The sequence below is a fragment of the Ochotona curzoniae genome, unplaced genomic scaffold (genome assembly GCF_017591425.1).
Source record: "Ochotona curzoniae isolate NIBS_2020 unplaced genomic scaffold, NIBS_Ocur_1.0 scaffold_4683, whole genome shotgun sequence".
Classification (NCBI taxonomy): domain Eukaryota; kingdom Metazoa; phylum Chordata; class Mammalia; order Lagomorpha; family Ochotonidae; genus Ochotona; species Ochotona curzoniae.
Genome location: NW_024467121.1, coordinates 29,400,802 through 29,689,159, shown reverse-complemented (window position 1 = coordinate 29,689,159; position 288,358 = coordinate 29,400,802). Strand labels below are relative to the sequence as shown.

General features: G+C 43.5%; 4 protein-coding genes, 1 long non-coding RNA gene, 1 other non-coding gene and 1 pseudogene across 15 annotated transcripts; 1 reads left to right on the top strand and 6 right to left on the bottom strand.

Moving 5' to 3' along the window:
* Window positions 1–14,314: 14,314 nt before the first annotated feature.
* LOC121148086 lies at window positions 14,315–15,814 on the bottom strand. Its single transcript, XR_005882504.1, has 2 exons — window positions 15,583–15,814; window positions 14,315–14,778 (listed from the first exon to the last, which is right to left on the bottom strand). It is a non-coding gene; the product is annotated as an uncharacterized LOC121148086 (long non-coding RNA).
* A 94,546-nt stretch (window positions 15,815–110,360) lies between these two features.
* TOMM20 (translocase of outer mitochondrial membrane 20) lies at window positions 110,361–117,841 on the bottom strand. The gene is made up of 5 exons (XM_040967925.1): window positions 117,623–117,841; window positions 113,731–113,777; window positions 112,378–112,459; window positions 110,783–110,925; window positions 110,361–110,504 (listed from the first exon to the last, which is right to left on the bottom strand). Exons 1-5 carry the CDS (start codon window positions 117,741–117,743, stop codon window positions 110,460–110,462), a joined length of 438 nt encoding a protein of 145 aa, XP_040823859.1. The 5' UTR covers window positions 117,744–117,841; the 3' UTR covers window positions 110,361–110,459.
* On the bottom strand, window positions 117,191–117,324 carry LOC121148281. The gene has a single exon (XR_005882546.1). It is a non-coding gene; the product is annotated as a small nucleolar RNA SNORA14 (small nucleolar RNA).
* A 5,065-nt stretch (window positions 117,842–122,906) lies between the features above and the next one.
* On the bottom strand, window positions 122,907–141,045 carry RBM34 (RNA binding motif protein 34). 4 transcript variants are annotated; one of them, XM_040967988.1, is made up of 11 exons: window positions 140,645–141,045; window positions 140,378–140,552; window positions 140,053–140,195; window positions 135,873–136,092; window positions 135,047–135,106; window positions 134,284–134,327; window positions 126,285–126,368; window positions 126,075–126,138; window positions 125,301–125,340; window positions 124,973–125,088; window positions 122,907–123,918 (listed from the first exon to the last, which is right to left on the bottom strand). In XM_040967988.1, exons 1-11 carry the CDS (start codon window positions 140,695–140,697, stop codon window positions 123,604–123,606), a joined length of 1,314 nt encoding a protein of 437 aa, XP_040823922.1. In that variant the 5' UTR covers window positions 140,698–141,045; the 3' UTR covers window positions 122,907–123,603. The 4 variants fall into 4 exon arrangements, with proteins under 4 accessions (XP_040823922.1, XP_040823920.1, XP_040823919.1 ...); XM_040967986.1 differs by having other exon boundaries at window positions 124,973–125,091; window positions 140,645–141,040; XM_040967985.1 differs by lacking the exon at window positions 140,645–141,045 and having other exon boundaries at window positions 124,973–125,091; window positions 140,378–140,633.
* Window positions 141,046–145,074: 4,029 nt separating this feature from the next.
* Window positions 145,075–251,810, bottom strand: ARID4B (AT-rich interaction domain 4B). Of its 6 annotated transcripts, XM_040967888.1 has the most exons (25): window positions 251,391–251,808; window positions 250,556–250,610; window positions 214,248–214,358; window positions 211,653–211,718; window positions 209,570–209,660; window positions 205,914–205,993; window positions 201,081–201,172; window positions 200,168–200,306; window positions 194,906–194,985; window positions 192,400–192,476; window positions 190,908–191,062; window positions 187,462–187,534; window positions 185,325–185,419; window positions 183,930–184,027; window positions 182,792–183,032; window positions 182,302–182,471; window positions 178,031–178,291; window positions 169,443–169,562; window positions 165,321–165,405; window positions 164,164–164,362; window positions 159,183–160,397; window positions 156,302–156,415; window positions 153,547–153,762; window positions 151,811–151,957; window positions 145,075–146,828 (listed from the first exon to the last, which is right to left on the bottom strand). In XM_040967888.1, the coding sequence occupies exons 2-25, from the start codon at window positions 250,559–250,561 to the stop codon at window positions 146,701–146,703; spliced, it is 4,059 nt and encodes a 1,352-aa protein (XP_040823822.1). In that variant the 5' UTR covers window positions 250,562–250,610; window positions 251,391–251,808; the 3' UTR covers window positions 145,075–146,700. The 6 variants fall into 6 exon arrangements, 4 of the variants coding, with proteins under 4 accessions (XP_040823822.1, XP_040823823.1, XP_040823824.1 ...); XM_040967889.1 differs by lacking the exon at window positions 169,443–169,562 and having other exon boundaries at window positions 251,391–251,807; XM_040967890.1 differs by lacking the exon at window positions 169,443–169,562 and having other exon boundaries at window positions 178,139–178,291; window positions 251,391–251,807.
* Window positions 251,811–252,173: 363 nt separating this feature from the next.
* Window positions 252,174–269,151, top strand: GGPS1 (geranylgeranyl diphosphate synthase 1). Of its 2 annotated transcripts, XM_040967933.1 has the most exons (4): window positions 252,174–252,376; window positions 257,494–257,571; window positions 267,259–267,329; window positions 267,542–269,151. In XM_040967933.1, exons 2-4 carry the CDS (start codon window positions 257,502–257,504, stop codon window positions 268,325–268,327), a joined length of 927 nt encoding a protein of 308 aa, XP_040823867.1. In that variant the 5' UTR covers window positions 252,174–252,376; window positions 257,494–257,501; the 3' UTR covers window positions 268,328–269,151. The 2 variants fall into 2 exon arrangements, with proteins under 2 accessions (XP_040823867.1, XP_040823868.1); XM_040967934.1 differs by lacking the exon at window positions 257,494–257,571 and having other exon boundaries at window positions 252,190–252,376; window positions 267,542–268,576.
* LOC121148243 lies at window positions 261,872–261,988 on the bottom strand (annotated as a pseudogene).
* Window positions 269,152–288,358: the final 19,207 nt, after the last annotated feature.

The window sequence follows — 288,358 nt, the reverse complement described above, 5'->3', positions numbered from 1 at the left end:
ACAAGTCAGAAGCACTCCAAGTACTGTGTCAGTACTGAACACGTGCAGGTTTTATTCCGTGTCACTGTTTCCTAAGCAATGCAGCATAACAGCAATTAACTTGGCATGTACCCTGTATTATCAGGTGTTAGAGAGAAGTTGGAGAGGATTGTACAAGTTATCTGCACATGCTATTCTGTTCTTTTTAGGGACTCAAGGATCCTCCAGTTTGGGTGCCTGAGGGAAGTCCCACAACCAATCCCCTGGGGATATGAAGGGACCACTGTAGACTTACATGCACGAAGTACACACACCTTAGCTATGCCCAATCCAGAATAAAGTGATTCTGGCTGTCTGCATCACTGAAGGACCCCTGGCAGTTGGGTCATTTCTACCCTGGGCAAGATGGCATTTCCAAGTATGTATAGTGAAGAATGCAAGCATAGTGGTCCTCAGAGGAACTGGGCCAGTGGAAGGAAGTAGGTTCTGTCTTCTCGCCCTATTTTTCTCCTGGAGAGAAGAGGAACGGCTGCCTAAGGGCTGATTCAGCCAACAGCTGTCACGTCATAAGCGCATCACCAGCAAGGCACACAGGAAAACAGGCGCCTTTCTCCAGTGTAGTCTGATGCAGATGTTTCCAGGGCCTACAATGGCCACCTCTCCTCAAACCAGTAGAACCATCTACGTTGTAGTCAGCTAGCTCCTTCACACAGGGATGGCACCTGTTTACACTTATGTCAGAACTCCAGCAGACCTTTTGGGACTCTGTAGAAGAGAAGACCCCAGGTGGCTAAGAGAGGATTTGGTTTCCAGAGAGACACAGCTTTAGCCTGGACTAGAAACACCCTGATGCTAAAGATGTGGAGGACATAGAGTGTCTTAAAAATTATATCATTTTATGGGAGTGGGTTGTGAACCTAGCAGTGAAAGATGCCTGTGTCACATGTTAGAGTGCCTGAGCTTCGCTCCCAGCTCTGGCTCCGGACTCCAGCTCCTATCCATGCAGACCCTGAGAGGCAGCCAAAATGGCTCAAGTAATTGGACTCCAGCCATCCTTATGGGGGACCTGGATTGAGTTTCTGGCTTCTGTATGTGGCTCTGGCCCAGCCCCAGCCACTGCAGACATTTGGAGAGTGAAGCACCAGATGGAAAAGCCCTCTCTCTTCAGTGTGTGTGTGTGTGTGTGTGTGTGTGTGTGTGAAATAAGAAAATCCATCAGACCCTTTGCAAAAAAAAAAAAGTGCTTTGATGAATCACTACTAAAATCCAATTAGTCAGACATGGTCACACTGGGGAATCAGCCCTGGTCCCTGTATTCTTCAGCTTGAGATTTTCAGAGAGAGAAGGAGTGGGGATGGTTGTGGGGTGGGAGGGTACAAGTAAGCTATTCAATCAAAGAGCTACTCCTTAAAAGTATGGGCAAAATTCCCTTTGCTATTACCAGCTTAGCTTTAAAAAAAAAATGACAAAGTCACACAAGAGAGGAAATGAAAAGGGAAATTTTTAGACTTCTCATCTGGCCAGAAAGCCCCGGGTCTGTTTCAGAACCCTGGCAGGGTAACTGTCGGGCCTGTGGTCGCCGCCCTGCAATCCCGGGAGGCCTTTCGTCAGCGGCCATTCTATCAATAAGGAAGTACAATCACCAAACCACAAGCCAGCTTCTTTTCTAAGCCCACATGTTGCTTTAGAGGGTTTTCAAACAAGAGACTTTCCTGTTTTTGAAACCTGTGAATCCACAGGTCTTACGGGTTACTCAAATTATCTTATCACTTGCAGCAACCACTGGCATGAATTTCAAAACTGCTTACCCCAGCTTTCCCTCCCCTGGCTCCACAGAAGTCCTCTTAGTCACCAGAATCCATATTTACAGTGTTGTGGTGCCAACTGCTAACAGAAGAGGGGAAAAATGCGAGTTATACATTAAGCTTTATGGCTGAAGTGCCTGCGCCAGATGCAATCCAAACACCCTTTTTTCATTCAATGACCCGACAGCAAGATGACCACACCGAAGGAAGTTCAACAGAGATGGTTTTGTAGCCCTGACAGGATTCTCTCAGAAAGCAGGCTGTGTGTCAAGCAGATACATGCGCATGCACACTTGCAATGTAGTGTGAGAAGTCATCGCAACTCACAGGAAGCTACTATATTTATTATAGGATGTGCAACAAATCTGTTGGAAACAGTTAAGTACAACCAAAAGACATCCCAAACCACCTAAGAGGTTGCTTTCCAGGCTGCTGGAAAATCAATGTAGAGAGGCGTAGGTGGAGGACTCCAAGGGGGCGTGGGCGGAAGCAGGAACGTATCCGCTCTAAATCCTTCGCAGGATGCGAATCAGACTTGTTATACTCTTGGGCAAAGACCGAGACTCGGATTAGAGAGTGCATGAGAGAACGGACGCGATAAATCCACAGACAACCTGCTCTTTACTGCTCAGCTCAGCAGCTTCCAGAAGGTGTGCCAAATCTAACAACTGCACCTGATAGCCATCTCCTGGTTTAACTTCTCCCCTGGCCAGTGGCCACTTGGCATTGCTCAAGCAGTGCCTGCAGACTTCATCATGTGTGTCCTTGCTGGAAACGCCAGTACCATGGGGGCAGACCCAAAGGTAAAACAGGGATGCTGGAAGATAGTTCACATTCTGTTTTCAGTGGCCACCCAATCCGAGAGAAGATCAACAACGGGTGAACTTTATTCTGCAGCTGTGACCTCTAAGCGCAAAATCCACGTGGCTATAACGAATCCAGCAGACACTTAACTAACCTCACTCTTTGGGGACTTTTCTGGTTAGAATCAATACTTAGCTCGTAGGGCCTGGTACAATGGCTCAGAGGCTAAATCCTTGCCTTGCGTGCGCCAGGATCCCATATGAGGACCAGTTTGTGTCCTGGCTGCACCGCTTCTCTTCCGGCTCCCTGTATGTGGCCCAAGAGAGCAGTTGAGGATAGCCCAAATCCTTAGGACTCAGCATTCACATAGGAGATCCAGAAGATGCTCCTGGCTCCTGGCTCTTGGCTCCTGGCTTTGGATCGGCTTAGCTCTGGCCGTTGTAGCTATTTCCAGCGGATGGAAAATATTTCCTTCTTTCTCTCCATAAATCTGATCTGCCTTTCCAATAAAAACAAATAAATCCTTTTAAAAATACTTAGCTCAAAAAAATAATTATTTAGCTAGGAAGGAAGAAGAAAATCATGAGAGAGGGGAAAGAAAGAGAGAGAAAAAAGAAAGAATGAAATAAGAGAAAAGAAAAAGAAAAAATAAAAGAAAAGCACATTGTTATTTTGTTTATCTTACTTTTTTCTGCATTTCAATAACTGCAGGCACAGAAAAGTTGAGCTAGACCCTCTGAAACCACTAGGCTAAGGTTTGTGCTTTCTGAGGGAGGGTTCTTTCAAAATAGACAAAATTCACTTTATTATTAAGCATGGAGTATGAATGAGGTCGCTCATTTACAACCAAAGCATCAAATGTAAATCTCTCCAGGATTAGAGCAGCCTACTGCAGTGCAGTACACTGTGGCCATGGGGGAAATACAATTTAAAAAAAAAAAAGAATTTCAGCCACCCCCCCACAGTAGCAGTAGATATTTTAATCATAATCTTTATTAGCAAATAATCTACCACATTAGCATGTGAAGTCCTCTATTCTTCACCCATGCTTTAATAAAAGCAACCTTTTCCTTCTTTGGAAAAGCCATGGCTGCAACACTGATGTGAAGTAAATATGGCATAATTTTCTGTTTGCTCTAGAGTGTGATAATTAGACCTAGATTCTTCTTGCCTGACCTTAACTGGTATAACTGGATACTCACCTGCCTATTCACCTCTGACTATATGGACGCACACTAGGCCACAGCACTCCCCTTTCTGCAGAGGGAAGCATTGCAATGAAGAAAGCACTGATGCTTCCCCTGGGTGCCACCACTGACCCTGCACCCCACATCTGTACCACCAGGCCTGCTCCCAGGACTGTGGGCTGCACGTGCCTTCCAGCTCCTGTGCCAACAAAGGCACTAGGTAAAGTGCATTTTGAATGTAGGACACGATAGTAGAGCCACCCATCACATACACCAGTTCTCCCTTTGGGATCATTCCCAACTCTGTCTACTCAGATCAGCAAAGCACAGAGGAGACTAAAATCTAGAGTCACATGAAAGCGGTCACTTTGTCCTTGGAGCCGTTCAAAGCTCCTCATTTCTTTATTTGGAACAAAATACTGAGAAAGGAATTCTGAATTCTTTCAGGTTAGTTTTTGGTGTTCATGAAAGTTAGCAAAAAGAATAGTTGATAGATGAGTAGCTATTTGGCACAGAAGTCAAGATGCCACTTGGAATGGCTGCATGCATCTCCTGTTGGACACCTTGGAACAGGATCTGGTTTTTCCAATTGCAGCTTCCTGCTAAGGGACACCCTGGGAGACAGGGATGACGACACTATTACAGTCACAGCCACTCATGTGAGAAACCAGGGTTGAGTTCACTCCTGTGAGTATATAGGGAGTGAACCAGCAGATGAAAGATCAATTCCTATTTTCTCTTTTTGTCTCTCTCTCACACTCTTTTCTCTGTGTGTGTGTGTGTGTGTGTCATTGTACCTTTCAAATAAATTTAAAAGTAGATAAAATGTGTATAATCTTCATTTTCCATGCAAAAAAAATCTAAGACTTAACTTTTTTTCATTTGTTTCTTTGCCAGGCAGAGAGCTAGTCAGAGATGTTCCAGCCAAAATGTTCCCTGCCAAAGTGTCCACAGCACCTGAGGCCTAGGTCAGACCAAAGCCAGGAACTGGGAACTCATTTCAGGCCTCCCTTGCAGTGGCAGAGACCCATCATCTGCTGTCACCCAAAGCGCACATTAATAGGAAGTGGGAATCAGCAACACATCCAAGTCAAACCCAGGCACTGATATGGGATTCGGACATCCCTAGTAGCATCTCACCTGTGTGTCAATCACACTGCCACCGAAAGTAAAAGCTTTTGTAAAGATGTTGTAAATATGTACCTTCAAGATAGGCTCTCCACTGCAAGTATTAAATGATGGAGCAAATTTTTAAAACTCACTTTAAATTTTTATTCTGAAAATTGTCAAACATCAAAAGAAAAGTATACAACACAATTAATCTCCGTATATCCAGCTCCCCAAAATAATAGCTACCCAGACTTTTCCACACTTACTTTGTTTTAATATTTTTAACCCCAGACTTCATGTCATTTCATCTCTACGCTTTAGCTTGCATCTCTAAAATACATAAACATTTCCTTACTTAGCTACAAGCCCACAAAAGTCCTTTTTAAAAACAGTACAAGCAGAAGTAAGCTTTGTGAAGATTGCAAATAGTGCATGAATACTGAGGCTAAGGATAACATTTCCACTGACCACAATATACAGACCTAAAACGTAGTAAATCTTCATGACACTTGGACAGAAACAAGATGCCGTATCCTGGAAGACTGAGTTCCAAAAGGTCTCAAGTAATGACAAAAACAGGTGAAGAAGAATCGAAGAATGAGCACAATAAAAATAGCATTTGTAAATCAGTATGTTTATGAGACAATTCTAAATCTACATGTAATGAAATCAATGTATTAAATTTTTATAACTAGAAGTTTGACTATGTCACTTGCATCATGAAAAACTGACATATTCAAGCTGGCCAAAAAAAGAAAAATGTTGTAAGCCATCCATTGAGTAACAGGGCATTGCCTCATCCTTTGGGTTGCATATACAGTATCTTTAATCCATTATCTACCAGCCCCTGCTTAGATGACTCTTCCCAGCAAGACCATTTCTTGAAAATCTTCCAGATGCCAGGCGCCATGCCAGGCCCTGAAAATATGCATCCCCTAGGCACTTGCCAGCCCCAGGAAAGATGTTCTCCTAGCCCCTCCTCCCTCCTTCAGGGAAGAACACATAGGCTTCAAGAAAGTGAGTGCTTTCCCTTAGAAGATAAAGATAAAACGTACGTCTAACTCTCCCACAGTTCAAGTAGTCGCTTCAGATCTGCCCTAAACCCCATGGCAATATCAAGGTATCTATGGAGGAGCCCAGCAAGATCTGGGGGAGGGCTCCCCATCTGTGCAATACCAGTATAGCTCACCCTAATTCTGTCCTGGCCAAATGGTTGTTTCTGGCTGTAACCCTGTAGTGATCAATATAGGTAACAACACCGAAAGGTAACTCTGCTTCCCCTAAGAGAAACAGTCAAAACATCCGCAGAGAGGCAGTCGAATGGACTCAAATTTCAGTCATAATATTAAAAAAAATATATTACTTTGAAACTTAAGAATTTGAGATCCACTAATTCACCTACACACCCCCAGATGCCACAACACCTATGGGTGTGTCAGGCTGGAACCAGGAGCTTCATCTGGGGATCTCCCTCATGGGCCATCTTTTGTTGCTTTTCCAGGCCATTGACAGGGAGCTGATCAGAAGCAGAACAGCCAGAACATAAACAAGTGCCCATGTGGGATGCTGGCATCACAGGTGGCACCTTTTCTTTACCCATGACCCCAACCATACTCTTGACACGTGATCATTGCTTATGTTTGTTGAAACTTCTTCCTGGACACAGTTCCTAATTCCATCGGATGGCTGTTCTCTACCATCGCCTTATCAGGGGAAGGGATAAAGAGACACAAGCAGCACTGCCCTGCCCTTGCACACCGTGCTGCATATGCAGGTGTCTGCCAGGTACAAAAGCAAAACAAAGCCTTGTTTTGCATCATCTCTGGGCTGCCAGGTGATCCTCAGAAAGTCATTTAACTTTCCTTTCCTGCAGCTTTTTATCAACGAAATGTAATATCTGGGGCTCATGGCTGAAGTAGCCAAATAATATTATCCAATTAAGGTGAAAATCGCCATATAAATGCTACAGAGGAGAAGACTTAAATAACCACATATGGTTTCATGAAAAGCACTCCAGTGCATCCACTAGCAGTTAAAAAGAAAAAAACCTGGAGTGAAATGATCTGGCTGGAAATGAACTGCAAATTGATAAACATTTAGTTGTTAATGCAGTGTTTATTATTTTTTACTAGGATAAAAATTAACTTCTGCAGCCTTGGCCAGCAAACAGCTTGAACTCCACCATCTGGGTTGTAGAATGGGTTTCTTTCTTCCCCCCACCCCGTTCCCCCGCCCGTGTAGCCTTGGGTTACAGGTTACTGTTGCCAGCTTTGATTTTTATTTATAAACAAGCCCTGGATACTCAGACAACAGAGCTGGGAGAGGCTGCTGGGAAGGATATCAAACAGGCCAGCACACCAAAGCGTGACTCCAGTGAGAAGGTCAGGGAACAGGGTCGCCATCCCACCCTGCCCCCCACACCCTTGGCCCACATTGCCACGTACTCAGAGAATTGCCTGGGCACTGCCAAGCATACTGGGCAGCACACGAAGCCAGGGGAGCACAGGGCACTGTGGGGCACAGGGAGGCAGGAGGCGATTGTGTGCAGCTCTGGTGGCCAGGGGATAGGGGTTGCGTACCAGTGCTGGTGGAGGCACCAGCTGCAAAGGCTGGCTTCTCTCTCTCCCCCTTGGGGAGGAAGGGGTCCTTTTCCATCAACCTTGCAAGCAACTGGATCAATTGATTCTGCTGCAGCGCCCTCCACAAGCTTGGGCTGAATTATTATTCGTGGAAATCCCCTTGATTTGGGGGATTCATGCAGTTTTCAGACTCCTAGCAATTCATGGCTGTTTGAGTCAAAAAAGAATCGTAGGAGAGAGAGGAAAGAAAAAAACAGCAAGGCCAAGGGCTTCCAAACAGGCTGTTTGGTTTGTAGTAAATTAGAGGGAGTGGGTGGTTGAGGTGGGAGTAATGTTATCCTGGAGCGTGTGGTCCCCTTTGACGTCAGCAAATATTTCTTCCTCCCCTTTCTCCTCTCCCCTACTCCCTACCCTCTTCTTCTTCCTCCCCGCTCCCTTCATGTCCAAGAGGCAGATGACATAAAGGAGCCCTGGAAAATTGCTCACAGTTTTGCCACATAGCCCAGAAGGTTCCCACATTTTCAAAAACGAAGGCTCTTGTGGGGACATCAGCAAGACAAAAATACCCATGACTCAGGGAAGACCGGGGGAAAGCAAACAGTGACCGCTGCTGGCGGTGCAAGCCTCCCTTCCCCTTGCCTGATGAGCATTTCTGTCCCAGGAACATTTCTTCCTGTGGCTGCAGCTGGCCAGAAATAGCATGCTGGAGAGCATGTGCCCTGCTCTCCTTCCCCTTACTCCCAACCTGGCTCCCTCTGCCCCGCCTCCTCTCAGGGACTCAGTGTAGGCTGCTGAACCAGGTGGGATTTCTCCTCACTCACTCGCTGCATCCCTACATACCCGTGTTTGTTTTCCTTAGCTCATCAAAGACAGCAGCGTTGCCCCCAAGATAGCACGAAGATCCAGGGCTCCGTGTTTGTGCTCTGACCCTGCAGCACTTGTGTGCTGCCCTTGGCAGCCCCTCTGTGTTTCAACAGCAGCAGCCATGGAGCAGCCACGGGTCCAGCTGCCAGTCACAGCATCACAGTTGGCTGGCAGAAGTGCCTGTCTGTGTATGGCTTTGCATAGCTGTGAACCCTTCTGGAGGCTCCTGAGTTTCTGAAGTCATGGGACTCTTGTAGTTCTTTGCCTGAGCAGATATCTCTCCAGACCTCCCAGGTTCAAGTGCCGCCTGCAGACTTCAGGGACCACGTGGCCTGATTTTTCTCCTGGGGGAATGTGCTGTTTCCTCCTTTATCCCTTCTCTGACCAGAGGACTGTAGAACAGAAAGTACTTTGTAACCCAGACCCTCTGAAGGCTGTCTGCATACACCATGCTCTGAGCATGCTTACCATGGAAAAACATGTGCACGAGAAAACCTGGTGCAGTCACAACTCAAGGATATGTTCAGACATCAGTCCTGGAGCCTGAGAAGGAAAATGTGTGTGGAGGGAGGAGAGTGTCAGAAGCACATAGAGGAGCCACCATAAAAGGGTAGGCCCCCCGGAGGCAGGGTACGTGGGCGTTTGGCACAGTGGCTAAGTCACCGCTTGGGACATCCATATTCCAGCTTGGAGTTTCCTGGCTGAGTTCCTGATAGGCCACATCTGTGTTTGTCTCCCTCTTGCTTTTAAATAAAATGAAAATAAGGACAGCACAGGCCCGGTGCATGACAGATATTTTACATGAGTATTGGGCAGTCGTCAGAACAAGCAAATGAATGGAGTAAGAGGAATACATTGGCTTCAAAGACAAAAATAGCCTAAAGAAACCCCAACTTGATGAGAAATAGTGAAGGAGGGTCTTTTCTGGATGGGTTTGGAAAAAAAACAGAATTGGAAAGAGTCTGACATAATGACAAGTGACACTGACATCATTAGATAATACATGTGGAGCATTTGCTGTGGGCCACCCATGGGCAGTGTCTCACGTGCACCATCTTGGTTAGTCCTCACAGCAACCCTGGCAGCAGGAGACTCGATTGAGGCTGTGTTGACTCCTGGAGGCATCCCAGTGAAAAGATCCTGCACCAGAAGGGGTGCTCAAGGTTCATCTAACCCAGATCAGTTCATGTGGCTCTTTGGAGCTGGCCAAATCTGACTTTCACTGTCACTTCTGCCCCCGTCACTTATTTTGCAGTGAGCAACAGCTGCTTCCTGTGTCTTCGCATACAGAAGGCAGCCTGCCTGCTTCCCCATTGCTCCCACGGCTGGAAAATGCAGGCGCAGTGTTGGAAGAAAGCAGGCCAGGAGGGACGTTGAGGGGTGCAGCAGCCTTGAGCCTCGAGCCCATGTCCTCTGACTGGGCTTTCTGGCCCCACTCTGCTGAGTGGTCTCTGGGTTTAGTCCCCTGGGACATGAAGAGAAACAAGCTGGTAGAGTAATGCCATCGGTGTGGTCCTTGGTGACCTCCTAAGGCCATCTCCCATGCTGAGAAAAGAACAAGGAACTTGGATTTCACCCAACTGAAATGCCCATGCCTCCCAGCCCTGGCCAAGGTGTGTAAACAGGTGCCCCTTTTAACGCCCTCCTCTAATTCCACCTTTCCAGGAGACAGCTGTTTTGACCACATAGAGGAATTCTGTCCCCTTTATGGGCTGCACCATTGCTCTACTGCATTCCTCTCTGTCATTCCAATGGACCTTGTAGCCCTGGGGATACAGAGGTGTACTGAATATGGCACTCCTGTAAGACATAAGTCACCACATCTCAGGGAAGACCCTCCCTGTCGAGGTGGCAGGGGGTGAGTGGCACCATGAGTAGGACTCCCTGGAATGGGGAAGAGCTTTGGCTTGAATGGTTTTTTTTGCCTCTGATCACCAGGATGAAGCTGAGCTGGCTGTTGACCTGTCTGCCTCCCCCATTCCCCAAGTGCCTGAGAGTCCCCCAGCCCCAACCCTCGTTCTTCCCAGGAGATCAGATTCCTATCATCCACTCCTCACCATTTCATTAAACATGTAGCTTATCAGTGACAAGTGTTTGAGGACATAGGATGCTCTTTCTGAGTTGAACATTATACATACATCAAAACATCACATGGCACCCCACAAACACATACAGTTTTTAATCTTTGAACCTAAAAACTATATTTTAAAAATACGGTTTCTCCACAATGCCACTGTAGAACGCAGCAGGTGTGTGACCTATCCATAAAAAGGAACAGAACACTCAGCCTGTGCCAGGTGGTGAAGCTGTTAGACTCATAGCACACAGGCCAGTTTGTGCTCATACAAGGGGAGCAAAGACAAAACAGATGCCCTGTGGCCACCTGCCACAGCAAGTTGCCAGTCTGCACTACCCACATATGACCTCTGGTGTTCCCAAAAGATGGCATTGGTAACAGCCAGCTTGTGCTATCTGCAGCAAGGATGCCTGGTTCTAATCCTGGCTAACTGGAGTCTCAGCCTTGGACCTGCCTCTATAAAATGAGGACAATCACATGTCCTTAGGGGGCTAAGCCAACATGTATAAAACTTGCAGTGCATCGTCAGCCCTTAATAACTCGAGTCCAATTTTATTGCTAGCAGCCACAACGTACACAGTGCCCTGGCACTGAAGACAATAGATAGCGATGTACTAAGCCATTTTTATGAGCCTCGTGTGTTAAGTACATTCCCTCTACTCACACCGGCCCACAGGGTAGGTCGGCCAGCATCCTCATTTTGTAAATAAGGAACATGAGGCTCAGAGCAGTTAAGTAATTCTGATAGGTTGTGGCAAAGAGAAGGCTCATATTAAAATAAAACACACCTGCTCCCCAGACTGTGCCGACCTGCCTCTCCATATAGTCTAGCATATAGAGCTCTGCTCCCTTGCAGGGCACCACAGAGGAAATGCCCAGTGATTGTGCAGAGGCTACTGCTGTTTGGCGGGGGGAGAGTAGGCGTGTCGGGGTTGGAGGTATGGATAGGACATACCTTCAGCCCAAGATAGCACTTTCAGCACCAGTATGCCAAAGGCTCAAATTCAAAACTCAAGCAATTGAAAAGTTCATCTCTGATTTTGCAGACCCTTAGCCCCGGAGCCAATTTAGAAAACAAACAAGGGCCATTCACATTAACCAGGATTCAGAAGAGAAGTTCCTACACAGTAATAAAGACTAATCTGTCTTTATTACATGTAGTACATGTCCAGGTCCTGATACATTTATTTTAAGTAATTAAGAAGAGAGAGCAAAATGTAAATCCAGCTCATGCCCAGGTAGAGATGAATGCTTGTCCCTCCCGTGAGAGGAAGCCAGCAAGCATGAAACTGTTGAGTGGAACAAGGAGAAGTCAGCCCTGCAGATCTGCTGGCCTCCCTAGAGGGGCCACCATGGGAACGTGCCTAGGGGGTTAGTATGTTTCAATGCATGGGCTCCAGATGGTAGAAAGACCATCTTCTCCATATCCCTCCAAATCGCCTTTCTTTTCTTGGTGATGAAGATTCCCATTCTTAGCTTTTGCTTCTTAGCAAAACTAGGCTAGTGCAGAAGCCAGACTTCCCCACCAAGCTGCCTGGAAGTCACTCTCTGCTACGGCACAGCCAGCATTCCTTGCTGAATCAGACTCCATACTAGAACAATTATGAGTCACATGTTAGTAAATGAGCCCTAGAAGGAAGAGAGAGAGAATGAGGTGACATTTATCAGCAGTTGAATCTTAGGAAATGACAAGCATTGCCTAATCGTTGGTCAAATTCATATACATTACCTTTCAGATCATTGCTTGGCAGCTCTTGCGATGGTTTCTAACTGTCAATATTTACAGGAACCAGGCACTTAACAACACAGGCCAAGTGGGCTGGATGTCTCCAAGGATGAGTCATGCCAGATGAAGCCTTTTATCTAAGGTTACTCTTCAGCATCCTCATTGGATGGAGTGGCCTGCAAGTCACCAGGTCAGTAAAAGTCAGGTGTGTGGTTGCATGTTCAGTCCAGTTCTCTGGATGCACCAAGACTTATGAAAGCAAAACATGGAGCAGAGGGAAGGGGGAAGAATGGGTTTGAAAGCACATAGGCCTGTGGATTGTTTTATGTTGACTAGCTAGTAAGTATAGCTCTGAGCCTAGAGCAAGGGGGCAGAGAGGTGGCTCCAAGAGCCCAAGTCAGTCTCCACTGTGCCCCAGGGAGACATGACAGACTTGCCTACCACAGGCACTTACATCCTCCAGACCTAGCTATGAAGCCATACCAGGGTTCTTTGAAAAGTTTGTGGAAAGTAAAATTAAGAGGTTAGTTTTATTTTGGTACAAAAAAGATCTTGAAATCCATTGTAGTTTTTTAATAATATGCTTTTCTGTGGCCTTTTGGAAGGTCCTATCATATGCATGAATTTCAGTATTTGGGGGCATCAAAATAAACATATTTTAATTCCATTTTCTATTTAAAAAAAACCAAGATGCATTTCAAATTTTTTGCAGCAAAATAAACATCTTTTGATTTCATTTTCCACCTATTTTCCATATGATCCAAGCAGACGCACACCAAGGAGGGCAAGACTGGATGGACCTAGAGCCAGGCAGTCGATCCAACCTGGTTATTTTTAAGCCAATTAGATTCACAATCCCAGTCAGCCAGAGTGGAAACACTGAATACCATGCAAACCATGGGAAATGACTCTTTTATTTTTCCGTTTTGAAAGCTGAATATATTTAGAAGTCACTCATCTAATAAGGGAGCTAACCTCAAAGTCAGGTACATCAGAAGTCTTATCAAGTAGGAAAACTCTGAGGAGCACAACTCTGGGAGCAAGAAGAAGGCAGAGTCTAAGGGCAAGCGTAGAGACCCACAAAGGAAAACTTCACGAGAGGAAGTGGGGCAAGAGGAGCAAAGCACGCAGTGGTTTTCTGACACTTGTTGGTTGGTCTTAGACCTTCCCTGGAATGTGTTCACTTGCACACAGAAAAGAAAGCTTGTTTTGTCATCATTAGTAAATGAAAAAAATAACACCAGACTTGAGAAATGCCACCATCAATATAAGGGAAAAGTAACAGTGACTTGAAACCTTCCCTTTCTAGTATATACACAGCAGCTGATTGCAGTCATATTAGAAGTCACATCCTTCCCAGAATCCTTTGTGGGCCCAGCACTATGCAACATATGACTAACTGGTCAACACTGAGCTCCAGGAATCCCAATTCCCTCTCAAGTCAGTGAGCTAAGCTAGGATTACCAAAGGGTCCTAAAAGAGAACAAGGTGGGCCTGGCACAGTAGTCTAGTGGCTTAAGTCCTCACCTTGCATGTGCCAGAATCCCATATGGGCATCATTTTGTGCCCCAGTGGCCCCACTTCCCATCCAGCAGACAAATCTTTCTGTCTCTCCTTCTCTCTGTAAATCTGACTTTCCAATAAAAAAATAAATACAATATTTAAAAGACAGCAAGGTTATCATTGAGTTGTGTGACCAATGTTTTTGGTCCATATTGGAAGATATCATAGAAGGATGAGACATAGCAAGACTTCCCCACTGTGAAGGTTTTCAGATGGGCGGATATTTCACAGAGCCAGCATGTTTGAAGGCTCAGAGCTTTCAAGACAATACCACAATGAAATGAGCTCATTGGACCTGCAGACAGAATGGTCAAAGCACACGGCCATCAGCCAGGGCCATAAACCAAAGGACAATCCTCCCATGGCACTTGCGTGAACACGGAACCCTGGAATCATCTTGAGTCACAAAGGGCAACAAGGGATGTAGTCATGGTCTGGAAAACTCTTTTATTGTAGCTACAGTATACCATAAAGCAGAGGCTGCAAGACAGACACCCTTGCACACACCCCAAGAGCCTCACAGTCACAGTGTGTTTGCACCAGCAGGCACCCTACCCCAGTCATGCCAAGAGGCACATACTGAGCTGCTCGGTTGGCCCATGTGTGTGTGTGCTCTGGCCAGCAGCATGTACATACATGCACTGCGTAACTGATTGGAGGAGGGGCAGCCAGACTGTTAGAGGGTTTCCATTGCATTCCAGAGCATCTGCTGGGAGCCCTCTGTTTCATTTCCTCTTCAGTTTCCTCTTTCTGCTGGGGGTGGAAGTAAGGAGAGGCTGAATGGGGAGTGGTTTTGAAGGAGAAAATGAAGAAGAAAGGATGGACCCATTCCTGTTCCTCTTTTTCCCGTACTTCTCCACTTCTGTCTCTACGTCTTCTAGAATACCTTGCACAGCATTCTGTGCTAGTGATTGCACCAGTTTGCTTGGGCCACCAAAACAAAGCCCTACAGACTGTATTTCTTCACAGTCTAGAGGTCAGAAGTCCAAGTTCAAGGTGTCAGCAAGCTTGGTTCCTCCTGAGGCCTCTCTCCTTGGCTTGCAAATGGCCATCTTGTCATGTCTTCACGAGGTCTTCCTCAGTTCTACCAAAGACACACATTCAGAATGGATTATGGCCTACCCACAAGACCTTCAGAGGGCCTTTAAAGACCTTTCAGCACCTCTTTAAAGACCCTATCCCCAAATAAGTTCATATTCCACAGTACTGGGAGTCAGGGCTTCAACCATGCCAAAGGTGAAGCAAGGAGAAAAGTCAACCCGTGTGTATAGAGCCCTTGCCATTGGCCTGGCCCCAAGCCAGACAGCAAAAATAAAAGATCAGAAAGACATCATCACAGCTCTTTGTGCCTGAATGACAAAATTACACCCCAGCGAGCGAGTGAAAGCAATGGCTGGCTGGATCCATCATCAATGACTTCAGTGAACAAACATCAACACAGCTCCCACAGCCCAGAGGGCTCAACCAGCTCACCCCCAGAGAGTCCATGAGCAGCACTAAGTCCAGAGCTGGCAGCCCACTACCAGTGCAGTTGCACAAAAGCCACTCCACCATGCCTAGAGAAGCCTGCCAGCTCTTGCCCACAGCAGAGCCATGGCATAAGGCCCTTTCAGATGAAATCCAGATTTTCCTTGCTGCCCCCACCCTATTGCCCCCAAAGAACCCTGGCTCACAGCAGGCCCTCCTAGAAGAACTGAAAGCACCCCCTCTGCCCTCTCCTCTGCCCACCAGCACTGTGTCAGGTTTGCTGTGCTGAGGGGCCACATCACCACAGACCACAGCTGCCACGTGCTGGTAACAGGCAAGGCTCTGTCCTGGGATAGTGTCAGCCCATGACAGCCAACTAAGAGTTTCCACATCCTCAACTGTATCCTCTACCAGCACTCACTGGGTCCCAGTTAGAGGAACAGAAAGGCACTGTGCCTCCGCCTTGTCGCCTGTGCCTTCTTCCTCTCACTCCAGAGAATTCGACTGCGTCACTCGATGGTTAGTATCAGTGCTGATGAGTATTTACTTAATCAATCTTCAAAGAGATTTTCAGGTGGGGATTTCGGTGACTAAACCCAGGTCAAAGTTCCTCGGACCATCAATCAGGGCCAACAGGGAGCAGGCCCAGCTGACAGTCACCTGACCGCAGCAGCTGTGTGCAGACATGGAGCTGGTCCCTGTCCAGCATGACACCGGGCACTTCCTGAATCACAATGACTCGCCACGCACTCACTCACACAGAGGCCTCCCTTGCTTGGGTGACTCCTATTTATTGCTTTCTAGCACATTCTCCCTGCAGTCCAAACACAATTAAGACACAGCGGCCTATCTGTGAATCTGTCCTTTATCACCCAACAGGCAACCCAAAAGCTCAGGGCTGGTATTTCCTCTGACCCAGTAGGGATTTTTATGGGGTTTTTATTTGGTTTCACTTTTGCCATACTTCTGAGAAAGGTTCTTTTGTTCTTCCTTCACTCTTTGTTTTAAGTCCTTCAAGGTATTCTGCTCAGAAAACCACACAGCTGCTGCCCTAGTCAGGTAACCCCCAAAACAGGGCACTGAGAAAACCCCTATCTTCCTATAGGTCTTTCAAGGGTTCAAGTCACAAGTTCTCAGGATAGTAGCGGTCCCTCCCTTCAAGACCAACTGTCTCAAGGTCAGACCCGAGGGAGGCAGAAGCCAGGTAGAGAACCCCCCACCTCCACCCCCTGACCTCATCCTAGAACTAAGGAAGAGCGTTCTGTGTTCAAGGATGGTGGACCCAGGGGCTAGTCTGCTCGAACAGCCCTCCTTGGTTAATCTTGGAATCTAAATGTGAACTGCCATCAGCTCAGCTCCTCCCTGCAGTGTTTGAGCCTGCAGTGACCACTTGGCCCTGGTGAAGTCATCTAGACCTCTCTTTGAATCTCTCTCTCTGAATATCTCTCTCTCTGATGAAAAGAAGCAAAAGTGGCCATCATGTCCATCACCTGCAACCTAGGGGAAGTTTCTGAAAGCCATTGAAATCAGCATTTAGAGGAAGTTGAGAGAAGAGAAAGTATCTGGTAGGGTTAATTCCTAGCTGAAGGTGTCCTGGGTCCTACAGAACTGCCTTTTAGAAGCCTTGGCCCCTTTAACTTGCCCTCAATCACCACTGTTGCAAAGGAGGAAGTGGAAGAGAAGGAACCTGGAAGAAGGGCCACTCAGTCCCCAAGTTGACAAAGAGGGCCTGTCTGCAGTTGTGCAGAAGGTTTCCAAATCTTTATCAAGTCAGTGCTCAGGATCACGCACTGTGAGGCTGACATAATTAACCAGATCATTGGAGTGTTCTTAGAACAGGTGTCAGGGGACAGCAGTGACAGCTCTCTCCTGATGGATCCTTAGAAAGCTCAGTGCTCCAGGAGAAAGAGCCCATCATGGCTCTTCCTGTAGGAATGTACCAGTCACATACCAGCTTCCCCCACCCCCATCATATCATTGGCTAAATTCACAAGTGGTCTCCATAAATCCAACTGCCTTTTCCACAACCTAACACCTGCCTAAGAAGAGCCCCTCAGAGTCCAGCTTCTCCTCCAGTTACAAGACCCCCCAGAGCAAGGAAGCTCCAGAGGTGGACACAGACCCCAGACCTGCCTTTCTGTCTACTCCAGTGTGCTCCTGCAGATGACACCACAGGGAAGCCTCACTTCCCCAAGTGCTTACCCAGCTCTGATTAAAGGACCCAGGTTAATCCCCTTACTCATGCAGAAGAATCAAGGGGAGGGGAGGGGGGGAAGGAAGACAGCAGCCCCAAGAGTCAGAGCCTCAGTGTTGACTCCAAGTTCAGAGACTCTAGCTGAAGCCACACAGTGCCCCCTGGCATCACTCTGAGAAATGGATCCAATCATGAGTCAGAGAGGAAGCAAACACTGACTGAATCACCCTTCACTTCCTCCTGCCCGGAGCAGCTCAGCCAAGACCAGCAGCCACTTCCGAGGAAGAAATCAGTGAGCAACACTCCGAGAAGTTGATGTTCCAAGGAGAGCAAACACAACTCTCCCAAGCCCGCCGTGAGCAACCAACCGCCAGGGCAGGCCCTTCCTGGGGCTCCCCGCCCCCCTACATGTTCCAGAATAAAGCTGCACATCTTGTAACAGCCCCTATCCTGTCCTGCACTGACCTTGGATGTGTTATTTTTCACTTCCCTGTTCAGAACACAGCCACACTTTCCAAATGCCATGAATCATCACCACCGAGCAACGGCCATTTAGCAAGGCAGGAAACCACTGAGCGCCAGGCCTGGAAGGGGCAGCTCCTGCTGCTGCAGTCCTCCTCCCACCACCTCCCCCCTCTGCCCCCATCCTCCGCCTCGGGCTGGTCATTGTGGTACTAGGCCACAGCGGAGGCTGCCAGGATAGTTCCTGCTCTGTGTACTCAGCAGCCCCCACTGTGGCCCACATCGGGCTGTTTCAGGCTTATCCAAAGTTCTCTCAGGTTGCATTAGTTGAAGCCAGGCTGTCATCTTCTAATGCCAAGGAGAGAGAGATGGGCAGACCCATTCAAGGCCAAGAGGCATTAGATCAGCTGGAGAGCAGGAGATGCAGCACGAGTTCTGATGGCAAGTAGCCTTGCAATTATAGGACAAATGCTGCCCCTCATCCAAGCCCCTTCAACACTGAAACTATGTACCTTCTAAGATGTCCATTCAATACACTCCCAAAAGTAGTCACCACTGAGGCCTAAATCCAATCAGTCATCAACATATTGTTGGCATCCTCAAAGTTTTCTTATGTTGGGGTTGGCGCAGTTGCTTAACAAGCTAAACTTACACTTTCAAACACCTGTATCTCATATGGGCAGCAGTTCCTGCCTGAGCTGCTCTACTTCCCATCCAGCTCCCTGCTTGTAGCCTAGGAAAGCAGTAGAGGATGGCCCAAAGCCTTGGGTCCCTGAACCCACATGGGAGACCCAGAAGAAACTTCTGGCTCCTGACTTTGGATTAGCTCAGCCCCAGACACTGAGAGCATCTGGGGAGTGAACCAGCTGATGGGAGATCTTTCTCTCCATCTCTCCTTTTCTACAAATCTGCCTTTACAACAAAAATAAATACGAAAAAATGAAGTTTTCCTATATTGAGTTCCTGGCTTCACATATTTCTGAACAAAATGTCTGCTGTCATGCTAGTCCTATGTTCTGACATAAAAATGAGATAGATCCTCATATGATGATATATTTTCCTGTGTAACCATAATGCCATTCAAATGTGGAATGAGCAAGCAAATGCAAATCCACAGAACCATGAAACATCAGTTGGGTTGACCAAGCTTTTCAATTTTTTTAAAGATTTATTTTTCTTGGGTAGTCAGATAAACAGAGATGAGGAGAGACAGAGAGGAAAATCTTCCATCCGCTGACCCACTCCCCAAGTGGCCACAACAGCTGGAGCTGAGTCAATCAGAAGCCAGGAGCCCGGAGCCCGGAGCCTCCTTTGGTCTCCCACAGGGATGCAGTGTCCCAAAGTTTTGGGCTGTCCTTGACTGTTTTCCCACAAGCAGGGCGCTGAATGGGAAGTGGGGCTGCTGGGACCAGACTCAGAGCCCATATGGGATCCCAGTGCATGAAAGAAAAGGACTCCAACGGCTAGGCTACCATGCCTGGCCCCAAAGTTTTCAATTTTGACAGTGTATCTGATGAGTGAGGAAATGGTCAGCCTTCCATACTCTCGGTGGATGGAAAGTGTTCTACCTTTTCCAGAGGCAGTTTGATCATCACATTTATTAATGAGTGCCCTCTTACTCTTTGATTCCAACACTTAGGAATGAAATCACAACTGAACAACCAGAAAAAAATGCACAAAATATAGGTACGAAAATAGTCATCATAGTGTGGTGATCAGTACAAACAAACAAAACAAAGTTGAAATAATCCAGATGTGATTGAGCAAGTGAATGAGGATACATTTGAAAAAATGGAATGCAACCATTAAAAATAAAGGGGGAGAGACAAGTGTTTGGCACAATGGTTAAGAATTCACTTGGGTCACCTACAGCTCCTTATTGGATATCTCCATCCAGATTCCATATCTGCTTCTGCCTCCAGTTTTCTGCAAATGTGCACCTCAGGGAAGCAGTAGGTGATGGCTCAAGTAACTGAGTCTCTGACACACACAGAGCAGGCTAAGATTTCCTCGCTTCTGTTTTCAGCCGGGTCCAGCCCTGGCCATGGCCAGCATTCGGTGAGTGAACTAGCAGTGAATACAAATTCTCTCTCCCTTCTTCCCTATTTCTTCTCCCCTATCTCTTCTCTCTCCATCTCATTGCCTTTGAAATAACAAACAAAAACCTTTAAATAATGTTGGAAATCTTGTCCAAAATTCTAGAGCATTCCCATGGGTCATTTAGAAGGCCGTGTGGTTGCCAAAAAGGGGCCCCTGGAGCCTTGTCCACTTGGTCATGGCGCTCACCTCTACAGAATGGCCTTCACGGGCAATGTTTACTTTCTTCTATGTATTTTCTGTATTTTTTTAAATTGCCTACAACAAACATAAAGCATTTTTGTGATTTAAAAAAAAAGATGTCTATTCTTCATCTAAAACCCAAAGCAACATAAATTCAAAAAGTTTGCTTCCCTGGCAAGTCACATCTGTCTAAGATAAGCTTTATGTGTCTGTCCTAGCTGTGGTGGAAGATGTTACTTGCTATGGCTATTCTGCTAGGAGGCCTTGGGCTCTTCCTGTTTGAGTTCAGATGAGTTGAACTAGGTATGTCCACACTCGCTTCAGCAGCCCTTATGCGGCAACCCTATTGCCCAGGATGACTGATCAGGGTCAAACGTGGAGACCGGGTCATGGCAGAGCTCTTCCTCAACAGATGCCAAATATCCAGTGTAGTAATCAAATCCCACATTTCAGAGATTGGAATTAACTAAATTAACCATCACAGGCCTCTCTGGGTGACCAGGCAGAGCCAGATATTTTGAGAATATGGAAAGTGCAATTCCCACTTTCCTCAGCTCCAGAAATAAAGTCCAGATCCTAGGGGAGGGTAGAAACACCAAGACAGAAAGATTCTTAGGAAGTCTTACACTCTAGACCTTGCATGTGACACCTGGGGGAAGTCAGGCCCAGAGAAGTAAAGTGACTAGCTCAAGATTGCACAGTCACAGGGAGAGCTTGCGTCTTTTGATCTATAACCCAAGGTTGCCATTGTTCCATCACAACTAGGGTCTGTGCAGTGGCAATAAAAGATGCTCTTCCTGCCCATGGCACTATTCTCACCAGGGGGTTCAGAATATACAACCGTGGCTCCAGGTCCTGTAGAAGAGTCTCCTGAGATTTTATATGGGCCTTCATACCCAGGAAGTCATGCGTTTTTCTGAAAGGGAGAACATTATAGCTTTCACCATATTTTCAAAAAGTTCCACTGCACAAGGAAAATTAGTAACAGATAAACTAGAGGGTGTTGGCAAACATCTTCTGTAAAGACCCAGGAAGTAGGGACTGGCATTTTTGGCTCAGTGAGTTAAGCCATCACCTGGGACGGCAGCACCCTGAGTGTTGGTTCAATTCCCTGCTGTTCCACTTCCGACCCAACTCCCTGTGAATGTACCTAGGAAAGCAGCAGCAGATGACCCAAGTGTGTGGGCCCCTGTGGCCATGTGGAAGACCAAGATGAAGCTCCTGACCCAGTCCCAACCATTTTGGCCATTTGGGAAGTGAACCAACAGATGGAAAATTTCTTTCTCTACGTGTCTCTCCCTTTCTCTCTCCATAACTCTTACAAAAAAAAAAAAAAATACATTCGAATAAAACTTTATTTACAAAAAAATGGGCTGTGGACCAGAATAGGCCCCAGCAATAGTTAGCCAACCCCTGTGATCCGTTTCCTGTCCGTTCCATCAGATTCTGCTGCTGCCCTTTCTTCTAGGTGAACTGAATGAGATTGGGATTCCTGGCAGTGGATCCAACCCTTTGCCAGGGACCACCCAGGATTGGAGGAAGCACATAAAAGGAATTTGTTTCACTTTTTCATTAAGCAACAACAAGTTCTTTGAATTCCTAATTAGAAACTCTCTCACACACACAGACTGAGGTTACTGCAACTCATTTCCTGCCACCCTGTTTGCAGTGTATTTTGAGCAAAAGCATTGCTGAATGTGGAGGATGACCTTTGACCTCTGGCGGCTGCCTGCCATATACTTTACCAACTCATTAGCATACAGGCTGTCTAAAACAGGCTGGCACAGTCTTCCTAAAAGAAAATCTCAAAAGAGAAAGCCTCTAAGAAGTCATGGGGTTGAGGGGTTGGGGGTTATTTCTTCCAGTTGTGAGCCAAGCAGGTCCATAACTGAGCACCCCTGTCTAGCCCTGAGTCTAAGAAGGCCTAGTTTCTTGCCCAAAGTACAAGGCTTGGGATCCAGGACATTAGCCCCAGCTCTTGTTTCAATCTAGTTTTGCTGAGATCCCAACCAATCCTCACCACCTATCCTTCTGAAACTCATCCCAGCCCGGATTATGAGAGAGAGGAAGACCGGCCAGGCAGCGTCCCTCTGATCTCACCCCTTCCAAATTCCAACAGCGAAAGGATTGGGTCAAGTGAGTCCCAAAAGTGAGAGCAGGTGAAACAGACACCTTCCACCTGCATGATTAAGTTCTACCTACAAGATGTCCACACACATCAGAAATATTGACAGTGGAGAGTGAGAGTATACACTGGCTCGGTTTAGGCTCTTCAGTATGCTGTGGCATTAGGACACACACCTCTCCAAGGAAGATAATGGGTGGCAGAGCACTCTTTCCAAGAGGACAGGGAAGCACAAAGGGAAGGGGAGAATACAACAGGGGAACCACACTGTGGGGTCCTCCCTAAGCATCGAAGGCACCCCTGCCCCTTCCATCCAGCTGCCTCCTACTCAAGCCTATCTCACATCTCCAAGGCTTTCAGAGGATTACTTTTCTTCTTTTTTCTCTTTAGATCAGGACAAGTTTCCCAGACTTCTCATGGAAAAATCCCTGAACCAGCCACTTCCTGTTTTTGTTTTGTTTTCCTCCCCCACTGGGGGACCCTTTGACCTTTTGTCCTTTGCTGTGATTCTCCCTGTCAGGCACCCAGGCGAATCCCAGCCTCATGTAACCAGCGTGGCCAAAGAGAACAGGGAGACGCCCTGCCCGGCCCTGGTCTCATGCCATGTGTGTGCTGGAACCACAGCTAAGGGTCTCTGAGTGGCTTTCCTCTCCCATACATGGGGTGCTAGGAAGACACAGAGCTCTGGATGTTTGAGATGCCTGCTCCACATGGAGGACAATGTTGGTCAGTGCTGCTGGAAATTCTGGATCTTTTTCCAGTTGGGGCTGGGAGTTCTCTTTGCTTTGTTTTGACCACTCTTCTCGCCAGGAGCATGCCTTGTTCTTTTTTGTTTCTACTCTTTGTCCCCTTCCTCTGAGCCCTGCATTCCTGGCATAGTTGGCCAGAGCAGAAGCTGGCCTGGGGCCACCTCTCTAAGTATCTTCTCAGCCCCACAGTCCTGTTTCCAGCACAGTCTTCTTTGCTTTGTTTATTCTGGACTTCCCACTCCCAGGCCAGTGCCAGATGCAGGGCAGGACCATGGAATCAGACTTCCACAGACCCTGAGTCGCAAACAACGGAACCACAGCCACCAAGCCAGGGGCCATGGTGTGCACACAAGCTGGCTGGAAGTTCCAGCCCACAGCCTCCAAAGGGGGGGAACATGCAAAACAACAGACAAAGGAGGGTGAGCCTTGGGCCGCCATCTTGCAGGGGGAATTTCCCCCACACATCTGGGAGAGTAAAAAAGAAAGAAAGAATCCAGAACTCTGAGCCCTACACCCCCAACCCCCTTTGCTAGCCTCAACAACTTCCTTCGGTGCCCTGGTGCCCTCGCTCACCACCCACTGGAACCTGGTTAGGGGCTCAGGGTTCAGCATTGGCTTTCTTGGTCATTGTCTCCCTGGATGACCTTTACTAACACAACCTCTTTGCTCAGCTTCAACTTTCCCTCTCCGGGGGTGCCAGAGAAGCCACACAGCGTGGGCGACAGCAGAGTGCTTCCTGCCCTAGTGAAAGGCCCTGGCACCAGCTGTGACCTCACGTCCTGCGGTGCGCAGCGAGGTCTCCCTGAAGTCTTACCTTGAGCATAGGTCAACTCCATTCGTGTTAAAGGAAAAGCTGAAGTTGACTCTGTCTTCTGACTCGTTTTCAGGTTCCCATGGGAGAAAGAGACTGACTCATTTTGTTAATAAGTAAATATCTTACTTTTCTACCTTCATTCGTTTAAACGTCAAAGTGGGGGGAAAACCTTCATAGTCAATCAAAAAAAAAAACAACAGTTCCAGCATTTTTAAAAAGTCAAACGGAGATAAAACAGATGATCCAGCAGAGGGGGAAAAAGGCGCTTAGCACTAAAGCCATCATACCTTAAACTATCTCATTTTAATTCCCTCCACAAATCCCTCCTGGAAGTATTTGCCTGTTTTCCAGAACAGCTAGCAGCAAAGACAAGAGCAACAGCCTAGATCCTTCTAGCGTTCTTATTCTCTTGGCTGAATGAATCCACTAGACTAAGAAAGCTGACGATGTCGAGCAAATGCAATTGAGTGAAGCCATCACACCAAGGCTAGCATTCTCATCGTACACCCATGCTGATGGCGGCACTGTTCAATAATGGCCAAAGATGAGTGCAGCCCAAACACCAGCAGATGAGTACATGAATAGACACATGGATGAATAGATTAACATGATAAGCATGACAGATAAATACAATGGAATATTATTAAGCCTTAGGAAGAAGGAAATTTATTTATTTACGTGTTTGAAAAACAGAGTGACAGAGAAAGAGAAGCAGAGAGAAAGAGATCTTCCATCCACTGGTCTTCCTTCCAAGGTCTTCCACTTTGGGTAGCAGGGACTCAAGTACTTAGGCCATCACTGATTGTCTCCAAACACACTGGCAGGATACTGGACAGGAAAGTAGAGGTGGGAGTCAAACCCGAGGCACTCCTACATGGAATGCAGATGTCTGAAGAAGTGACTTAGCCCACTGCGCCACCAAGTCCACCCCAAAAAAGAAAGGAAATCATGAAAACGTCATCATGAGTAAAATCTGCCAATCACATAAGAAAGAATCCTGTCTAATTCCACTTCCAGGGGATTCCCAGAGTCGGTAAATTCATAGAGACCAAAAGCAGAACGCTGGTTTCCTCAGATTTGGAGGGGAATGGACAGACAGTTGTTTAATGGGTGCAGAGCTTCGGTTTTGCAGAATGAAAAGTTCTGCCAATGGATAGCGGTGATGGCTGCCCAGCAATGGAGGTACACTTAATGCTACCAGCCTGCACACCTAGAAGCAGGTAAAGTAGCTAATTGTATACTATAACACATATAAAATTTGGGGCACCAGAAATTTTTAAAATTTCAGAGTTCTGCATAAAGAATTCTGAGTGTCCAGCACTAAAGGACAGGCTACCTGACCTACCAGCTCTTCTCTGCCAAACACTCACCCGTGCCTGTCATTCAGAGCCCCCACGTGGCCACGCATCTGCACACTCATTTTTCTGCTTCAAAACTTGGCTGTAGCCACCACAACCACCAGCTCATTAGTGAAGGGGGACAAAAAAAAACAAGGGGTCATGGAGATTAAGTAACTTGTTTAGGGTCTCCCAGCGTCACTGGGTCTTCCTCCAGCTGACCTAGTGGAGCTGCCTCCAGAGTGATAGCCCAACCCCCTTCCCTGCGAGAAAAAAAAAAAAAATGACAAAACCAGCATTTAGGAGAGACCTTCCAAAAGCAGTTCTAAAAACCAGGGCTATGGAGACCCAAACCACCCAAAAGCAATTCACATTCCTCTGTTCAGCAGGGTACCCAAAGACTTCCTGTGGGCTGGGCTGTCTGCTGAGCTCAGCGTCCCTGGCTGGAGTTCCCTCCACTGGAGGGCTGGGCCTGCGAGAACACAGGATGCGGGCCTTCCACAAGCAACTGCAATGCAAGGCGGTGAGGACTAAGCACCACAGCAGACAGTCCCAGGCCCACGTGGAGTGGTGCAGCTGACTACTGAGGCCAGTGTGGCCCTGTGTGGTGCCTTGGCAGCAGCCCAAGACACAGAGAGCCTGTGGCTTTGCAGAGGTCCATCCTTCTGCCTTCCCACGTCTCCCTGATTCCTTTCCATTTTGCTATGGGCATGCTACCCATCAGCGCTCTTGAAAGACTCCCCATAGTCCCGCATCCACCTTGGTTATCTCTTCATGTCAGTCCACTGCTGCTGTCATAGCATGAAGCCACAGCACAGGCGGCTGGTAAGAGCTCAGGGTGGAGGCAGGGCTGGTGCCCTCACCCCACCCGGATCCATTGGGGAAAACTCGGTCCCAGTCCTGCCACCTAGCTTCTGATGACCTGAGGCACTGCTGGGTTCGCAAATGGCCATCATTTCCCCATTTGTCCTCACATCATCCTCCCTCCAGGCACGTCTGGCTCTGGGTCCAAATGTCTTCTTTTTATCAAAAGTATGATTTCTCTACCCAAACCTGGACACAAAGGCATTCTTCAAAGAGAAGAACTCTCAGACAGCTTGGGGAAAAAAAAAATTCAGAATCCACCGTCAGTGTAAATCTTCCTCTGAAATCACATAAAAATCTATCCAATAATTTGTGATAGGTCTGCCATCAGATAAAGATAAATGGTTTGGTCAGAGATAGATAGATAGAGAAATATACATCTATCCAAATCCTGGTGCATGAATCTCAAATACATACACTATGTGTCTAGAAATATATACACACACGTATATACAAAAACACGTGCGAGTGATGACAAAAAAAACTTAGGATGGATCCCACATGTTCAACAGGTGACAAACTATGACCTGTCAGCCCAAAACAATCCAAGACCTGTTTTTAAGATACTCACTGGGATTCCCATATCCCATATTGGAATGCCTGGATTCAAGTTCTAGTTCACTTCATATAGTAGCTTCCTGCCAGTGTGCATTCAGGGAGGCAGCAAACAATGGCTCGGATACTCGGGTCCCTGCCTCCCATGTAGGAGTCACAGGTGGAGTAGCCGGCTCCTGACTTTATGCTGGCCCTGCCTTCCAAGCTGTGGGTCTTTGGTCGGTGAACCAGCAGATAGAAGATCTTTGTCTCTTTTTGTACAAATCCAGCTTTCAAATAAAAAGAAAATAAGTTACTACAAATTTTTTTTAAATAAAACAGTGACTTCATACCACTCTCATGAAAGGAAAGCGTGTTCACCTAAAATGTTCTTCGCATCAAAGAACATGTACTTTCTCTAGAGAGTTTAAGCGGAAGGAGACAAGAAAAATTCTAGAACTTTTCGTTATATTGTCTAGGCCTGAATTTTTTTTTTTAACATGCACCTTAAAGATCTTCTCAGTCTGGAAAAACTCAGCTTTCCTCTCTTGCCCTACACCCAGTTTCTGGCAAAGAATACAGGAGGAACGGTCATGAGGAGACAGCTTGGCTTCAGGCAGCAGCAAAGGGCTGGCAGAGGCAGTGTGCCCAGAGAAGCAGACCTGGCCAGAACCCTGGAGGAGGTGCCTGGCAGCAACTGCTTCCATCTCCTTCTCCACTATTCTCCTGCTGGGGGGAGCTCCCAGCACAACATGACTGCAGCAGCCCTCCCCCCACCCCCGGCCTGCTGCAGAAAGAGCCCAGAGAGCCCCAGCGTTTGAGTCAGCTCCTCCAGGCTTCCCCCACAGGGGCACCGCAGGACGTGGCAGGGCAGGCAGTGCCAGGCTTCTGAGGAGCCGGAGCATGCTGTCCCAACATGAATGGCTTATTTTTAGCAGAGTCCAGCCTGCGTGTCCTGGCGTCAGGCCAGGGTGAACCTCGGCATTCCCTCTGACTCAGCTCCCCACCCAGGCTGGGTTTCAGGGCCGCCAGGTCTCCACTCTCATGTGAGCCGTGGCCAGGCCTGGAACTTCAGGAACCATCTCTATGGTTAATTCCAATTTCTCCTGGGCCTGGACACTGGCTGCTTCCCAAAAAGATAGAACCCTTCCCTGGGTTCTGGGATGCAGGGCAGCCCCTTCTGTGCCTTCCTGGCTCCCCACTTTCTGAGCCTGTATGAACGTGAGCATAAACTTTCCCTGTAGGACTCCCCTGCCCACAGGCTCAAGCACATGATGAGGTCAAGGAAACCAGAAGCTACCTGTCCCTCCCTCTCTCCCCCTACACAATGGCCCATGGGCCCAATCCCACAGCCCAGATCTGCTCCTGGGATGTTCCTTAGCCTTTTCTTCAAACTAGAGCAACAAAGGCAAAGTGGGGGCAGGGACAGGGATGCTAGAAGGGAACAGATCATCTACTGCCAGCCCACATCCTGCGGTCATTAACAAAGTGGCTGTGACAGGGAACAGTGTGGTCTGCCATGAACATCACATAAAACGGTATAGAGCATGGAGGCAGAACGGGCAGGCTTGCATAGGTTAGAGGCAGGGACAAGCAGATGAGACACGCGAGATTGCTTCCAGCCCAAGGTCCGCATTTCCAGCATTCCTGGAGTAGCAATGACACAGCTGTCCCTCCCCAGTTGTCCCCATGCAATTGGAGTTGCAAGTGTCAGTTGTCTCAAAGCACCGAGAGCCCAGGGTGGTGGAGGGGAAAGGAGAGGAGGCCCAGCACATGGCCCCTGCTATGCTGGCTGGCATCTGCATCTCTTCTTTGCTCTTCCACATTCTACCTCTCCCATCCCCAGAGCCACATCAGCAGCCCTGGCTGCCCTTGAACAAGCCAAGGCCCCACTGGGTGAGGTCAAGAGCTGGCGCATCCTCTTGTTTTGTTAGCAGGTGTCATGCATCAGCCTTTACTCACACCGCATTAAGTCACAGCCTTCCAGGCAAGTCTCCTCCACACCTGTAATCCCCCACCAGAGCAACTGACCGGGTCTGGGAGAAAGCCCTCCAGCAGGCTGTCACTGAGTCACAGCTTCCTCACAGCCACCGTCTGCCCCAAGGGACCTCCTGTAATCCCCAGGCTGCTGTGGGACTTGAGCTGGATGACTGAGGTTGACCAAGGCTTATTAAGGTCAAGGGACTTGGCTCGGTTACTAGGAACAGTGGAGTCCTCTGGAGCCTGCCCTCAGATCTTGGCACCTACCATCTGCCCTTCATATCATTTCTTTTACCTTCAATGGGCACTGCCAAGTACACCTTGTGCAGGTCCAGGGTATGTGAACTTACTGCACAGGAGAACCTTCCAGGGACCCTTCAGGGAAAAGCCTTTGCATGACTTCACCTCGAGGTTTGGTTTGTTACTTGCCCAATGGCACAGGTGGACTAAACCTTTGTTACCCTCCCACCCAGCTCTAACACACTACAAGTCTGCGCTCATTGGGGTTTTCACATTCCCCACAATCTCTAGTCCTACTCACTTTTACAGCTGGCCTCCAGACAAAAAGCCCTGAGATACAACCTGAGCACCTGCACATGGGTCCTCTGTGACCACCACCCATCTCACTGGAGCCTCGCAAACCTCTGATGGAGACAGTCCTGGGTCACGGTCACCCTTTTAAGGTGAGAAATGAGTCTTTAAACATTTAAAAATAATAATAAAGCTGCGAATGTTTGTCAACAGCCACAGTGCTGACCAGTGGCAGAGTTGAGATCCAGATCTGGTCTCCTGACCCTGAGCCGATGCTGTATTCACATCTCTGCCCCACACTCTGTTTCTACACCACTGGGAGCACCTCCAGCCAAAAGTGGAGCCTCCCCCTGCAGCAGCCACTGGGGATGCAAGAGAACCAGTACACAGGATGAGAAGAATGGGTAAGATAGGAAAGCCAGTTCTTTTCTTCCTCCATGTGGGCTATCAGAGGAGTCAGCCAGATTCCATTCATACCCAGCCATCTGACACCCTCTAAATTAAGCTCTAGTTCTTTGTAGTCCCCCCTCCTTCTTAGCCTCAAGCATCTGATGGGTGCAGGGCCTCCTTCTGGGGATACTTAACACTGTCACTTCTGCTCAGATGTGCTGTGGTGAAAAATTCACAAAGCAGTCTGATCTCCCCTTCCCATACTCCCCACATATCCCACCCCAAAAAGTAGCAAAGCCCCACTCCAACTTCTCAAGCCTGTGACACAAAGGAATCAGCATCAAGGAGAAGGGAGCATTTTCCCCCATGGCTCCTATGAGCTGGGGGGCTGCTGAAAACAACAGGGGACGGGATGGGGCAGAGGGAGGGATCTGTGTCTTGTCAGAGCTAGAAATTGCCCAGAGCATCATCTCACTCACACACACACCCCCATCCTTCATGCACAGGTCCATCAGTCTCTGCTGTAGCTCAACCCCAAAAAGACACAGCCTTCTCAAAACATTTACATTTCTGCCAGGCGAAGATTCATACGACCTTGAATTCCAAAGTACACAGGTTTTCACGGGAAGATTAAAAGAAGATCCTGATCATTCCGGGACAAATCAACCAGTCCTACCAAAAGTCACTTAAGTGGGGGTGGGGAGATGGAGGGGAGGGATGGAGTGAGAAGAAGAAAAAAAAAAATTCTTATTTTGCCCACTTGCATTTTATTTTTTCAGGGATCCTACCTGTGTCAGTTTTATAACTTCTCTACCAACTTATGATTGGAACCTAAAGGCTTAATTAAAACTGAGGTCAGCCAGTTCTGCAGAGGGCAAAATAGAGGTCACCAAGGGCTGGAAACAGACCTACAAAGTTTGACAAGGGCCATGAAAGGATCCATGAAAGGATGCTAGGAGGCCAAACCTACCCAAAGGCCTTTGAAGATACAGGGGGAAATGTTCTCTCGCAGATGCTGAAATATTCTAGTCGAGTGCTGAAAATATACCCTACCCCAGAAGGACCCACTATTCTGCCCATCACCCACACCTGCCAAAGAGGCAGTCCTCGAGGTTTCTACCCACTCAATACTTTTCAAAAGCCTCCGTTCATGAAAAACAACTTCACCTAGTCATAACTCAATCCAACTCGTTAAAGTTGGATTTGAAAGTCAGAATGAAGCATGTACATTCTGTATAAAATGCACAGATTACTGAATACAAAGCTTTCATGTTGTTGGCCTTGACCTTGAAAGAGTATTAGAATTTTTTTTCTAACCAGAAGGGAGATCTGAGACATTTTATCTGGGTTTTGATGATAGATGTTACAAGGATATCAGTCTATGATAAAGTGATCTCCCCTGACTGAGCTGAGAGTGAGGGGTAGGGAGGAAAGGGGGGGATGGTGGAGGGAGACTACAAGGCACACAGGGGAGCAGTGGCCAAAAGTGGGAGTGGCATGGAGAGGGCAGACACCCACAACCAGCCTCATCACGTGCAGCCCACATTCCCCCACCCACAGCTGAGTCAGTGTGTAGTGAAAATAGGAGATGACAGAATGCAAGCCCCGAGTCACGAGGCTGAGGCTATTCCATGCACCTGTCCTCCTCAGGACCGGCCAGAAGTTGGTATTGTTCTGTCTGCTAGTGTGAGTTATCAATATCTTAATGGTCTCTGTGAAAGAATGGGCCAAGGGGCCCCAGACTCAGGGTTGAAAGCTGCTAGCCCTACTCCACCAAAGGCACCATCGTCCTGGCTGTTTGAGACTGCCCACAGGGCTCTCAGGTTGAATGTCATTGGGGTAGAGGAAAGGATAGTTGCTTTTCCTTTTTTTTTTTTAAATTTATTTATTTTTATTGGGAAGGCAGATTTACAGAGACAAGGAGAGACAGAGTGAAAGACCATCCATCTGCTGGTTCATTCCCCAAATGACCACAACAGAGCTGAGCCAATATGAAGCTAGGAGCCAGGAGATTTTTCTGGGACTCCCCATGGGTGCTGGGATCCAAGCACCTGAACCCTCTTCCACTGCCTTAAGCAGGGAACTGGATTGGAAGTAGAGCAGTTGGGACACAGACCAGCACCCATATGAGATATCAGTGCTGCAAGGTAGAGGATTAGCCTATTGAGCCACCGCTCCAGCCCCAATAGCTGCTTTTTCTTTAATGGTGAATATGATTAGTACAAGCAACTGAGAGAAGGCAGTAAAGAAGTGAGGATTATGGGTTCTTTTCAATCAGCATAGTAATTTTGACTTGCTTCATTTGCAACATGGCTAGTTCACCCCTGCATAGACCATTTGGAGGTCACCCCCCCCCCGGGGGAGGCCATCCCACTGACGATCCCAGACACAGTGCAGACAGCAGATCAGCATGACACAGGACAGCTCAGAGATTCTGGGCATGAGTGTTCCACCTGCCTTGGTCTTCCCAGCACTGGGACCATAGGGGGCCACCACAGCCCCTGGACATTGGATCTTTGCAGTAGTGACCAGGGTGACTGGAATGAAGTCCTGCCAAGGGGCTGTTGCAGCACAAAGTTGGCAACTTTGGGGACCTGGCACGACGGCTCAATTAGCTAATTATGATTGTTTGTGTTACAGCTGCTCCACTTCCCATCCAGCTCCCTACTTGTGACCTGGAAACCAACACAGGTCTCTACACCCAGGTAGGAGACCTGAAGAAGCTCCTGGCTCTGATTGTTTTAGTTCTGACCATGCAGTCATTTGGGCCACCAGTGGGTAGAAGATCTTAATCTCTGGTCTCTCCTTCTTTCCATAAATCTGATCTTCCCTTCCAATAAAAATAATCATTTTTAAATATTCAAAAACAAGGTTGGCAACATCACCACCATGATGTGTTTGTCCCTCCAAAATTCCTGCTGAAATTGAATTGTCATTGTAACAGATGAAAAGATGGACCATAAAGAAAAAAAGAAAAAAAAAAAGATGGGCCATGCAGGCTCTGGCTTCAAGAGTGATATGTGTGCCTTTAGAAAAGGGCAAGTTTGGCTCCCTTTCCTCTCTTTTCCCTTCAACCTTCCGTGGTGTGGAAACAAAGACGCAGCATTAACATGCCATTTTGGAATCACACTCACAGCACCTCTCAGTACCTTAACATTAGACTCCGTAGCCTCCAGAACCACAAGCAGCTGCAGGTCAGTTCATCAGTTACCTGGCCTGTGATCTGTTGTAGCAGCACAGCTGGGACTAAAATAATCACTTTCTTCGGTTTTTTCCATGGGTCAAAAACAGTTCATGGGTTTGCTAGACAAAGGGATTACCCATGGTGCAGAAAACACGATCAAGTACATACAAGCACAACCCATAGAACACCCCAGATGTCTCAAACATGCAACCTTGGGTGTATGGAATATATTCAAACAACAAATCCTACTACCTGCTTTGCCGCTTCCTTCCTAGAATTCTGTTCTTCCTGGAATTCTTTCCTTCCTTCCTAGAATGAGCCTTCCTAGAATTCCACTCTCGATAACCTTTAGGAATTCTGCCTCCTCCAATAATCCCGTGACCCTGCCTGAACGCAAAGCATTTTCCTGCCAGGTGTGTGCATCGTAGGCTGTGCGTCCGTGATCCAAGTCATGCAGAGAACCAGGTGACCGCTTTCCATTAGACCTCATGACCTCAGCTGGTGTTCATCAGACCCAACTGATTTTTTTTCCCTGTTTGTTTACTTTCGGTTCTGTTTTTGGTGCAAAGCTGTTACCACTTTTGTATTTTATAGTTCATGGTATCCCCTATCAATTTATTCTCCTATATTATAAGTATAAATTGTCCAAAAATTTAAAACCAGAGATATAATATATGGGTATTTTCTGGGAAAAAGAACTGTGATCTGGGAGGTAAACTAGTGAAATGCTTTTAATGTTGAAACATGTGAACAAAGACCTAATCCAAAAGTACTTTTGAAACAACACTGGAAGGAAGAATCAACCGTCATGCAGATCCTTTTGGTGAGGAAGAGGATGGAGGAAGAGGAGTCACCATCTGGGCCCCAGGAAGAAAGAAGGATATAGTTGTGGTGGTATGGAATGAAACCACCTTCCACCCACCTCAACCAAGCGATACTCAATAAAAGGCTATGACCCCCGTTGATATGTTGGGAGTAAGGGGTATGGATAAATCAGAACTTTCAAATGCCATTAACTGGAATGTAAAGTGATGTAGTTATTATAGAAAACAATTCAGTGATTCCTCAAAAAAAAAAAAGCAGACATGATCACATGATCCACCAAGAGCATTTATGTACCCCAAAATGTTGAAAGCAGAGTCTAAAGAGATATTTGCACATGTTCATGACATTATCCATAGTAGCCACGACAAAAAAGAACTCCAGTATTCATCAACAGAGAAGTAGATGAACAACATAGGACCAGCGCATCCAGTGAAACATTCTTTAATATTAAAAAGGAAGGAAATTCTGATACCTGCTACAACATGGATAAACCTGAGGGACATTATGCAAAAGGAAATAAGATAGTAATTAAAAAAAAAAAAAACAGCAAGTACTATGTGAGACCGTTAAAGGAGTCAAATTCATACAGACAGAAAGTAGAATAGTGGTTGCAGGAGGCTGAGGCGGGGGTGGGGGGAGAACAGGGAGTTAGTGTTTAATGAGTGCAGAGTTTCAGTTTTGCAAAATGAAAAGAGTTCTGGAGGTGGATGGTGGTGATGGAAGCATAATAATGTGAATATACTTAACACTACTGAGTTGTACGCTTGGAAATGGTTACAATGACAAATTTAATGCTTTGAGTGTTTTTTTTTTTAAAGATTTATTTTTATTATTTTTTCATTGGAAAGGCAGATATACAGAGAGGAGAGACAGAGAGGAAGATCTTCCGTCCGATGATTCACTCCCCAAGTGAGCGCAACGGGCCGATACTATGCCGATCCGAAGCCAGGAGCCTCTTCCGGGTCTCCCACGCGGGTGCAGGTTCCCAAAGCTTTGGGCCGTCCTCTGCTGCTTTCCCAGGCCACAGGCAGGGAGCTGGAAGGGAAGCGGGGCTGCCGGGATTAGAACCGGCGCCCATATGGGATCCCGGGCGGCAAGGTGAGGACCTTTAACCACTTGCGCCACCGCGCCGGGCCCTGCTTTGAGTGTTTTACCACAATTAATTTTCTTTTCATTTGTAAACAAAACAAAACCAAAAAAAACCCTAAACGAATCAACTATACATGTGTGGGGAACTGTTCGGGAGGCAGCAGGAAGCAGAAATAAATGACAGTGTACCAAGGTTGATATTAAAGGCAGAAGCAAGAGGGACTGGTAACATCTAGGCAACATCCCTAGGACACAGCTCTTAGATGGGCACCACTGATGAGCCATGCTTGGGGGTTTATTCAGGTTCCAAAGTATCTTGAACCTCTTCCAGCAGTGCTGCCCCCAGCAACCCACAGGCTATAACATGCCTCTCAGTAGATATAAAGAACTATCTATATGCCAGCATTGTGGCACGCAGGAAAGGCCACCTCCTATGATACCAGAATCCCATATGGGAACCTATTTGTGTCCCAACTGCTCCACTTCCAAAGCAGCTTCCTTCTAACGGTCTAGGGAAAAAAACAGAAGATGGTCCAAGTGTTTGATGTCCCCTGAAATCCCTGTGGGAGACTCAGATAAAGCTCCTGAATCTTGTCTTCAGTCTGGCCCAGGCAAGGCCATTATGGCTACTCGAGGAGAGAGCCAGCAGATAGAAGATTCTCTCTGTCTCTCTATCTATCTATCTATCTCTCTTGTATGTGTATGTCTTTCCTTCCCACCCTCCCTCTCACTCCACAATTTTCAAATAAATAATTTTTTTTTTACTTTATACTTTAAAAGAAAGAACTATCTAACTTGGAAGACACGTGTGTGGCTTCTGACAAATTCCTTGCTGTCTTAAACTGGGATTCCCTTCTCACATGTGCTCGGTCATTTAGACAGCAAACACTGACCAGCACACACTCTAGGCCAATGTCTGTGCTAGACACAACGGATGGAGAGATGAACACAGAAGAGTTGCAGCTGGAAGTAGGTTCCCTGTTCAGCAGGGGAAGCAGAGGTAGGAGAGCACCTGCAGCAAAGTGGGAGGGGCATAATAACGAGCAGGCACCAGGAGCTGGAGGACATGCGGCCTCAGGGTATCCCACCTCATCTACAGGGCTTGTAGAGCATCCACAGAGGCAGGGACAATCGCTGTCCACCTAAGATCAAAGCTCTCAATCAGAAATTGTTGAAAAGGGACAAGGTGTGTAGAGCTATTCAAGCCAAGAGTGACATTGTGAAGGTCTAGAAGAAATAGCTGCTGTGATAATAGCTGCTGTGATAATAGCTGCTGTGATACGTGCTTGAGGAACACGGAGAACTCTAAACACAACTAAAGCCAAGGATAGAGGGAGAGTGGTGCTGGTTCCTCCTGAAAGGTAGCTCAGTGTCCAGGCACCAAGGGCTCTGTCACATGCTTAAGTGCAATTGGCCACCATGCCGAGAACACAAGGAACTGTCAGGATACTCAAACCAAGCAGACTCTGTGATCCAATGTGCATTTTTGAATGAACACTGAGACTGCATACTAAGTTGGAAGAGAGCATGCAAGACCCACTGTAGAGAGATCTGCACATTATTTTCTGGTGTCTTCTGTAACAAAGTCCCACCAGCCTGGAAGCTTGAAAAATTAAATATTTGCCCTTCCTTAATTCTGGGAGACAGAAGCTCAAAATCAGCATCCCTAGCCTAAACTCAAGGGGTTGGCATAGCCATATCTTTCCAGGGGCACAGGGGATACTCTGCTTTTAGCTCTCTGTCAGCATCTGCTGACTTATTGTTGGGTCATTCCAATCCCTAACATCACCTTCATGAAGTACATCTAATCTCCCTGTGCTTTTTACTCTTAAGAATAGTCCAGAATATCCCACCAGGATAGTCCAGAATAATCTCCTCTTTAAATCCTTAGCTAAAACCCCTGTGTGCTGTTGATGGGAATGTAAGATGGCACAGTCAGTATAGAAAAGAGTATGGTGTGTTCTCAAAAAACATGAAGGGAATTGCCATACAACCCACAACCCCACAAGTATACCCCCAAAAGAATTGAAAGCAGGATCTCACAGCAACAATATTCACAGCAGCTAAACAGAGGCCAACACTGTGGCACAGCAAGTTAACTCACAGCCTACAGCACCATCCCAGGGTTCAAAGCCCTGTTGCTCTGCTTCCAGCCCAGCTTTCTGCTAAGGCATTTAGGAAAGCAACAAAATACAGCACCAAGCACCTGCACTGCTGCCACCCATGTAAGAGGTTCAGCTATAGCTCTTCCCTGTTCATCTCTCAGGCTGTGGTGTCTAGCACAGGTTACATACCACCCATGTAAGAGCTCTGGGCGCCTGGTGTCATTGGCTTCAGCCAGGCCCAACCCTGGCCATTGTGGTCATTTATGGAGTAAACCAGCAGGTAAAAGATCTCTCTCCCTCTCACATCGCATGGATCAACAAATAAAGTAAATAATTTGAAATGTATAAACAACCCATATTGATAAATAAATATATAAAAGAGGTCTTACGCATCAAGTGAAAACTATTCAGCCTTTAAAAAGAATGAAGATCTGGTCCTGGCACTATGGTACAGTGGATAAAATTGCCTTTTTTTTTTTAAGTCAGATATACAGAGAGGAAGAGAGACAAAGAGAAAGATCTTCCATCCAATGATTCACTCCCCAAGCAGCCTCAATGACCAGAGCTGAGCCAATCCGAAGGCTGGAGCTTTTTCCAGGTCTCCCATGTGGGTGCAGGATCCCAAAGCTTTGAGCTGTCCTCAACTACTTTCCCAGGCCACAAGCAGGGAGCTGGATGGGAAGCAGGGCTGCTGGGATTAGAACCAGAGCCCATATGAGGTCTCGGCACATTCAAGGCAAGGACTGTAACCACTATGCTATTGCGCTGAGCCCAAAATTGTCATCTACAGAGCCTGCATTCCATAGTGGTGGCCAAGTCAAGCTCTAGCTGCTCCATTTTCAATCCAGTTCTCTGCAAATACACCTGGGAAAACAGCAGAAGATGACCCAAATGTGATGGCCCCTGCAACCACATGAGAGGCCAGTAAAAAATTTCTGGCTTCCAGCTCCAGCCTGGCCCAGCCCTGGCCATTGTTGCCATCTGGGCAATGCACAAGCAGATGGAAGATTCTCTCTCTGTCTCTTTCTTTCTCTCTCTCTCTCTCTCTCTCTCTCTGTCTCATGTATCTCTATCTTACTCTGTGACTCTTTCAGATAAATAGACCTTTTAAAAAGAAAAAGAAAGTTGTAACATATACTGCAACACAGGGATAAATCCTGAGGACACTGCGTAAAGTGAAATAAATTCATCACAAAAGGGCAAATACAATGTGATCCCATTTAATGGGGCACTTAGAGTCATTCAAGTCAGAGAGGCAGAAAGTAGTGCAGCAGGTGCCAGATTGGGGAGGGCTGGCAATGGGAGGCCATCTTTAGTAGGCACAGTTTTAGTCTCACAAGCTGAGGAGTCCTGGGGAATGGGTGGTGATGATGCCTGCATGACCTATGAATGGGCTGATTGCAGCAGGTAATGGTGTAGTCCCAATGATAAGCTTGATACCGTGTGTTTTACAATTTTCAAAACATGTAATTACTTAACTTTTTTTAAATAATCTTACTTAGTTGATTAGGGTACGAAGGGTCAAGGGCTACAGGAAAGTAGGTAATACCATTGTTTCCACACTAATATCATAATTTTTTCCCTGTATCTAGGGTCATGGGAGAAACAAAGGGAAAAGCCCCATCCAGCCTCCCACCCATCCCAGGTCCCCAATGAGAGACGTGCTCCAAGGGTCCCGTTCAAGCAGTTTTGATAGTTCAACAGTTCTGAATTGCTGCCAATCTCACCATTCCAATCGCGATGAAACCTATTCAGAATCCACTAGCTGACATAGTCTCTTCATGGTTGGGGTTCTGAGATCAGCAGTTCAGTTGGAGGGATCTCCAAAGAAACTTCATCTGAGATGATCCCAAACCTGTTTGCCAGTACAGGATCTGGCACCGTCCATCACCCCAATCAGCTTATATATATCCATACTGGTCATTGCAATTGCTGGCTCAGTTCTGTTTCCAGCCCTGTCTTCCACACGAACCAATGGGTGTTGCAGTCCAGCTCGATCCTACCCACTTCATACTTGGTCCTCACGCAAACCAGTGGAAGCTGCAGCCTAGTTGGGGAGACTTCCCATAAACCCCACCTGGCCTACCCCCTACCCTGGTTCCCATGCATGCCAGTATGTACCGTAGGCTTGTTCTGTCTGTCCCACATCCCATTTAGCTCTGGTACTTGTCAATGAGCATTGAAGCCTAGTTCAACCCAACCAACCTACTATCCAGCCCATACACATACTGGCAGGTGCCTTTCTGTCTAGCCACCCCAGCCTCTGTCCTGGTTTTCATACTCTCCAGTAGGAGTGGTAACCCACAAGGGAGGTGCCCACTATCTCCCTACTAGGCTACTCCCTCTCCCAGGTTATACACTCTCCAGGTGGTTCTGGCATTTGACTTGACAGAATTGGCCTCCAGTGCCAGCTTCTGCCATCTGATGCCGTGGCAAAGCCCAACCAACCCTCACCCACTCTAATTTTTTCTTGCACCAGTCCAAACAGTCAGTCCAACCTGGCCCTTCCCTAACCTAGCTCACCTGAGGCCCACAGGTGTTGTAGCCCTGCCTGGTCTGGTCTGCCCCCATCCCAACTCATGCTTTCCAGTGGGGTGGTTGCCCAGCAGGGGAGAAAAAATGCAATTGCTTAACTTAATCGTATCTGCAAAAATGATCCCATGTAAGGTGATATTCCCAGGTTTCCTGATATCATTGTTGGCCCCCATTCATTCAGGCCACAACAGTCAGCTAGAAGGCTGCTAAAGTCTTGGCAGAGAAGAAATGATGATGACTTGCTCTAGATTGCAGGCAGTGAGCATTCTCGAGCTGCTGCGAAGCCATGGCCAGTGGGACTTGAGACAAGTCCTGGTTTCTGGCCAGGGCAGCTCATGGAGCTTGGGAACACTAAGAGAAAAGCAGACATAGTAGGGTGAGGCAGCTAGGAGAAAGGCATGCAGGTGAATTTTAGACTTATTTGCAGATATTGACACAAAATGGGTCCACAAGACAGAAACCTGTCTAAATCCTGAGATTGGCACACTGGAGTCTTTGCTCCACATGGATAGAAGGGAACCTGTGTCATGTTCTACATCAGTGAGCATTAATGGTCCCTCAAGGAGGAGTGGCTCAAGAGGCCTGGACAAAGTGGGAGCTGGAACTGCCACTCACCCTTTACAGACCGCTTTGCTGCTCTGTAAAAGTAAAAGAAACAATTCAAACAAATCCACCCAGGGGTACCCTGATTGTGTGCCCAGCTCTGCTGCTCTTCATACATCACTGTTGTTCACTGAACACCCAGAAAATATTCAGACCACCACTCTTGGCATTCCACAGTACACATGAGAGCAGCAGAGGCACAACATGAAGTCACTTCCCCACAGTCACAGTCACACAGACACAGCTTAGACCTCAACCCCGCACTCAGCCTCCAGCTTCTGTGCCCCTGGCTGGTACACAACTGTGCCTCAATTTCCTTCACAAAGCACTTCCCCAAAACCAACTCCCAAGACCCCAAACAGAAGACCTCAACAATTAACAGAGCAGGAGGGAAGTTTCCTTCCAAGGCTGGGCCCTGTGGCAGGTGACAGGTCAGTCGCTACAGCTGAAATCCTGAGAGGCAAAGGTCCAGGCACCATGACACTCCCTTGCTTTGTGGTCAGTTGCTTCTAGATGACCGAAGAAGTGCAGACAGCAAGCTGACACACACTACTGGAGCTGTCCAGTTTCCAACAAGCAATTGCCTTCCATCAAGAGGGAAGATCTCTGGCAAGAAGGCAATTGTGTGGGTTAAGGCACCCGGCTTGGAAGCAGATGGGGGTTTGGAAGCAGCTAGAAGTGGGGGAGCACAGTAGAGAACAGAAGCTGGGAAGCAGCTTGTGTGAGACTCAGACCAGAACAGACACCAAGACACCAGCGACAGGGTTCGGGTAATGGAGACTGGAAGGAAGAGAGGCAAGGAGGTGAGGACTGGGACTCCAGAGGAGGCACCAGGCCAAGCCAGACCACAGAGCCTGAGTGACAGCAACCTGGCCACAAGGCAATGGCAGAGATGCTATGATGAAATGTCCACCCTCTCTCCTCCCAGACCTCACTCTTCCTTCCCATTGTTGCAAGGGTCTGGGCACTGGGAATCCTGACAAACAAGCCCCCCCAGCCCCAGCCTTGAAGGGACAGTCATCAGGAAACAGAACTATTGGATAAATGACCACAATGGGAGAACCAAATGACAAATGGCTGAAATCAATGATTGTTTTCCAGCTGAGACCTGAAGTTTGGGGCTGGTGGGACGGAGGGGGCAGGCAGGCCTTGACTCTCCTCCGTCCTCTTTCTACTGTGGCAAAGAGAACAACAACAGGAAGGGTGTACCATCCATCCGTCTGGAACCACCCTGCACCCCGACCCGCCCTGGCTGTGTGACCATCCCCACCATCCACCCAACCACCCTTGGGTCTCGTAAGACTGAAACTTTGTCCCCATCCCCTCTTTCATTCGACAGCATTTCCCAAGCACCTCTGTCTCACTGAGTTTCTGAAGTCACCGGAGAGTAAAAAATAGAAAAGCGTGGCCTCTGGGAAGGCTTTTCTGCCCCCACCTCATTTATCTATCTAAACCAAAGAAACAGGGGATGCCCAAGCTTTGGTCCCCAAACCAGAAGTACTTTGGGGTTCCTTACACAGAGCAGGGGGTTTCAGTGCAGTCCCTACGGGGACCCTAAAGGCCCACTTCATCCCCACCCTGGGGTTCCCCCACCTGCGCCCTACCCCCGCTCCTCTGCCTTTTCCTCTCACCTCCTCCAAGCACTTATCTCATTCTCTCTCTCTGTGTCTGTCTCTGTCTCTCTCTGTCTCTCTCTCTCTCTCTCTTTCTGTCTGGCAATCTGCTTGCCTCTCTCACTCTTCTGTCAGCAGGGAGTTGTATTCTCTCTCCCTCTAAGGCAAGGCTCTCTACCACAGTATGCTGACAAAGCTCCTGAGGAATCAGCCAAGGCCCCATCCTCAGAGATGCAAAGTGAAGCCAAGGAATGCACACTTCTAAGAAGCTTCCCGGAGGTCCTAATACTCCCAGATCATGCCCACCCATGTAACTCTGTATATAGACTAGAGTCTCCACAAGAGTCTCCACTAGAGTCTCCACAAGGACAAACACAAGTACACACCCCCTCACACACTCACACCAACTCCCATTCATTCAGAGACCACCAGACAGCATGACTCATAGACGGTCTTCAAGACTGTTCATTTGGCCCCTAGCTGGGCCCTGGGGTCCTACCCAAGCAGACCATAGCTACGGCCCAGTCCCTCCAAATACTATCTGATAGCTTCCCATCCAGAAATCACACTGCACAGTGAAAAACAGAAGAAAAGAAGAAGAAGAAAAAGAAAGCCGTTAGTCCCCAGTGAATGTTATTTTTAATGAAAGTGGTGCGTTTTGACTCACAGTGTTGAAACCAGATTATAAATGAGTCATCAGTGAATCCACCGCAAAGCATCTTTGTGGAGGTGATATGCAGAGAGCTCAACTATCTGCTGTCCCGCTTCACAGAGATGCTGTCACATTTGGAGTGGGCCAGGGGCATCTGCTATCACATCAGCTCAAAAGGATGCTGTGTTGTCACCCATGGGATTCCCCAGCCCAGCCGGCATCATGGTCTCACCCACGCAAGGAAACCAGCCGTCACTGAACGGTGCCTGTGGTTACATCATCGCTGCTGGCTTCCAGGTAGTGACTAGCAGATAATGGAGAAAGGAGCAAGCCACCTGCTCTTTCAGGCTCCCTGACTGTTCCTTCACACCCGAGTCCTCTTAGTTTTCCATAGGTAGCCCAGCACAAGGGCAGGAACACAGGACTAAGAGCTGGACAGACTAAAGGACCAGGTCAAATGGGGTGGCCTTGTCTCTGAAATGCACAGGGGATCACTTGCTGTTCCATTCCTAAGAACACTGCCAGAGTCATTGGGCCTGGGAATGGGCAGCTTGAGGCCTTCCATCAGCCAAGACCAGCTCAGTGGTCCACAGAAAATGTACTTTGCTGCCAGATAATGTTTCAAAGCTGGCCACTCCAGCCCCAGTGACCACCACACGGGACAAAGGGGCAGAGAGAGAAAACATGAAATACACCTTCATTTGCAACCTTGGGAAGAGACACAGTGGCTCACCTTGCCCATGAGGAAAAGCTGGGAGTGTCTGAATGGAAGCCATGGAAACCAGGCCTCAATGAACACACAAGCCTTCCTGTCTTGCTGCCCAACAGGGGACTGTCTCGCTGCTGGTCTGCAGTCCTGAGGCTCCTACTGCTGATCACCTTGGAAAGGACTCCACAGGGCTCCTAGCTTCTGTGGCCAGAGCTCCCACCACTGAGGCAGGAGTCTACAGTCAAAATCAAAGATGATGACAGCGGGGAACACAGAAGGATTAGTTGGAGAAGATGAACCATTGACCCTGGTGTTAAGTATACTTTGGTCCAAAATGATTTTGAAATTCACGCAGTGTTTTTTGTAAGATGTACTTTTCATGGACATTTCGAAGAAACCTACACCAGCTTGGCCAACAGGGAACACTGTGTCCAGAGGAAGGATCCTGCTGTAAGCAAAACTGCCTCGTGAACAGTAACCATGAAAGGCCATCAGAAAGTTCATGGCAAATACACACTCTTGTTTTGTTCCATTTTTCTATGAATCTGTTCAAGTACTCTTGTACTCAGTAATGTTAGCTATTAAGCATGTGACACCCCCCCCAAAAAAAAGTCCCCAGAGGGTAAGAAATGCTTTAGATCTGCAAAGGAGAGAAGAAGGGCAGGAGAGAAGAAAAAAAAAATCATTTGGAAAAGCTAATTGAATCCCTTGTCTATTCATCACAGGTACATGGCCAGTTTCTGCAATAACGAGGAAGAGACAAAAAAAAAAAAAAAACAGGTTTTTAGAATCAGGCAACCTGAACTTGAATGCCAACCTTGACCTTGTTGGACCCAGCTCCTTGAACAAACTATATAATATTATCCCTGTCCACTATTCCTTCAGTGGCCTTCCTCTCAGAATGACCACAGGGACTAAGTAAAACAATTTTTGTTTTGTACCTACACAGCACTTTATGCATAGCAAACACTCAATAAATGTTGGTTTCCTTATGTGGGGGCACAAGTCCCTGCCCTCCCAGCAAACGTGTTCCTTGAAAATGATTCAACTGAGACTCCCAACAGGAGTTGAAATCTGTGTCTCTCCTCCCTTAAAATTTGGGTTAGCCTATGACTTCCTTTAACCAATGAAGTCCAGCAGAAATAAGTATGCCAACTCCAAGGCTAGCCCTTGCCACCTGCTCCTGTACTCTCTTAAAATGCCACCCTGGGGCTATCGGGTAAGGAAGTTGGCATGGCCTATAGGAGGGGAGAGGCTAAGGGGAGGAGAAGGGAGGTCCCCCAACTGCCTTCCAGCACCAGCTGCCAGACATATATGTATGAGAGGTCATCTCAGACCTTCTAGCTCTATTGTACCTCCAGCTAAACCTAGCCACAAAGAGGAAGCCCAGGCAAAATCCAAACAAGGACTTCCCAGACAACTCACAGAACCAACGAAAACCTTGTCCTCTTTAGTCATGCCTGGGCTGATTTAATGCAGCAAATTCTTACTAAAATGACTTCCCAACCTCCTACCTCTAAAATATTTTCTCCCCTGGGTATTCTTGGATTTTTTTTCCCCCTCTAACCATACAATACTTGGTAAATCATTTGCTGGAAACCTAACAGGAATGCCTGGGGAACAGAAGTTGTGAGCCGCCTGTCATGAGGTTATATTCATCCCCACATGTTACAACAGTTCATCAGGCAAATAATGAAGCATCATCTATCAGCTTGGGTTGTTATCTAGCAAGACTGCCTAGTCCACCTCTAATAGAGACTTCAAACTCTACTATTTGTCCCCAGTTCCCTCACTGTCTTTCATCTGGACTATGACACTAACCTCTTAATTGGCCCTCCATTTCATTTCTGTCCACCCACACGTTGCTGTCCTCTACAATAAAGTTGGAAGTGCTACTGAACCAAATTCACTCCTGCATTCATTCTCAGCAAAAATTTAATTGTGGATCAAAAAAAAAATCTGTATGCATTGAGTTTATATTCTGGTTGACATTTTAAAAATTAGTAAGTAGACCAATAGATGAAAGATGTGATAATAGGTGCTCAAGGACAAAGAAAGAAAGCAAGAAAGATCAGCATGGGAAGCGGTAGTGGTGGGAGGGGATCGTTTTTGTATAGGACCATCAGGGACAGCTTCAACAAGAAGGTAGTTTCACTAAAGACTAGTGGGACTAGCAAGACCAGCACATACAGTAGTACTGCTCCATCAGAAATAGTAAGGAGACCAGCGTGGCCATGAACAACAGGCAAGAGGGGAGTACGTAGAAGGAGTTCCCAGGGAGGTGGAGAGAGCCCCGATCACCCTGCACGTCTAAAGCCAGGGTAAGGGCTTAGACTTGGGCTCTAGTGCTCTGGAAAACTGCTAAAGTCTGTTTATATGCTCTGATGTGCCTTTACTACTACTGTCACTCCAGATAGTGTATTGAAAATAAGAATGCTCCCAGATGTTCCTACAGCATAAGTAGAAAAGAAAAAATTCTGGACCTGGAGCAGTAACCTAATGGCTAGTCTTCGTCTTGCATGTGCCAGGATCCCACATGATTAGAACTGGTTCTAATCCTGGTGGCCATGTTTCCCATCCAGCTCCTTGCTTGTGACCTGGGAAAGCAGTTGAGGATGGTCCAAAGCCTTGGACCCTGTACCCACATGGCAGACTCAGAAGAGGCTCCGGGCTCCTGGCTTCGGATCAGTTCAGTTCCAGCCATTGCGGTCACTTGGGGAGTGAACCAGTGGATGGATGGAAGATTTTCCTGTTTTTCCTCTTCTCTGTATATCTGACTTTCCAATTAAAAAATGAAATAAATCTTTAAAAAATTTCCAAATGTTAACCTCAAAACTAGAAAACACAGTATTAGAAAAGAGAAAAATCAAAAATTCATGGATACTATGTAGCACAAAAATAGCTGACAAAATAGAAGTGAATGGGAACAAACCACCAGCAGATACCTGTGTGGTATCCACATTTGACTTAGTAAGAAGGGGAACTGAGAATTCCAAAATACCCAGTAGGACTCAGTGGAAAGCTGAGAGCACCAACTGGAGACCAACAGCTAAAAATAAAAGTTTCGACTTTCAGATAGGGGAGCTTAGAGTCTGCAGCAAAGATTGGAAGGGCATAGTGATGAGACAGTCCCATAAATTCTAAAAGCCAACCAATCAAAATTCCCTCCAGGATAAAGTCCCACATTGAGAAGCAACTGCAAGTAATAGAATCCAAACTGAGCAGTCACAGGTTAAGTAAAGGGGGTGGGCGGGAAGAAAGACACGAGATCCATCTGCTAAAAGGCTAGGGAAGTAGCCATGTGATCAAGACTCCGAGGACACCTGTACCCTACCTCGGATGGCCTGGATTTCACTCACATTATTGGTTTCAAATGCCAACTTCCCACTAATGCCAATCCTGGGAGGCAGTGGTAACAGCTCAAGGACTGGATTTCTGTCACCCCGCTGGAAGACCTAGACTGAGATCGCCGTTCCCAGCTTCAGCCCAGCCCAGCCCTGGCAGTTGTAGGCATTTGGACAGTGAACTAGGAAATGAAAGTTTGCTCTTCCTCTCTCAAATAAATTAAGAAGATAAAAGAAGTTCAGGGGATCAGAGACCTCAGAAAATAAATTACAGTATCCTTAAATGCTCACAAGAACAGTGGAAAGGGGAACCCTAGACACTAAAAGTATCTAAGCCAAGCGATGAGAAATCAACTTCATAGAAAAAGATTTAATGAAAAATGACTGAAGTCATATTTCCAGGGGGAAAAAAGATGATGGTTGTGAAATCACATCCATACTGATCATTAAATAAACAAATAAAAATACAACCTATTTCCCAAAAAAAGCTAAATCGACAACAGAAATTACAATTTTAAAAATTCAGAAATAAAATGACAAAATTCAAGGAAGACTGGGAAGCAAAAGCAATGAGAAATTAAACAAAGACAAGAAGATATAAATCCAGGGCCCAGCATAATAGCCTAGTGGCTAAATCCTCACCTTGCATCCACCAGGATCCCATAAGGGTGCTGGTTCGTATCCCAGCTGCTCCATTTCTCATCCAGTTTCCCACTTGTGGCCTGAGAAAGCAGTAGAAGATGACCCAAAGCCCTGGGACTCTGTACCTACCTGTGAGACCCAGAAGAAACTCCTGGCTCCTGGCTTTGGATCAGCTCAGCTTTAACCATTGCAGCCACTTGGGGAGTGAACCAGCAGACAGATCTTTCTCTCTCCTTCTCTCTGCCTTTCCAATAAAAATAAAAGTATAAATCTTTTTTTAAAAAGATATAAAACTGGAAGATACATAAAGCCTGAAGAGAAATGCAAAGTACAGAGGGAAAGAGTTATATATTAAAATAATAATAAATAAGGATGTCTCTCCCTCTCTCCTTTTGAGAGGCACCCAACCTCCCAGCTTTCCCTCGGGAGGTGTCTCCCCTTCCCCTCTTCTTTCCCCGCTCACCTGGTCCTTTCGTAAATGAGCTTTTCTGTCTAAAAAAAAAAGAAGAAGAAGAAGAAGGAAGATTTAGAAGGGTTTGAGAAAAGGGGATGAATACAGAAGATACACAAAAACAACCCAACATTTTTATAAACAAGAATCCCCAAAACAGAAAGCCAAAGCTGAGCCTGCTTTGATGGCTCAGTGGGTTAATCCTCCCCTTGCAGGCACCAGGATCCAATACAAGTACTAGTTTCTGTCCCAGCTGCTCAGCCTCCGATCCAGCTCCCTGCTTTTGACCTGGGAAAACAGCAGAGGATGGCCCAAGGTCTTGGGACCCAGCACCCATGTGGGAGACCACAAAGAAGCTCCTGGCTTCAAATCAACTCAGCTCTGACCATTGCAGCCACTGGGGAGTGAACCAGAAGATGGAAGATCTTTGTTCTTCTCCCTGGAAATCTGCCTTTCCAATAAAAATAAGTAAATCTTTAAAAAAAAAAAAAAAAGAAAGAAAGAAAGAAGAAACCCAAAGCAAGAACACAACAAAAACTATATCAAGAAAACTTTTTCAAAATTAATTTCAAAAAATGTGAAACTACATACAGAAAATAAACATCATCACATTGAGACATATTCTGGTAAATTTTCCAGGTTTTAAAAAAAAAAAATCTCTCAGACACCAGATGGATGGGGGAAGCTATTTGCAAGGAAGAGAAAATAAGATCATTGTCAGACTCTTCACTAGGCACACTTTGTGCCAGAAGAATAGATAAAAAGAATGAAGATGGAAGCAGGAAGAAGGAATGAGAAAGAGCCAATGGGATTTCCTGGTCTCAGTGAGCTGTGAGAGCAAGAACTCCGGTGGCCTGACCCACTGGCATGGAGTTGCCATTTGATAGTGTGGGGCAGACTGTGGGAGGAGGAGGTTTGGGAGCAGGAAATAAGCTAATAGTTTGTATCCACTATGTTTGAAATGTTGAGTAATAATTCATGTGGAGAGCTGAGTAGGCAGCTCGATAAAGCACCTGCTGTTCAGAGCGGAGGTCTGGATTAACAAACAGATACATAGCAACATCTTGGTCAACAAGAGACTACAAATACGACCCTGGTCCCATAACATTACATCACCTAGTGACATCATAGCTGCCCTTGTTTATTAAGTACACCTGATTCACATAAGGACAAAACCACCTAATGCAGCATTTGTCAGAACACATCCCCCTTGGTAAGCAATGCATGACTGTATTTAGAAATGATCAGCATATGGTGACTGTATGTCAGGAGACAGGATAATATCAGTGAAGGACCAAATAGAGAGACTCTAACGCAACTGAAAATTCCATTGGCTTATATTAAAATGCTTACTAGAGCCAGAATTGTGACATAGCCAGTAAAGCCACTGCCTGTGATTCGGGTATCCCATATGAGCACTAGCTCATGTCCCAGCTGCTCCAGTTCCAATCCAGCCTGGAAAAGCAGCAGAGGGTGGCCTGAGTGTTTGGGCCCCTTCTATGCATATGAGGGATCCAAATGAAGCTCGTATCTTTGGCTTGGCTCAGCTCTACTGTTGCAACCACTTGGGGAGTGAAACAGAGGACAAAAGACCTCTCTCCCTGTTCCTCCTGTCTGCCCAACTCTGATTTTCAAATATATAAATAAATCTTTTTTAAAAAAAATCTTACCTTGGCCAACAAAACCTACATGTGTCTCCCTCTCTAACCTTATCTTCTCACCTCAATCTCTCAGCCTTGGGCACACGGGCATCTTACTGCCCCCTTCTCATCTCATGCCTGTACTCCATACGCCCAGACATGTTCAGCTCAGAGGTTTGCTGGTCTGAATTCTCACATCAATTAATTCTCTGCTTAAACAGCAGCTCCTCCAAGTTTTCTGACATCCAACCCAAATTACCTGACCCCAACCCCAAACCCACCTCTCTCTCTACCTTCTTCATGTGCCATATTCTCCCACTATGTCCCCTTCCAGTTTCTATTGCTACACAACAAATTACACCCTCCATCCCTAAAAAAACTCCCTTACAACTTCGCTCAGCCATTGTCTTGTGCACATGAATTCTGTGAGTCAGGAACTGGGACAGGACACAGACAGGATGATTTGTGTCTGCCCTGCAGTGTCTAGGACTCAACAGAAAAGGACCAGCGGCTAGGAGTGACTCAACAGCTGGGTTTGGAATCATTTGCATGCTTATTCACTCAGGTATCTGGCAGCCAGGCACAACTGCCTCCAGATCAAGGACTGTTGCCCAGAGGTTTCCCCCAATGTCTTGGCCTCCTCCCGGCACAGCCATAGCAGGACTTCTTATCTGGTTGCAGGGGTCCAAGAGCAGAGTGCACCAGCAAGCCAGGCCAAATCTGCATGGCCCTGTGAGGGCCAGTTTCAGAGCCCTACAGTTTCACTTCCCCCATCTCTTACTAGTCCAAGTCAACTCACGATGTTCAAGAGGAAGGACACCAGATAGCACCTCTTAGTGGAGACAGAATCAAAACAGAGGCACTGAGCTCTTCTTCCCGGGCCTGAGATCAGCTGCCTGCTGCAGGAACACATTGCCTCTTGGCTGTTCCTCTGATGCCCAGTGAGGGTTGGTTCCCACCAGCAGCACTACCACATCACCCTGGAGAGCAGACAGATTCCACAGCTGCCCTGGTCTCCATCAGCACTTTCCTGAAGGCAGGGTCCTGACGCGACAGACAGATGGGAGCACAGAACGTTCCTCTCTGTCCCGCAGGGCTTCTCCGTCTGTTGTCAGCCCCTCCCCACCCTTTGCCCAGAGAATGGATGGTGCTTCTCCCATTTTACAACCCGATCCCTGCTAATTCTCCTAGACTACTTGTCAGGACTTCTTCGAGGGATGAAATATTCTTCTGAATACTGTAAAAACCGCAGAAACACAACAGACGAATTATTAAACAAGTTCACAGTGGCCTCCTCACAATGTCAGCTGATTGAAAATAATTAGGCAGGGGAAAATTAATTCCAGATTGAGACGGAGAAGCTGCTTTCCTACATGGAAAGAAAGGCTTTTCCTTCGATCATCAAAGCTCCTGCAAATGCCACCAAGCTTGTTGAAAAACATTGCCTTCAGACAGAAAACCATGTGACTTTACATTCACACACTCACCCCTTGGTCCAAGCATGCTGGATTCAGGAGAAGGGTGGCGGGGCCTGAGCACCTAGCCCCTAGCACCCAGTTTTAAGATGTTTGCATTACCAGAACCAACAAGCATTCCTCTTGTATGTGACCTAAGGCTAGGTGTGGAATTGTGTGAAATAATGGGATAGAAAGATGCAGACACCACAACCCCAAGGGGAAACCAAATGAAGCAAACCAAAGAAAGGAACCAGACCCAAATCCAGATTCCTGCACCCAGACTAGAACGTGGCTCGGGCAGTCTGCAAGCCATTCCCAGACAGAAATCACAGGGGGGTGAGTTCGTTTCCTTGGATGTTGAGGGGATGCAGAGCCTGCTGTAGAGACACCATGTTTATTCAAGGAATGGCTGTGAGAATTGGGCTTGGGTGGAGAGGGAAGTCAGAGGAATGGGAAGGATGTGGTGGCGAGAAGTCACCACGAATCCCCAGTCTAGACACTGAGCCCCCAGTGCTTAGAGAAAAGCAAATGACCCAAAACTGGGGAAAACCAGCTGATTACAATTTTAAAATGACTGACTAGGGGCCCGGCATGGTTGCCTAGCGGATAGTCCTCGCCTTGAAAGCACCAGAATCCCATATGTGTACCAGTTCTCATCCCAGCAGCCCTACTTCCCATATAGCTCCCTGCTTGTAGCCTGGGAAAGCAGTCAAGGATAGCCCAAAAGCTTAGGATTCTGTACCAGGGTGGGAGATCCAAAAGAAGCTCCTGGTTCCTGGCTTCAGATAGGATTGGCTCAGCTCCGGCCATTGCAGTCACTTGGGGAGTGAATCATCGGATGGAAGACCTTCCTCACTGTGTCTCCTTCTCTCTGTATATCCGCCTTTCCAATAAAAATAAATAACTCTTTGTTTAAAATATTACTGACTGGGACACCCAACTCAGGTGTTATAGACAAGTCATTCAAAATCAGAGGAAAAATGGAGACAATTTTAAAAGACAAATGGAAATCAAAACACTAGTCTTCTTTTTTTTAAGATTTATTTATTTTTATTGGAAAGGCAGATATACAGAGAGGAGGAGAGATAGAGAGGGAGATCTTGCTTCCACTGGTTCACTCCCCAAGTGACTGCCACGATTGGTGCTGTGCCGATCCGAAGCCGGGAGCCAGGAGCTTCCTCTGGGTCTCTCACTGCAGAGTCCCAAAGCTTTGGGCCATCATCGACTGCTTTTCTAGGCCACAGGCAGGGAGCTGGATGGGAAGCAGGGCTGCCGGGATTAGAACCAGTGCCCAAATGGGATCCCAGCACTTTCAAGGCAAGGACCTTAACTGCTATACTATCGCGCTGGGCCCACTAGTCTTCTCTTCTATCCTTTGAGTCAAATTCCGCTATAAATAATCCCACAAAAATGCCTACACCTGGGGCCAGATCTGGGACATAGCAAATCAAGCTGCCATCTGCAATGCCAGCATCCCATTTAGGTGCTAGTTCATGACCTGGCAACTCTACTTCCAACCAGCTCCCTGTTAATGCACCTGGGAAAGCAGCATTAGATGACCCAAGTGCCTGGACCCCTATACCCATGTGGGAGACCCAGATGAAGCTCCAGTCTCCTAGATTTGGCCTGGCACAGCCCCAGCCATTGTGGCCATTTGGGAAGTGAGTCAGTGAATAGAAGCTATCTCCTTTTCCAGCTCTGCCTTTGAAATAAATCAATCTTTTTTTTTTTTCAAGAATGCCTACACATACAAAGATTTCCAGGTCATAAAGGTCCCATACATACATCAAGCAGTATGACCACAGCACAGCACTAAAGCCATGAGTAGCCAATGCTGGGTGATTCAGGCCCAGCCTCAGTGGCAGGGCCAAGGTCACAGCCGGCATCCCTATATCCAGGCAAAAGTCAAGAACATTTGACACACACCATATCGTCCATCAGGTACTTCAAAACGCTCATACTTCCGCTTTCATCACACATCCTTCTTCATAAAAGGCAGGTCCCCATTTCTTTCACAACCAGCCCTACAAACATCCAGTGAATACTAGGATGCTTTCAGCGACAGCTACTGTTGGCAGGATCTGGTGCTCCAGGCTTACTTTCCTTTGAGGAGTTTTCCCATTTGGATCCCATTTTCATGCTGGGAGGTGCTTTTGCATTCCTGTCTCAGCGTGTTCTCTCAGGATCCATGTGAGGTCATCAGCGTGGCACAGTCGGCTCTTACTCCTTGCAGGTGCACACTCTTAGCCAGAACATTCCACCTCCCTGAGGCCAGGTGGGCATCCAGAGGGAGCACAAACACTCTCATTTTTAGCCTTGTTATGGACCAGGTTGGCCTTGTCCTCCAAAAAGCACAGGCTACCCTACAGTAGGGCTTACAATGGGGGGTCCAGAGATCTGAAGAGGCAGGGAACAAAGTGGACTGAGGGACTCAGTGGGGGCCCGAAGCATCCAAGGCAAGGTTAGGAAACAAGGCTAAATCTGAGTTCCCCATAGGTGGACAAGACCAGAGAGCCAGGGCCCTACTCTGAGAAAAGTGAGGATACCAGCCTGCAAGGTGCATTCCTCCGTCTGCCCACCCTGGCTGCCCTGGGCTCCTGGGTCCAGTGAGGTAGGTCCTTACACAGCAAAGAGCAGCCCACCTACTCAGCTCAGTGCATGTTCTGAGGATCCTGCCACTCCTCCTGACAGTATTTCCTTTGTCTCTGGCATGGCCCCGCTTTATAAAATAAGAGACAATTTTTCATATATATAACAAGACTTTTAATGACAAAAAGACAAATTACAAAGCTTTGCTTAAGGCTTGTGTGGCAGCCAGGGCCCTGCAGCGGAGGGCATCTCTGCATAACCCCAGCTGCTGTGAGCTCAGCCAGGTTTGAGAAGACAGGGATAACTTTGTGTTTGCTGCCAGAAGGCCCCTCTGTTGGGCTCTGCTATGGAGCGAGTAGTTGTTCTGTGTTCTTCCATCCAGGGAATATCCAGGCCAACTCAGAGGAAATACACAGGAAAGCCACACACCAGTGAAGCCACACACCACTGCCAAAGTCTACTGGATAACTTTCACCATTTCCAGGTGTATGAAACACAGTTGGCCACGAAGCCGGTAGACTATTCAGCTGGGTCCAATAGAGAGTTGACACCAGAAGTTAGGGCCAGTGTTGCACTAAAACTACTGCCTGCAATGCCAGCATACCATATGGTTGACAGTTCACATCCCAGCTGCTCTATTTCCAATCCAGCTCTCTGCTAATGTGTCTGGAAAAGCAGCAGAAGATGACCTAAGTGGGCCCCTGTGCTCACGTGGGAGACCCGGATGAAGCTCCTAAGTCCTGGCTTGGGCCTAGCCCAGCACTGGAACCATTGTTGCCATCTAGGGAGCAAACCAGTAAATGGAAAATCTCGCTATATGTCCTCCTCTCTCTGTAACTTTGATTTCTAAAACAAATACACAGATCTTTTCAAAAGAGAGAGATTACTACTAGAGGGTGCTATGCCTGAAATGGAGAGAAAAGAAAGACATCAGCAAAAAAAAAAAAAAAAATCAAAAGCAAATTCCTTACACAGCCCTTCCCAGGCCTCCAGGACAGCAAGAGGATTGCTTTAGTTAGGTCATAAAAAGACGAGTGTGTTGTTAATCAACACATCAGGGCACTGGGGAGGGGCCCCCAAGGCACTGCACACAGTGACATGTGATAGTTCCAGCCCGTTGGGAATTGTCATCATTTGGGCAGGGGTCACCAGTTAACGGGTCTTGCACTGCTAGCCAGGGAGCACGGCCCCTTCACCTCACCTGAGCCAACCCCCTCTAGGAAGCGCCCACAGCCCACTCCCCCTGTAGGCTCATGGTGATTTATATGATGCTAGCCTTCCCCACAGCGACCAGGACCTTGGGAACAACTCTCTTTTTCTTGGTCCACTGAAGTGACTGGAATCCATTAGCGAAGCTTCCTTCGGTCAGTAAATCACTGCCTTCGTCATGCAGCTCAGCCCTTGGACAGCCGAGGGGGTTTGTTTTTAATTCCCTTTCGACCAGGAAACATATATTCAAACAGGGGCCTGAAAGCGCCCTTTGTTGCCATTGTTCTCACACACGGGATCTCCCCAGTCTACTTTTCCGCAGTGAGCTGCCAAGACCGTAGGGCCCTTGGTGGCATTTCATCACAGCATGAAAGGTCCATGAAGATTGGCCAGGGGCAGGGCTGCCACCAGGGACAGAGGCCTGGAAGACAGGCTCAGAGCCAGCCCCTCCCCACCCACACACAACAGCCTCTGACCCCACACACCCAGGCAGCCCCTCCTCCACATGCCGCTTCCACCTGTTGGCTTTTTGTCATTGTCCTCTTCCAAACGTCTGTCCTGCACAGCCCTTTTATATTGGGCTTTCCATGCTTCTCTATCCCCTAGCTTGCTGGCTACTCAATCAGCAGATGCCATGAACAAGGAAATTTGTTTGCTGGCTCTATGTCAGAGATATTCACCCTTGATGGTATTCTTCAGTGTAGAGCATCTTTTTAGGGGCTCCCGTTTGAAAACTAGAGGACTGGCTTCCCAAGAAGTTGCCACACGTTCTGCTTGTTCATTAGAGGCAGATGGGCTGGGTTAGGACTGATGGCCCCCAGAGCTATGCAATTCTTGACTCAAATTCCTCAACATGGTTCTTGATAACATCTTGTGCCTTGGAGAAGCCACTCCAGCTCTCTGGTGACCATTTCCTTCACACCATACCTTCAAGGACGATTGAAACACTGCCACAAAAGACCCCCATCATTCTTGGTGAACGTTTAACAAAAGCTGATTCAGCAGACATTTGTGTGCCACCTAATTGGAGCACAAAACTGCACAAATGAAAAACTCAGAGACCGGAAATATTGAAGTAATTTGTCCAAAATCACACACCATGCTAAAGATAGCATGCATCAAAATCTAATCAATTGCATCTCACACCAAAGTCCCGATTTTCCGAGTCTTGTTTATTGTTGCATACTTAGGTCGTAGTTAGAAACAAAATGCTTGTTTTTAACCCCATGGACCAAGCTTTCTGGGATCCAGTGATTATCTGAGCTGTGTTTATCAAAACTACTTGGTGGCAAGTAGCTTAAGCAAAATATAATAAATACATGAACCAATGGCTCCAACGCTGGAAGTCTGGGAACAGATTTTAATCACGGCTGGGCCCAGAGTTCAGCCAGCGTTCTCAAGTGCCTGTCTCTGTTTTTATTACTTGGTGTCATTCTTAGTTAAGTTTACCCTCAAGGAAGAAAAACAGCTGTTGGTGACTCCCAACTCATATTCTCCCCTGAGCAGCCCAGAAGAAAGTAACTCTACTCTAAAAGTGTTGGGTTGGCTTTCACTGAACCAGTCTGTGCCAGTATGCTCCCCTCCTTAACCAATCCCTGAGCCAGTCTGTGACAACATGCTCCCCCATTAACCAATCCCTGGGCCAGACTGTGCTGGTATGCTCCTCCCTTAACCAATCTCTGAACCAGTCTATGTTGGGCATGTTCATCCCCATAACCAATCTCTATGTCTTGAAAGTTGGGTAACTGAGTGATCAGGTCTGAACCCCAGGGACACTTCTGAGCCCAGGAAGAGATCATATTATTTTCAGAAAATAGAACACATAGAACAGACTAAAACACCAGAAAACAACCAACATCCCTTATTTCAAAACTGCCAAATGGAAGCTGGAACATCTTGCTAGGCTCTGCCCTTCTTTCCTGTTATTCCTTACTCCCTTTTCCCCAACCTCTCCCCCTCTCATAGGTCTCTCCTTTCTCTCACTGCTTTCCAGCTCGTACTTGTTTCCTGACCTCCCTGATATTAGATTTTTTTTAAAAGCCTCCTTTTCTTTACCGTTCTGTCTGGACTGGCCATGACCACACCCCATCTCACAATGGGTCATTGTCACAGGCTCACACTTACCTGTGTCCCCGTGAGCCTGTGAGTTCCTTAAGGCTTCAGATCATGTCACATAGTCTAGCAAAGGGCTTGGCCATCTTTGCTGGTCTGTGATGGCCACCAAGGGAAATAGGCCTGGGAGGAAATGGAAAGACTCGATGCATGTAAAGTCCATTGCTCTTGTTCAAAGATAAATTCCAGAGACCTAATGCAAGGTGTAATGATTATAGCTAATTTTACTATATTGTATTCTCAAAATTTGCTAAGTAGACATGAACAGTTCTCAAAACCACAAAAATATAATGGCAACCGTTTGAGGTGATGGATATGTTAATTAGCTTCCCTGTGATGACTGCTTCATAATACCTATGTATATCAAAAAGTCACCCTATGTACCTTAAATACATGCAATTTGTGTATGTCAATCACACCTCCATAAACCTGGAAAAGTGAAAAGTATATAAACTATCTTCCACAGTGCCTTGCATATAGCTATTTAATATGTGTTAGCTGCTGTAACCATTATAGCGATTTTAATTTGAACTGATATTTTAGCAAACAATTCTACCTTATTTCTTTATGACCCTTTGTTTTAGACTTTAATAATATTAAAGACAAAATACCTATGTTCCCACGAAGAGTAGATTCTTCATTTTTGTGTGAATTAAAAAGTGATGGATACATAATTGATCATCTGACTTGTTCGAAAATACAGATTTTCTAATAAAGATCTGCCTACAGTAAGCAACACAAGAGAATATTCCACAGACCATGTGAATTACAATTCTTATACACTGTTCTCTCAAGGTCTCTCTCATTTGGCACTCAAAAAGCAGCATAATGTGGCTGTCACCTCAAACCTAACAAGCACAAAGTGGCTGAGACTCTGTAAGGAGCAGGGACTGCTCTGGGTGGGAGGTCAGGGTTGGCTGCCCTTTCAGGCCTGCACTGTCTGCGGGACTTGGCGGCCAATCTTAGAACAAATCAGGGAGACCTGCCTTGGGCACACGCAAGCCAAACCAGTGGCAAACCTGCTAGGCATGGCATGCCAGCTGAGGTTCTTGGCAGTGCTACTTGAAACCTGTCTTCTACCCTTGGGGAAACTGAGGTTTCCAGGATAAAGCCAGATGCCTATAGGTACACCGCAACTGGCCACAGCTGGGACAACAGAGACAGTGAGTCTCTGTTGTCCCAGGCTTCACTGGCCAGGCTTCACTGGCCTCAAGCCTTCATCCCCTCTACCCAGGCACTCACTCAGCTGACCGCCAACTCCACTTAAGTCCATCCACTCCACCAGCCACTTGTCCACTGCTGCCCAAATCAACACCAACAACCGTGGCCTGTCTCACAACAACTCTGCTGCCACATAGCTCCCCTTCCACCACTCCTCCCTTGCTGATACCCCAGTGGCCTTTCTCACGCAAATCCCATGATCTTCCACTTGCCTCGCCCTCCTTCTGCCCTGCACCTCCAGGCTCTTCTGGTGCCTCAAGGGCTGGATTCCTCTGGCCACCACCACAGGGCTTTTGCTCTCCCTCATCCTCAGCCAGATGATAGACCCCCGCCCCATGAGACAAGCACCTGGAGAGGAGCAGTGGGGGTGCGCACAGATGCAGAAAGGTCATTGTCTTTACTTGGACAGGCCTCCCTGCCCTTCTCCCTCACAAGGCCGCAGAGTGGATGTCAGCTTGGTGATTCTGACATGACAGAGCTGAGTCTGGCCTGGGCCAGAGGGCTTGCCAAAGCTCCCCAGCCAAGCCAAATAGTCCATCAAGGCTGAAAAACATTGCTACACACAGAGTGAAAAGACACAGCGGGGATGTTTTAGAAACACTTGTTAACACAGGTCAAGCAGCAATCACAGAACTAAGCGCTAGCCAGCTTCCCTCTCTGAAGTCCCACCCAAGTAACAGGAAGTGAGGAAAATTCTCTTCTTTGGAGGGTAAGGAAAACAAGATTGGGAAGGAAAAAACCACTGGTCTAGTCGCGCATCTCCCAGCCGCTGAGCCAGCACTTCACCTCCCAGGGTTGTGTTGTTCAGGATTTCAAATCGCACGCTCTTCCCCTGCTTCAAGCACATCCAGAGGATAGGCCCCGCTCCATTGGTCCCTCCCATACGAGACGCAGCGGTGCCACCATGGAGTCTCCAGCTGGAAGAAGAGAAGCACCAGTTGTGAAATACATGGGGTTTTGCTGACATCATCAAATTCTCAAATACCAGGAATAGCACATAAAGCATGACCCTCCATCACTGAAATCAACGAAATGCCTTTCCAACAGATCAGAGCCATGGTTGTTCAGGAATCAAAATCAGCAGTAAACTTTCCCATGGCCTCTTGTCTTAATTGAACCCAACTGCTTGCCTTCTAAGAGACTCTAAGTCCAGCTCAGCCTTGGGGCCTAGAAGGTAAAGAAAGCTACCTCCTGCAACACCAACAGCCCATACGGGTGCTGGTTCATGTCCCAAGTGCTCCACTTCCCCATCCAGCTCCCTGCTTGTGTGCCTGGAGAAAAGCAGTGGAAGATGACCAAAATGTTTGTGGCCCTACCACCCACATGGGAGACCTAGCTGAAGCTGCTGGCTCCTGGCTTCTGCCTGGTCCAACCCTGGCCCAGCCCTGGCCATTGTGGCCATCAGGCAAGTATACAATGGATATGGAAAAATCTCTCTGTAACTCTGACTTTCAAAATAATTTTTTTTAAAAAGGAAAAACTCTGGATCAAGTCCAAGTACAGAAGCTCCTTGAAGTCTATGAAAGTCAAGAGGCAGGCATCCGGGTGCACAGCCGGTCTTCAGTGGCCTGTGGGGTTTCCACTCAAGCACTCATTGTGCATTCTCTTTTTAATTTAGTCCCCACCAGTAATCTATGACCTGATTAGACATAAAGAGATTTTTAATTGTTTAGATACTAACATCTTACATTTATGAATATGTAGTGCTTTGCCTTCATGTATCTTATTTCATTTTTATTCCAGGCATTAAGGAGGGGCTAAAATCTTAGAGATAAATAAATATGATGAATAAGTGAAATCCAAGAAATACTATTTGTTTCATGATCCGCTCCAAAGATTATTTTAAATGAGACAAAGATATATAGAAGAATCAGGAAAACAATACCCTACCACGAGGCTGTCTTTCACAAGATAGTAAAAATAACAAGCATAATTAGGAGTATAAGACATGTTTCTAGAAACTGCTGCCTGGTAAGTTGATCAGTCCATTTGGTGAAAAAAACTCAGAAAACACTTTTGAAATAATAATGTAGTTTTTTTTTTAAAGAAATAAGGAACATTTAGCAGACAACATGGAGCAAAACCAGGAACTTCACCTGTTCTAACTAAAGTTAATTACCTAGCGAACATGAAAGGCAGCTTGCACCTTGAGGATATTGACCCAGCTTGGCCACTTGAGAAAAGCAGGAAGCAGGAGACAAGGTTGAGGGTCTAATGAGAATCTGCCACAGCCCCCTGGACAGATGGCACACACTTCAGGTAGGGGAGAACCAGACCAGGAGCAGCAAAGGAGATTGCCTAGCTTGACCCCTGGCACATCACAGAAAACAAAGACACGCTGAGAATCTAACCACGAGCCTGCCTCCACATGGGCTTGTAAAAGTCGAAAAAGTGTAGAACAAGGGCAATGAATAGAGAACAGTAACAAATATGGCAGCTCTTAATCCAGCTCTATCACTTTGAATATAGTTATCTAAACATATCCAGTAATAAGGATTTTCAGAAAGCATAAAAAAAATGGACTCAACCACATGTTGTTGGTAATAAATCCATTAATGTGTGATAACATATATAGATTAAAAGTAAAGGAATGGAAAATAGTTGTATGATACTAACTTCTATCAAAAGAAAGCAGATGTATCTGTATTAGTTTCTGATTGAGTAAACATCAGAACAAGGGAAGTTATCATGGGTAAAGATTATTACATAATGATAAAGAGGGTCAATATTGTGAAAACGTTACCAGTCCCTAACTTGCATGTACTTAACCACGGCATCAGCATACCTGGGGCAGGGGTGAGTGTTTAGCCTAGACACTAAGATAAGGAAAAGACGTTGTCGGTGCAGTAAGTTAAGCTGCGATTTGCACTGGTGTAGGTCCTGGCTGCTCCACTTCTGATCCCGCTTCCCACTAATACACTGGGAAAGCAGCAGTTGCCATCTCAAGTACATGAGTCCCTGCCACTTATGTAGGAGACCCAGATGGGGCTCCTGGCTCCTGGCTGCAGCTTGGCTTACTTCTGGATGTTGGAGCTACCTGGGGATTGAACAAGCAGATGGAAAATTGTATTCTTTCTCTGTCTCTCCCTCCGTCTGTATTACTCTGTCTTTAAAGTAAAAAAAAAAAAAATAAGTAAATTTTAAAAGAAAGAAAACTAGTTAAGTCACCCACCTGTCATATTAGAGTATCTGTATTCAGAACCAACTCTAGCTCCTAACTCCAGCTTCAAGCCAATTCAGACCATAAGAGATAATAATCACTTGAGTAATTCAGTCTCTACTACCCACCTTGAGACCTGGATCGAATCTTGGACTCCCAATTTCAAGCCCAGCCCATCCCAGTTGTTGCAGGCATCTTGGGAGTAAACTAATCTCCCAGGACAGGAGCATTTAATCTCTCTCTTTCTCTCTCTTCCTCTCTCTCTTCCACTCTCTTTCCATCTGTCTCTCTCTCCCATCTCTCCCTCTCTCTCAAATTAAAAAGTGATAACAATACCTGAGGCAAAAACTAATACGCTGCAAAGAGAAATAGACAAATACCTCGTAGATGAAGCTGCAACACACTCTATAAGAAACATACAGATCCAGCAGTCAGAAAATCCTAAGGACAAAGTGGAACGGACAGTACCTCAATCAACAACATACAATTGACATCAACTCCTTCAACCAACAACAGCAGGCATGTTCACCAAACTAGACAACATCTGGGCCACAACGCACATGCAAACAATTTAAAATAATAGAAAACATATGATGTCTACTTTCAGCTTCAGTGCAGCTGAACTGAGAACCAATAAAAGAAAGGTGGCTAGAAAATATCAAAATACTTGGAGATTAAATAGCATGCTTCTAAATAACACATGATTCAAAGAATAAGTCTTGGGATATGAGAGACAGTGTTAGAAAGATGTTGATTAGATAGAAGGAGGCTCAAGAAACTTAATACATAACAGATTGTGCATCATTAATAACAAGATATTTTATTTGTTAAAATTCTAAGAGGCCAGGGTCCAGCACGATAGCACAGTGGTTAAGGTCCTCCCCTTGCACGTCCCGGGATCCCATATGGGCACTGGTTCTAATCCCGGCAGCTCCACTTCCCATCCAGCTCCCTGCCTGTGGCCCGGGAAAGCAGTTGAGGACGGCCCAAGGCTTTGGGACCCTGCACCCGCGTGGGAGACCCGGAAGAGGCTCCTGGCTTCGGATCGGCATAGCATCGGCCGTTGTGCTCACTTGGGGAGTGAATCATTGGACGGAAGATCTTCCTCTTCTTTCTCCTCTCTGTATATCTGCCTTTCCAATAAATAAAATAAATGTTTTAAAAAATATATGTATTAAAAAAAAATTCTAAGAGGCCAGACCCAGTGCAGTAGCCTAGTGACTGAGGTCCTCACCTTGCATGCACCAGAATTCCATATGGGCACCAGTTCTAATCCCGGCTGCTAAACTTCCCATCCAGCTCCCTGTCTGTGTCCCGGGAAAGCAATAGAGGACAGTCCAAAGCCTTGGGACCCTGCACACACATGGGACACCCAGAAGAAGCTCCTGGCTCCTAGTTTTGCATCGACTCAGCTCTGACCATTGTGGCCACTTGAGGAGTGAACCAGCAAATGAAAGATCTTCCTCTCTGTCTCTCCTTCTGTGTAAACTTGATCTACCCTCCCAATAAAAATTAATAAATCTTTTTTTAATGTAAGTTTAAAGAAACTAGAAAAAAAACAAATTTTAGATGAAGAAAGATAAAAATTGGAGCAAAAATCAATAAGTAAAATTGAAAACAGAAATTCACTTAAACAGAAAACTAAAAGCTTGTTCTTTCCATGATCAATAATCAAAAACATAGGTAAAGACATCACTACAGAACCCTAAACATTAACAATAATAAGGAAATGTCTTGAATAATTGTTAAGTCCAAAGATTTGATGCCCTAGCTAAAATAGACCAGTACCTGGAAAGGGACAATCTTCTGAAACTTACACTAAATAAACAAGCAATCTGAACCCGTGTCTAGATGAGATCTTCAAAAAGGTCATGGAAATGCATATTCTGAAAAAAAAAAAAGCAAAAGGTTTCCAAAAAAATCTTTTCTCACCAAAATAATCTTATCTTTTAATTCCATTTTCCATCAGCTTTTTGAAGTGTGCTCACAAAATGTGAACCTCTGGAATTCCTAGAATTAGCTTAGCAGAAAATCTAGATGACCTTGGGTTTCGAGATGGTGCTTTAGACAACTCCAGAAATACCCAGATGGCTTTATTGGCAAATTCTAGCAAATCTTCATTCTCGTCTTTTTGGCCCTTGCTTCTTCAGATTAGTTAAAATGATGCATGTGAAATGCTGGATTCCCTGGTGCTGAGAGACGATTCATAGCCATTTGAGGAGCAAACTAGTGGTTGGACGATTCTCTCCCTTCCTCTCTCTCTCTCTCATTGCCTCTCCTCCCTCCCTCTACCTTTCAAAAAATCACATCTTTGGGGGGGAAAAAAAAAAGCAAAAAACACATAATTCAAGGCATGCTGAGCAAGTGTGGCCTTTGGTAACTTTCTTGTTAGGAACTGTATTTGTCAACATCTTTATGAATATTCATTAATTCCTTGTAGGAACTACAGTTGTCACAGGGAACCCTGCAAACAAATGGGTTTTGTGTTAATCAGCATATCCAAGTCTTCAGGAATCCAGCCCAGGTCTTCTGACTTCTCATTTTGCATGTTAGTAGGCAGCCAAGCCATAGGCTACTTGTCTCCACTGCCAAGGCAGAAGGAGGAGATAAGAGGATGTATCACCCAAGCATTCTGGATCCTCGCCTTTCTCTGTGGGCTGAGAAGTACATTTTTCTTCGTAAACCAGCTTGATTGCTTCTTGCTTAGTTCACACAAGCAATGACTGCTCACCAATGGTATCCGCTAAGCCACACATCAGCACACTGATGGCAAGTCAGAAATTCAGAGACCAAGGTGGGTCTGTGGCATTTGTCACCCGCATTTCATGGTCACACTGCAGCATCCAGTCCTCCTAGCCACCTGCCAGCATGCCCTTGAACTGTGTGAGACCAGGATAAAGGCTGAGGCTCAGGGACAAAGCAGGGAGAACCGGGGGTAGCTCCTCCTGCTATGTGATAAACATGCACAAGGAATCTGCGTTCCCACAGAGGAGGCCACTGAGCAAGGGTGCCAGGCAGGCCAGGCACAGCACATGCCAGATGACAGCACCAAGTGGCCACTCCACAGCTCTCCTGCCCCAGTTAGCCCAGCCTTTAAAGGCCAGAGCCACGGGCAGCATATGTTACCCCCTGGTAACTCCTTAGCAAAGGTAACGCAGTGCTAACAGTGACAGTGTGAGGACCAGGCTCCTTCCCACACAACCAGAAATGGTCTAGGATTTGACCTAACACCCTTGGGCCTCCTCAAGCCCTCAAGAATACAGTCACCCAGCTGAAAGGACTTCTATAGGCCTGAGGAGAAAGTTGCATTGCAGGAACTGCCCCCACATCTCATCTTTGCTGGAGGGGTCTACTACCTGGCTCCTTGTAGCGGAGAGTGAAAAAAAAGGCAGGTCCCCTACCCCCTGCTGGGAAATCCAAAAGGTGAAAGTCAGGCTGCTGTAAGCTGATCAAGACCCCCATTGATGCCAGATGCAATCCATGGTACCTGTAAATGACCCGATTCAGAAAGACACCTTTACAGATATAGGTTAACCTTCACATTCCTAAGTGCTGGCTTGGGGTGGGCCTGTGTCCCAGCACTTATCAGGGCAGACAACACAGCACAGCTGGAACCAGGATGGGGCCATCTAAAGGACCTGACCAGGAGGGCCTACTGACTGCAGGGGCGGAAATCCCAGCAGCAAGAGACTAAAAGTCACACGGAGCACCTGGGGAACGAGTCTCCAGTGACCACGCAGAAGAAGGTCAAGGCAGAGCAAGCGCTGCCAGAAGAAAGGGCAGTTTTCACCTCCAGCCAGGCTCGAGTCCAAGCCTGGGAGGAGGAAGCCAGCAGGCCTGAGAGGAGAGGAGCTGGCCCCACCCGTTTCCCATGCAGGCTTCCAGCCCTCAACAGGCTCAGCTGGAGCAGGGAGGAGACGAGAATGTCAAAATGTGGCGTTTTGACGGCTCTCTTGGCCTGGGCATTGGAATTTGAAATGAAAGCTGCTTTCCATTTAAAGCAACCATTGGACAGATGATTTCCTAAGAGGAGCAGAAAAGCACGAGCCTGCCAGAGTTCCCATCCAGGGCCAGAGAACATGAGTCGTGCTGAGTACATTGTAAAGGAGCAACACAGGACAAAACCCAGAAGCCGCTGTCCAATCACAGGCAAAGGCTGGGCTTGTGCAACAACCCTGTTGCACACACAGGCTCGGTGAAGCGTCCCAGTGGAACTCAGAGGAGCTGAGTTCCTGTGAAAGGAAAAAATGCAAATTTGTTTTCGGTATCACTTTTAAGCTTCCTGAGTGGAGCCCTTGGCCTGGAATGACTCTCATTGACGTCAGCCGAGTTGGCCGTGTCACTGCTGTGACTGCTCCATCCCTCCCTCCCTTCCTTACCCACCAGCCAGAAAACACACTGGGTTTATTACAAGGGAGATGAAAAACATTTGCTGCTTAGTGTCTGCCTGTAATTCACAGCCCCAGTTATCACCGGAGCCAGGTATACTGAGCAGAAGAACTAAGCGCTCCAGCGGGCCAAGAAACTAAAAGGACACCTGCAGGGAGATGTCCAGGTTGCAAGCATGACATTCTAAAGCCTTTTCTCAGAGCGCAAGGCTAGGGCATCCTCAGGATGCACTTGGGGATGAACTCCGATGATGGCTCCAATCCCAGTCCTGTGTGTGAAGCCGTCTTGTCCATGAAACCAGTGCAGGAGACAGGCTGGGGTAGCCCGACTCAGGCTAAGATTCCCCCACCCCCGCCTCTTGTCTCCTTGCAGTGTGACAGCACCCAGGGTGTGAGAATGGACTTCCTCACAGGGCTGTTCCCAGGCTGGCACAGGCAGTAGCAGTGTTGGCTGCCTTGCGTCAGTGTCCAAGACCTTGCCTCTACCTTGAATCTTCTAGACTTCATATCAGCCAGGATAAGGCCCTGGCCTAGGATCCCAGATGCTTGGCACAGCAGTGAAGATGATGCTGGGGGATTCCTGCATCGCAGTGTGTATCAGGTTGCCCGAGCTTGAGTTTCAGCTCCTCTCCCAATCAGTCTGGTATTAATGCACACCTGGGAGGCAGCAGGTGCCGGTTCAAGTCCTGGGGACCCTGGCACCCACATGAGAGAGCCAATATGAATTCCAGGTTCTTGGGCCTCCATCTGGCTAAGCCCTGGCTGTTAAAGGTACTTGGGGAGTGAACCAGTGGATACAAGAGATAGCTCTCTTTCCTCTCTCTCTCTCTCTCTGCCTTTGAAATATATAAATGAATGAGAACAGAGATGATGAAAGACTGGAGAACACCATACATCTCTTTGTGGTTGTAAGATTCTCTGAACAGCAACCATGAATTTATGGACATGCCTCAGAAGTAGCCACCTGCTCCTCCCCAACTCCTCTGAAGTTGAAGCCAGCAGGGAGCAGAGCTTGTACCGAAGACCAAAATGCACATCCTGCCAGCTCCTACACCTGTCCTGGACTACTCTGCACACAGCAATGGTTGTTTGAGGACTACACCAAACTCCAATTTTTAGATCAGCTGTCCTAGAACCCAAGTTCTTATGTTCAAGAAACCTTTGGTTTATTTAATAATGACCTCAAGATGCAAAAGTATTAACACTGTCCCATAAGGACACAATTACGTCCTGACTGCTCCCCTTCTGATCCAGCTCTCTGCTAAATGTGCCAGGAAAAGCAGCAGAGGATGGCCTAAATGCCTGGGCTCTTACAGCCACATAGGAGCTCCAGAAGAACGCACCTGGTTCTTGACCTCAGACTGGACTAGCTCCAGCCATACAACCATTTAAGGAGTGAACCAGTGGATGGAAAATTTCTCTGTATGTCCTTCCTTTTTTCTTTAACTTTACTTTTCAAATAAATAAAATTAATCTTTATTTAAATGTAAGCTGTTTTACTGTTGTTCCTTTCAATTTTTTTTTTATTCTGAGCTCCAAGCCTTTATTCAGTCATGGATAAAACACAAGTACATTCATGAAATGTTCCTAGAGGAACACACACCAAGTGAACCATGAGCATTCCAAACATGGAGCTGGCAACAGGCTCAGCTCGTCCCCAGCTGAGCAATGCAGGGGCAGAGACATGGTGGCACCCACAGAAAGGACACTTGGCAAACCTTGTGCCTCCCCACCACCATGCTGACTGCTGCTGAAGCAACATGGACAAAACAGCAAAACGAGCTTTGGGCAAAGTCTGAGTCACCATCCTTCTCTGGGCAAACACTTACTGAGTGCCTGCCATGTGCCAGGTTATCATGACCATGGGGACAGACTGACTGCTCCTCAGGAGTTCCCAGTCTCCAGTAACCATGGCCACACCAGGCAGAGCAAACGCTGCGGAGCTGGGCCTGCAGGAGGAGCTGAGAGCAGGTGAGGGATACGTTCTAGAACTCCATGGTAGCAGTGCCAATTCTACGCCAGACTGACCAGAGTCAATCCTTGGGTCCAAATCTCACTGGTTCTGGGACCTGGGCCAAGTCACTTAACCTCCCAAAACCTGTTCATGCCTCCCCCGGAAATGAGCCTATCATTGCCTACCTCATAGGGTTATCATAAAAAGATCAAATATACAGCAAAGCAGTCAGCCCAGCCCATGGCTCAAAGGAAATAATTCTGTTGGCTCTAATCATTTTCTTAAAAAAAAAAAAAAAAGAAAGAAAGAAAGAAAGAAAGAAAGAAAGAAAGAAAGAAAGAAAAGAAAAAAGCTTTTTGAGAGGCAGAAATACAGAGACAGAGAGAGCGAGCCACCACCAGTTAATTGACTCCCCAAATGGCAATAACATTTGGAGCTGGGCCAAACAGGAAGCCAGAAGCCAGGAATTCAATCTGGATCTCCCATGCAGGAGGTAAAAACCTGATTGCTTGAAGGATGACCCAAAAGCATGGGACTCTGCATCTGCATGGGAGACCCGGAAGCAGCTCAGCTCCAGCCATTGTGGCCAGAGAATCGGTGATCTTCCTCTCTGTAAATCTGATCCACCTTTCTAAGAAAAAAATTAAGATACAAATCTTAAAAAAAAATTAAAAGCCTGACTACTTGAGCCTCCTAGGGTCTGCCTTGGGGAGAAGCTACAGGCTGGATGCCAGTGTTCAACCCAGGCGTTTCAATGTGGGCTGCAGGTGTCTTACCCACACACTCCATTGGCTTCATTCCTCTCAACTCTTGTGTGACAAAGTCACAGAAGGTTCAACAAAGGAAGTGAGGTTTTCAGAGCTTTCTGTCTGAGGACATACAAGGAAAGAGGCTGAAGATTCTGGGAAAAGAAAATGTCATTGACAAAAATACAGACACATGAAATTGCAAGCATGTTGGGAAACCAGTAAGGAGTTCAGCATTGTTGGTCTAAGCAATGCAAGGGCTGCAAGAACTCAACAAATGGGCTGGATTCGTATGTACTAAAGACTTACTTTAGGTTTTTGTTTGTTTGTTTACTTGAACAGTAGTTAGAGAGCTGAGAGAGAACCTCCATTCTCTGGTTCACTCTCCAAATAGTTTAAATGGCCAGAGTTGGGCCAAGCCAAACCCAAGAACTCTACCCAGGTTCCCCATGTGGATGGCAAGACTTCAGCCGAGACCTGCTGCTTCCAGGGTGTGCATTCGCAGGCACTGGACTGGAAGCAGGAAGAGTCTGAATTCAAACCAGGCACTAAATACAGGTTTCTCAACCAGCAACTCAACCACTGTGCCAAATGCCTATGGCCAACTCCTAATTTAGATTAGGCAACGTAGAGTTCCTGCTTTTATTCCCACACCTTTTCCACTTCTAGCTACTTGTCTCCTATCCAAAGCCTCCCAGACATTGCTAAATGATCTGAACATTACAATGAGCTTCCCTTCACCTAAACTCAAGAGATTATGATGCATAAAGATAATTTGTTCAACAAAGTGAGAACTGCTTTGCCGTGAGTATGAGTGTTTTAGTAATCAATCAATCAATCAGTCAACGAGAGGACTCATTAAGCACATGGTGCCATACCAACCTAGAGCCGATCAGAGCAGAGCGTGAAGGCTGGATCCTCACGGAGAACAAGGGGGTAGATGGGAAATTTCCGCTTTCCCATAGCCACAGTCCTCATCATGACTGCACATTGCTTAATGGTGCATCATTCTTGAGAGTCACATTTTCACCTTGTTCATATGATGAATAAATTCAACCAAGTGGCAGCATCTCTTTGGGTGTGAGCCAGACAGCTTCTCAGCCAGGGTTTCCTGGAGATGCTTAAAAGATGCCATCCTAGGCCCCTGGACTGGCCTCAGGGACAAGCCAAACCATGGGGTGAGGAATGACCACAAAGCAACCAGTGGAAGGACACCAGTGTTTGGGGGTGAGGACAAGGAGGGAGTGGCAATAAAATGGACAGAAGCAAAGGAAGCACTTGATTGAGGATTAATGGTGTTTTTGCTGTCATTGTAAGAAACAGATCCTCTGGCAAATTCAATGCCAGCAGGAGCTGGACAGAAAGGAAAAGTAGAACAGGTGGACTGGATGCGATAGGAGCAATAGGAGCAGAGGCAAACTAGCAGGTGCTTGCCTCACCTGTGTGGACTGCAGATGTTTAGCCCCAGATCATAACTGCCATGCGGTTTGTGTTTTTTTTTTCAAAACTTGCCAGAAACTTAGATTTTTGTGCACAATCTCTTTTTTCTTTTTTTTAAAATTGAATAAAGAAACTTTTTCTTTTTTTCTTCTTTATTTAAAGATTTATTAATTTTTATTGGAAAGGAAGATATATAGAGAGAAGGAAAGATCCTTCATCCACTGGTTCACTCCCCAAGCGACCACAATGGCCAGAGCTGAACTGATCCAAAGCCCAGAGCTTCTTCCAGATAGCTTATGCAGATGCAGGGTCCCAAGGCTTTGGGTCATCCTCTACTGCTTTCCCAGGCCACAGGCAGGGAGCTGGATGGGAAGTGGAGCAGCTGGGACAAGAACTGGCACCCATATGGGATCATGGCACACACAAGTCGAGGACCTTTTTTTTTTTAAGATTTATTTTATTTTTATTGGAAAGGCAGATATACAGAGAGGAGAGACAGAGAGGAAGATCTTCCATCCAATGATTCACTCCCCAAGTGAGCGCAAAGGCTGGAGCTGAGCCAATCGAAGCCAGGAGCCTCTTCCAGGTCTCCCACGTGGGTGCAGGGTCCCAAAGCCTTGGGCCGTCCTCAACTGCTTTCCCGGGCCACAGGCAGAGAGCTGGATGGGAAGTGGGGCTGCCAGGATTAGAACCGGCACCCATATGGGATCCCGGGACGTGCAAGGGGAGGACCTTAAACCACTGCGCCATCGTGCCAGGCCCAAGTCAAGGACTTTTGCCCCTGAGCTACCACGCTAGGCCCAATAAACTAAACATTTAGTTTTATCTTGTATACAAGCAAAATACTGTCATGTATTTTTATTTGTTATACTTAGCAACTCTCCCCAGAAATCCATAGGTTCTAATCGCACTTTTTTGACCTCTCCTTCTTCACAGCAGTGAGCTCTGCCCTGAGGAATACAAAGACACAACTCACAGTGCAGATTTAAAGGAAAAAAGAAGGAAATTCATGTACTTGAGTGTCTGAATGTTCCACTAACATACCAAGTGATTTTCTAGATTTTATACATTTTTAATTTTTTTTTTTTACTATTTTGTTTGAAAGGCAGAGAAATAGAGACAAGAATATTCTATCTGCTGGTTCACTCCCCACATGCCTGCAAACATCGGGGCTGGGTCTGGCCAAAGCCAGGAGCATGAACTCAATGCTGGTCTCCCACATGGGTGGTAGGGACCCAATCACTTGAACCTCCACTTACTTTCTCCTCACTATACATCGCCAGGATTTGAACCCAGACACTCTGATAAGGTTTGCAGGCATCCCAAGTGACTTTTTTTTTTTTTTAGATTTTCCTATTTTTATTAGAAAGGCAGATATACAGAAAGAAGGAGAGATAAAGAAAAAGATCTTCCATCTGCTGGTTCACTCCCCCAAGTAGATGCAATGGCTGGAGCTGAGCTGATCCAAAACCAGAAGCCAGGAGTTTCCTTGGGGTCTCCCAAGTGGGTGCAGGGGCCCCACGGCTTTGGGCCATCCTTGACTGCTTTCCCAGGCCACAAGCAGGGAGCTGGTTGGGAAGTGGAACAGCCTGGATATGAACTGGTGCCTCCTGGCACATTCAAGGCTAGAATTTAGCCACTGGGACCCCAAAAGGGTTTTCTTAACTTGTGGACCAAACCATCCCAATATCCTAACAGGCTTGTCTGTCCCACCCTAGACACGAGTGTCCTAGAGCCATCCCAGCCCCTCCCCAGCTGCGTTCTCGCTCTCTGTGAGCCTCCATTTGTAATACCTTCTCTGCATAAGGGAATTCCAATCTCACAGGACTGTCACCAGGATGAAAAGGAATCTGTAAAATATATCATACAGCATCTGACACAAATCCAGCAGACAACAAATGCTTGCTATGCGTCAAAAGGAATTCTCTAGCCTCAGAGTAATGTCAGACATTCCTCCCACACCTGTCACCAAGCCATGGCCTCTCCACTGATGGGTCCAGGAGATTGGTGCAAAGGGAACATATAATGCATATTCACCCCACCCCAACCATGACGGGTGCCACCTCTGGGGGTGGGGGCGACACACAAGTGCTGAGCTCCTTGTGAACCATCGGGATCCCCACTCACAGGGAGCAGGAGGAACCCAGCTTTCTGTTCTCTGGGGACACAGAGGGCATCTTCATCTTGGCTGGGACCTTGCTTGGCGCTGTCTGCAGCATGGGGCTGGCTTCTGATGGACTCCCAGAGCCCCCAGAGCCCCCAGAGCCTGCCAGAGCCCCTGGACCTGGCCTGCCTGGCAGCATCTTTACGCTCTCCAATGCAGAAACAGAACCTGGAGCCAGAAGGGCTTTGACTCTCCCAGTTCCTTCTCCAGGCTGCCTGGAGGAGAAAACAGATGCATGGTTATGAAGCAACCATGTGCTACCTCGAGTTTGACGCCTGAAGCCCTGTCCACACACACACACACACACACACACATATACAAGTAGCTCAGAATCTGAGGGAGCACATTTAAATGTGCTTATCAGTGACATGAAGGTTTTTTCAAAAACAAGACTGATTGATTGATTTGAAAGGCAAAGTTACAGATCCAGAGAGAGAGAAAATGTCTTCCATCCACTGACTCACTCCCCAGATGGTCACAAGCTGAAGCCAGGAGCCTAGACTAGCACCCAGTCTTCCCTGTGAGTAACAGGGCCCCAAGCACTTAGGCCATCTTCCATTGTTTTGCCAGGTACATTAGTAGGGAGCTGGATCAGGAGTAAGTGCAGCCAGCCTGCAGCCACTGCTGGCATCACAGGTGACACCACAATGCCCTCTCCAACGTAAAAGTTACTGTGCTTGTTTTCCACGGCGATCCTAACAAAGGGCCACAATCTGGGGCATCAACAGTCATTTGTTCTCTCACCATGCTAGAGGCCCAGGTCCAAAGTCAGGGATCAGCCAGGCTGGCTCCCACCAAGGCCTGCAAGGGAGGGTTCTGCTCCAGGATCCTCTCCAGGTCCCAAAGCCTTTCCCTGCCCGGCTGCTTCCATCTAAACACCCCTCAATCAGGACAAATTAGGGCCTGCCTGAATGCCCTCATTTAACTTCAAACAGTCTGTCTTCCAGGAAGCTTACCTTCTGAGGGACTAGGGGTGAGTACTTCAAAATAGAAACTAGAGCCCAGGGAGAGAGTGGACTGCACAGCCCAACCCATAGCAAGGATCTTGTCAGAGAGAAGGAAAACCTGTGAGCCCCAAAGTCGGCTGTGATCAACGCTAGCGTTGAGCACCAAGATTCCGCTTCTACATGGCTGACTCTCAAAATAATTGTGCTGAGTGAAAGCAGCCGGATAAAAAGAGAACACACTGTGTGATTCCATTTATATACAATCCCAGGAAATGCAAATTAATCTATACAGTGACAGAAAGCAGATCAGTGGTTGCCTAGGGACTGGGAAGTAGGGATGTGGTGGAGGTGGCGGGGGTGGGGGAAGGCAGTGGGGGAGCACGAGGAGCTTGTCAGCCATGATGGAGCTGTTCATTATCGTGATTGTAGTGAGGATTTCACAGGTATGTACATGCATCAAGCTTATCAAACCATATGCTTTAAACAGGCACATTTTACTTTATACCAATTAGAGCTCAAGAGAGATGTTCATTTATTTTTATTTATCTGAAAGGTCAACAGACAGAGACCTTCCATCTGTTCATTCATTTTCCAAATGCCCATAATAGTGGGTGCTAAACCAAGAGCCAGGAATTCAGCTGGGGGATTCTCCCATGTGGGTGGCAAGGACCCAACCATCGGAGCCATCAACTGCCATCTCCCATTCATTAGCCAGCAGCCAGAACTGGGAGTTGACCTGGAGCTTGAACCCGGACATTCTGAAATGGGATGCAGGCATCCCAAGATACATCTTAAGCAGTAAGCCAAAAACTTGTCCCAAGATCTTTTTCTAAATAAATAAACAAGTATTCCTCTTCTGTTCTCTTGTGGGCATGGGATAAGCTTGTTCTTCACTATCCCCTTCCAAGTTGAGCGCGACCAAAAGACTTGCTTTGGCCAATGAGATGTGGGCAGAAGTGATGGGGGGGTCCCTTCCAGACAGTGACGGAGGTGTTGGGAGTCAGAGCGTGAATCATCCACCTTCCGTTTGTTCCTTCCTCTGTACCGGTAGGAGTCAACATGAAACCTTCAACTCCAAGGATTCCCGGTAATGACTGGTGCCCCCTGCTGACTACATTGGTAACACAAGGAAGAAGCTCAGTATTTTAAGCCGCTGTCCCTAGGGGATTCCTGTCACATCAGTGGGACCTGGCTGGCTGTGGCCCAGTCGAAGCCACACAGCTGGAGGGTGAAGCTGGCCTGCTAACCACCCATGTACCGTTCACCCAGCTTCCTCCTACTCCACCCCGTTATGCATGCACAATAACTCTCATTCAGGGTCCACGCTTGACCTTCTAGGTGAAACTGGCTCCAAAGAGAGAAGGCTCACCATCACAGATGCCAGCGAGCATGAGTAAGAGCAATCCAGTAGGCTTGTACAGTCAGAAACGGGCTATGCCACTGACTTTGGTCCCACGACAGCCCATCATGGTGGGAAAACCAGTGCTTTGCTGCTTCCGGTCTGTCTGCCTGCATTGGCTAAGCAGGGTCAATATTACAGGAAGAGCCGGGCAGTACTGGATGAAAAAAAGAGGAAACTACTTGCTGGAGCTGAAGAGCCAGAGAAGCTTCCTTCCTCCGGCTCTTTCCTCCCTGTTTTCACCAGTGGTCCCAGAGACTCGAGCACCTGACCCAAGACTGGGATGGTCACAACAGAGGGCCCACACACACCCTCTCAGCCCCTCAGCTCCCTGGGCCACTGAAACCTCCCAAAGCAAGGCCAGCAGGACGGGACCACAGTGATGGCCAAGACACTGCCCACCTGGCGGGGCGGGGGGACAAGGAGAGGCTCCTATCCAATACGAGATACGGGATAGCGTGCCGTTCGATGGACACGCACCCAGGTGGCCAGATGGGAGCTCCTGCAGGCCCAGGCGGGCCTCAGACCCACGAAAGCAGATAAAGCCACAGGCCACTGGGCCAGAGGGCTTAGAGGTCAGAGGTAGTGCCATCACCGACAGCTCGGGAATCTGACGCTGCCCATTCTTACACAGCTAGGCCCCCCGACCCCGTCCCAGCAGACCAGCCTCCCCGGCCCTCTAACTCCCTCCACCAAGTCCATTTTATGAGGGATTTTTTTTTTATGGTAATGAGTTGGAGCAGACTACACACCAAGATGCCGCACAAATCACCGCGACGAAAGCTGAAAGATGTTAATCTCTCTCCAACATCTCCAGCGCCATGCTCCCAAAACTACCTGCGCCTGCGCACTTCTCGACGGTTAATTATTGGCTGCAGAGGAACCGGCACTGATTTGCATCCACTTTCCATCAGAAACCGGCACTGGGCGATCCTGCAGGGCTGGGGCCTGGGTGAACCCACCTGCTGAGTCCTGCCAGGTGACTGGGCTTTTGCAAGCTGCCTCCCTGCACCCACAACTCTGCTCCCTTCGGCTAATTACCCACGGTGTCCCGGCCACCTCAGGGCACCTGCGGTGATCGGGTTACCTGTTCACCTGTATTTCACACATCTGATACCCTCAGAGCCTTCCCACCTGCTCCTGGCAGCAGCAGAGTCTGTGGCAGCGGGATGGGGGCCAAGCTGAAGGCCTGGTTCTTAAAGTGGCCTGTTTGAATCCTTCCGTCCTTACCTGATGAGCTCATTCATCCCTCTCAAAGCCACCTTCCTTCTCCTCCAAGCACCAGACTTTTATAAATGACCAGCTGCAAATAGCATCTCAAAAGCCAGCTGGCTCCTGCAGAAGGCAGACCGAGTTACAAAACAGGATCACAGGCACCGAGGAGAACAAGAGACTCTGCCCCCCTGGCTAGCACTGGGGCCCTTGGGACCTGAGTGTGCCTGGGCCCTGGGGATAGCAGAGCACCCCTTCGTGAGGAAAGGGAAAGCGGGTCATCCAGACATGGACATGCCAATGTGTTTGGGCCCTGGGGAGACTTGCTGAGAAAGAAGTTACCCTGGTAGGTTCCCACTCTGCAGGGAGCTTTTATTCTGGGATTCTTGCTTCCCTGGGCTACCCAAGGAAGGTTTAAAAAGAAAGTCCCAGGTCTGCCTAGTGCCGTAGCAGGTAAAACCGCTGCCTACAACATCAGCGTCCTATATGTATACCAGTTCAAATTCCAGCTGCTCCACTTCCAATCAAGCTCCCTGCTAATGTGCCTGGGGAATCGCAGATGACCCAGGTGCTTGGGCCCCTGAACTCTCATGGGAGAATGGGAGACCTAGAAGAAGCTCCTGGCTTCAGTGTGACTCAGCATTTACAACTATTTGCAGAGTGAACCACAGAATGGAGGATCTCCTCCCTCATTCTCTCTCTCTCTCTCTCTCTCTCTCTCTCTCTCTCTCTCTCTCTCTCTCTCTGCAACTGTGCCTTTCACACAAACTAAATAATTTTTTTTTAAAAAAACAAAACAAATTCTGCTCCTCTTCTCTGGCTGAAATCTCTTACTGGGGCTTTCACCAAAAACAGCAGCATAACCACGTGTGAATTAGTAGGTGCAAGTTGTCCTTTAGGTGCTTCTTAGCGCACAGCAGGCAGCACCTTTTCCAGATGATCCTCCAATCAGGCTTACATTACATCTTTACAGATAACAAACTGTACTGCAACTGCACCTTCAATGGTTATGAAAGTGTGGAGAGGGACCAGCCTAGTGGCACAGAGAGTTAAGCCATTGCTCATGACACCAGCATTTCATATCTGAGTCCCAGCTACTCCCTTTGCAATCCAGCTCTCTGCTAACGCATCTGTGAAATACATTGTTTGGGTCCCTTCCATTCATGTGGGAGAGCTGGATGGAGTGCCAGGCTCTTGGCTTCAGCCCAGCCCAGCCTTGGCCTTTGCTGTCATTGGGGGAGTAAACCCACAGATGAAAGATTTTTCTCTCATTCTCTGTTTCAAATAAATAAACCTAGAAACAAAACAAACAAACAAACTCTGTGCTTATCGCTGGGCCGAGCCCCCAGGATTTGTTCACACTTCCTTCTTTTGTTCTTTGATGACACTCAAGTCACTGCCTCCTTCACGTTTGGTTTTTCCAAACTCTGCAGGACAGAGACTCAGCCTCGGGTAAGTGTATAGACCCTGGCGTAAAAGAGCATCTGGCTTAGCAGGTGCCCAGTTTTGTTCGAAGCCAATGGGTGGACATACAGATGAATGAACTCACCATTCCCTTACATAACACAGTTGCAGAGGACAGCAGCAACCCAGCAAAAGCCCTCGGGTGAGGCTGCACAGCAGGCACCTACTTTGAGTCACCTGAATATGCAACGTGGAACTGAGTACCTGCCGAGAAATTTGGCACAAAAATGTGTGGCATATTGTCTGACCTGATTCTAAGGGACATTCTGGAAAAACAAAACAGAAAACAAGGTTGAGGACTCGGGAGGTGTAAGCAGTGACTAACCTGATTAGCTAATGATGGGAGTTACACAAGCTGGCTTCAGGGTGAAGTCCATTTGGGTGTTACTCAAGACCAGCCCTCCCTCAGTAGGGATGGTCAAGGCCAACAGTCGTGTAGCCAGAACACCTTCCTTCACATGCTGCCCTGCTCCTGTACCAAGCTGCCTGCAGCCATGAGCTCAGGTGGCCGATAGGTCTGTCAGCTTGAGCCACAGCTAACACCCCTGTGCAGGCTTCCCAGCCCAGTGCCTGGAGCCCAAAAGAAGCCCACTCCCAAGCCAAACCTCAGTGGCTCCCACCTGAGACATCGCCAAAATAACACAATTACGTTCCTCAGCCTTCACCCCGGAAAGAAACATGGCTGCCAATGCCCTTAACAATAGCCAATCCACCACAGCCTGGACAGCATGGTTTGCTTTTATAAACAGAATGTACACACCCAGGGGCATGCTACCCACATGTACACACATCACACTCATGCTCATGGCTGGAAGCCAGTCTATGTGCTGGAAGGATCACAGGGTGCGAGCAACTACTCCTTCAGTTGCCCACAGTCAGCAATGATCCAAACATGTTCAACTGACAAGTCTACAAAATGGCAATTCCTAAGCTGCAAATTATGTACCATTCTGAGAGTTCCCACCAAGGACCTGAAGCGTCCCTTTGTTGTAACGGTGTTGTATATACCACCTACCCAATAGTCACTTAGAAGCTGTCTCAGTCTTCACATTGACTATCTTGGTATTGGAGTGCTTGTATACAAGACAAAACAATGCTATCGTAAGTATATAAATCTAGGGAAAAAATAGGGTACATGTCAAGTTGGAGACTATCAAAATCTAGGAACACATGAAAGCACATAAATTTACTGTTCATCTGATGCAAAGTTCCTCCTTCTTTGTGCCTTATTCTACCACCAAACTCAAGAGCCAAACATGAACTTCAACCTCCTATGGGGAGCAGCTCCAACTACACAAGCTCCAACAAAAATGCCACAGGAGGACCTAGCGCAGCAGCCTAGCGCTAAAGTCCTCACCTTGCACATGCCCGGATCCCAGCAGAGGATGGCCCAATGCCTCAGGACCTTGCATCCACATGGGAGACCCGGAAGAAACTTCTGGTTCCTGGCTTCAGGTTAGCTCAGCTGAGGCCATTGTGGCCACTTGGGCAGTGAATCAATGATGGAAGATCTTCCTCTCTATCTCTCCTTCTCTCTGTATATCTGACTTTCCAATAAAAATAATCTTTTTAAAAATGCCAGAGGAGACAGCAGTTTAAGAGTAGTTTGAGGACTTTGATATATTGAGAAAATTCAAACTTGAAATATTGAGAGACAAGAATAAATTAACACCTGTGTTTGAAAGCCTCCATGGATCAACCTGCTCATATGGCCAACAGGAGACTTCCAACTGTGTGGGTAGGGAGATGGAGCTCCACCTGGACAAAATGTGGCTTTTAAACTCATGACTCACTGGGCACAGGATTCCTGCAGAAAGTGTAGGAATCAGGCAGGATCCACATCATGGGCTCTGTCCATCAAGTGATGACGCAGACTTTACACCCAACAGAGAAAATATATACAGATACCTGCCTAATAGATACCTGGGCATACACTCAATGACAGGCACCACTACCATGGGAGATAAATGGTGTGGCCCATGGAGTACCAAGTCCAGAGGATGGCACGGCAGTCCCCACTTGCAGAGAGAACATCAAATCTTCACACCAGAAGCACCTGGGCAAGGGAAGACCGCAGAGGAGAAAGGGACCAGTTTGTCACCTGGCACCAGTGACAAGCTGGTCAGTGGGCTGCAAACCTAGCTCTTTGAATGAATCACGCAGAGTTGATCTAAAACAATTTTTTTGTTCGTTTATTTATTGGGAAAATGGAGAAACCAAGATAAACAGATATTTGGAGAACTCCCATCCGTTGGCTGATTCCCCAAATGCTCACAATAGCCAAGGATAACCTAGGCTGAAGGCAGGAGCCCAGAACTCAATCTGGGCCTCAAACATGGGTGTTAGGAACCCAAGTCCTTGAGGCATCTTCACCTGCTGCCTCCCAGAGTGCACAGCAACAGGAAGCCGGAGTGGGAATCAGACTTGCCGGGAGGACAAAGGCTTGAATGCCTTCACAGCAGGCTAGGAGCTGAAAAGCAGAGTGTGAGGACAAGAGCCAACTGCTCCTGATGGACGCCAATGGCTCCAGGGTCCAAAGGAGACCCAGGCTCCTCTTCCTGATCCCGTTCTTTCCCCAAGAGACTTTGTGCACTTCGAATTTGAAGGACAGGTTTCACAAAAGAAAGGCTGTTCTATCCAGAAGTGAGTACTTGCCTGAACAAGCCGCTTGCCAGAGCCATGGACAGGGAAGGGCAGAGAACCATGGGATGACTTAGCATGGTCCCCAGGCGGTGGCAGGGCCCCAGAGAACCGCCCCGCTCTGAATCAGAGACAGGGCATTCCTCTGCTGTTACCAGCTCCTGCACCGCCACCAAAACAAGCCAGCCCTTTCTCTTTCCCACGTTCCTGGGTCAAGAAGCAGGTGTGGTCCATTGCGGCAGGTTGACATCAACGGAAAACACATTCCTGGGCTCCACAGAGCCCATGGCCACGTGCAGTTTCTGAGGCTGAGTTACACCTGACCTTTCGGCCAGTCCCTGTTTACTCATCCACACAATCCACCTTTTCATCAGATACTAACCCAGCCCCTGGGATGCACCTCCCGCGTGACCCCAGGTCTACCCGGTGTTGGGGAGACTTCCCTGCCGCGGCTCCCAGGCGGCCCTGTGCTGCTGGTGACCTCAGAAGCGTCCCTGAGAGCTGTTGCATGCGTCTAGTGGCACAAAATCTGACCCTGTGAGCCTGATTTCTCCTGGCCACTTCCTTCATCCACTCAAAGGACAGGCACTGTGCGACAACCAAGCCAGGACTTGCCGGAAAATGCAGTGATGTTGAGAATGTGGTGGTTGGGCTCTGCCAGCCACATGTCTGCCTCTCATGGAACTTTCCCGACTGAGAGATGAGACATCAGAAGCAAACAAATGGGTAAACCAGATAGTTTCTGTCTGCGGTGAATGCCATGAGAACATCAAGGTTGGCAGGGGCAGGCAGGGATGGCGTTGTGGTGCAATGGATTAAGTCACCACTTTCAATGCCATCCTCCTGTTTTGAAGGCTAATTTGAGTCCCATATTCTCCACTTCTGATCCAGCTCCCCAGTAATGCAATCCTGGGAAGGCAGCAGAAGATAGCCCAAGTGCATGGGCCCCTGCCAACCACGTGGGAGACCATGATGCAGTTTCGGCTCCTGGCTGTAGCATGGCTCAACCCTGGCTGTTGTGAGCATTTGGGGAGTGATCAGCAGATGGAAGATTTCTCACTCTTTCTCTCTCCCTCTCTCCTCCTCTTCTCACTTTGCCTTTTGAATAAATAAATCTTAAAAAAAAAAAAAAAAAGATTATCAGGGTGGTTTAAGTCATTCTCTCAGGAAGAAATGCCCAAGCTGGGACCCAAGTATTGAATAGTTCAGAACTGGTCTCAAGGGGAGGACCCCAAAGGAATCCATGTTAGAAATCCATGCTCATGGGGCCTGGGTGGGCCACTCCCTGGGTGCACAGCTGCACCCACATTCACAGAGCAGAAGCCAGCGCAGCCCACTGCACTAAGGAGGCTTTCTGTGGCAGGACATTTTGAGAGCTTGCACTTGACCTGGCTTCCTTGGTGACAGCAGCAGCCCCAGGAGCAGTTAACTCCTCCCATCTCAGTCCCATTGTGGCCCTGGGAATCCAGGAGACACCAGCCATCCAGCTCCTACCAATATCTCCTGTGAACTGGCTAGGCATCAAGGTTTCTGTGCAATAGTGGACTCCTTTCTCTGAAGAGGGGCTGAGCCAGGCCAGGCCAGGGCATCCGGCATTTGACCCCTGTTCCTGACTCCATTGCACATCTGATTCCCAGAAGGTCCCCCCTTCTCCCTGCCAGGTGGGACAGGCGCCCGGCCACACCATGGGCATGACTCCCTGCTGAGTGTGGCACCTCGGAGCAGTAGCGTGTTTCCCGAAGTGACGAATGACCTTGATTCACATTGGTGAAGTCATGGCTTTCAGCCTCAACCTTCTCATCCATTAGTCACGTTGCAACACAGCCCTCTCTCAGTGACACAGAACTCGTTCCCAGGAGCCAGCCCAGGAACGGTAACGCCTCCCAGGCTTGGCTTACAAAATTCTGCCACACAATACGTCCAGGTGCCCGGAACTGCCTTGGCCCACTGCCACCCAAAGCCCAGCAAGCCCTGGGGCACTTGGGAAAGCACAGGGGCAGAGGCCAAGGGCTGGGACAGACTTCCATCTCTCTCTATCTGCCCTTGCTGTGTGACTTTGGGCAAATGATTTAACCTCTCTTATGTTTGGCATCTCTACGCTGCCCACACTCATAAGTCCATTTTAAAAATGGCCACAGTGGCCAAGGGAAAGGGACTTGTGTTTCTGCGAGAGAAGTCTGGGGGGCTGACCCAAGGGATTCTCAGCATCTAAGAACAGATGATTCTGAGCCAATTGGGGCAGGGGTGGCATGCATAGACACCCTCACATGCAAGGTGGCCAAACCTCCTGAGAAAAGTGCACAGAATGACCACCCGTGCCGTGTAGCTTCAGAACAAGGTGCCAGAAACTCCCCAAGCACAGTCACATAGTGCACACATCCTTTGCCAGCCGCCGTGCGGACACCCCCAAGGCAGCAGGACCGCTAGTGGCATGGAAGACAGCAGTGAGACATGACAGCAGGGCCCAAAGGAAGCTTCAGGTCATTTCCTCCAACACAAGTCCTTTGGCAGCTTCCTGTGCACAGATGAAGGGGGGGGGGGATGAGCTGAATGCTTAGTCAGTGGCTCAAGGAGGTCCCCTCCTGTTACCTCCCAGACCCCACTCTGATTAGGGGCCAACCCCAGCATTCATAGAGCCAAGGCCCTCCTGGAAAAATGCTTGGGGCAGGGGACGGGAGGGAGCCCTGGGGGGGCTCCCAGGGAATGCAAACCCAACAGAAGTAGATGCACTCCATCTCTCTTCTCCACAACATGAAAGAGAGAGCTCACAAAACACACAGGTCCATCCCCATCGCAGCCACTTACCAGGAGGCCCTCAGAGCCACCATGGCCAAGGTCCTCCCCCCATTTCCTTGATCTCCTCCAACTCCGTGCACCACCCTCCAGCAGCTCCCTCCTTCACTCCTTGTATCCACCAAGGCAGGCCTGTACAACCTTCCTAAAATGCCCCGAACCTTTCTAAAATGCCTTCCTCCGGTCATCCCCCATCACCACCCAGGAGCAGAGTCCTCCTCCCTGACCTTCAGGCCGTGCTGCTCTCGTACCCCCAACAGGGCCTCTGCACCAGCTGTCCCTGCCCAGTGGGACACTGGCCCACAGGCCCTGCTCCTTCTTTCGCTGCTCAGGGTTCGCTCGTATATACTCTTTCTCTGACCCTCCATTCAAAGCAGCTCCCCACCTCTAGCCAACCTCTGAGTCAGACACATGCTTTTTTTTTTTTTAATTGTCCTTCAGCCCATGTTGGGGTCTGACATGATTTCTTCTTTGCCTTGACTCTTCAACTCCTAAAGCACCACAAGGGCGAGGCCGTGTCTGCCTCACTCACCACTGTCCGCCCAGTGCCTGGGACTATTTCCTGAGCCAGAACAGGGACTTCAGAATGTATCTGTCAGCTCCCTTGGAGAGGGCAAGTACTTGAAGCTAACTGGGCATGCCGGAGTCTTCCAACACTTCCACCTGGGGTCATGAATGGCCAGTTTCCAGTCCCTGCAGTGGCAGCTGAGGCCTCTCAGGGGGCTGTGAGAGAGGCCTTGGCCTCTTCCACTCTGGCCCCTTTCTCCGCAGGAGCTGGAGACAGGCACGGGTTGGGCCCCGGCCGAGCCCTGGCACGAAGCACCTTCTCCCTTCCTTGGCGTCGCCACCAGGACAGACAAGCTTTTCAATTTCCCCATGTGCAAGACAAGAGACAAAGAATGCTTTGTCACCCCACCTACTTCTCACGGCTGTTAGGAAATGACTGTTTGCTCGGAAAACACTTTAAGCAACTTGGGCAAAGGTGCCCCTGGCTCAGATGACGCCTGCTGCCTTCAATCCAGGCCAGAGAGGGCTGTGCCAACCAGTTATCCGGTCACTGCCGCCACGCCCTCCGAGCAAGCAGTGGGAGGAGGCAGGCACACAGTGGCCTCTCCTGTGTCCCCCAAGGCTGTGTCACTGCTGGCCAAGTTGTGGTCTCAAATAAGCATGCACAGTGTGTGTGTGTGTGTTTGTGTATGTGACAGTGAGAGTGTGTGTGTACTCATGTGCATTCCTGGAGCTGCCTATCCCACAGCTCTCAGCAGAAGCCAAGCTTCCCCTGTGCCTGGACAGTGGCCCCCAGACACTCAGCCTGCCCTTTTGCTGGGAAGGACAGTGGAGGGTTACCTAGGGATAACCCAGCTGAGCTCCTGCCACATGAGGCAGGGCTGCAGCTACCATGCCAGCCTCCCAGGCAGGATACTGGGAACCAGGGTGAGTCGCCTTGGCTCCCAGCCCTGGGGCAAGGGCAGATCATAACCTGCAGGCATGCCAGCGGGGCGGAGGAGGAGGCTCCAAGGGCTCCCCACCTCAGAGCCAGCAGCAGTGGCAGCAGCCATTGTGTTACCATGGCAACCATACCTGGCAACCAGCACCCCTGCCCCCAGCACTGACCACACGTTCTCCCCAGGGCTACCCTGAAGCAGCCCAAAGCCCAGAACAGAGAAAGATTGAGGCGCAGGCAAATGCAGGACCAACGTGGTATGGATGTCGGACTCCCAACCCCGAATCAGCACCCACCTAGGACCACTGCTGCCAAACAAATCCCCACTCCTGAAAGGTGACTTGGGCAAGGCGCTGAGCAGAGACACTGAACAACAGCCTGTGTGCGTGTTTAATTATAACTCTCCCGGATAGGAAGGCCTGGCTATATCCAGCGCATCTGCCTGTTACTAATTATATTTGCTTTCAACCGAGACAGGGGACTCTTATGAAGATGAGTCAGAAAAAAAGCCCTTGATGGTTCCGCAAGTGGAAGAAGGCCTCCTGAGGGTGCCTGCACCGGCCGCTGTCACCGCCTGACAATGGAAAACCTGAGTGCGGAGCCAACCACCCTAAGTAAACATCTCCCGGTAGCTTTCCTGGCCCAGCATCCCTTCAAGTCAGTGCCTGAACTGCATACCAAGCTGTGATCAGCAGGACAGGCGCTCTGCCTCCAGCACAGCTGAGCACCCTCTGCCTGCCTGTACAAGGCAGGGCACCCGGGCGTCACACCTGCTGACACCTCCGTAGGGAGCCAGCGCTCCAGTTTGAAAGCCAATGAAGGTTGGTTCCTCCTCAAAGGGAAAGCATGTTGACCAGATGGCTGAAATGAAAAGCATCCCCTTTATAAACATATTCTGCTTTGGCTTCAGTATATAATGGTATATTTCATCACAACATCGAGCCTCTCCCCCCACCCCCCCCCACCTCTGAGAATTACACAGGAACACCACCAACCCCAAAAGGGGCACCCACACCCAGCCTGGTGGAACACAAAGTTACTGTGCCTGGGAGATGATTATTAGGCTCTTGGGCTGTGCGATCTTAACTAGACCTGGTCTCTCACGCAAACATACATGCGTAGCCTTGCCTGTCTGTGCCTTTAACATCTGCACAGGTGAGGTATGCGTGATTCCTCGAGGAGGCCTGATGAGCAGATCCACTGAGCCATCAGCGGCCTCCTGCCACACCACCTAGACCACATGGGCTGCCCCGCGCACTCCCTCCTCCCACCAGCCGAACAGCTGCCATGGAGTAAACCACCAAGGCAGTGAGCATCTCAGCCGAGGGGCACACCTCCGCCCCAGGAGAGTCATTCCTAGTCCCCCCCTGTTCAGAATGGCTTTTCCAATCATTTTTAAAATAGCCACACTTGTTTTGTTTGCTTTCTTCCAGGAAGGCTGCTTCACTGTTTTGGAAAAGGAGGGGGAGGAAACGTTAAAAAAAAAAAAAAAAAAACAGTGAGCTCACTTCCTGAATCTTTTCAGTATTTCCTCAGAGAGAGAAACAAGGCAGAAGCTGAAGGACCAAAGGGCAGCGGGGTTGGAGGCGGGCAACCCTGCACAGTGACGAGGGGGGCTTGCCACCCATGGTCTTGGTCTGCACAAGCCAGCCACAGGGGGAACTGGGTTTAGCAGCGTGGGAAGGCCTGGGAGAGCAGCAGCTCGCTCCCCCGCCAGCCCAGACCACGCCTTAAGACAATGTGTCTAGGTCAGCTGCAGAATTTTGAATCAGTTTCCCTGTAAGCCCAGGCATAGTTGAATTATTAAATGAGATCATCCAGAAAAGAAGCAGGAAGTGCATCAGGCAGGCAGGTAATTAGAGACCTTGGAAAGAATTAGGAGGACAGCCAACACTTGTCCATGGTCACATAAGTGATGTTACCCACCACTCACAGGCTCCCCCCAAAGCAAGGGGGCACACCTGCCACACCAAGGGGGGCTCTTGGAGGTGAACCCTAAGGCACTTGCCCCAGCCCGCTGCACTGTACATTCCCTGAAAACAAAACCAGCTCACATAGCATGAGGTGACCCACATGCCTACAACCCCACTTGACGGAAAATGTTTCCTGCCTGCGCTGTGGATTGCAGCCGTGGCCTCGTGTTCGGAGCGATAGTCTGAGTTCTGGACTTGCCTCGTGCAGCCGCAAAGCTCACAGCTGTTCTCCACAGGGTCAACCGCCCTGCTCCCACCCTGCATGGCCCGCTTTCCTCCAAAGCCCCTGGAGCTAGCTTGAGTGCCCAGTGGAGTGAATACCCCACAGAAGAGCTAACAGGAAGGCAGCACTGGAAAGCATCTGGGGAGCGCCCCCCATAACAACTCCCCAGCCTGGAGGCTGATTTTGCTCACAGTGGGCTGCTGGGGTTTTGCCTTCCACACTGGTTGGAAGCCTAAGCACTTTTCAGTGTCAACTGGCTGATGGTGTGTTGGCCTGGCTTTAGCTCTGGCACCACTTGGGGAGAAACACAGAACCTGGCCCCGCCTGGCCCTCTCCTGGCCCTCCCCAGCCTTCCAGCCCTGCAGGAAAATCAAACAGGGCAGCCTCCAGGAGACCCCGGTCTCAGAAGCACCAGCTGTGCCATTTGTTGCTTCTGGCTTTTCACTTCTTCCAAGTAGAGATGAGGAGGCTGGGCCAGCAACTCTCCTTCGGCCTCTTCATCTCTTCTTGTGTGCAGTCAAAGGATGTGAGAAAGTGAATCTGGCCATTTCTAGGAGAATTAAAAGTGTGGCACTCTTTGCAAAGCCTTCCCTTCAGGAAGCCCCAGTGTGTTCCTGGGTCACACAGGGGAAAAAGTTGATTGACAGTTTGACTCAGCACCAGTCTGTGCCTCGCATAGATGGCCCTTGGGAGCTGGGAGAAAAAAGAAAATGGCAAGTCCGTGGCCGTCAGGACTGCCTTGTGAGCACAATGTATAACACACAGCAGAAAATACCCAGAGACACCCAAGATGTGGCTTTACGGATTGCACGGAACACGTGCACTCGCCTTCCGTCCAGACTCCTCTCCAAAGCCTGTTTGACTTCAGCCTATCACACGACTTTGTTCTTAGAGTTACATTTTAACTGACAAAGTTTAACAACAACTATGACTTATGGCCTTCTAAAATTGGCAGCAGAAAAATGAACTGAGGAAGTCATGGAAAAAAACCACAAGTAAAGCCACTCTGTATTATGCACAATTTCTGGGTTTTTTTTCCTTCCTTTCTGTGTGTGTATCTGTCTGTGTGTGTGTGTGTGTATGTGTGTGTGTGTGTGTTCAAATGATAGAAAATATTTTCCAGATACACTGTCCTGGCGTTCCCAAGCACATATTTATGCCAAGTTTATAAAAAGCAGCTGCAGACAGGGTTGACTGAAAGGCTTGCTCCGCTGTCTGGCTTCCAGGAGGTGCTTCGATTCTCACTGTGTCACCAAGATGCAGCCTTTACCTTCAAAACTCTCCCTTCCTGTAGAGCGCACCTGAAGGGGGACAAGCACCTGGTGGCTGCAGCAATATTCTAAGTGCTCATGGTCACACTTCTCACTTGCCAGGTGTTGGGGTAAAATGTTGTTACCATTTTCAGGCCCTCTGTATCCTCACACAAAAAGTGCTCCAAGACTCATTTCCCAAGTACCCGAAAGGTTGGGGGTGGGGTGTACGCAGAGTGGTGTGGTGCAGCCAGGGGCTACGCCCTTCGGGGGCTCTGCTCACCTCCAACAGCTCCTGCGCCCAGCTTTGCAGTCTCCTGCTGTCTTCTCACTGATCTGGGGTGGGGAACTCCGTCTACCCCCTCCCCACAAGACAGTCTAATGAAGACAATAATAACCGGTTTGTAACTCTCTTGGGGGTGACTAATTGGCAAACCTTGGGAAGGCCCTTTGAAGATGAAAAGCCAGGTATTACTCACGGGCCGAAGGCATGCACCTGCCCCAGTCTGAGCCTGAGTCAGCAGAGGATGGCCACCCACCTGCAAACAAGCCGAGCCAGGCAGGCCAGCCTGGGCTCCTTCCTGCTCAAGGTCAGGGTTGGCCAGCAGGAGGCCTGGGTTGGGGTGGGTCCTTCTTAGCCTTGGGTAGCGCCAGAAGCCTTGAAATCACTCTGCCAAGAGGTCAGCAAACGTCAGGAATATCAGTCAAGACAGTATTTCCTGGTAATTGTTTGGGGGGAAAAAAATGTTTCTCTTCCAGCAAATTCCTCCCCAAACAACCGCATTTTCTCCTTCCTCTCTCCCAGAGCTGGGGTTAGGGGGGTGGGGGCGGTCAGTGGCACTTTGGGAACCCGAAGTGTTGGGGCAGCTGGGCCACTCTCCTTTCCCTCAGCCTGCTCCCCACTTGTGTCCTGGGGAAGAGGAAGTGGCTGCAAAAACGGGGAACCCAGAGGCTGAAGTAAGTAAATTACGGCCAGGCTCCCCCCTGACCAGGCCCCCGCCCACCCTTGACTGGGGCCAGGGGGATTTTGACACAGCACCAGCTGGGAAGCCAAGAGCACACTGCCTCTACGCCCTGCAGCTTAAAGCCAAGATTCCTGGGCCAGAGACCCCGTTTTCCTGCCTCTGTACACATTCCTGCCATTCCTCCCCCAGCACCTTCTCCCACTGCCGCCTCCTAGCTCTCTCTCCTACACGCTGGTCCTTTTCTGCTTCTAAAAAACAAGTCACGTGATCAGAAGGCTTCCCGGCACTTCTGCTTTCTCCTAAAGATGCCCAAAATCTTTGCAAGCTATGCACAGCCTTTTCTCCTCCTACAGATTGCCTGGATTCATGGAGGACCCTCTATCCCCAACAAACACACAGACTTCTAAACCTCAAAAAAAGAAAGAAATCAGATGGGAGGACCGGGGCACAAGGGCAGGAAAGAGGGTGGGGTGGGGGCGGAGGGGGGAGCCAGCGGAAACTGTGCACTCAGCCGTGGATCAGATGGCGGGCAGGGGGAGGGGAGCAGGCGAGGAGGTGGGTGGAAATGACAGTTGGGAGACGCTCAGCACCGCGGAGACGGTTCCTGGGGAAGCGGCCTCTTTTTTCCAATTCTAACAGCGCCATCCAGTGGCTCAGCGAACAGATGCAGCGCAGCCGGGCTGCGAGTAGCCTAGCTCACTCTGCGAGCCCTCCAAGGTCTAACCGCCACGTGTCTGCAAACCTCAGTTGGAAACACTTAAGAGCTGGCCCAGGGCACCATATCCCCTGGGGCGCCTCATGGAGTCTTGCTGCCCCGGTAGGAGGCTTTCAGATGAAAATCGCCCGCTCCCAAGATATGGCAAAGCAGATTTTCAATCTGATACATGGAAGAACTGAGGACAAACAGATGTAGGCCAAGACCGGCTGTGACCAACAAACAAGAGGAAATTTGCAGCCATCTAGAATGCATCCTGGCACTGCACTTACTACCTACACTTGCATGCCTTTTTAAATTCTGCAATTCAAAGCCTCTTGAAAATATGAAAATGGGGGCCAGCTTCAAGGCACAGCAGATTAAGCTGCAGTTTGCAATGCCACCATCTCATATTGGAGTACCACTTCAAGTCCCAGCTGATCCCTACTAATGCTTCTGGGATGGCAGTGGAAGATGGCTAAGTGCTTGGATCCCCACTACCCACAGGGGAGACCAGAACAGAGTTCCTGGCTCCTGGCTTTCACCAGGACCAACCCTGGCTGTTGCTGCTATTTGGAGAGTGAACCAGTGGATGGAAGAGCTCTCTCTGTCACTGTGCCTTTCAAATAAATAAATCCTTTGGGCCTGATGCTATAGCATAGTGGCTAAATTCTCACCTTGCATGTGCCAGGATCCCATTATGGGTGCTGGTTCATATCCTGCCCATTCCACTTCTCATCCAGCTCCCTGCTTGTGGCCTGCGACAGCAGTAGAGAATGACCCAATGCCTTGGGATCCTGCACCTGCATGGAAGACATGGAGGAAGCTCCTGGCTCCTGACTTCAGACCAGCTCAACTGCGGCCATTGCAGCCACTTGGGGAATCAGCAAACATAAGTTCTTTCTTTCTGTCCCACCTTCTCCCTGTATATCTGCCTTTCCAATAAAATAAATAAAATGCATCTTTTAAAAAAATCAAAAATAAATCTTGTGTCTTTGTGATTTTATTTATAAAGAGAGAAATTTAGAAGAAATCAAAGATGTTCCCAGCAGTTGTGTGCTTGAATCCCAGCAGAGGGGGAGGAGGTGGCCAAGGAGAAAGGAGGACATTCGTGGAGGATGCTGCCATGGTCCCAGGGGCTGGCCATGGTCCCCTGTGGACCTCTGAGGTGGTGACCTCACATGTCAAATGGGAGCTGGGACAAAGCCACACTCCTGGTGAAGGATACCCACACCTTTTGTCAGAGCGCCTGGGGTTGAGTCTGGATTCTGCTTTGAACCCAACTTCCTTTTCATGAACCTGCGGGGGTGGGGGGAGTAGAAAAAGACAGCTCGAATGCTTGGGTGCCTCGTGGAAGCTCTGGATGAAGTGCCAAGCTCCTGGCCTCAGCCTGGACCAATCCTTTCTGCTGTGGGCACTTGGAAATAACAAATGAACAGCCTCTTTCTCTCTCTCTGCCTTTCAAATCAATAAAAACTTAAAGCGAAAAAAAAAAATCACCCCACACAGGGATGGCACTGCGGCACCGGGGTTTAGACCACCACCTGCAATGCTGGCAGCCCATATGGTGGGTGCTGGTTGAGACCTGGCTGCTCAGCATCTGTACTTGGGAAAACAGCAGACGTTGACCCATGCGGGAAAAGCTCCTAGCGCCTGCCTTCAGCCCGACCCAGCCTCAGCTGTTGTGGCCATTTGGACAGTAAAGATGGAAGATTCTCTCTCTTCCCATCACACTCTGCCTCGGACAGCGTTTTCCTACCAAGGCTGGGAGAGGGTGGGGACTGTGCAGCGGCCGTTATTCTTGAAGGCATACAAGGTCACACAGGCTTCTCATGCCTTACCGCGCGGAGCCCCCAGCAGCGCAGCCCTGTGGTGCGCGCTCTCCGCCAGCGATGGCCATGTCTGAAACAGCAGAGGAAGTATTTGAAGCGTGGTATTTTTGCTTACATGAGACAAAACAAGAACTGTGCCTGGCTGTTTCTTCACAAACACAACTGCCCCCGCAAGACTATTTCTGGCATGATGTAGAAAACGTTTGCTACTCAAAGTGAGGAGCTAGAGGGTCGGCCTGGCCTTGGGCGCTGGTGGAAAGGCAGAAGCTCAGGTCCAGCCTGGACCTAACTACAGCAGCTCCATGCACTGGCAGAAAACAGTGATGATGCAGGGGAGTGTTGCTGTTTGGAAAGCGTGCCTCCCATGCTGAAGTTTCCCAGGTTCAAGTTGGGAGGCAGTATGTGATGGCTCAAGTAGTCCGGTTCCGGCCACTCACAGGGGAGACCCGGTTTGAGTTTCCAGCTCCTGGTTGGCCTGCCTGCTCCCCAGCTGCTACGGGTAATTGGGGAATGTCAATCAACACACAAAAGATATCTTTGCCTTTCAACCTGTTCCTCTCTGCCTTTCAAATAAAGAAAAATTGAAGAAAAAAATTGCAAAGAAAAACTGACTCTCCATCTAGGGCTGGCCTGGCAGGTGTTCACATTGACCTGTACCAACAGCGACCTGGCCTGCGAGCTCTGGTTTTCCCTGATTTTATTCCCCTCCTAATGTTCCTTAGGGCCCGCTACAATGGCTCAGCGTCTAAATCCTCGCCTTGCATGAGCCAGGATCCCATATAGGCACCAGTTTGTGTCCCAATTGCTCCACTTCCCATCCAGTCCCTCCTTGTGGCCTGGGATGGCCAAGACTCTGCACCTGCAGGGGAATCCTGGGAGAAGCTCCTGGCTTCAAATCGGCTCAGCTTTAGTCATTGCAGCCACTTGGGAAGTGAACCCACCAGACAGAAGATCTTTGTCACTCCTTCTGTCTATAAATCTGCCTTCCCAATAAAAATAAATAAATCTGAGCCCAGCGCAATAGCCTAGCCTAGTGGCTAAAGTCCTCACCTTGAACACACCAAGATCCCATATGGGCACCAGTTCTAATCCCAGCAGCCCCACTTCCCATCCAGCTTCCGGCTTGTGACCTGGGAAGGTATTCGAGGACGGCCCAAAGCCTTGGGACCCTGCACCCATGTGGGAGACCTGGAGGAAGTTCCTGGCTCCTGGCTTTGGATCCACTCAGCTATGGCCATTGTGGTCAGTTAGGGAGTAAATCATCGGATGGAAGATCTTCCTCTCTTTCTTCCTCTCTGTATATCTGATTTTGCAATTAAAAAATAAAGTAAGTATAAAAATAAATAAATCTTTAGACAAAAAGAGCATTGCTGATGTTCTTTTGGCTTTTACAATATACTTTACGATAGGAAATGAAAGTGATTATGGGTGTCATAACTATGTGTCCGGTGTTGTTTTCATTTTTCTCGCCCCAAACCTCAAATGTCAAGTGAAAACAAAGCCAGTGGTGGATCTTGCCGATCGCTGAGCCGGCCAAAGCTGAAGCAGAAATATGAGTTCCCACCTTAAGATTTGGGGTACACAGTGGCTACTACCCTGGGGGCTTCAAGGGACATCCCTCTGTGGCCTACAGATACAGGAAGCTCACAGAATGGCTTGAAGCTGGAGTTGCACACTCCAAGACACCCAGCATCAGTCCAGGCCTGCCAGCTCACACTCATCCCAGCCAGCCTGGGGGATCACAGCCAGGGTGCCCAGGTGCTTGCCCAATTCACACCAATGGCCAAAACAGGCAGGACAGGAGAGATCACAGAACTAGCAGAAGTGGCTGAAGACCCCAACAGAGGCCTGCTAGAACCAAGCTGAAGCAAAATGCCATGCCACATGGACAAGATGGGCAGTCCTCCCAAGCCAGGGCTTGGGGTGATTCTGCCATACTCTGGGAAGGGTTAAACTAGTGGCTGGCACAGTGAGAATGGAGGAGGACCCAGGAGCCACCTGCCTCTGGGTCCTGGAGTAACTTGGGAGCATCCCCCAATCCCTGACACACACCCAGTCCCCTCCAGCACCAGCGCCCCTCCCAGTCTGTGTTCTGGAATTCTCAGCGTTCCACAGCCCAGCACATAACAATGGCAATGTTTGTGGCATTTCAGAGTGAGCTTGGAGATGCTTAAATGTCAGAATGAATGATGTGGAAAGACTTGTGGGAAGAGAGAGGCAGAAGTTGAGCTGGGAAAATGGCCAGGCTTGGGGGAGGGATGGGGGGCGCTGCAGGAGGGACCACTACTGAACTCACCAGAAGGCTCCAAAGTCTTTGGAAAAGGGGGTGCTTGTAAGTAGGAAAACATTTTGAGCTGTCCCCAGCCAGAAGCAGTGAGGTGGCCACGAGTAGTCCAGGCCAGGAGAGCTGTAACGCGAGACACTGCTCTGATGCAGAAGTCACTGTTGGATGTACCAGTAGATGTCACCAAGCAAGGAAGCTTGATGTCCCAGCCTGGACCAGCCCAGCGGGACCCAGGCAAGAGGCTCCCCAGGAGGCAGCTAGGTCCCACGATGAAGGTCAGACCAGCCCCTGGATTCCCATAGGAGCCTGTGCTGACTTCCCAGAATGCCCCCTCCCCAAAGCCCTGATCATCCTGCACAGCCCAGGCAGGAAGCCAGGCTCAACTGTGCTGCCCTTTGACCTCCCTGACCTCAGCCAGAGCTGGCTAAAATGCCCCCCTCGGGTGGCAGAATTCTGTGATTCTCAGGGATCCTGCAGTTTAACATGCTGAGCAGGAAGTTAATCCCGGTGTTTCCACAGCATGCTCCAAGTGCTGGAGTGCTGTCATATCTGTCATCTAGGCTTGCTAGTGACCCTGCACAGACACTCCAGCGCAGGCTCAGGACATCCCAAGCAGCATCTTTGCCACTACACCAGATGTCTGTCACAGACAGATCCATTTCTGCTACTCCCATGCGCCCTGGCCCAACCACCCGCAGCCCAGAGCAGATGGTCAGCATCACCCTTGCTGGGCTAAAGACATAACTTCTCCATCCTCACTGACCACCTCCCAGGCACGCCAGTCCTAGCCAGCCCCAACCAGGCATGAGTGGCAGCTTGTGGAGCTATGAGGAGAGGGCCAAGGCAGCAGACCCGGGGCCCTAGGCAATGATTATAGGTCCCAAAAACAGGGGGGCCTTGAGGGCGAGAGAGGGAGCTTGACTTCCTACCTCATCCCCAGCCTCTCAGTGAGAAAGCATCTTGATTTGGTCATCTGCCACAAAATAACAATAATAATAATAAACAGAAAAACAGCCTCATAAGCAAGGTTCCCCAGCTGCCAGACCACAGACAGAAACTTTGCAAGCAGATGACAGGATAAGCAGGCATATTCTGGCCCAACACTGTGCTAACTCCTGCCTCCCACCCATGGGTAAGCAGCCCAGGCAGAAAGGGAAGTGGTCATAGTTCCTGTGTCACCAGGCATTGATCTGCAATTCCTGAGCAATCAGTGACTTGCAAGCACCACCCATGCAACTCCCTCACACAGTGCCCACGCCTGAGCCTTTCAATGCCTAAAAAACCAGGCTGCTGATGCAAAGCCCTAACAAGATGTGGCCGGGCGGTGACCTGGGAGAGAGGAAGCCATGCTAACGTTCATCTGAGCCGAGGTGACTCAGCCCAGGAGACTCGTGTATTGGCCATGGCCCTCACCACAGTGTGCACCAGCCCCCATGGACCACAGCCAGCAGCCCTGGAGACGCCTTGGAAATGTTTGGCAGCCACTCCTCAGGAGGAAAGCCTAAGATTCAAAGACCACAGCTTCCCGGGTCTCGGGATGCTCACAGCCCCCCACCTAGGAAGAATGATGGCAGCACCTGAACCATTGCAATCCACATTCCACAGCCCCCCTCCCTGCCCCCACCCCCACCCCTGGGGAGGGTTAAGTTAAAGAGAGAGGTGATTGGACATCTTAGCTGGGTATACAAGAACTCAGGTCAGCTGCCTCCCTGGATAACTGACCCTGAATGGCCTGCTTCTCCATGGCCGGACCACAAAAGCTGAGCAGTGGCTGGGTGTGTGCCTGTCTCACACAGTCCCTAGGCCTCTGGTTCTGAAAAGTCATAAGATAAAGGGAGGGAACAGTTTCTACAATAACAGATTCGTGAAAGACAAAAGGTCTCCCTTCTACTGACTGTCAGGTTGGCTTTGATCCTCAGCTGCCCAGGAAACCCCCAAAGTATCTAAGTATCTTCTTATCTTTTTGTTTTTTTAATGATTTCTTTATTTACTTGAATGAGTTAGAGAAAGAGACAACAAGAGAGAGAATCATTGGGTCACTTCCCAAATGGCTGCAATGATCAGGGCTGGGCCGGGATAAAGCCAGGAGTCAGACTTGATCCAAACCTCCTGCATGGGTGGCAGTGGCCCAAACACTTAGGCCATCTTCTGCTTTTCCTAGGCCATCAGTAGTGAGCTAGAGTGGAAGTGGAAAACCCAGATCTCTAATTGACACCCAAATGGGATGCTTTACCTGCTATGTCACAATATTAATCCCAACAGTATCTTCTCCATAACCCCAATGTCCAGCACAGACGCTGCTGAAGGAACAAGTAGGGGCTGGTGGCTGGCACAGTGGTTAAGATGCCACTCAGAACACCCACATCCCATGTCAAAGTGCCTAATCCCCCACTCTGCTCCTGATTCCAGCTCCCTGCTAATGTGCCCTTGGGAGACAGTGAGTGTAGCTCAGAGACTTGGGTCCCTGCCACCCACGTGGGGACCTGGCTTTAGCCTAGCCCAGGCTTAACTGTTGCAGCCATGTGGGGAATAAATTAGCAGATGGAAGCTCTCTCACTGCCTTTAAGTAAGATGAAAACAAATTGTATGCCTACAAGGTGGATGCTGGGTCCATGAGCCTGGCGGGGGGTAGGGAGGCTGTCTGGCAGGACCTGGGCCACCTGGGTTCTTCAGAGAACATCCGGTACCACAGCAGAGGAAAGGAGAACAGAACAAATTGGACAACTGCCCCAACCAAATGATGACAGCAAGTATCAGGGCAAATGGAAACTCTAGGGTCGACTACGTCAGCCAATGGATATTGGAACAGTCTCCTCATCCATGGACCAGCAAGATTGACAGCATTTCGGAACTATCACAGCCACCTGGGCAGAACCCTCAGCGAGTGTGCCACATCAGGATCCTGGGCTGATATGGGGTGGCTTTTTCCCATCCCCAATACTGGATCAGCTGGGAAGCCCATTTTCACCTCCCTCCCCCACTAACAGGAAGAAGAAATAGAAAATTTGGAAATGGGCCCAGGGCAGTGGCCTAGCAGCTAAAGTCTTCACCTAGAACATCCCAGGATTCCATTTGCGCACTGGTTCTAATCCCAGCAGCCCCATTTCCCATCCAGCTCCCTGCTTGTGGCCTGGGAGAGCAGTAGAGGACGATCCAAGGTCTTGGGACCCTGCACCCACGTGGCAGACCTGGATGAAGCTCCTGGCTCCTGGTTTCAGATGGGCTCAGCTCCAGCCATTGCAGCCACTTGGGGAGTGAATCAACAGACACAAGATCTTCCTCTTTCTCTCTTCTACTCTATAAAACTGACTTTGCAATAAAAAAATAAATAAATAAAAAATAAATCCAAAAAAAAAAGAAAATTTGGAAACAATGACCACATCCACTTTTCCCTAACCTTTGATCCTTCCCACCTTAAGCAAATATATAAACATCACCTAAAATTATTAAAAATAATAATAGGGCCTCGTACAGTGGCCCAGAGGCTAAAGTCCTCGCCTTGAACACACCAAGATCCCATATGGGCACCAGTTCTAATCCTGGCAGCTCCACTTCCCATCCAGCTCCCTGCTTGTGGCCTGGGAAAGCAGCCCAGGATGGCCCAAAGCCTTGGGACCCTGCACCCATGTGGGAAACCCGGAATAAGTTCCTGGCTCCTGGCTTCGGATTGGCGCAGCTCCAGCCATTGCGGTCACTTGGGTAGGGAGTGCATCATCGGACAGAAGATCTTTTTCTCTGTCTCTCCTCTTCTCTGTATATCTGATTTTGCACTAAAAATAAATAAATCTTTAAAAAAATAAATAAATAATAAATTTTAAATTTTTACAGAAGAAGGAAGAGCTGGATGAGGTAGTCCATCTCCCTTCTCAGGGCAGTCCCTGTGACACTCTGGGTCACATCGGCCTGCACCTGCAGCTGCAGGAAGGGCTCCAAGGAGGAGAGCCATGACCTAGCTAGGGAAGTCCCCTGCTTGCCTCTTCCGCTACAGCCATCTGCAGGGGTCAGGGGGCAGCCCCGGGGTGCCTGACTTTCCCTCCGCAGAACCTGCAATAGTGTGGACCTAAGGGGGCGGGGGGGGGGGGGTGAAGCCAGGGGTCAGGCTGACTTTGCTTCACACTCACCTCTGCCCCTCACCAGCCGGTAAGCCAGTGGCCACATCCAGGGCACAGGAGGAGGGCCCCCTACTAAAGGCCCGGGAGGCCTGCGGAGTGCACCCCCACAGAGTGGGTGCTCCCCACGTAGCTGAGACTTCTTAATGGCTCCTTGTGTAAGGTAAGGTCGACAAGCACCATTGGCTTCTCTGGCCTCAGCCTGGAGTGAGGGGTCCGCAGGTGGCAGCCTGCCAATCCCATTCACGTACACACCCTGCCCCTTTCTGGGAAGTGCCCATCCTTTCCTGGCAGGGCAACCTCCCGCAGCTGCACTCTCTGGCAAATGTAAAAGGATGTCCTGCGTGCTCTGGCCTGGAGGCGAGCCCCACACTCACCCCACACACGCAGGAGAGGAAAATGCAGCCTGTAGGAATAGCCACACCAGAGCAGAGGCGGAGCGTCCGGGCTGCATGCAGTGCTCCCTCAGACCCCGGGCCCCCGTGCACCCTGCGTCAATAGTGGCCCCTTCACCACGTCCAGGGCTCAGCTCTGGTCCCTGAGCGGCCTGCTCTCACTGGCTGCAAACGCCTGCCATGTCCCTTGGCTCCAGCTGCACTATGAGCTCAGCGAAGGACCAAGATCGCCAGCTCGGTGGACTTTGCGCCTGCCGTTTGCCCTGCGCTGAAACGTGCGCTGAATGCATGAAAGAGCCCACGACCCACGCGCTTACGGGTGGATTCTGTCAGCTACCGGGGTGTTGCTGATGGAAGCAGGAGCCGGGAGGCTAGGACGCGGCAGTTCCTGCAGGTGACACCAGATGGCACTCCAGCCCGCCAGGAAGGAGCTGCAGGCAGGGCGTGTTTAAATCCGATTCGAGGGAAGACCGTGAGAGCTGGGAATGGTGAGATCCTCTTCCCTCTGGCTTTCTGCACAGGAGCCAGGATCCGCGGAACGCGCTGTGTTAGAGTGCTCCAGGGAACAAACCAACAGCATGTGTTTATTGAGAAAGATTGATTTTTAAGGAACCGCCTGTGTGATCGTGGCACTGCAGCGTGGGTCAGCAGCAGGGAAAGGCATGGCGGCCAAGACTGCAGATAGTCTGAAAGCCCTTTCGGGGCACCTGGCCACCCCTGCTCAGGAAGGCTGCTTTGCTCAGGGTCCACTGTTCCATGTTAATCCCACCCAAAACGCCGTCCCGTGTGGCGCCTAGCACTGGCCGTCACTGTCACCTTCCAGAGCAGGGAAGGGCCAGTCTGGTGTGCAGGCCTGCACCCGCGCCTCTCCCCAGGCACCCCTGTAGGGACAGCGTGCCACGCACTGGCAGACACCCCGGAAGGCGGAGAGTGGGGACCGTGACTCCCGGCAGAGGGTCCTGATTTTCTAACCTTCTCAACCTCGGGGGGCAGTTTGCACAACTGCGGATCTGATTGAAGGTCACCGTGACGGTCTTCCCTGGAAATGATTTCAGTGCAGATAAAGGGGGTCAGGGGAGACAAGGAACATAGTTTGCCCTCCAAGCTGAATACAGCCGAAGCCACAGAACAGAGCCCTCTGCAAGCTCACGCACCGGGGTGCCATGCACAATCCCAGTGTCCTGTGCGGAGTGTGAAAAATCACACCAGGCAAGTCCAGGATGTATTAAGGAGTCTTTACTAACAAAACTTGGTGATGGCAGGGCCCCCTGGACATTAGCAAATGGCAAGTCCGTGCGGCGGTCCGTTCTGAATCGAAACTGTGACAGCCCAGACAATAGAAAATGCGACAATAAGGCTAGGTCTTCTGAAAGACTTCCAGGACATGCCCGTAACCTGACCTTGGCCATAACCTTGAGTTCTTGGAAAGTCCAGAAAGAGAAGTGAGACTGCTTATCTCATTCCAGGATGAGACCTTTTCTTTTACAGCCTGTAAGCAGTACGCTGATCCACCCCAAATGTTTTCTGTAAACAGAATTGTAAGGACCTGCTTGCTTGGTGTTCCAACTAGGTGGGCTGCTGCTCTTACTGATTGGATAGTTTAGGGTGTGGTGCAATGGGACAGTCCACCAGTTGGCACCAGCCGGTGAATAGATTCCTGAGCTTCTAAGTCAGCCTCTGACTCATTTTGGGGGATAGACTGATCAACCTGCAACAGAAACCATGAGAGGAACAAGTGGTCATTACCGTGAAACCCATCCGGTAAGCTGAAGACCTGTGTCCTAACTTCCCCAGCATTATAAAGTATCCTAAGAGACACGCAGTGAACAACAGGGACACACTTAGAAAGCTGCAACATTCACCTTTTCCTGGCTTCTCTGTCCACATTGCTGCTCAGCCTCACCTCTTCTGGAACTCTTAAAAGTATACAAATTAGAGGCCCGGCACAATAGCCTGGTGGCTAAAGTCCTCGCCTTGCATACGCTGGGTTCTAATCCTAGCTATTCTACTTCCCATCCAGCTCCCTGCCTGTGGCCTGGGAAAGCAATCGAGGACAGGTCAAAGCCTTGGGACCCTGTAACCATGTGGGAGACCTGGGAAGAAGCTCCTGGCATCAGAGATGCGCAGCTCCAGCCACTGCAGCCACATGGGGAGTGAGCCAGTGGACAGAAGATTTCTCTGTATCTCCTCTCTGTACATGTGCCTTGCCAATAAAAATAAATAAATCTTTAAAAACAAAAAGAAAGAAAGAAATACAAAGCATCTTAGCATTAGCATCTTCACTAACTCACGCAAGCAGTGAACAGGAGGTGAGGAATACAGACAGATTGGGGCCCTGCCCAGGGGGCTTCCTATCCTCAGTCTCTCTGTGGAAAGTTGGGGAGCAGGTGGGTACTGGGGAGGCCAAGGGTCAGAGTGCAAGCATGAGGGAAGCATGCGACCAAGAGAGCCCCTCCCTATCATGGGCCTTGAGGGGGGCTGGCGAGGGGAGGGGTCATGCAACAAGGCAATACTGCCCCCTCTCAGGTTCCAGACAGCAAGGACCACATAGGTGGGGGAGCTGTGGTTTTCAAGCCCATGACCCCTGACTGGCTGCCTAAGACCATAGCAGTGTCAACTGCAAGGAAGTTGCCAGAGCCCAGTCGGTGTCACTGTTAGCACCTCGCTGGGGAGGGCAAGTTCTGGGTGTGCAGCCGCACCCCACAGCCTCACATAGGACCCTTAGCCGAGGCCAGAGGCAAACGGGCTGCCGGTTATCATCTCTCACCATAAACCAGCAAACTGCACCGTTAAATTGCTCTTTATTCTTTCCTGCCACCATTTTCTTTAAAAAAAAAACTTATTTTTTTATTGGAAAGTCAGATCTTCGGAGAGGAGAGACAGAGAGTATGGTGAGGAAGGCGGCTAGTTCAGGGTCACAAACTAGGAAGTCACTCCCAGCCACCTAGGTGTTCCCTCCTGCCCACCTGTGACTCTCACTACCACCGAGAGGGGGCGGTGTTGTATTGTTGTGTAACCACGCCCCTCACAAGCCCCTATAAAAGCTCACAAGGAGGGGCTGGCTCTCTTAATCCTGCTCTTCTGACTCCTGTCCTTCCCAGGACAGGCATCCCCCGAGCAAGGCCCCTGTGTGTCTGTATTCCTCACCCTGTTTACTGTTTGGGTGGGACAATGAAGATAGCAATGCTAAGATGTTTTGTATTTCTAATTTGTTCCAGGAGAGGCGAGGCTGAGCTGTGGTGGAATGTGGACAAAGAACCCAGGGAGAGGTGAATGTCTGCAGCTTTGTAAGTGTGTCCAGGTTGCCCGCTGCATGTCTTTTAGGATAACTTACATTGCTGGGAAAGCTGGGACATAGGTCTTCTGCTTAATGGATGCACATTCGTTCCTCTCGGGGTTACGACCGATTGGATTGCCATAGGGACTTGGTATTTCTAGTAGGCCCTGCTGTCACCAAACTTGGTTAATAAAGACTCCTTAATAAACCTTAGACATGTCTCACTCACACCCCGCAACAAGAGGTGTGAGCAAGATGTACCTGCTGATTCACGGCCCAAGCGGCCACAATGGCTGGTGCTGAGCTGAAGCCAGGAGCTTTTTCCAGGTGTCCAACGCAGGTGCAGGGCCCCAAGGCGTTGGGTCATCCTCTACTGCTTTCCAGACCAGAAGCAGAGAGCTGAATGGGAAGTGGAGCACCCAGGACACGAGCCAGTGCCCTTATGGAACCTTGGCACCAGTAGGTGATGGATTAGCTAGCTGAGCCATCTCACCAGCGCTTTTGGCAAGTTTTAAAAGACGGCTGAATGGGCCCACCAGGATCCCATATGGGCGCCGGTTCTAATCCTGGCAGAATCATCAGATGGAAGATCTTCCTCTCTGTCTCTCCTCCTCTCTGTAGATCTGACTTTGTAATAAAAATACATAAATCTTAAAAAAAAAAAGGAGGCTGCAGACTACACAGCATGGCGGTGACAGGGGTGTTTCCGTGGGTGAGCAAGCCATTAAAGTTCATCCCTTGGTCGGCCCGGATGCCTGAGAGCCTAACAGTGCCAAGCCCTAATAAATGCTGTTTTTCCTGTGTGCCCCGCAGGGCTGGCCCCTGGTACCAGACTGAATCAGTCCCTTGCCCCTTCTTATGCCCTGGGGAAGCCTTCACATCAGGACTCTGGCACTTTGGGACTGTTAGGAAGTAAAATCAGGGTGATCTGAACACGCACACCACAATGCGATGTGCCAACTGGGAGGGTACCTGAGGGACTCACAGGAGGCGGGGAGGGTGCTGGGCACACGCTGACTGCAGCGGCGACTCCCAGCCCAGGCAGGCAGATGCCGCGGAACCCACTAGATTTCATCATGCTGTTTCACACAGAAATTCAGAAAGTATGACTTGTTCATTTTGTAGAACTTTCCATGTAGCATTTTCAGATTGCGGTTGGCCTCAGGGAACTGCAACTGTGGAAAGCAGAAGTGGCAGTAGAGGGAGCCACGCTGTAGTCTAAGGTCACAGCCCATTTCCTGACACGAGCGAGCGAGGAGCCTCACAGACACGGTGACAGAAGCGGACCGTGCCCCGATGCGGACACCTGGCAGAGGTGGACTGAAGCTGCAGGGATGGAGGGCAAGAAAGAAGGAAGAAAATGAGGGATGGAGGCGGAAAGACCAGGATGTCAGCCAGCTGAGTGGGCAGGCTGGGTGTGAGTGCCTTTCCTCCCACCAAGGGCTCCCTGGGGACTAGGGACCAGATGGTTCTCCAGACAAGATGGAGGATGCTGAGCCTATAACAAGAGGTCTGGGGCATCTGTGGGTGTCCAGCGCAGCATTTCCGCTAATCTGAGCTCGCGGAGACTAGAACTTCAGACCTGGAGATCATGACCAAAGCCCCGCCAAGGCGTGAATAACCGCCCCTTCCCAGCTCATAAAAGCAGGCACGAAGCCCAAGATGTTCCTCCATCTTCCCGCCACCAGCCATTTTCTCCTTCTGGCCCACTCCACGCCTCATCTGTGCCTGCACGTGTGTGCGTATTTGCTCTCCCACCTCTTAGATTAATTTTATCACTTTGTGCACCATAGAGGTACTTAGAATGCTTCTCTAAGTAGAAGACAAGGACCTGGAATAAAGATTAAACCCCATTCTCCCAGCTGCAACATTAGTTTCCATCAGTTGTTACCCTAATGTACACTGCATTCCTCACCAGGACTTCCTCATCCCCAGAGATCTCAATGGCAAAATGCAACACCATGTGTCTAGACCAATACTATCTATCTGGGAGCTTGTGAGGATTGGGGGAGATGAGAGGTCCCACACGTCAAGGCCACGCTATCGGAGCCAGCACAGTGGCTAGGACCGTAAACCTCTCCTGCAGTGCCAGCATCCCTTGTGGGCACCTGTTCCTGACCCAGCTACTGCACTTCCCATCCAGCTCCATGCTACCTGGGAAAGCAGCGGAGGGTGGCCCAAGTGCATGGGACCTTACACCCACTGGGGAGACCCAGAGAAGCTCCAGGTTCCTGGCTGCAGATGGGCTCAGCTCAGCTATTTGGGGAGTGACTAGTGGATGGAAAACTCTCTCTCTCTAACCCTGCTTTTCAAGTAAATAAGTAAACAATTTTTATTTATTTATTTTTAAGATTTATTTATTTTTATTGCAAAGTCAGATATACAGAGAGGAGGAGAGACAGAGAGGAAGATCTTCTGTCCAATGATTCACTCCCCAAGTGGCCGCAATGGCCGGTGCTGTGCCAATCTAGAGCCAGGAGCCAGGAACTTTCTCCACATCTCCAACGCGGGTGCAGGGTCCCAAGGCTTTGGTCCATCCTCGACTGCTTTTCCAGGCCACAAGCAGGGAGCTGGATGGGAATTGGAGCTGTCAGGATGGAAACCAGCGCCCATATCGGATTCTGGCGCATTCAAGGCGAGGACTTTAGCCGCTAGGCCACGGCGCCGGGCCCCAATAAACCATTTTTTAAAAGTTTTTTTTTTTTTAAGAGCTAATAAGGCTGAGTTATCCAGTTATCAAAGTCCTAGTATTCACTTGCTGTTCCATTCATTCTCTGAGCACCGTCCCACAGTAACGCATAAAACAAACCCGACCCTCCAGCGTTCATATATTTGCACAAGAAATAAGCAGTCTCTGGGAGTGGGGTTAGTGTTCCTGGCCCTGGGAGAGGCAGCCCCACAGAAGTGACTGAAAAAGAAGCCGAGGGGCCACATCTGACCCCAGGATCGGGTCTGGGTGCAGAAAAGTCCGGGAAGTGCAGGTCTCCAGGGGGTGGGGGAAGCCGAGAGCTGAGAGACCTTGCAGTGCAGGGAGTCAGGAGGGGACCCACAGACAGGCGCCGCGAGAGTTGAGACTGGACACTGAGAATGCGGTGGGCTCCCTCGGGAGTGATAACGCTAGGGCAGACACACCTGAGGACTGAGCCTGGAAACCCGGCCCGGGCGGAACCGCACGCAAGGCACGAGACCGCCAGCACGCAGCCGAGCGGCCCGCGGGAGGACAGATCCCAGAGCGGCCTCTAGGATCGGGGCCAGAGGTGGAGCAGGCGGACGCGCAGGTGATCCGGGAGTGGAGCCCGTGGCCGGCGTGCCACCGGAACTGCCCAGTACGAAGGTAGTCAAGGTGCGAGCAAGGCACGGGGAGAAGCGCCAAGGACGCGTGGCGTCGCTGCGGGACGCCGCCACCAGAGGGCGCGCTGGCCCGCTTCTCACCCAGGAAAGGACGCTCCGCCTTTCCCGGGCCGCCCGCCTTTCGCCGGGCTGAAATCAACCGGCTTCTGCCCCTCTGAAACGGCGGCTCTCAAGGGCAGCTGATGCATTTAAAAATAGCAACAATAAAAGAGCCCGGTGCGGTGGCTTAGCTGCTAAACCCTCACCTTGCACGTGCAGAGATTCCATGTGGGCAGTGGTTTGTATGCCTGCTGATCCACTTCCCATCCAGCTCCCTGCTTGTGGCCTGGGAAAGCAGCCCAGGATGGCCCAAAGCTTGGGACCCTGCACCCACATGGGAGACCTTGGAAGACGCTCCTGGCTTCAGATCAGCTCAGCTCAGGCCACTGTGGCCACTTGGGAAATGAACCAGCAAATGGAGTATCTGTCTCTGTAAAATCTTCTTTTCCAATAAAAAACAAATCTTTAAGATAAAACCTCCCTTGGGCCTGGCGGCATGGCCTAGCAGCTAAAATCCTTGCCTTGAACTCGCCAGGATCCCATATGGGCTCCGGTTCTAATCCTGGCAGCTCCAATTCCCACCCAGCTCCCTGCCTGTGGCCTGGGAAAAAAGTCGAGGACAGCCCAAAGCTTTGGGACCCTGCACCCGCATGGGAGACCCGGAAGAGGCTCCTGGATCCTGGCTTCAGATCGGCATAGCACTGGCCGTTGTGCTCACTTGGGGAGTGAATCATCGGACAGATCTTTCTCACTGCCTCTCCTCCTCTCTGTATATCTGACTTTCCAACAAAAAATCTTTTTTTTTTAAAAAAAAAGATAAAACCTCCCTCAACTTTCAAAATTTGTGATAGACATAAATGAAATTTCATTTGCTGGTTCACTACCCAATGGTAACAGCAAGGGCTAGGCCAGGCTGGAGCCAGGAACTCTACTTGTGTTTCTGAAATGGGTGACGGGGTTCGAGTTCCTGGAGTATCTTGTACTTTTCCTAGGAACATTTGCAGGAAACTGGGATGAAGTGGAGCAGACAGGACTTGAACCTGGTGCTCAGCTTACAGGTGTTGCAGGGAGCAGCTTATCTCATCTGTGCCACAATGCCAACATCAAAATGAGTAAGATTGGGTCCAGTAAGGTGGCCTAGTGGCTAAAGTCCTCGCCTTGAATGCACCGGGCTCCCATGAGTGCCGGTTCCAATCCTGGCAGCCCTGCTTTCCATTCAGCCTGGGAAAGCAGTCGAGGATGGCCCAAAGTCTTGGGCTCCTGCATCCACCTGAGAAATCTGGAAGAGATTCCTGGCTCCTGGCTTCAGATTGGCTAAGCTGTACCCATTGTGACCACTTGGGGAGTGAATCATCAGACAAAAGATCTTCCTCTGTCTCTCCTCCTCTCTGTATATCTGACTTTGTAATAAAAATAAATAAATCTTTATTTAAAAGAGTAAGAACAGGCTACAACAGAAGACATTTATTTTAAGATCCCATTTACTTATCTGAAGCAAAAAAGTTAGGAATGCGTATCTACCTGTGCTGGATCAGAGAGGTCAGTGACCCTTCCCAGCAGGTAGCTCCCCCACTAGGGGCTGCAGGCAAATCTCTGCCCAGAGAGGGCCTGCATGCCCAGCTGTACCATGGAAATCAATCCTGCAGCCCAAGAGGTATTGATTTGCCCAAGACAAGTTTCCATGGAAGGGTCAGCAGCCTAGGTCCCCAGCCCAAGGGGTCTTGTGGCATTTCTGCCCGAGGTAAGGACACTCCTGAGACTCTCTTGGGAGCTATGATGAAAGACACACACAGCCCAGACAGGACAACTGGAGGCATGCCGTGCACTGCAGAGCAGGAGCCACCATGGAGGGACGTCCAGCCACTTTGATGACTCCCAGTCCCCCAAGCACTGATGGCTACTTGCCGCCTAGGGTTCTTCACATGGAATGAAATTTTACTTTTTTGAGACAGGTAAAATTATCCTGTTTTTGTTAAGCGAGCACATCAAAATATGCATGACTTTATGCAGAAGTTAGGTATGGCAACTTCCGTGCAAAATCCACAAATGTCCCACTTGAGGTCAAGAACGGATGGCATTTTTTCTGTTGGAACACCCCTCTTTTGCCTGCTCTGATCCTCTGAGATCTGGAGGGAGACCACAGATGAATACTGCGCCCAGCTTCCGAATCCAGAAACCCTGTGGGTCCACGATGGGTTAGAAAGAAGCCTCAGCTTGGGTGGACAGTTGACAGCTATAATGAAGTGTGTGGACACTGCCCTGTATCGCTTTGTTAAGAAACAAGGGGACACTCTTGGGCTGACTTCTTTCTGTCCTGAAACACATTTTTAATTAAAAACTTAGTATAAGGCCTAGGGCGGAAAGGAAAAGTGAACTAATTTTGGGGGTACAGGAATATCTTCATTCGGGTCCAGGAAACAAGGCTGCCCGCCCTCCCTCCGAGTGCACACCCACACATACTTGCACTGCCTACTAACATGTTAGAGGATCCAAACAAAAACAAAATCTACCTGTGTCCAGAAATTCACGGCTTTATTCTAACACAGAAGACATACAAGCAAGTTATTTTGATGTATCAGTTTGAGGTCTCCTTCAGCATACTGACCCAAGGCTTGCAAAGAACTCCTAAATAATTAAATACTATTTATGGTCAGACAACCAGTAATGGAGTGCAAACTACAGTACCCACTGGTGAGCCCACACTCACTTAAGCCAAATGTCGGATGATACCTGGGAAATATTCAGAAAGTTATATTTTGCATGAAATTTGGTAATGGTCTGGTTATTTTAGCTAGCATCTAAGGGGGAAAAAAAGGCAAGCTTATTTTTATCGACTTGAGAAACTGAGGGAGGAAAGGGGACATCCACAAGCCCCAAGAGTGGCGTGGGTCTGGCGGCTCAGCATCACTTGCCTCAGGATGCATCTGCAGGAAGTGAAGCAACAGGAACTCACACTGGCACTGATGGCGGTTGCAGGCGTCTTAAGCGGAAGCTTAACCCACTGTACCAAGTCTGTCCCTAATTCTTTTCCAGTATGAAAGTGAACTTGAAAATTCAGTTATCCGTGACAAAATCCTGTCTTCAGAGTTCCACAGGAGGTACTGAGACTGCTGTCAACAGCTCACGAAGCGCAAAGATATAAACAACAATCCCTTCTTTCAAAGGGTCTGAGAAACTGGATGGGTCCGCAGAGCAGCAGCTAAACATGATGAGCTATGCATAACTTACTCCCTCCCATATGACAAATTTTTCATGTAGAGTAAAATTAAAATGACTCCCAAGTTATATTTTACAAACAAACCAAAAAAGGGCATTTAGGGTAGCAGTTGACACACCCATGTCTAAGACCAGAGTACTTGGGTTCAATTCCCAGTTCCAGTTTGTAATTCCATCAGAATTTATAAAAACTTTTATTGAAAAATCCTGTCTGCCTATTTGGACTTCCACTTACTTAGACTTATCCCTCATCTTGGTGGGGAAATGTAGTGATCAACGATGCAGTCCTTAGGAAGGAAACATGTGCAAGTCACCAAGAAACGACAGTGCTGAGCCACAATTTGCAACACTGGCATGGCCCTGCCCTGGCCACTGCAAACATCTGTACAGTGAACCAGCAGGTCAAGACTAGCCCTCTTCTCCAGGTGCCTTTGAACCATGTGCTTATACTGCTGCATATTTTCTAGAAGCCTTTTATTGCCGGGGGTGGGGGAATCCATTTGATTCTTCCCCCAGACACAGACAAGTTAATCCACCCTAGAGTGGGCTAGCTGGCAGGCCGCTTTATGAAATTACCTACATCGGAGTGGAATAAAGTCCAAGACGGATGGCTTTTACACTTCACATCATTATCAACACAGGATTTCAAACATCATATTCTGATCCCAGTTAGTTCTGAAAAATGCTCCCCAGGCTGGTATCCTCTAAGGACTTTCTGGTCATGATCTTCACATTACCACGGGGCTTCAGTGTCTCTCAGCCTTCTCAGACCTGCAGCATTGCCTAAAATACACATGAATGGTGCCCTATACACCAGTTGCCCACCAAGCTATTTTAAGCTTTCCAGGCATGTCTGGTGCAGTGGCCTAGCAGCTAAAGTCCTCGCTGTGAATGCACTGGGATCCCATATGATCACGACTGCTAATCCCAGCAGCCCCGCTTCCCATCCAGCTCCCTGCTTGTAGCCTGGGAAAGCAGTTGAGGACAGTCCAAGGCCTTGGGACCCTGCACCTGCATGGGAGACCCAGAAGAAGCTCCAGGGTCCTGACTCTGGATTGGCTCAGCTCCGGCCTTTGCGGTCACTTGGGGACTGAACCATTGGACAGACTGAAGATCTTCCTCTCTGTCCCTCCTCCTCTCTATATATATCTGACTTTGTAATAAAAAATAAATCCTAAAAAAAAAGCTTTCCAGGTGATTCTGATACATGAAGTTACACTAATGTTCTCCGACTCCTACTCCCTCACCTATGGGCACAAACGCAGTTGTTCACCCCCTGGAATCGGAGGCCCCGGGAGCCAGCAGCAGACATACATTCTCCTAAGGGAGAGGCTGTAGGTTCTCTCCCTGACGTCCTCAAAGGGAAGTAGTCTATAAACAGGCTTAGATGGCACACTCAAAAGTGTAAAATTCTGCAAATACACACCATGCCAAAATGTTGTCCATGCCCTTCAATATTCACTTCAACAGCTTAGGCACAAGCAGCAATCAACTTTATCACTACAAGAGCATCTCATAAATTTGCATGTTACTGACTTCCCCACAATCTCTTCCACACTAACATTAACGTTCTGGCCCACAGGTTGACTCAACAGTCAGAGGAGGCGAGAAGCTGGTATAATATCCAACTTCCTGAAGGCTGAGAAGAATCACTCATTGGCTATCTGCTATCCACAATATGTGTTACACACACACTTTGTACAGTTCCAGTTTTCTCTGAACAGAGTGACAGCACTGCCTACCATGTTAAGTTTGTTTTTGGAAGTACAAACTGTGGGACCAAACAATTTACCTTTGCCCGAAGAAGTACACCAATGTCCACTAATGCACAGTGACCACTGACAAGAGCTGGGTGCAGCAATTAGGCTGTTTAGTTCTAAACAGCTAGCTTTTAATGGTACCCAATTTTAAACCAAAGATGCAAAGTGAAGTTATGGAACAAAGCTACTTCTCTTTTCAAGAAATACAGCACAACTGGTTATTTTCAAAGATCCAAATGATAGCTAGCCCATACTAAAGCAGTTGTCAATCAAGGCTGTATTTTCTACTCTCCCCCAATCTAACCTGCCCCTCTCTCCAGCCTGCACTTACTTTTCTTGGTATGTTCTTGCCGAGTTCTGTCTCACGGTTTTCTACTTCCAGTCTTCTGTTGACTGCCTACCGATCTATGCTGGTAGTAGTGCAGATGGCTTCTTAGCTACAAAGTGGATGCAGCACTGCGCTGTCAGCAAGACCAATGAACTGGCCTCTCTCCTCCCTGAAAGGCCGTCTGCGCTACCTGTGGATAGTCATCACATGTGTGTCACCTACTCTGATGCGACATTTTTAAACACCAGAGCTAAATTCAGAGATGTAATACGACTTGCCCAGGCTGTGCTGCTAAACCAGAGGCAGAAACAAAAGTAAAACCCCAATTCAAACCATTCCCAATACACCACCACTGTCACAAAATACACCACACCAAGATTAAGAAAAGCTTGTAAAGAAACCAATATAAAACTTAGTATATAAGAAAATCTCTGGTTGCTCTCTAGACTTTCAGATGGAATTAAAACAATATGTATAACGAGGAATGCTTCACAGTCTGATTGATGCCATCAATGCTCAGTCTGTTTGGAGTCTAACCTGTGGCTGCAACTTTGTCACTGGTAAGATTGCCAAGAGGAAGGATTAAGGAGGCACACCAAGAGAAATGCACAAGGAAACAACACATTTCTACAAGCACATCATCCCAGTCACAGTAAAGGTTAACTTTCAGTTTAATTTACAGAACAGTGACAGACCCATATATTTTCAGTGAAAAGCAAGAAGATATTTACACCATTTTTAAAAACATCAATTCAGAAATTCTAAGTCAAGCAAGCATGCAAAATTCAGTACATTAAAAAAAAAAAAAAGTGCCAGGCAAGATTGCCCAATAAACTTCTCAGGTAAAGGTGACTTGAAAATGTCCACCAGATAATCAAGTGAATTGGAGTGGAAAGGGCCACTTCAGAGACCAGGAGGCTCATTTCCTCAGTTCACAAATGAACACAGTGAGTGGATGGGAACTGGTGAACGTCACATAGCTAGAGTAGTGATGTATGCAGATCTAATTCCTAGTGCTTTTTGCAACGCCACATATCTCAAACACGCGGAGGTAAATATCCAGGACACAGGAATGCAGTCCCCGGAGGTAAGCACAATGTCTCAGGACTGACGCCGCAGGACTGGCTGCGGTTGTTAGCACAGCACAGCAGCACACCGTATAGGGTTAGATTAGACTGAACGAGCTCGTGAAGAAACTTCGATGCTCAGTTTTCACAACACAGCCTAGTTTCCATTTAATTTTCTAATTTATCTCAAAATGTGCTAGTTTAAAAAAAGTAGCACTCCTCAGCTTTCTCTCACCATTCTTTTGTATATAGTTTAGTATTCTATGTTATATATGTAACTTGCATGTTTTAAACAAAATTCATATTTTGGTGACTTCTAGTGTATTTATAAAATGAAAAGCTCTCTATCAAAATACACTTTTCACTGGGAAAATAAATAAAACAGACAAATGGATCTACACAAAGCAAACAAGAACTTTGGTAGATTTCAGTGTAGTACAGTCCATTAACAAGCTTATTTGCCTTTATTTCCCCCAGAGCCACTCAACTTCCAAGAATTTTAAAAATATTTTGAACTGCGATTTTATTATGTTGACATTTTTCATCATTCCACATCATCTTCAGCCAAACTCTGAGCACTTACAATTCTCTGAAAGAAGAAAAACAGTATTTTAAGTGCGATAAACTTTTAACTGGAACCCTAAGGTCAACATAAGGTACTCTGCTTCAAAGAGTTAAATCCTGCTAAACAGTTCACCATTGTAACAGTTAGCACTTTATACATTATGCTCTATGTTAGCCCATCACACAACTCAAACCAAAACAAGAACAAGTTTTATATCTATTTTCACGCTCACACAAACCAAGAAAACTGGTAAGTGCTCTGCCAATCACTGTTTCGAAACGCCCCACACGTTTAGTCCTTACCTGACTAATTGTTGGGAGCTTCGTCAGCAGCATCTGGAACACTGGTGGTGGAAGAGTTTGCTGCAACACTTGCAGTAACTGCTGTGGCTGCCCACACACAGCAATTGCGTTTGTCAGATGGTCTACACCCTTTTCATATTCACCTGTAAGATTCATACAAACTCTGTAAATTGAAAATCCTTGGCCTTTGTCAAAAAAAAATTCAATTTTCCACATCAACATCTGTATGTGTTCATAACTGAATTATGAATCTGTTATCAATGAGTCAGATCACAGGTTATAAAATGGAAAAGTTCCCAATGAATACACATTAAGGGAAAAAGGTGAAGACATACTTACATTTATTATCATTTGTATATCTAAAGCATTTCTGAAAGAATTACATAACAAATTGCAAATTGAAGAGTACTGTTCCATGAGAAAAGCAAACTAAAAGATGGATGACAAAAGTAGAAAAACGCTCAATTTTACTTTATGCCAAACATTTGTACCAAATGGCTGCTATCACATGGAAATACAACTTAAAAAAAAACTGCTGCTTAACACAACCAAGGAATCCACCAAAAATACCATTCACTCAGCCTTCATGAAAGCAATCAATAACCAAAGGTGATATCTTCAGACCACACCCACTCATTGCTCCTCTTTTTAGCCCTATAGGCTGGCCAAGTTCCAATAACCCGCCACCACTTGACCTCAGCCTTTGACTTGAAAGCATGGCTATCACAATTATGGCTCCCAGTGTTCTCTCTGCATTACGGAATCTGGCATCCATGGTGTTGTTTCTTATCCCACCCATTGGCTACTGTGTAAAGATTAAAACACCTTTGGGATAAGAGTCTGATGCCGTGGGTCTCTTACAGCAATTGCATACCAGCAAAATTTCTAAGAGCTTGCTCAACACCTCTCAGCCACAGCCTCAGAGAGCTGAACCGCACCCTTGCTAATGTCAGAAAGTGACCGTCTCATTTATACCCCAGTTGTGTCTGGCCATTGTCATCTGGGTATGTTCAGTCACGAGGCTGAGCCACTTCCAAGTTCTGCAATGATGTAAAGGGGACCAACACAAGACCCAACCCTCTGTTGTGCACCCATGCAGTAATGTTCAGTGAAGCGGTACAGGGAAGAAGAAATTGGCTGACTCAGTTCCCATTTCTTGAAAGTCATAATAAAACACCTCAGAATCAATATTGGCAATTCTTTTCTGCGAATTCAACAATACAGAAAAATATAAACAAGGCACCACTGGTACAACATCAATCAACATGTCACCTTGAACTCCCTTACGCTCTTCAATTATACATACATCCCAAATCACGTTATGGCAAATAGATTTGTAAGAACTACTTATTATTATCATATGATATTGCAAAAACCTTAAACTCAATTAAATATGTCACAGGCAATGAAAACTGAGAAGACATTTTTTCTAAGAATATAAATATAAAATAATCCTCACATTGTTAAGCAGCCAAAAATCTGAAATATTTACAACACCTTTGCAAAAACAGCCAAAATACCCAAGAAAAACACCTTATCATCATAAATAGTTTGTAGAACTGAATCTTGTTCCATAGTCTTTCAGTAACTATTACCTTGAGCTAGTAATTCTTCACCAAGCTGTATTTCTTCAAGAAAGAACTTCTGAACAGCTTCAGCATCTTTAAGGTCAGGTAACTATTGGAAATAGACCCCTTAGTAATTAACATAAAAATGCCAAAGGGTATAATACACATAAAACCAATAAAAAGATAAAAAACTGGTAAAAGCTGTCCTTAACACTAATACTTTCAGCAATTATAATATCTATAGTAACATGAGTGAAAGGAAAACTTAATTAATCTGACATTTTAATAGTTCTCAGAAAGCCTTGAATCAAATTTGATCCCCCAAAAAAGTCAACTGTATCTTTTGCTATTTTTGATGGCCATTATGGTAGATTTTTACACTGTAATCAATTTGTGCTACCAATTCACCATTATTTCACAGAGATTTTTACATACCATATTAAAGATGAGTTGTTTTTGAATGGAAGTGGAATACATTACTGAGAAATTGCAACAGCACAACAATTTTCTCTTTGTTGAGCATGTAAGTTTGCAGGTTATCACACTAAATGATGTGGTAAGCAAGACAAGGCCACAAAAAACTAATGAGCGTACCACAATTCAAAAAAGTAGGCAGGTCTGGACAGCAAAGAGCAACAAGTGATCCCTCCAGGCTTACTCCAGCAGACCAGCCCCACACAGCTCTGTTGATTACTCAGTTTGTTTCAAAGTAACAAGATAGAACATTTATTGATTTAATTTTCTTATCTCAAATTAAAAAAAGAACCACTAACAATCCAGTAATCCAAGTCTTCAGAATCCAGACAATAGATTTTATCTGAATTTCAGACAGTGAAATAGACAACTGCAAGCATGATGATTAACACTTACTTACTGAATTAACTCAGAAATGCCACAGGACATTTTATCAAGTACATAAACCCCTGTAGTCACTAAAAATAATCATGAACCCAGGGTCCACGAAGAGAAAATAAACAGTTTACACCTAATTTACATTTTACAAGGTAAAAACTTGTCAAAAAGACTGTGAGTCTGGATCAATAGGTACAAATAATCCTGAAAAGTTGAAATGAAGAGCAAACGGCTCTTTTAATATGGAAAATTACATTTTGAAGGAGCATTTTAACCGTTTGGAGCTAATCTCTTCTGGACACCATCATTGTACGGCCCCTTAAGTAGTAGTCTCTGTACAGTAAGCTGCCCACGCCACAGACAGCAAAAGTAAAAGAATGAAATAATATGTAGCTGAAATAAATCACTCATCTATTTCTAACAATAGCAAGTTATTTCAAAATAGAAAAAAACAAAAAAATCAACATCTAAACACTAGCTTTCTCACAATACACTGAAGTAGATTTTTAAACACAAATGGACTGTTACCTTGGAAAGCCCAGCTCTTTCCTTGGCAAGCTTCTGTTTCTTTCTTCCTACAAAAAAAGAAATATGAGTGTTCATTTTGTAATTAACAAAAACAGGAATCAAAAGAAGTCAAATTTCCATGGCAGACATTAATTCCATTTGTGAACCTTCCTGACTAAACTGCGTGGTCTCCTCGTCTCGGCCAAACGAACAGTTCTGCTCAGTCAGCTACAGGCACCATGACAGGGCTAAGAGCTTTCTCTCTCCTACAATACTGGCCCACCAACTCACGAGATGGGAAATGGGTAGTGATAATTAACAAATTGAGCTAACCCCTTTCTAGTACACACAGGACATGCAAGAGAAGTAGAACACTACTTTTTAAGGAATTGATGAAATATACCAGATTTTACCTTTGTTTGTGGCATTCTTAAGTAGGAAAAGAATAACATCTGAGAAAGTTCTCTAAAAATTACAAGATGTATGTATTTGGTGAAAGCTGGTAAGAAACAAGTACTCAGAAACGATCTGCTGGGCCAGGGCACGTCCTGAATACTCCACTTCCCATCCAGGTACCTGCTGATGGTCTGGGAAAGCAGTGGGGAATGGCCAACAACCCGTGTGGCTCCTCTCTGTAAATCTGCTCTTTCAATTAAAAAAAAAAAAAGAAGAAGAAGAAAAGAAAAAGAAATTCACTGCTAAAGTATCAACTCAGTTGTTCCTAGCTAGTTAGGACTTGTGCACTTGGTCTCTGGATATGTATTTTAGGAAGCATGAAAGCAGGCCTGGCATGATAGCTTAGTGGTTAAAGTCCTCGTCTTGAACACTCCGGGATCCCATATGGACACCAGTTCTAATCCTGACAGCTCCACTTTCCATCCAGCTCCCTGCTTGTGGCCCGGGAAAGCAGTCGAGGATGGCCCAAAGCCTTGGGACCCTGCACTCGTGTGGGACACCCGGAAGAAGTTCCTGGATCCTGGCTTCGGATCGGTATAGCATCGGCCGTTGCACTCACTTGAGGAGTGAATCATCGGATAGAAGATCTTCCTCGCTGTATATCCGACTTTCCAATAAATAAATAAATCTTAAAAAAAAAAAAGCCTGCTTCTCATATCTGGAGTCTTAATTCCAGTCCTGGTTCTTATTCCAAATCCTAGCTTCCTATGAATTCAAACCCCAAAAGCCAGCGGATAATGACTCAAGTTAGTGTGTGCCTGCCAGTACAGGGAGGCGTCGGATGGAATCCCCAGCTCCTGGCTGGAACTCCAGCTCTGCTGTGGCAACTGAGGAAACCAAAGACATGAGATCTCTTAGTTCCTGTCTCCCAAAGAAATGATTTTTATTTAAAAGGAGCACACAGTTTTAGATGCTATATATCTGATACTAGTTTAAGTGTTAGCAATAAAGATAACAATAAGACAATGTATCTCTACTCATTTTAAACATGACAAGATTTCCCAAGGTCACAACAAGGGCAGCTTCAAAGAGCATGAGCACTTCAATATTACTCTGCCTCTATTCAATAGCATGGAGAAGACACCCTGTAAAAACCAGATACCTCAGGAATGACCATGGGGAGTTGATGAGATAAATTATAAAACAATAATTGATTTGTTTTAAAAGATCCATTTATATGGCCACTAGTTTTAATCCTGGCTGCCCTGCTTCTCATCCAGCTCCCTTTTGTGTCCTGGGAAAGCAGTAGAGGACGGCCCAAAATCTTGGGACTCTGTACCCCCATAGGAGACCCAGAAGAAGCTCTTGGCTCCTGGCTTCGGATTAGCTCAGCTCCAGCTGTTGCGGCCACTTGGGGAGTCAATCATTGGACAGATCTTACCCCCTGTCTCTCCTCCTCTCTGTATATCTGACTTATACACATAAATCTTTATAAAATCCATTTATTTGAAAGGCATGGACAAAGATGGGAACAGAGATCTTTCAACTGCTGGTTCATTCCCCGAGTAGCTGCAACAGGTGGGATTGGGCTATTCCTGACCCAGATTCAGCCTCCACCTGCCATGTCTGTGTCAGAGACCCAAGTAACTTACTAGAAACCACCATCCTGTCTTCCTGCATCCACTAGCAGAAGTTAGAGCCAAAGTGGAGCAAGACAGGACTGTTAAGGGATGTAAAAGACTCAAGCTTAACCTACTGCATCGCAACAGCCCCAAAGCAGTCATTTACAGATGGCTCTAACAGTGATGACAAAACTCACATTAATGAAATTTAACATTAACAAGAATCACACTACTAAGAATCTTAATTATCTAATCCTGCTAAATCCTCACCTTACATCTATCAGGATCCCATATGGCTGCCAATTCATGTCCCAGCTGCTCCATCCATCCAGCTCCCTGCCTGCGGCCTGGGAGAGCAGTAGAGGATGGCCCAAAGCTTTGGGACCCTGCACCCACGTGGGAGACCTAGAAGAAGCTCTTGGCTTCAGATTGGCTGTCTCAGCTCCAGCCACTGCAGCCACATGAGGAGTGAACCAGTGAACGGAAAATCTTTCTCTGTGTATCTGCTTTTCCAATAATTAATTAATCATAAAAGGCATGTTTACATATATAAGCAGAGACAAAAAGATAAACTATTCTCTGGTTCACACCCCAAATGGTTGTAATGACCAGAGCTGAGCTGACCTGCAGCCAGGAGCTTCTACCGTGTCTCCCAAGAGAGCACAGGGTCCCAAGGATTTGGGCCGTCCTCGGCTGCTTTCCCAGGCACAAGCAGGGTGCTGGATGAGAAGTGGGGCAGCCAGGATATAAGCCTGCGACCAGAGGGGGATCTTGCCACTTGCAAGAGGATGACTGCTCTGTGAGCCATTGCACTGCCACACTCCCAAGTGGTTTGCAACAGGGTTTCCAAAGGAGTGGATTAATCCATTTCTTTAGAGTGCTCCATCTGTTTCACAGTCTTTTTTTCTTTCAAACTTTAGGAATATAAGTTAAATTGCAAAAGTCACACAGCCAGCATTTATGGTGGAGCCGTGCCTTTGCGGGGGGTGCGGGGGTGAGTCTTCAACTAAACCTGAACAAAAGTAGGCATTACCTACTCTTACAGCGCACGAAATTAAGATTAGAAAGCTGCTGCTCATCGCGACTAAGCCGCGTCTGGAAACGCCAGCGTTTGAATCCCAGATCAACAACATCCCTTCCTTCCTGAAGGTTAAACAGCAGGAGAGGCCACGGGCGGCCATTAACGCCCTGGAAATGACTCGGGGAGAGCCCAATGAACTGCACGAGGCTGAATAATCCCTTCTCTGCACCTTCCTACCTTCAGGCACTTCCGTGTAAATTTTAACCTCCAAAACTGTTTCGGTTAAGTAACCCAGACGAAAACATTTCCAAAGACATCACATTTTTACTTTTCTATTGTTGCCAAAGAACAGGCTCCCTCCCTCCCTCCCCCATTTCCCAGCCCCAAGGCAGGCAGGTTGGGTTTAGGTGACACGGTCTCCTTCTGACAAATCTCTCCTAAAATTTGTCGCAGGTCTGAAATAAGACTGAGCCACGGGAGGAGCACAGCCCTTTGGACTCCCCTGCCGTTTCTGTAGCATTCGCTCCTATCCTGGAGGCGGACACAGCGCGACCCCAAGAAGGTGGAGCAATGCCAATGAATTCGGGCTAAATAAAATCCGTCCAACGCTGAGATAGTACGGACTAGCCAAAAAATAAATAAATAAATAAATAAATAAAAGGGGGGGGGTCCCCGGCTACCCACGCGGTTCCCAACCGTCACGATAACACCCACTCGAGAATATTCAACGCGGCAGACGCGTTTGGAGGGAAAATGGAGGGAATCCTGCGGGGCCCGGCAGTGCCAGGGAGCGGCGCAGCCCGAGCCTGGGCCGGGGCCGGGCCCAACACGCGACCCTGGGCACGCGGGCAGCCGGGCGAGGGGCCGCACTCACGTTCTCGCAGCCTGTTCTTGAAGTTGGGGTCACTCCTTCTCTTGCGGTCGAAGTAAATGCAGTAGCCGATGAAGAGGGCCCCGCAGACTCCGGCGGCGATGGCGCTGTTGCGGCCCACCATGGTCCCTCAGCCGCGGAGCGCGACGGCAGCGGTTGGCCGCGAACCCCCAACGCGGACGCGCCGCTCAGCACCGTCGCCCGCCCAGTCGCCGGGGCGGAAAGACCGAGCGCGAGCCACTTCCGGCCCGAGCGCTCGAGGACCTCGAAGGACGTCTGAGGCAGTGCCTGAACGCAGGGCTGCGCGCTGCTACCGCGCCTGCGCAGCGGGCCACGTGGGCCCTGTCGCCATCGCTGGCGCTGCGCGGCTGTGTCAGGTAATGCAGGAGTCACGTCATGCACTTGCCTCAGACCCGCGGGGACGCAGGTTTCCCAAAGCTTGGGTGGGAGAAGCACAGCGGCCTGCTGTCGGTTAAAGCTTTAACTTTTTTCGGGGGGGAGTGGGGGAGACAGATATTTCATCACGGGTTCACTGCACAAATGGCTGCAACAGCCAGGGCCGGGTCAGCCCCGTGTCCCACGTGGGCACAGGGCCCTGAGGATTAGAACAGCCTCCGCTGCCCTTCCTGGGCGCACGTGCAGCGAGCTGGATCCGAAGTGGAGTAGGCGGGATTCCAAACTGCAAGGCCGCAACCCCAGGCTCCTAATTTCTGCCTAAACTGGGTTGCTTCTCAAGTTCAGTCAAGTCTGAGCAGCGTGCTCTGATTTCCAATGACAGGTGGAATGTTAATGGCTCATCACTTTGCGAACAGCAGAAGAAAATTAAACAGAGCAATTCCTTAAAATCTAAAAAAGAAAATGTCTCAACAGCAAATTAAAAATATTCTATACATGTGTAAAATATTCCGGCAGGGACACATGGGCTGGGGTGCCTGGCTTCCCTGTGAGGGGTCCCTTTGTGCTCCCCCACCCCCACCTTTTACACAACTGCTAGAGTGCCATCCTGGAGGAAGTGCTTCTGCAGCCATGGGGAAGACCAGAGTGAGGTTTCCAGCTTCTGGTTTCCACAGGCCCAGGCCTGGCTGTTGCAGACTCTTGGCAAGTCAACCAGCAGTTTGTGCGTGCCACTTTGCCTTTCAACTGAAAATGAGGGCAGTGAAGCCTAACGGGCTCCCAGATGGGTACTGTGTAACTAACACCCCTACGTGCTGGGTGCTGGGAGCGTGATGTTTCCTGAATTCAAACAGGGAATGAGCCCCCTCCACTCCATTGCTTTCTTGCTATCCATCTCTTACGCTGCTTTTGATTTGCACCTTTTACCATTTCAAACTGCGTAAGTGTAGCACTTGGTCTCAGTTTAGAACCTAGGAAAGTGATAGGAGAACCCCCAATTTATAGCCATAAACTCGTGAGGGGGAGCCCCTTAGGTGGGTGAGTTTAAGGCAGTCTTTAAAAAGGAGTGTGCCCTTAACCCAGGGAGTTTGGCTTAACTCTGGGTAGTTGGGGGTCAGAAGTTATTGCAAGGGGTTCTAAAGACACAGGCAGCTAAAGGCCCTACCTGACCTGGTCTAGGAACTTGGCAGTGACCTCCTGCTTAAGTGAGGATTGGCCCAAGATACTCAGGAAGGCTGACAGACCAAAGGCATGTGTGATGGTGCAAATGTACCAAAGCAAAGGATTCTGAGGACTGCATGCAAAAAACAAAGCATTTTTTCTTACACCCTCCATGCACACGATTCAATTCTTCCCATCCAAAAAAGTGCCAGTGAAAACTCTACTACCAATATGTGTTCCGAGCCTCAGGACTAACAAATGGCTTCGCTAAAGCTTCAGCTAGCAGGAGGCCTAGAACACAACTCCTCAACATCTGAGTCCATTCTGTCCCACCCCTCTGAGATGTGTAGTAAATGCAAATATAAATGTTGGACATAGTTACTCTGAAGTAGAAATGTATGCGGCAACGTGTTCCTAAGAGCCACAGTCCATGCCTTGGAGTCTCTTTAACACTTTACGCCTGCATTTTCTTGAGTTTGTGTGTTCAAAAGGTACAGCAAGAGAGCATTTTCCATATGCTGGTTCACTACCCAGTGTGGTCACAACAGCAAGTTGGGCAATGGGGTCTCCCTATGGGCGGCAGGGACCCAAGGACTTCAGCCATCATCTACCACCTGTCATGCAAGGCTGTGCCTTTGTAGGAAACTGGGTTGGAAGCAGCGGCAGGTCTCAGGTTCAGCATTCCAATGTCAGACTTTAGCAACGCAACTGCAAGTGGCAGTTTAACATGTGACACACATTTGCTTGTTGAAAAAACACCTGTTGCCAGGACACGAGAATCTGGATCACGGGTCTGCAAAATCATTTCATCTGAACTGCCAAGGCAACCAACAAAGGGCAAGATTCAAAAATCAGTAATCCCAAAAAGGCTAATTTTATAAAAAGATTTATCTAATTTTATTGTAAAGTCATATATATATATATATATAGAGAGAGAGAGAGAGGAGGAGAGACGGAGAGCAAGATCTTCCATCCAACGATTCACCTCCCAAGTGGCTGTCAACGGCCGGAGCTGCACCACGCCAAGACCAGGAGCCTGGAGTCTACCACACAGGTGCGGGGGCCCAAAGCTTTGGCCATCCTCAACTGCTTTTCTCAGGCCACAAGCAGGGAGCTGGATGGGAAATGGGTCCGCCAGGACCAGAACTGGCACCCATATGGAATCCTAGGGATTGCCAAAACAAGTTTAGCCACTAGGCTATCGTGCCTGGCCCTGTTATCTTTAAAATAAATAAGTAAAGCTTTACATTTCTTTTAAGAAAAATTAGTTTTATAAACAAATACCCAAAAACAAAATCCAATGCTCTAAGCACCACAGGTGTATTTATTCTTACTCTTGGCATTAAGTCCAGTCCCTGCACATAGAAAAATAGAGCTCTGCTTTTCTAGAGCTACATTTTAAAGACCTGTGCTAGTCCCGGAAGATAGGATTTTCAAAACAACTGGTAATAACTCTCTCTATGCAGCCCACATCCTATCTATCAAAGTGATGTATGTTCCTTGTAGATTCTGCTCTCAAAATCAGCCTCTTTGGTTGACTCCCACTCAGGCCTCCCACCTGGATACATCACCAGCTTAGACCTGTCAGGCAATATCAGATTACAAGGTTAAGCACCAAGGGCATGCAATAGTATTTTCTTCCTTTGCTGAATTTCATATTCTGTGCCTAAATTACTGTATTTTACTAGAAACAATCTAGGGCCCAGTGCCATGGCCTAGTGGCTTAAAGTCCTCACCTTGAACGCAACAGAATTCCATATGGGCGCCAGTTCTAATCCCAGCAGCCCTGCTTCCTATCCAGCTCCCTGCTTGTGGCCTGGGAAAGCAGTCATGGAGGGCCCAAAGCCTCGGGACCCTGTACCCTGTGTGGGAGACCCGGAAGAGGTTCTTGGCTCTTAACTGCAGATCGGTGCAGCACGGGCCGTTGCAGTCACTTGGGGAGTGAGTCATTGGATGGAAGATTTTTGTCATTCCTCCTCTCTGTATATCTGCCTTTCCAATAAAAAATAAATCCATCTTAAAAGAAACAAACAATCCAGCTGGTTAACGACGTGGGAAAGTTATAAGATTTCTGCCACCCACAGATGAAGTTTCTAGCTCCTGGCTTCAGCACAGCCCAGCCCAGCCCCAGCGATTACGGCCATCTGCAACATGAACCAGCAGACAAAACGTCTTTACTTCTTTCTAAATCAATGCTTATTTTTTTAAAGACAAAAGAATTTGTTTTAAGATTAATTTTATTTTGATTGGTAAATCAGATGTACAAAGAGGAGAGACAGAGAGGAAGATCTTCCATCTGATGATTCACTCCCCAAGTGGCTACAATGGCCAGAACTGAGCTGATCTGAAGCCAGGAGCCCAGAGCCTCTTTTTTTTTTAAAGATTTATTTTTATTATGTTTTTATTGGAAAGGCAGATATACAGAGAGGAGAGACAGAGAGGAAGATCTTCCGTCCAATGATTCATTCCCCAAGTGAGTGCAACGGCCGATGCTATGCCGATCCGAAGCCAGGAGCCTCTTCCGGGTCTCCCACGCGGGTGCAGGTTCCCAAAGCTTTGGGCCGTCCTCGACTGCTTTCCCGGGCCACAGGCAGGGAGCTGGAAGGGAAGCGGGGACTCCGGGATAGAACCGGAGCCCATATGGGATCCCGGGCATGCAAGGCGAGGACCTCAACCACTGTGCCACCGCGCCAGGCCCAAGCCCAGAGCCTCTTACAGGTCACCCTTGTGGGTGCAGGGTCCCAAGGTTATGGGCCATCCTCAACTGCTTTCCTAGGCCACAAGCAGAGAGCTGGATGGGAAGCAGGGCTGACAGGACATGAACTGGCGACCATATGGCATCCTGGCATGTGCAAGGTGAGGAATCCACTATGCTACCGCACCAGGCCCTGAGAGGCTATTTTTTCAAATTAATTTGTTATTACAAAGGCAGATTTATAGAGAGGAGAGACAATTTGGCCGATCCAAAGCTATGAGTCAGGGGACTTCTCTGGGTATACCACATGGGTGCATGGGTGAGGGGTCCTAAAGCTATGGGCCATTCTCTACTACTTTCTGAGGCTATAAGCTGGGAGGCAGATGGAAAGCGGAGCAGCTGAGACAGTAACTAATGCCCATATGGGATACTGGCACTTCCAGGCAAAGGATTAGCCAACCAAGCCATTGTGGCAACCCCAGGGATGGCATTTTTCAAACAACAAAGAAGTAGAAATAAAAGTAGAAAGGCCTCTTACAGCAAATGTACTCAGCACTTTCAATGACCCATATGATGACAGGTGAAGTCAGAGCAACATCTCACTTAATATTCTTGTTAACTGATCACATGAAATAAAAATCCACCTCTACATACACGCATTGCAAGCGTAAGAATGGAAAATGAGGAGCTGCTATACAGTAACTCTCAAACCTTTTTTTTTAGAAAGCTTTTTTTGTTTTTTAAGATTTATTTATTTTCATTGCAAAGTCAGATATATGGAGAGGAGGAGAGACAGAGCGGAAGATCCCCCATCTGACGATTCACTCCCCGAGTGACCACAATGGTCTGAGCTGAGCCGACCCGAAGCCTGAAGCCAGCAACTTCTTCCAGGTCTCTCACACAGGTGCAGGGTCCCAAGGCTTTGGGCCGTCCATGACTGTATTCCCAGGCCACAAGCAGGGAGCTGGACGAGAAGTGGAGCTGCAGGGATTAGAACTGGCACCCATATGGGATCCCAACATGTCCAAGGTGAGGACTTCAGCTGCTAGGCTACTGTGCCGGGCCCTCCTAGCAATCTTGACAACAATATTCCGATCATAACTATCAGGACTTTTGCTGTAAGAGCAATCAACATCAAGGTTTATTATTTTTCACTGTCTTATCCCATCCTAATTTTTATGTATATCCCACATATAATTGGCTGACAGGTGTGGAAGTTTGCCCTAGCAATTAAAAAGCCACTTGGGATGGCTGTAGCCTGTAACAAAGTGCTTGTGTCCTAGTTCTGTCTCGATTCTGGTTTCCTGCCAACGTGCACCATAGGAGGCAGCAGGTGATGGCACAAGTCCTTGGGTTCCTGCCACCCACGTGAGAGACCAGGATAAGTGCCCAGCTCCCACCTGCAGCATGGGCCGGCTCCAGCTACTACATGCATTTGGGGAGTGAATTAGCAGATAGGAGCACTGCCTCTACAATAATCAAAATTTAAAAAAATTTTTAATACAGCGAATAAGTATTATTAAAATTCTAAATGCTCATTTTATTGAAATCATCACTACCACCAGTGGTGGCACATCTTCCATGTGTACTACATCCTGAGTGCTTCAAAGGCGGCATTTACAATGTACACGAGTAGGAATGCACACGTTCCCACATTTCATTCACTCCAGACGTGAAAAATGAGCAAACCCAGCACACAGGTTCACCCTAATTCATTAGCAGAGCTCAGAGGGGATCAAAGAAGCCCAGTTCCTGACCGCTGCTTCTGTGTTCTCTGCTTCTTAAGTGGTCTACTTTTCTTCTGTCCTTTCTTCTTCTTTTTAGCAGACACCGCTTTTTCGCCAATAAACAAACCTTTAGAATGTCCTTCTATATTTTTGGAAGCAAAATTAAGTCTTTGCTTAGGTTTACTGCCTGTCTTCAAAAGTGGATCTGAATGTTTTGACTTTGAATTTAACTTTTCTTTGTTAACAGACCGCATGACTCTGAGTTTTCTTCCCATTAGTTCTGAATTATTTAGTTTCAGAGCAAGAAGAACAGAATCTTTATTCTGAAATGAAAAAAAGAAAATTCATTAATGTCCACAACTACTTCATCTGCAAAGAAATTAATAAAACTGGAATGTCATCTAATGTTCAGAAAGGCACAATTTGAGACTTTTTATTTCACTGCAAAACAGGGTTTCAACTAAATCAATCTGTCAAATGCAATATTTTAGGACAACACACCTCCTTCTCACAAATCATCTTTCTCCAGAGCCCTGTGTTAATTACTTGCATGGAAGACAAAAACTCATTACGTTCCCTGAGAAGATGGGCCAACTACTCTGAGGAGTTCTGTTTAAATCCAAAAACCTGGGGTCCCGTGTGATAGGCCAGTGGCTTAAGTCCTCACTTTACATGCACCGGGATCCCATATGGGTGCCAGTTCTAATCCCAGAAGCCCTGCTTCCTATCCAGCCCCCTGACTGTGGACTGGGAAAGCAGTTGAGGACGGCCCAAGGCCTTGGGACCCTGCACCCACATGGGAAACCTGGAAGAAGCCCCTGGCTTCGGATCAGCTCAGCTCTGGCCAATGCGGCAACTTGGGGAGTGAATCATCAACAGACTGAAGATCTTCCTCTTTGTCTCTCCTCCTCTCTCTATATATCCGACTTTCCAGTAAAAATAAATAAATTTTAAAAAAAAGCCTCTCTAATGGGAAGCTTTCGCATTATAAGAAGACAATATTTCTAGTGTCCAATATTAGGTAAACAAAGTCTCAACTACATGGCATCATACAATGAAATCTGTGTGCAATAGAAAACCACATAAAGCAAGTAGCCAAATTTTATATTCATACATGGAAATGTTGAAAGTAAATGACCAATAATTTTGTCCATTCTACGAAATGTGGGTATTCAGACTTAGTTCTTTTACCATGTTCTTCCTAAAATATTAGCAACAGGATGAAGACAACAATTACAACAACAATGCTCGGCTATGCCAAGGTAAGAATTAACTTTTTCCAAGAATCTGAGTGAAAATGATGGCTCTGAATGGTGACAAAATATTCAAAGCAACGAGCAATTCCAACACAGTGGCACTGCATCCATCCCTCCGTACCTCGAAGAGCACATAGCCAAAGCCTTTGCCAATTCCTGTAACGTGGTCTCGCACGATCCTCACGGCCACAATACTCCCACAATCCAAAAAGTGCTCTTCCACAGCAGATTCTTCAACTTCTAAAAACGGTCAACCAAAAAAGGAAATAAACACTTGGCATCTCTTTAGAAAGCTGGAGGTGTTCAACAACAGAGCAAGCTATGCACTGCCCCCTCAAAGTCATTACTGTGCAAGCTTTTCAAGGTTAAAGTGCAACAGTAATTCTGCCTCGGCTTTCATTTCCCTTTATAACAACAGTATTACCATATATTTCTTTAGACAAACTTACTGTAAGGGAGGTTCCCCACAAACACTGATCTTTTGTCTCTCTGAAACACAAAGAATATTTAAAATTTTCATTAAAGTAGAAGATGGAAGCTATCCTAAAATCCTTCCTAGCCCTCTTTCACTCCTATCAGATGGGTCAACTATCTCTCAATAATCTTCTGTCTCCATCACTTATGCTTTTTAATAGCATCACCACCTTTATTTTTCTGTCTACAGAATGCACGTTCATCTTTCGAGAATGAGTTCAGTTCTTCTGGAAACCCTCCTTGTTTCCTGCTGGCATGTCCCCTAATGACTGCTGACAAAGCAGACAAGGCAATAATCAGTGTTTTTTAATAAAACAGTGGCACAATTTATCCCTCTGCTCCTCTCCTTAGGCAGCAAACTCCTGGATAGTGTATACACTGTTTTAGAACTGTACACCAGAAACTGCAGGTTCTCAACAACTATCTCACAAAGAACTGAACTTTCTAGATCTCAATCTGTAAAGCAGAGTGCCATACTGGACCATCTAATGTACCTGCAGGCTAAGTCCTTAGGATTATTCCATAATGCGTATTTCCAATGCAAAATCACTATGTTCCTGAAGCTTCTGTTATGTCCTTGTGTGGCTCTCAGATCAGCTCCGTGACCACAGAGGGACAAAGGCTTTTTTCCTTCTGTCCTTTCTGTGTGTTCAAACTATGGACTGCACTCCTCTTCCAGCAAAAGCTCAGAAGAAACATTTCTTTTTTATTAGACTCTAAATTGTTTAAGCAAATCAAGTACGACTTACAGATGAGGTCTCAGATGCGAGATCAACTCTAATACGAAATCCATCTGCAAACTGGGTTCCATTTCTGTATTAGAAATATTAAAAAGATCATGAAAATGAGCACTGAATTACTGTAATCTATGCTCTAGAGAAAAAGTAAACCATATAAAATGTAACCATATATACTTATACATAAAGATAATCCTATACGAGTCTCAGAAATAAAGTTACCTTGCCAGTGCTTTGGTGGCAGCACCCTGATCCTTAAACACAACGTAAGCATTAATATTTTTTTGATCAGGATGAACTTTACGCCTACAGAAACAAAAGAAAAAACTTGTCAATCTCAAAAATAAATCCAGTGTTTTCTACTTTCGATCAACACAAATGACAAGAGACCTGAATAAAGTTTTATATCTTTGAATTAGTATTTAGTAATTATGCAAAAATAACACAAAACCAATAAAGAGCAGCAAAAACGTAACATACATCTTCTGAGGGAGTCTTCGATTTGAGTGATTAGGCAGACCACCCATGAAATGCCCATGGGCACCCACCTACCCCTGAGCAAAACAAGTATTAGAAGCTGTAATCTTAGGGCCAGTGCTGTGGTATAGCCAGCTAAGCCTCCACATGTGGTGCCAGCATCCCTTTGGGGTGCTAGTTTGAGTCCTTTCTGTTCCACTTCTGATCCAGCTCTCTGTAACAGCCTGGGAAGGCAGAGGGAGACGGTTCAAGATATTGGTCCACTGCACCCATGTGGGAGACCCTGAAGAAGCTCCTGGATTCAGCCCCATCCAGCTTTGGCTATTGTGCTCACTTGGGTAGCAAACCAGCAGATCAGAGATCTCTCTCTCTCCCTGCTTTCTCTGTAATTCTGCCTTTAAAGTAAACCAATCTTTAAAAATAAAAAGAACTGCAATCTTAGCTATAGCGACGTATCTGACACGTAAACAGCCGTGAAAGTTAATCTCATCTCACCTTCTAGTGATAAAGTATCAACACAGAAAAGTGCATAGCCATGTAGATTTGGTGATTCAGTAGCAGGCTGACACCCAGGAAGCCAGTGCTAACTGCAGTGCCCCTCGTCCCAGGTGAACACTCTCCCTCCAGGCGACACTACCAGCCCCATCTGAACAGGAACCACTTGTGGGCAGAACCACAAGCCTTCCTCACTAAGTGTCTATTCCTAGCTCCAGTCTGCTAATGTGCCCTGGGAGGCCTTTTTAGTGTACAGATTTCTCTCTTTGCCTTTTTTCTTTTAAATGATTTTTTTCCATTTCTGTTTGGAAGGCACAGTAACAGAAAGAAGACAGAGAGAGAGAGAGAGAGAGAGAGAGAAAAGAAAGGAGAGAGAGGAGAGAGGAGAGGAGAGATCTTCCATCTGTTGGTTCACTCCCCAAATGGCCATATGGCCAAAGTTGAGAGATCTGAAGCAAGGAGCCAGGAGCATCTTCCAGGTCTTCCATGGGGCTGCAGGGTCCCACGGACTTGGGCCAATCTCTACTGCTTTCCAGGCCAAAAGCAGGGAGCTGAATCAGAAGTGGAAGCAGGGAGCTGAATCAGAAGTGGAGCTGACAGGGCCCAGCTCAATAGTCTAGTGACTAAAGTCCTCGCCTTGGAATGTGCCAGGATCCCATATGGGTGCCAGTTTTAATCCTGGTGGCCCCACTTCCCATCTAGTTCCCTGCACCTGCGTGGGAGACCCAGAGGAGGCTCTGGACTCCTGGCTTCGGATTGGCTCAGCTCTGCCCATTGCAGATGCTTGGGGAGTAAATCAATAGATGGAAGACCTTCCTTTCTGTCTCTCCTCCTCTCTGTATCTCTGACTGCAATTTAAAAAAATCAATAATAATAAAAAAAAAAAAAAGTGGAGCTGCCAGAGCTTAAACCAGCACTCATATTAGATACCAGCATAGCAGCTAGAGACTTAGTTTACTAAGCTAAGGATCCAGCCCCATCGCTTAACCACTTTAACTGTTTGACCCCCGTAGCATTTCCCACAACTTGGATTTTGCTGGCTGCAAATTCATACTGCAGTTCAACATGTACCTTATCCTTTGTTTCTTGCAAACGGGCAATTGAATCAAAAGGTTCAATCAGACTTACACTAGACCCCTTCATCATCACCAAAGGCAGGCATGCATTAATTCAAAGGGTGGCATGTTGTGACTGGTTTTCATTTTTTCTAATGGCTAGTTCGCTAGGTTTGCAAAATGGTGTTATATGTCGGATGTGAGAAGCCAATAAAATGGGTCTACCAATGGATAAGGATTTTTTTTTCCCCTGAAATCATCTAACTCTTGTTTTAGAAGTAACAAAATTAGTAAGGCACAAATAAGTATCAGGGCGGCTCTCCGAGAGGCACTCCACCTGCTGGCATTCTCTCCGGAGGTGCTTTCCTCCTCCCTCCCCTGTCCCTGCTCTCCTGGTTCCTTCACAAATAAACTTTTCTGCCTGCAACAACAACAAAATGAGTATCAGGAAGAAGGGTTCTGGGGAATACTGATCACGGCATTCCGTAATACTGACAGACCCAGCTGTGCTTTACTCTCCGTTCCTTTCATTTCGGAGGCAGGGAGAGCGAGCGAGCGAGTCAGCAGAGAGCTTGCTCTTATATGGCGGACGGGGGAGGCTCGCTCGTCCCGGGTAGGAAGGGCGACTACTGGCAGGTGGGCCCGGAGGGGGTTAAGTTGTGGGGGGGGGGAGCTGGGGTTATGCTCTGGGCTGTTATACAGATGGGGGGTAGAGAGCACCTTAGATGGGGGGGGAGCGGAATAAGGGGGAGGGTGCTGACGCGGGGTAGCACGTGAATAAAAGGGCATTTTGTGTCGTGTGTAGTAAAAGTGATGTATGTTTTTGGTGTAGAGAGATTCTATGGGTAATGTGAGAAGAGGGATGATGAAGGTGATGAGTGTGGAATACTGGGGAGTGGGTAGGGGGGGTTAATTGAGGGTGGGGGTGTGTAGATGTTTTTTAGGGAAGTGGGAGGAGTGGGGGGGGGGGAAGGGTAATTATTAGGTTGGTGTTAGATAGATAGGGAATGAAAGGGGGGGGGGGGTTATGTGATAGATTGGTATTAAGTATGTTGAATTTGGGGGGGGGGAGGGTGTTGGTGATGGATGGTGTGAGATTGAGGGTTGAATGTAGGGTGAAAGAAAGGGATTGATGTAGTGGGGTTATAGGAAAGAGGGAGGGGGATGTTGAAAGTTATTGATTGAGGGTGTAAAGAATGGTTGGATAGAGATGTGGGATAATGAAAGATGGTGAGGAGAATTGGTAAGGGGTGAGTAATGTTTGGGGAATGGTGGGGGGGGGTGAAGGGTGGAGAAATAAAGATAAGAATTTTTTATAGATAAGGTGGGGGGAATGTAGGGTTGATGTGGAGTGGAGGAGTGAAGATTTTTTTGATGTGTGGGGGGGTAGTTATTGTTGTTTATTGAGTATGTGGGAGTTTTTGATAGGAGAGATGTTGTATGGTTTTTGAGAAGGTTGTATTTATTTATTTTTGAAATTTATTTTTTTGTTTGTTGTTTTTTAAATAAATTGGAATTAGGGGGGGTGGATAAGAGGTTTTTGGGTGTTGTATGAATTTAGTTAGAGGTGTTGTTAATGAATTGTTATATTTAAAAAGAAGTATATTTAGTATTGGGTTATTTATTATATGATAGGGGAGTTGTGAGGGTTTTAGGATTGAGAGGTAAATGGGGTGTTAAGTAGAGTTTTAAAAAGGAATATATTAATTGAATATTGGGGTGGGGGATGGAAGGGGGGAAAAGTGAAAGTTTTAGAAAGAGGGGGAGGTTTGATGGATGGTTGGAAGTTGGAGGGTTAAAGGATGAATGTGGAGACCCGGAAGAAGCTCCTGGCTTCAGATCAGATCAGCTCTGGCCATTGTGGCCACTTGGGGAGTGAATTAGTAGACGAAACATCTTTCTGTTTCTCCTCCTCTCTGAGTATGACTTTCCAGTAAACATAAATCTTTAAAGAAAAAAAAAAACAAACCTTATAACCTCTGACCGTTATGAGATACCTTTTAAAAAGTTAAGCCTTGTATCACATACGACGCTAGTGCCAGATTTGTCGTAGCTGCTCTACTCTGATCTGGGTCCCTAGAAAGGCAGCGGAGGAGAAGCCGGGTGCCAGGGCCTCTGCCACCCACGGGGGAATCCTGGGGGGGTCTCAGCTGCAACCTCATCAGGCCTGGCTGTTATGGCCATCTGGGGGAGCAAATCAGTGAACGGAAGATTGCGATCTCTGTTTTTATAACTTTACCTTTCACATAAATAAAGTAACTACGAAATGGAATATGTATCTGAAAAAGTCTTACATTCAGAATGTAAAAATCAAAACTCTTCACAGCAAGACACAAAATCCAACGAATCGGGCATGCACTGTGGCTCAATTTGATGTGCAGCAACTTGAGTTCTCACTTATTAGGGGTGAAATAATAAAATGTTACAACTTGGAGCCCAGCACAGTAGCCTAGCAGCTAAAGTACTCATGTTGCATGCAACGGGATCCCATATGGGCGCTGGTTCCTGTTCTAGCAACCTGGCTTCCCATCCAGCTCCCTGCTTGTGGCCTGGGAAAGCAGTTGAGGACGGCACAAGATGTTAGGACCCTGCACCCACACGGGAGACCCAGAAGAGGCTCTGAGCTCCTGGCTTCGGATTGGCTCAGATGCAGCTATTGTGGGCTCTTGGGGAATGAACCAGCGGATGGAAGATTTTCCTCTCTGTCACTCCTTATTATATATCGGACTTTCCAATAAAAGTAAATAAACAGGGCCCAGCGCAGTGGCCTAGCAGCTAAAGTCCTCACCTTGAACGCACTGGGATCCCATATGGACGCTGGTTCTAATCCCGGCTGCTCCACTTTCCATCCAGCTCCCAGCCTGTGGCCTGGGAAAGCAGTCGAGGACAGCCCAAAGCCTTGGAACCCTGCACCCACGTGGGAGAGCCGGAAGAAGTTCCTGGCTCCTGGCTTCAGATGGCATAGCGCCGGGCATTGCAGTCATTTGGGGAGTGAATCATCGGACGGAATATTTTCCAGTGTCTGCTCCTCTTTGTATATCTGACTTTGCAATAAAAATAAATAAATAAAAAAAAGGAAATAAACAAATGTTTAAATGCTACAATTTGGAAAACAATTTGATGATTCTGAGAATGGTCATATATTTTTAAAAGACCTGCAATCCCTTCACCTCGGCAATTGCTCCAGAGAAATGCAATGTATGTAATATCATCTTTCAGAAATGGGCAAAAACTGAAAAAACCTGAATGTTACAAATGGTAGATGGAGAAACCAATTCTGGGACTTCTGTACAATGGAATATTAAAAAATAATGATAATAAGCTACAGAAGCATATAGCAATATGGATAAATACATATTCAATATTTTCAATTTTTAAAATATATTCTTAATTTTTATGGGGACCCTGTACTCATATAGGAGACCACAAAGAAGCTTCTGGCTTGGGAATGGCTTAGCTCTGGTCTAGAGGACGTCTCTGTATCTTCTGTTTATCTACTTTTCCAATAAGAAAAAGGAAAAACAAAAAAACAAAAAACAAAAAGCCTATACATTCTAACTACATGTTGTTAAGGGAGGCAAATACACTTAATAATTAAAAATTATTTTCAAACTTTGACTACATGAAAAAGGCAAAGTTAATTACACAGAAAAATTCTCCATTAGCAAGAGTCAAAAAGCAAATACTCATCAGGCCAAAAGCATTTGTACTTCACAGCTCAGGAGGCTGATTTCATTAACACCCCACAGAACAGCAAGACTAATGACTCAGCACCAAAATAAATAACAGGCAAATGATACAATGATTCAAAGCAAGTAATTACTGTTAACTATATAGAAAGATGCTCACTCAGAAGAGAAATGCAGATAAGAAATCTCTTCTTGTCAAGCTGTGATTATCAAAAAGCTCAAGATTTTACCATTTTTCTAAAGAAGCTATTGTTGGTGAAGCTGTGGGAATGCAAGTTCCCATCTCTACTGGAAAACAACCAAGAGCACAAATGCAAATACAGATGGATTCAATTTTAGGCTAACAGCTTATCCTACAAAAAAATTAGCACAAAAATTACCTGAACACAGTTTACTCATTCAGTCCAGGATTATTTGCAATGGCAGTAAGACTAGGAAACAACTACAAATCCAGCAGTAGTAAGTATATTAAGATAAGGTGTGCATATATGTGTGTGTGTGTGTGTATATAAAGGTATACCTTGCACAACACGAAAATACTCTGAAAAAGAACCACTTCCACCCCAAAACAGATGGATTTCCACATTACATCACGTGTAGAGAAGCTTGCAGTTATACAGTACCACCACTCGTGGACAAAGTCACGTGTGGGGAAGAGAATACACATGCTTAACAGTTTGGAAGCTGTCTCCACAAGGTTATATTAGACTTTAAAAGCAGTTACTAGCCGGGGGCAATGTACTGGCTCACCAGGGAAAAAGAAGTAGAAGACAAGCTTTATTGTATTTACTTTTTCACTCTCTGGTTTTGAATCATCTGGCTCATTACTCATTCACATTAATTTTAAATTAAAATAAAAAGTGGGGGAAGAAGGAGAGGCTGATGACAATCATAGGTGCAAATTCCATTGTTCTGGAATGCCCCACCTAATCTCTTTAAGATTACTCATATAACACGTGTCAGAACCTTGGCTTTCAACCAAATTGAAGCTGCTTGGTGTCAACCCCACACAGAAGTAAAGGTTTGTGTAATTCCAGAAGAGCTGTATCTTACGAAGCTTTCTGTTCCCCACAACATCTGAACAACCCCCTGCACACAGGAAGACCTAATACATGTTAAAATTTTATTTTGTTTTTACTGCGAAGTCAGATATACAGAGAGAAGGAGAGACAGAGAAGATCTTCTGTCCGATGATTCACTCCCCAAGTGGCCTCAACGGCCAGTGCTGCTCTGATCCGAAGCCAGGAGCCAGGAACTTCCTCCAGGTCTCCCATGAGGGTACAGGGACCCAAGGCTTTGGGCAGTCCTGGACTGCTTTCCCAGGCCACAAGCAGGGAACTGGATGGGAAGCGGAGCTGCCAGGATTAGAACTAGCGTCCATAAGGGATCCTGGTGTGTTCAAGGCGAGGACTTCAGTCTCTGGACCACCGCACTGGGCCTGAATCCACACTCTTATGATGCCAAAATTACATATGGCAGCATAACCTTCTTTGCTACATTTTTATTTGAAAGGCAGATTTATGGAGAGGAGAGACAAAGAGAGGGATCTTCCATCTGCTGGCTCATTCGCAAAATGGCCAAATGGCCAGAGCTGGGCCATTTTGAAGCCAGGAGCCAGAGGCTTCCTCTGGACCTGCCTTATGGGTGCCGGGGTCCAAGGACTTGGACCATCTTCAGCTGCTTACCCAGGCAGGGAGCGGGATTGGAAGCACAGCAGCCAGGACTTGTGCCCATGTGGAACGCCAGCACCACAGGCTGGGACCTAACACACTGTGCAGCAGTGGCATGCTCCTCTCACCCCAATAAATAAATCTTGAATACAAACACACATAGAAAATAGTGTCAAGTCCACGTGGTGGCCTAGCAGCTAAAGTTCTCACCTTGAACGCACCGCCAGGATCCCATAAGGGTGCCAGTTCCAATCGCAGTAGCTCCACTTCCCTTCCAGCTCCCTGCTTGTGGCCTGGGAAAGCAGTCGAGGATAGCCCAAAGCCATGGGACCCTGCACCCGTGTGGGAGAGCCGAAGAAGCTCCTGGCTTTTGGCTATGGATCGGCGCATGACCCACCTTTTGGATCTTCCTCTCTGTTTCTCCTCTCTGTATATCTGACTTTGCAATACAAATAAGATAATTCTTAAAAAAAAAAAGAAAAAGAATATAGTGACATAGGAAATGATGACATATGGTATTTCTGAGTTGTAACAGGCAATATGGACAGAAAACTGCATAAAACAGTATGCTCTTCTAAACAGTAAGAACAGGAATGCAATTTCTCACGGCATATATTTCAGTAAATCATTGAACAATACATTCTGTGATGGTACAATTTACATTTATGCCTAAAGATTCCTGAAAAATTTGTGGGTATTACAGACACAAGAAAATAGTAAAGCATGAAGTACTACTGAAAACAAAAATCTACAAAGCTGTTAGGAAATGGTCTGAATTTTTCATCAAAAAGGAAGAGAGCTTAAGATAATTTACTTCCTTTAATTACAAACTTACTTGATTGCTGCCAACTTTTTGGATAGAGTTCCCTCTGCTGGAATCTTTTTGGAGAAAAAAGAAAGTTATTGAATTTTATACTTAAAGTTACTTCAAATTAATTATATTTTACTTGAAACCTAACTACCTGATTCAGGAATTTTGTGGTTACAAGCCATTATGGTAAAATAATAAAAGCAGAAACAATCCTACTAATGCTACATCAAAGGAACTTTATATAATAAATACAAAATTTTAGTGATGTTGTTAAATCTCAGATTTAACAAGCAGTGAACAAATAATATAATAATGCTTATTTCAAGCTCCGAGGAACATGGAACCTGGTCCAGAATACTCAGACAGTGAAATCAATTATTCATATTACACTGATTTCAAGAGAATACTTCTTCAGTCTATGCCAAAAGTATCAAATACCATTTATAACCACCCTTTCATACTGAAAAGGACTGCAACATTCCAGAGGTACTATTCAGCAAGTATTATTTTTTCCTGACTACTCTACCCCCACTGAAAATAAAAGTCCTCTCAGAAGACACTGTTGGTTTTAACTGCAACAAGGATACCATTTTATCATCAGCTCTTACCAACACAGTCCAGAGCCAGCCAGAGACGCTGGTACAGCTCTTGGGCTACACTGGAACCCACTGATTCGCCAAGCTCAAGTCAAGGCTTCCTTATCTCATGAATTTCAAGAAATTAGTAACTCGAAGTTAAATGCAATTAATTTAGGATAATTCCTGTTTTAAAGGAAGAGACAACATACCAGAGAACGAAATCGTACAGATTCTATTGGCCCATACTCCTTAAAAAATGACTTCAGTTTCTAAAACATAAAGAAAACACATAACATGGCTTAAATACATAGCTGTGTGTGCATGCATGCATATACACATACATTCATAAACACATGTATATTTCAAAACATCAACGAAGTGCTACAAAAAGGAATTAAACTGATAATCTTTTATTGTTTTAAATACCGTTTCAGAAAAAGCAAATGTCCACACAGAATATTTTACTGAAATTCACATAAGAAACAAAATTGAAGTTCATATGAGTAGCCACCGAATATATATTATTTTGCTTTTCCAATTTTTTATATTCATAACCATATGTGAAAAAAATTAATTTAGATTTCTGTCTTCCATAGATTCTTTCATTTTTCTGAACAGTTAAACTAAAACTAATTTTAAGATGCTTATCACGAGCCCGGCGCAATAGCGTAATGGTTAGGGATGTCACCTTGAATGCACCGAGATCCCATATGGGCGCTGGTTCTAATCCCGACAGCTCCACTTCCCATCCAGCTCCCTGCTTGTGGCCTGGGAAAGCAGTCCAGGACGGCCCAAAGCCTTGGGACCCTGTACCCTCATGGGAGACCTGGAGGAAGTTCCTGGCTCCTGGCTTTGGATCAGAGCAGCACTGGCCATTGAGGCCACTTGGGGAGTGAATCATCAGACAGAAGATCTTCCTCTCTATCTCTCCTCCTCTTTGTATATCTGACTTTGTAATAAAAATAAATAAATTTTAAAAAAGAATGCTATTACTGCTTCACAATTTTTGCAATACATAATAAGCTATAAACTCACCTTCTTATTACATGTGACAGGTAAGTTGCCAACAAACACGGTTCTGTCATTCTTTAATCGCTCTTCTTCCTTGTTGATTTGACTTTTCTTTCTTTGACTGACATCCAAGCTGTGATCTGCATCATCCAGTACTTTAACTTTGGGTTGTGTATTTTTCCTTTTGTGCCCTTTTGTCTGTTGATTTTCTTCTTCTAAATCAGCAGTTGCTAGCGCACTTTCCCTTTTTAAGGCAACAACAACAGAAATACCAAGAGTCACAGAATGCAGCCTAGTAGTTAACTAACTACAGTCCCACTTTTCATCTTCTTATGAAAACTACTTCCCAACAAACTCTTTTCTAAACTCCACTCAAGTGCACCTCATGGAACTTTAAAAGAAGAATCAATTAATAATGGACTTTTCTCTTCAGAAAACAAATCCTGTAACTCAATAAATACAATTAGAAATATCAATTTCTAATGATAAACTGAAGTTACCATTTAAGAGTGACAGTAACAAAAAATCACCTAAAGATCATTTAAATTTGGCTTAAAAGTTGTTCACAAAATTCTTGCGAATTAAGGTTACAACTCTCAAATGCCCAATTTCTTTCTCTAGTGTAGAATTTAAGAGGTAAAGCAATACTCCCTGGTGTTAAACCACCACTTATAATATCAGCAGCCCACATCACCACAACAGCTCAAGTCCCAACTATTCCACTTCACACCAGCTCCCTGCTAATGCACTTGGGCATGCAGCACATGAGGGTATTGGTGGTTGGATCACAGGCATCCACTTGAAACACTGAAAGTTCTGGGCCTCTGGTTTTAGCCTGCAACAACCCACACTGCTATGGATAGCTGACAGAAGCTCTGCCCTGCACCCCCACGCTACCCCATTTTTCTGCGTTTCAAATACACAAATAAATCCTTTTCAAGAAATTATTATTTATTTTTATTGGGAAGTCAGATATACTGAGAGAAGGAGAGACAGAAAAAAGATCTTTCTTCTGAGGACTGCCCATCCCCAAGTGGCCACAACGGCAGGAGTTGAGCCAATTTGTAGCTAGGAGGCAGGAACTTCTTCCAGGTCTCCCACACGGGTGCAGGGTCCCAAGGCTATGGCTTGTCCTTGACTGTTTTCTCAGGCTATAGGCAGGGAGCTGGATGGGAAGCAGGGATGCCAGGATTACAACCAGCACCCATATGGGATCCTGGCACGTGTGAGGTGAGGGCTTTAGCCGCCAGGCTACTGTGCTGAGCCCAAGTACCCTTTTGTTTTTTCATAATTTTTCTTTAAAAGCTAGTATATGGGCCTGGTACGATAGCGTAACGCATAAACTCCTTGCCTTCAATGTGCCAGGATCCAATGTGGGCGCCGGTTCTAATGTCGGTGGTCCTGTTTCCATCCAGCTCCGTGCCTGTGGCCTGTGAAAGCAGCCGAGGACGGCCCAAATCTTTGGGACCCTGCAGCTGTGTGGGAGACCTGGAAACAAGTTTCTGGCTCCTGGCTTCGGATTGGCTCAGCTCCGGCCGTTGCGGTCACTTGGGGGGAGTGAATCATTGGACTGAAGGTCTTCCTCTCTGTCTCTCCTCCTTCCCTGTATATTTGCCTTTCCAATAAAAAACAAATTTTTTTTTAAAGCTACTACTAAAAAGGTAAAAATAATTTAAGAAATATTTTAAAAGGTTTACATGCCTACAAAATATTCTAAGAAATAAATCTGGGCAAAAGAAAAAAAAAGACTCCCCACTTACAACAATCTGCTACTAATTAAATATTCATCAAGACTAATTAAAAAACATTTTAACTAGCACATATTACTCATGATTATATGTATTTGTGGGGTACAGTGTGACATTTTAATACACCTATGGGGCTATGATCGGTCAGGGAATCGGGCATTTCTACCACCTTAGACATGTACTGCTTCTTTACTGCTGGGACCATTCAAAATCTCTTCCTGTAGCTATTCAAAAATAACCAACTAATTGTCGAATCAGCCATGCTTAAGCTCCTTGTATTACAGATCATTAGAAGTTATTCCTTCTATTCAACAACACCCCTGTAACCATTAGCCATCCTCTCCTGAGTCTATCCCTTCCGAGTGAAGCTTGAAACGGAAAATACAGTAGAAAGTACTGGTGCACACGGATAAGGCCTCAGTAGGAATCCAAAAAGAAAACTGGACAGGAATCCCAATGCGTTACGGGAGAGGTGGGTACAAAGAATCATACACAATGACCAATTCATCAGCAAATAGTGGGTCATATGCAGTTCTAGCATCTGAGAACACAAAGAGACTGTAGGCTCAACATTCCTTAGAGGAAATGCTTGGGACCACAGGTGGTTCTGCTTTCAGTTTTTACAATTCTGGAATAGCTGTGCAAACATTCTGGTTGAATACCATCTATCTGAGATGCCCAAAAACCCACCAGCACTAAAGGTTTCAGTTTGGATTTTCACATATGCCCACTCCAATCCAAAAAGCCTTTCAGAGGTCTTGGAAAGAGCCAGCAAAGTGCACAGTAAAGCTGAAATGGCCACAGTTTGTGGTATGGGAGCACGGGACTAAGCGGCGTCTGGCACACAGCTGGTCCTCTGCAAATGCTCCCATTACTCTCCTACTAGACATGCCCCTGGGAAGGGATCCACATCTGCTGCTCTGCTCACAACAGCGTTCCATGTGCCTAGCAGGAGCTGAAAGGAAACGAGACAGTATGGTAAGGTGGGAAACAGGTCAAGAAGGCCACTATACATTATGTATAAGTGCTTAGATTTTATTCTACAAAGTGGGGGAGTCACTGAAGAAGAGTAACCAAAAGAAGATTCCTTAAAAATATCTAACTACTTTCATTGGGAAGGCAGATTTACAGAGAGAAAGTGACAGAAAGATCTTCAATCCTCTGGCTCACTTCCCAAACGGCGCAACAGCCAGAGCTGAGCCAATCTGAAGCTAGGTGCCAGGATCAACCTCTGTGTCTCCCACATGGTCCCAAGGTTTTGCTTTCCTAGGCCACTAGCAGGAAGCTAGAGGGAAAGTGGAGCCACTGGGACATGAACTGGTTCCGATATAAGATTTCAGCACTTGTAAGCGGAGGATTAGTCATTTAAGCTATCACACCAGGTACCTAAAAAATATTTTTGGCATAGCACAAGATAACTAGACTGATAACTAGAAGATAAACTGACTTTCCAACAAAAATTATTTTTTTTAAAAAAGAGCTGTATATATTGTTCATTAAATCTGCAAGTAGGTCAGAATGCCCTCAGGGAGCACCATTTCAGAGGTTCGGTCAGGGCAACAACACAAACATCAACACCACCAGGAGTGAACGGATCGACAGAAGAGAGCGCCAGCCGGAATACATCATTCTTTCTGCCAATTTACCTCTGGAGAGCAGGCCTGAGGGCATGGTCTGGAAGGCAGCAGACAGGTTACTAGCAGTGGGGAGATTTTGTCCTTTTTTAGATGAGACCGTGAATTATCTGTATACAGTGGAAAGACCCATGATACAGGAAAGAGAAAATGGATGGACCTGCTGGCTGGCCCCATCCCTACGGAAGCAGAACTCACATGAAGCGTACACAGTCAATGCAGGCAAGAAGGAAAACAGCGTTGTGTGAACGTGGATCACAAGTTCTGCACAGAGAGATGATGAACCCCAGTAGAAGCAGCTGACAACTGTTAGCAATGAACAGCTCCCAGAAATGGTAACAAGGTCCTCTACCCAGGGAGCGGAGTAAAAGGGAAAGGAAATACACGGCACCTGAACAGTGGCACAAGATGAGCAAAGCCATCAGAAACATGACAGCTCTATTCTTGACTCAAATACACCATAAAATACTGACTTAGTGGCAGAAACTGGCTGAGTTGAAAACCAAATTTATCTTTTATATCCATGCTGAAATATTCACAGATGAAGCACTCATATGAGTTATGATTCCAAATAACCAGGCTGACTCTGCATGGGGTAAAGATGCAGGATGGGCAAGTGGCAACCACCCTCTGCCCACGGACGCAAGGTCGGCTCAGCCTTCTCCACTTACTCTCCCTTATATGGTCTATCACGAAATTTGTTATTGGGAAAGAAGAAAATTAGAATCACGAAATGATTAAAAAACTTCAGTTGAAGACAGCAGGAATAGGAACTTTTAAATTGTTACTCATGTCTTTAACAAGTGAAAGAACGCTACCAACCTGTTTGCCAAATTTTCGTCTGCTGTGGAGACTTTCTTCTTCACTGCGAATTTTTTGGCTTGATCTGGCAGCACAGGTCTTCCAGTCTGGGATGCTCTTTCTTCCTCCTCCTCATCCTCCCGCCTTCTTTTTTTAGTGGTTTCCTTTTTAAAAGTTGAAAGCCATTCTCTTGATACCTCATCCCTCAACATTTCATACCCTGTCGGCATCACTCACTCATCTCTCCAAAAGAGCATCTTAACGGGCTAGAATCAAACAAGGTCGCTGACAGTCCCATTCGCCACCCCCAAGTCGCCGTCCGTTCGGGACGAACCCAGTGACTTACTTTAGACACAGGCACGTACACGGGTTGAACTTGGGGTTCTGCCGAGCTGAAGAGAGCCGCCAGTCGAGCCGCGCCACCTCCCGAGGGCCGCCTGCCCTGGGCTAAGCTGCCGGCCACCTGTCCAACCAAGTAGTCTCCGGCCGGATGCCCGCCAACGCCGCCGCCCAGCTTCTCTCTACAAACGGACGCCACAAACTCAGCCATAGCACGTCCGCCACGGCGAACGCACGGCCGTCCCCGGCCCCACATGCACTCGGCGACACTCACCCCGGGTCGGCATTCCGCTTTCTCTTCCGTTTGTTCTTCCCTTCCACAGCCATATTTCCTCCAAACCCTTCCACACAGACGCACGTGACCTGCGGCTTCCGGGTACGGGCTACGTCCGCCCCAGGCCACGCCCCTTCCGCTCGAGGATAGAGACGGGTGGGATCCCGGGAGCAAGGGCTGTTTTGTCCTCTCTGGCTGGCAGTCCTCGCCCTGTGTCCTAGAATCCTAATAGTGGCAGGGGAAAGAATTTCTTACACAAGTTGAGGTCTGCAGTACGAATGGGAGTCAGGCGGTCTGGGAGTGGTGTGTCAATGAAAGTGGAGGGAACCTCCCGAGTTGTGGGTGGGCATAAATGAGGTTCCAGAGGCAGGCGTATTAATGAAGCCTTAACTCATGAGTGCGAAGGGCATGTGGCAGTTCTTTATACTTTTCCTACATCTTTGGTGAAACACATTTGAGAGCACCTGCCTCATTCAGGCTCTTACTACCCCCTGTGTGTCTGCCGGGCACTCAGAACTCCCCTCTGTTTTCTTAGCTGGCCTTCTGAGACACATCTCGCTGCCTGTCTGAACACTCTAGTCTATTTTTCCTTCACTTCTATACTCTGATTTTTCTGTAATAGCCCTCATCCCTTTTCTGGAAATTCTTACCCCTCTAGCACAGATACCATCTTACTTATAAGTTGATATTTACAATGGGGAATATAATCTTGATGAAACCCTTCTTGTACTTCCTATGATTGCGTTTTGCATTAGTGTAATTTACATGGTCTCTATAGAGTTAAAGGCATGAGGATTAGGCTATAATGTATCTTATATTGTTAGTATGTAGGTAAATGTTAGAATAATAAAATGCTATGTTAGAATGATAGTATATTAGAATGCTAGAATGGAATGTTTTTGTTAGGCAGTATGAGATACCTTTGTGCTACTTTGCTAGGCCAGGAGGCGCGCCTGAACTTTGGGAGGATTCGCTTTAGCGATCTGTTCTTTGCTGCCTTGCAACTTTGTGAACCTAGGTGCAGGAGGGCAAGGGCGTAATTCTTCGCCTTGTTGTGTGTGTGTGTGTGTGTGTGTGTGTGTGTGTGTGTGTGTGTGTGTTTTAAACTACAATAGCTTACTGGGAAGATACCCATATATCACCTGTTAAGTCCCTGTCAAATATGTTTACTCCAGTGTTTGGTCCTGATTTTGATTATTAAGCCCTAATTGTGGCTTCTCATAATTATGTTCTAGGGATGGCATTGTGACACAGAGCATTAAGCTGCCTCCTATAACACCAGCAAACTATGTGGGTCCCCGCCACCTGTGCGGGATACTCAGATGGAATTCCATACTCTTGGCTTCAGCCTGGCCCAGCCATAGCTGTTGCGACTATCTGCGGAGTACACCAGGGGATGGAAGATCTCTTCTCTCGCTTCTCCGCCATCTCATTTGATAGGAACCTCTTCCAGGTCTCCCACATGGGGGCAGAGTTCCAAGGCCTTTGGGCTCTTCTCAACTGCTTTCCCAGGCCACAAGTAGAGAGCTGGATGGGAAGTGGAACAACTGGGACACAAACCAGTGCTCATATGGGATCCTGCCACGTGCAAGGCGAGGACTTTGGTCACTAAGCTATAGTGCCAGGCCCCTCACGAATTCTTTTCCAGGTAAAATTAACCATCCCTGACCATAAGGTTCTCATACTAAGGAAAAAAAAAATGGAAAACACTGTAATAAACACACCACACCAGACTGCTCCTTTACTCATTTTCCCCCTTCGTATGCTTTATTAGCATCCTTTTTTCCCCATTGTTTTTCTTTATTTTTGACAATCTTTACATAGTTAATTAGGACACAAAGGTTCAAGGGATACAGGAAGGTGGGCAAGACTGGGTAACGGAGACTCTAAGGTGGACTGTGTCCATCAGTGGATTTTGCAGTGACCTCCTCGTGCTTGGAATGGCAAGACTGGCTGCAATTCAGAACTGTTGAACTATCAAAACCACTTGAGCAAGACCCTCAGAGCATGCCCCACATCAGGGACCTGGGATGGGTGGGAAACTGGGTGGGGCTTCTCCCTTTATCTCCTTCCTCCTTTACCACAGATACAGGGAAAAAAACAACGTGCATCCTTTTTTTGTTGTTGCTGAACGTTCCCACTTTCATAAGAGAGCTAATTACAACACTCCAGCACTAGGTTCACCTGATACCTAGCCCCTCCAATCAGAACTTCCCTCACCTGCCTTGTGCATACCCCATACCAGCTCCAACAAGTTAGGGGGTCAGATTCATGCATTATTCCTGCTTATTTAGCCACCCTGTGAGGAACTTTTAACCCAAGACCATCACCTTTGGGTTTGGCCTTGTGATGTACACAGGCAAGAGGCTCACCTTGGTTATTAACAATCTCACCTTAATTTTTTCATGTACTGTAAACTAAGATAAAATTTGGGGGGCCCGGTGTGGTGGCTTAGCAGCTAAAGTCCTTGCCTTGAATGCATCGGGATCACATATGGGTATGGATTCTAATCCCTGCAGCTCTACTTCCCATTCAGCTCCCTGCTTGTGGCCTGGGAAATCAGTGGAGGACAGCCCAAACCCTTGTGACCCTACACCCTCATGGGAGACCTGAAGGAAGTTCCTGGCTCCTGGCTTTGGATCAGCACAGCAACAGCCACTGCAGCCACTTGGGAGTGAATCATCGGACAGAAGATCTTCCTCTCTGTCTCTCCTAATCTCTGTATATCTGAGTTTTCAATAAAAATAAAATAAATGTCAAAAACAAAAAAACTTTCAAGTCCCCCTAGAAGAGAGGTGAGAAGGCAGACAGGACAGAGGGAATGCTTAGGTTCAAGTTTGACTTGGCTCTGCATTCTACCTGCCCACTAATGCAAACACAGAGGCTTAACACATCAGGATAGCTTAAGAACTTGGGAGCCTGCCATCCGCAAGAGACCTGGACCAAGCTGGGTTGCTAGCTTCAGTCTGGCTCAGTACCACCTGTTGTGGGCAAACTGGCACATGGGAGATCTCTGTGATTTTCAATTAGATTGAAAATATAGGGAAAAAAAGAAAAGATAATCTCACTACGATATCCAAAGGGATATCAGTTTTAAGGACTTAAATGTGCTAGTTTAGCCCTGGCGATTACAACCATCTGTGGAATGACCAGCAAATGGAAACTGATTTCTCATTCTCTAAACTTGCCTTTCAAATGAATTAATTTTTTTAAAATTAAAAATTAAGTAAATAATAAAGCTTGGCCAAAGCAGTGGTTTTCTATCCTGGAGTCCTTACACAAAAAAATGAGACAGATATCCAGCCCAATTTAATTAAATAGGACTGTCTGGGGCAGTTGTTGTGGTACCATGCCACAGCACCTGAAACCATGGCTTACAACATCTGCACTTCAGTGTACTTGTCTAGTGGCTGGTTCATGACCCAGCTACACCTCTTCTGATCAGCTTCCTCCTAAATGATCCTGTGAGGGACCGACAACATCAGCATCCAACATGGGAGTGGCACATGGAATCTGGCTGCTTCACTTCTGATCCAGTGTCCTGTTAACACACCTGGAAAAGTAGTGGAAGATGTGCCTCTGCCATCCATGGATGGACCTGGATGGAGTGCTGGGCAGTTGGCCTCTGGCTCAGCTCTGCTTACTGCAACCATCAGATGGAAGATCTCTGTCTCTCTAACTCTGCCCTTCAAATAAATTTTTACAATCTTTATAAATAAATGAACCTCAGCAGGATGGGGGATAGGAGAAGCACTTTCTGTCAACCAACTGAGACACAGATTCAAGTTCAGAACTTCTGGCTTCAGTCTGGCCTATCCCAGGTTGTTGCAGCCATTTGGGGAATGATCCAGAAGATGGACTATGTCTTCCCTGTCACTCTTTCTGCCACTTTTCAGAGAAATAAATATAAGACTCTCTGGGGGAAAAGCATTACAAACTATAGCTGACTGATTCCTGTATGCATCAAGAGTACATTACACTAAATTATGGGGGTCGGGGTCTTCAAAGAGTTCCTGGAAAATGCATATAAAGAAAAAACTGTAATCCCAAGTTTTTTTTTTGCACCAAAATGCATTTACATTTATTACCATCTTCCACGAACTCTATGAAGTACATAAAAGGCATATCAAGTTAAAAAGCTGCCAGTAATGTTTCAAGTGCTAAAGAAAAAATATAAACCTTCAAATAATATGAAAACTATTTACATTGAGATTCAAGCAAAAAACATTTCGTGTACGCAAAGATATTAGAATACCTAATAAAATACTCCTCAAATAAATTAATTTTGTGTTTTAATAAATATAAGATTTGCTTTTTTGTATGTCAAATAACCCTTCGAGGGTTAATACGTGCAGGATATGTGTATTTGTCTCAATTATCACTTAAGGAAGCATTAAAATTACTTAATCTTTTAGAAACAAAATCAAGGATTCACAAACTATGGCATTTTATTTCAGAGCCTTTGCTTACATTTGTACAATATATTACATAATTCTTCATTGTTGCAGATCCTAATATATACTTTATAGCTTTTATTCTATAAGCTTTTTCTTCAACAGTTTGTTGTCAACAAATCTTTACAGTCCTGTACAAATTTGAATAACTTGAAACCATTTTCAACAAAATTAGTTACTGTAAGTAAGCACATACTACAAGACTGAAAATGCTTTTCTTAGAAAAGTTGAATGTAAAGGATTCTGACACGTTAGCATCTACAACAAAACGCTTTGAAATTCTCACATGTCGAATTGCCAGGAAACAAACAAAACATGCCAGCTCCATCCAAAAAAAGTACACAGAACTACAATTAAAACAGTAAAACAGTCTGTACAGTAAAGTACTGTGTAATAACAGTGCCAGGTATTAAATAGCTTGAATGAACACATCCGCAATATACAAATGTCTTACAAAGGTGAAGAATTAAATACAAGTGCCAAACAGAACAGAGATTGGAATCATACAACATAAAGTCAACACAAGTGAAAACAACTTTGCGTTCATTCTGAATTTTATACAAGGCATTTAATTTTATAGGCCTACTGTCCCAATTAGCTATTTATACTGAAAATAACAGCCATCCTTTTGAGACAGTTCAGATCAACAACCTTGAACCATACTAATAGTTGTTCCTGAAGTCTTTTTGTTGTAGCTCATAATAAAATAAGCAATACAAATGAATTATCTGTATTTAAAGGAAAAGAAACATTTACAAGAAAACACAAAAATATAACTGTTATAATTCATTATGAATAAATATACACTTTGAACTGGCTAAGTACAATCTTTATACATTGTTTAAGATTTAATACAGTTTATTAGCCACTTTTTTCACACAATGTATTATATCAAAATTAAAAAAAAATACTGATTTATAGAAAAATGGCAAAGTACAGTAGTTCCATTCCAATTTGAAGGGGCATGAAAAGCCACTGCAAGACCTTTTAGCCTAATTCAAACCTGTAAACATATTCAGTCTTTTTAAAGAGAATCTTTCATAATATTTGGTTACCAGGATTGATGTCTAATATCCTGTTGACTGCAGGTTTTGAATTTATTACATGTGCTTGACTTATACAATTAAAGCCACCCTGTGGTGACTTGCATTAAAAAACAATTAGTTTGTACAAATGAAAATAGGTTCATATTTTTTCATAAATAAATGGAAAAATATCAAATGTTCCAGCTTTAACAAAATACAAGGGAATACATATACAGTAAGTTATCTTACCATGTTCTGGCCCACCCCATTAATTAAGCGTACTGTATTGTCCTTCCTGGCAGTGAAAAGCCTCCATTTGCCACAGTGGAAGGCCTTCAAGTTACCAGACACACAATTTCCAGACAAGGTGGAAACAATTATTGCTTGAGGAAAAGCAGTTCATTGTACTTTTTCTTCATAAAAAAAGTGCACTTAAGTGCCAAGTCAGCTTGTCAAGAAACAATTTTTAAATATAAAATAGTGCTTGTCTGATTTTTTTTGTGCCACTGTGCAGTATATAAAAAAGACGTGGCCCTCAACAGCCATTAAGTGCAAAGTGCTTTAGCAAGTCCTGCTGTCACCTGCACTCAACTGACATTCCATTCTGTGATGTGCTGGACATTGACGGTTCAGCTAAAGTTAGCATAACAGCAGCTGTTATGGAACTGGATGAAGGTGAAGAAGAAGATGAAGATGTAGCAGCACCTACAGAAAAGAGGAAACCAAACCAAGAGCTTACTTTTTTTTGTAAAAGTACATCCGACAATTCAGGAAAATAAAATACCACTCCTCTGTAGTAAAACCTGTTGTATGAGGATACTTTAAAAAGCTTAAGGCTAAAATGGAATGAAATAATCTTACTTTGGTGCAAAAAAGTTCATGCAGTTTTTTTGCCACAATACGGACTTTCTGTGAACTTTTGAGGATCCCTTATAACAGGAGCAGTTAGAGAGTGGCCAGCTACCGCAGTATTGACATAGGACAAATGAGGGAATGCTTCAGGGTGGATTAAATACAGAAAAATGTGTGACCAGTTTATAAGACATGGGAACAAAATATGTTATACACCTTTGGAAACAATACCAAAAAGAACTTTGAATCCAGTAGGAAAAATCTATTATATAACCCAAAATTTCTGCCCCAATTCTTGCATTTTTTTTCTTTCCCTAATAAATCTGAATGTTGAAGAGAGTGTAAGGCTAAATATTTTGGAACACAAGTCCATCTCAACGAAATCATTCTCAATTCCAAAGCAAATGATACCCAAGTTATTTTCCTTAAGGAAAATCTCAGGCCCAGCGTGATAGTGTAGCAGTTAAAGTCCTTGCCTTGAATGAGCTGGGATCCCACATGGGCACCAGTTCTAATCCTGGCTGTCCTGCTTCCCACCAGCTCCCTGCCTGTGGCCTGGGAAAGCAGTGGAAGATGGCCCAAAGCCCTGGGTTCCTGCACCCATATAGGAGACCTAAAAGAGGCTCCTGGCTCCTAGCTTCTGATAGGCTCAGCTCCAGTTACTGCAGCCGCTTGGGGAATGAACCATTGGATTGAACCATTGGAATGAACCATTGGAATGAACCATTGGATGGTTCTTTCCACTCTATATTTGACTTACCAATTTAAAAAAAATAGAAAAAAAGAAAGGAAGGAAGAAAGAAAATTCTCGAAAACAAAACAAAAAAACCCCACAAAAACTGACAAAATTTTTTTTTCATAATTATAAATATGTGTTCAATGTAGTTAAGAAACACACAGGTTTAACAAAACGATTTTTTTCCAGTGGAGTAAATCAGAAAATCTAATCGCCCTCTCATTTACAACCATCCCACTCTGCAATATTCACGTTCCCAACATCACCACTAATTTCTAATTTTTTAAAACTCTCTTAGGATAGCCAATTATTAGCAAAAAACAAATCTGGCCCATCTCTTTTGTAAAGAAAATTGTATTGGGACACAGCCCCAATGTCCACCTACTACTGATTGAGAGATTTCACAGCTATAGAAGCAAAGATGAATAGCTTTTACAAACTGGCCCACAAAAACAAGTATGCATTATTTACATCTTCTTTACAGAAAATATCTGTAACTCCCATTTTATATGAATTTGATCTCTAAAATCTGGAGATAAGACATTCAAATTTAAAATATGTACATTTAAAAACATAAGCAGAAGCAAACATGATATACTGAGTCTAAAAGTGTCTTCCACCTCTATACATGCGCATCTTATTCTCTTTTTTTTAAGATTTATTTATTTTAATTGGAAAGTCAGATATAGTGACAGGAGGAGAGACAGAGAGGAAGATCTTCCGTCCAATGGTTCACTCCCCAAGTGGCCGCAACGCCTACAGCTGAGCCAATCTGAAGCCAGGAACCTGCGTCTCCCACACAGGTGCAGGGTCCCAAAGCTTTGGGCTGTCTTCGACTGCTTTTCCAGGCCACAAGCAAGGAGCTGGATGGGAAGCAGGGTCGCCGGGATTAGAACCAGCACCTATATGGGATCCCAGGCATACAAGCTGAGGATTTTAGCCACTAGGTTACCTCACCGAGCTCACATCTTATTCTTTTCTTTTCTTTTTTTTTTAAAGTCTTTAATGAGTGGAACAAGAAACAATATCTAAAACCGCAGCTTTTGGAAGAACCACTTGTTTTTGCCAGTCTTGTACCTCTCCTCAAACTTGATCTTGGCCTCCCGCCAGGCCTCATCTTATTCTTTTCAAAGTGCAGTAGTATCTCATTGTATTTATAATTCAATTTCTAATTGTTTTCTGTTACCAAAAAGTGTAATGTTGTATGTATCATAAACAAAATTTTAAATATCTATTTCTCACCAATTAATCATACACTTTAACTATTTCTACTTACTATTACTATATATATAACACAAACTTTAGATACACATTTTCCCCTAAGGATCACTGCTGGAACTGCAATTACCTTGTTCTCCAAGTAGATATTTCAAGTTTTACAAGATATTTGCTTCTGCTTTTAGCAATGAATAAGAATGCAAATTTTAGTATGCTGTTCTTAGCTCTTGTTTTTACTGTATATATGCGGATATATACATTAAGAATGATCTGCAGTGCTAATTGTCCCGAGAAATTTTTTTTAAAAGATTTATTTATTTATTTGTTGGAAAGGTAGAGTTACAAAGAGAAATAGAGGAAGATCTTCCATCCACTGGTTCACTCCCACAATGGTCAAGAGGCGAGGGGTGAGTTAGACCAAAGCAAGAGTTTATAAATTCATAAGGGCCTCGTACACGTGTGGCAAGGGAATAAGCAGTTGGGCCATCTTCTGCTGCTTTCCCAGGTGCAAATGGCACCACATGTGTTTCTATTTCAGAGTAACGGTTCTCAACCTGTGATGATTTTGCCTCTCTTTTCCCTGAGGATATTTTGCTATGACTGAAGACATTTTTGGTAGACATAACTGTGGGTGCCACTGGCATCTAGTGGACACTGATCAGAGATGCTGAGAAACATCCCACCATACACAAGACAGGCCTCCACAGCAAAGAAAGATCTGACACAAAATGTCACTAGAGCCAAGTTTAAAAACCCCAGGTTTGATAAAAGGACTGTTCTCCGGCTAGTAATTTTGTTATGAACTGAATTATGTCTTCCTAAAATTCTGTTACAGCTTTAATTCCCAATATGACTATATTTGGAATTGCTGAGTTGATTATGATCATAAGGGTACGGGCCTAATCCACAATGGGAGTGATATAGAGATCAGAAGAGACAGCAGAGAACTCTACACACAGAGGCTATGTGACGACACAAGGAGAAGGCAGTTGTCTTGTAACTCAAGACAGGACTGAGGAAATTAAACCTACTGGCACCTTCATCTTGGACTTTGTTTCTGTAACTATGAAATATTAAATATGCATTACTTAAATCACTCTGTGATACTTTCTTATTGGCAGCCCACATAAACTATTGTAACTCCTTTCCTCAGGATTTTAAACAGATTCATTCCTCTTGTCACGAAAGTCTCAACCAACCAAAATGTCCTGATCATTTGTAACCTAATGTAACTCATACAGTCTTGGCAGGAATATAAATCACTGTAACCACAATGGAAAACAGTAAAAATAGTACAGAAGTCCCTCATAAAACCAAAAATAATCTCTAGAACCAACTACTGAGTCTATGTACAAACGATATGAAGTTAGTATGTCAAAAATACATTTGTACCATGTTTACTACTCACAATAGTGAAGATCTGGAATTGCAATAATGAAGATGTAGAATCAATGTAAATGTATCAACATATAAATGGATAAAGAAAATACAGACATATTTTTCACACTTATTTAGTAGAAAACTATTCAGCTAACAAAAAATTTTTATTTTGCAGTAACACAGATCAATCTGGAGATCACAGTGTAATGTGAAATAACCCAGGAACAGAAAGACATATACTGCATGATTTCACTCATAGGTGCCATTTCAAATAAGCTGAGCTCAAAGAAGCAAAGAAAAGAATACTGGTTACCAGAGGCTGTGGTCGGGATGAGTATGGACAGAGTTTGGTTAATGTGCAAGAAGTCACTACAAAATAAATCCTGTTGTACCATGATACAGAGGGTTACAATCCAAATACTGTCCCATGCAGTTCCAAACAGCAATGAAGATTTGTTTTTTTCAATATTCTCATTACAAGCAATATAATGTTTGAGATGATGGATAATCTAAATATCTTAAGCTGGTCACTACATGACATGTAACTAACCTGAAACACCATACTGTGTCTGCTAAAGACAGACATTTATTACCAGCCAGTTTAATACCAGATCTAGGGCTGGTGCTTTGACTGGGTTAAGCTGCTACTTGGGACAGTGTTTAATTACTGGCTACCCTGCTTCCAATGAATCTCCCTACTAATGTACCTTGGTAGGCATCAGGTTAGCCCAACAGCTTGGATGCCTAGATGAGAGTTCCTAGTTTCTGGCTTTTGTCTGATCTAGTCTTGGGTGTTGTGGCCTTTTGTGGCCATTAAAAAAGCATATTTAGGGTCTGGTGCCTAGCAGCTAAAGTCTTCACCTTTGTCTTGCATGTGCTGGTGGCCCAGCACAGAAGATCTGTCTCTCCTTCTCTCTGTATATCTGACTTCCCCACCCCCCCACATTTTTAAAGTGTATTTAAAATAAAATAACCCATGGAATTACTGCCTTTCACTAACCAAAACAAAAATGTTATTTGGATTTGGGGCTAGATTGCAAGCCCTATGGAAGTGAGTATCATGATTACAGTTAATTCTCTCCATTTTCTAAATAAGGAAACTAAGGCAAAAGACATTTTATTTACTTGAAAGGCAGAGTTACTGTGAGGGACAAACAGAAATAAATCTTGTATCTGCTGGTTTATTCCATGGATAGTTACAATAGCTAGGGCTGGGGCTGGGCCTGGACCCCATCATGGGTTCCAGGGACCCAAGCACTTGGGCCAACTTACAATGCTATCTCAGACCATCATCAGGGAACTGGACTGAAATGAACCAGCTGGGACACAAACCAGCAGTCATATGGGATATTGGCATTGCATGAGCTTAATCCATTATGCCACAACTCTGACCCCAGGCAGAAAGAGATTAAATAACTTGTCTGACATACAGACATAAACACATATTAATCCAAATGCTTAGATAAAATACATTTAGATAAAATAAGGTGAAAATACTTACTTTCTCTCTCTTTCTTCTTTAAACGTTTTCTCCTCCGATCAATAGAAGCAACTTCAGATTTTAATGACAGATAATGTTTTCTGATTTCCTGCAGTTTTTCTTGAAGTATTGTAATGCGTTCAGCACTTGTCATGTTTTCTAGGTCCGCTATGAATTTAAAACATTAATTAACATGTATTTTAATTAATTAATTAATTAATTAATTTGAGAGGTAGAGACAGAATGAGCTCCCATCTACTGGTTGACTTCCCACATGGCCACTATGGCCCAGCTGTGGCCAAGAAGCAATAATGAAGTCAATGCAGGTCCCAACATGGGTTATAGGAATCTAACTGCTTCAGCCATCACCTGCCACTTCCCAGGCTCTACATCAGCAGGAAGCTTGAGTCAAGAGCTGGAAATCAAATTCAGGTACTTGGATGCAGGACGTGGATGTCTTAGCTAGTATTTTAACCAAATACCCATCCAATACGTATTTTTGAAAACAAAATGGTAAATATATACAAAGACATAGTGTGGTTATGGAATAAAGTCAAGGCAAAAGAACTAACACTTCATAATAGTTATTTCCTTAGTCTTTTTTCATCATTTAGAAAAATGCCTGGCACATAATAAGTACATAATATGTTTTGAGGAATGAATATATACAGAATCAGACCTTATGATACAAAATATGGTAAAATTTCTAATCATTAACAGTAACACTATGATGTGTCACTAAAAGAAATCTGACTTAAGGATGGGATTTTGTAGAGTGGTTAAGACTCTGCTTAGAACAACCACATGCTATATCAGAATGCCCAGGTTCTAGCCTAGCTCTAGTTTCAATTCCAGTTTCCTGTTAATACACAATTCTAGAAAGTCTTATTGTCCATGTGGAAAACCTGACTAGTTCTATAGCTCCCAGTTTCAGCGAGGCCTAGTTTTCACTACTGTGGGCATCTGGGGAGTGAATCAGTAGATGAAAGGTAGTCTGTCTCTCTCCCTTCTTTTCAAATAAATAGGTATTAAAATAAAATTGAAAAGCAAATCACACTTAGAAGTAAGACTAGGAAGGCATAAAAATGTTAACTTTCTATGTTTTTCAGTGAAAACTGTTCATAAACTTTTTTGTTGTCTTTACTTTTTATCTTTTTCATGAATGCATATAACTTTGTTATTGGGAGAAAAATATCAAAGGTTTAAAACACTTCATAATCTTAGAATACCTGAGGTATTTCCCTAGGTGAAGAATTCAAGTGTGTCTTTTTTTTTTTTTTTTTTTTACTTGAAAGCATTGCAGAGATTGAGACACACACATATACATGTTGAGAGAAAGGGTAAGAAGAGTAAGACAGCCTCCTTCCACTGTTTTACCCCCCAAACGGACTAAACAGCCAGAGAGATGAACTGGTCTTAAGCTGGGATCCTGGAGTTTCTTCCAGCTCTCCCATGTGGGTACAGAGGCCCAAGGTTTTGGGCTATCTTCTGTTGTCTTCCCAGGCTATAAACAGGGACGTGAACTGGAACTGGAGCAGCAGAGACTAGAATCAGGGCCTATATGCGATACTGGCATCGCAGGTGGAGGATCAGCCTGTGTTCCACTGCACTAGCCCTAGTGTGTCCCATATAAGACATAACTTTCTCTGTTATAGAGATCTCTCACATACACAGAATACAGAGAAGTATAAAGAAACTCGTGACCCTATCACCCTGATTTAGTAGTTAGCAATTAAGTCAAATCTTAAGTCACTTACACATTTGAAAACTCCACTTGTAAACTTTGGGTAGTCGGTTACTGTTCTCCTTGAGATCAGGATCCTTATCCCCATTCTTTCCACACTTTCCTGGAGACTGTGTCCTTGCTGGAGATTTGGTACTATGTGACTTCATTCCAGTGGAAACTGATTTGACCGGCTGAGTTTTAGTTATACTCTCACCAGCTGAAAGTTCTTCACTGTCACTACTGTTTGCTAAAGGAAAAATAAAAGCATTAATAAACAAAAAGGTAACAAAGAATCCACCACAGATTTTAATAAATTACATAAAACTATTTGAATTTCCTACTATAACAATCTACCTATAAACCTAGACAATCACACATAAATGCAAACACCAAAGTTAAAGATTTTTTAAAAAAAAAAACTTTTTCTTATTTAAACTGCAATAATAATAATAAAACAATATGAAAAACCCAACTAACCTTCCAAATGATATAGCCTGTCAAAAACACAGCAATCACCTCAAGGTTTTTATTACTCTATAATGTTAATATAAAGTAAAATATAGCAAATTTTAAAACTATCCAAACTTTTTAACTTTGAAACTTTAGATGGGGCAGGTGTTAGAGAGTGTGGGGTTGGGCTATTGCTTTTTGGACACCAGCATCCCATACGAATGCCGGATGGAATCTCCACTATTTCCAACCCAAGCCTGTGCCTGGCAAAGAAGCTCACGATGAAGGCCTATGTACTTGGGCTGATGCCACCCATGTGGAAAACCCAGATGGAATTCTGGGCTCCTGGCTTCAGTCTGGCCCAGCCTCAGTAGCTGCAGCCATTCTGGAGAGTGAACCAATAAATGAAAGACCTATTTCTCCTTTTCTCTCTGCAACTCTGACTTATAATAAAAAGATTAAAAAAAAAAGTTTGCACATAACATTTTCCTTCTTTTGGCCACATACATGATGCACAATCATACTGAATAAATTCCTTGAGAATACACTCACAATTTTAACATGTCTAATGAATTTCTTCTAATATAACTTCTGTGTCACAAATAATAGCTCACTAAAAGAAACCACTGCTTTTCCCCTGGTAACTTCAGTTTCCTTCTGATGAATATATTCAGTTATATATGATCAATTTAGTAGCCAGTGTAAAAAATAAGCTACACATGCCTTTGGTAGAATTCAGATTCAGTACTAGAATTCAAATACTTAACCTTGACAGCTTACCATGTAAATAAGTGATGGGATTAGTATTTCCACAAATCACTTCTTTTTTGGACATAAAGTATTATGTTAGATTTCATCAGCAACCAATAAACTTTAATAAAACATTCTCAGAGAAAAGTTAGTTCATTCTGATTTACCATGGCAGAAGGGCATTATTTAAAATGAAAGAACGTAATCAACTGCTGAACCTCTAAACTGCATGGGTAACGGACTTGTTGAATGAGACCTCTCGGGGAAATGTAATTTAAGCAATAAAGTCTTGAAGACGAAAAACACAATGCAAGAAAAATATATCCTATCACTATAAATACCCATCAGCTACACCAACTAACTGATGGACAATACTATGTATATGGTATATTGATTCTTCTTTGAATAGCCATAAAAAAAAAAAAGACTAATAAGGCTTTCAAAGGCTGAAAAGTATTACAAATAGTAAAGGTACACAGCACCTCCTCCCACCAAGCTCTTTTGGAAATAAACTCCACCACTTTTTTACACGTAACAGAAATTCCCTCCCAGCCCCCGCCACTGCTTCTTTGAAACCCCTGGCAGCTCCAAGCTAAGCCACCCAAGGCTTGGTCCCACTTTATGCAGTGGACTGCCTCCGTCTGGCTTTCATGGCCTTGCTGAGCACAGCCGCCCGGGGCCCGAGGGATGCCATATTCACCGCCTGGAAGTCATATGGGCTCAGCAGAACCTCGGGGAGCTGGCCGAATAACCCTTTTCTGCACTGAAGTGCAGCCAAGCCGGCTGCTAGCAAAGGTCAGCCAGTGGAGGTGGCAGGAGTCTCCTGGAAGAGCAGCAGGAGGTCAGTGTGGGACACCTGAAAAAAAATTCTTTACATATTTTCCGCTTCTTCCTTTATCTACAGAAGAGATACAATGTGCAGCCTTCTGGAGAAATATAGATAGTATAATATATTTCATGTACGTCCATGAACAGAGTCATTGCTAGAGTGAAGTATTTACTTGGAAGCATACTAGCTTGTAGCTGCTCTTGGGTCACATAGTTTGCAGTACCAAAGATAAATACAGCCTGGAATTACTGGAATTAGGATTCTAAAGCTATCTTGATTGCTTTTGTCTATGCTCACTTTGCCTTGAAGAATCACTAAGCAGTCAAATTTCATAGTAATAAAAATCCAGAACTAAACAAATGTATAATATATATCTATTAGCAAATGGAAAAAACAGTGGAATATGAAGATAGCAATGAAGTTCATGTTTATATTATACTATTATTTTTACAAGAATTAATCATTCATCAACAATCAATACTATTGCAGAACAATACCACATGCTTAGTCCCAGAGTTTACTATACGATCAGAGAACTGTGGACTGCCCCTTTCCCTTTCAAAAAGTTTATTTTTAAAAACAAGAGGAGGGCTAAGGGCAGTGTGAAGAAGATGAGTTAATTTGCATACAGAGGACAGAAAATTTTGGTGTGAAGTTTGAGGGCATCAAGAAAAAAATGAAACCATTGATCTATCGCATATTCTGGATATACTCTTATCAGCTATTACATTTCAAAAACTACAGGTTTCACACTTACTGCCTTTCCCCTTCTTTTTGTTGTTTACCACTGTTGTTTTATGGCTTCTTTTCTGCTTTTTTGATGAACTTCCTCCTCCCTGAGCATCTTTCACTCTTTTTTGACCTGTACAGGCTATAATGGAAAAGAAATTAAGTAACAAAATAAAATCAAACACACCCTAGGTATAAATTAATTACACATTGTAAAAAAGCAATTCCAAACCAATGTTCTCTGTGAATTTATAATTAACATAGAAATGAAAATAAAATTTTAATGAACTGTCAAAATTCTTACATATAATAAATATTAGGTATTTTAAAAAGAAAGCATGCACATCATTCTTAGAAGAAAAATCAGTATAAATTAAAATTGTCTTCAACATAGCTCTGGGAGTTTATGTATTTAGAAACTGAAGAATAATTATTTGCTGAAAATAAAAACTGAAATTTATAAAGATTCACAAAAAAACAGTAAAATCTAAATACTGTTTAAAGAAGTCAATGCTGTTATGCCTTATACTATAATTTTAAATGACATAAAATATTAATGGGATAAACTTTTCCCATAATTTATACTTTTATTTTAACCAATTTGCTTCAAAAACAACTTAGTTCCCAGGGGAATGCTTAGTTCATATATAAATTATGTATAGAATATATTCAACATAATATACATTACAAATACATCTACGTAAATATTTGTAATGGTATGTGTGTATGCATGTCTTAGAAATTCAATGCAGACGCTCTAAGAAAAATCTCATCTTCTAGATGCGAAATGACATTATCACATGATGGATGTCTCCTTTTTCCTTGACTAGTTCAAGTCCTGTCCTGATGCTGCAGGACATCACTACCACAGAGTAATGTGTTCTTCATTTGGTCCTTAGCATCCACTATATTTTTGTGTTTTTCCTAAGTATTTCTATCATCTTGGAGTACAAAAAAGTCACCTTCATCCAGACACTAAAGAAGTGCTGTCTCCATTTAGTTCAAATGTCAGATGCCATAATATGTTATATAAATTAATATGATTATACAATCACATAAGGTTTGCTACAGAAACAAAATTTTCTTGGTTCTGTTACCAATGGCAAAATCAACATTCTATATGTACAAACACGACTTCTTTGAGAATGGGATCGGCTATTAACTGAAATTTCTTAGTGTTTTTTTTAATGGATCATGTTATTCATAACTTATTATTTTGATACAATTTAAGTGAAATATAAAGAAAGTGAGTTAAATACTATTTATAATGAAGCACAGATTTTGTGATCACCAGGTTTTTCTTCAGGAATGTTTAATTTAATACTTTCACACACTAAGAAACCAAAACTTTCCGAAATACTATGTGCTAACTCTTCTCTGTTAGGTTTAATAATGAACATGACAAAAATACAACCTAACAAAAACTGCAGTTGTAAACTTATATATTACTGTTGAAAGCCTATCTGTGCTAAAGGACTCTTTCATACATACCTAGATAGTTTAGTTCAATGAAGGTTAAGTAAAGCACACAAACATAGCCATAGTAGCTGCATACTTATGAAAGAAAAAAAAATCACCATGATTTAATTGCAACTATACTTTTTTTGCTTAGTTATTAATTTTAAGAAGAAATGTCTTAGGACAGGTGACTGGCCTGGTGGTTAAGACACCTGCTAGGAAACCTGCAACCTGCATTAGAATTCCAGAGTTTGATTCCCAACTTCAGCTTCCTGCTAATACAGATCCTGGGAGGCAAATGAGATGGTTCCATACTTGGGCTCCTGCAACTCTTAGAAAAGACCTAGCATGAGCTCCCGGCTCATGTCATTCTCTGGGCCAACCTTAGGCCACTGTAGGAATTTGGAGAGCAGACCAGTGCATGGGAGCTCGTTCTGTCTTGCACAGAAATATTTTCTTTTTCCTCTTTTTTAAATTTACTTTTTTTGATAAATATTTTCTTTAAAAGAAGAAATGTTTTAACTGACGATTTGTGAGAAAACATTAATTTATATGGTATATAATCTTAGCAAAAAAAAAAAAACCACTAAAGTTAGCAGATAGAAATGGGACATATGATACAAAATACATACCCTAGGCACTCCTATCTACAATGGGAAAATGTACTTCACAAGTCAATTGGTTCTTTAAAGAAAAAAAAATCAATTGGTAGCCTGAAGTACACTGATTCAAAGATACCTGAACATAGTGGGTTCTAAGAAAAATGACAGAAATGGATAGCAATGGCACCATCAAAAGGCACTAATATTTTTGGAAAGTACTAATTTGAATTTCCACTTTTAAACAATTTCACAGAAAATCAAAAAAGTAATGCTGTAGATTATTAACACATATGTTGGTCCTTCAATTTGGAAGCTATGCATCTAAGAAAGAAATTCCTTTACAAATTCACACAAGTTAGTCAGGATTGAAAACCAGTTTGACACGGTTGTCTGAGTAAAGCAGAGCCTGGCCAGTTGGTTGCTCCAAACCCCTACATATAGTATTTGGTTAAGGGTGGAGGGGTCTGTCAATAAATCAGAACGTTTGTGAGAAACTGCACATGACAATTTCAAAGACAATGTTACAGAAATATATTTATGTTGCTCATGCCATTTAGTCAACCAGTGTAGATAGTTATTTTTCAAACAGGTGTGGATTTGTGCCACAGTGCAATTTCTAGTATGTGTTATTGTTCACTGTGAAAGGTTATGGACAGTTCAAGCAAAGGGCTTTAAAGGCCTCTCAAACTTTTAAATGAATTTCAGTATTATTCAAATTCCCATTTCTACTATGTTCACACAAATAAATCAGCTAAGTGCCTTACATTATAACAAGAGGTACTGTGAAACCACTAAAAATGCAAGAGGGGACATTCTAAAAATAATCAATATGGACTTCTTCCTCCTCACCTTTGTCAGGATGTTCTGGCTCCGGCTGATTACTACTGTTGGAACTGACACTGGCATCAAAGCCCGTGGGTGAGCTGTTCCCCTCAGACTGCAGGTCTTGAAGTTCCCCTGTAACACTATCCACCTCAATTGTGCTATCAGTTTCACTCTTGATACTTCGAACCTCTTCTTGGTTTGGAGCCAGGGGTTCTGACACTGTGACAGAAGACTGCTGCTGACTGGGTTCTGTTACTGTGACTGATGAAGGCGATTCAGGTGTTGTAGGAGGCGTATTTAGCACTGAATTACTGCCACTACTTGGAAATTCTGCTTTTCTGTCATTGATTTCTACTGTTTTTTCTTCAACAGCCTTACTGTCGACACCTACTGCCAACGGTTTCTCTAGCTCGATGCGGGGTGAACAACTCTCCTCCTCAGCCACAGTCTGTAGGGTCTCCTCTGTGGCTCCTTCCTCTGGGGCAGGATGGGGTGGGGAAGCTGCAGCCTCCGTATCAGAATCAGAAAAAAGCTCCTTCAGAGTTTTTTTAGGCCACTGCCCCTGAATACTTGACCAGACATCTTTTCGATCTTTAGCCCTGCTGTTCTGAAGTCTTTCATCAGAGTTATTTAAAAGTTTTATCCTTTTTTCTGCCACTTCTGAAAATCCTGAATAGAAGCCAGTTGTCCGTAGAGACTTTCTTTTATCCTCCAAACCATTGTATTTCTTGGTTGGTGTCATCTTTGCTTTTGACTTTTCTTCTTCATCTTCATCTGATGAACTGTTGCTACTATTTTCTATGCAAAGTGATTCTTTGCCCTTGGTCTTCTCTTCCTTTTTGCTAGGTGATCCAGTTTTTAAACATTCTTCCGTATTGCAATACCTTCTTTTGCCACGTTTTATTTGTGGTTTTGAAGATTTGTCTGTTGCATCCTTCTTGACATCCTTTCGCTTTTTTGTGACATCATCATCTTCTTCATAATCAGTATCTTCAGATAATCCTTCCATATCTTTTCTTAGTCTTTCTGGAGATTTTGATCCTGGTTTGGATATTACCAAATCTGTGTGAACTTTGCTTTCTTCAAGCAGAGATGAACTGTTCTGTTCTTCTTTAGAAATAAGTTCAATTCTGGTATGAGTCAAATGATCGATCTTAGATTCTTCTTTGTCATTACTACTTATGTCCTCAGCACCTCTCTCATCTTCTTGCTCACTGTCCTCACCAGAACTTTCAGAAGCTAAAAAATAAAAGGAGAAAATGATAAAGAAAAGAACTCTAGTAATACCTTCTACGTACTAAACACTTTATACAGTTGCCTCTGTTTAAGAGCTACCATTTTGGGTTGCTAGCTCTGCTACCCTTTTTATAGATGAAAAAACCATGTTTAAAGACATTCCACCAATAATAAAAATGTCCTACTATCATGATTACAGTAATAGTTACACCATTGTATGGTTTTATCAAAGTGTAAGCAATGAAGTAAAAAATTTGATTTGGGATTTGAACTTTTTAAAATTTTTTAAAAACCCTCTAAATTTACCTAAGTACAATATGATTTTAAAAAGGCAGAAAACAGAATTCTTATAAATTAACAAATTTTAATTAAAAATTAAACATTACAGCAACCAATTAAATAGTCAATAAAAATAGAGTGGTGACATTTCTGAGAAATTAGGAAAAAGAGAAAAGGACGAACAAAAATTTTTTCAAAAGTATATTCAAGTATACTACAGAAGAAACCATACCAAAGTAAGTATTAATAAAAAAATTTCTTCATAAAGAACAGTAAAAAAAAAAAAGAGAGGAAATATTCAACAAAACTATTTTTAAAAATTTATTGGAATAAAGATACCCAAGTTCTTAGAATGAAAAAATACCACATAACAGGGGGTGGAAATATATCCACATAGGAGATAGCTACTTGAGGATTTATAAACAAAGATTCAAGATTCCAGAGGAAGAAAAAAGTAAAGAAATAAGCAAATCAAATCACATACAAAGTATCAGGAATTAGAAAAATTCTGAACTTCATAGAATCAACACTAGAAACATAACAAAAACAAACAACAACAATGACAACAAAAATGAATAATACAAATAAAAGGCTCCAAGCCAGCTACTCTGAGTTAAATATCCCCTCCCAAAACACAAATGAAATGTATGTAATACTGTCATTCTAACAGTATTGGGAGGCGAGACCTTTTAAGAGGGTTTGATCATGAGGGTGCCACCCTTCTAACTGGATTAATGCTATCTTGGGAATAAGGTAGCTTTGTAGGCAGTAACTCTGTCATAAAATAAACTGTTTCCAGCAGGTTCTTTTGCTCTCCCTCCTTCATGACCACGCCCACACAGCTCTCTCACACTGTGATGCCCCTGACATGTTTTCATGCTGTGAGAAGGCCCTTAGCGGAGGCTGAAAACTTCATATAATTCAATGTCTCAGTCTTCAGAACTGTGAGAAATCATTCCTCTGTAAAAATTACCCAGACTGTCATATTCTATTATAGCAATAAATAAAGGATATCCAGTCACCATAAATGGAATAAGGATATATGTAAAAATAATTGGATGAAGATATATGTACACATCTCTAAAAATTTACCTTCTTTCTGACACAACTGGTTCTTAAAAAGCTATAATAGAATGTGCTCCTCAAAGTAAGAGTACAGGGACGTGGGGGAGAAGATTTCAGCTATCAAGAACAACGTGATTCTAAGGACTGCAGCAGAGACCCTAGGATTGATATCCTCATTCTTTCTCTTTTGCTCTGTACACTGATGAAATTCCAGCTCTCTGCCATGCCATATGCTGTTGCCTGAGTATCAGTGACATCATTTTATCCAGCAGAAACATTCTGCTCTACTTCTAAGAAAGAGTGATAAGCCACAGTAATGCTAAAGTTGGAAAACACAGAGCACCCTACTACTCTTGTTAGCTCATCCATTACAACTATTCTAACTAGGGTGAGCTTCTCAAACTCTCAGAGAAGTTGAATCTGAGATCAGATTTTGATGGAAGCTCTATTCAAATAGTATTGCTTGCTGCTCAGTTTTGGTTGTTTGTTTGTTTGTTTGTTTGGTTTTTGCTAAACTAAAGAACACTTCTTAAAGAATAACAAACAGGCCCCTACGTGATAGCCTACTGACTGAATCCTCAGCTTTTATGTGCCGGAATCCCATATGAGTGCCAGTCCTAATCCAGGCTGCTCCACTTCCCATCCAGCTCGCTGCTTGTGGCTGGCCTGGGAAAGCATTTGAGGACATTCCAGAGCACACAAATGAGCAACCCAGAAGAAACTCCTGGCTTTGGATTGGCTCAGTTCCAGCCATTGTGGACACTTAGGGAGTAAACCGGTACACAGGAGATCTTATTCTCTGTATCTCCCTCTCTCTGTATTTTCCAATGAAAGTTAATTTTCCAATAAAAATAAACATTTTTCAAAAGAAAAAGATTTAAACACACAGACAATCCAATTGTGAAGAAAGATAGAGCAGTGATTACACAAAACTCAGTGTAGTAATCACTTCTGGGAGTATCACAGAATGAATATTTTTAATGCTATGAGGCTGCTTCAAAAATGCACAGAAAAATTGGGCCTGGCGGTGTGGCCTAATGGTTAAAGTCCTTGCCTTGAACGCTTTAGGATCCCATATGGACACCAGTTTTAATCCTGGCAGCTCTACTTCCCATCCAGTTACCCAAGTGACCACAACTGCCGGTGCTGTGCTGATCCGAAGCCAGGAGCCAGGAAATTCCTCCAGGTCTCCCATGCAGGTGCAGGGTCCCAGTGCTTTGGGCCATCCTCAACTGCTTTCCCAGGACACAAGCAGGGAGCTGGATGGGAAGTGGAGCTGCCGAGATTAAAACCGGCGCTCATATGGGATCCTGACCAAGGACTCTAGCCACTAGGCCCTTAATTATTATTATTTTTTTTACGGCAGTGAGAGATAAATGAACAAACTCTTTTACTCCCAATGCCATATGAGTAAGGGCTGGGACAAGCAAAAGTCAAGACCCAGGAATTCATGTAAGTTTTTCAGATACATTGATAAAGACTCAAGTACCTAAGCCATAACCTCCTGCCTCCCACGACAGGAAGCTAGACCAGAGATGAAAGGAGTTGGGATACATAACAGGCACTCTAATATGGAATGCGGGCATCCCAGGAGGCAACTTACACACTACATCAAATATTTTCCCTACATGTTGTCCGTAGGAAAATACAGGACAGTGTTGCGGCATAGTACATCCAACTACTGCTGTGATACTGACCCCCCCATGTCATAGTGTTAGTATTTGGGTCCTTGTTACAACATAGGAGTTCCTGGCTTCTGGCTTTGGTGTAGTCCATCCTGGTGTGAGCAGCCATTTGGGGAGTAAACTAGTGAAAAATATCAATTTCTATCTCTTTCCCTCTCTGAGTTATTATGTCTTTCAAATACATAAAATAAATCTTTCCAGACAACATGGGAGCAGTAGTAGGTTAAATCATGGCCTGTGAGTGCTGGTTACTGTACTGGCAGCTCCCTGCTAATGCACCTGGGAAAAACAGTAGAACACAGTTTAAGTATTTGGGCCCTTGCAACCTGTGGGAGACCCAGATAAAGCTCCAGGCTTTGGCCAGGCCCGGCCCTAGACACGGTGGCTGTTTGGGCAATGAATTGGCAGATAGAAGCACTCTGTCTATTCCTAGTTCTGCAACTCTGACTTTCAAGTAAATAAGTAAATAAATCTTTTAAAAAATGTTTAAATAAAAAAGAAGAAAAAAGAGATTAATAATAGTGCTATAGGATGAATATTACATTTTTCAAAATTCTATTGTGTTCTTGGCTCTACTACTACTAGAAAAGATTTCTAGGCCTTAGTTAATGCCAACTCGATCTCAAGCAATAATGAATTAAAATCTGGTTAAAAACAGAATGCTACTGCACTACCTTTATAGAATTTGACTTATGAAAATCAAAATCAAATACTTGCATGCAGCAGATTTTTATGTTTACCTTGAAGTCCATTAAGGATAGATGTAATTTCTATGGATTTAATATGAGCTGTATCAGAGTTTTTGGCATCACTAAGATCCAGTTTGGTAACCATTTCAGGAGAGGAATTTGTCTGAAATGGAGGTTTTGACAAGCGCCGAAGTTTACAATTTTTAGGAGAATATTTTTCATCTTTGTCTTTTTCTTTGTCTAGTTTATTCTAAGTTAAGAAAAAAAAGTATTTTGTTAGCAATAATTTATCATAACACATTTATTAGTAACAATGTTATCCATTTTTAACTCAAATTAATAAGTATATATTATTAAATACAGGACAAAAACAAAGAAAGTAAAAAATTGCCTTAAAGTGCATAACAAACTGCTATAGAATGAGCAAGAAGGTTTTACATCTATTATTATTATTATGGAGAATCAAATTGGCACTAGGCAGCTGAGGCTAATAATTGGTGCTTATTACATAAGTGTTTTAAATCAAATCACATTAGGTTTAAATATTAACTGAAAAAACCCAAGTTTCTCCTTGCTCATTTTCAAACCTTTGAAATGTTCATTATAGATTCTGTGTTGGGAATAACAGTATTGCACAAGCAAACTGAGCAACCTGAATAAGAAATCTGAATTGGAAGATTTCAAATTAAGGATGCTCAACCAGGGAATCTATGCAAATATTCTGAAATTTAAACAAAACCAACAATCTGAAACACATTCAGAAATATCTAGTTTAGAATGCACAAATAACATTAATATTCCTCATGAGTTCATTAGATATATGTAGGGTGTAATTAATACAGTCTTGTGAACACTTTCTAAGCTGTTGCCCATGGTTAAACACGAAGACAAAAAGAATTGCCAGATAGGCTCTTCCTTTCAGATATCTTCTTTTCTTCCATGGAATGGTTTACAAATATTACAATGCCTCATGTCTCTTAGTCACACTAAATGAAATCTGGATTGGTTATTTCATACAATTCTGAGGCTTAGTCTCAAAGATTATTTAATACTGGTTCTAAATGGCTTTTCGTTCATGTAACAAAACTATAATAAAATCTAACACTCAATAAAACCAACATTTTTAGTCAGTACAGCACAAAGAATACTAAGAAACACACATTTAACTGCAAAAATTCTTCAAGAAAGAATGACATTTAGCAAAATACCTTTATTTTCTTCCGATGTTTTATTTTTGGCACATTTTTATCAGCAGGTCTCACTATTTTATCTGCTTTAATCCATTCATCATATCTAAAATGAAAAGAAACTAATTTATATATGCACACATATACCACAGAAGCAACTATACTATGTCAAAGAGAATTTCATATGCAGAATTACAGAAGTTTAGAACTGAGTAAGACTTCAGAGGTCATTTAGCTCAACTATCTGGTTTGGTGAAGAAGCTACAATACTTATTCAGAGAGTTTGTAATGTTTGTTGTTACTGGTTGAGCCAAGAATAGAAAGCAAGATCTCTTGCCTTCTTTCTCTGCTTTAACGCAGAGGAAAAAAAAAAAAAAAAAACACAATAAAAATTGAGAAAAAAAATTTTTTTCTACACTTTTTTCCCTTTGTTTTATACTTTAAGCAGCAAGTATGAATTTTTTCCCCACTACACAAGTCAGGAAAATAAGTGTGATACGACAGATATGACATGGCATATTGGCACAGTGTGATGGAAAAGGATCTTGTTATAACTTGCAGATAATGCAAAATCACCTAGGGAAAAAAGTGTCTTCTCACAAAATACTAAAAAGATTACTGAGCCAAATTATCCAGATTAATTTTCAGATTTATTTATTTTAAAGGCAGAATTACAGAGAAGAAGAGGTGGGTAGAGAGAGAGAGAAAGAGAGGTCTTCCATCTGCTAATTCACTCCTCAAATCGCCCAATTGCTAGAGCAGGGCCAGACCAAAGCCAGGAACCAAGAATTCCATTTGCAATGGAATTCCCACTATCGTGCCAGGGGCCCAAGCATTTGAGTCATCTTCCACTGCTTTGCCAGGTACATTAGGTCTGACATGGATTAGAAGTCCAACAGTCAGAACTGGAACCAGTACTCACAAATTGTGCTGGAATCACAGGCAGCAGATTAATGTCCTGTGCCACAACACTGGCCCCAGTTTTCCAGTATTCTGATGTTTCCTATAAACACAGATAGCTGGACAATTCCAAGAGCTGAGATGGCCACTTAATTCAGTGATGACAGTCTTCAGGATTTTATAGGTAATAAGTTACTACTGACTGCAATAAAGCTGTGTGCCTAAAACCAAAATGAATGATGGCTCATTTTCGGAAAAATTAAGCTAGGGAAAAGAAACATTTAACAGTTTGTTGTTTAAAAATTACACAGAAAACAGAAAACTCCCTGACATATCTAAATCTAGAACATGAAAACGACTTCTGAATTAAAATGTCCTCAATATTGGAGATATTAAATGAAGTAAGGAACAGATCAAAAGGTAAACAACATGGGTAATTACCTAAGTTCTCACTCTAGTACAGGTCTGGAAAAGTGTCTGTGGCAACCCTCAGGCAAAATTAACCAGCTAGTACAAGCTACTGGTTGCAGCAAAGCTGAGGACCCAACTCCATACAAGCAGTTTTGTTGTGGTGAGCTACTGAAAGTTGCTGAGGGCCACAATGAGAATAATATAGGACAGGGAAAGCAATGGAATGAGTGCTAGGAAACGGTTAACATAACTGCTGCCTACTAGTTATGTGGTTCTGATCAAGCCAGTCTCAACAACAGGAACTAGTTTATTTCCATGTTAAATAAAGGCTGTGTCAAAAACAAAGTAAAAGATAAGAATGTATTTTGAATAGCTTTAAAGCAAGTGTTACTGTACCAAACATAATCCTCCTGCTACTTACACTGGCACAGTAGCAATGACCTAAATATTCCTTTGGTACTTTTAATGTTTCTGTTAATACAGAAATTGTATTATGCTTCATAAGGCAATTAGTTCCTTTCCAAATTTAGGGTTGATCGTGAACATAAAGAAAATATCTCTTCCCTCTGCAAAGTTCAACACAAATTCCTACAGGCTGCTCAATCAGAGTTCAGTTATGAAGCAAAGTCAAAGCTAACCAACTTCATTTAAAAGAGAATAAAACAAGCTGCTTATTTTTCGATGGGTTACAATGAAGATACTTCATAATGGCTACATTTAAGATTAATGTACACTGAACTAAGATAAAACAGGTTTTTTTTTTTAATAATTTTAACAAAGGACTATCTTTTATGTAGCTGGTTTTGTACAATTCTTAACATCAATAAGAAAAAAAAACCCTGAATTTTTGTTTTCTATTTTAAAGATGTACTTATTTAATTGAAAGGTAGAGCTTCTTCAGAGATGGATCCAGAGAGAGAAGAAGAGAGGAAGAGGCAGAGAGATACTCCTTCTGCTGGTTCATTCCCCAAAGAGCCACAACAGCTGGGACCTGACCAGGCCAAAACCAATGGCCAGGAGCTTCATGCAGGTCTCCAGTGTGGGTACCAGGGGCCCAACAACATGGGCCAGCTTTTGCTGCTTTCTCAGATACATTAGCAGGGAGCTGGAATGAAGGTGGAACAGCCGGAAGTAAAACCAGTACTCGTATCAGATGACAGCATTGCAAAAAGAGGTTTAATCCATCATTCCACAATGCAGAGCCCATAAGTTATATGTCAAATTAGGGTAATATAGGAGATTTCAATTTAGGAATAAAAACCATGATGTTATACATCTGTATAAGTTAATACAGAGTATCAAATATAACTAAGGAAAACAGTTACGGTCTCAGAGATATTATGTTCATAGGAATAGAGGAAGATAACTTTATTACTCAGAAATAGTACTGTTGCTTAAATTCTCTTAGGGGTTGGCATGGGGCACAGGATTAACATGCCAGCTTAGATATAAGCATCCTGTATCATAGTGCCAATGGAAGTCCCACATGCTTTATTTCACATCAAACTTGCTAATGTGACTGAGAGGGCAGCAGAAAGCGATTTGATGACTTGGGTCCCTGCCACCCATGTATGAGACCTGGAAGAAGATCCTGGCTCCTGGCTTTCCTGCTCCAGTCCTGAAGGTTGTGGGCATTTTAGGAGTGAACAAGAAGAGGGAAGATTTGCCTGTGATCTCCCTCTCTTTGTTGCTCTTTCAAATAAGTAAACAAATATTTGGAAAAAATTATTAGAAATAACTTTCCTAGACAGCACAAACACATAAGTAATGAGAGAATGGATGTGCAGTAGGGTAGACCGATTGGGGTTCCCTGCCTGAGCTCCACCAGTATTCCCTATTATCCTATACTTTATAGTCACTAGAAAATAAGGGTGATATGAGAGGACTGGTTGATGACAAATGTAAGCAGTAAGTTGTGTTTAGATACAGAGTCTTAGATCAGGCAGATTCCTAGAAAAGGGCAAACTGTAGGATTAACTGTGTATCAGAATACTAATAATGAAACAAGATGGCCCAATTATTCTGGAAAATAGTTTTGTTTTAAAATTCCCACTGAATATTCTGTATGGTTTTAAGAATTCCTTGGAAAACTTTCTGGTTCTGTTTTATATTGAAATAATTATGTGATAAGATGAATATATAAGTATTAAGTAATATGATTCCTTTATTATTTGACTTCTTTATTATTTTAGAGCACTTTCACTAATTTTTTTTAATCCTTTAACTTTCTCTGGGGGCTTTTCTTTTCCTATCTAGATTTACATTCTCACTACAACTTTTTAAAAAATCTTATATATATATTTTATCATTACAGCTAATAGGTTTTTAAAATCACAGTGCACTTTAAAAAAACCTACCACAAACAAATTTATTTCACATAATAGAAAACTTTAACAAGGGAATAGAATTAAATTATACTATAGGTTTGTCAAAAATCAGGAAGTGGTGAATTAAAGAACAGAAAAATGAACTGTTAAACAGTGTAATAATATTAAAATAACAATAGATGGCATTTCAAGGTCTAGTTATTTAGCACAGAGAAGGACAACTGACCAGGGACTAAAAAGTCTCAATAAAATAGCACCCATGGAGAGGAAGAACAAAGCAGAGGTTGAGACCAGTAATAAAAACATGCTGTCAGACAAATATTTTAAAACTTAAATGAGGTGGGTCTGACACGATAGCTACTGGCTAAATTCTCCCCTTGTATTAGCCGGGATCCGACATGGGTGCCAGTTCGTGTCCTGGTTGCTCCAGTTGCTATGCAGCTCCCTGCTTGTAGCCTAGGAAAGCAGTGGAAGATGACCCAAAGCCTTGGGACCCTATACCCACGTGGGAGACCCAGAAGAAGCTCCTGGCTCCTGGCTTCGGATTAGCTCAGCTCCAGCCACTGCAGCCACTTGATGAGTGAACCAGCGGATGGAAGATCTGTCTCTCCTTCTTGTTGTAAATCTGCCTTTCCAATAAAAAAAAATAATAAATCTTAACAAAAACTTAATGAGGTGCCTGGTGAATCTTACAAGAATAAAAGACAATCTGAGGATAAATTGTAAGATATAACTTCACTGCATTTCTAAACTAGAAACTGTTCCTTTCCTTTAGGTAACTATCAGCTATAGCACTATCCAAGTGCTCTGTTTATTTACAGAAGCATACTTTAGAAGCAAAATAACAGAATATAAATTGGAAAAAATAGGGCTCCGAAAAATCAATATTTTCACATTTCTGTAAGAAAGAACTAGACTAGCATAATTACTAGTGCTAATTAGTTTAAAATTAAGTATTAGTGGGCCAAGAATTTTAATTCCCACATCGGACAATTGGTGTGCCTGGATTCAAGTCCTGCTTTCACTTCTGAACCCAGTGGCTTCCAGTTACTGCAGACTCTTGAAGGTTGCAGCTGCAGTCTCAATTACTTGAATACCTGACATGCCTGTGGAAGACGCAGACGGACTTCAGGGGTCCTAGTTGCAGACTGGTTCAGCAGGCATTTTGGGAGTGAACCAGTAGATGAAAGAAAACTTTCTGAATAAATTTAAAATTAGGCTTTATATATTGAAACACATTTACTATAGGCTTACTAACAACTCCATTTCAAATATCTTGAATAAAAATTAAAATTACTGGAAAACAAGCAGCATTGAGCATAAAATTACACCTAACATACGATTATAAAGTATTACTGAATTCCTCCTTGATGTACCATTTCAAACTATCAATTTACTCCTCAAGGCAATTTCTTCAAGGGATACCTTAATTAGGTCAACAAATCTGAGGATTTAAAAATGCTTACAACACTTTCCTTAGTTAACCTAAACACACGTACACCTGTTTTTTCAGCTATTATGGTCACTGGTGTACACAACAAGGGCTTTCCAACATTCTTCACTTAGCTTTAAGTATCACACAGTAAATGAAGACATTAGAATGCACACTCTGATATGGTTTCTCTACTGCAGAAAATAGCAATTATGGGCAGCAAGTATTTAGAGAAACAACCTAACTGCTAAATTACCAGATTTCTTGCCAAGCCTATCAGCCTGTTACAGTGAGTTATGCTTACAGATACTATAGCTGTAGAAGAGAAAGTTAGCCTACATGGTTGGTCTACAAACAAATTAAACATTTTGCAACTTTTTCTTAGAAACAGCATTTTATGAGAAGGTGAAAACTTGAGTAGACTGGTTTGTTGATACAAAAAGATTATTCAGTTTGCCCTAGACTGAACCTGGTAAACTATGATGAGGAGAGTTAGTAGTTTTCTTCATGACTACAAAATTTGCTACACCAGAGGCTTACTAAATTCTTTTATATCAACTATTAAACAATAAAAAGGTACTGAAACAAATATTAAAAGCAAATATTGAGTTAGAAAATTAAAACTGTGGGTGCATTGTGGCACTGTAGGTAAAGCCATCACATGCAATGCCAGCATCCCAGATGAGCACCAGTTTGAGTCCAGGCTGCTCTACTTCTCATCCAGCTCCCTGCTGGTGGCATAGGAAAAACAGCAGAAAACAGTCCAAGTCCTGGGGCCCCCTTCCACCCATATGGGAGACCTGGATGAAACTCCTGACTCCTGGGTTCCGCCTGGCCCAGTCCTGGCTGTTGAAGCCATCTGAGAGAATGAACAGTGGATGCAATTTTGTCTTTTCTGTCTCTCCTTCTTGCTCTGTAACTCTACCTTTCAAATAAACAAATCTTAAAACACAAAGAAAATTAAAACTGATTAGCCTATACTTTTCAGTTTAGTTATCAGTGAATTATATATAATTAATGCTACAGATGGAATATAGAAAAGAATATGATATTCATCTAAAGTACTAAGGAAAGTATTTTCAAAGTATACATATGATTTATTTTAGTTCTGTTGAAATTTAACATTCAATTAATAGTAAAAAAAAAAAAAAGAGAGAGAGAACATATCCATAACTGACTTATTTGACCTCTGAAGATCTTGCATGCTACTGGTTCTATATAAAACGAAGCTACTAGATGGAAAATCTCTAAAGTCAAAATTTTTACGAGACTCCAAGAATTATTGTGCACAACTAGACATATTCATTGGACAAAAACCTCATGTATCATTATGAGAGGTAAGGTATCTGGCAGTGGATATGCAGCAATGAATATAACAAACACAATTCCTGCTCATAAGGAGCTGACAGTTTAACAGAGAACACACTAAACAGAAGTCACGAAATAACATTACAAACCTGAAACCTTCTAAAAGAAGCCATAATACATTTGGTTTGCTTTTTAAAAATATTATATTAAAATATTGATATGCAGGTATAAGAAACCATTCAGAGACCATGAAAAATTTGCTCTCATCAGAGAAATATAGAAGTTCTATAATTAAAGCTTTATGCTTTATTTTTGTTGGATATACTGATAAATCATCTAAGAAATCATTAAACAATAATAAAACAAAAAAGAACATTGGTCAACCATATATTCTATAAAAGTTAATATGTCCATTTCAATTGAGATTTTGGTTCTTCTGAAACCCAATTTTCAAAACAACAGTGTTAGAAAGCAAATATCTATACCCTGAAAGAATAGTCTCAGAGATATTTTAGTAAAATAATTCACATGCAAAATAAAAATATTTTAAAACTAAATTCATAGCTAAACTGACAAAATATTTAAAAATCACTTAAAATATAAGAAATATAAAAGATGAAGCCTAAAATTTTAATGACTAATCATTAAGATACCAAAATTATCTATATTTTATTTTATGTATAATAAAGACATTTAATTATTGCTGAATAATACACATTTAAAATCCTGCTTCTATACATAAAAGATTAATGTAGGGAAAAATTGAATTTTTAAAAAATGTCACATCTACAATAATTCAGACTACATTAATAATGAAAGGAGATTTCCCCTCCATAATTAAGAAAATATATTAAAAAAAGGAAAAACACCAAGTCATGATGAAAAATAGCTTAGATATCAATAATAAATTTCATAAGCAATTTTGTCAATATAATTTACACATACTTTTAATATTATGGGACATCTAAAGCAAGACTTGTGAAGAGAACTATTGAACAAAATTTCATGCTTTCAATAATGCATCTAAAATATCCTAAAACATATACTTTTCAAAAACTACCTAAGCATATTACTAGCATTTCATATTTCCATTTCATACAACAATGTTAATTCCACATCGAAAACAAAATATTAACAATATAATGAATAGAAATCTGAATCTTTTATCATAGTCATATTTAAGATGTCTTGACACAAGCAGCTCAACAGGGTGGTACAGTAATTATGTATGTAGGTTTTCCTAGGAAATATAAATGTATAAAATTAAAGTATAGGTCTTTAGGCAGAAGTGACATGTAATACTAACAATGTATCATAGAACATTTTACCAAGCACATAAAGACCACAGCAAACCATTAACAACCATGCCACTAACTGTATTTTGTGACACAAACATTCAAACACCCAAAAAGTTTACTTTGTTAATATATGAGAAATTTAGCGAACTTGCTCACATTTAGACAAAAATACTGATGTGTCTGGCATTTAACTAAATAATGTCCAAGTTCATATTCTGCATTAAATGTACCTGCCAGTCTACAAAAACTACTGAATGGAACAAATTCAAGCTTAGTAGTATTCTCAGTTGAATACAGACACAAACTTAAGTCTATGGAATGCAATAAATAATTGAATTGTTACTCATCATCATGAAAGAAATGTTTACTATCATTTGTCTCCAAAACCTACAAAAAAAAGTTTGTCAATATTTACTAGCAAAATCTTTTTAAATAATCTTCATTTTCTATGCCTCTAACTTGCTTTCTATAAAAATGCAGCAACTTCCCAGGGTTATTTCACTTTCTTTTTGTTATCACCAGGATACTTATTTCAAAGCATGTGAACAGAAAACCTTGGTACTCTTTCACCAAAATTAATGCAATGATCTACACAATGAAAGTGTATCATGGATCCAATTACATGCAAGTAAAAGAAAAATATGAAGAACACAGATCATTCTTTATGAGAAAGGAATAAACAAGTTAAACTGAAAAGTGATGCTTAAAATTTAAATCAAATATTTATTTCAAATTCAGAGTTAGAGAGGAAAATACGGGGAGAGAGAGATCTTGCATCCTCTGGTACATAGCCACAGTTGCCAGGGCTGAACCAGGAATCTCAGGTTCCTATGTAGGTGGCAGGGGCTCAGGAACTTGTGCCACCTTCTCCTGCATCTCCCAGGCCATTACCAAAGAGCTGGGTGGGAAGTGGAGCAACCAGGACTAGAAATGATGTCCTTATGGGATACTCACATTACAACTGGCAGCTTTACCTGCTACAACACAAACATCAGTCCCTAACACTGGAAAATGTTAAAGGTGGTAAAGAGTAGAAATCACAGCAAATATTTCCAATAAAATTCATTCAAAGTCCCAGCTCCATTTTGGTTGCTAACCAGGAGACAAGCTGTTTATGACCAAAGGAGGTCACAAAAATACTATCATGTTTCATATACAAATATGAACTTAAGAGATCAAAAAACCTAACGATAGTCAAAACTAGTAAGTTCTTAGAAGAAAACAGAAGATTTTTCACAGCACTAGATTTGATAATGTGTTCTTGGATATAACATTAAAAGCAAAGATAAATAAATTAGATGTAATCAAGTTAATAATTTTACATACCAAAGGATACAATAAAGAATTTGGAAATATGGAACAGGAAAAAATATTTGAAAATCACATATCTGATAGGGATTAATACCCAATCTGATAAGGGATTCACAGTCATGGACAGGATCCAGGATGATGGCTCAATTGGTTAACCCTTACTTAGAAGTGCCAGAATCCCATATGGACACTAGTTTTTGTCCCAGTCAGCTCCCTGATTGTAGCCTAGAAAAGCAAAGGAGGATGGCTCAAGTCCTTGGGACCCTGTGCCCATGTGGAAGACCCAAAAGCTCCTGGCTCAAGATCAGCTCAGCTCTAGCCATTGCGGACATCTGTCTCTCTCCTTCTCTCTATAAATCTGTCTTTACAATAAAAACTAAAACAAACAAAAAAGTCTTCTTCACATTGAGAAAAATAATCAGAATCTATAGGTGCATGGGAAAGATTTCGAATACGGCAATCAAAAGGGATCATGTCTGATTATGAAACAAAACAGTGTGGCAATCAGAAGATTGGTTTTAAAATGCAGTGTGATAATGGCTAACGGCAAGGCAATGAAAACTACCAAAAGATGAAGGTAAGTGGACATCTCTACTCTGAAGATACAAGTCAAGTCTAGAGGTTTTCTTATATTTTTCATTCTCTGAATTAGCTGAGTGAGGATGGGGAGAGAGATGTTATGGATATGAAAAGAAACCAGTAAAATAAAAAGTAGTTCACATTACAAATGAAGGAATGTGAGTGGAAGAAGGATCTACTTGAGATCTATAGCTACGAATTTAAAAGTATTTGGGCTATGAATCTACCTCTGAGGGGAAAAAAATGTAAATAAGTAAAATAAGAGCCTTTTGTGTAGTTGGTTTTCTTTCTTCTTCTTCTTCTTTTTTTTTTTTTTTTTTAAATTACAGCCAGGATCTGCTGTTCAGGCAAAGAATTAAAAGGTGTACAGAGGTTCTTATGCTTTTGTCAGGAGAGTACTACCAAGCAACAAGTGAGCAAAAGAGCTGGGAGACAAAAGCAACAATTGGTTCAAAGAATGTAAGCAACATGTAGAGAGGATTGATGGTATAATTCAACTGAAGCTGAAATATATATAACAGGAACCATTTCTTACTATATTGAGAGCTAAATACATAGATGCTAGTACAGTAGATGTTCATCATGTCAGGAGATTAAAAGTACTGTGATTAAATTTAAAAAGGCACCTGAATGTCGGCAATAAGTGGGACTGAACTCATTTATGAACGCTTTTTACCGGGTTATTTTCCTTCCTGGAGCTCTCCTTCTAAAGAAATCAATTTGCTTAGAGAAATAAGACACTTTAAAGTATAATACATACTTATTTCAAATCACAGACTTAATAATTTCTTATTTTCAGTCTTCTATAATTTCTACATACAAAATAGAACTACTGCCAGCTATTTTACAAGTTTTACAGTTGAAGTTTTAAATATTTATTTATTTTAAAGAGTGAGAAAGAGAGAAAGGAAGCTGAGGGAAACATGAGCCAACCAAACTTGAACCAGCACGCTAACCTGGGATGTCAGAAGCACAAGTGGGCAGTGTAATCTGCTGTACCAGAACACCACTGACTACGGTCACCACATTAAAGTTCTTGTAAAAATTTCTCATTAACTTCATGGTGTTGCAGTAAATGCAGTTAGTGATCCTCATTATAGAAAACACTGTTCTAGGGCCAGCACAGTAGCTCAGCAGCCTGTTCTCCAGCTTCACACACCAGCATACCATATGGGCATTGGTTCTAGTCCCAAGGGCTCCACTTCTGACTTAACTCCCTGTTTATGGCCTGGGAAAGCACAAGAGGATGGTCTAGATCCTTGGGCTCCAGCACCCATGTGGAAGACCTGGAAGAAGATTCTGCCTCCAAATTGGCTCAGCTCTGGCCATTGAGGCCATTTGGAGAATGACCCAGTAGATGGAAGATCTTTCTCTCTGTCTCTCCTTCTCTCTGTAAATCTGCCTTTCCAATACAAATAAATCTCAAGAAAGAAAAGAGTATAGAAGTAAGGAAGGAAGGAAAAAAGGAAGGAAGGAAAGAAGGAAGGAAGGAAGGAAGGAAGGAAGGAAGGAAGGAAGGAAGGAAGGAAGGAAGGAAGGAAACATAGTTTTAAACAAATTCCCAATTCTTTGACTTTGGAGAGGCAAATTGGAAATGAAGGGAGAAAATTCAATCAGTATCAATAATACTATAATCAAATCCTGATATATCTTAAATCACAAGCCACATAACCCAGAAAGTTCCCAATATATTCAACTGCTACTGAATAAATGTTAAACTCAGGGCCCAGCATGATGGCCCAATGGCTAAATCTTCACCTAGCGTGTGCTGGGATCCCATGTGGATGGGATTCATGTCCCAGCTGCTCCATTTCCTACCCAGTACCCTGTTTATCCTGGAAAAGCAGTGGAGAACGGCTCAAAGCCTTGGGACCCTGCAGCCAATTGGGAGACCTGAAAGGAAGCTCCTGGTGGATGGAAAATCTTTCTTTCTGTATCTCCTTCTCTTTGTGTATCTGCCTTTCCAGTAAAAAAATAAATAATCCTAAAAAAAAAAAAATCAATCTTGCAGTTATGACATGACTAAAAGATTTTTTTCAGTTAGATAATACTAAGAATGCCTAAAATACAAATAATACAAATTTTCAAAAATACAAATTTTCCTGAATAAACCAAAGAAAACATACATAAAGAAAAAGTAATTTAACACAACCTAAAAACTGAATCTGTAGCTTGCCTTAGATCTCTAAGTCACTAGTAGTCAAAAAGTCATTTTAGACAGGCAAATTTGTTTACATTTCCAACAATACTGCTTAGAAAACACAAACTTCTGAGCGATCTGAGTAAGGCTGCAACATAGTAGCTGTTAATACCAGATAAGGCCCTCACAAAATAGTGAAATTTTCATAAGAAATCTCAACTTTTAAATCCTTGCCTACATTGATGGAAAGAAATGCTGACTTCAAGACTTTACTGGGCCTGGCACCATGGCCTAGTGGCTGAAGTCCTCGCTTTGAACATGCCAGGATCCCATATGGGCGCCAGTTCTAATCTCGGCAGCTGCACGTCACATCCAGCTCCCTGCTTGTGGCCTGGGAAACAGTCGAGGACGGCCCAAAGCCTTGGGACCCTTGGCCTGTGTGGGAGACCTGGAAGAAGCTCCTGGTGCCTGGCTTCAGAAAGGCACAGCACCAGCTGTTGCGGTCAGGTCACGTGGGGAGTGAAACACTGGACAGAAAATATTTCTCTCTGTCTCTCCTCCTCTATATGTATATATCTAACTTTCCAATAAAAATAAATAAATCTTCTCTTAAAAAAAGAAAAAAACTATTGCAGCAATGTTTTTTTTAAAGCAATGCTGTTTAAAACAGGAAGAGGGAGTCAGATAATTGGCTTATACATGTCAAGCTCAAGTTTTATTTATATTTTCCAGTGATGTTTTTCAATTTTGGGTTTCTCTATCAATCTACATGAATTACATAAAAAAAAAATCAATCATGCAGACCTCAGTTTTCCAGACACTAAGTATATCCTCTTCAAACTGAAAGCATTCAGTAGGAAACTACTAGGGGAGGTATTTACGCACTAAAAACTACATACTTTTAGTATGGCACTATGATCTTAATGTGACTACTATCAAGTCCATAACCTGTTATTAAGTTTAAAAATAAAAAAGTATTTTAGAATTGTTTTTACGTAATAATCACTAGCTAAAACTCAAGTTACCTCACATTCCATCCGCAGTAATGCACCAAGTAAAGGACCTCTCCACCTTCGACATCAGAATCTTTAATACTAGCTTCATACATTTTTTGATTTTTCCCTCGTCCATACCGCACTTGGACTTTCATGCCTGGTGGATAGCATTCAAACTCCTCTTCCTCATTGTTGACATCATCATCTTCATCCTCTTCTTCCTCTTCCTCCTCCTCCTCCTCCTCTTCTGCTTCTTCATCATCTTCATCTTCCTCTTTATTCATTTCGTCTCTTGAAAGGTTTAAAAAATTGCAGAGTTAATAAAAGATACTTCATAAGCTTTTCAGTTCCAAACCACATATATTGATAAAAACTGTGGCTGTGATTGCTCCAGGAATAGGAGGTTCCAAGTGTATGGAACTGAGTTTTAGTTTATTACTAAAAACTGAGTGAAATGACCATGGTTACAGAAAGGCACATTTAGAGAAAATGAAGATTAGAAAATAAGTACATTAAAAGAAAAATTCCAAAGTCAGAAGAATAAAAGTTGTGCTGAATAGTAAGAAACTAGTATGGCCAACTGGGACAATTGTGTTTTGTTTTAAAAAGTGATTTATATCTCTGTTGACAAAAATAATAATATATGTCATTACCTCATTAGGCATACAGGCAACAAAAATAAGGTAAGAAGCACTAAGACACCGTTAAATTCTTCTGTCTTTGGACATTACAGAAGGTGGATGAAGGGAAGCCAAGTAAAAAATACAAAGAAGTACCAACTGTGTTAATAGTGTCTGAAATAATGTCACAAAATCTACAATGCTTACTCGTATTTTAAAGTCTCAGTGACAGTCAAATGAAGAGGTATTTAATGCCTGTGCCAAATGTTTGGCCTAGCAGTTAAGACTTTGGTTAGAAAACCTGCCTCTCTTATAAGGGTGCCGACATTTGAGGCCGTTTTACTCAACTCCCTGCTAACATGCAGCGTGGGAGGCAGCAGGTGCCCTGTGAGCTCCCGGCCTTCAGCTTCACCTGGCTGAACCCTGCAACTGTGGGCATTTGGGGAATGAATCAGTATGTGCAGGTATCTTTTTTCCCCTACATCCTGGACTGCCACATTCAAGCTTCTCAAATAAATCTTAAAAGCTAAAATCTTAATTAAATCAGATGAATTTTATGATAATATCTGAAGAAATTAGTAGAAATGGTGCTACTAATAATAAGTTATGAACACTTTAAAATAAATGTTATGTTTAATAATTTTTTGAACAAATACTACTTTTTTAAGTTACAAAATCATATTTTTGTGTGTAAGAAATTATATTCTTGTATGTCATGGTAAAGAGATTTATCATACATCTCAGAATCATCATAAAGAGAAGAAAAATAAAGAATAAAAAGTCTGAATTTTAAAAAATGAAAACAAATTGTATCTAAACAGAATACACCTGTAAAATGACAATAATAACAAAATCAAACTTTAAAAGTAGTAGTCAGGAACAAGTTTTCATTCAAACTAGAATAAAAACCTAATACATTTTAATAAAATGAAAGCAACCCAAAATAAAACTTCATGTAATGTCAACCTCAGAGACAAACCAAATGAAATTCACTGACATGATACACTGAAGCATAAACAAACAAACAACATAAATACTGGCAATAAACCAAGGAAACCTATCCTATATTTTTTTTAACAAAAAATCAATGGCAAATTCAGAAGGTTATATGCTAAATGAGATGCAAGACAGAATGCTAAGAAAGACATTCTCTGAAACCGTAAAATGCAACCAACACATTGATTCAAAAACTAAGTCAATGCATATACTACACAGTTATACGCATATACACACATAAAAGAAAATATGTGTTTAAGCTGGTTGTCTTTTAGAAAACTACACTTCGGAAAACCAAATATATCTGAATTTAACACCAAATCTTTCCATTTGCATGCTATACTCCTTACAAAGAAACAAACTACTATGGGTCAGACACTGAGTCAGGCATTTTATCTATGACTTTTTAAATCTCCCAAACCTAATAACTTAATTTACATACTAGAAAACAGCTGCATGTTAATCCTTTGCAATTATAAAATTCTTTATTATATTCATAAGTCAATTACAGAGTAGCCTCTATATCTGTAGCTTTGCATCCGTCAGTTTCATTTCCCACAGTCAAGGTTTGCCCAAAATACTAAGTGGTGAATTCCAGAAATAAGCAATTCACAAGGCAGCTTGACGAAATCTCTCCTTGTCTACTATAATCCATCCTGGACATGAATCAACTCTTTGTCTAGTATGCCCAAGCTGTGTACACTAGTATCACATCAGCTACTTGGTACTCCTCTTGGTTATCAGATGAACTGTCACAGCCCATACTTGTATTTAAATAACTTCTCCCACTTTTTTTCTTAAATAAATAGTTCCATAGCATAACAGTAGTGATGCAAAGGAAGCACCCCAAATTCTAAGACATGAGTTGGTACTACATAGTAATGCTGTAGGGTATCTATAAGAAACAACATCGGACAATCAAGCACCGTATTCCTATGCTTCAGTTAAAGACCGGCCACATACATGAAGTCAGTTCAGTAAGGTTACATGCCCTAGGAACAGATAATCACTTTTGCTTGTATAACTACACTCTGATGTTCACACAGTGATGAAATTGCCTGATAACACATTTCTCAACAAGGCTCCTGTTGTTCCATGATTCATGAGTGTACGTATGCTGATTGTTGGTGTCTGTGGTTTTAGAAATCCAAGGGAGCTCTTGGAAAGCAGCCCCTATGAGAGCTACTGTAGAGATGTTAACAACATATAATGCTTTTCAAGAGTATCTACAAATCAGCGCAGTCATACTGCTTAATAATGGAGATAAATTCTTGGAAATGTGTTGTTTGGCAGTTTTGATGTTGCATGAGCATCACAGTGCTCTTATGCAAACTTAGATGGCATACCTTACTGCATACCTAGGCTATATTGTAAACACATGGGACCACTCTCAAATGTAGTCCATACCTCAAAACATTGCTATGTGGTGCATGTCTATAATTATAAATACCTACAGTACATAGAAAGGGCATGTAGATGAAGGTCAAAGAGATTAAAACCTAAAAGTACAATTTAATGAATAATCAGAAACCCCCACCTAAACAACTAATGACAATTTTTAATAAGAAGAAAAATACAGATTCATCACAGTGTCCTGTCAGACAGCAGATGCTCCAAAAACATCAGCAGATCTAAACATCAGATTTGTAGGAAAAAAGCTGAATCCTTATTGAACCTGAATCCTTACTAGGTTTATTACTATGTAAAATAGTCTCCAGGAAGGAGTACTGCAGTTACACATTTATACACAAATAAACAAACAAAGTATAATGAATAAACATTATTACTATATTCATCTAAGTAGACTAGGATATTCTTCCATGTTTTTCCTTTTTTTTTCTTCCACGTTTTTCTGCATATGGCCAACAAAATTTCAGAAGAACAAGATTATCAAGAGATTTTAAGTAAAAACAAAACAAACAAAACAAGTCTTTACTCAGTTCCCTAATAGTTGAGATAATCTCCAGTAGAAGGAATATGTACTTGAGATACATATGCATACACAAAGAAATATAACAAAATACAACAAAAAGTCTTACTAAGCAAGTATTTTGTATGTTCCTTGTTTGCGTGATATGGTCACAAAATCCTGGTCACTCTTATTTAAATGAACTATCAACAATGGAGATTTTTATGTTTTTAAAACCTCAGAAGCAACATTAAGCTCCAAAGTTTACCTATGAAATCTAAGATTCCACTGGAAGTACATCAACTGCATTATTAAAAAGTTTATTATTCCAAAGTGACCAAAACAAGCAATGTTAGTAATGTTACTGTCACACAAAATGCATCTTAACAATGTTGGCCTTTAAAAAACTAATTAGTATTTTTTCCTCTTATTTTTTTGCTTAAGAAATAAACACAACTCTTGAATATATAACCAACATATCATGTACAAAACTTAGAAAAAGACATGTTTCCAAATTTATATGATCTGGTCACTGAGCACAACTTAATTCAGTAAAATCTACTTCTCTCTATCTAAAAATTATATGAATTTCAATGATGAGAGCAAGAATGGATCAAAAACGTGATCTTTCTCGAGATTTACATTGGTAGGGTCTCTGAAGGATGTACTTACATAATAAAGTCAAAGCACTTTTATATCAGATTTAGATTCATACAAAGAACAAAACAAAAATTTTGGCTAACCAAAATTCAGTGTAACCAAAAACAAATTCTTACCCAGATTTTGCTTTTTCTTCCTCAGCTTCTACCTTTATGTTGAGAGATTCATCTACCCTAGTTGTAGCACTGTCTTCCAGATTTTCATCTTCTTCCAATTTTTTAATATTAACTTCTTTTTCCTGATCAGACTGTGTAGGTATAGATTCTAATAAATTCTTTTTACTTCCCTAGAAAAAGATCAAAGGAACTAAAACAACCAAACTAAAAATTTTTACGATCCATGATCTTGACTGTTTAGCAAGAGAAGGAATACAACCAAAACTAACACTGAGTTGATAGTTAAGAAATTCTGCCATTCTGAATACACTAGACAAAAATTTCTAACAGGTATTTGTAGTACATATTATCAAAATTACATAAAAGTCACATCTGAAGAAAATGTACAAATAAAACTGTAATATTATATAATAAATTATTTGAGGGAACTTTACAGAGGATGGGGGATGTTAAAGAAGGCAAAGGACAAGTAACAATATATCTGATTTACCAGAGATGGTTTAATATTTTCCTTTCTTTCAATTTCATCTTCATTTGGCTTTTCTTCTCTCAGTATTACAGTCCTGTCTTCTTCAGCATTTATTTCTTTGACCTCTGCCTCATTTTCTTCTTTAATTTTTATTTCTTTTACATTTTCACACTCCTTACATTTGTTCACAACTTTTTCTGGCAATGCCATTTGAAATTCAATATTTGCTGACCTACAGTACTCCTCAAAACCATATAAGTATCTGGAAACACGAAATTTATTTGATAAACATATTTTAGGAGATATATCCATGTAAGATTTCAGATAGTCATATTACCATTCTATTACAAATAAAAATATCAAAAATTCATTTAAAAAAATTTTGTACTAAGAAGACAGTAATAATACATTAGACAAGTTATAGTAATGTCTATTAAAAGTCTTAGTAATGCACATTGAATTTATATGTCAAGTATTTTTAATGTGTGAGGATTGTATTCCTTAGTATAATCATCAGAATAATCTCAAGAGGCAGGTAGTAATCAGTGATTTTACAAATACAGAGACTGAAGCTTAGTATAACAAGTAAGTGACCCAAGGGCATAGGTAAGAACTAGCAGAACCAGATTTCACAAGCAGATTTCTTTGAATCTAATGTAAAAAAATAATAATAAAACAAATCTTCTATTGGTTTCATCCTCCAAACTCCTAGTACAGCCAAGGCTGTGCCAGGCTGAATCAAGGAACCCAGAACTCAAGATAGGTCTTCCAAGTGGTGGCAGGACTCCAAATAGTTGAGCCATCACCTGTTGCCTCACAGAGCAACCAGAATGGTGCTAAAACTGGAATCAGGACTTTAACGCAGGAATTCCAATATGCAAAGAAGATGTACTAAGTGCTACACCAAATGTTCCATGCAAAAACATCAGCTTTTAAATCTCTAATAAGTATTTTATAAATTTACTTCGCTCCAAAACATTTCTACTCCACATTTCTCATAAATCTTAATATTTGTAACATGCAGACTAGAAAACGCTATCATGAGGTGTCAGTAAAGCTTTCTGATTACTTCAAAGAAATTGCATCAGTTATATGATGAATTCTATTCTGTTTTCTTGGTACAATACTATTTACAGCCATATCAATTACACTAACTTACTTTTTATAAGCACATTTAACATTATATCCTGCAGCTGAATTTAAGACAGGAATCCCAAGATCTTGATAGACCTGTTTCCAAACAGCTCCACTTTCAATCTAAAGGAGGACAAAATAAAATGAAAATTCCAAAACTGAAAGGTGGATTAGGTCTCAGCTTTATGGCTAAGCTCAAGTGTGAAAGTGGAAAGATAATAACATTTTGATGCATGGTATATAAATGGATATAGTATACAAATACACACACAAACACAAGTGTATATTTATATTTAGTGATTCAAATTTCATAGAAAATATCTAACCTGACACATTCTGATTTTGGCTTATAATAATAATCTTTAGTACTTTAACAAACTTCAGATTTACAAATGTTAAAATACTAATCCAAATGTATAAATGTTAAAATATTAAGCCATTTGACTTTTGAACAAACTCAATTACAATATATATGAAACTATCCAGGTTCCTAAATCAAAATTTCTAATGAAACAAAAATTTTAAAGGACTATTTCCCATAAAACTTAAATGCTAATAAATCAAAGTAGCTCTACTGAAATTAGTAAAAGCACTTTATTCTAAAGAACATTCTCAAGTTGATGAATGTCACATATCACAGCTACTTTAAAATAATAATTTTCTGCCTTTGTCCCAAGTATTATGAAAGGATTAAGAATACAAATATATAGTCTAGTGAAAAAGAGACAGTGGTTGTAGGCCCGAGAGGTTGGATAAGCTCACGAAATCCACTAAAAGAGTACCGGGTCTGGCCAGCCCATTTGGGACACAGTGTGGTCACTGAAAAGAACACTGATGGTAGCACCTCTTATTGTCCCTACAGACATGCACTGGGATTGCATGGCATTGACAAGATTGTCCCTGTAGAGTGACAGCTGCGATGGAAAGGAAGAAAATCTCCAAGAAAGGCTTTTGTGAAAGTGAAAGAAGCTACAATCACCTTATGCCCATGTGGATATTTGCTGGGCGGGGCAAACACTAGGAACAACAATGATATCATCAGAGATCTTAACTTTTAAAACTTAAAACCCAAAAGGAGGCCAAGGTCAAGTTTAAAGATGTGTATAAGTCCAAGAATATTTTCTGATCCATTCATTAAAACTTTGCAAAGTGAAAAGAATGTCTACCAGTACTATTGCATTGTGAGTCAGATACATATGAGTTTCATACGCTAGATACATTAAACAGAAAGTTTAATTTTTAAAAAATTTTTAGAAATGTAAATATTATCAATGGAGGCCAGTTCTACATTTCTAAACTCTATTTTCCATTTTCTTTTCCTTATCTCCTTGCATTCTTACCAATAGGCAATAATTTTAGATAACAGACAGCTGAGAAATACACTTAATGAAAAAGATATCTCATGTTTGAATTTACTTACATTATCAAATCCTCCAAGTTTGTGCACAAGCCTGAATAACTTAAAGAGATTCAAATTTCGATATCCAAGCACAGGTCGTTTGTTAATAGGTGTACCTGTTAGAGGAAACACAAAACGTATTAAAGCTATGCTATATTTAATTTAAAATTTCAAAAGATTCAAATAATACCAGAGAATATATTTCATGTAGAATCTAAAAGGAAAAAAATCCCTTTGTTGAGCAAACACATGGTATCTATTCCTAAGCTGTTTTCACATTTTTAAATTTCCTGATTACTGTTTTTGCAAATTTTCAATGATTTAATTCTAACCACAACCTTTTGGAAAGAAAGAGAATAAACATAAGGAAATTCAAACAAAACAAAGCTTTGAGAATTATTGAAATACAATTTGATAAAATTGCAGAAAATATTGAGATATAAATATTCAACTGCTTTACCACGAAAACTGTTTTCATGGTTGTTATTTGTAATTAATTAATTTAGTACTATCCTAAGAAATAATTCTAGGGTCGAACTACAGATTTATCTCATCCACACACACAGAAGGCTGGACAAAAACACCAAAGCCATTAGAAAGTAGTTGTGAAGACAACAAATGCAATCCACAGAGAGTGCTCTGCAAAACTGTGTGCCTGACTTTATGTTTTATTACTCTTCTTTTATATAGATTTAGTAATTACTTTCATTTCATTTTTTCATTTATCTTAGACAAAAGTTTAATAAACATCATACTTCTTAGACTGAGCCTCTGTTCACAGCAAAAATGGTACAGGAATCACACACATCTTACATCAAATGGTGAAAAGGTATTGTGCTGTCCATGATGAAAACAAAGGAAAGACTAACAGTGCCAGCATCTACATATCAGAATTACAAAAAGGGATTTAGAACACATTAATTCCTACAGTGTTGAGGCAATTCCAAATACGAGTACAGCCAGAGCTGAGCTAAGCTGATCTGTAGCCAGGAGCCAGAAGCTGCTTCTGGATCTCCCATGTGGGTATAGGGTCCCAAGGCTTTGGGCCATCCTCTATTGCTTTCCCAGGCCATAAGCAGGGAGCTGAATGGGAAGCGGGGCCACTGGGACATGAACTGGTGCCCATATGGGATCCTGGCGTGGGTAAGGCAAGGACTTTAGCCACTAGGCTACTGCACTGGGCCAAAGCTATGACTTTTGAGGAAACTTTTCATCCAGGGTCTGTGTGCAGATTCCTTTTTATATTATTTATTTTTATTGTAAAGTCAGACTTACAGAGAAGAGAGACAGAGAGAAAGATCTTCCATCAACTGGTAAACCTGCCAAGTGGCTGCAACAGTCAGAATTGGGCTAATCTGACACCAGGAGCCAGGAACTTCTTCTGGGTCTCCCACAGGAGTGCAGTATCCCAAGGCTTTGGGCCATCCTACACTGTTTTCACAATCCATAAGCAGTGAGCTGGAAGGGAAGAGGAGCAGTCGGGATTCCAGTGCATGTAAGGCAAGGACTTTAGCCACTAAGCTATCACATCAGGCCCCTTTGTGCAGATTCTAAAACAGCACTTTGATTTCCACACCACTATGGTCTCTTAATAGTAATCTGGGGCCCAGCAAGATAGTGTAGTGGCTAAAGTCCTTGCACTGAACTCGCTGGGATCTCATATGGTCATCGGTCCTAACCCCGGCAGCTCCCCTTCCCATCCAGCTCCTTGCTTGTGACTTGGGAAAGCAGTTGAGTACGGCCCAAACTCGGGTTACTACACCCACATGGGAGACCTGGAAGAGGCTCCTGGCTCCTGGCTTTGCATTGGCTCAGCTCCAGCTGTTACAGCCACTTGGGGAGGGAACCATCTGACAAAAGATCTCCCTCTCCGTCTTTCTTCTTCTCTGTAGATCTGCCTTTCCAGTAAAAATAAATATATCTTTAAAAAAAAATTAGTATTCTGGAGTCCCAATGGAGGGATGGGGAAGTGCCCAGACAAGTTTGTATATTTCCATGGATATAGTATCTATTTAAACATTCTCAAATTCCTCAAACAAGTCAGACAGTGGTAATTACGGGCAATACAAAGTTTAATAAATAAAATTATTATTTTTAAAATGCTTATTATCTAACTGAAACATAAGCCATAAGTAAGAATAAAAGAGAAAAAACTCACCTCTATCTTCCATAAATTTGTACAACTGCTGAAGAAAGTTCTCCCTTTCTTCTGGAAATGGTTCTATTTCTTCCTAGTGTTAGTCATAGAAGAAAAAATATTACAACCTTTAATTAAGCATTTTAATTAGAGAATAAGATTTCCTACAAGCACTTTAATACTCATTAAGACATTTCAAAGAATTTTTACTAAATTATTAAATACTAAGCTATTCAAAACTATGCTGTAAGTCTAGACATGCTATGCTTTACAGAAGAATCTCAATAGCTGGACTTCCAAATACAAATTCTCATATTAAAAAAAAGACACTAGCAGAACCGGCCATGAACGTTTTACCGTTCTTTCAGTTAGGGTCACAGGCCCAAGAAGACCTACTCTCATTTATATTAAAACGTGGTGAGGGCTTAACAGCAAAGCTATTATTGCTCCTTAAGGAACTATACAGGCTTGAGCCCCATTAGCTGTAACTACAAGTATTCATGATATACAGCCCCACTGTATAGCATGTCAAGCTTATATAATCAGTAAAGTGGGGAACAAACTTGATCTACAATACCTGAAGATTCAGACTTATGAAAATCTTCAAGTAATAAAATAGTTCCCCGATTTATCAATTACAAGGGAGGGACTAGCTTCTTGCTGCTGTGGCCAAGGGCTGTGGCCGTAGGGAGCTGGTCCTGAAGCAACCTGCAAGGAGCAGGGTAGTAGGTAAGATTGAAGAACTCATCAATTCAATGACTTTCATCCATTCAACAAACATTTAATAAGCACCTTAAAGGGTAGGCACTAGGACCGGTGCTGAATCGAATAGAAGGAAAAGTAACCTAAGGAGCCTGCCATTAAAGATCATGATTGTGAGTAACTGCAGAAAATAACTGAAAATATATAGCAAAGTTTTACAGTTACTCTAGTTGAAGCAAAAATATTTCCAATAGAAAAAGTTCAATTGATAATTCTAAATCCTCTGAACATACTACCTTTTGATTTGGAAAATCATGGGCCTAATGTTAGTGTTCAAGTGTGAACTGTTTTGTTATTTTTAAAACTAGTACAAAGGAAGGCCAATTTTAAAGCTGACATGTTGATAAATTACTAGGTGTGCTAGCTGGCCAGAGAAAAATGAATGACAGATATTTATTTGCTGATGATGTATCCACATTTATCAACTCAAGCATAATCCAAGGGTGGACATTTGACATAGTTACTGAAACACTGATTGGGATGTCAATGTACCATGTGGTTATGTCTGGGTTTCACTACTAGCTTCATTCTCAATTCTAGCTTCTGGCTGAAGAGCATTCTGGGAAGCAGCAAGTAATGGCTCCAGGATTGGAATCCTGCCACCAAAGGGTGAGACCTGGACTGAGTTTCTGGTTTCCAGCTTCAAACTGACCCAACCCTGATTTGCCAACATTTAACAAATGAACTGGCAGTGCTAGTTCTCTCTCTGTACTTTTCTGTTTCTCTATCAAATAATCTATATGTATTAAATAAAAAACTTAGTTCATATAGATCAGATACAAATATAAGAAAATCTACTTTCTAGGCAGTATCTAAATGCCCTTCTTATAGAAATTCAATCTTAATGAACTGTCAAGTTTATTCCTATTTAAAATATGTGTTACTTAAGAAAATGTTTCAAGTAGAAATCAGATTCACTTTTACAAAATAATCCACAAATCACTAAGCAAAAAAAGTTTTGCTAACTGATATTTGCTGATTATCTGTTAAACATTACATACTTTGATGGACACCATTAGCAGGACTACAAAATATGGTCCTTGCAGCCAGTGTTGCAGAGTGCCAGGCAAAGCCGCTACCTGTTATACTGGTGTCCTCACATGGCACCAATTTGTGTCCCAGCTACTCCACTTCCAATTTGCTTGACTTTTTAAAAACACGTTTATTATTATTTAGTTTTATTGGAAAAGCAAATTTACAAAGAGAACAAGAGACAGAAGGAAAGATCTTTGATCCACTGATTCAATCCCCCAGTGGCCATAACAGCTGAAGTGGATCCAAAGCCAGGAGTCCAAAGCCTTTTTCACATCTTCCAACTGGGTGCAAGGTCCTAGGAATTTGGGACATCCTCTGGTGATTTCCTTGCTAATGTTCTAGGAAAAGCAGTGGAAGATGGCTCAAATGTTTAGGCTTCTGTCACCTACCCATGTGGAGGCCTGAAAGAAGCTCTTGGCTTTATCCTGGCCCATCATTGGTCACTGTGGCTACCTGGGGCATAAACCAACAGATGAAGACCCCTCTCTCTTTCTTTTCCATCGTCTCTCTCTAACTCTTATCAAATAACTAGATGGTTTACAGAGGTTTCTCTTTACAGAGATGGTATATATGTGGGATTTTGAAAATTGATGAGGCTACTGAAGGATGGGAATGAAGCAAAGGGAAAAGGAATGGAGGCTGAGGTACTAGTATGTGCAAAGGCTGAGCAATAAATAAGCAAGATGATACTGCTACAACATAAAGTTCAAAAGAGGGAAGATACACCAAGGGAGTCAGTGAGGAAAGAGAGGCAGGGGTTGGAAGTTCTGCATTGAAACTCGAAAGTGATAGAAAGTCACTCCAAGGTTTTATGCAACGTTTTGGTTGCTCATTTCAGCATTTTAAAAAGAAAGCTGTCAAGAGATCAAAGCAGGGAAATATCTATACCACTGTCAATACAGATGACTAAATTATAATTTCCCAGTCTCATTTCATTAATAGTTTACTACAGTTAAGTGGCAGAATTTCATGACTTACCTAAATACACACACTGACAATTAGTTACCTCAGTCTCCTGAACACATTCAAAGCAACTTTCTTCATAGTCAAGCACAGTAGCTTTCACTATGTCACTCTAACCTAATAACTTCTATGAAGACATTCAAGAAACTGCTAAAGGTAGGTTGACATTGCCAAATTAGTTGAAATAAAAGCTAAAAGTTTAGTTCCTTTATTCAAACAGATTCACAGATACTTGATTTATGATCTAAATACATGTAAATTATCCACTCATCTTGATCAGATAAAATGAATTAAACAGTTATTGATCTTTATTTCTCTGACTTTTGTCTTAATACTAGGAGGAAGATGTATTTTATACTTTTTTAAACATTTCAATATGTGCAAGGGGTAAATATTTCAATATGTGACAGGTGGTAACATGGTGATGAAAAAGCATGTTTAGGTAATAATTGGTAATTTAGGTAATAATTTCTTAATCAAGTGATAAATTAAACGTATAGCAAGATTAGGAGACATTTTCAGGTTGCTAACATATCTACACTTACTAGGTCACATGTGTATTTTAAGCAAGCAATTCCTTAACTAAAATGAGTACTGCAACTACAATTTTATTACAAACTGTTTCTAAGACTAACAAGGTTTATGTGATTACTGGCTTTATGTCAAATCCTAACACACATACTTTTAAAGGTATCTACTAATCTCACCTCTTCTTCACTGCTGTTATCCTCCTTCTCTTTCTCATCATCTTCCTCTTCCTCTTCTTCCTCTGCTTCACTGCTTGAGCTATCTTCTTTCAACTCAGTCTTCCAGTTAGCAGGAATAGTTTTACTTTTGTGAAATTCAAGTGCCTGGTCAAAGGCTGCAAAGAGATCCAAAGTATATGAACTGGAGAAATTAAGATAACTGATTTGTCTATAATTATTAAATAAGGTAATTAGAAATATTGGTGGCATTTAAGTTCTGTCAATTAGGTACTGGGCTAGCACCTATTCTATTTTTCAACATCTTTTCTTCTTGCTAAAATGTCTTTTCATGAAGCAACTCATATGCTCTTGAGTTCTACGGAGTTTTACAGAAGGCAAAACTGGGATCATTGAAAGGTTACTTTGGTTCAAACAAATACAAGAGGAAAACCACACTTTCCTTCTATTAAACAGAAATTAAGTTTATCTAGTAAAACCAAATATAACACAGAAAAATCACTTCATATTTTTCCAACAATTATTAACTATTACTGTGTAATAAGCATACAGTGCCTGTAATAAACATTCAGTACCTAATGGCAACTATGTATTCTCCACAGTTCTAGTTAAACCTAAATTAAAACTAGTTTAATAACTTAAACTAGCTAGACATGATTATTCTCATTTCACAATACAGATATAAACCCTAAAACCTTGATGGTTTGAGGCAATTTATACAGCATATTACTTGATTCAGTGAATAAGAGCAAAGAGGTAATAAACAGCTATTTAAAATGGCAAAAATCAAGTAACACATGGAATACTATCATATTCTTCAATCAAAACTAGTAGTCTTGGGGTTAGGGCTGTTCATTTACTTTTTTTAAGATTTATTTATTTTTTTATTACAAAGTCTGATATACAGAGAGGAAGATCTGCTGTCCGATGATTCACTCCCCAAGCAGACGCAAGGGCTGGTGCTATGCCAATCTGAAGCCAGGAGCCAGGAACTTCTTCCAGGTCTCCCACACATGTGCAGGGTCTCAAGGCTTTGGGCCATTCTTGACTGCTTTCCCAGGCCACAAGCAGGGAGCTGAATGGGAAGTGGAGCTGCTGGGATTAGAACTGGCGCCTATATGAGATTCCAGCACGTTCAAGGCGAGGACTTTAGCCATGAGGGCACCGAGCCAGGCCCCTGTTCATTTACTTTTTCAACCAAATCAAAGTTACTCTGCTTCTTTTTAGAACCATCTCCAATAACTAATATTTCTTAAGCAAAAGCCACATAATATCAATTATTGATGATACAGTTTCTTATCTGTTTTCTACATAACTTTAAGTGTATGGTTTCCAGCTACTGCGATATGAGTTGTAGTTCTTTCATTTTATCCACTAAGCAAAATGCGTACCCCAAACAACTGCAACAAAATTTTTAAGAGGAAAAGGAACTTCACTCTTCAAAACACCTAATCATTTTTCAATTATCTGTGATCTATTCAAGGATTATCCTTACCTTGTTTTAATATAGCATCAGGCTTTGGTGCAGCATCACTTGTAATTTCATGGACATCTTTTCTTGGAACTGAAGTGCTATATTATTTTTTAATTACAAAGAGAATAATATGACAGATTAAGAGTTTCCTCAATTATACAACTCAGGAAGATACTGAAAATATGGACATACTGCCATTTACAACATAAGTCATCATACACAAGATTGCAAATTGCAAAAATCATGACAAAATCAACTAAAGGATGATCCCATATTAAGAGAAGTTTATATAACTGTAATTTTAATTTGAATTTCCCTGATATTGAACATCTGCTAATGCTCTTCCTGGTTATTCAAACATCTTCTTTGGAAGAAAAAAAAAAGAGAGAGATATGTTTTATAAATACCAAAATATCCTCAAATTGATATTTGAGTCCTCTGCCCAAGCAGAATAATGAAAATGTAGAAATGAAATTCAAAGAATAAGAAATTACTTGGTGTAAGAGTTAGATGATTCATAAATTATAAATATAAAATTCAATTTGAGACCTTTCACAGAATTCTCCAATAATAAAAAAGATCAGATAGCAACAACCAGATGAGGTACTGACATATATATCAGGAATTTCTGATTTTGAACTAATACCTTCTTTAGCTTCTGCACCAGGGTTAGTTAAATCAACAAAAGCCTGAAAACTATCTCAAAGAGATTTTTAGCTTGTCAATTTTGAGCTTTTATTTTGAAACTTTTAAATGCATACAAATATGCTGTATTTATATATTGTACATTATAAACCCGTAATTACTGTTCCATCTATCTTCTTGCCTATGTCTTCCTATCCTAATTGGACTACTAAAGCAAATCCCACACATTATATAATTTATTTTATGATATTTCATTATGAATCTTTGAGACCTTTTAAAAATATATAAACATACTATTATCACATATCTAAAAATCATACAAGTCAGTTTTGCAAGTTTATCAATTGACAAAATTTTATATATTTAAAGTATACAATGTATTAATATGATATATATGCATGTGAAATTATTATTATACTCAAATTAACTAACACATGCATTACCTCACATAGTTGCCCTCTGGAGGGGAAGGATAGAATACTTAAGATATACTCTTGGGCTTAGAGTAATTGCTCAACTGGCTAAATCCTCCCTTGTAAGGCCAGGATCCAAGATGAGCAACAGGTTGTGCCCCAGCTATACCAATTCCCCTCCAGCTCCCTGTTTATGTCCTGGGAAAGCAGTTGGGGATGGCCCAAATCCTTGGCACTCTGCACCAACATGACAGACTTGGTCATTGTGGCCATTTGGGAGTGAACCAGCGGAAGAATAACATTCTCCATTTCTCCTACCCCTGAACAATTTTTTAAAATTTTTAATTATTTATTTGAAAGGCAGAGTTAGAGAGGGAATGGAAGATATATATATAGAGAGAGATGAAGAGCTTATCCACCAACTGATTCCCTCTCCAAATGGCTACAACAGCAAGTGCTAGGGCAGGCCAAAGCCAGGAGTTTTACCAAGGTCTCTCACACGGGTGGCAAGGGCCCAAACACTTGGCTAATTTTTCACTGCTTTCCCAAGCAAATTGGCAGGGACATGAATGAGAAGTAGAGTAGCTGGGACTCCAATCAACACCCATAAGGGATACCAGCACTGTAGTTAGCAACTTCACCTCTGTGCCATAATATTGGCAGTCCCTACCAATCCCCAGCAATTTCTTAACAACATCCAGTCAATATTTATTTTGGTGTTCAAATTCCCCTGGTTATCTCAATTTTGTTAAAATTAGCTTCACATATTATTTTTAAAAGTCACACTTCAGAACCTGAAAATCAAACACCAAGCTCTTAAACATGATAGATAACTCTTTTATACTACTAATATAAAACAAGTTTCAGCACAAAACACCTGACTTCTCTAGTTATTTAATTTGCATTTAAGAAAAGCAAACTCCACACTAAAAAGGTTCTACATGAAATCAACTACTTTCTGCATCCTTAAAAAACATCTACAGCTAGTGATTTTAATAATCAGATCACAGAGCAAGTCAATTACTGCTCAAGTATTACTGCAATTACTAGATAAGAAATAGTAGAAACTCTAACTAATATAATCAAGAATAAACCCTAAAGAAATGTTCATGTACACTATATTAATGTTAATAAATACAATGTGACATGTTAGATATATCAAGTTTGCTTCAATAAATCCTCAGTTACTGTTATATGAGCAAATGTCAAAAATAGAAAGTACTAAAAAAAAAAATGAACAAAGGGATCATCAGGATGGCCAAGCGGTCTAAAGCTTGTATTTAGAAATGAATAGACAAAAACATAATATTTTAAATCTACGTATGAAAACCAGTCACTCCTTAAAACCTTTTATAAGATGTAAATTAACATCTTCAGATCACTGGAAAGAACTATTCATCAGTCAATCTAGCCATGTGAGAAAACAGCAAATATTTTTAATTTTTTCAAACCAACTGAATTATACTTACAACTTGCCATCTTTGAATGATCGAACAAGAATATTGTCTTTTTTCACAGCAATCTCATCACTACAATCAGGACAAACCACCTTTAAAAAACACAAAATGATTATAACTAAGAGTATATTTTCAGGTAATTACTACATGATGACTACTTAGATGCTTTTACAAATGGTTTAGGAAGCCTGAAATTCTACAACCAATTGTAGTTTGAGCTACACATACAGAGGGACAGTGCATTAGTAATTTTAAATGGAATTGATATCTTCATATAAAGCTGTCCGAGTTATTCAGACTTCTGGCACAGATGCAGTATTCAAAGTAGAAACAGGGCTAAGACTAGACTACAGCCATGGATAAAGTTGTAGTCAGAAAAGAGAGAGAGCCTTAATTGAGGAGCTGCCTCATGGCTAAGAAAAGAACAGAATATCAAGAACCTGGGAAGCCACATTAATCCTTAAGCTGAAATGGAAAATATGGAAATTTGAAACAGCAGAGTATTTGTGTTTTCAGAGATTACTCTGAGGGCAGGTGTTTGGCTCAGTGGTTTGCCTGGAATGCCTGCACCTCCTGTTGGAGTGCTGGGGCTGAAGTCCTGGCTCTGCTCCTGATTCCAGCTTCCCCGAGGTGCTCTGGGAGGCAGCAGGAACAAGGTAAGTAGTCGATTTCTTGTCACCTACGTGGGAGACCTAAATCCAGGTCCTAGCTCTCAGTTCAGCCTGGCCATTGGGGGTGTTTGGGATGTATGCTAGTAGATGTTTGCTTGCTCTTATTCCCTTTCTCTGTCACCTCCCTGCCTCTCAATTGAAAAACAAAACAAAACAAAAAATTGTTGTACAAAATTCAAAAACACCTGACACTGGGGTTAAGCATCTCATATGAGAAAGGGTTTGAGTGTAAAACAAGATGTGTCATGTCTAATCCAGCTCTGTAAGGCCTCTGGAAAAGCAGAACACCACACAAATGGGAGACCCACGTGGATTCCCTAGCTCCTGGCTTCAGCTTGGCCCAGCCCTAGCTTTTGCAGACATCAAGGAAGTGAACCAGTAATCAAAGATCTGTTACTTGCCCCTCCCTCTATTGACTTTCAAACAAACACACGGATCTTTCTTGAAAACAGAAGTGGGGCTGAGAAATATTCAGAAACAGAGAGGTTGATATGAGGGAAAATGGGACACTGAGTTTTCTGCTTTACTCACACTGGTAGATGACAGTCATTTACTGTAAAAGGAATAAATACAAAGAGAAGGTATGAGGAAGGAATTTGAGGGTTACCTTTACAAGTAGCTAAAGAATTCCAGACAGAGATGTTTAAAAAAAAAAAAAAAAAAAAAAGAGCTGAGCACAGAGGTTTGGAATCTAAGCAATTTGGTAGCCAACAGCCTAAATATCAGGGGTCCAAAACTTGGGGCATGTAAGTCAAATCCACCAGCCATTTTTCTCTGCAGTGGTAAGATTTTTTTTTTTTTTTAAACATCTCATACAGGATAAATTTGGGCAGAACTCAATGGTGAGCACGTGGGCTGGCTCTCCAGTTCTGTCAGGGTAATCCTAATCTACACTTAATCCTGTTTACCCAGGTTTAATTATTTTCTTGGTTTCTAAGGTATTTCACTTATCTTCTCAGCTGAAACCATAAGAAGGAATGAAATCACCAAAAAAATAATATTCTAAATGCTGAATTACAATGAATTTTGGTCAGAAGATAGCAATTTAATGAACAAAAAGGAAAAGAAGGATCTTATGGATCATGAAAACATTGCTTACTTTAAATATAGGAATATACAGGCTGTTTTCCAGTCTCAGGATTGAAGCATTGAAAGACACAATCTTACTTAAAAAGCGTGCTATAGTGTCACATCAGAGTAAACAGATATTTACAGTACCAGAAATATGCAACTGTTTCTTAACAAGTTATTGTTAATTAACAAGTACAAAACTTACTCTTTATTTAAAAACTAGAAACACAAATATTGTTTCTGTGATTAGACGTTCTGTAGACATTTTTCATTTAAAGCACAATTTCATACTCCAGTTCAAAAATAATCAATCACAATAGCTAAGACATGGAATCAATCCAGATGTCTATCAAACGATGACTGGAAAGGTGATGAAATTATATGATTACAAAATTTCGTTTTTTAAAAAATTCTGTCTTTTGCAACAAAATAGAAATAACTGGAGAACAGTATGCTCTGGGAAATAAGGCAGTCCCAAAAAAGACAAGTATGATTATTCTGATATAATTTTCTTAATAAGAATACAACCCACCAAAATGTCTAAAAATGAAAGTGTCATCATTTGATTTTATTATTATTTATAACTCTTGCCTATATTTTTGTGGAGTAGATATTTTTTTACTTTTCAATTGTTGAACATATGCTTAGCAGTACACTAAGCTTATGATTGTTAAACTCAAAGTATGTTACTGTAAGCATTAAAACAAAAAAAAAAGAACACTGAAGAAGGAAGGATGGTTCTCAGAGCTGTATCTATAAAATATCTGAAGTCTGTAGTATTTGTACTTATAAATTTAAAAATTAATGTATGTTTGAAAAACAAGGAAAAAGTTTTTAAACCTATCAGTTGTCCAAAATTGGGAGGGTATAATGTACAGCAATAACTTCAAACAATTTTTCTTTAAATAATGAAGTAAATGGCTGGCAAAACAGATTAATAAGCATTCAACATTATTATTTTTATTGGAAAGTCATTTGCAAAGACAAGGAGAGACAAAGGAATATCTTCCTCCTGATTATTCATTCCCCAAGCAGCTGCAAAGCCTGGAGCTGCACCGATCCACACTAGGAGCCAGGAGCTTCTTCCGGGAATCCCACGCAGGTGCAGGGTCCCAAGGCTTTGGGCCATCCTCAACTGCTTTCTCAGGTCACAGGCAGGGAACTGGGTGGGAAGCGGGGCTGCCAGGATTAGAACCAGCGCCCATATGGGATCCCAGTGCATATAAGGTGAGGACTTTAGCCACTTTAACATGCATGGCCCAGTAATAATTTCCATGTTCTTTTATTTGAGAAACACATATAAAACATTTTAAAGATCCATGCATATATTTACTTGAAAAGAAGGTTGACAGGAGAGGGAAAAACAGAGTAAGAGATCTTTTTTCTGCTGGCTTACTCCCCTGATACTACAACAGCCAAACCTGGGCTGGGATGAAGCCCCTGGAGCCAGGTTTTCCATCCAGATCTCCTCCAAGCACAGGCAACCAGGAGCTTCACAAAGAAACTGGACTGAAAGCGGAGGAACCAAAACTCAATTCTAGGCAATCAAAATATGGGACAGGGATAGTTTACAATACTATACCTACTACACTGCCTCCGAAAAAAAATTCTATTGGAGCAAGCAAATCCTACAGCCTGTGACACTGGCATCCCATAATGGCACAGGTTCAAGTCGCCATACTCTAATTACGATCCAGCTCTAAGCTTCTGGCCTGGGAAAGTAGCAGAGGATTGCCCAGGTTTTGGGGGGCTCTGTAACCACATGGTAGACCCCGAAGTCTCAACTTGGGATCAGTTCTGCTCTGGCCATTGCAGTCATTTTTGGATAAAATACCTTCTCTGTCTCTGTATACAATGCCTTTCAAAATAAAACAAATAGGGCCTGGCATGGTGGCCTAGTGGCTAAAGTCCTCACCTTGAATGTGCACCAGGATCCCACGTAGGTCCCAGTTCTAACCCTGACAGCTCCACTTCCCATCCAGCTCCCTGTTTGTGGCCTGGGAAAGCAGCAGAGGACGGCCCAAAGCCTTGGGACCCTGCACCCACGTGGGAGACCTGGAAGTGCTCCAGGCTCCTGGCTCCAGATTGGCCCAGTACTGGCCATTGCGCTCACTTGTGAAGTGAATAATCGGATGGAAGATTTTCCTCTCTGTCTCTCCTCCTCTATGTATATCTGACTTTCCAATAAAAATAAATAAATCTTAAAAAAAAGAATTTCTTATACAGAAATTCAGACATTAGGGTAATGTAGAATGGCTGCTATGATTATGAAATAACTATTTAAGGTAAGGGCAAAACCATTATCAAAGAGATAAATAGCCTGGTAAGGTAAGTATACAAAAAACGCTTAGTATCTTTGTTAACCAAAGAGATTCTGTGCTTCTTTTGCAGTATAGGCTTTATGGAGAGGCTGGAAATTGTCACAGGTTCCACTTGAATGTTCTTGAAGATTTGTTTACTCATTTGAAAGGCACAGTAAAAGAGACGGACAGACAGAATCTGGTTCTCCCCACGTGGCCATCATGGCTACAGGAGGCTAGGCTGAAGCCAGGAGCCTGGTACTCCATCTGAGACTTCCATCTGGTACTAGGATCATCTGCTGCTATTTTCCCAGTCAGCGCCGCTGGATTGGAAGTACAACAGCAGGGACTCAAATCAGTACTCTGACATGGGACACCGGCATCATAACCTATGGCTTAATCTACTGCACCACAAGGTTGACCTCTGAATTTCAATTTCATACCCAAAATAGAAAAGCATAATCAACTTTCAAATATGTAGCTTCTGAGATATCAAGATTTTACACTTCTTGGATGATTTGAAGAGTTCTTTGTACTCAGACACTGCTTTACATTATTAGTTGAGAGGCAGAGAGAGCTCAGATTCCCTATCTGCTGGTTTACTCCACAACATGCACAATCAGGACTGTTGTGAACCAAGTCAGGAGCCAGGGACTCAATCCAAGTCTCCCACAGACAAAAGCAAGAAGATGAAATCCGGAGCTGGAACCAGACACCAGATATTGGTACTGGGTGTGTGTCTTAATCAACAGGAAAAATGCTCACCCCTTAAAAGTATTTTTCAAATGTTCCTTGTGAGAACTAAATGCTACAACAGTTTCCCATTTTAACTTAAGAAAAACACTAGTTGGAAAGTGCATTGTTGGGTCTGATGTGGTTGCCTAGTGGCTAAATCCTTGCATTGCATGCACCAAGATTCCAGATGGGAATTGGTTTGGGTCTGGGCTGTTCCACTTCCCATCCAGCTCCCTGCTTTGGCCTGGGAAAGCAGTGGACAATGGTCCAAAGCTTTGGGACCCTGCACCAAGCATGGGAGACCTGGAAGAAGCTCCTGGCTCCTGGTTACAGATTGGCTCAGCTCTGGCCATTGCAGCCGCTTGGGGAGTGAATCAACGGATGGAACATCTTTTTCTCTCCATCTCCTTCTCTCTGTAAATCTGACTTTCCAATAAAAATAAATCTTTTTTTTAAGGCATCTTTTTTCTTTAGTTTTTTACACTGGACCTACTTACCAATGCAGGAAACCATAATGTTTTCTTTTTATCCAAACTAATATAGTCCACACAGACAACTTTGCCCAGGAGCTCATCAACCTGTTTCCTATCGTCCTCATCCTCATCACTGGATGATGATGAAGACTCTTCTTCTGGTCTAGGGAAAAGACAAAATCTTTTCATTTATCTTCACAAAGAATAAACAAAACAATGATGAATAAAAGTATTCCAAAATATTTATCATACATCCTAAAAATGTACAAAATGGCTAATTTAAAGTTAATTGATCTGTTTCTACAGAATAGGACTTTATTAGGGGAAAGCACATTATTTTCCTAAGAGTCTTGTCTTTCTATTTGGTGTTATTATAAAAGATTAGAGGAGAAAATCAGTCCAGGATAACTGCTCCCCCAATCTTTAAAAAAATGAGACAGGGAGAACTGCCACTATCAGCCAACAAAGTCATTAAGAAAGGACAACAAAGAGTACAATACTAAGAAATCTTGTTTTTGACATTAGATAATATAACAGCAGTTCAGAGCAGAGACAAAAACAAATCTGGTTTCGGGGAAACACAGAAAAGACATAAAATGGCTCACTTCTGAGAATTAAAGAACGAGCAGGACAATGACAGGGAAAGGAAGCAGAAGAGACAAGAGAAACATGAATAAAAAGCATGATATCAGAAAACAAGCGCTGTATTCAGGGCTTAATGACCAGCCCTCTCTGACTGCAGTACCAGAACACAAATTGGAGGCAGAAAGACAAAGCTGTAAAGGCTGGCTGACAAGGAGAGCCTGAGTCCCACACGCTGAGGAATCTGAAACTACTACTAGATCCAGCTAGCATTTTGTCAATTACAATTTAAAACTATTAAAACAATACTAGAAGGGGAAATGAAGCCAGGTTCAACTAACAAGAAAAGACTTACATATGATTAGATCTTCTTCCTCTATTTGTTTTCTTTCCTATGACTGGTGTGCCAAAATGTTCAGGGTTGGTGAGTGGGAGCTGGTCTAGGGTCTGTGGGCAAGAACAGAAATCCATCATAATTTATTACTTTCCAAGTGTTTCCTTTTTTTTCTTTTTTAAACCAAAGCACCTTAACAATATGTTCAAATCTTAACATACGATATTAAGGATGAAAAGTTAGCCCAAAGTAAGGCTAACATACAACTTCATTATAGCTAGAAAATTGTAGTTTCAAAAAAAAAAAAAGAAAGAAAGAAAGAAAGAAAGAAATTAAAATCAAGTATGTTACTAGAAAAAATTGGGGGAAAACTAACAACTCTCTCAAGATAATTCATTGCCTATATGGTGATCGACAGGAACCTCCTAATAATCAAAACACAAATCAAAACAAACACAGGAGAATAAAATCAGCATGTGAGAAATCACACCTTTCTAAAGGACCCAAAAATCTCAGGGTGAGGATTAGCTACATGCTCAATTCCTAACATAAAATACTTATTCAGTAACACAAGATTAATTATCAATATTATCAGTAACAAACTTGCAAGGCAGAGAGAACGGGATAGACAGCTCCTCCACGCTGGTTTTCTTCCTAAATGCCTATAACAAACACAGCAGGCCTGGACCAGAGCCTAGGAGTAAGGATCTTTTCCTTCCAAGGTTCTAGAACCCATCTACCAAGCCATCACCACAGCCTACTAGTGTCTGCATAAATAGTCAGGTACTTGCGTATGGGATCTAACTGCTAGGCAATATGGCCATAATTTTTCAACTGAGAAAACTTTGCTGAAAACAATGATTAAGCACATTTGTTAAAAAGGGAAGTACGCTAACTATTTTTTGCACAATTCATAAGATGTTAATGTATTTAACATATATTAATTCAATAATAAAGAAGAGTATACAGGAAAAATGTACTAGCTATAAAGGATGGTAAAACAGAGTGCTTCAAAAGGCAGGCAAAACTCTTCAATGTTTGAAATTCAGTTTGTACAGAACCTAACCCTATGCAAATGAAACTTAAAGCAGGTAAAAAGCAAAAGCTGTCTGAAACACATGTGTGCCAAATGTAAATTCCTCTAGAAAAAAAAATTTACTTGTCATTAACTCTACATTATGTTCCTTAGAGGTGAAAATCTCAAATTTTGAAGGAAACAGGAAAAATACAATGATCTGGGTCCACCTTCTGCTAAACTAAGTCATTTCATTTGTTATAGGGAAGAAATTCTGAGTTATTTACGAAGCACTTAAAAGTAATTCTGAGGGGAGGGGGAGTAATTCTGAAATTTAAAAAAAAAAAAAAAGAAAAAAAGAAAAAGCACAGCCTTTCCCTAGTAAGAATGGTGAGTAAGAAGCAGTGTACCTAGGGCCTGGCAGCTATATCAGGAACAAAGAAAATTCCACACATCTGAGAGGAAAATGTCTATAGGCCTGTTATCTAAAATGGGCTGCAGAAAATACAGAACTAGGCTTTTTATAAATTTGCTTAAGTTTTTAACTGCATGGAGTAAATGCACAGACAATTCTTGAAAACGTCAGAATACTCTAATTGTAAATGCGCCGTAGAAATTCTTGCATGGCTCCACAGATGCTGAGTAGTGGGTACAAAATATTTGAAGCTGGTTATGGCTACAATCAGTGGTTCAGATGTTGAAATTTTAATGGAATAAAATGGTACGTTGGGCCTGGTGTGGTAGCCTAATGGATAATCCCCGCTTGAATGCACCGAGATGCTATATGGGCACAGGTTCTAATCCCAGCCGCTCCACTTCCCATCCAGCTCCCTGCTTATGGCCTGGGAAAGCAGTAGAGGACGGCCCAAAGCATTGGGACCCTGTACCCACATGGAAGATCTGGAAGAAGCTCCTGGCTCCTGGCTCCTGGCTTCAGATAGGCTCACCTCTGGCCATAGCAGCCACTTGAGGGAATTAACCAGCACACAGAAGATCTCTATTTCCTTCTTCCTATAAATCAGCCTTTTCAATAAAATAAATAAATAAATCTTTAAAATGGTGCTGTGATCTCCTATCACAGAAATATTAATTTCCAAGCTTTTGATTAAGTATGCAGTTTATTAATGGCATTGGTGCCCCAAAATACAGCCAATGACATAGCTTTCCTCTCAAAGTCCAAAGTTACCCAACTAATAATACTGAGTAGCTTCTCAAAAACATTGAAACCATTTTTTTAATATCAGATAAGGGAGGAATATAAACAGTAGAATAAATTCTTCTATCATATATTTTCTTTGAAAGGACACACGGCTATTTATTCATATTACTTCCTCCATTTTACTACCAACCATTCTAACTGCAAATTCTCCACTTAAAATCAAAATTAATATTTTAGATATTTCTTCAGATTAAGCAGTACTCAGATGAAAAATCAAGTCAAGTATTATTCACTGAGTATCATCGTGCACATGTTTTTCGTGAGGGATATCAATTACCTACAATGATTACATGAACTCAGAATTGTTACTTCACCACTATTCCTAAATTTAAACCTCTATAATGATTCAATATACATTTACCGAAGCTTTTGTGCAGAAAACACTCCTGGGAAAAGAACAATTTATCACAATAAAAATAACACATTTACTCTTCAAAGCAACTGAAAATTCCTATAGCATAGGGAAATTAAGAAAAATAACAAGATCACAAAGCAAGAAATGCTAAAGGATTAAGGGATAAAAGGATCAAATTTTGGTTGACAGCTCACAAAAGCCACTCTGGAGGAGGAAGCATTTTTAGGAGTCTTAAGCAACAACGAAGATTATAACAACTGCAGCAGGGCTCAGCAGGAACCAAAAGAAAGTATGAACCATGGTCTAGAAATATCAAGCAATATAGTAAGTCAGAATTACAGGAAGCAACAAAATTGGAAATAGAATCTTAATACAAAGAACATGAATTTAAATGGAAATTCAATAACTATGGGAAGTAAAAATATTCTCAAAGAAAAAACAAGGACGCAGCACAATAGCCTAGCAGCTAAAATCCTTGCCTTGCACCTGCCCGGGATCCCATATGGGTGACGGTTATAATCCCAGCTGCTCCACTTCCCATCCAGCTCCCTTCCCGTAGCCTGTGAAAGCAGTAGAGGATGACCCAAAGCATTGGGATCCTGCACCCGTGTGAGAGATCCAGAAGAAATTTCTGGTTCCTAGCTATGGATTGGCTCAACTCCAGCTTTTGCAGCCACTTGGGGAGTGAATCATCAGATGGAAGATCTTCCTCTCTCTCCTTCTCTCTGTAAGTGACTTTCAAATAAAAATAAATAAATCTTTAAAAAAATAGCTCTGGCCAACAATTTCTAATCCGTAGGCTGGGGAAAAAAATAGAAACTAATATACATGGTGGGCCTCAGGATGCGGCATCTTGCTCGGATCCCAACTCCAGCCACCACGTGCACGTGGCAAGCTATCCAAGGGCCTGCCTGGGTTGGGGGGTGGGGGGGTGTTGCTGCTGCTCCCTTCGGGTTGAGTACACCGAGGGGGGAAGTCTCTATGCTGGGCAGAACCAGGCTGGACTGCAACATCCACTGGTTACAGTGGAAGTTGGCACTGAAAACAAACCAACCCAGCAATTGCAACCACCAGCTGATTGGGGCAATGGACTGTGCCGGGACCTGTGTTTGCTGGAACACATGAGAATCTGGTCTGGGAATACCTCAAAGTTTCTTTGGGGATCTCCCCAATTGAACTGCCAGATCAGAACCCTAACCAAGAAAAGACAGAAGACAGAACAGGTCAATCCAACACCTCAGCTATATGTTGGCAGTGAACACTGGGCAAACGAAGACTCTAGGATGGACTGTGTCAATCAGTGGATTCTTCAGTGACCTCATCGTGCTCGGAGTGGCGAGACAGGCAGCGATTCAGAACTGGTGAACTATCAAAATCGCTTGAGCAAGTATCTCAGAGCATGCCCTACATCCGGGACCTGGGGGTGGGAAACTGGGTGGGGCTTCTCCCTCAATATCCCCTTTACCTCAGATACATGAAGGAAACAATATGGAAATAATAGTCTTATCCACTTCCCTATAGTCCTTGAACCTTTTTACCCTAATTAACTGTGTAAAGATTGTAAAAATATAATTAAAAAAATAAAAATAAATTAATTAAAATTAAAAAACAAAAAGAAACAAATGTGATACCCTGTAAACTAAAATTTATCCATTTCTTGCTCTGTGCCAGGAACCATTACAGGAATAAAATGGACATACAAAGTCCTTGTCACTGAGACAGATTCTAGTAAGGCAGACAATCAACAGGATGGATAATCAGATAGGTAACACAGAAGATACTCAGTCAAGGTCTGATAAAAATCATGGAAAACACATAAAAAAAATACGAAGAAAACAGAAAAAACTAAAAGACATAGGGGACTGGAAGACTATTTTAGGAAGAAAGACCTTCTTTTGGAAGACACTATAAAAATTTCAATTAGTAGTTGAGAATATTGTGTAACTATCTACACATCCTTGGGTAGGAAAGGGTTCAAGTGTATTATAAAGCAGACATTTATTCTCAACAATTACTTACAAACTAAGCAAGTCTATCTACAACTTGTTTAAAAATAATTAAGCAGGTGCATTTCTTTTGTGGACAAATGCTAGAATAGAAATAGAAGATAATTCCTCATTTTGGAAAGCTGGGTCTAAAATTGGTTTCATAGAATACATTATAATGATGCCATAAAGTAATTAATTTGATTCTGCTGAGAAAGCAGAAATTTACTTCCCTCAAGGCAAAACATTAAGACAAGTTCAGTTGTAAATGATCACTTACTTCACTTTCGGCAAAATGCCTCTCTCCTTTCAGGCACAGTGAGGACCTCCTCAGTGTCTTCTCATCTCCATCATCAAAAACTGTAAGAGGAAGCAAAGATGGAAGTTACTGAAGGTTTTGGAAAGATTAAGAAGATTACAGAAATTATAACTTAAATTAAAACATCTCCCCTAAAATAGGAAGTTGCAAATAAAAACAAAAAGTTGACATTTCAGGAGGAATGCAATTATATGCCAATTAAAACATCTCAACACAGGAAAAAAAAAGAAGTTTTCTTACTGATAGGCTACTGACACATTTACCTATGACACAGAAATATCACAAATGTTAGCACTGAATTAGCCCTAAAAGATGGTTGTCTTTTCATTATTTAAACAGTGTTTCCCAAACTTGGCACGTTAGCCTGTGAACCACAGGACATTTAATAGCATCTTAGCCTCTACTCAGCAGGTGCCAGCAGCAACTTCTTCTCAGCTGGAATGATGAAAAATGTCTCCAGACAATGCCAAACTTTCATACCCGGGTAAACATTACTGATTGAAAGTACTAAAATATCTCCTAAAAGACTATGGAAGCATTAACTAATTTTATTTTAATCATCAATTCATAATGTATGTATACCAAATCACAACATTGCACAATTTAAAAACTATTCTTTTGGAGCTGGCACCAAATACATATAGTGGTTAAAGCCACCACCTGCAACACTGGAGCCCTAATGGGTACCAGTTCAAGTCCTGGGTGTTTTGTTTTATTTTATTTATTTATTATTTTTCTTACAGACTTATTTATTTCAAAGTCAGAGTTACACACAGAGAGGAACAGCAAAAGAGAGAGACAAAAACTTTCCATCCACTGATTCACCCCCAAATATCTGTAGCAGTCAGAGGTGGATAGACTCAAAGCAAGGAGCCAGGGAGCCTCCTCCAATTCTCCCATGTGAGAGTAGAGGCCCAAAGGCTCAGACCATCCTCTGCCACTTTCCCAGGTGCATTAGCAGAGAGCCGGATGCCAGGCCTTGAACTGGCGCGCATATGGGACACCCACATGAAAGGTGGCTGCACTATCCATCAGGCCACGGAACACAAAGGTCGTTCTACTTCTGATTTAGCTCCTTGTTAATGTGCTTGGGAAAGCAGTGGAAGACCACCCAAATACTTGAGCCCCTGCATCCATGTGGGAAATGTGGTAGCTTTCCTAGCTTCTGGCTTCAGCCTGGCTCAGCATCCGCCATTGCAGTTCACGTGGGGAATGTACCAGCCAATGAAAAGACATTTCTCCGTCTCTTCATGTAACATATTTTCAAAGTTAAAAAACAAAAACAAAAACAAATATTCATCTAAGGAAACCAAGGCATGGATTATATACTTTTATTTGTTCATTCACTTTACATTAATGAAAACTATTAAAAAAAACTTTTTGAATTACAAACACTATGTTAATAAAGTTGGTTTTATAGATACAGAATACACACAGATCACAAAAAATGCACATAAGAGCAGAATTAAAATTAATTTTGGTGAAAAAGTTTTTGATACATAAATCTTTCATAGTACCCACTATTGAACTTCCTGGTATATTTTTATGATGAATTTGATTTTGGGATATGCTACATTTCAATACACTAAAGCTAAAAGTAAGCCAATCAGTGATAAAAATGCCATGTTACAAAACTACCATATCTAATATCTAAATAGAACCACGTATACAGAATTATACCTACGTAGAACTGCTCAACATTGCAACTTATGTATTTATTAGGATTGTTTCTTACCTTCCCTCCAAATTTGTTTAAGCAAAAATACATATGGTATTGCAAAGCTATATTAAATTCTGACATCATAAGAGACATTTTAACAAGTGTTTAAGCCTGATCTCTGATGTCATTAAGGAGTAAGAATTACTACCACTTAAAAATTATTCTAGGATAAACAGCAGATGAAAAATTGGTTTGCGCTCTCTTTCACTCTCCCTGTATCTGTAACTCTGCCTTTCCAATAAATAAAATAAACCCTTTTTTTAAAAATCCAAACTAAAATATTCCTACTGTAATTCCTGGCAAATAACTGACTATATTTAATAAATATGAATGAAATACAAAAAAAAAATATTCTAGGATAATTAGTCACCAATTTAAGAAAAGTAATACTTAAGTATCATTTCAAATGTTTAGAAAAAGTTAATTGTAGGCAAGATAGAATGCTATTTGTAAAACAAAAATAAAATTAGGAAGAAATTTAAAATATACTAAAATACGAATTTATAACACTGTCAAAAGAAAGGTATCCTTAAAAAAGATTTAAAACTAAAAGTGTAGGGGCCAGAACAGTAGCATAGCAAACTAAGCCTCCACCTACAGTACTGGCATCCTATATGAGCATCAGTTTGAGTTCAGCTTGGACCAATCTCAGACAATATAGCCAAGGCCTAGGTTAAGAGTGAACCAACAAATGGAAATCTCCCTCTATCTCTCCTCCCTCTAACTCTGTCTTTCCAACATAAAAAACAAAAACCAAACAAAAAAGCAAAGAACAGTACTGAAACTACAGAGGAAAAGACAATCACACAAAAGTTAACTATATAAATAAAAAGCAAGGATAAGTGTCTGACATTGTCTGTACCAACAATGTTGGGGCACACTTAAATCAGAGACTGAAAGAATTATGACTCCTTATGAAGGACTACACCATTGTAGTAAAATGGGGAAAATCTGTTGGGGGGTGGGAGTTTGGGGGTGAATCCCAGCCTATACGAAACTGTACCACATAATTTAAAAAAATAAATTAATACTTAAAAAAAGCAAGAATAAGAAGGAAAGCATTTGTAAGTTAATTAGTAAAATGCTAATATCCAGAATATGTAAAAGAATGCATATCCTAAAAATAGTAAGAGATGAGTCATGTCAATAGGAACAGGAGGGAATGGGGAACAGAGGACAATTAGTAATAGAGAATATAAATGAAATTATGTTTCTTTCAATAAACATGGAAAGATGCATCACGCCACTACAGTGACACACCAATACAAAACTGAGCTACTACTGTGCCCAAATTGTGAAAAATGTAAAAATAACAATAACATCAAATGTGACAAGATATGTAAAACAGATACAGCCACAGTCACAGAATATAAACAGTCCTTTAGGAAGGCAATTTTCAATAATTATTAAGGTTTTAAAAGAACATTTCCTTTCAATCTATGTTGAATTTTCAGTCTATACATCAGGATAATGTCTACATCTCCAGGACATAATGATATAGTCGGAAAACTGGCAAAAGCATCAATAAGAAAAATAATATATTATGATGTATTAATATTAATAATATCAAAAGAAATATCTATGCTATACAATAAGGTGAATATCACTATTGAACTGTTCACTTAAAAATCGTTAAGAAAAAATTTCTCTAAGATATACCTGGAAATAAAAAAGCTGGAAATCCAACTGTATAAAATATGTATTAATTCATTAAATAACTGCAAATTATATGAACTTATATACATTTTGAAAATAAATGTTTTAAAGACTTGGAAAGATAGTAGTAACATCTGTGGTATCAGGAGAGAAAGTAAATAAAAGAAATTTTGCTTTATTGATATTAAAGTTATTTGTATAATTAAAAAATACATTTTTATGAGAAAATTCATTCTCTTACCTACAGTGTACCAACTTGCATCTGTTAATTTATTGATAACAGCTTCCTGATATGCACCATCAAGATTCTTTACTTCCACAACAGCTCCTACCTAAAGTGTTTTTAAAAAAATTAAGAAAAAGTTTTAAAAGAGAAGCAAATCAAAACCTGCCTTTTTTTCTTTTAATTGACTACATGACGGTGAGGAACAAAGTGACTATGATTTGATTTGTCAAGGTACCAGCAGTTTCACTCATCAATGCTTTGCTATCATCAGTGAAAACATCAGCCTAAGGAAAAAGCCAAATACCTAAATATTATTGTGAAAACTGCTTGTCAGTACAATGTGTCTAAAAGGGTCCTGGGAGCCTCTCCACACAAACACACACACACACTCTTTGGGAACCACTACCTGTGAAACTGACTGGCATTGGTTCCAGATGTCCACTTTTCTAGGGAAGGGCAGGGACAATAAAACAAAACAAAACAAAAAAAACAGCTCTTGCAACCAGCAAGATGATTAAATTTGGCTCTGCCTTACAAGAGTCAGGATCCCATACAGATGTCAGTTTGTGTCCCAGCTGCTCCATTTCCCATACTGCTCCCTTCTTATGGCCTAAGAAAGCAGTGGAAGATAATCCAAAGCTTTGGGATTCTACTTCCACTTGAGATATCTGGAGAAAGCTCTTGGCTTCTGGATCTGGAACACCTCAGCTGTGGCTGTTGTGACCATTTGAAGCGAATCAGTGGAAAGGAAGATCTTTCTGTTTTTCCTCTCTCTCTGTCTCTATAAATCTACCTTTCCAATAAAAAAAAATTAATGAATAAATCTATATTAAAAAAAAAACCAAAAAGTAACTCTATGGGGAAGGTATTTAGCCACATCCCACATCAGTATTTAGGTTTGATGCCGTGTTTTGGCTCCTGACTCCAGCTTCCTGCTAATATAGACCCTAGCAAGGAACAGTGATGACTCAAGTAACTGGGTTCATGTCATGCACAAGCAGATCTGGACTGAGTTCTAGGCTCCCAATTGTCAGCTGCGGTGTGCCCAGTCCCAGCCATTTGGGAGAGTCTATCAGAGATAGTGATAGCTATCACACAAGTACATCTCTCTGGCTTCTTACTCCCTTTCAGAAATAAATTTAAAATTATAGTAGCAAATATTATTAATTAGTAACAAGCTACTACGGTTGCTTCTACTATTATTACTACCACTGCACTATACCTGTATGCTTTCCTTAAGGGTTAGAATGTACTACCAATGAAAATCACTTAAAATATTTTTATTTGAGCAGGAAATTGCTGATAAATATACTATCACTCTTTGCAATGCCTACCATATAAATTACTAACACCCCAGAGATATCATTGAAAGTTTTAAAATTCAACAATAAAACTAGCAAATTAACATATATATCCAAGTCTTCAGAAATTGTTTAATAAGCACAACATTTTTCTTACAACAAATGTTTCTTCAATTCACTTAACATTTCTTAACATTATCTTAGCAAGACAAGTCTATTTTTGGACATTTGAAGGGACCAAAGACCACACAGTGCTACCCACACATTCCACTTAGTTTCACTAGTAGAAAGTAAAATAACTTTTATTTCACTGCCTATGAGAAAAAAATGAACACAAAAATATTTCCTTACTTATTAGGAATATCAACATGCTCATTATTTAGAATTGCCTAACTAGTCAAAATAGTTTATTTGCTAGTAGTTGCTCCAAAGAATTGAAAGATCTAAAAACTTCCTCACTAATTTTTGGATCACCAACAAACTTAAGAGATATAACTCCCAGTTGATTATCCAAAAATCCCAAACAACCTATCACTTTACTAACGAAATATAGAATTGAGGCCTATAAGCAAAAGCAATCAATGGCTTGCTTTGATGTTCATTTCATTTTGGAACAACCTGTTTGGTTTTATTATGATATGAGGTTCCAATCTTTTTTCTATCCATTCAGAGAAAAAAAAATCACGTGTTTATTCTATCAACTCAGTAACAATATGGCCAATGAATTAAAGAAAAAAATGATCAAGTATGATTACTATCTCCCAAACATAAGAATTCATAATGAACAAATGAATTACCTTTAGTGGACCCTTTATGTGGTCATCCTGAACTTCCACCGTTGAAGAATCATGTCTAAAAGTCACCTAGAGATTAAAACTTCATTAGTCACCAAAAATATTCAAGCAATGCAAACACAATAATACACTGTTTTTCACTATAAGTAAAATAATAGCTGCCTAATTTATATAAAATCCCAATCTCTAAATAAACTCACTGAAAAATCAGGCCAGTGCCCAAAGCGCACCTAGATTTTTAAAAATACAAATGACCAATAATATCACATCTAAATTACTCAATGTTGTACATACACTTTAGTTATAAGCTTAGTTGTACAACTTATTTTCCCTAAAAATGAGGAAAGAAAATGTATATTAAGTTTCTAACTACTATATTATTTTGTAAAGGTCTAGCTTAACAATAAACAATAGCAGCAAGCATTTAGCAAAAACTATCAACCTCAACTATCAAAAACTTAATCTTCAAAATATCCCCTTCGGGTAAGTTTTGTTTAGAAGAAAACAGAGGTTGGTGTTGTAGTTCAACAGGTTAAAAACCACTGCCTACAATGAATGCTGGCATCCCATCTGAATGCTAGTTCAAATTCGTGTTGCTCCACTTCTCATTTAGCACATGCTAGCATGCATAGGAAGACAGGGAAGATGGCCCAAGGACTTGGGTCTCTGTCACCCCCACGTGCAATTCAGGTGACATTCTAGGTTCCTGGCTTCATCCTGGCCATTGCGGCCATTTGAAGAGTGAACCAGCAGGAAGGAAGCACTTGCTCCCCTTGCTCTCTCTCTCCCTCTCTCTAACTATGCCTTTTAAATAAATTAATTTAAAAAAAAAAAGAATGAAAGCAGAAGGACAGTAAATATAGTAAAATTACATGGTGGAGTTGAGATTCACACACAGGGAGTCTACGTTCAGAACTTTACTCTGTTTATTTTAGAAGTCACAGAGTGGGAAATTAGATGTGTAGACACTAGGTTAAAATAAAGTTTGAAATTTTAGTTGGTGTTGAAAAACATGATAGCTTCCCCCATTCAAAAGCAAAAACAATTATTTTCTCAACCCAAGATAACAGTTCTTACAAGAATGAATCATTAACACGGTCTTGTCCGGTGTATGTGGTAATGATTTAAGATAACAGCCTCACTCACAAACCAATCAGGAAAGAAGCTGCCTTGTCCTGGTAACCCAAGCAACTTTATTTCACACAAAGGCATTACCACACTTCCTCCCAATGCAAAGTGTTAGGAACCTGTGCCCTTTCCCTAAACTGTAAACCATTTACTGATACAGACTAATAAGCCTCAACACTGGAGTTTTAGTAACTTTGCACTGTACTTAGCAGTAAGGACATGCACAACAAATGAAAACCTGTAAAGAAATGTATCAATAAATTTGTCAAAAATGTATTTACTTTGAACTATAAACTAGGTAAGAAATACAACCCTCTAGGAAAATCATTAACCTTGAATTGTAAATATTTAGACAAGTTTTAAATACTTTTTATCTATAGGATATAAGGTACCGATACAATCAATACAAGAGCTCTTCAAAAGGTTCACAAAAAAGTATTTAAGAAACATCTGCACAAATTTCAACATTTTTCACACCAGAATAAACATCTTTCAATTCCCTTGTTCCATGAACTTTGTGAAATGCCCTAGCACATGCAGCAGAGCCAGACACTTAACAACTTCATTCACTTAATTTACATGTCATTTCCTTGCTTCACTCATACATACAGGAAAGCCTAGCTAAGTGTGCAAGTGCTACAATCCAGCCTGGGCTTTGTGGGCCAAAAGAACTCCTGCCCAAGAGAACACTTTTCCTAAATGACACAAAAGTGTTATCTTCACGCTAAGTTCTGCTACGGACACTCTCCACCAGAAGGAAAGACTTTTGTCTTATTCACATAAAATTGATACAGAAAAGTGATAACACTGATAAAACGCTTCCCTTCCTCTAATACCCAAGGATGGTAGCACAGAAAAATTCAGTGATCAAAGAATACGAGTGTGTGAAACTACACAACAGGAAATGCCACAATAAAAATAACACTGTGCATATACTCAAATATTTCACCTGTCCACACTAATTTATTATAATATAAGTAACTATATCTTTTCTCTATTAGTTGAGACAAAACCTAAATATTTCACAGTTTTCAAGAAGGGCAGAGGAAAAAGAATTAAAAATCAGATGTATCTTATTTCCTTGTTATGTAGGACACCATTAATTATTAAGTCACACCCTGAATTTATGGTTAAAATGGGAATTATGATCTTTCCCATTCTGTAAACGCCATAGAGAAATCATTAGCTCTTTGTCAATTTCATTTTTCTTGTAATATATAAAACACTAACAACACAAACAATATCAAGCCTATTGTAAAGCAACATTCAAAATGTGAACTGTGATAATCTAATTTCATTCCAAATGGAGTACTTTCAAATCATGTTTTAGGTATATCTTCACAACCTTAATTCCTGGAAACTTACTGTTCAGAAAAACAAATTCTTCAACAACAACAACAAAAAATCAGAGTCAAAATATCTACCACTAAACACTGCAAACAGTAGACAAAGATCTCTACAGTACTGTACCTTGACTTTAACAAGTCTTTTTGCTGTCTTGATCTTGGCTTCACAAAAAGCTCCTCGGTATTTAGCACTCACATCAGTGCCCACTGTCAAATACGGAGGCTCATCGAGGGCCTAGAAATGCAAAATAATGTCAAATTAAAATTTTAAAAGCAAAATTAAAATTGACATTTAAACTCTAATTTCTTCCAACAATCAGAACTCAAAATTATGTACATAATGCTGCTGTAGCTAAAGTGAAAACTATAATAGCGGTGAGTGTTATTACCAAATCAATCTATGAAATAAATGGAAATAAGTAAAATGTGTATCACAAATTCTACTTAAATGTTCTAAATGTATATTATGTAAATAAAAGGATCTTACTATTACATATATATAGCCCATATTATGAATAAGCTCATTTACTAATTAAGTCATTCAAACATGCATTTATTTACTGTATGATCACTTAAAGAGCGATTTTCTAGCAGGCAGACCTTGAAAGCTTATGGTCTGAAAATATATCTTCTATATGTTGATAGCCATCCAAATACAAAACATCTCTGTTTTATCTAACCAGAAAACTCCAAGCTGAAAACACTGCTGCTCCCACCCCTCTGCACCCCCCCAAAAATCATGCATTTAAACTCCAGGTAAAAACTATCAGATGGAACCCTATCTGGCAAGTCCCAAATAAAACTACTAAGTCAAAATGTTGCTATGGAGCCTGCATTGTAGTGCAGCAGTAAACTGTCACCTGCAAAGCTGACATGCCATGTGAATCCAGGTTCACATTCCTGGGGCTTTACTTCTGATTCAGCTCTTTATTAATGAACCCGGGAAAGGAGTGGAAAATGGTCCGTGTACCGTCCGTGTCCGTCCCAAGCCCCTGCCAGCCATATGTGAGATCCAGATGAAATTCCTCTCTGACAGATTAAGCCCTAGCTGTTGTAAAAGCCATTTACGGAGTAAGCCAATGGATGGAAGATGTTTCTCTCCCTCTGTCTAACATTGCCTTGCAAATAAAAATAGCTAGATGGGAAGTGGAGCAGCCAGGATACGAACCAGCATCCACACATGTGATCCTGATGCTTGCAAAGTGAAGACTTAGCTATTGAGCCATTGTGATGGTCCCCTTTCCATGTATTTCTTTAAACATTATTTAAATTCTTTGAGCATTACTTTTAAAGCTCAAAAATCAAATATATGATTTTTAATATGATTTTTAATCAAGTATATGTCTACATCTCCATTCATGCTGTCAGTTTACCCTCACTAAAAGATAACCACAATTTTTTCAATGTTTTGCATTAGTAACTATAACCAGATAGTTTTACATTACTTTTGCATCTGAAGTTAATAAATACATTTCTAACTTATCTACCTTAGATCACTTAAAATCCCATTTTCCTTGGCTAACATTATAATTAAATCTCAGATAAACTACTGGTTTCAGACCTTACAGTACTTCACCCAAAAACTGCTACATAAAAAACACACAACTGCTACTAAATATCATAGGTAGTAAGGGATATGCTAACTGGAGTGTGGCAATCTTCTCGCAGTATATAAGTTCATAATGGTTTACACTAAGCATATTAAAAAATGTTGTCATTTAAATAGGAATTTTAAAATTTACTTTGTGGTTCAAGCAGTAAAGAGTGGCACTAAGAGGAAAGTCTAAATGGTAGGGCAGTGTTCCTGAACAAAGGGTCATAATTCTCCACAACTTGCAGCATCCTCCACTAGCATATCCTGCCTTGCTGATTGGTAAAATTTTATTTTCAGAGACAAATAGTAGAGTTAAAAGAAAACTGATAGGAATTCAAAAGTACAAATGTAGGAGAGAGCAAGAGGACAGCTGTAACCTGGACTGTAGATACTCAAAGACAAATATTTACAAAAAGATAGAATTCAAATTTTAAAGGGATTCTTGAACAATAAAAAGGAATCAAAGCAACACCTTTAGATTACTAATATATATAAACTCAGGCCTGTATTATTTTCATTAGTATTCACATCAGACACTGGAAACATTTCAAGTACAATGAACCAGACATGCTTATTGCGCTGATTTTCTTAAACTACAGAGGATTATTTTTTTCCTAAAATAAGCTCAACTTATACCTTCACCAACATAAAAACCCAGGCTGACGAAGAATATTAATTACTTCAAACATCATGAGGGCGAATTATTATTTTGAAGGATAATACTTTCCTTCCTTCAAGCTAGAACATACAAAAACAAGGCATACAAAAGAAATGACTCTTAGAGCGAGACTTGCAAAGAGAAACCCAAAGTCTAATAAAAGCTGCTAATAATGAAACACACTGTGAGAACAGTGCTAATTTGCTAGGAAGAACATAGGAACAATGATGATCTATGTTCAGATATTACTTTTGCTTCTCTTTCACAACATCTGAGGTCCTTTTCTATTCTCCAAAATTCTCACCTAATAACTAGAATCTTATGACTTTTTATATATATAACTGGAAAGGCAGATATATAGAAAGGAAGAGAGAGAAAAAAATCTTCCATCCAATGATTCACTCCCCAAGTGGCCTCAATGGCCGAAGCTGCGCCAATTGGAAGCCAATGTTCCCAAGGCTTTAGGCTGTCTTCTAGTGCTTTCCCAGGCCACAGGCAGGAAGCTGGATGGGAAGTGGAGCCGCTGAGACTAGAACCAGCGCCCTTATGGGATGTCAGTATGTGCAAGACAAAGGCTTTAGCCATTAGGCTACTGTGCCGGGCCCTTAAGACATCAATAACAACTCTATATCAAAGAACTATGAGTACAGTCTCAATGGAATGCTTTGACATACATAATTACAACAGAAGTGAAAATATAAAACCACTTTTAAATGCTATTTAAAATTTTAATGAAACTTCTATGGAAACTAAAATCAAAGCCACATCCAATCACTTCTTGGTGACCAAGTATAAATCCACATGCAACATGGTCAGATTTGTGTATATAATTCTAGCAGAGTACAAAATATCACACCATATAAGTCCAATAGGATAACAGCGTGTACTGATTGACAGCACAGGCTTCAAAGCATAACGGTCTCAAATCCCAGGCACCACCTATATGAGATTATGGAGGCCAGCAAATTTCTCTAAGTGTCAGTTTCCAAATCTAAGAATTAATATGAAAAAGAAAATAGTTATGATGTCTGAGATAAACAGTTACTTATAGTGACTGTATTTTGAAACAATGGACGTGGGCAAAAAAATTCACTATATCAATGCAAACTCCTTTTTCTCCTTTCAATATTCAAGAAACAAAATTTCATCTAAATGACTGCTCATGATAAATGAGCACAAATCCAAAACTAAATCACTTCACTTTTTCAATACTGATCAGAATTCAATTTTGCAAATATAAAGTCTAATGAAAAAATATCACAAAATACTGAAAAAGTGTTTGGTAACTAAAAAATGATACACTTTCCTTCACTTCCAGAAATATGGAAATAATGGTATATACAGGAAAAACTATGTTAACATATAGGAAAGATAGGAATTTATCAACACTAAATTGTCTTTCATTAACAAAATTACTGGGAAGAATATGTAAAATGCAAGGAAATGGAAGGTTTTTTAAGTAAACCTTTATTATTTCTAAAATAAAAATTTTATTTTTTTTTCTAACTGGCAGGTATTCTTTGCTTTTCCAAATACATACTAAGGAATATTTCAAACACATACAAAATAAAACAGAACAACATAATATATCCAAATATCTACAATCTGGCTTTCACAATTAACAATTCATTGACAATTCTGTCTTATCAATCACTCTACCCAAAACCCTTATTATTTTGAAGGAAATCCCAGATACTGTATCATATCACAAAGATAACAAAACTTCTTCCTCACTGTAGTGAATTGGGCTCTAGGTTATTTGGAATTTCCTTAATAATACTATGGGCAAGACAGCTTTGTATGGCAATTCAAAGTATAAACTCCCAAATTAGATGCCTAGGTTCAATTTTATCACTTACTAAAGTAATCTTAGGGTGGGTTCTCTGTGCCTCCTCTAAAATACACTAACATCCTATTTCACAAGATGCTACACATAAACTGCTTTGCCAAGTAAAGGCAATTATTACTACCTAATAATCTATGGAAAAATTATGGATTAAAACTAAAAGGTAAAAAAAAAAAAGTAAAAGGTAAATTCATAAAGAATTCCCATATAAATACTGCAGATGCCAGCTTACAAGAGTATAAAAAGCATTGTATACATAGGGAAGAGATTTCCTTAAAATATACCCATAATTCACTTCAGATATTGAAGTAGTAACAACAAATTCTAATCATGGGAGGCTTAGTATTTCTGGGGATGTTCCATATGAAGCATTTTAAAACCTTTTGAGGGCCCGGCAGTGTGGCCTAGTGGCTCTAGTCTGGGACCCCATACGGGCGCCGGTTCTAATTCCAGCAGATCCACTTCCCATCCAGCTATCTGCTTGTGGCCTGGGGAAGCAGTCGAGGATGGCCCAAAGCCTTGGGACTCTGTACCCCTGAAGGAGACCTGGAGGAAGTTCCTGGCTCCTGCCTTCGGATTGCCACAGCACCAACCACTGTGTTCACTTGGGGAGTGAATCATTGGACAGAAGATTTTCCTCTCTGTATATCTAACTTTCCAATAAAAAATAAATAATATTAAAAAAAAAAAACTTTTGAGAAGGGTGGAAAGACCACCAAGCGCACACATCTATCCTGGGTACAATAGAATTAGATTTAATGTTGAAATACACAAAGAACTGTGTCTGTAGGTTAACTAAGATGTCCTTGAGCAATACTAACTCTAAGAGATATACATATGTATATATTCAGCCAGAAAAACAAACAAACAAAAAACCTCTTAACTTCCTTTACTCTGTTTCTGATTTTAGTCAATATCACAGATCATATCAGACTACAGTGTTTTTGCATAGTACCTTCATGCCAAAAAGGATTCTGAACTGCAAAATTACCATTTCTTTGTTTAGCAAACAGAACAGGTTTTTCTAGTTGTCACGGTAACAGCTACCTCCGTTATCCAGCACTGTTTAAACAACTATTTCTCTAGTCAACCCACCAAATGTCCTACTGGCATTTACCACAGAATTCCATGGGAACACCACAAAACATAGGCAATTTAAAAACTATTCGTAGGTAACAATCCTTCAAAATGCCAAAATACCAGGGAAGCATAGAAACGAAAAATAAGCCTATAATAGTCTTTAATGTGCCTCTGGCCATCACTAAATGAAATACATAAAATAAGTTTCTGAAAGACAATGGCTAAATCAATTCATTAAATGGCTTGTTAATATTGACACTGAATAAGAAATACAATTATTCAAGCTTTATCTTTTAAAAAGCAAAGCATGCCAGATGATGTCTTACTGGAATAATTTTATTTTTTTAAGATTTTAGGATTTTATTTTATGTGGAAGGCATATTTACAGAGAGAAGGAGAGAAACAATAAGAGTCCTTCCATCTGCTGATTCACAGTGCTGGCCACAATGGTCAAGGCTTAGCCAATCTGAAACCAGGAGCAAAGAGCATCTTCTGGATCTCTCGTGTAGGTGCAGGGGCTCAAGGAAATGAACAATCCTCTGACTGCTCTCCCAGTGCCTAAGCGAAGAGCTGGAATGGATATGGAGAAGCTGGGACTAGAAATGGAACCCATATGGGATGCTAGCACTATAGAGAGATTTAGTCTGTTGAGACACTGCAATATTTTCCCTTTTTAAAGATTCATTTTATTTCTTTAAAAGGCAAAGTTCAGAGAAGGCGAAAAGGAGAAACAGGTGGAAAGCAAAGAGCCTCTTCCAGGTCTCCCTCATGGGAGCAGAAGCCCAAGCACTCAAGCCATCTTCCACAGCTTTCCCAGGCATATTATATTTTTGGGGAGCTGGATCAGAAGTAGAGCAGCTGGGACTCAAATAAGTGCCTCTAGTGTATGCTGGTATTGCAAGCAATGGCTTTACTCATTACACCAAACACCAGTCCTAACATCATTAAATTTGATGCTAAAAAAAATTTTAGCAATAAATGTAACTGAACCCACAAATGACAAAAAGTCTATCAAAGTGACCTACTTGAATATGATAATACCAAAAAGTTAGTAAAAAAAAAAATGGAAATTATTTCAAGAGAATGAATGAAAAGTACACCTATATACTACAGAATATATATCACTTGAAAAGAGTATATATCACTTTAAAAAAATAAGGTTAACATAATCAAGATGGAGGGATAGGATAAAGACACATTTAAACAGACGAAGAATCATTGGCCAGGGTGAAGCAGCAAGGGCACATTCCAGGAAATAGAGAGTGAACAGAACGACAGCAGAGGGGCAACTGGAAACTGACAGTCACAGGAAAGCAATGGAGACAAAGGTATGGTGTTGCAATGACCACACACCCCAGTGGCAGTCAGCAAGCGCTGATCTGTGCTCCACTGGCAACTAGGTGGGAAAGGGAGTTCACTGGGAGTTCAGAAGGTGAACCCAGGCAAAGAACTGCCCATCCTACTGATTTGTTTGATTTGACCAGGAGCAGAGTCAGAGCAGCAGATCCCAAACAGGTGGTGCAGGAACAAGGTGGATTTCACAGCCCAGACCTCCACCAGAGATGCATCAGTCGCCATCTTGTGTAGAGAGACAAGGCTGTGAGATGGGACTGTGCATACACTAGGTTGGAAGTGAACTCATTTCTGGCTCAGTGCATTGCACCAAGGTCGCATACTACAAGTTCCAACCAAAACAGGCTGACCTAATGATCAGCATATTAAGAATTCCAGCAGTGGCACATCAGGCATCATTGTGCACTGTGTGGAAAAACTTTTAAGACTGCAGGAACAATAGTAAGCTACAGATGTGCCGAGTTTGGACTGAACTCACTTCCAGCTCAGTGCATTGCACTGGTCCCATACCAAAAATAATACCAACTTTGGCATCCTACAGGTCAAAATAGGTAGGTCCAGGTGGGCCTCTGACCTAATGGCCAGCAGGTTCCAGCAAGATCAGCACCATCAACAACCTAGTTATTTAGGAAACCTTGTGTCTCCCCAGTCCTGGGAACTGCTTAACCAGAAGGAGAGAGGTTGTACAGACAATGGTGCAACCCCAACACAGAATCACAGGAAGTGGAGAATGGTGAGCCAGGAGCTGGGGCTACAAAGACCATGATGGAAGTCTAACACAAGAGCATTGTAAATTTCTATTTTTCTTCCTGTTTGATTTTGTTTTGTGGCTTTTCATTTAAGGAGATGTATAGTAACTATGTACTAGAGACTATCATATCCAGATGTGGGGTTACAATGCAGTATGCATCTCTACCTCCAGATCAAAGATGAGACTCCCAATGAGAACATTAAATATATCGACAAAAGGATGCTGGATTCTGTACATTGTTCATTCCTAGAACCATGAACTTATAAATGTTTACGAAGAACTATACTATTGTAATAATATAGAGGAAATTAGTTGATGGGTGGGGATTTGGAGAGTACTTCTCTTCCTTTCCCTATGCTACTGGGGACAAGCATGTGGAGTAAGGGTTGGATAGGAACAAGGAAGATAGAGGACAGATGAGGATACAAAGCAGTGAGAAGGCGGTTTGTGAGAGACACATGGAGATACAGGCAGATCTTGTAGTTGAGAACATGTGAGAGCTGAGAACAGATAAAAGAGGCTGGAAGCTTTGCTGCACAGACCAAGCAAGCAAACTGATTGATAATAATAAATAAATATCCTGAGCCATTTATTTACTGCCAATGAAATGAAAAAGACAACAAAGTCTTAAGTATTAGACTGGAACTAGAAACATGGTTTGAACAGCTGTGTCATAAACACACAGAGACAAAAAAGTACTTAAAGATGTATGTATGTGTGTGTGTCTACATTATATTTTCCTAGCTCCACACCAAATAGACCCTGGAACAAATGACAGATCATTTCCACCCCCTGGCAGGGGCAAGGAGGAAGACAGGGAGATAACAACAGAGCAGCAACCTACATCTTGATTTCGAGACCCAGTCCCACCATTAACAAAAACAATAGGCTTTTAGCATCCCAATTAAAGATACCCACTAATCATACAGAAGTACCTGTGTTCTATGCCTGGTTGCACTTCTGAATCCACCTTCCTGGTAATGCACACCCAGGGTGGCAGCAGGAACGGCTCAAGTGATTGGGTTCCTACTGGCCCATGGGAATCTTGGATTGGGCAGATCCCAGCTCCTGGCTTTGGTATTAGCCGGAATTGTTGCACATGAAGCTTTTGTTACATTTATCTGTGTGTGTGTGTCTTACTCTCAAATAATTTAGGGAAAGGCATTTATAAAAGGAACAAGAGTTTCTTTATCTTGTGCCAGAAAATAAGGAAATGTTCAGGGAATGATATTTAAGTAGGTAATATATAATAAATAGATACATATTACAAAAAATTTAGCTTACACATATTTGTACTAATTTTACCAATATTCACCCACCTTACAAATGTTAATCTAGACTCAGAGAAGCGAAGTAAGTTGTCTCAGTGATCATATAAATTTGAACTGAAGTATTTATTCTCTTTCCAGAATTTACACTTTCTATCTCGCAATACATGGTGCCTCTCAATATAAGCTGGCTCCAAATGCAAGGTATTTTTTAAATTAAGCAGTCTTCAGCTTACAAGGAATCTCATGAAAGCTGCTACATAATGCCTAATTCCTTTGCTTCAATATATTTTCCCTGGATTCCTCCTGTATGTATGTATTAATCTAGGACCAGGGCATACAAAAATGAATAAGAAGTCTCAATCAACACTTCATTTACTGTATTATTGAAATATTACAAATTAGACTTAAAACCTGGGTTCCTATTTCTGAGCTGAATAATTTTTAGATCTTATTTCAGTTTCTTGAACTGTTGCTTTTTCAGAAACACAAATACCAAAACAATTTTTTTTACATCTTTGTTCTTAACTATAGTTGCCTGAAGGATAGTAGCTGAATTTGAGACAAAATCAATGTCATTTTCTTCAAGGACTAACTTGTCTTACTAGACTTGGGATACTGAACAGGCAATACCTGGTCTATTATAACCCTCTGGATGTACATTTCAACAAATAAATTTCAGAAAAAGCCATTCTCATGAATAACCACATGGTGGAGAAGTGAGGATACACAAACTCAAAGTTGTCACTGAGCAAAATTCTCTGGAAATCTTAAGGATGTTGTTTGCAATCAAATTTTTAGAAGCATTCTCTTGATGAATCTTTAGTGGCCTGTTACATCTTAAGGCATTCTATTCACTGCTTTGTCTGCCATGTCAGTAGATGCTACTAATTCCGTCGAGATAGATAGAGGGCAACAATCAAGATGATTATAGTTTCATTTTGCCTTATGATTTGTAAAGTGATCACACTGCTAGGCTCTTATAACTTCCAGATAAGTTCAAAACTGTTATAAGGGGCCCGGCGGCATGACCTAGCGGCTAATGTCCTCGCCTTGCACACACCGGGATTCCATATGGGCACCGGTTCTAATCCTGGCACCCCGCTTCCCATTCAGCTCCCTGCTTGTGGCCTGGGAAGAGGCTCCTGGTTCCTGGCTTCTGATCAGCACAGCACCAGCCGTGGCAGTCACCTGGGGAGTAAATCATCAGACAGAAGATCTTCTCTGTCTCTCCTTCTCTCTGTATATCTAACTAATAAAAATAAAATAAATCTTTAAAAGAAGTAATCAACATAACCAGGCAACATTAACAAAGTTAAAGAGAATATTTGATCACCTAAACAGAAACCAAAAATGCATTTGACAAAATCCAAATCCCAGTCCTAATAAAAATCTCATCAGCAACTACAAACAGAATAAAGCTTACTCAACCAAAATCTTACACTTACTTCTCTTGTTATAACAAAACATACTAAAGCCATGAACTTTATAAAGAAAAAAGGTATGTGAAGCTAACAACTGTAAAACTCCAAGATGACTACAGTTAGCTCCAGTCAGGATTGTTTGACTAGATAATATAACAGTATCATCATAGGAGCTAAGTGGCAAGAGGAAGAGATTTCATGCCAAGAAAGGAACACAAAAGATTGAGGAGCCAGGCTTGTTTCCATCACTTTGCACAGGGCACTATCTCTTAAAACATTGCACTCCTGGGGCCAGCAGAGTAGCAGGGCAGACTGATGCTCCACCTGAGGCACCAAGAATCCCAAATGGGTACTGCTTCTAGTCCTGGCTGCTCACGCTTCCAATTAATTAGCAAGGCCATGGCAGAGAGTGGCCAGGCCCTGGCACCCTCGTGGGAGACTCAGAAGCAGCTCCTGGTCCCAGCTTCATGCCAGTCCCATCTGGCTGTTGTGCCATTTGGGGAATGAATCAGACAAAGGTCTCTGTCTTTTCCTCTCTCTCTACAACTGATCTGCAAGTTTAAAAAAAAAAAAAAAACTCCTACTCCCACCACCACCCTGGGCACCATTCTTCAGGCACAAGAACCTGTGGAGCACCTACTCAAATCATATCTAAACCCAATCTGATGAAGTCATCTATGAGAAATCTGCAACTAATAATATGATTCTTAATAGCTGAAAGACTAAGCATTTTCCCTGAAGATTAAGACAGAGACATTTCCCTAATCACTCCATTCAACGTTGCTCTGGAGACTGCAGCCAATACAAACAAGTATAAAATGCAAAACCGTCTTTATTAACTGGAAAAACTAACTATCAATAAAATCCAAAGGAAGTCACAAAACAGTGGAATTACAAATGGCTTAAGCAGCTATAAGATTAATATAAAAAAACTGAATTCCTATTCAACAGCAAAAACCAGAAGCTGAAATTCTAAAATAACATCATTTTCAACAAAATTAAAAGCCACTAAACATGTAAAGATGAATAGAGCAGGAGGGAGTTTCTATTTTAAGAGTTCTGATATGTAGAGATTCACTAACACATGTGCTTTTTAAACTATAAGTCAAAATCTATTCATGGACTATAAGATACAGTGGGGTTAGTATTAATAAACATTTCAGAAAATTACAAAGAAAATAGAAAACTAGTACAGTAACTACAGTAAAATTATTACATTGTGAAAGCTGTATTTCTAGTAACCGTATGGCATATACTGGGCTGGTAAATAAAATTACAGATCAAAAAGTTTTGTCTTGATGAAAATAACTCATCAAGGTACACCATGATGCATAACTGATAAAGTCCATAAAGAAGAATGCAAGCTAGAACTCCAAGTATGGAGACTGAAAGTGGATATTTACAAACCTGTGAGTACTGGAAATTGTAAATCTACCAAAAATATATAGGCAAGAACTAGGCAGGTTTGTCTATGCACCAGCCATACCAAGCTTTTCACCATTTCAAAGCTCTCTCAGCCAACTGGGTCTTTGGCCATATTGTAATCAGTCTCCAGAACATTCTTTTTGTAGTTTCAGTCTGGAAAACTCTCATTCATTCTCCAAAACTCTCCTTAAAAATAAAGTCTTTGGACCCGGCGTGGTAGCCTAGTAGCTAAAGTCTTCACCTTGCATATGCCAGCATCCCATATAAGCCCTGACTCTAATTCTGGCTGCTCTACTTCTCTTCCAGCTCCTTGCCTATGACCTGGAAAAGCAGTCAAAAGATGGCCCAACACACTGGGACCCTGTACCCATTGACAGGTATGAGAGCCGAACGGGATGCGGGACAGACTGGACTAGTCTGCTGCATATGCTAGCAAACCATGCAGCTCCCACTGGCTTATGTGAGGGCTGAGTGTGTGCTGGGCAGAACCAGGCTGGAACCTGGTTCCATTGGTTCCAGTGGAAGACAGGGCTGGAAACAGAACCGATCCAGCAATTGCAATCACCACCTGATCAGGGCAATGGACTGCACAGGGTCCTGTACTTGCAAGTACACACAAGAATCTGGTCTGGGAACACCTAGGACTAAAGTTTCTTTGGGGATCTCTCCAATTGAACTGCCAGATCAGAACCCTAACCATGAAAATACAGGACAGAACAAGTCAGTCAACTAACTCAGCCCTATGTTGACAGTGAAAAACTGGGCAAACGGAGACTCTAAGATAGTCTATGTCAATCAGTGGATTCTTCAGCGACCTCATCATGCTTGGAATGGTAAGAGAATGACAGCAATTCAGAACTGTTGAACTATCAAAACCACTTGAGCAAGACCCTCAGATCATGCCCCACATCAGGGACCTGGGGTGGGTGGGAGATTGGGTGGCGCTTCTCCCTTTATCCCCCCCTTCACCCCAAATGGACAAAAACAATGTGGAAATAATAGTCTTACCCACTTTCCTGTAGCCCTTGACCCTTTGTGCCCTAATTAACTATGTAAAGAATGTCAAAAATAAAGAAAAAAAATGACAGTTTAAAAAATGAGGTAAACTCAACCAAATACAAGAGAATTCAGAGTAAAGAAATAAGAGAACCTTAATGAATGACATGATTGAAAATTACTAAGGAGACAGAAATCATTAAGAAACAAATGGACATTTGAGATGAAATCTGTAATCAGTGGAATAAAAAATGATTGAGAGCTTTAACAGCAGAATAGACCAAGTGGAAAAGGGAACTTCTGGCCTTAAAGACAAGAATTGGGAAATAGCAGAATCAGACAAAACACAGAGAAAAGAATTTTTAAAAATGAAGAAAGTCAATGAGAAAAATGGGTTACCATTAAATGACCAAATATTCATATTTTATGTATTCCTGAAGAAGAAAAGGAAAACGGCATTGGGAACTTGCTAAACGAAAAACAGCCAAAGATTCATGGACATCCAAATACAAGAAGCTCATACAAGCACAAGCCAACTCAGCCAAAAACAGTCTTCTCCAAGGCATACTGAATCAGACTGTCAAAGCTTAAAGAACAGTAAAGACAGAAAAAAGTGTCAAGTTACACATAAAGGAAAACAAATAGGTTAACACCAGACTACTAAGGGAAAACCCTGTAGGCCAGAACAGAATGGGATGATACATTCAAGTTTTTTTTTTTCAATCTTATTTCCAATAATAATTACATAGTCAAGAAGGGTCCATGAGGACCACCGATTAGTGTGGGAAGGATCAAGGAATTGGAAAAGGTGGACAAGAACATTTTTCCAATTTTTCTTTTTCCTGCATCTGGGGGAAAAGGGAGAGAAGGGGAGAAGCCACACCCACCATCCTAACTGCATCAGTACCTGAAGATGGGGAACAGCCACACAATGTCAATCCAGGGTCCCCAAAGTGGAGCATGCTCCGAGGGTACTGTTCAAGTGGTTTTGACAGTTATGAAATGCTGTTGATTTTGCTGCTCCAAGGATGAGGAAATCCTTCCAAGGTTCAATGCCTGACAGTCCACCTTCTCCATTCACCCAGATACTTGCTGTCAAAGCTTGGTTGGGAGTTATCCAATTTGTTCTGCTGCCCTCCATTATCTGCTATAATACTAGATGTCCTCTGCATGCCCCAAGGTACTGCCATATCCCCCTTGTGCATCTGGGTATGCCAGCCACTGCACCCTCTTCAGCAACTAAGGAGACCCAGTTCTGACACATGTACTCCATGGTCAGACCACAGATCCTGCGATTTTCCCCATGGTTGGAGTTCTGAGTTGGGGTCCAGTTAGGGGCTCCCCAAAAACACCTCACCAGTGGCAACCCCAAAATGGACTCCTTGTGCATGCCAGTCAGTAAAGGGTCTAGCTCAATCCTTCACCCACAAAAGCCACACATACGCACCGGATGTTGAAGTTGTTGGGTCAGTTCTGTCTCCAGCCCCATCTCTAGGGAAACCAAAAGATGCTGAAGCCAAGCCTAATCCTGTCCACCACACTAGCAGAAACTGCAGCCCAGTTAAGAGTGACCCCCCCCCCCCAATTATTCCCACCAGGCCCACTTTCAAGCCTGGTTCCTGCACATGCCATTTATTTATGTGCAGCAAACTGGTCTGATTTGTCTCACATTCCATTCGGCTTTTGTACATACCAATGGTGTTTGCATCGTAGCTCAGTCCAACTGATCCCACTCTCCAGCCCACACTTATGCTGGTAGATGCTGCCTTTTGTCCAGCCAGGTCCACTCCCAGTCTTGGTCCTCATGCTCAACGACAGGAGCTGAAGTCATCAGAAGGTTGCCCAAATTCCTCTAGTAGGCTCACACCCAGCCCCAGATCTTGCACTCTCCAGGTGGCTCTGCAGTCTAGCTTGACAGGACTTGCCCTCATTCCCAGCACCTGCCAGCCAATGCTGTGGCAAAACCTGACCAGCCTGCGCTTACTCTGACTCATGCATGCACCAGTGGATATGGTCACTTAGCCCAGTCTTGCTCTTCCCCTAGCCCAGCTTGCATGCAGGCCAATAGGTGTTGTAGCCCTGCACTGCCTGGTCTGTCCCCAGTTCCCGTTCTCACATTCAGCAGCAGGAGCAATGGCCCAGCAAGGGAATAGCCACTGTTCCCTACCGGGCTCATGACCCCCCACCCCAGTCTTACATGTGCTGGTAGATGCTGCAGCCCAGTCTGGCATGGCCTGCCTCAGTTCCAGCTCATGCTAGTGGGTGCTACAGCCTAGTCCAGCCCAACCAGCCCCCAAATCTGACCCACATATATGCCGGCAGGTACTGTAACCTGGTCTGATCTAGGCTGCTCCCAGTCTTGGTTCTTGCATTAACCTGCAGGGCCTGCATCCTGAAAGAAGAATTTCCCAAGCTCTTCTATCAGGTTACCTCCAAGTGGCAGATTTCGTGTACACCTGTGGGTCCTCAGTCAGCCTGACTTGGTCCACATTCAGTCCTGGCAGTACAGCAGCCTTGCCTGACTGGCCCAAACCCATTCTAGCGCTTACTGTTGAGTGCTACAGCCCAGCCCTGCCACTCCCAGACCCAGCTCTCAAATGGTTCAGCCCATCCTATGCCCCCCACGGCTCTCACAAGCACCAGTGGGTACTGGGGCCTAGCCCAGTCTAACACACCCCAGACCCAGTCCATACCCATGCCAAGGTATCTTGCAGTCATGTCCAGTCCAGTTTGCCACACCCATTCCAGCTCTTGTGCTCACCAAGTAGGACCTGCAGCCCAACCGGAACGTCCCATTAGCCCCCACAACCAGGCCTGCTCCCAGCCACAGATTTTGTATGAACCATTGTTGCTCTCAATCAACCCAGCATAGCCCATCCCCCACCTTGGCCTTTACATTGGATCTGCAGCTTGGCCTGGCCTGACCAGCCCACAGTCTACACCCCATCCTGGTGCCGGCCCTGCCCGATCTGCACCCACCTCCACCCCAAGAACCATCCCACACTTCTGCTGACAGGAGGAGCTGCCTTGACTGGCCTGACCAACACCCAGGCCTAAATCACTGCTCACCAGCAGGAGCTACAGCCCAACAGGGGAGTTCCCCAAGTTCTCCCACCAGGCTAATTCCCACACCAGATCTCAAATGTGCCAGTGGGTGCAAGGCCAATACGAGACACAGTCTGCTCCTCTGTCTTGCCTTTGTGTATGCTGGTAGATGTAGCAGCCTGGCCTGCCCTACACCCAATTCTTGGCTATGCCTATGGGTGTTGCATCCTGACTAGCCCAGACTATTCCCAACCCCAGTACCCATGAGTTTCAGGGGGTTCCATGGTAATGCCTCGCTCATCCCGTCACTACTCCCAGCTTGATGATATTATAGTTTCCCAGGGGCAGACCCACATATCCCCCACAGAATCTGACCCCAGACCTGGTTCTCTTGTGTGCTAGTTATTGTCATGGCCCAGCCTTACACTGCTCATTCCCTGTTCTGACAGTCACTTGTGGGGACTCTGGTTGATCCCTGCCAGCAGTGCCCCCCAAGCCCTAGCTTTTGTGTGCACTGGTGAGTGGTATTCAGCAGTGGTCGATGCTCACTAGCCCAGCTCGGGTCTCCCACATGAGTGGGTACATCAATCTGACCCAGAAAGGTCTTTCAGCTTCCCTCCTTTGAACCACTTGGTCTCACTCCCTCACTTACCTGCAAGTACAGTGGCCTTGTTGGTTGAAGTCCCCCAGAAAGTCATTCCTCACCTGCAACATACTGCCTCAGTAGCCTTCTCTCTCACATATCCCCATGTCCCCTTCCCTGAGAAATCCAGAGTTCCTATGCCAGGGGGTGCATGGGCTATCCAGCCAAGTCTTTCCAAGCCCAGTCCTCTGGTTGGGTAGCATACTGGCCTGGAACTCTGCCTACCTATCAGGAACCCAAGCTCATACATGGGTCCCCAGACCCCGTCCTCTGGTACATGTTACGGCCTGGGACCTTAGCCCTCCACCCACTAAAGACCCAATCATGTTTACAGTTTCCCAACACCAGTCCACCAACGAACCATGCCAGCATACTAATCTAGGGCTCCCCACTCCCCTCCCCAACCCCACCTGGATCAAGCACATGAGGAAATCCCCAGGTTTACTCCACTTGCCTAAGCATGGGCCCCCAGGTCCCCGAATGCCCGTCGGCACCATCCCTAGACCCCTTGCAAGTGTGCACCCTTAGCCCACATGCCAGCAGAAGCCAATATATTCAAAATTTAAGAAAAAAATCTAAACAAGAATATTATACCTCTAGTAAAACTACCCTTCAAAAGTGAAAGAGAAATTATGTATTTTCCACATAAGCAAAAACTGAAGTGAATTGACTACCACCAGATCAGTCTTACAAGAAACCGTGCAAGATGTCACACATTAGAAGTAAGCAATGAAACACATGCCATCACCAAATTTATTACCATAGCAGGCAGAATCATAATCTAATAAATAAAATGACAGGTCTTAGTTCTTACCTATCCATTCTAATTTAGCAACTAAAAGATCTAGGTTGGCTGAATGGATTAAAAAAAAACATAACCCTATTATAGGTTGGCTACAAGAAAACTAATTTCAGGGCCCAGTGCTGTGGTCCCTACGGCTTTGGCATCTCGTCCATGAGTGTGGGTTCTAGCCCTGACTGCTCTACTGCTGACTCAGCTCCCTCTTATGGTCTACTCAAGTCTTTGGGTCCCTGCACCTATGTGAGTCAATCAGTGGATTCTTCAGCGACCTCATCATGCTTGGAATGGTAAGAATGACAGCAATTCAGAACTGTTGAACTATCAAAATCACTTGAGCAAGACCCTCAGATCATGCCCCACATCGGGGACCTGGGATGGGTGGGAGACTGGGTGGCGCTTCTCCCTTTATCCCCCGCTTTACCCCAGATACATGACGAAAACAATGTGGAAATAATAGTCTTACCCACTTTCCTGTAGCCCTTGAACCTTTTTGCCCTATTTAACTATGTAAAGATTGTCAAAAGTAAAATAAAAAATAAAAAACCCCTTATCTTAAAAATTCAAAAGCAAAAATAACAATCTAACAATGAAAACCTAAATGAACCAAATGTCTTGTTCGTCACATTTGAGCTAAGAATGACTTTTGAGTATCCTTTGCTTTCATTTTATTTGAAGGTCAGACAATCAAGGACTGATCACCTACTGGTCCACTCCGCAAATGCCCTCAACAGCCAGGGTTAGAACAGACCAAAGCTAAGAGGCTGAAATTCAATCCAGCACTCCCACATGGGTGACAAGACCCAGATAACAGAAACATTACTGTGTTCCCAAAGGTACACATCAGCAGGAAGCTAGAATTGAAAGCAGAGCCAAAACAAAAACCGAGTTGTTCCAATATGGGACGTGGTCACTCCGAGTGGCATCCTAATTGCTGCACCAAATATCCATCAATTCTTGGTAATTAAAACATTTATTTAGGGCCCATCGCGATAGCCCAGCAACTAAAGTCTTCATCTTGAATGCACTGGGATCCCATATGGGCGCTGGTTCTAATCCTGGCAGCCCCACTTCCCATCCAACTCCCTACTTGTGGCCTGGAAAAGCAGTTGAGGACGGCCCTAAGCCTTGGGACTCTGCACCCACCCATGTGGGAGACCAAGAAGAAGTTCCTGGCTCCTGGCTTCAGATTGGCACAGCACCAACCATTGCAGCTGCTTGGGAAGTGAACCATCAAAAGGAAGATCTTGCTCTCTGTCTCTCCTCCTCTCTGTATATCTGATTTTGCAATAAAAATAAATCTTTAAAAAATAAAAAAACAAATTCTTTTAAAAATTAAATATAAAACATTTATTTAAAGTAAATATTCTAGACTGGAGCTGTACTGCAGCAAGTTAAGCCATTGTTTTGATGCCAGCATCCCATATGGGCATTGGTTCAAGATCTGTCCAACTCCCCATTAATGCCCCAGGGAGAGCCAAATAGGAAGTCCCAAGTGCTTGGACCACTGCTGGCTCTGACAACAGAAGAGACCATGACAATGAAACAAACATTTAAATCCTCTGCAAAATGGAAAAGGGCAAAAGGGCAAGGAAACCAACCGTGTGGACCCTCCAGAAGGAAAGCAGCCTACTGGCACTGAACTCCTCACCACCATCTGCTGCCTCCCAGATGCGTTAACAGAAAGCAAGACCAGAAGGTACTCCAGTAAAGGACACGCGTCAAGCAGCAGCAACTGTTGCACCACAACGTCCTGCCTATCTTAGCTTTTAATTCTTTCTTCCATGTACTCTTTTAAGTACCTTTATAACCCTCAGGATGGTCAAAGGACTAAATTTAAAAATGTAAATAACATGATGATATATGTTAAACACTAAGTAGTAGTAAAATTATCATTGCAACAAAAACCATAACGCTGACACACAGAACATGACCAGGACAGACTGATAAATATTTTAATTCTATTTCAGAACAAGATGAAACTGATGAGTCTGACTCCATGAGAAATGCAAAGTTCCCTTACCAACCAAAGATGAATTTACAATAGCATGGTTACTAAAAAAAATAGAAATGTTAACTACTAAAAAGCAAAAACAATTTTTTTAAGTTTTTTTTTTTTTAATTTGAAAGGCAGATCTTACAGAGATAGACTGAAAGTCTTCTATCGGCTTCCACACAGCTGCATCAGCTGAAGCTGAGCTTATCTGAAGCCAGAAGCTAGAAATTTCTTAGACATTCCACATGGGTGCGCAGTCCCAAGGACGTAAGCCATGCTCTGCTTTCCTGGGCCATAAGCAGGGAGCTGGGGTAGAAGTGGAGATGCCAGGACAATAACAAGCACCCACACGGGACACCAGAGCCACAGAGTGGAGCATTAGCCTGCTACATCACCTTGCCAGCCCCACAATAAGCATTATATCAAAGATTTACAATATACTCCAGTCAAACTTTCTGTGTTAACACTCCAAAAGTGAATATATAATGTTCAGGCTCTGAATGATTCCTTAAATCAAATCTCTTCATAAGCTGTGAAGTATTTGAACTCTCCCACACCAAATCAATGTAAAAATATTACAGCTGAGATTCTTTCTTCATTGGTGGTGGGGGAAGAGAAAAAATCAGAGAAAATTGCTTATAATCAGAGTATGCATGCAGTAAAAGAAATGATGTCTAAGCAAGTAAACAAAAAGTGTTTCAAGCAGACAAAGGACTCAAGAGAAGCCACCTAGGTATATGCATATTTTAAGTTAGTTAACCCTCTATGTTATCATCTGGAAGAAGAGTTGGGCTCTGAATACAACGTGCCTCATGGCCTCTTGTGGCTACCTGGGTCACCATGCTGCAATTCAAACTTCAAATCAAAAAGCTGCAACAAAATAACCTGAAGATTCACTTTTCTCCTTACATACTAGCTCTTCAAAACCTTTTGCCTTTTCTTACTAATTTACAATAATAATTTTTTTAAATTTTTACTATTTTTACTGGAAAGTCAGATATACACAGAGCAGGGGAGACAGAGAGGAAGATTTTCCATCCGATGGTTCACTCCCCAGGCTGCTGCAATGGCTGAAGCTGAGCCAATACAAAGCCAGAAACCAGGAGCTTTTTACGGGTCTCCCATGTGGGTGCAGGGTCACAAGGCTTTGGGCCATTCATGACTGTTTTCCCAGGTTACAAGCAGGGAGCTGGATGGAAGTGGGGCAGCTGGGACATGAACCAGTGCCCATATGGGATCCCGGCCTGCTCAAGGCAAGGACTTTAGCTGCTAAGCCACCGTGCAGGGCCCAATCTTTTTTTTTTCAAGATTTATTTATTTTTATTGGAAAGGCAGATCTACACAAAGGAGAGAAAGGAATATTCTCCTTCTGCTGGTTCGCTCTTCAAGTGACCGCAATGGCCAGAGCTGAGCCAATCTGACGTCAGAAACCCAAAGCTTCTTCTGGATCTCCATCGTGGGTGCAGGGTCCCAAGACTTTGGGGCATCTTCCACTGCCTTCCCAGGCCACAAGCAGGGAGCTGATGGGAAGCTGAGCAGCTGGGATATGACCCTGTACACATATGGAATCCTGGGGCATGCTAGGCGAGGACTCTAGCCACTAGACTACCGCGTTGGACCCTATAATAATATTTTCATGTCTGCAAAGATTCTCCTAAGAATTAAGTCTATGATAGTCCATTTTTATTTGGTTTTTGTTTGTTTTTGTTTTTGTTATTTTTGTATATCAGAGGCAGAGAAATGAAAAAAAAGAACTGTCACCTGCTGGTTCACTCTAAACATGTGCAATGACAAGGGCTGGGCCAGGCTAAGGCAACAAGTCAGAGATTCAACCCAGATCTTCTACAAACGTGCCAGGAATCCAGTTACAGCTCATTTATTTTCATTCTTATATGAAAATCAGATCTTTTCCATTCACAGTTCACTCTCCAACTTTCCACAACAGTTACGCTGGGTCAAATAAAGCCAAGAGTCTAGAACTCAATACAAATGGGTGACAGGGACTCAAGTACTTGGGTCTTCAACCACTGCGTGTTAGCAGGAAGCAGAATCGTCAGCAAACTGGAACTTGAACAAACACTCCAATGTGGAATGCAGGTACCCTAAACAGCATCTTAATCACTGTACCAAATGTTCGTTACATTAATTTATTTTAATATATTCTCATAGAATGTCTCCTATTCTTAACAGGATAAATTTACATATAAATGTTTAATAACCCAATGCAAGTAAATTCTGGCTTTAAAACTGCTATATTCCAATATTAAAAGTAGGCAAAAGTTCCTAAACTTCACTTACTATTCAATAAAACCATGAAAAGGTCACAAAATGGCAATGAGTTTATTATTCATTTATAATTAATAACTAGTAGAAAGGCAGTGTGGTTCAGTCTACTAACTACAGCCTAGGTTCTGCAATCGGTTTAATGTGTGCCTGTAGGCAGATCACTCAACATCTCTGCATCTGCTTCTTCAACCATAAAAAGGGAAAAATGCTGTTGATCTGCCTCCAAGGGTTCTTCTAAGAAATAACTAATGATTACAAAACTTTAAAGCACTAATTGCCATTTTAAAACATTATGTAAGTGTAAGTACTAAGTAATCCCTTATAAACCAATCATTCTGACCCTGGACATCTTTGGGAATCACTGCCTACAATGCTGTGGCCCAAAATTAATCTTTCCCACAAATGTTACTAGGGATCCCACAGAACAGTATAGGTTCCTTAAGAATTTCCCCTTGCGTGATGGTTCAATTAGCTAATTCTCCCTCTGCAAGAGCCAGGATCTCATATGAGCAACAGGTTGTGTCCCAGCTGCTCTTCATCCTATCCAGCTACCTGCCTATGGCCTGAGAAAGCAATAGAGAATGGTCCAAAGCCTTGAGGCCCTGCATCTACGTACTCTTCGGGGAAGAAGTTCTTGTAGCCATTTGGGGAGTGAATCAGCAGATAGAAGAGCTTTCTCTGTTTCTCCCTCTGTGTAAATCTGATCTGCCTTTCCAATTTAATATATATATATATATATATATATTAAAAAAGAAAAAAAGAATTTCCCCAAATACTGTGCCATACGGCAAAACAAGGCACTCACCAGTTCTCACACCTATCCTTCCAGTGGCACTCTTACATGGCAGGCTTTCATTGATACTAACTGCAATAATAATTCACATAATGAGAAGCCATAATAATAATAATAATAATTCACATAATAATAACCCACATGCACATTCTATTTACTGGTACTATTCACCATCCAATAACACTAGATTCATATATATTAATATTTACTGATTACCTACTCAGGGTTAAACACTGCTGTGAGGCCTTTACTGTAAAGGCATAACTGGCTAAGCTTAATCACAGTGGTCAGTCATATGCAAATAGAGAAACCAGCACATTGAAGAAAGTAAAATGTTGCTAAGTCCATTAAAAAAAAAAAAAGATAGTGAACAGTACTGTGATACAGTGGGTGAAATCATTGCCTGTGTCACTAGCATCCATTCTGGAGCACTGGATTGAGGCCCAACTGTTCCACTTTAATTCTAACTGCCAATAGTTCTTTTTTTTGTTTTAAGATTTTATTTATTTTTTTTGGAAAGGCGGATATACAGAGAGGAGAGACAGAGAGGAAGATCTTCCATCCGATGGTTCACTCCCAAACGGCCGCAACCGCTAGCGCTGAGCCAATCTGAAGCCAGAAGCCTCCTCCAGGTCTCCCACGCAGGTGCAGGGTCCCAAAATCTTTGGGCTGTCCTTGCCTGCTTTCCCAGGCCACAAAAAGGGAGCTGGATGAAAAGTGGGGCCACCGGGATTAGAACCAGTGCCCATATGGGATCCCGAGACGTTTAAGGTGAGGACCTTAACCACTACACTATCGTGCAGACAATGGCCCAACTACTTGAATATACACAACCCTAAGGAGAGACCCAGACAAAGCTCTCAACGCCTAGCTTCATCCTGGCCCAATCCTAACCATTTGGGGAGTGAACCAGTGGACAGAAGATCTTTTAATCAGTCACTATGACAATTAAATAAATGAATCTTAAAAATATTAAAATGATACAGATTGGTATGTATCAATACAGAACAAAAAAAAGGAGCTATGCACAATATGTATGAATCCACTTTTAGAAATCAGAAAAAATTGTAATTTTATATGCACTAGTACAGGAAGTGAGACCAGAAATGTGTATTACAATTTAATTATTCAATTTTTAATAATCATTTTTTTAAAACCTTACTGCTTTTACTGTAACTTCTAATTTTACTTGGAGTAGAACTAGTTTAGAAAAATATTACAGAGGTCAGTTTCGGGGGGCAAAGTCAGTTATGCCTGTAGCACCACTTCCCGTATGGATACCAGTTCAAGTCCCAGGTCCAGGCTGCCCCACTTCTGATCCAGACCCCTGCTAAGGTGCCTGGGAAAGTACTGAAGGTAGCCCATGTGCTCCGGCCCTTGTACTCATGTGGAAGACCTGACAGAAGCTCCTGGCTCCTGACTTCAGTTTGGCTTAGCCCTGGTTTCGCCTTTTAAATAAATCATAAAGAAAAGAAAAATATTTTAGCTTGACACAAAGTAAAAATAGATGACTTACTAAATGTTAAAAGCTCATGGGTTTTTCTTTTTAAAAGAACTTCACTGAGCAGCTTTCAGTAATAATGTTCAACAACAACAACAAAAAAAAAAACAAAACAGAAACCAGTCCCTTAGTAGATATCCATATCAAGATAAATCTTAGGAGGCTAGTATTGTCACACTGTGGGTAAAGTCACTGCCTCCAACTGTGATTGCCAATGTGCCTAGGAAAGCAGCAGGGCCCTGACACCAATGTGGGCAATCTGGAAGAAACTTCTGGCTCCTGGCTTCAGCCTGGCCCAACCCTGGCCACTGCAGCCACGTGGAGAGTAAATCGGCAGCTGGAAGATCTATGACTCCTTCCTTCTCAGTAACTCCAACACTCAAATAAATAAATAAAATATTTTAAAACCTCACTAAATACCTCTGACAGCAATAGTGCTTCCTTTGCCATTGGGCCTATTCAGCTCTCCCAAACAACAGAGACTCTGGACCCTAGCAGGGCCTGTCACTCAGTGGCCCTGTCCACAAGCATACCATGCCAGATCAGCTCCACATTCCAACAGTGATGTGACCAAAAGCTGGCAAAAAAAAAATTTGGACTACATAAGCAAAATTAAAGGTGATTGAACCACCCAAAACAAATATCTCCAGTGGTTCACCTTCTCCAGTAACAATCCTCTAGGTGTCAAAGCTTTATTAACCTTTCCCCTAAGAAAATCCCATTCAAAAAGATGACAGCAAATTAGAAAGGAAGACAAGTATTATAAATTCTACATGAGGAAGGTACCTGCCAAATAAAGGTTAAAATGACAGCAAACAGTTCCTGGAATGAAGAAATCTGGCTTACTTTGCACTAAATATTCTATCTTTATGATTCTAAAAAGACTAGAATAACAGGTTTTTCAATTACAAATATGCAACTTTTCCCCAAGTAAACTTTTAAGCTAAAAAATTCATACAAGTGGGGGAGGTGGGCAATGCAGTGGCACAGCAATATAATCCTCCACCTGTGATGCAGCAACTCCATTTAGGTGCCTATTAGAGTCCCAGCTACTCCACTGCTAATTCAGCTTCTCGATTAAGGCCTGGGAAAAGAAGTAGAGGATGGGCCTGGCACAATAGTGTAGTGGTTAAAGGTCCTCGCCTTGCACGCACCGGGATCCCATATGGGCACTGGTTCTAATCCCAGCAGCCCCGCTTCCCATCCAGCTCCCTGCTTGTGGTCTGGGAAAGCAGTTGAGAACAGCCCAAAGACTTTGGGATCCTGCACCCACCCAGGTGAGTGACCTGGAGGAGGCTCCTAGCTTCAGATTGGCTCAGCTCCAGCGGTTGCAGCCACTTGGGAGTGAACCATTGGACAGAAGATCTTCCTCTCTGTCTCTCCTCCTCTCTGTATATCTGCCTTTCCAATAACAATAAATAAATCTTTAAAAAAAAAAAATGTAGAGGATGGCCTAAGTTCTTGGGCCCCTGTACACATATGGAGACTCAGAAGAAATTCCTGGCTCCCAGCTTTAGACCAGTTCAGCTCCGGCCATTGACAGAGCTAGCATGGTGGCTACCCCATGACACTGCATACCAAATGGTTTGTGTCACAGCTGCTTCACTTTCAATCCATATCCCTAATTAAAAGCCTGGGAAAAGCAGTGAAAGACGGCCCAAATGCTTGTATCCCTGCGCCAAGATGAAAGATCCAGAAGAAACACCAGGCTCCTGGTTTTGGCCTGGCCCAGTCCTGGTGTTAAGGCTATTTGGGAAGTGAATCAGCAGAAGGAACATCAGTGTGCATGAGGGTGTGTGTCTTTCAAATGAACAAAATAAATCTTTTTTAGAAAACTAAAAATATAGGGGCCATGGGGCTGACATGGTGGTATAACAAGCTAATTCTCCCTGTGACAATGGCATCCCATACAGACACTGGTTCATGCCCCAACTGCTCCACTCCCAGTCCAGCTCCCTGCTTAGTGGCAAAGCATGGCTCAAGTCCTTGGGCCCTGCACCCAAATGGGAGACCCAGATCAGCTCAGTTCTGACCATTGTGGCCATTTTAGAAAATTAACCAGTTGATAGAAGATATCTCTCTCTTTCTCTCTCTCTCTCTCTCTCTCTCTGCCTATCTTTCCTTCTCTCTGTAAATCTGCTTTCCAAATAAAAATAAATCTTAAAAAAAAAAAAACTTGGGGTCAGCATTGTGGCATGGCTTAGTCTTCTGCCTGTAACACTGGCATCCTATATGGGCACTCTATTGATCCCTGGCTGCTCCACTTCTACTCCAACTCCCCACTAACATTCCTGAGAAAGCAATGGAAGATGGCCTGAGTGCATGGGCCCTTTCATCCAAGATGGGAGACCCAAAAAAAACTCTAGGCTCCTGGCTTTGACCTGTCCCAGCCCTGGCATTGCAGCCACTTGGAGAGTGAACCAGTAGATGAAGGATCTTCTTCTCCCCTCTCTCTGTAAGTAGGCCTCTCGAGTAAATTAAAATATATATATTTAAAACAATTTTTAATTTAATTTTTCAAACTATGATCACTAAATCACTCTGAATATTATTTACATTGGTAGGATTTTACACATTCCTTGTATAGAACTAATTAACAGTAACTAAAATTTACTGAGAGCCTGCTATGTAGTAAATTACCCTTAGTCATTAGTCACCCCCTACTAGGTAGGCAGGTGATATCCACCTTGTCAGAAAGTGTATGAAAACACTCCACAACCTGGTGTAGAAACTGCAATTCTATCTCAGGCAACTGATTAAAAAAATTCTCTATCAGCTAATAGGACCCTGTACAGTCTCCAAGGATTGACAATGCAGGACTACACCAAGTAGTCAAAATAACTTTTTTTTTTTTAAAGATTTACTAACTTACTTGAAATGCAGAGCACCAGAGAGAAAGGCAAAGACAGAGAGATCTTTGGTCCACTGGCTTACTTTCCCAGAGATTTCCACCAACCAGGACAGGAGGAAGCCAAAAGGCAGGAATTTCAGCCTCGACTCCAGCTGGCTGGCTGAGCCCACGGACCTGGCTTATCCTCTGCTTCTTCCCAGGGGCATCAGTGAACGGCTAAGTCTGAAGCAGAGGAGGCCGGATCAAATCTGTGCTTCTGTGTGCAAGGCCCACATTGCAACCCACTGCCCTCCAGCACTTGTCCCAGCATAATGCATTTTGAATGTATCTATTCAGTTAGTACTCACACAGCATTATAAGGTAGCTATTATTATCTCCATCTTGCAAATAAAATAACATTGGTACTTACTTTCATTTAAAAAATAAGTAACTATCCAAAACTCAGCAGCCAAGTAAGGAACAGGAGTGAAAACAAACCTCGTTCTTTCCAAGCCATATGCTCTTAATCACCAAGTGTCACTATTTATTGGGTACTTAAACCAAACAAAGATGGTTTTTACAGTAACATTCCTGTGTAATTTCTAACATGAGTAAAAAAAGAGAATCCTTTTTTTTAAATGCCATTTGCTCAAAGGTGTGTTAAGTTTATAAACCTCATTTGTGCTGGTAAAGTGTTTTGAAAGTGCGATTTTAAAAAAGATTTATTATTATTTTATTTGGGAAACAGTCACAGAGAAGAGAAACAGAGAAAGAGAGAGATCCTCCACCCACTGATTTACTCCCCAAATGGTCGCAACGGCCAGAGCTGAGCCACTCCAAAGCCAGGAGTCTGGATCTCACAGGTTTCCCCACAATGTTGCAGGGCCCGAAAGCTTGAGCCATTTTCTTCTGCTTTCCCAGCTCATAAGCAGGGGGCTGGATTGGGAGTGGAGCAGCCAGGCTACGAATGGTGCCTATAGGGGATGCTGGCTCCACAGGGGAAGGCGTGGCCTACAACCCCACAGCACTAGCCAGTCCCAAGAGTGATTTTCAGTGAAATCCAATAATAGTGATGAGCAATTATTTAATGCCATCAAGAGAATATCAAATTACCAGATGGTTAACAACAAGACTTTTAAATACAAGTTCAAAAATCCTAGAATTAAATCATATTATTGAAAATTTATCCATGATCCAAAAAAATGGCTTAAATAAGAAAAACTCAAGAAATGTCTTACTATCCAAGACATACTGCTATTTATCATTCTTCTCGTATCTCCCAATTAATAAGACTAAAATTTTTACCTTAAAAATGATATGCAATCCTGGCAATGTGATGTAGCAGTCAAAAGGGCCACCATAATTTCAGCATCCTATATGGGTCTGAATCCTGGCTCTCCCACTTTTTTTTCCAAGATTTATTTTATCTCTCTCCTTTTTTGTTTTTTTAGATTTATTTTTTTTATTGGAAAGGCAAATATATAGAGAGAGGAGGAGAAACAGGAAGATCTTCTGTCCAATGGTTCACCCCCCCCAAATAAGCGCAACGGCCGATGCTATGCCGATCCGAAGCCAGGAGCCAGGAACCTCCTCCAGGTCTCCCAGACGGGTGGATGCAGAGTCCCAAGGCTTTGGGCTGCCCTGGACTGCTTTCCCAGGCCACAAGCAGGGAGCTGAATGGGAAGCATGGCCACCGGGATTAGAACCGGCGCCCACATGGGATCCTGGCGCATTCAAGGTGAGGACTTTAGCTGTTAGGCTAAGGCAACGGGCCCAAGCCCTCCCCTGCTGATCCAACTCACCACTAATGCATGTGGGAAATCAGCAGACGATGGCCCAAGTGTTCAGGTCCCTGCCATCCACATGGGAGACTCAGAAGTAAATCCTGGCTTCAGTCTGGCCCCAGTCCCTGCAGCTGCCATGATTCGGGGGAATGCATCAGTTAAGTAGACAGATCTCTCTACCCTTCTCTCCAACTGTAATTCTGCCTTTCTTAATAAATAAATAAATCTTCAAGAAAATTTTAAAGCAAGTGATATGCATTATTTTGTGAAAGATTTCATTCTTACAAATCAGTAGTATTGGCCTAGAGAATTAGTTCCTCCACCAACTTACTACCACCATTAATGTAAAGCTGAGAAAACAACACTATACAAGGCGATGCTTAATTTTAAACTTACCTCTAACAGCATACAAAAGCTAAGTGCACATAGCTATTCAATTAGATATTATCCTTGCCTCAGATAATGCCATTAAGGTAACTGTACAAAATGTTAACAGCAATCACACAAAAGTCATTTTTTTTAAAAAGATTTATTTATTTATTGGAAAGTCAGATATACAGAGAGGAGGAGAGATAGAGAGGAAGATCTTCATCCGATGATTCACTCCCCAAGTGAGTACAACGGCCAGTGCTATGCCGATCCAAAGCCGGGAACTAGGAACTTCTTCTGGGTCTCCCACGCAAGTGCAGGTTCCCAAAGCTTTGGGCCGTCCTCGACTGCTTTCTCCGGCCACAGGCAGGGAGCTGGAAGGGAAGTGGAGCTGCCAGGATTAGGATCGGCGCCCATATGGATCCCGGCGCGTTCAAGGCAAGGACTTTAGCCACTAGGCCACTGCGCCAGGCCCATAAAAGTCATTTTTAAGTCAGTGGAAAATCTAAAAGAAGCTTATTTCATTGCAAAAATATCCTGAAATCCAATGTACACTCATATCAATTTTATATTAACTTCATAAATAATCCCCAATGTTTCTAATTTTAATATGAATATTCTCACATTTGGGGGTAGTATTAAGGCATACTGGGTAAAGTCACCACCCAATCCTATATGGGTGCCAGTTCATGACCCAAATACTCCTTTCTAAGCTATCTCCCTGCAAATGGCCTGCAAAACATAGCAAAGGTCCGAATCCTTGGGGCCCTGCACCACACAGGAGTCCACACGGGAGCTCAGCCTGGCCCAGCCCTACACGTTGCAGGCACCTGTAAAGTGAACTCATAAAAGACTCTCTCTCTTTGTCTCTAACTTTCAAATAAAATAGGGATAGCGTCACAGCGTAGCCCCACCTATAGCACCAGTTTGAATCCTGGCTGCTCTACTTCCAATCCACTTCCCTGCAAAAGCCTGGAAAAACAGTGAAGGATGGTCCTAGTTTCCAGTTTCTTATATCCACATGGGAGACTGAGAAGAAACTCCTGGCTTCTGACTCCTGGCTTTGGACCGGCACAGAACCGGCCGTCGTGGCTATCTCTTTCAGTAACCATGCCTTTCAAATAAATAAATAAATTTATCTTTAACAAATAAATAAATCTTTTAAAAAGAAAATAAAAAGATTTCTAAAATCACACTATTTTTACAGAAAACTTAAATGTCAGGATTTCCTGAACTACTAACAATAGCAGAAATGTAGCAATTTTTATCTTGAGAGGTTCTCAGGACTGGTGCTGAGGCCTAGCAAGTAAAGCCATAGCCAGCAGCACCAGCACCTCATACGGGCACCAGATCAAGTCCTGGCTGCTCCACTTCTGATTCAGCTCCCTGATAAAGTGTCTGGGAAAAAGCAACAGAAACGGGCCCAAGTGCTTGTAACCCTGCATCCACGTCAGAGACTCACAAGAAGTTCCTAGCTCCTAACTTCAGCTTGGACCAACCAGCCTGTAGCTGCCTGCAGAGTGAAAAAGTTGATGGAAGATCTCTGTTTCTTCATTTGTCTATAACTCTGGCTTTCAATAAATCTCATTTTTAAAAATTGGTATAGATCTATAAAATGGAGCATTATTCAACAATAAAAACAGAACAAAGTACTGACACATATAATAAATTAGATAAACCTTGGAGGATGGAGCCATTTGGCAGAGTGATTAAGATTCCACTTCGCGGCCCTGCACAATAGCCTCGAAGCTAAATCCTCGTCATGCATCCCCCCAGGATCCCATATGGGCATCAATTCTTATGCCAGTTGTTCCACTTCCCATCCAGCTCCCTGCTTGTGGCCTGGGAAAGCAGTTCAGGACAGCAAAAAGCCTTGGGACCCTGCACTCCCGCGGGAGACCCCGAAGAAGCACCTGGTTCCCAGCTTTGGATCAGCTCAGCTCCAGCCATTGCAGTCACTTGGGGAGTGAACAAGTAGACAGAAGATCTTTCTCTTGTTTCCTCTTCTTTCTGTAAATCTTTCCAAGAAAAATAAATCTATCCTTAAAAATATATAGAAAAACATGAAAAAATATAAAATGGATAAACCTTGAAAACATCATGCAAAGTAAAAGAAGACACATAGTTCACCGATGCCAAATGCCCAAAACAGGCAAATCTTTACAGGTAAAAAAAAAAAATAAATAGATTAGTGGTCTCCAGAGAAGAGGATAAGAGAGCAGCTGCTAATGCGCACAGATTTCTTTTTTGGGAGGATGAAAATGTTTTGGAGTTAGACAATAGAAGTGAATATAGATACAGTTAAGATAATAGAAATTAAAATGCTGAAAAGTAAAGAACTGTTAAACTTTTAAAGTCTGAATATTATGGCACAAACTGTATCTCACCATTTAAAACTGAAAAACAAAAACTGAGAATGCCTCTCTCAATACTTACTGCTCACTAATCAAGGAAGCCTAGGAGTTGGGAAAGCCTCTGGCTATACTCAATTCAAGGAACCACCACCAAGTGATCACAATAGAAAGGTTTTCTAAAGTGCAAAGTTACCCCAGGGTGCAACTGATCTGCTCATCTGCAAGCAGCAGCAAGCAGAATCTTGACCTCATATCCAATCCATTCAAATCTGTTCATCCCTGCTTTCAGGTATTTACCCATCCTGTGACTTCTCCGACCAGGACTCTCTTGACAGTCCTGAAACTGGGCTGCCTACACCCATCCCTGTTGTCTTACACTCTGTACATTGTACTTACAGCTTCCAAACATTTGTATCCAATCACTTCACTCTCTTGCTGAAGATCCTTAACCATTTTCTAACACACTGGATTTAAGTTCCTACAATGGTCTATAATGCCTTCCTTGTGTTGTATGGGTCTTTACCACACTCTAGCCTCCTATCTCACCACCCTAGTCCCACTGGCCTTTCCATTCCTTCAATATGCCAAGTTCAAACAAGCCAAACACTTTTAACCTCCATTCTTGCTTTCGTTTGTTCTGCAGGAACGCTCTTCACCCAAATAAAAAAACAACAACAACAACAAAACAAAACAAAACAAGACAGGCTTCCTGTAGCACATTTTCATGTTGTCATACTTACAATGCCACCTCCTCGGGAGGCCCCTCCATTACCACTCAGAGCAGCACCTCCTGTCTCTAACTTCCTACTCTGAATAGCACTGCTCCCTGCTTTAGGCTTAGCACCAGGTCTGGCAGGACGAGGCACACAGCCTGTGCAGTGATGAAGTGTACTGGCCAAGTTGACCAAAAAACACATTTCTCAGTGAACTGTATACTCATTTAGCTTTTTTAAAAGATATGATAAGCAAAGAATTAGCAATATGGACCGAAAGCATGTCAATGTTTTACAAAATTACCTGTTCATCAAAGCAATCACAAGTTTACAGCACAGAACACGTTCTCCATATTACAAATCTTAAAAACTTTTCAAATACCACGTAAGAGTACTTCAAAAATTCATGGAAAATAGCATTAAAATAAAAATTTACTTTTTGGTTCAAAACAGCCTTACTTCCTCCCACTCTGAGATGTGTGAATTAGGTCTTGAATGTCTCAGACCTGCTACCCTGCCCCACTCCTGCCACGTTAATTCAGGCCCTCACTCATTTTGCACCTGCTTCCAATCACACATGACTTTTCAGTTACTACAGCATTATGAAATCTTTCTGCAATGCAAATCAAGCATCTTCAGGCATTCATTAAAAACCTTCAGTGATTCTATGCGGCTTTCAAGAAAATTTCTGACCCCTCACTTCATACATCTTCCATCACTGCCTTTCTAGCCCACCCCAAAAGCATGGTTTATGTTAACTCAGCCAAAGCAAACTATTTACAATTGCTAGAAACATCAACCAATTGTGTATTTTCCAGTGCTAACCCTTTTTTGTCTGAAGCACATTGTTATTACTATTTGAGAAGTAGAGACAGAGCAAGCTCACAGAGGCATGGTTTGTCAAAGCTGGGAGCCAAGAACTCAATTTAGGTTCTCTACGTGGGTAAGCAAGAACCCAACCACCAATCATCACCATTGCCTACCAGGGCATGTACACACCAGAAGGAAACTAAAACCACAAGTGGAACCAGAACCCAAACGCAGCATCCGAATATAATAAGGGCATCCCGACCACTGACTCCTACTTTCTCTTTTTTTATCCTCTTTGCCAAGTGAAAGTTTCAATATTCAGTTAAAACACCAAGTCCACCAGAAAACTTTCACTAGCTCTCTGGATCAGATGTCCTCTTCCGTCAATCCAGAGTACATGATAAATATACTTATAATTCAGTTTGTTGTATGTTTTGTTTTATTTTGCTTGTGCTAACTTTTAAGTTCCTTAATTTCACCTATATTTCACACAGCCGAACACATGGAAGGAGTTGTTATTAAACGAAAGATTGGGGCCAACCCAGTGGCATGGCAAGCTAATCTTCCACTTTGGGCAGCAGCATTCCCTACGGGCACCAGTTTGAGTCCTGATTGCTCCACTTCTGATCCTAATTCCCTTCTAATGACCTGGGAAGGTAGCTGACTGTACCCATGTGAGATTCCCGGAAGAAGCTCCAAGTTCCAGATCAGCCAGCAGTGAACTAACAGATGGAAGATCCTCTCTCGTCTCCTTCCCTCTCTGTAACTCACTCTCAAGTAAAATAAGTAAATCTTAAAAAATAAAAGAAATGAATAATTTATGAAAAGAAGAAGAAAAGGAGAGAGAAGGAAGTTAATAGGGCTACAAAAAAGTGAAATTTTTAATGCACAGGGCTTTAATAGGGGCATTTGTAATCAGTCCATTTTTGTGTGATATATTTGTATATGGTTTACATGGTCAGTGATTACTGAAGAAAGAAATGTACATGTGAAAAAGCATACCTACCCATATTCTAAGAGTAACCAGTTGAATCACTCCTCCCCTTCAATATTGTGCTCGTCTGGCCTAATTTCATTTGAAAGTTTACTGCAATGTAATGACATTAATAACAAGCATAATATGAACCCAGAAAAAGTGTTAGGAGAAAAGTAGGAAATAAATGTGACATAATTAAAATTAAGTCTTTATAAACTCTGGGACCAGTGCAGTCAGGCAAAAGACTAATCCTCTGTCCTGTGGCACCAGCATCCATGTGGGCGCCGGTTCCTGTCCCAGCTGTTCCACTTAAAATCCAGTTGTATGCTTACAGCCTGGAAAAGCAACGAAGGATGGCCCAAATCATTACATGAAAGATCTAGAAGAAGCTCCTGGCTCCCAGCTTCGGATCAGTTTAGCTCTGGCTGTTGTGGCCAATTGTGGAAGACCTTTTCTCTCTAGTTCTCCTCTATCTAAAACATCTGCTTTTCAAATAGAAATTTAAAAAATCTCTAAAAATCTATGTAATAATAGATTAATAGTCTATCAATTCCTAGTTATGTATTACTATTGATGTTGAAAGAGCACAACAAATAAACTCAACATAACTCAACACACCATACAGCAAATCTTTTGTGTTACAAACATGGTTGTCAAAAATATATTGTGCAAAAAATACAGCCACATAAAAGTGCACTAGCCAGTAAAAGAGCTGTTTTTACATAAATGTCTTCTAAAGGTAATACTACATGAAAAGTTCTGCTCAAACATAATATTATGAATGGCATAAGAGGAGCACTCCAAAAAGTTCAGGGAAAATGAATCTGGGTACAAACATTTTTAAAATCCAGGCATAGATTTTTTTTTTTTTCAAAATACACAAATTCTGTTAGCTTTTTGGAGTTGTCTCATATGCAAGGATATTTTTCTTTATTTTGGGATTTTGAAGAAATGATCAGAAGCTATTAATAAATTCTCCTTCAATTACCACCATACTGTGTAACTTAACAAAAAAAAATTGTCACTAATAGAACAGACAATTCAAATTTCAAAATTTGCTTGAAAGTTCAAATATATTTGGTAAGATGCAATAAATAATATAAATCCTTTTATAGCTCAATTGTCATTGTTGTATTGAATTTGGGAATATGAAAAAATGTTTAGGCTCAATACAATCAACGTCAAATATGTTGGAGCTGCAATTTTTGCTAAGGCAAAATATGAATCATATACAGCTTGTCATCTTTTGGTAGAGTAAAGGGTATAAGAAGTAAGTTTTTAGCACCAATCATTACTAGTAAATTCCATAAGAGTACCTGTTACAACAACAGAAAGTTCTTTTCATAAAAAGTTAAAAATAACTCTTTCCTTTTAAAATCTTTTAACATTAACAGTACATTTTTATAAAAAGCAGTAAGAATGGAAATAGTGAACACTTAAAACTAGCAGGTCAAAAATAATACCAAAAAATTTGCATTTGCCTAGTACCATTTTTAAAACTAAAGTTCCCAATATACTTTCATTTTTCACAGACAAGTTTTTGCTTTTTTGTTTGTATTCTTTAAGGAAAACTAAAGGAAGAAAGGAATATCTAAAAGACCTTCAACTTAAATCTCTTTCAACTAAACATTTACAGAGTACCAAAGATGTGTCAAGCACTACGCTGGGAACTGTGACAGATTACAACATTTGTTCCAAACTAAACCTTGAATTTATTCAGCATCTAACACTTCTTAGTATGTTATTCAACTCAGCCCTTAAGTAGTTTTCAGCCAACATCCAGGGAAATACATGGTTTTGCTAATAAATCCACTTTTTTCTTGTTCCACACAGCAGTTCTAACCAAAGCGATCTGTTTCTCAGACATCACTGATTATGTCTTCAAGGAAGCAAGACAGCAACTCAGCCCGTACAAGCTCTCAGGCAGCTCATGGTGTCCACACTCAACAAAGAACCAGACTAAGGTACTTCCAATGGTGAGGATTTCAAAAGCCACAGCTTTTACTTTCTTTCACAAACAACACTACAATAATGTTTGTTCACATGTTCATAAATAAATAAATAAATAATGACATTTGTAATTTCATTACAAATTGGAACTCAGATGAAGTACTGAAAAGGCAGTCTTGATTCTAAAAGATATATTTTTGAAGAACCAGTTCAAAGGAACTGTCAAAACTAAGTGACACTTAAACCCTAACCTGCTGTCTGCTGTGCTCCTGCGCTTGTTAACCCGCTATCCCAGCACAGCGCCTCTGCATTTGCAACGGATGACAAAATCCCTGCCAGCACCTAACTCCCACCAGTTGAATCAACCTTTTAGATATCTTGTGCTTTTTATATAGTCATGTAGATATCCTCAAAAGTGAAAAAAAAAAAAAAAAACACCTGGACTTCTACTGCTATATTTTCTCCCACCAGCTAGACAAACTGCATTTTTTTCAGATCCTCCATTTAGTCAACATGTTTACATTGAAGAGGAACCCGGCCATCCGTTTTCCCGGAACATTACAATGCAACAGAGCGACTGACAATTGCAGACCAAAGAGATCAATAATGAGGGGGGAGGGGGGAAGGGAGCCACACAAGCCCAAATCCCTACAAACACAAAGAACAACGGTCAGCTCTGGACTGCGGAAAGATCACCAAAATTCCCTCTTAAAATCTTCAGATGAGGAGGATTTTTTTTTTTTTTTGTGGCTATCAAACAGGTTTTCTACTAGGAAAAAAAAAAATATCCACAGTCCCGTTCGCACACTAAACAAGATTTTCTTTCAGCAGGGTAACCGATAGAACCACCATCCAGTTTCGTTTCTAGAGTCAGATGACTTGACCTGCTTTTTGTTTTCCCTTTGAAAACACTTGTACACGCGTGCGGTTCCTCCGACCGTTCCCTGTAAAAAGCTTCCGTTCTCTACGGAGCCATCAGCCTCCAGGAAACACCCTCTAACTCACTCCCAACTGCACAGCCTAGCCCGTGCACCTGCCCCCAGCTCATCCCCCTCTCCTCGGGGGACAGGGCTCAGCGCCAAGGCCACCAAACACACCTTCCTCTGCCCACAGCGCCGCGGCTCCAGCCCCTTTCCTCCTTGAATCCTAAAACCCAGGCAGGCGTTCGTTTTCTGCAGGCAGACATACCTTCATGATGACTCTGGGACCGCGTTCCCCTCGAAAACACCAGATTCACCTGCACCTGGAGGGGAAACAAAAGACACCCGGTTACCACCACCGGCACCCCTCTGCACTAGCGGAGGAGGAGGGAAAGAAGGCAGCCAGCGATGTCCCGAAGCCCAGATCGGGGAGGGCACCAGCCCTCCACCCCCAGATCACCACAATCCGATATGGGGCTCCCTCTGGCCTCGCCGTCCCCGCAAACCCAGCCACCTACATAGCTCGATAGCTTCCCGTCCCCATTGTCGGGACCCGACGGAGTTTCCCGTCTCCGACAATGACGCCATTTCTGTCAGTGAAGAAACTCACAACAAGCCCGGCCGGGGTCCGGCATGGGGCTGGCCTTCCCCAGGGCCTCGTCGCCCAGCAGAGCGGCTCTGCTCCCCGCCCCCCACACCGGCCGCGGCAGCCCCACGTCGGGGCCGGAGCCCGGCCGGGGGCCCACCCCAGGGGCCACACCGGCCAGACGGGCCCGAGGGCCGAGCGCAGGACCGGCCCGCCGCAGAGCTTCTGCCCGCGTCCCGACCAGTGCGAGCGAGATCCTCGCAAACAGAGGACCCCTCCACACACACACCTCGCCTGGGCCCCCCAGCGAGGGCCGCTAAACCGCTGAGTGTGCGGCCGCCCAGCCGGGCAGGGGCTGTTCGGACTCGGCAACTGCGGGGGCCCCCGGGAGGCCGAGGCCCCGAACAAGGGCGCGGGTGAGACCACCACAGCGATCTGCTCCCCTGCTCCTCGCCCAGGCCCACGGACTCCCACAAGAACCCCTCACCCCTCCTTAGGAGACCGCGAAAGCCCCTACCTTCCTCGGAGGCGAGATCTGACCCAGGCACGTCCAGAGTCCCTTCTCCTCCACCGCCCCCCCAACACCAGCAGGCCCGGGGGAGAGATGGGGAAGAAGGGCGGTGGGTCCAGCGGCTGCTGAGGCTGAGGCTCCGGCTCCTCCTCCTCCCGCGGCGGCGACTGGTACCTTTGTTTGGCGGCCGCTCGGGCTTCCTCGCTGGGGGGAGGGGGGACGACGAAAAATCCCTCCCGGACTGGAGGTCCGGGCCCCCAATCGCGCTGCCCTCCAGAGGAGGACGGCGATGGGCCCTCTGCGGCTCCCTCGAGGCAAAGGTCCAGGCGGCGGCCGTGGCGGCGGCAAGCTTAAGCTGAAGAGTCTCCCTCAGCTTCGGCGCCCGAGCTCCTCACTCCGGACTCGACTGACGGGCAAACATCGCTCTACCTCCCCCCTCCCCGCGTGCCTCCCCCTCCTTCCCTCCTTTCTCCCCTCCCCTGTTTTTCTTTCCCCTCCCCTACCTCGTTCCCGGATGGCCCCTCAGACGACATTGGATTGGTCAGAGTTCTTTAAAGCCCGCCTGTGCTCTCTTCCTATTGGCCCAGAGGATACAAACAACGACGCCATTTTCCCACCAGTTCTATGGAAACAGAAAGTTACTCCTCAAAGCTTCCCGGGAAATGTAGTCCAGCCTCCCTGGCCGTCCCGCAAACCTTGGCCGGAGAGAACTGCACACCCCACAGTGCCCCGCGCCGCGCCAGACGGGAGGGGCAGGGAGCGGGGGCGGGGCGACCGGGCCATGGGGAGGCGGAAACGACGCCTGCGCAGTGAGACCGGGATGGCGTATTTTCTTGCACCGAGTAATGCGGCGTCGCTGGCGGCTGAGGAGGGCGGAGAGTTCGGTGGTGAAGTAGGGGGAGGGATTCATGTAGGCGTCAGAAGGAGCCTCGCTCTCAACGGCAGAGTAGGAAGTTGATGCTGGGTGTTGCTACTCCCCGAACCGGCGGCGTGTAAGTCGTGATCTCACCGTTGAACCGAGAGCGGCAGCATTGGTGGCTGGGGGTGGGGGGACCCGGATGGGCAGAAGTGGGGGAGACGGGGGTGGGGTGAGGAGAGAGAAAGGAGGGAGAGGACCCGGATGCTGAACCGGATTGTGTATGGGTTCTCCATTCCCTCTCGGGAGAAGGGGGAGAGAGTAGCAGGAAGAGGCGACCCCGGAAGGCGGAAGAGGGCGTCCGGACCAGCCTAGCCGACTAGCTGCCTGAGTGTCTTCCCTCAGATCCACCACCCTCTCCTTCCCTCTGCACCTCGCTTGTGTGTCTGTTTAGCAACTCTGAAACTAGACCCTACCCTAAAAAAAAAAAAAAATACTGCGTGGAATTTTTATTTTCGGAATGCGAGTTGGGATTGTGATTCATCCTCTGACACACTGGACAGGCACTTGGAATCCAAGTCCCTCACGTGTGCTCTCGGCACTTTAGCTGGCATTGACCCTTGTTTGAGAACCTGAGACAGAGAAATAGCAATGAGACCACAGACGAGTGGCAGCTGGTGTAGAAGGTGACAGGAGTTTGGCTTAGGCAGGGAAGAGCTGAAGGGGTCGGGAGCGCGAACCGTGCTGCAGACAGAGCTGGAAAGTCGGCTGTTAGGAGTTGCAGGGTGAGGAAGTGAAGTGAGTGCTGCTCGGTTTCAGCAGGTTTTCTGGTGTTCTTGCTGGAGTCGTAAGAGCAGAGGTCTCTCTTCTTCCCAAGGGCCTCAGTCGGGAGAGAGAGGGGACTGTGTTTGAATTGGAAGGCTGCACCGGTTGTGCTGCACCTGGTAGAAAGGGTGTGAGTACAGGGGGTTTGTGTGTAAAGGCTTGTCTACGTAGGTGTTAATTTGAAAGAGGAGGCAGGATGAAAAAACAGCAGAGACCCTCCTCTGCAGGCTCACTACCCAGATGCCCATGACAGCCAGAGCCAGGCCAGGCCAAAGCCCCCAGAACACCGTCCCGCTCTCCCAGATAGGTGGCAGGCACCCAGGATGGGTACGGTCACCTGTTGCTTCGCAGGCATAGGAGCAGGCAGTGCAACTGAAAGCTGAGGAGCCTGAATCTGCCCAGGTAATCCATATGCTGCAGCCAAGATGAATCCCGGAAACTTGCCATAGCCACAAGGAGTGTAAGACTGCTGAAATAGCCTAGGAGATGGTGATCAGCGAAGAATTTTCATGAAAAAGCAGAAAGAACAGAAGCAAAAAAGAATTCCACTGAAGCTTAGTGGGATTCATTTATGTAAAGCAAAAAAAAAGACTATGGATCAGCAAAAACACCGTTTTAGGGCCTGTCAGGGCACTTGCTTAACTTCATCAGACTGAGCCTCTGAAACTGTACATTCATATGTCCTTTCCCCAAATAACCCCAACACCCAGATCAGGGGCAAAGCTGGGAATGGGAAGACAGGAGGCAGGAACTCAGTGCATGTAGTCTGCATGGGTGGTAAGGACCCAGCTGCTGGGGCCATCACATACTGCCGTCCAGTGTGCACATTAGAAGGGATCTGGACTCCAAAGTGGAATCAGAGCTCAAACTCAGAAGCATGCTAATATGGGATGCAAATATCCCAGCTGACACTTCACCTCTGGGCCAAACACCTGCCCAGGAGCTCCTAGACTCTTAAGAAAAATGAGACTGATTGGTTTTCAATTCCTAGAAAAATTGAGGCTCCTGTTTCCCCACCACTAACAATGTTTGTGTATAAACATCTTCTGGGAAAGGACCATTGACTTGTTGAATGAATATTCTCAAATTTTCCTGCGAAAACGAAGGAGTACATTTTTTAAATCTGTACATAGGGCCTGGCGGCATGGCCTAGTTGCTAAAGTCCTCACCTTGAACGCGCCGGGCCATTGCGCTCACTTGGAGAGTGATTCATCAGATGGAAGATCTTCCTCTCTGTCTCTCCTCCTCTCTGTATATCTGACTATGTAATAAAACTAAATAAATCTTTAAAAAAAGATCTGTACATAATATTTTGAGAAACACTGTCAGCCTGTAACAATTCTAAAAAAGATTAGCACTAACTTTTGTGCAATACATCTGTTTAGTAACCCAGAACTAAAGGGTTTATTTATCAGAAATAATTTATTGATTTTATTTATTTATTGAAGATTGATTTATTTGAAAGAGTTGCAGAGAGAAGGAGAGACAGAGAGGTCTTCCAACTGGTTCACTCCTCAAATGGCTACAGTGACTGAGACTGGGCCAGACCGAAACCAGGAGCCAGGAGCTTCCTCTGGCTGTCCCATATGAGTGCAGGGTCCTTGGACTGTCTTCAGTTGCTTTTCCAAGTGCATTCTTAGGGAGTTGTGGAACTCAAAACAGTGCCCAGGCCCAGGTTACTTCGTCCTCAGGGTTAGAAAAAAGAAAAGAAGATTCAAAACAGGAAGAATAAAGATTGAGCTTACGGAGTTTTATTGAACAGCTAAAAAGGCTTTTTTAAAGCATCTCTTACATGTACATCCTGTGTTTAAGTCAGTATGCTTTTCTACTCAACTAGGTTAGGAGAAAAATGAATTTTTTCACAGCCTCTAAAACATATTTGACTTAACTTAAAAAGTCATGAGGCTGGTGTATGGGATGTGGGTTAAGCTGCTGCCTTCAAAGCTGGCATCCTTTATCAGCACAGGTTTGTGTCCCTGCTGCTGCACATCTGATCCAGTTTCCTCATCAGCAAAAGAAACAGTAAAGATGGCTCTGATACCCCTGTACCCTGCATCCCTTATATGAGTGCTTGAGTCGGGTCACAGGTGTGTTCCTGACTTGCAGCTTCCTTCTAATGTGTACCATAGGAGGCAGCAGGCTGCAGAGGAACACGCAAATGTAGGAGACTCAAATGGAGTTCTAAGTGTCCATTCTCAGCCTAGCCCAGCACCAGCTGTTGGAATGAGAAGCAGCTGATAGGAGCTGTGTGTAATTTTGTGTTGTATCTGCTGAATCCAGAAAGGTTTGTTGGGAGAGGGCTCATGATCCTAGAAAGCAATTCACAATCCCTAGAGGCAAAAGGGACAACAGTACTAAGCCTCAAAAGCTGGACCAAAGATGTGAGAAGCCGGTATTGTAATGCAATGAGTTAAACCTGCATCACAAAGACTGACGTCCTAACAAGAGGTGCTTTGAATCCCACTTGGCCCTCTTACAGTTTTCTCTCTCCTTGTCTTCACCCTGTGTGTCTGTTGCTCTGCATTTCAAATAAGCATGTGTGAAGAAAACAAGATGCTGGCCCAGCACCATAGCCTAGTGGCTTAAGTCCTTGCCTTGCATGCGCCAGTATCCCATATGGGCACTGGTTCGTATCCCACCTGCTCCACTTCCCATCCAGCTCCATGCTTGTGGCCTGGGAAAGCAATCTAGGACAGCCCAAAATGTTTGGGAACCTGAACCTGCATGGGAGATCCAGAAGTTCCTGGCTGCTGGCTTTGGATCAGCTTTAGATTGGCTCAGCTCCAGCCATTGCAGCCATTTGCGGAATGAATGAGCAGGCATAAGATCATTCTGTCTCTCCTTCTCTATAAATCTGACTTTCCAATAAAAATAACCTTAAAAAGATTAAGATGCTTAATATGAGGGTCTTCCAAAAAGTCCATCAGTATATGCATGAATTTTAAATTCTTGCACCAAAATTCATATTTTCACTGTTACTCTCCATGAACTTTTTGATAAATATTTTAATAAATACAGTTACTTGGAATGATGAGACTGGCAGCAATTCATAACTGTTGAACTGTCAAAACCACTTGAGTAAGACCCTCGGAGCATACCCACATCGGGGACCTGGGATGAGTGGGAGATTGGGTGGGGCTTATCTCTTTATCTCCCCATTTACCCTAGATATAGGAAAAAGAGAATGGGGAAATAATAGTCTTACCCACTTTCCTGTAGCCCTTGAACATTTGTGCCCTAATTAACCATGTAAAGATTGTCAAAACCAAAAAAAAATAATAATAATAATAAATATAATCAATTACACTTAAGTTAATGCATATCTTAAGCCAGATTTTCTGAAATAAAGTGAGAAAAATGCCAGAGTAATGAATTATCTTTAAGCTTTATATAGAACATACCATCCAAATATTGATAGAAAGATATTTTGACTAATTTTTGTAATGAATTATAGAACAATTTATTTTAAAAAATTATTTGAATGATACAATTAGAGTGAGGAAAAGAGATCTTCCAATCATTGATTTAGTCCCCACATGGCTACAACAGCTTGAGCTGGACCAGTGCAGAGCCAGGAACACTAACAGGCCCAGGTGTTTGGGCCTCTGCTGCTGCTATGAGAGACCTGGTTGAAGGTCCTGGCTCCTAGCTTTAGCCTGGCCCAGCACTGGCTGTCGTGACATGGTCACTGGGGCAGACAGAAGATGCCTTTCTCTGTCCCTCTCTCTGCCTATAACTCTGACTTTCAAAATAAATAAGTAAATATTTCAATAGAAATAAGTGAAGTATATGATTCATTTGTTTTCAGGGATGTGCATCAATCTAATTTTACAACATTTGATCCCCACAAGCAAAAAGAAACCCCATACTTGGTAATGACTAGTGCTTGTCCCCTGCCCATCCATGCCAGCTAGTCTACTTTCTTGTAAGGGTTACAGAAATCATTTGGGTTTTGTAAATTATGTCTTTCATATGTTAATTTTCTTTGGAAGCCAAACCCAAAATCTACCTTTCAAAAATGCCTTGAGGGGGCCCAGCGCAGTGACGCAGTGGTTAAGGTCCTTGCCTTGCAAGCCTGGGATCACATATGGCTGTTGGTTCAGCCCCACTTCCCATCCAGCTAGCTCCCTGCCTGTGGCCCAGGAAAGCCCTCAAGGACTGCTCAGGGCTTTGGGACCCTGCACCTGCGTGGGAGACCCAGAAGAGGCTTCTGGCTTCGGATCGGCATAGCATTGGCCATTGCGCTCACTTGGGGAGTGAATCATCGGACGGAACATCTTCCTCTCTGTCTCTCCTCTCTGTATATCCACCTTTCCAATAAAAAAATAAAATAAATCTTTAAAAAAAAAATACCTTGAAGTACTCATTTCTTTGCAATTCAATGTGCAAATTTGGTTTATGAAATCATCTTTATGTTCTTCTTGACAGATAAGACAATGGAAAAGACTCAAGAAACAGTTCAAAGAATTCTTCTAGAACCCTATAAGTATTTGCTTCAGTTACCAGGTAACAGTTTAGCTATGGTCATTTAGAGTAATTTTCCTGCAGTGGTGGTCATTTACATGTGACTATGTTGAAACAGAGTTGCCAGCTCTTACTGTTTGCTATTTAAGATAATGTATATGAGAAAAATGCTGAATAAAGATTTATAATTTCTGCTTTTTTAATGAATCAGTGAATTTAATGAGGAACAAAGTGTTTTGAAGAGATAAAACTAAATAAAAAAAAGACAGGAGAGTTTCCACTTATCTTCGTTGATGAGGTATGTCTTCTGTAGGCAACAAATAGATGGGTTTTGTTTTTTTAATCCAGTCTACTAATCTATGACATCTGATTGGTGGATTTAAGCCATTTACATTCAAGGTTAATATAAAAGAGTGGTAATTTGGTCCTGTCATTTTAGCAATGGGTTGTTCATTGATTTAGTCTTCTGTTATTTTACTGGGATGTTCTTCACATTTGCCTTTGGTTTAGATGGGTGCTATTCCTCTTCTCTATTAAGAAAAGTATCCTTTGTAGGGCAGGTTTGGAAGAAGCATATTCCTTTTTTTTTTTGTTTTTTAAATTTTGGTTTTCTGTTGTTTTTGGTCTTTTTATTTTTAATTTTTTTGTTTATTTTGGTTTTTTCCTCTTATTTTCTTAATTTTTTATTTTAAATTTTGAATTTTATTGTATAATTCTATATAGTCTAGGATTCCCCTCCCCCCAGCCTCCAACCTCGCCCACCCCCACCCCCCCCCACTGATTTTTCCCATATTGTCACAACAGTACATTCCTTCATAAGGAATTACAATTCCATTAGCCTGCTATTTAAGTGTGCCCCAGCATTGCTGGTACAGTGGCAGACAGTCCATCATCCCATTGTCTAGCTATGTCCAGCACTTTCATTGGGAGTCCATTTTTGTTTGGAAGTTTGCATGTTGCATTGTGTCTCACATCTGGCTATGGTAGTCTCCATCACCCCATCACTATACATTTCATTTTATATTATGGTTTTCTTATATTAGAATATGTGGTATTTGTCTTTTTGTGATTGACTTATTTCACTGAGCATAATGGTCTCTAATTGGGACCATCTAGTTGCAAATGTTGTAATTGCATTCTTATTAGGCTGAATAATTCATGGAGTAGATGTACCACAGTTTCTTTAACTACTACTCTTTGGATTGGTATCTAGATTGTTTCTATGACTTTGCTATTGTAGATTGTGTTGTTGTAAATATAGGATTACAGATCCCTTTCTCATATGCAGTTTCAATTTCTTTTGGGTATATTTCTAGGAGCAGTTTAGCTGGGTCATATAGCAGGCTTATTTGCAATTCTCTAAGCACTTTCCATACTGATTTCCATCGTGGTTGTGCTAACTTACACTCCCACCAGCAGTGAAGGACGGTACTTTTCTCGTCACATCCACACCAGCAGGTGTTGTTAGTTGAGTTCTGAATGTAGGCCAGCTTTACTGGAGTTAGGTTGTACCTGATTGCAGATAATTTTTGAGCTATCCTTTTTAAAATTCAATTATATAACATACCTTAAAAAAAAAGATTTGAAGCTGACTTTTGACATAGAATTTAAGATGCCAGTTAAGACCTTGCTCACTTCCCTTGCAATACCTGGTTTGAGTCCTGACTCCTCTTGCTTCCAGCTTCCTGCTAATGTGCTGCCAGGAAGACAGGAAATGGCTACTCATACTAGTAGTGTCCCCTGTTACCCACTGGAGAGACCCAGATTTATTTCCTGGCTCCCAACTTTTACTTGGCCTAAATACCACCCATTCCAGGCATTTGGGGAGTGAATCAGTACATGGATTATTTCTGTTCCTCTTCCTTTCAAATAAAATAAATAAGTAGAGATTTTGAAACCAAAATATTTGACTTTTTAACTAAAAAATACTCAAAGCATTTTGTTACCTCCTAGAAGGGCTTTTGTTTCATTTTTTTATTGTTTACAATGATTTATTTGAAAAGCAGACTACAAACAAAAACAGAGAGACAAAGGAATCTTCACACAGCCAGAGCTGGTCCATGCCAAAGCCAAGAACCAGAAATTCCATCCAAGTCTCCCCATCCAGGTACTTCCTGCCACCTAGACATGTTAGCAGGAAACTGGATTGGAAGTGGGGAGTGACTAGGATTTGTACCAGCACTCCTGTTTGAGATACAGTATCCCAAGCAGTGATTTAACTGGCTGAGCCACAGTAGCTGCCTCTTCATGGGGTATTTTATTGCCCATGGATGTCTCACATTCCAAGTCTCCATTGTTTAAGGATATGTGTAATTTATGCAGATTTTTTTAACAATTAAAAACTTTACTTTATTACATTATTTACAATGTAGCTTACAATATACCCATGAAAGGATATGTCACATGGGACACAGCTTTCTGTCTTAAACATTGCCTACTCATGTATATATGTGTGTTGCATTTAGTTTTTTTTTAAAAGATTTATTTATTTACTTTTTTTATTATATATATTTTTAATTACATTGTATTATGTGACACAGTTCTATATAGGCACTGGGATTCCCCCCACCCCTCTCCCAATCCTCCCCCCACGGTGGGCTCCTCCCCGCCTCCCCACCCCCCCACCCCCGTTGCGCAACCACAGTTCAGGTTTAGTTGAGATTCCTTCATTGCAAGCATACAGCAAGCATAGAGTCCAGCATCTCATTGTCCGGACAAGTTCAGCGGCTTCTTGGGGAGATCCTCCCCAGTCCGACGGCAGAGCCAACAGAGTAGAATCCTAGTCAATTAAAAGCCCCAACATAACATCAGCAACAATATGTAACGTTAAGGGACAAATTGACAAAGTATTGAGCAACCAGTTTGTCAAAATTGGATGCATGGTCTTAACAACTTCCTGTGATTATTTCAATTGCATTTCAACAATTGAGGTGCGAAACAGTTTTAGGAAGGGTGTGCAGAGAAATCTTCCATACCTTGGTGAGGAGTACTTATTCCCCGTGTCCTACCTAGTAAGGTGTGTGTGAGTCCATGTTGACTAAGCCTTCCTTGTTGTTCTCTGCCTATCCATTCCAATTTGTGAGTGAGTGTGTGTGTGTGTGTGTGTTGGGGGGGGGGCTCTGGAGCGTCCCACATGGTCATTGCAGAGAGGGTGGGGACCCGACGTTGGAGTTAGGTAAGAACCAGAGATAGCTCCTCTCCCTAGTCCTGAAGGGAGTTTACTGTTCTTCTGTTTCTGAAGACCGCTCAGGTTTCCTGGTTATTATTCCGATGGCCTTGGATCCTATGATGAAGGATTCAGCTTCTTCCATCCCGTGTGGTAGGTCCAAAGGGGGGGGGACGGGGGGGATGTCCTCTGAGTTCTCGGCCTCCGAAGGCATTCCAGTTCCCCGTGGTCTCTTTGGCAGTTGGGATGTGGTCCTTGGCGCCATACTGACAGCCCTTGGTGGGGATCCAGGAGACTCCAGGTTTGGGATACAAAGCCTCCTCCTGTCCACCTGCTCCACTCTGTGGTCCCCTACTGCTCTATGCACATGACCTCCTGTTAAAAGGTTGTCAAGGTCGCTCTTGATTCCCCCTATATGTCTTTGTAGTTTTACTGTTGTCTAATGTTGTCTTGAATCTATTGTCTACAAGTTACCTGTTATGTGCCTGAGAGATTACACTACACGGCTTCCTCACACGTTCACAGGAGATGGAAGGTTTCTTTGCTCTCCCACCCAATTTCTGAGTAGTAAAAGGTTTTGAAAATATATTTGGTTATACAATTTTAAAAACACATGGGTTGAGACCATAGTAGGTAGAGGTCCATGGGGGGAGATTTACATCATTGGGAAGGGAATCTTTAGGGTTGATTCATGTACACAAAGCCCTGAGGGTTCATCATGGAGCTTTCTAAGCAGCAATCATAGAAAACAAATCCCAGAGCTCCCTGGCCGAGCAGCCAGCAGACGGAGCCTACCACCAAATGGCTCACTGGCCGCCAGATACCGGCTCCGGACGTGTGCATGGTAGCGGCCCCATGCGATCCAGGCATGGGAGCTACTTGTCCCAGGGCCTTCCAGCCCCCATGCGGAGGCTGGAAGACTACTTGCCCAGGTTCAAGCTCCACCCCTTCCCAGTCCTGCCCCCAGCTCAAGCCCGCAGGCGAGCAATGAAGCAGTCGGACCTGCTTCACAGGGCTCCGAGGGTAGTCCACGGCACTCCGGCAAGCCCAATACCGGCTCCAGACGCGTGCATGTTTGCGGCCACGTGCGATCCAGGCGTGGGACACTACTTGTCCCGGGGGGCTGGAAGACTCCTTGGTTTTCTTTTTACACCTGCTTGTCGTTTCCTGTTTTGCGCCTGTCGGGGCCTGGGTCTCACCTTTCCACACAGGCAGTGGGAGATGAGCTGAGGCTCCTGGTGGCTCCTGAATCTCACCCATGTATGGCCAAAGCCAGGGCGATTTTTAACCAGCGCCTATTTATACATTTTAAGTGTGGAATGACACAAAAAGAGCTATCTTCCATCTGCTGGTTTACTCCATAAATACCAGCTACAGCCATGGCTGGGCCAAGCCAAAAACTCCATTCAAGTACCCCACAGCTTACATTGAAGACACTGCTTAGACACCCACATCAGAGTGCCCAGGTTTAGGAGCTGGTTTTGTGGCACAGCAGCTAAGTGCCACTTGCAAAGCTGCCACCCCATTTCAGAGTGCCACAATACTGGGAAATTTAGCAATTTATCATGCTGTTTTATATATAATATTCAATAGAAAAAGGTGAGTGCATATCAATTCTCTGTGTTCTTCATCTTCAGAACCTTTCTTATTGGTATGCATGCTTTCCAAGAATTGTAGATGTTAGGTGTAGCCCATACTGACCATAAGCTGGAAAGGAGAGTAGATGTGTAAACTATGTAATTGCTACCCTGACCACATAACTTAAAAAATTAGTAGGCAGAAAATCCTACTTCTAGACCTGTCAGAGACACTCTTTTTCAGACTTTCTGCAGAAAAAAAAAATCTTGTCCCAGTGCCTTTATGATAGGAGTATGTATATTCATTTGTTTAGATGACTAATACAGAGAATACAGTACTTAGAACATTATACTTGTGTTTACTGAAACATAGCTTTTTATATAACCATTTTCCTGAAATTGGGATATTGTTGTAGATTCATTTAGCAGGAAGCTCCAAGATGGTTTTTGCTAAATGAACTATTATTGTTTTACTTACCTGTCATTCTTTTATACTTGGGCTGAAATGAATTCCAGTGGTAACTCCCCACCCAAAGACTTCTTGAGCTTTGCACATAAGCAAAAGTGGATATTGAAAATGTACCTTAGTCAAAACAAAGAGATTAACTTTTGACTGAATTTGAAATATTAAAAGGGAATACTTCATAATTGGATATTACAACTTACGATGCCCACATTTTAAATTGAGCACCTGATCTAAGTCCCAGCTCCTCCGACTTCCAGTCCAGCTTCATGCTAATTGTGTATCCCAGGAAGCAACAGGTTCCTGCTACCCACATGATAAGACAGAGATTGAGTCCCAGGCTTCTGTTTTGCCCTGGCCCAGCTCTGACTTTTGCAGGTATTTGATAAGTGAGCCTGTGGCCAAAGGTCTCTCTCTCTCTCTCTTTTTTTATGCTGTGTGTGTGTGTGTGTGTGTGTGTGTGTTTCATTTTGTCTTTAAAATAAAAATAATTTTAAGAGAATTATTTTCCAGGTGTGTGGTGATGTCATTTGATGGAACATAACAGAGCTCCCCACCTCTAAATCTCTAACTTAAAGGTAGATATTTTTATAAAGGTAATTTTATTAAGTAATTCAGAGCAAAGTATGTTTCATTAAATTCTATAAGATTAACAGTGCCAGTTAACATTAACCCCCAGTTGTGGGCAGCTGCCTAGGTTGCCATGTACCTAGGTAAGTGTTATACTGCTGGGAGAAAAGCAGCTAATAGCTGGAGGGCATTCTGGGCCTGGTGAATGCCAAATTTGTTGTAACTATGCCAGTATGTCAGCATAATTGCATAATTGCCTTTTTTTTTTTTCTTTTTTAAGATCTGTGGGGAAAGTAGGTACACTAGGCTTAGATGTGCCAGGGTGAAGATTGCTGCAGATTGCTCAGGGAATGGGGGTCTGGGAACATATTGGAGTGGAAATAGCTGAAGGCATGTTTGACAGGACAGGAATGACTTCTGGGGTCTTCCATGGACCAGGCCACTGCACCCACAGATAGGCAAGAGAGCTGAGATGGAGTGGTTTAGAGGTGGGAAAACAGGGTTTGTCTGTCTGGGTCAGGCTAAGGCTCCTGCCCACATGGGAGACCTGAGCTGGGCTAAATAATACATCACCCGCTGTCTGTTGTTGCACACAAAGGCTGAGGCTGTTAGGGGGAATGCCTCACTAGGCTAGGCCACTACACCCACCCACAAGTGTCAGCAGAAGGTGGGCCACGTCAGACTGGACCGCAGAACCCACCAAAACGTGAGACAACTTGATCTGGGGATGTATTCTGTAGGGGACTTGTGGGTTTACCTCTTGTACTGCAGCACCCAACGATGTGTATAGAAGCTGGGGGTGGTAATGGGCCAAACCAGGCTGGACCACAGAACTCATTTGACAGGAACCTACCTAATACTAACAGGAGCTAGGGCTAGGAGATGGCTTGATGGGGTCAGGCTACAGCACCCATGTGCACATGCAAAGGCTGGATTAAGGGCAGACAATGCCAGGCAGGGCTGTGGCACCCGCTGGCATGTATAACACCCAGGGCTGGGAGTGGGTCTACTAGAGGAACTTTGGGGAAATCCTCTGCTAGGCCTCAGCTCCCACTGGAGAGTGAAAGAACCAGGGCTGGGGGCAGGACAGGCCAGGCTGCAGCATTGGACAGCATCGGTGTAGGTCAGACTGGGCCAAGCCTTGACACCCATGATAGCCAGTACAGGATGTGGGCAAAGCCTCTCTGGGCTAGGCTGCAGCACCCCCAGTGAGAGCCGAAACTATAGATAAGCCATGCCAGGCTGGGCTGAAGCACCCACCAGCATGCACAAGACCCAAGGCTGGGAACAGGCCTGGTAGGGAAACTCTGGACTCTCCTGGGCTACAGCTCCCACTGGTAAGTGCAAGAGCTGGGGGAACTCCCCTAGTAAGCCACAGCTACTACTGGTGAGTGCAAGAGCCAGGGCTTGGGGCAATCCAGACCACTCTGGGCTGCAGAACCCAATGGCATACAAACGAGCTGGGTCTAGGGATGGGCCGGGCATGGTGAGTCCACTGCACACATTGATGTGAGTGAGAACCAAGATGGAGTGCAGACCAGGCCAGGTTGGACAGCAACACCTACCAACCAGTTCATATGAGAGATGGAGTTGGGAGTGGGCTAAGCTGCTGCACTCACTAGCTAGAGCTACCTAGCGGCAGCCTGGACTAAGCATGCTTAAGATCTAAAGCTGGGAACAGGCCTAGGAGGGGAACCTCCAGGACTCCCATGCTGGACCTCTTTCCCTCTTTCCAAGAGGGAGAACTGGGACTGGGGGTGGACCAGGCTGGACAAGGCAACAGCACCTGTTAGCATACAAGAGGACTGGATCTGGGTGGGGTGACTGGACTAAGACAGTGCTCATGGGTGTGGACGAGAGCTGGATTAGATTCCAGCTGGACCAGGCTAGGCCACAGCAGAGGCCAGCATGTACAAAAACCAGGACTCAGGGCAGATGCCTGACTAACCTTGGCATCCACTGTTGTGTGTAAGGACCGGGTCTGTGGCAATCTGGCTGGGCTGGGCCACAGCACTTACGGGTTTATGTGAGATACAGGGCTGGGACGAAACCGACCAGTACATTGGCTGGTGCAGATAGCAGACGAAACCTGACCCTGCACTGATTGGGAGAAGTCTGATGTCACCCCAGGCAAGGTTTCCTGGGAGATTCCCCAAATAGACTGCTGGACTCAGACCCTAGCCACAGGGAAATCACAAGATAGATGGTCTAACCTTGGAGTGCATGTATCAGGACTGAGCCTCTTCAGATGCTGATGCCTGTGCAGTGGACAGCATGCCCATATGCATACAGGGAATGACAGCTAGCTCATCTAGACCAGCAAAGGACATTGCTCTAAGGATAGAAAGCAGAACAGGTTGGACCACTCTCCTTGGCCAAGCTTTGCAACATGTTCTTGGGCCTGGGGAGTGGACCTGGGCAGCCAATAGACCTTGGAAAGATTTTCTCCTTGCTGGAGCAACAATGCAATTTTTAGTACTATCAAAACCACTCAAGTAACACGCTCAGAACATTCTTCCCCAATATCAACATCTTAGGGCATCATCAGGTGACTGTCCCCAACCCCCAGGTACTAATGTAGTTTGACAACAAGGAGCAGCCCCCTCTTCCTCTCTTGCAGACACAGGAGGAAAAACAAAACTTTTGTCCTACCCACCTTCCTGCATACCTGACCCTCCGCACCCTAATCAGAGGCCCACATAAGCACATGCATCCCTCTCAACCGTGTAGTCAATATTAAAAAGAAAATACAAAAGTTTTTAAATAACCAAACTGCTTTTTTTTTTTTAATATTTATTTATATGAAAGGGTCTATACAGGGAGAAGGGACAGAAAGATCTCCCAATGGCTGATGCACTTCCCAGTGGCTGTATCAGCCTAAGCAGAGCTGATCAGAAGCCAGGAGCTTCTGGGTCTCCCATAGTGGTTCAGGTGCCCAAGCCTTTGGGTCATCCTCCCCTGCTTTCCCAGGTCATAAGCAGCTAGATTGGAAGTAGAGCAGCCAGGCCACAAACGCACCCATATGTGATGCTGGATCTCACAGGTGGAGGATTAACTTGTTGAGCCAGAGCACTGGCTCCTGCCTTCCTTTTCAAAAAGAATGAAATAAATTAGTTCCTAAAAAGCCCGTTTCATTCCATAATCGTTGATATAAGATGAAAAGATTTGGGGACCAATGTTGTGGTGTAGTGCATAATGCTGCCACTTAAGATACCAGCATCCCATATGGGTCCCTGTCCAAGTCCCAGCTGCTCCACTTCTGTTGTGATCCAGTGCCCAGGAGTGCAGTGGAAGAAGGGCCCTGCACCCATGTAGGAGACCCAGATCTTCTGGTTTTAGTCTGGCCCAGGCCTGGACATTGCAGCCATCTGGACAGTGATTCAGCAGATGGAAGATTTCTGTGTGTCTATATATGTCTGTCTTCTGCTCTTTGTAACTCTGTCTTCCAAGTAAGTAAATCCTTACCAAAAAAAATTGCAAGAAAGGAGTGAGCCAGTGTTATGGGCTAAGCAGTTGATTAGCACTTGTTAAGCTGAGTACTACAGGAAATGGGCTTGCGGCTAAAAGCACCTGGTCTAATCAGACTCATTGGCATCCTGTTGTTCTGTTAAAGGGCCTGGGGGGGGGGGGGGGAAGAGTATATAAGAAGTAATAAAGAGAGGCTTGAGAGAGACTTTCACCATCACTGGTCTCCTGTCGGTGCTTCATCCCCATCCCGGTGTCCACGTTTTCACATTACTGGCTCTGCTGGCCGTTGCAAGCCAGGAGGTGACTAAAGTGTGTTGTGCGTGTGTTTGGTAGGGAGTGGATGTTCTCGGTGGAAGGTAAGCTTTGCAATAGCTAATGGATTCCTGAGGCTGAATAAGTCAAGTCTGACCATTTTTCAAGGAAGTTACTGCACGTGTTTCTTATGATTAAAAAACCCACCATCAAATTTTATTTTTTAATTTCAGGTAAACAAGTGAGAACCAAACTGTCACAGGCATTTAATCATTGGCTGAAAGTTCCAGAAGACAAACTAAAGGTATTTAGGCAATTTTAATCTCATTGTTACCCTTAATAATACTCTTAAGCACTTGACTTAACTTAGTGCTCATGCGATGTATTATTTCATGTTAGAGTTGCTAAATAATTATTAGCTTTAAAAACTTAAAAGACTTTTATTATCTACTAACATAGGTGTAAACTGTTCTGAGTAGTTCAAATAAAGAGGAATTTTCCATTATTTTTTATTAGATTATCATCGAAGTGACAGAAATGTTACATAATGCCAGTTTGCTCATCGATGATATCGAAGACAACTCAAAACTCCGACGTGGCTTCCCAGTGGCACACAGCATCTATGGAATTCCATCTGTCATCAATTCTGCCAATTATGTGTATTTCCTCGGCTTAGAGAAAGTCTTAACCCTTGATCACCCTGATGCAGTGACACTTTTTACCCGCCAGCTCTTGGAACTGCATCAGGGACAAGGCCTAGATATTTACTGGAGGGATAGTTACAGATGTCCCACAGAAGAAGAATATAAAGCCATGGTACTGCAGAAGACAGGTGGCCTGTTTGGATTGGCCGTGGGTCTCATGCAGTTGTTCTCTGATTACAAAGAAGATTTAAAGCCACTGCTGAATACACTTGGGCTCTTTTTCCAGATTAGAGATGATTATGCTAATCTACACTCCAAAGAATATAGTGAAAACAAAAGTTTTTGTGAAGATCTAACAGAAGGAAAGTTCTCATTCCCGACTATTCATGCTATTTGGTCAAGGCCTGAGAGCACTCAGGTGCAGAATATCCTGCGCCAGAGAACAGAAAACATAGATATTAAAAAATACTGTGTGCATTATCTTGAGGATGTAGGTTCGTTTGAATACACGCGGAATACGCTTAAAGAGCTTGAATCTGAAGCTTACAAACAGATCGATGCCTGTGGTGGGAACCCTGCGCTCGTAGGTCTAATACAGCACCTAAGCAAAATGTACAAAGAAGAAAATAAACCATTATTGATGGGATCTGATAGCTGATTTTAGTTAGTTTTTAAATTTTTTCTTTCAGCCTTATCACCCTTTTACAAATTCAGACCAAGCTGTTAATTTCCCAAAGCAAGATGAGGGAAATGTTCAATTTCAACCCCACTTGTACATATAATCGCAATACAAAATTGAAAGAATCCAGAGCCATGTTTGTATAGGTCTCATGTGAGTTGCCGTGACAGGACGTTGTGACCATTTCTGCTCTGCTACCATAAATGTCTGCTTACTCTATCAAAATAATAATAATAATAAGACTTCAGTTTCTAGGAATTTTGATACGGGTGATTCTTAGCTGTACTGTATTGACAATTCCCAGTTCCTCTGCTCCGGCTCCAAGCCTGTGACTACTTGAAACTGGTTTATTAAGGTACAACTCAGACCATAAACCCCCCTTTTTTCACCTAAATGCTGCTGCTAAGAATATTTCAGTATCCTTCCTAGAAGCTGTCTTCTATGAAAACGCTGATAGTGATTAAACAGTAAGTACACTGATTCTTTCTCTTCCTTCTTTTTATCTTCCTCTCCTCACCTCCGAAGTCTGCTAGTAAATCAAGGTGTCTTCAGTTTGTGTAATTTACTCATTCTCCCCTCCCCCACACCTTATAATATAATTTGTGTTGTTCCAAACTGATTGATTAGTAATTGGGAGCATCGTTCTCTTTCTGTTGGGAAGGAAATAGTGTGTGCAAAAAGACTTTTAGACAAAAGCCTTTGAAAAACCCCATCGCTGGGAGTGAGCATCTTTGAAGGGTTAGTTTGCTTTCCTCCAGTAGAAGGCTGGGACAGGTACCCCTTGACTTCCCACACATTGCTGCCGACTTTGAATTGAAAGGAAATGGGCATCTAATTTCCTTGATTAAGTGAAGTGGAAGTGTTGTCCACCTGAAAAATAGCTACCCCATCCAGCATTCACTCGCTTCTTAGTGCCTTAATCCTGCTGTCCCATCTGTGTAATTTCCAAATACAAGCCACTCGTAGCAGTCTGGGGCATTAAGAGGAAGGGAAAAAGGGAACCAAATTCTAGTATCAGGTATCCTGACATCCCAAAGTGAAAGTTTGTTTTCCTTAGAAATGTTGTATTCTGCTCTGTTGATTCTGCGGATGTGATCTAGGATTAAGTAATACACTTGTATGAGAAATTGATATGGAAGAAGCATTTAGCCTAAATCTTTTGAAAAGCCAAATGTTCTCTTTACTAATTTTTGGAATAACTGTAGTCATCTGTTTCCACAGTAATAAGGAAACGTTTGAAAACATGGGCATTCGTGCCGCATTGTAATAATTTGTGCTTCATGTTTATTAAGTGATGCTACTAAAACATTTTTAAATCTGAAAAGAAATTGTATGTGATTAAGTATAAAGAATAATTAAGTAGATTTATTTCTTGTCTGATCACATTAATTTTCGCCTGGTGCTCATGATTTTTTTTTGTCATCCTAACAAATGATAAATAAAAAATAATCGAAATTCTGCTTTCATTTGATGTGGTTACAGCTGTTAATACATAGGAAAATGAGAGTAATGAATAGTTTAAATCTGGTAAAGTGAATGAAAGTTCATGTGCTTAATGCTAAGCAGATGGCAGATCAGTTTTGGGCTTTTTTTTTTTTTTTTTTGCCTACATAAAGGAAGATCTTGTGACGACCCACATAAAATTGGATTTTGCCCTTTAGAAGGCAGTGTGATTTTGAACTGTTTTAAAAAAATGTACGGGCCCAGCACAGTAGCCTAGTAGCTGAAGTCCTCACCTTGCATGCATCAGGATCCCAGATGGACACTGGTTCGTATCCAGGCTGCTCTACTTTCCTTACAGCTCCCTGCTTGTGGGCTGGGAAAGCAGGCGAGGACAGCCCAAAGCCTTGAGACCCTGCACCGCTTGGAAGACCCAGAAGCTCCTGGCTCCTAGCTCTGGATCAGCTCAGCTCCGGTTATTGCAATCACTTGAGGAATGAACCAGCAGATGGAAGATTCTTTCTCTTTCTCCTCTGCAAATCTGACTTTCCAATTAAATAAATAAATAAATAAAAGTATGTTCTACACTGTGAAGTTTTGAAATGCAAACCGATTTTATGTTCCCAAATAAAAAGACTAAGGGCAGGTCAGTTATGTTGCCATAAATCACTGACGTAAGCAAGATGTAGAATCCCTCCACACCTCCAGTCTGCTTTTCTGTTTTACTTCCTTCTCTGCCTAATCTGTGTCCTGTATCGTCACAGATCAGTTTCCTGCTTTCTGGGGCCCTCTTAGCAGTTCCCGGTTCTGGATGAATGCAGCCACTGCATTCTTTGGTCTTCTCATGTTGCCAAATATGCCTGGAAAACATTTTCTGAATTGCTGTTGTAGCTATTGCAAGGTTATACTTCAGGAGCCCCAATAACTTGTATTTTGCATCTAGTGCAGATTTCAAATTTATCGTCTTCACTTCTGGTGCCGCTACTTTTCCACAAGTGTATGGAGAGAAATGTGTCCTCTGCCCAAGGCGGAAGGAATGCTAATGTTCTTGATTCTGTCCCCATCTCCTGAGGACCTTGTCTCATTTCATCTTTATCCTCAAGATCTATCCATTGCCTCTTTCAAATAAATGTAGTGAAGGGAAGGAAGTGTACATTTACCAAGTACTAGGTATCTGTATTGTTTCCCAGGCATTTAAATATAGGTATTTGTCAGGTACTAGGTATCTGATGTTTGCTTCAAGCATTTAACTGAGCAAGTCATAGTGCTGGGCTGTTCTGTAACATCCATTCTTATGTACATCTAAATGCTTTTTAAAAGTTTAGAAAACATTTTCATTTCAATAAGGTTTCTTCCTGTAACATCACTCCACTGCAATCTGTCCTTGTCACAATGATGCTATAATGGCTGGTATTTGGGGTTTGAAAAACAGAAAAAAAACTCATGAAAAAAACCAACAATAAATTGAATTCAGATTTAATCCAATTGGCATTTGGCTCCTCAAGCCCCTACCACTCCATCCAAGCTAACTTACCTACAGACTTGCTCTGTTTCAATCTTGTAATATTTATGTTATTGAAGAAACCGAACCTTACAGTATAATAGCATAGTGTTATCATATTTTGAATTGGTTAACTAAAAATTAGCTGTTTGGTCTAGCAGGTTAATAGTCCACATCTCATTTTGGAGTAGCTGGGTTTGAGGCCTGCCTCAGCTCCTGACTGCAGCTTCCTATCAGACCCTGGGTGGCATCGATGGGAGATCAGGATTACATTGGTTCCTCTCCTTAATGTTCATGTCCTGTTTGAGTATTTTTGTAGTGAACCAGCGGAAGGAAGCTCACTCTCACTTTGCCTCTAAATGATTTTAAAATGTGCGTTAAGGGGTAGACTTTGTGGCACAATGAGTTAAGCCATGGCTCAGGGTGCCATCTCCCTGTCAGAGCACAGGTAAGAGTTCTGGCTCTACTTCTGGTCTAACTTCCCACTGATGATCCTGGAAAGGCAGCCAACAATGTCCCAAGTGCTCATGTCTGTGCCACTGCATGAGAAACCTGGTCCTCTCCTATGTCCTGGCTATGATCCGGCCCAGCCCTGGGTATTGCAGGTGCTGAGGGGAATGAACTGGCAGATAGATGATCTGTCCCACTTTCACTGCCTTTCAAATAAAAATGAGCGTTTTTAAAAGTGCCACAAGCAATAATATTAGTCATATAAGCAGTATTACTCGTTCAAGATAATTGTTTAGACTGTTTCATGATCATTGATTGATGAGCATCCTGTCATAGACGCCTGGAAAACATTTTACCTTGCTATGCACATTCTTTATAACATACTTTGCTTTGGGAGAATGATCGACTTGTTATGTTTGAATTATTTTTATCACTGTACATGAAAAAGTATATTTGAAGGGCCCAGCGCGGTGGCGCAGTGGTTAAGGTCCTCGCCTTGCACTCCCGGGATCCTATATGGGCGCCGGTTCTAATCCCAGCAGCCCCGCTTCCCTTCCAGCTCCCTGCCTGTGGCCCGGGAAAGCAGTCGAGGACGGCCCAAAGCTTTGGGAACCTGCACCCGCGTGGGAGACCCGGAAGAGGCTCCTGGCTTCGGACTGGCATAGTATGGGGCCGTTGCGCTCACTTGGGGAGTGAATCATCGGTCGGAAGATCTTCCTCTCTGTCTCTCCTCTCTCTATATCCACCTTTCCAATAAGAAATAATAAAAATAAATCTTTAAAAAGAAAGAAAAAGTATATTTGAGGATGAGTTACTATCATGAATGATGGAAAATATTTCATGTCAATGGATTCGACAATACTAATGGTAGACTGTAAAAGTAATTTATAAATCTTACCAAAACGTGTAATTAAGATTGTAAAATATATTAAGTTAGATATGTGAAGAGTAAACAGGTTTTTAAGACATTTCATTTTTACAATTTTTAACAGGTTTCAATACTTCTTAAGAAAGAAAAGGCCTATTTATTAAAGCTAATATTGTCAATCATAAAGAAGTAGATTTTGAAACTAAGTTAATGAAAATTAATCATTAAGATTATTGAGGGCCCGGCGCGGTGGCGCAAGTGGTTAAAGGTCCTCACCTTGCCGCCCGGGATCCCATATGGGCGCCGGTTCTAATCCCGGCAGCCCCGCTTCCCTTCCAGCTCCCTGCCTGTGGCCTGGGAAAGCAGTCGAGGACAGCCCAAAGCTTTGGGACCCTGCACCCGCGTGGGAGACCCGGAAGAGGCTCCTGGCTTCAGATCGGCATAGTATCGGCCCGTTGCGCTCACTTGGGGAGTGAATCATCGGACGGAAGATCTTCCTCTCTGTCTCTCCTCTCTGTATATCTGCCTTTCCAATGAAAAAATAATAAAAATAAATCTTAAAAAAAAAAAAAAAGATTATTGAAAAAAAGTTTATCACTTGAACCAAAATAAAATAACAATTCAAAGATACTATTAGATTATCTAGAACATTTTAGGAAAATGTATTTGTGGTCTGATAAAAGTGAAAGTTTGTTCACTTTTTTGAATCCCAAAACTTCCCACTTCACCAGTTAAGATTTAAAAAGGCCAGGGACTGATGCCATTTCTTGACAGACTAATCCTCTACCTGTAAGTGCTGACAACACGTAGGAGAGCCGGTTCATGTCCCAACTGCTCTACTTCCCATCCATCTCCCTGCTAATGGCCTGGGCAAGCAGTGGAGAATGGCCCACTTGAGACCCTGAACCTGTGTGGGAGACTCAGAGGAGGCTCCTGGCTTCGGATCAGCTCAGCTCTGGCCATTGCAGCCATTTGGGAAGTGAGCCAGCTGATGGAAGATCTTTCTGTCTCTTCTCTGTAAATCTGCATTTCCAATATAAATAAAAATTTTTAAAGCTTTGTCATTGTAATTATAATGTTACAGCTGTAATATTACAAACAAACCATCATCCTCCACCAAAGTAAAAAATGAGAAAATGACTTGGCTAAGTATTTCATGGAGACATTACAAACCAAAGGTTACATATGACATTTAAACTGAAGACCCGTCAGTGCATATTACTGACCAAATTAGGTCTTTGTTACTCCTGAAAGACCTGTTGCAGTACTGACTTCATTGTCAAACAACAGCAAAACGCCTCTTGACATTTGCGCTTCTCCACTTACACAATGTACCCTGTCCTTTAAAAGAAAAACAATAGCAAACCTGTGCTATTGACCCGGATTATTTTCATTATATATTTATCTAATACGACATAAGGGAACGCCTATATTATTAAAGGCTATTTTCCCTTATTCTACCCAATCACAGCTTTGCTTCTTATTTATTTTGTGGGGGATGGATTACCACTTCCCAGTTACGTAAAGCTCAGCTACTCTACCTCTGCAGTGGGTCCCAGAACTTGCTATAGTCTTCCTTTTATCGACCTGCTATATGGAGGAGTGAATACATAATCTCATCTTGGCCATTTGGATTCTGTCCCCAGGATGATTTTTTTAAGATTTATTTATTTTTGGAAAGGCAGATCAGATTTACAGAGAGAAGGAGAGACAGAAAGATTTTCCATCTGCTGGTTCATTTCCCAAAGGGCCACAATGGCCAGAGCTGAGCCGATACAGGAGCCAGGAGCTTCTTCCAGGTCTCCATGCAAATGCAGAGTCCTAAGGCAGTCTCTACTGCTTTCCCAAGCAGTAAGCAGAGAGCTCAGTGGGAGGTGAAGCAACTGGGACACAAACTGGTGTCCACGTGGGATCATGGTGCTTACAAGGTGAGCCATCCTCCAGGCCCACAGCCCCCAGGGTGATTTTTTGAGTAAAGAAACCTGTCCAGTCATCTGGCAGCAGGCTCCAGTCAAATGGCTACACAGGACCTGCTGTTCTGGTTCTTTAGTTCTTTCTTTCTTTCTTTCTTTCTTTTTTTTTTTTTTTTGTCTTTAGTTCTTTAACTAAAGACAAAGTGATCTGATTCTTCAGATCACTTATGCTATCCAATATTCTAGTAAACCTTTGCTCTTAAATTACCCAGAACTCCAAGCTACTTAAAGACAAAAATAAGAAAACACAAGATTTGATAAGGGATTTTTGTTTTGTTCTTTAAGATTTGTGTAATGAAAGAGTTTGATGAAAGAGAGATCTTCCATCTACCAGTTTATTCCCCTAGTGACCATATTTGCCAGAACTGCCTCATTTCACAGCTAGGAGCCAGGATTTCATCCAGATATTCTACACGGGAACCCTCTTCCGCTACTTTCCCAAGCACATTAGTAGGGGGCTAGATTGGAAATTGAGCAGCCAGATACTTGAACAGGTGCTGATAATGGGATGTGAGCTTCAAAGGCAGTTGCTTAACCCATTTTGCCACACCACCGACCTCCCTGTAACAAATTGTATACTGAGTTACTGTTATGGAAAAGGATTTAGTAAAATATAAAGTGTTTGCTTAAAATAATTCTAGAGAGGGCCCAGTGCAGTGGCCTAGCAGCTAAAGTCCTCTTCTTCCGCACGTGCATGCACTGGAATCCAATATGCCAGTTCGTTTTCCGGCGGCCCTGCTTCCCATCCAGCTCCTTGCTTGTGGCCTGGGAAAGCAGTTGAGGATGGCCCGAAGCCTTGGGACCTGGCACCTATGTAGGAGATCCTAAAGAGGTTCCTGGCTTCAGATTGGCGCAGGTCTGGCCATTATGGCCACTTGGGGAGTGAATCGTCAGAAGATCTTCCTCTCTGTCTCCTCACTATATATCTAACTTTCCAATAGAAATAAGTAAATCTTTAAAAATAATAATTCTAGACATAGGAACTGAGGGACAAGATGGAGATGAAAGATTTCATGTAAGCCTATTTATTACTTCAGAATTTATGAATGTGTTTTTCAAAGTTCGTGGGGATCTGGCTTTGTTATACATAAAAGGGCCTTAGGACCCTTTACCCACATGGAAGACGCAGAGGAAGTTCCTGGCTCCTGGCTTTGGATCGACACAGCACCAACCATTGTGGTCACTTGAGGAGGGAATCATCGGACAGAAGATCTTCCTCTCTGTCTCTCCTTCTCTCTGTATATCCGACTTTGCAATAAAAAAAATCGCTGCTTGTTGCTGGTACCCCACTGCTCCACTTCCATGCAGCTCTCTCCTAATGCACCTGATAAGGCAGCAGGTTAGGCCTCAAGTATTTGAGCCCCTGCTACCCATATTGTAGTCCCAGATGAAGAGCCTGTCTTCCGCCTTTCTTAGTGCTAGTTGTTGTATCCAATTGAGGAGTGAGCCAGCCAGTGGAAAATCTGTATGTATCTCCCTGGCTGTATTGCTTTACCTTTCAAGTAAACCCATTAAAATAAACTGTCATGGAAATTTCAATATAAAAACTTGCGAAATGGATGTTTAGCAAGGCAGTTAAGCTACTGCCTAGGCTGTCTGCATCCCATGTTAGAGTGCCTGTTGAGCTCTGCTCCACATTCGAATTTCCTGCTAACATATACCCCAGGAGGCAGCAAATGACAGTTCAAGGACTTGGCTCCTGCCTACCCTGTGGGAGACCAGAATGGAATTTCTGTCTTCAGACTTTGACCTGGCCTGCCCTGGCTATTGCTGATGCATGAGGAGCAAAACAATTCTGCCTGTCAAAAGTCTTTTGTTGGGCCCGGCACAGTGGCCTAACAGCTAAAGTCCTCACCTTGAACATGCCAGGATCCCATATGGGCACCAGTTCTAATCGCGGCAGTTCCACTTCCCATCCAGTTCCCTGCTTGTGGTCTGGGAAAGCAGTCCAGGACAGCCCAAAGCCTTGGGACCCTGCATCTGCTTGGGTCACTGTATATCTGATTTTGCAATGAAAACAAATAAATCTTAAAAAAAGCTTTTGTTGTTGTTAAATATTTATTTGGAAGAGTTACATGACGTCAGGGAGGGAGATATTTTCCATCCTCTGTCACAGCCATGAGGGCCGCAGTGCCAGGGTTGGGCCAGGCCTAAGGCAGGTGCTTCATCCAAGTTTGTTTACATGGGTGGCAGTGACTTAAACATAGAGGTCATCTGTCTTTTCCAAGCATTAACAGGTAATTGGGTTGGAAGTGGAACAGTTGGACACATACCTGCACCCATGTGAAATGCAAGCGTCAGAGGCAGCAGCTTTACCCACTATGCCACAATTTCAGCTCCTCTCAAAGATTTTAATAGAAGATTTACAAAGTAAAAAGATAACATCATTTAGTGTGAAAATATTTTAGGACCCATGAATAATTTTTTTCATAGGACACAATTTTGTGAACATTTTAAACAGGATTTGTTGTATTTAGATTTTTATTATTGTTATTTGAAAGGCAAAATGACAGAGAGACAGAGAAAAGAGATATTCTATCTGCTGGCTCTCTCCCTAATTGGCCGGAAGGGCTGCCTCAGGACCACGCGGAAACAAGGAGGCAGAAGCTTTATACAGATTTTCCATGTAGGTGGCAAGCACTCAAGTATTTGGGTCATCTGCTGCTGCTTTTCCAGGGGAACTATCAGGAAGATGGATGGGAAGCAGGGCAGCTGGGACTTGAGCCAGCACTTGATTTGTTAAGTGGCAGCTCAATGCCAGCTTTTCGTGAACTTTATTCAAAGATGTGTTTATTTGAGGCTAGAGCAATGGCTCAACTGGCTAATCCTCTCCCTACAAGAACTGGCATTGGTTCATGTCCCAGCTGCTCCATTTCCCATTCTGTTCCCTGTTTGTGACCTAGGAAAGCAGTGGGGGATAGTCTAGAGCCCCTGGGACTCTTCATGCATATGGCAAGCCCAGAAGAGACTCCTGGGTCTGGATCAACTAGCTCCAGCTATTGCAAATATTTGGGGAGTTAACCAGCAGATGGAAAATCTTTCTCTCTTTCCTGCTCTCTATAAATCTGCTTTTCAATAATAATAATTTTGAAAAGATATTTGTGAGTGAGCCTTAGAGAAAGGGAAAGGCAGTGAGTCATCTCCCACCTGCTGGTTCACTTTCCAGATGGCTGCAGTGGCTGGGACTGGGTCAGGACTAAGCCAAAAGCCAGGAGCTTCATCCAGGTCTCCCACATGATTAGCAGGGACCTAAGCTCTTGTGCCAGCTTCTCCTTCTTTTGCCAGATCATCAGCAGTATTTGGATGGGCAGTAGAGCAGCAAAACACAAACTGGCATTGCAGATAGTAGCTTGACCCATTATGAAATAATAATGTCGCCATTCATGAAGACCAAGTACATGGATTTCAAGATTTTTGCACCAAAATTAATTTATCTTTAAATTTCATTTTCTATGCAGCTCTGTTCTAACTCTGCTCCTGCCCCATATTGCAGCTATATTCTGTTTATTTATTCCTCTATCTTTTAAACTTTATCTTTCAGACAAATCAATCTTTTTTAAAGAATTATATGTATGGACCCAAGGCAGTAGCCTAGTAGCCAAAGTCCTCGCCTTGCATGTGCCAGGATCCCATATGGATGCCAATTCTAATCCTAGCGACCTCACTTCCCATCCAGCTCCCTGCTTATGACCTGGGAAAGCAGTCAAGGACGGCTCAAAACCTTGGGACTTTGCATGCAAGTGGGAGACCAGGAAGAGGCTCTTGGCTCCTGGCTTTGGATGGGCCTGGCTCTGGCCATTGTGGTCACTTAGGGAGTGAATCATCAGACAGAAGATTTTCCTCTCTATTTTTCCTCCTTTCTGTAAGTCTTACTTTCCAATAAAAAATTTTTTTAAAAAAGGATTACATTTGTATGGTCCTGCACAAGACTTCGCTAACTAAGCCTCACCTTGCAGTGCCAACATCCCAGGTGAGCGCCAGTTTGTATCCCTGCTGCCCCACTTCCAATCCAGCTCTCTGCTTATGGCGTGGGAAAGCAGTGGAGGATAGTCCAAGTCCTTAGGACCCTGTACCCATGTGGAAGTCCTAAAAGTTTCTGGCTCTTGCCTTCAAATCAGCTTCATTGCAGCCATTTGGGAAGTGAAGCAATGGATGGAAGACTTCTCTGTCTCTCCTCTGAGTAAATCTGCCTTTTCAATAAAGATAAATTTTTTTCTAAAAAAGGAATTAGTAGTAGATAGGATGTAGGGTTAATGGAAAGGGAAATCAAGATGATATTTAGTTGTTGATTTTTTTTTCTCCTGAAGCCTGACACTGTTGAAGAGATCAAGCCAGGAGTCCCAGAAGGAGCATAGGGAAATGGAGCAATGATTTTGAGGGATGAGAGCAGGGGTTGCTGGGAGGGGAGTCCTAGCCACGAGTTTCCAGGAATGTTGATAGTCCTCTCAGGAGACAAGCAAGGAAAACCCGGCTAGCTGGGCCTGGTCCACAGGGCAGTCCTGCTCCAACACAGCTCTGCCTGTGGCGCGGAAGACAGGAACCTGCAGGAAAGCAGCTCTCTTCAGTTTCACCTGTAATTCTGCCAGTGTCATCTGATGACACAGACAGGATATGCCCTCAGGCACTGCTTGCAAGTCCTAGAAACTGACATTCTTAGCAGAGAGAAGCGAGTCCCCAACACTGCCCCAGATGAAGCTGTTTGCTAGCACTGCCAGGTGGAAGCCTAGGGAGAAAACTGTATTCATCCTCTGCGGGGACTGATCTCCTGTGCCTATCATTTTCTCTTTTTAGGAACACTAAGAGGAAAGTAAAAGAATAAAAAGATAAAAATCCAACTTTGTTTCTCCTCTCTGTAAATATGGCTTTCCAATTAAAATAAAGGTTGAAAGATCATTTGAAGGGCCTGGCATTATAGCCTAGCAACTTAAGTCCTCGCCTTGAACATGCCAGGATCCCATATGGGTACAGATTCGTGTCCCAGTTGCCCTGCTTCCCATCCAGCTCCCTGCTTGTGGCCTGGGAAAGCAGTTGAGGATGGTCCAAAGCCTTGGGACCCTGCACCCGTGTGGGAGAACTGGAAGAAGCTCCAGGTTCCTGGCTTCGAATTGGCTCAGCTCTGGCCACTGAGGCCACTTGGGGAGTGAATCATCGGTCGGAAGATGTTCCTCTCTGTATCTCTAACTTTCCAATAAAAATAAATAAATCCTTGTTTAAAAAAAATCATTTGGAATGAGAAATTCTCTTCAATGCAAGAGAAATCTCAAACACTTTATGAAATATGGGTAACAGCTGAAATCCATAAGGATAAAGCCATGACTGAAAATCTGTTGAAAGGAATTGTGTGAGCAAGGCATACTATAGGCTCAACAGAGCCAGGAGATGCCCATGGCCTAATCCGCAGAACATAGGAATGTGTTGGATCTGGCAAAGGGAAATAATACCTATACATATAGAGAATGCTTCTTTTTTTTTAAGATTTATTTTATTTTTATTGGAAATACAGAGAGGAGAGACAGAGAGGAAGATCTTCCATCCGATGAGTCACTCCCCAGGCGACTGCAACGGCTGGAGCTGAACTGATGACATATGATAATCAAGCTCTCTTCAGTTGAACATAGAAAAAAGATCCTTAAATATGTATATGAAAAAATTAATTGGGCCCTACGCGGTGGCCTAGTGGCTAAAGTCCTTGCTTTGCATGCACCAGAATCCCATATGACAGCCGGGTTCTAATCCTGGCAGCTCTACTTCCCATCCAGCTCCCTGACTGTGGCCTGGGAAAGCAGTCAAGGATGGTCCAAAACCTTGGGAACCTGCACCCACGTGGGAGGCCTGGAGGAAAGTTCCTGGCTCAAGGCTCTGAGCGGCCCAGCACCGGCCGTTGCGCTCACTTGGGGAGTGAATCATCAGACAGAAGACCTTCCTCTCTGTCTCTCCTCTCTGTATATCTGGCTTTGCAATAAAAAAGAAAAATCTTTAATAATTAATTAATATATAGAGGAACTCCAATTGGATTCATAGATGACTGCTCAGAGGAATCTTCACAGGCCAGAAGAGAATGGAGTGACATATTTCAAATTATAAAAGGAAAAATATGTCAGCCCAGAATAACTTACCCAGCAAAACTTTCCTTTGTCTTTGGAAATGAAATTAAAATTTTCCATAGTAAAGAAAACTCGAAGAATTTGCCTCTTCCAGAGCTGCCCTACAAGTGGTACTTAAAGTTTTTCTATTGACAGAGAAAAAAAAAAAAAATAGTACCTAGCAAAACCAAAGGCAAATGTGGATAACATGACAATAAAACAACCAAAGAAGACTAAGTCGAACCTATTATTAAAATGATAGGCCCTGGGCCCGGCGCGGTGGCGCAAGTGGTTAAAGGCCCTCGCCTTGCACGCCCGGGATCCCATATGGGCGCCGGTTCTAATCCTGGCAGCCCCACTTCCCTTCCAGCTCCCTGCCTGAGGCCTGGGAAAGCAGTTGAGGACGGCCCAAAGCCTTGGGACCCTGCACCCGCGTGGGAGACCCGGAAGAGGCTCCTGGCTTCGGATCGGCATAGAATCGGCCCGTTGCGCTCACTTGGGGAGTGAATCATCGGACGGAAGATCTTCCTCTCTGTTTCTCCTCTCTGTATATCTGCCTTTCCAATGAAAAAAATAATAAAAATAAATCTTTAAAAAAATACATAAATAAATAAAATGATAGGCCCAAATTACTACCTGTCCATATCAACACTGAATATAACTTAAACTAATCAATCAAGCATCATAGATGAGCAGACTGGATCAAAAAACAAAACCCATCTGTCTGTTGCCTACTAGAGACATATCTCACCAGCAAAGATATGTGGAAGTTGAAAATGAAAGGATGGAAAAATATATTCCAAGCTAATGGGAAAGAAAAATCAACTGGTATAGCCATTCTTATATCAGGTAATGTAGAGTTTCACATGAAAATTAAAGAAAAAGATTAAGAAGGGCATTGCACTATGATCAAAGGATCCACACAGCAAGAAGAAATCGCCTTACTAATTTCTTAGGATGCTTTCTTTCTTATCTCTAATTTTACTCAGTTTTGATCTTCTTTGCTAGTCTGGCTAAAAGATTGCTTTGCTCATCTTCTTGGCTCTTCCTTATTGCAAATTTCAATCCCATTTATTTTTATTGTGATTTTATCATTTATTGCTTCCTGCTCATGTTTCTTTTTTAAACAAATCCTTGAGATACATTATTAGATACTTTATTTGAGATATTTCTACATTTCTATTTTTTCATGAGCACCTGATATTATAACTTTCCCTCTCAGTATACTGTTTTTGCTACATCTCATGTGTTTTGATGTTTTTACTTTTATTTCCCTTTTTCCTAACATTTTTTTTCTCTTATTAATTTCTTCAGTGACAGAGCCAGCACAATATCCTAGTGGCTAAAGACCTCACCTTACATTTGCAGTACCATATGGGTACTGGTTTGTGTCCAGGCTGCTCCACTTCCCATCCAGCTCCCTGCTTGTGGCCTGGGAAAGCAGCAGAAGATGACCCAAAGCCTTGGGACCCTGCACCCATGTGGGAAACAAAAGAAGCTCCTGGTCCCTAGCTTTGGATCAGCACAGCTCTGGCCATTACGGCCACTTGGGGAGTGAATTAGCAAATGGAACATCTTTCTCTCTTCCTTCTGTAAACCTGACTTTCCAATAAAAATAAATACATCTTTAAGAAAAAGTAGTGGGTTATTGAGAGACAGAACAAGAACAGTAATCTACAACTGATGCCAGGAGAGAGTCATTAAGCAACAAGGAACTCAGAAAGGAAAAAAACAAATTAATGAAAAAGACCATATTCTTAATGTGTCCCTAGACTCTTTTGGGACTTAATAATGAGCTTTGAGGGGCTGGTGTGCTGGGTTAACAGGCTAATCCTTCACCTGCCTCATTACCATTGCATTGTGCCTATCCTAGTGCCAGTAGCTCCACTTCCCATCCAGCTCCCCGCTTGTGGCCTGAGAAAGCAGCAGAGGACGGCCCAAAGCCTTGGGAAATCCAGGAGATCCAAGAGATCTGGCTTAGGGTCAGCTCAGCTCTGGCGGTTACGTCTGTTTGTGGGTGAACTAACATTTAAGATCTTTCTCTGCCTCTCCTTCTCCCTGTAAATTTGCTGTTCAAATAAAAAAATAGAAATCTGAAAACGGAATTTAAAAAGTGATCTTCAAAGGGCTAGTGAGCTCACAGAAATCTAGTAAAATATGTGGACAGCATTTATCAGAATTCATTCCTTTCCCCCAAACACATTCCACAAAGAAGGAGGAACCACTGGAACATCTAGCTCCAGGGAGTGAACTGTTACAGTATAGGGCAGCAGAGACATCCAGTGAGATCCTGGCTGAAAAAACGTTTGTCCCACGAGATAATCAGAAGGCCACTTCTCAGAAAAGTCATTGGGTTTTGTTCTCTCTGTTTCCTTTCCCTTTTAACTCATTGCATTTCAGCTTTGAGTCCACCTCTCTGTCAAAACCGCCCTTGTAAGAGCACTGACATTTATCTTGCAAAATCTGAATGAACAGTCCTCTGATATCATATTAAACCTCTAAGTTGCAACTTCAGTCTTCCTGTTTTGCTGCTACTTTTCTGGTTTAAACTATTTTTTGTTTTTTATGCCCTAGATAAAATGGTTACAATAGCTCTTTTTAAAAAATAGTTGAAGGGTAGAGGGACAGAGAGGGAGAAGCAGAAACAGATGCTCTGTCTGCTGGTTCGTTCCTCAAATGGCCACAATGCCAAGGGCTAAGGCAGGCCAGCTGCAAGCCTGGAACTTCAACCAGATCTCCTACATGAGTCGTAGAGGCCAGATACTTGGACCAACTTCCACTGTATTTTCAAAACACACTAGCTAGAAGCTGGATCAGAAACAGAAGAGCCAAGACTAGAACAAGCACTCTTGCAAGGCATGCAGTATTCACGCAACTGCTTAACTTGCTGGACCACAAGCAGGCCTGCTTTGATAGCTCTTAACTGATTGCCCCCTTAACCCTTCTTCTTCTTTGACATTTAGCCTGTGGCACCAGAAAGATCTTAAAAACCTGGAAATCAGTGTTTGCCAGCCCAGGACTCTAGGGCTATATTGCTCTTCCAGTTTTTCTACATTACTGAATCCCTCTCATCTTGCAGCTCTCAAGTCGAGCTCTTCTTTGAAGTTCTCTTCCCCCTCCTTTCCTACCTTAGGTTGTTCTTGCTTATGTATTTCTTCTATTGTGTTTTGCATAACCAGAAATTATCTATCATCTGTTTCGTACCACTTGAGCATGTATTTCTCAGAAATTAAGCATTGAATTTCCTTTCCACTGCTAGATCTCCAGTGCTTTAAAAGAATGTTTAACGGTTGGGCCCGGCAGTGTGGTCTAGTGGCTAAAGTCCTCACCTTGAACGCACTGGGATCCCATGGATCGGCACAGCACCGGCCATTGCGCTCACTTGGGGAGTGAATCATCGGATGGAAGATCTTCCTCTCTGTCTCTCCTCTCTGTATATCTGACTTTGCAATGAAAATAAATAAATCTTAAAAAAAAAAAAAAGAATGTTAGCGGCCAGCACAGCAGGTCGACAGGCTAATCCTCCATCCGCAAGTGCCAGCATCCCATATGGGTACTTGTTTGTGTCCTGGCTGCTCCACTTTCAGTCCAGCTCTGTTTATGACCTGAGAAGGCAGTTGAGGGTGATCCACTTTCTTAAGTCCTGCATCCATGTGGGAGACCCAGAAGAGCTCCCAGCTACGGGTATCAGATCAGCAAAACTCCAGAAACTGTAGCCATCAAGGGAGTGAATCATTGTGAAGACCGTTCTGTCTTTCTCTCCTTCTCTCTGTAAATTTGCCTTCCCATTAATAATAATAAAAGCATGGTTAATGGTGATCTGACACTCACTGAATGTTGCTTAAAGCATGAAACATGGGCCTGGCACGATGGCCTAGTGGCTAAAGTCCTTGCCTTGAACGTGCCATGATCCCATGTGGGTGCCAGTTCTAACCCTGACTGCCCTGCTTCCCATCCAGCTCCCTGCTTGTGGCCTGGGAAAGCAGTCAAGGATGTAGGAGACCTGAAAGAGGCTCCTGGCTTCGGATTGGTGCAGCTCTGGCCATTGTGACCACTTGGGGAGTAAAACATCAGAAAGATTTTCCGCTCTGTCTTTCCTCCTCTCTGTATATCTGCCCTTCCAATAAATAAATCTTAAAAAAAAAAAAGCATGAATTCTGAGATTCTTGATCAATTGCAGTGAAAATATTTGACTTTCGAATTTAAATTTTTTCCTGTGATTTTTTTCCCTATAATGTTTTAAAAACACACACATATATTTCTTTTTTTTTTTAAAGATTTTTTTATTCTTATTGGAAAGGCAGATATACAGATAGAAAGAGACAGAGAGGAAGATCTTCCGTCCGATGGTTCATTCCCCAAGTGACCATAACGGCTGGAGCTAAGCCAATCCGAAGCCAGGAACCAGGAGCTCTTCCAGGTCTCCCACGTGGGTGCAGGTTCCCATGGCTTTGGGACGTCCTCAACTGCTTTCCCAGACCACAAGCAGGGAGCTGGATGGGAAGTGGGGCTGTTTTAGATTAGAACTGGTACCCATATGGAATCCCGGTGCATGCAAGGCAAGGACTTTAACCACTATGCTATAGTGCCAGGCCCACACATATATATTTCACAACAAAGTGGGGTGTAGTGATTCCTTGAAGTTTATATTACAAAGAAATCAATGATGTGGGGACTGAAATCAATGGCAAATTTGAGAAGATAATTTGGATGAGCTGGAGTTAAGAAAAAATCCAGAAGCCTGCCTGAAGCGGTTTCCTGTGAAAAGTAGGTGAGGAAGGAGAGGCAGGGTGTAGGGCTCTCTTTTCTGGGAGAAGTTTGGCAGAGAGAATCAGACCGTAACTCAGAAGAGGAGGTAGTGCCGTTGGTCAGTGTGAAAAGAGTGATGATAAAGAGGCTTCCTTCTTCCAGTTTAAGCAAAACTGGGTAACTTAATGGAGAGAAAGCAGTATTTTACAGAGAAAAGGAAGATTCATGTTCTATGTGTCTCTTGTGGGCTGGTTTGAATTTAGTGAGTGTAAGAGATTTTCAAAAAAACTCCTCTTTCTGACAGCTTTGTGGCGTATTGAGACTGCCTGCAATGGCAACATCCCGTATAGGTGCTGATTTGAGCTGAGTCCTCACTGCTGCACTTCTGACCCAGCTGCCTGCTGGCTCATCTGACAAAGTAGCAGAAGATGGTCCAAGTGCTTGGGCCCCTGCAGCCTTGTGGGAGATTTTTTTTTTTTTAATTTTTATTTTAGATGGTAATTACATTGTTGATTAGGGTTGATTAGGATTGAGCTTCAGGGAAGAGTGTGTGATCATTGTTTCCAAGTTTTCCATTTCTTTTTCCTGCTTCTGGGGGGGGGGGGAGGAGGGAGACAAGGGGAGAAGTCACACCCAGCCTCCCAACCACCCCAGTACCCTGGGATGGGGAATGGCCATCCAATACTGACTGATCCAGTGTCACGAAGCGGCACGTGCTCCCAGTGTTTTGCCCAGGTGGTTACCATGGTTCTGAAATGTCGTTGATCTCGCCGGTCCAAGGATGAGGGAACACTTTGACGTAGATCTTGATGAAGCTTCTGCCTCCTGGCTTTGGCCTGGCCTAGTCCTGGCTACTGTGGCCATTTGGGGAGTCACCTAGTAGATGGAAGATCACTTCCTCTCGTCTCTTTCAAATAAATAGCTAAATTGAAATAGAGCTAGACCAGCCTTTCTCTGCCTAAAGGTAACTGAAGAACTTCCATGTGTAAAGTCTACAGGTCTTGTTGGGGCACAGATATGAGTAAGTAACCTATCTTTGTTCTGCTTCAGATTTTGTCTTAAGCTGAGGCTGACGGTGTCTGCTGCCCTTCATGAATGCAGAAGACATAGTCAAGTAAGTTATAATGAAGGCCATTTGACAAGGAGGCTCTTAGTCCAACAGGGCTGGGCTTATTGCTGAAAGAAGAAAGATGCCACCCAAGAGGAACTAGTCAAATCCTTGCCTGGCTGGCTGCCTGGGACACTGAGGCCTGGCAGACTGGGGACTAAAACAACACTCAGGGAACTGTACCTCTATGGGGCGGCAGCAGCGCCACAAGACACTGAAGAGTTGGCTTCTTTCTATACAGGTTCCACACGGCAGTGGCTGCAGCCAAGGACTTACATGAGCAGAAAATCCATCAGCCACTGGGGTCTGTCCTGTTGTGAAAACACAGATAATGGTATTAAAACACGTTATTCAACCTGTTTGCCTGGACTTCCTTAGGTTCCAACAGAACTGAGGGAATCTAAGGTGGGGTAGGGAAGAAGGGGGAGAAAAGACAGCAATAGTGAAGATCTGGTAGAGTTTAAAGCTCCTTGAAAATAAAAGTTAAGGGGACCTGGCAAGGTAGCCTAGTGATTAAAGTCCTTACCTTGCACGTGCTTGGATCCCATATGGGTGCCGGTTTGTGTCCCAGTGGCCTTGCTTTCCATCCAGCTCCCTGCTTGTGGCCTAAGAAAGCAGTTGAGGATGGCCCAAAGCCTTGGGACCCTGCAGCAGCATGGGAGAAGCAGAAAAAGTTCCTGGTTCCTGGCCTCAGATGGGCCCAGCTTCAGGTGTGGCCACGTAGGTAGTGAACCAACAGATGGAAGATCCCTTTTCCTCCTCTCTGTAAATCTGCTTTTCCAATAAAATTACACAGAAATTTAAAAAATAAACTTGAAACAAATTTGAGATGTTAGATTTGAAAACACCTTTATTTGGAGTGCTATGATTGGACTGGGAAGGTGTCAAAATGAGCCACATGCTGTGCAGCCTCCAGATAAGAGTGCAATTTTCCATTCTCACTATTGGTGCTTCCAACACTAAAGCTGCTTCTTCTTCTTTTTAAAAAGACTTACTTATTTTTATTGGAAGGTCAGATATACAGAGAGGAAGAGAGACAGAGAAAGATCTTGCATCTGCTGGTTCACTTTTCAAGTGGTTGCAACGGCTGGAGCTGAGTGGATCTGAAGCTAGGAACTCGGAACTTTTTTAGGTTCTCACGCATGGGTGCAGGGTCTCAGGATCTTGGGCGGTCTTTGACTGCTTTCCCAGGCTATAAGCAGGGAGTCAGATGGGAACCAGAGCAGCTGGGATTAGAACTGGCACTCATATGGGATCCCAGCACGCAAGTCAAGGACTTTAGCCACTAAGCCACAATGCCAGGCCCCAAAAGTTTCTTAAAATTATTTTTGGAACACAGTTTCTCAGTCTCTGCTCTGGATTCCCAAGGGAATCTGCAGACATCTGTTACACTTCAACCTTCAGCATATCTGTTGCCTCCTTGAAGCAAACTCCTATTTGTCTTTGATTAAGTTAAAAACCCTCCTTTCTTTCAGCAACAACATACTTGCTTCAATTAATTACTTATACACCATTTCTTTAGAGCCTCATGAGATACTCCTGTTTCAAAATTATTTATTTATTTATTATTGGAAAGTTAGACATACAGAATGGAGAAGAGACAGAGAGGAAGATCTTTGTCTGCTAATTCACTCCCCAAGTGGCTACAATAGTCAGAGCTGTGCAGGAGCCAGGAGCTCTTCTGGGTCTCCCACGCGGGTGCAGGGTCCCAAGGCTTTGGGCCATCCTCGACTGCTTTCCCAGGCCACAAGCAGGGAGCTGGAATGGAAGTGGGGCAGCCAGGACACGAACTGGTGCCCATGGGATCCTGGAGCGTGCAAAGCCAGGACCTTTAGCCA

Bases quoted from the DNA above. Each gene is read 5' to 3' on its own strand.
- TOMM20 (XM_040967925.1), bottom strand. From the start codon at position 117,743: ATGGTGGGCCGCAACAGCGCCATCGCCGCCGGAGTCTGCGGGGCCCTC. The intron at 112,460-113,730 runs GTAACAGTCCAT...TATTTCCAATAG, and splicing joins AAAGAGCTGGGCTTTCCAAG to TTACCTGACCTTAAAGATGC. The intron at 110,926-112,377 runs GTAATAGTTACT...TGAATCTTACAG, and splicing joins TGAAGAATTACTAGCTCAAG to GTGAATATGAAAAGGGTGTA.
- RBM34 (XM_040967985.1), bottom strand. From the start codon at position 140,626: ATGTGGGGCCGGGGACGGCCGTGCGTTCGCCGTGGCGGACGTGCTATG. The intron at 126,369-134,283 runs GTAAGTTTGTAA...TTGTTTCTGTAG, and splicing joins AAAAAGTTGGCAGCAATCAA to GCGTAAAGTTCATCCTGATC. The intron at 123,919-124,972 runs GTACGGAGGGAT...TTTTCATTTCAG, and splicing joins TTGGCTATGTGCTCTTCGAG to AATAAAGATTCTGTTCTTCT.
- ARID4B (XM_040967888.1), bottom strand. The intron at 211,719-214,247 runs GTACAGTACTGT...TTTAATCTCTAG, and splicing joins AAAGACTTGTTAAAGTCAAG to GTGACTTTTAGACATGATTC. The intron at 153,763-156,301 runs GTAAGTGTGAAA...TTTTTCCTTTAG, and splicing joins CAAAAAGAAGGGGAAAGGCA to CAAACAGTAGTGACAGTGAA.
- GGPS1 (XM_040967933.1), top strand. From the start codon at position 257,502: ATGGAAAAGACTCAAGAAACAGTTCAAAGAATTCTTCTAGAACCCTAT. The intron at 257,572-267,258 runs GTAACAGTTTAG...TTTTAATTTCAG, and splicing joins GTATTTGCTTCAGTTACCAG to GTAAACAAGTGAGAACCAAA. The intron at 267,330-267,541 runs GTATTTAGGCAA...ATTTTTTATTAG, and splicing joins TTCCAGAAGACAAACTAAAG to ATTATCATCGAAGTGACAGA.